The 258,613-nt window shown below is 49.6% G+C and overlaps 1 protein-coding gene across 4 annotated transcripts; it reads left to right on the forward strand.

The window, feature by feature from the left end:
* Positions 1-48,685: 48,685 nt before the first annotated feature.
* Positions 48,686-239,406, forward strand: NTRK3 (neurotrophic receptor tyrosine kinase 3; the record flags this gene model as incomplete). 4 transcript variants are annotated; one of them, XM_084293283.1, is made up of 18 exons in its annotated part: positions 48,692-48,939; positions 75,013-75,087; positions 76,378-76,449; positions 92,087-92,155; positions 98,536-98,693; positions 100,453-100,595; positions 101,193-101,334; positions 103,486-103,782; positions 107,638-107,661; positions 108,223-108,293; positions 110,046-110,148; positions 147,725-147,913; positions 199,984-200,114; positions 204,095-204,267; positions 209,032-209,275; positions 219,471-219,545; positions 236,228-236,386; positions 239,221-239,406. In XM_084293283.1, 18 exons carry the CDS (start codon positions 48,692-48,694, stop codon positions 239,404-239,406), a joined length of 2,559 nt encoding a protein of 852 aa, XP_084149409.1. The 4 variants fall into 4 exon arrangements, with proteins under 4 accessions (XP_084149411.1, XP_084149409.1, XP_084149410.1 ...); XM_084293285.1 differs by lacking the exon at positions 219,471-219,545 and having other exon boundaries at positions 48,686-48,939; XM_084293284.1 differs by lacking the exons at positions 107,638-107,661; positions 219,471-219,545.
* Between the last annotated feature and the right edge of the window lie 19,207 nt (positions 239,407-258,613).

Genomic DNA, 258,613 nt, shown 5'->3' on the forward strand with positions numbered 1-258,613 from the left:
TTAGAGGCCTCGCAGGGAGGGAGAATAAGGCTCTTTGCTCTGAAATGTTCTCTTCCCCGGGATTACAAGATAATGCATATGAAACGACATTAGCTCAGCCAGGTTTATGGATTATTTGAAAATCAAATTCTTTTAATCTCATCCACCATCTGGCAGCGCCGTGGCAGCCAGCTCGCTGCCGCTTCCACCCTGGCTGTGTCTCAGCGAGGGGACACCAGCGGCCCTGGCCACCTCTGAGCATCCTGGCACGGGGGCCAGCCCTTGTCCTGATCCCTTTCTGATGGCGTGGAGGTGACAAATCCCAGGAGCCACCTCCGAGGAGCTGCGGGCTCTCTGGGCGTGCACAGAGGATGTGTGAGTGTGCAAGGGGCACGTGCTGGATGCTGGTGTTCCTCTGTGCCGTGGGTCCCTGGGGAGAGGGGACAAGGTTGGTGACACCCCTGGGGCCGGTTTTCAGAGGCGAAGGCAGCCAGGCTGCAGCGTGGCTCAGCTCTCGTGTTTTTGTCGTGAGTTGCTTTGCCCTCTTCGCTGAGCCTCAGCAGGACCCATCCATCTTCTCCCGTCTCCTCCAGAATGCTTCTGCACCTACTACCAAGGAGCTTTCTAATCTCAGTACCCATTTAACACGAATAAAAAGCCTTCTGGGACAGTAGGTCACGGTTATGCAATTTAGCTCGAGTCGAGAAAGGGCCTTTATAGCTATGAATATATGAATACTTAAAGCACACATATATATAACGTCGGTTAACGGCGGGACACGGAAGCATAACATATACATAGCGCCGGGCTGACGCTTTGCTCCTTGGCTCCCTCCAGCAGGCTGGGGCTGCTCTGCCTGCCAGCTCCACCTCAGCTCCAGCTCCTCGGGGCTGGGGTCACGATTTCGTGGTGCTGTCGGCTCAGAAAGTGACCGTGGAGGGCATGGGGAGCATGCTGCAGCCACCCCAAAGTGGGCATGGGGTGTGAGAGGTCAGAATGTGAGCCCTCTGCCCGCAGGTAAGGGCTGGCAGCAGCGGTTTGCTGCCGGGGTTTGTGTGCCCTGAGGACAGCTGCCTGCAATAAAAAGGGAAAAGCAAAGAGTAATAAGAAAAGAAACAGGGTTTTGAAGAAAAGAAAGCATCTTTTCTGTAGGTAACTAATTACACAATCAAAGCATTGTCTATGTCATTAGGATTCCTTGTTTTTTCGGTGTATTGTGGTTTTAATTAAACAAAGCCTTAGATTGTTTCTTTAATTTTTTTTTTTTACCCTCCTTTGTAACAAAATCTTTTTTTTTTTTTTTTTTATTAGTGCCAAAGAATAAATTAATTATGTAATTAGTGACTATTACTTTGTCATTCCTAGGAGGATTATTTCCAGCGTGTGTGTGTGTAGTGGCTGGGGAGTGGCGATGAGAAGATGTTTGGCACCAAGACTCCCTGGAAGCCAACGAGAGGAGCGTGGAAAGACTTTGCCAGGCTGGCTGGAGGAACCCCCCAAGCCCTGATAAGCAAGGCATCCCCTTGCTTATCTGCACTCCTGTGAGTAATGGTGGTTTGGGTTGGTGCAGAAATGCCCTCCAGAAGGCATCCTCGGGCTCTCCAGAGAGGGAGCAGTGGCTCGTTCCAGGTGTCCCTGCTGGTGACGTTCAGCCCGCACCACTACATTTGGCACTGTATGGGACAGGGGTTGGCACGGCTCCCCTGTCCCCAACACCTGTAGGGCACCCAGCAGGTTCCAGACAGGAAAAAAAAGAAATTAGTGTGCAGCAAGTGACGGGGCCTTAACAGATCTGCACTTATGATCTGGGGAAAAAAGAATGGGAATTAGAGGCTTACGAGGGATTAGCAAGCATGAGCGCCCATTTCTGTGTGTACAGCTCCCTTGTAAATCCCTTGTGCCACTACCCTGATGGAGAGTGACACCACTGCAGCAGTGATATCAGCGTGTTGCTGCTGATTAGGAGACCCAGCAGTCCTGTGGGGCTCTCCTGGTGGCCTCCTGCCCTGTTTGCAGCTCGGGGTTCAGCTGTGAAACCACCCTAATTTCAGGCAGCCCCAACCCCTGGTGGGATAGACACCCCGGGAGGTCTGCCCCCCTCCTGGAGGGTTACCATCACCTCCTGTAGTGCTCAAATTGAGGCTTGAAGGGTTCCAGCTGCCCTCTCCTGGGGAGTTTAAAGCAGCAGAAGGGAAAGGGATGCTGGAGGATCCTCAGGTGGCCCTGCAGCGAGCTGTAGTGCTGGAGAGAGAGCTGGGACTGCTCGGATGGCTCCTGGATGTATCTGCAGGTGTCCTTCAGCTGTGCCCAAAACCGTGTGCTTCTGGTCCCAGCTAGAGCAGGAAAAGCTCCTGGTACAGGCGGTGTCTGTTGGCTTCGAGTACCGCCTGCCCTCATGGCTGTTCCAGCCCTCGGAGCCCTGGAGGTGTGCGAGCCGCCTGGAAATGATTAAGAAATGGTTAAATGGGTTCCCCTAGAGAGGGATTTTGTAAGCAGGGGCGTGCTGAGCAGGGAACTGGGAGGGAGGAGCAGGGAGCTGCGCGTTTACGTGATGTCAGGGGCTCTGTGTGCAAGGGAAAGGTCTTGTTTTCACTAAATATATTTAAACCATTCCCCCCCCATGACAGCAGGTCTCTGGTCTCTGACCTGGCTCTTTTCCCTGCTGTCAGTCAGCTGTCACTGTACAAATGTACGAGACATGCTCCCAGCCCTGGGCACAGCCACCTCCTTCCATGGGGTCCCCTCGGTGCCCCTCTGTGCCACCTCATTTTCACTTGGGGGCTGATTTGGGCCAGAAAACCTAGCTTCTCCCACCAGCCTGGTGCTCGGATCCCAGCGTGTGCTGGAGACCCTACAAAAACAACCCCGTGAGCACAGCCCCGTGCTGATGAGGACCGACGTGGCCCTACAGGCCCTGCCTTCGCTCATGGGCAGGATTCCTGGGAAAGTACCTGGGGAAGTCGGGTTTGCTTGCCATGGGTGTTGGCCTGCTGATGCAAAAATCCCTCCTTAGGTAAAGGAGAGAAGCCGAGCAGAGAGCTTGACAGTCCTGAGGCTGGTGAGAGCAAGCTCCAGGTGCTGAGAGCCCAGCTGCCGTGATTAATGGCACTTCTCAGCAGAAGGTGCTCGAAACTGATGTTTTCTGGAGAAAAGAGAGTGAGATCTCTGCAATAAACTAGGGAGACGTTTTATTTTTTTTTAAATTTTTAAAGGTGTTTCAGCTGATGCAAGCAGTTACACCTTCCCGGGTGTCTCTCCCTGCTCGAAACCCTTAAAAGAAGAAAAACTGGTGAGAAAAATAGCTGTTTGGGTCAAGAGACAGCCAGACTGGGGCATCATGCAAGTGGGGCAGCACCACCCCTGCTCCCCGGGTACCCTCCGAGCTTCCCCCAGCCTCTGGGATGAGAAATGCTCAGATATTGCCCCATCACCGCCCTGACCCGAGGGGGGCAGCCTGGAAACCAGGCAGGACACGTGTCCCTGGGTGCTTTGAGATGACCCAAAAAGCAAACCTGGTATCGCAACAGAGAGCTCTCCCAGCAGGCAGTGTTTCAAGGGTTGAACCGGAGCTGGGCTGTAACGATGTAAAAAAAAATAAATAAATAAAAGTATTAAGGCTGGCTTTTGATGCTCCAGCTAGATCTTAAAAGGGTTTCACGTTTCCTAGAGCAGAAACACCAGAGTGCTCTGCATCTGTTTACTATGCAGAAGGGTCAGGAATGGCTCTTCTCCCTCCAGGGTCCCCGCAGCTTCGCTAGCAGAATTAAAAGGCACACGCAGAGCTCCAGCAACGGGTGAAGAAGGGAGGAGAGGGGAGAAAGAGAAGAGAAGAGCCTTCTGTTTCATCCCACCTGCTCCGTGATGGGGACTTGCCCCGGAGAGTCGCAGGAAAATCCTGTGTAAATGGAACATAAATGTTTTATGAATTCAGCCCTGGTGGAGTAAATTAAAGGGTCATTAATGGCCTCATTAAAGAGCTTTGCACTTTGTTCTGAATTATGAAAGCTATCATGCAACGTTAAAACTAAATGGAGTTTTGGTCGGGGTTTTTAAACTCTTTAACTAGTTCTCTCTCCCCCTCTGCCTCTCTCTATTCTTCTCTCGCCTTCATTTTTTCCTTGTGATGAGAGATGTCTTTCGAGGGAGCCGCCTGTAGTGCTACAAACTCCATTTCAATTATAAATCTCCTTACGCTCCGCTAATTGCCCAGGATTTTTCTCGAGAGCTGCCTGAGGTTAACGCTGATGAAGAAAGAGCCCTCTTGTCTCGAGCTGGGGCCTCCCTCCTGCCTCTGGCGAGACGTCAAGCTGGGAATCACCTCCAGTGGCACCCAAAGGGGACGTGGTGGGGGACAACAGCGGATTTTGCTCTGACTTTTCCTTGGTTTGCAGCTGGCTGGGGAGAAGCCCTGGGGCTGGTAGCTAGTACCCACCCCAGGGCAGTGCTGGAGCCCAGCTCCTCCATCCTGCTCCTCTCCATCTAACAGCGCTCACCCCTGACACCCAGTAAGGACACATTTTGTGTAATTTTAGGTGTTGCTGTGGCTGGGTGTTAGCAGACAGAGGGTTTTGGATGGGGCAGAGGCACAGTGGCCTGCCCAGCCCAGCCAAGGGGACTGGGCGATGGGGGCCAGACCCTGCCTTTACACCAGGGTAAGGGAAGAGCACACGGGGCAGTCTCACCAGACTGATGAAATCCCCATCCCAGAGCTGCCATCAGCAGCTGGTGGTGGTGGGTGCAGCACCACGGCACAGCCAGCCCTTCCCTCCCCTCCCCAGGCTCCCCCCAAGGCTTGTTTCTTTGACTTATCGACTTCCCTCGCCCTCTGCGAATTCTTCACGCAGCTACACAACAAATTAAACCCCTTATTAACTAATTAAGCTATTTATCCAACCAGGCAGGAAAGAGAGGAGAGGTTGTTATTATTTCTATTTTTACATACCTGCCAGAGGCGCACGTGCCCGAGCCACGCGTGGCGGACGGGTCCAGCTGAGGGGCCCCTGCTGCTGCCCAGTGCCTTTACCAACAAAACCCTTTGGAGAGAAAACGTGATTTTTTTTTTTTTTTCTGCTTAATTTTCACACCTGGGAGCTATTTTAGTGTTTTGAAGGGCCTCATTGACTTTTGGGGCTCCGGCAGTGGGTTTGCTGCGTGGAAATTTGTGGGGTGCTCTTGAGGAGCATCCCTGGTGGCTCCGGCATCCTTGCAGCCCCCCTGTCCCCAAAAGTGCCATCTGTCCCCTGCAGGGGCCCCTCCGCAGCCCGGTGTCACCGTCCCCAGGGTGTAAGGGCTGGAGGGAGCTCGGGGAAGAGATTCTTGCAGGGTCTGGCCCCGGGAAGGTTTGGGGTGAGCACTGCGGTGGGAGCGCCTGCAGAGTGTGCTGTGGCTTCAGGGATGCTGCGAGAGCCGGGCACGGGATTTTAGGGGTTTGCTGTGAAAAATCCCTGCTGGTGGCACGGCAGAGGGATGCTGGGGAGCCGGAGCTGGTCTGCACGGGGGGAGGATGTGAAAGTGGAGGGGGCTTGAAGGGGGATGGCTGCAGGAGCAGCCGAAGAGCCCCAGAACTGCTTTGCTGTGCTGCTCGCAGGGAGGTGACCGATAGGGACCGAGGGAAGGGGTGGGTATGGGTGGGGAGGGAATTTAGGAAATGATTTCATCGTAGGGTCGATTTCCTCGGGGAAAGGGGAGGCAGGACGCCACCAAAACAGTCCCCAGGCAGCGGCTGGTGAAGGGAAGGAGCTGGAGAAGCCTTTGGCCATGCAAAGCCCCACCGGGAACGCGCGGGGCAGGGCACGGCGAGCCCACACCTGAAAAAGAAATCTTTCCCCTCGGATTCATGACCACACGCTTATTCCTCTAACAGCTAACTGAGTCAGCAGGAGCCAACCGAGCTCAATTGGTATCTCAATCCGAGCAAATAGGGAAAGGCTGCCAAACCTGACCGTAAAACCCGCAGTGATCTCAGACATCTCCCTCCTATATGTTAAAAGGGAGCAGAGCAGCGTTCAGCCAAGGCGCTGGTGTGGGGGGATCAGAGCATCCCAGGGACAGCCCCGAGCTGTGCCCACGGGCAGTGAGCAAAGCTGGGTGAGCAAATCGTGCCAGCTCTGATGGGCACTGCCAGACGGGGGCATGGAGGTGGCTTCGGAGCTGCCCTGGGGACAGGCAGGGGGTGGCACTCCTGGCTCCGTGCCGATATCGTCCAGGCAGTACCTGGAGGAAAAATATGGGGTTGTCCCACATTTGGATGCTCCTCCTGTGTACCCGTGTGATTCCTGGAGCTGGAACTCCACCTGGGGTTCCCTGCCTGCTCCCACCTAGCTGCTGGTGTCCCCAAACCGAGCCTGGTGTCCCCAAACCGAGCCTGGTGCCCATCCAGACCCAGGTGGTGCTGAGCCCCTGCTGGCTTCCAAGTGTCAGCAGCCAAGCAAGAGGGATTAAACGGAGTGAGGACAGGCAGCGTGCCTAACTATTTTCCTAGAAGAAGGCATTCAGCAAGCTCAGCTGAGCTATAAATACCCTGTAACCTCCACTACGTGCTGGGGAGCGGGCAGGGGGGGCTTTTCTCCCTGTAAACAGACGCGGAGCAAAGAGAGCCGCGGGGAACAAAAGCTACCCAAGGACTGGAGGCGAGCACCGCGGCTCGCTTTGGCTCCAAGGCGTTGCAGCATTTCTCGGGCAGCCTGTGGCCACGGCCAGATGCTTCGGGAGCCTGTCTGGAACCCAGGCTTCGGACTTTGTGTTCCCAGATGCTGGGGGCTGAGGCTTTGCAGTTGATCCTCCTTGTTTTCTAAAGGCTTAACAAAGCAAGTTAAGCAACCTGAGAACAAAACAAAAGCGCTCGAGTTAGGATGGAATGAAGTTTATGTTTTTTTTTGGAGCTGCAAAGTTTTCAGCTTTGCATGGGGCTGAGGGTTGGATCCCACCAAGGTGGCTGAGGGCACTGTTCAGGGAGCAAGGGGGACACAGGTCCCTCTCCTTTAGACATGTGCTTTGCTCAGGAAAAGCCTAAAAGTGTTCCCCATGCTCTATTTTTTTTTTTTTTTTTTTTTTTTTTTGCCATACAAACCCCAGAACAGCAAAAGGGAGGGGAAAGAAGCATTGTTCCCCGGCTGCGTTAGGAACAGTTTGGTCTCGTTACAGCCTGCTCTCACCTGCTACTAATTTTCCTCTGGTTGCGAGGGCCCGGGATTGTTTGTTTGTTTGTTTGGCTGAGCGGAGAGGGAAGAAGAGCTGCTGGATGTCACTCCGTGCGGGGAAATGACGGCGAGCTGGCGGGGCACGCGGGGTAACGGGTGCTGGTGGGGACAGGGAGGGAGCTGCAGCACCGAGACCCTGCCCGGGGTTTTGTTGATGCACAAGAGGCTGGAGGGGCTGCAAGGGGGTGAGCTATGGGGGTCCAGTGGGGCAGTGGGTGTCCCCAGTGCCTCTGGATTTGTGCTGGGGGTGAGCTCTGAAACCAGCTCCTGAGCTGGCCCTGCCTGGTGGCTCAGGGCTGGGTGTCTGTCTGGCCAGGAGCTGCAGGACAGACAGACACCTGAGTGTGAGGCTTGCAGTCCTGGGGCAGCAGCAAGATGCCAAAATGCTGTTCCCATCCCATCACCGGGATGCAGGGGCTGCTGATTTATAGGGCTGTGATAGGGAAACGGGAAAGCACAGGTGCATGGGGAAATCCCGTTGAGCGCTGGGGCTGGGAACGCCCGACACCAAATCTCCATCCTCTGAGCCCATTTGTTCCCCTCCATCACCCTCCTTCCTGCCCCTGCACCCCGTGGGGCCCTGCCGAGGTGTGCTGGAGCTGCAGGGTGCAGGGGCTGGGATGGAGGTGGCTATGGGGCTGTGCCCGAGGAGCTGCGGGGCTGTAGGACATCTCCGCACCTCTCCTGCTGGCCCTGCGAGCGCAGCACATGGGAGCTGTCTCGCATTATTGTGACAAGCAATTAGGGTGATGTGAGCTGCTAAAAAAAATGACTTTATTAGGCAAAAATGGCCTGTAAACATCCCGGAACAAGCAGGGCTGTTTAAGCAGCTCCAGATTTTGTGGGAAGGTGGCTGCTCTCCTCCTGCTCCTGCGCCGTGCCCCGGCGGTGATGTGGCACCGCGGTGGCACAGGGCACAGGGCTGGCACAGCCCTGCCCGAGCCTATTCCTGGACGAGTGTTAATAAACCCACAGCGCCGGGGCTGCCTTAGCGCTGCCTCTAATTGGAGCCATAAAGTTAAACTCGGCCACTTAGGGTTCTGCTGGGAGCTGGGGCTTCCATTTGCAGGCTCCCCCGCGCAGAGGAAGGGCGCTGTGCTGGCTAATAGGTGTTAAATCGGAGCATCACTTTTTAATAAGCCTCTTAATGGCATGACGCGGCTCCTTGGCAGCTTTGGGATGCCTCCATTATGAAACCCCTGTGCCAAGGGGAGCCAGGGAAGGTGGAAGCGGTGCCAGGGCTGCCATCTCCACGGGATAATGCAGGGGCGATGAGCAGAGCCCAGGGGCACACCCGGGTCCTGTGTTTTCTTCTTTGGGGTCATCCTCTTCATCATCAGGACCATCCTCTTCGTCACAGTGCTGCTGAGGTGCCATGCCTAGGGTGAAGATCCTCGCTGCCCCTTGTCCTGTGTGCATCACCACCACCAGGTTCCAGATCTCACCTTCGTCACCCCCTGGGCTGCCCTCTAAAAGTGCTGGCTGACGGCATCCAGTGCCATACTCCTCCCTCACTTCAGAAGCTGCATAATTAATGGATAATAATAAAAAAAAAAATATCCAAACCCTTCCTTCTCCCAGTTCCAAAGGGGCTCCTCTTCCCCTGCTGCCCCGCATGGCTGCTGACCCCGAGGGGACAGCACGGACGGGACCAGGAGCTGCCCTGCAGAACCCAGCTAACTGGAACCAGGAGGGGAGCCTCTGGGCGGCTTCCACGTGGGTACTGCTTACAGAAAGGGCTGGGCTCCCAAGAAACAGGCACTATTTTTATCTAATCCCTCTGCTTTAATAGCAGGGAGTTGGAGGGGGCTCGTTATTAGTAATTCAGAGGAGGGCGGATAAGAGTCCCCGATGATTTCTGCAGTCACGTGCTGCCCTGCTGCCGCTCCTGCCTTGGCTTCTCCCACCAGGAGGGGTGGGAGGGTGGTGCTGGACACATCCTGATGGTGCTGTGCTCGCCCAGAGCATGGGATGTGCTTCACACGTGTCCTCCGGGCACACTGAGGTTTTGCTACAAACACCCACTAGTAGGAAGCACTTGTTCAAAGTCAGGTCCCTACAATGCTGGGGATGGGATGGGATGGGATGGGATTGATAGGATGGAATGGGATAGGTTGGGATGGATGGGATGGGATGGGACGGGATGGATGGGATGGGACAGGTTGGGATTGATAGGATGGAATGGGATAAGTTGGGATGGATGGGATGGGATAGGGTGGGATGGGGTAGGGTGGGATGGATGAGGTGGGGTGGGATGGGGTGGGATGGGATGAGATGAGATAGGATCAGATGAGATGGAATCAGATGGGATGTGGTGGGACAGGACTTTCTGTATTCAGTACTGATGGGCGGGGGGGATTTGTCACTTCCAGACCAGGCAAATTTGAGGCCAAAGCTGTGGAAGGGAATGGATGCAATTTTTGTCAGTTCCATCCGCGCCGGCGAATGCAGATCATGAATTACACACCCGCCAGATGACAGGCTGACATTTTAGCGCCAAACATTCTCCTATAATTAGAGAATCTAATGCAATACAGGGAATGGCTCCATTTTACACACACATTATCGTAATGCCTTTAAATAAGATAATTGATTATGCCTCTGCATAAGAAAGTAAAATATTCGGTGTAATTAAAACCGACATTCAGATTTTGGCATGCTGACAGGTGAGGCCATGTGTCATTTTATAAATCCTTAAAGTGATATTCACACCCACATTTGAGTTCTTGAAGTTTGGGGAGAAGAAAAGAAACCCTCGCTGCCGAGTTGTTTTTTCATCCCGAGTTCAAATGTGTTTTGAAGAGGGATTTCTTTCTTTTTCTTTTTCATTTTTTTTTCATTCCTTCTGCTCTCATTTGTCTTCATTTCAGCCTCATACCACCAGCTGACACAAACCTGTGCTCACACCTCCAGGAGCAGGGCTGTTGGTGGATGCTGTCCGAGCAGGGGACCTGGCCAGCAGCAGAGCCCTGCGAGCAGTCCCTGCACAGCACCGCTGAGCTGCAGGCAGTGTCTGCTCCATCTTTAATGCCAAAACCACCGCCTGGTGCTGAGGGGCTCAGCCTGGAGCAGAGACCTGCCTGTAGGAGCTGACAAAGGGCTTTGTGGCTGCCAGGAGCCTTGAGACCCTTGGGGTGGTCAAGGAGCCTGCCCCGGTGTGATGGATGGAGGCGTGGGGCAGCCCAGGATGGGGCATTCCTGGGAGTCCAATTTTTGTGTCTGGAGGTGCCAAAAATGCTCAGGACCCTCTGAGAAACCTGCTGCCTGGGGCTCCAGCAGCTGCTGATGGTTTATGGCACTGATCCCCACCGCTGTGGGCTCACGCCTCCTGTGGTCACCAGGCTGGTGATGGGGTGTGAGGTTTCCGGGGATTTTTTGGGTCTTGAGGAATTCTCCAAGTCAGCGCAGATGCTGACCTGCTGCTTCAATATTTGCCAACTGCTGCACCTGGGAACTTTGCAAACAGAGGCCTGGACACTTTCAGCATACCCAAACCATCCCAGGGCGTCTCTGGTGAGAGCTGAGCAGGTTCTGGGCAATGAATGTCTGCGCCCTGTGCTCTGCATCCATCCCTGTCCCATCTGAGGGGGATAAAAAGGAGCTGACAAAAAGGAGCACCGAGGCTGTGAGCACTGAACCTGCCTCCTGTCAGTGACGGGGACTTGGTGCAACCTGCTGCGAGGTGGCACCAGGCAGCACCCCGCTTCCTTCCAGACAAGCAGACCTGCTAAAGGTTGTCCTCTGCAGCCAGCCTCACCTGCTAGGGACCTCAGGGACCTCCCAGCCTTCAGCCCTGAGGACGTGCTGGGCAGACGTGGCATTTCTGACCCTGTGCAGGGTCTGTGCAGGCACCTTGTGGCTGCTAGCACACCAGTTTGCAGAAGGAAAGGTGAGGAGGGTCTCCCTTGCTCCCTGACATTGCCACCCGGACTCTCAGTGACAGCCTTTCCTATCGTACCCACCACCCCAGCTGCCTCTCCATCCCCTTCCATAACCCCATCCCCATCCCTAACCCCATCCCCATCCCCTTCCAGCCCCCCTGGTGCCCCGAAATCCAGGCTGCTCATCTGGGCAGGGCTCAGGAGGAGGAGGAGGGGCAGGCAGCTCTGTCTGCTCCGCTCGCATTAGCAGACGGCTCTGGCTTTCTCCCCCTCTCTCTAGGCCATTACCGCGGGCTCGCGGGGCTGCGGTTGGCAGCGCGGGGCGCCGGAGCCCGCTGGGATGCCGGCCCTGCAGCCTTCCTCCGCTCTTAAGTGGGCTTGTAAAGAAAAACCACCCCCCTGTGCCTGGAAAACGGAGCCGTGTTAAACCCGGCTTGTTTAAACGCAGCGCACGGCCTCCCTCCCGCAGCCTCCCGGCCTCCCCTCAGCAGGGTGACGAGGATGAGGGCAAAGGGTCTCGCTCCTGGATGTCCCGGGAGCAGGGGGGTGGCTGTAGCTGGGGATCTGGTACCCATCCTGTAGCCAAAACCTGAGATCATCTTGGCTGCGGTCACCCCAGGGAGCAAGGGCGGCCCTGGCTGCGGTCCTGCAGCCTCCAAGGTCCCCATGGGAGCACCCGTGCACAGGTAAAAGGCACACAGGCACCCGAGGCTGGATGGGCCACTGCAGGTGAGAGAAAACCTCAGTGCGGTGCGGTTTTCCTTGGCTGGGTTGAGAATTTGTGTGGATCTGGCTTTCTGGGGCTGCCTCCCGCACCCCTCAGCATCCCGCATCCCTCGGCACCCTGTGTCCCCCAGGTGCCCAAGGCACTGCCCTGTGTGGGGACTGGGGCTGTTGGGACAGCTGGGGCAGGAAAGGTCCCTGAGGTGCCTGCCCGGGGCAGTTCCTTTTCTTGAAGGTCTGACACCCCCGGCTGATGGAGCAGCCCACCAAAGGGACACGGGGCAGTGCGGGGCCACCCCGCTGTCTCCTCCTTACCCTCAGCCATTCTCCCTGACCCCCCACTCCCCCTTTCTCACCTGATCCCAATAAAACCACGAGCAGCGTGCTCTTCCCAGTGCTCCCCTGCTCCCACCTCCTCCACGTTCACCCCCCTCACGACGACCACCCTATGAACCACGTTCCCTTTCCAAGCACCACCTGGACATCCCCAACCCTTGCTGCACCCTGCTGCCTGCATGCATCCCCCGGGCTGCCCCCCCCGAGCCCCCACGCAGGTTCCCCAGCCCGTCTCACGCTCCGGCTCCAGCTCTCCCCCCTTTCCTCCGCCTGCGCCCGCTCCTCACCCTCGCACACCCCCGCGGGATGATGCACGCCGCGGAGGAGCGTGCGCGAGCGGCATTAGTCACCGCTCCCGTGGGAGGGAGGGAGGAAGGCTGCGAGCAGAGGAGGAGGAGGAGGAGGAAGAGGAGCGCAGCCACAACGCGGAGAGAGGCCACGGCCACCCCTGGTCCCTCTCCTGGGGGGGCCGAAATGGTGGCGGTGGGCTCGGGGAGGCTGCTGGGGTGGTGGAGGTGGGGGCACCACTGGCACGATGGGGGGCTGCGGGGAGGGAAGGTGCCGGGCATGTGGATGGGGTTGGGGAGGGAGAGAAGCAGGAGTGCAGGAGGATTTTGGTTTGCCAGGGAGCTGTGCTGCTCCTGGGCAGCATTTTTGGGGAGGAGGAGCCAGGTGCAGGGGGATAAAGCTGGGGATGAGCTGGGCAGGGGACAGCAAAGCACCCCGGGCGGTTTGGCTGAGCGGTGGCTGGGGTGTGGGTGAGGAAGCAGGGCAGGAGGGGAAAAGGGCACCCACAGGGTGGGTGAGAGCTCTTGGGGGGTCTCAGAGCAAAGGAACGCCCCCCTCTGAGCAGTTTGCAAGAGGTGGGAAGGAGACAGCTTGGCCAGCCTCCCTTCACTCTGTGGAGCCCTTCGGGACTTTTCTGCTTTTCCTCGCTGTCCTGGCACCCTGCAGCCCGTGCGTGGGCTCACACCCCTTTGCCTGCTCCAGGCTCTTCTGGGGGCTGAGGAAAGGTCTCCCAAGAGCTGCCCTCTGGGGGACTGCTCCCCAAAGCCTCTCCCAGCCGAGCCTGGGGCCTCTGAACGGCAGAGCAGGGAGCAGGTGGAAGCACAAACCTCTCTGCCTCTCCTCCCCTCTCCGCCACCCATACTTGTCCCTGCCACCCCTCTCCTGGCCCAGGGGTTTTGCGTGCAAGGCAAGAGCACACCGTGCACAGGGGCAGTGCCAGACCCAGTGAGCATCTCTCTGCCCCGAGCTGCTGCTTCACAGCTGTCCTCATGCCACACACCCGGGTCTGCTCTGTGTGTGCCACACACGTGTCCCTGTGGCTGCACCTGAACCTGTTTCACCCTTGCCCGGCACACACAAGGCACTGTGCACACCACTCCATACCTGCATATTTTACATTTTTACCATATCCCAACCCTCTCCTGTGCTTACAGCTCTCTTTCATCCCATACACCATCATCTGTCCATGACTGTGCCACCCCATGGACCATGAAGGGATTAAAAGGATCATCCAGACTGGGGCAAAACAACACATTTGAGCATTAAGTGGTGCACCCAGCTCCAGCCCTGCCCTTCTTCCGACAGGGGCTGAGTTGCCAGCCTTGGGCTGGGGTCCTCAATCCCATCCGTGCTCCCTGCTCCTTGGACTTGCCAGCAGAAGACGAGCATAAGGCTTTCAGTAGGGGCTGCTGGTTTATCTGTGGGCACTGGCACGCCGATATGCTGATGGACAGCTCATGAATCACAACATCCCTAATGCACCAACATCTTTGAAATGCAAAGCTCTCCCTTGGTATTTCAGCCCGAAGGGAAGCCGGGTAGGTAGAAAAGAGATGGGTGGGAAGCTACGCAAGGTGATGTTTCCACCTGGTGTCTGGCACGGTGATTGCATCAGCATTAATTGCAGCGGAACCTGCTGCCCTTTAAAGCAGCTCGGCACACGTCGTGTCCCCAGCCTTCCTGCCTCAGGCTGGCTCTGGCTCTGAAACAGTCTCTTGCATGCATTCGAAACAGTTTGTAATTAACAATCACATTGTTTTCCTTTTGAATGTCAACAGAGAGAGAGGAAACAGAGAGATGGAGAGCTGGGATGCCGATACGACTGGGGATTATTTTGCTTTTGCGAAATGATTTTTCCCATTTTGCAGCAAATTCGGTGCTGATGAGCCCGGCAGGCTTCGCTCACCCGTGTGGCATGAAGCCTGGGGAGCAGGCAGACATCTGGAAAAGTGCTCTGCCGTACCTGTGGGGAGGCAGGAAATTTGCTCTCGGCTGCCCCGCTCCCTTTGCCCCATCTTCTTGGTGCTCACACAGAAATTCCTGGCACCGTTGTTGTGTCCACAGCACAGGACCTGATGGAAAAACCTGCAGAAAGGGATGAGGAAAAACAGGGCTTTCTGTGCTCTGCCACAGGTTCCTGAGCTACCCAGCGTGTTGGAGCAGAGGGGGCTTCATTTGGAGCCTTGGCTCGGCAGACAAGAAGCAGATTACAAACTTCTTCAGTCCTGGAGCAGAGCTGGGATGGGAGGATTGCTCCCTCCATCTGTTCTTCTCATAGACAATCTGCCTTCGAAAGCCACCGCCGCATAAATCTGGAGAAAGTGTAAATGCAGGAGCACCTGAATATTGTTTAACAGATGGGGACACACATTTTTCAGGCGGAGATTTCCCTTCCATCGCCCCACTTATTTTAGAGGTGTTTTTCAGGACCGTCCCGTGACTGCCTGGCACTGAGCTGGCATCCCAGCCTCCAGTCTGCGGCCACTCGAGTTAATTTTCAGCAGCAAACTTTGCTGTGTGAATGCTCTCGTGACATTTCTGAAACTCGCTTTCATCTCTTTCGGTGCCTCGTTCCCTTCCAACTAAAGTCCCGTTTCTCATCAAATGTTTCTGGAGGATCGTCGGCTGGGAGCAAAGCCGTGCTCCGCCCTGGGTACAAGGCGGCTCGAGGAGCTCATCCGTGCTCCTGAAATTCATTCTGAAACCCTCAAACAAACACAGTTAAACACAAAGCCAAGTTTTGCACCCTGTGAATGCCTCTGCCCACGTGAACTTCTCTCCGTCTCTGTGCAGGCAGCCTGGGAGCTGCCCTCCTGGTGCCAGCGCTCTCTTCTTGCACCTTTCATCGCCGACAATAGACTGCTGAGTGGCAGGAAGGAAATTGCTTTGCTTGCAACCTTTTCACAGCTCCGCAGGCTGGGACCCCCAGGACTCGAGGACTGCAGAGAGGTGCGCACGGAGCCGGCGTCCCCTAGCATCCCTGGTGGGAGCAGGTCAGCGTTTTCAGGCATTTCACGTGGATACAGGAGGGAACAAGGAGCTGCTGGAATTGCAGTGGGCATTTGGATACTCTTGATGGACGGGGTGCTGTTCCCTGCTGGTGAGCCTGAGGTTGCCAGCCTGGCTCCTTCTCCTCCTGTCAAGCACAGGGGCACAGCGACGCCGTGGCGCTGACCCCTGATGCTCAGAGCTCGGGAGCCTTGTCTCCAAATTCAAGCAATGACATTAAATCCTGTTTTTTTTTTTTTTTCTTTTTTTTTTTTTCCCTTGCCTTCTGGCTCTGGAACTAGTAGGTTGTACTCAAATACCACTCACAGCTTTTATTTATTCTCGCCCCCCCAGCCACAAGAATTAGAACTTTTCCTTTTTATTTTTTTCTTTCTCTGTGTAAACTGGAAGCTGAACCTTGCTGAATCACCTGTCTTGGGGAGCTGCAGATTTAAGGAAAACACTAAATATTGGGAAGTTTGCAGTGGACACCTGAGACTTGGCAGCACTGCCAGGAAATGAAACCAAAAGGTGATGAAGCGCGGCCGTGCTGGGGAGGACAACACCAGGGCTGTGTTCGAGGGGCAGCCCTGGTCCTAGGACAGGACCCCACGGCTGTGACTGAAGGCTGTGGGATGTCACATTGGGTGGAGATGGCAGGCAAAGAGCTCAGCCTGGCTGCTCCTCTCCACGGCACCTGCAACTAATGGGGTATCACAGGTGAAGGGTTTCTTCTGGGTGAGGTGGGCAGTGCCTTGGGATGCTGGGCCAGCAGCAGGGGGTGTGGGGTGGAAGCTAGAAAAGGGGAGGGACAGAAGGGATAAGGCTGAGAAGTGGGAGAAACACAGCAGATGTCCACAGAGCCACCTGCACGGCTCCTCCAGGCAAGCCCTGCTGGACCTGAGCAGCCCGTTACCAGCACGTGGACCCCCACAAAATCTAGCTACCAGGAAAGTCATGGCTGGAGAAGAGAGGGTAAACATAAGAGAAAATATACGTGCAGAGGACGGACGCCAGATTTCTCAGTTTTCCTCTCTCTTTCCCTTTCCTCTCTGTTCTTCAGTTGTCGCACTCTTCCTGGGAGAAAGTGGCTGTTGGAAAACAGAGAGAAGACGACAAACACTGCTGTGGAATTATTTAACGAGCCAGAATGAATTGCATTTGAAATCATTTAAATGGGATCTGGGAGTATTTAACTGCAGCACAGGAACTTAACAAGAGTGGGAAAGGATTTTGCACTAATTGCTGGCAATGATATACCTACGGAGAGAGAACATGCAGCAATTAGTAAGCAAGGCTGTAATTTCAGCCTAAGGTCCCTGCCTGCCCCAGAATATGGCGTGGAAGAAAGACAGGGGCATTGGTCCTCAGGTGTCCGGAGAAGGACGAGGAGAAGTAGCAGAGGTTCTCGTTAAGAAGTAATTAATGGAGTTTTTCATGTAGGAGATGGGTCTGGTCAGCCTGGCACGGCTCAGGTTGGTAAAAGCAAACAGATCTCAAAGCCTCAGCCCAACCCATGCTGTGCACCTGCAACGGGATGGTGTCCTGCTGAGCTCGGGGCTCCTGGGTTTGGGATAGAGCAGGATGAGCCCAGGGAGGTGGTGCAGGACCCTGGGCTGATGGCTTGCAGGAGGGCAGAGGTGGGGGCGCGGAGCCCCCAAACTGAGCCAGGGGTCCTACAGCGATGGTGGGGGGAGATGGGAGGAGGTGGGATGGGATGCTGCAAAGGACTCTTGCTCACAGCCATCCCCAGAGGCTGTCCTTGCTGCAGGGGGAGGCAGAAAGCCACAGGTCTTGGCTGAGCCTCTGCCCCCGTCAGCTGCACGCAGCCTCCGCCAGCCTCCGCTCATTGTTCCCCGTCCCCGTTCTCTCCCCGCGATGCCTCCGTCTTCGCTTTTTGTCTTTCAATCAGTTTTCATCTCAGTAATTCCCATTCAATGGTTAGTCCCTGATCTTTCTAATTGAGATCAGAGCTCCGTATAATAGGGAGGGGGGAGGGAGACTATTTTTAATTTGCTACGTTCCCATTAATAACAAGTTCTAATTAAAAAACCTCCATCTTCCATCCTCCCAAGTTCAGAGGAAAACTCTGTGACTTCTGTTGGAATCTTCTCCTGATAAATTGGTACCACAGCCTCCTAGAACAGCTGGTCCTCTTTAGCAGGCATAGTAATTAATGGGAATAATAAATGCATTCAGAGCAGGTCCGTAACCCTCCTTTCTGTGCGCTCAGACTTCTCTTTGCATCGCAAGAGACGCACATCAACATTTCCACTTAACAAACGGGCCCAGAAGAGCTGCCTGCTTCTGACAAACCTGGCTTCGTCAGCACCTTGGGGCACGAACGGTGCGGGGTACAGGGAGGTTCCCTGCTGGAGGTGGTGGGCAGCTCCTGCAGCAGCTCCTGCAGCTCTCTGCCACCCAGGAGCAGCGCGCTCTTGCTCAGGTGCATGGCTGGCACGGTGCAAACCCTTGCCTCTCAAATCTCACGTGGATATTTTGGGGTGTTTGCATGTGCCAACCCTTCTAGTCCAGCCAGGGCCAGCCCTGCCTGTGTTCCTGCATGATGCTGCCCTGCTACCATGGCAGGGGACGTGAAGTGAAAAGGAACCTCAGGGAGGGAATTTGCTTTTTCACTTGCAGAAGAAGAAAGGGGACCAGGATTTTCCTTTCTCCCCAGCTCCTCCTTTTCCATGTCCATCTCACCGCCTGGGATGCATTAGGGCGGACAGGCATTGCTGCCTTGCAATACCCATGCAGTGAGACTGTGAGGAAGGTGAAACAAACACATAGCATAGGCTATGGCCACACTGAGAGGCAGGGAGGAGACCCAGATGTCCTCTTTCTCTTTCCTAAGCACACAGGACCAGCACACGGGGCTAAGGAGGGGCTGCATCCAGCCCGGATCTGCAGAAAAAGCAGAAGATCCAGCAAGCCACACGCCCTCTCCTCCCTTTGTGCAGGTCTCCATTTATACCAGCTGCTGGCCTGGGCTTCTTGGGCACGCAGATCAACTGTGCTGGCGATGGATGGCCTCCCCATATCCCCCTCACTTGCTTTTGTTCACTGCTCCTGAGTTAATGGCTTTGTCTCAGGAGTGGCCAAAGCGGGAGCCATCAGCGCAGCTCTCCCCGAGCTGAGCAATCTGTCCCGAGCAGTGATTTCAATTAAAGGGTCATTAGTGTGAAATCTTATCCAGCCTGGCTCCCATTTGCCATCAGGAGGTCCTTCTCCTCCCCGTCCCAAGCCCTGCGCTGTGGTTAGAGCACGCTGCTCCTGCTGGAGCCCTCCCGTTTTGCTAAAACACAGCAGCTGCTGCTAATAAACAAACATATTGATCATTGAGATATGGGCTGTCAGGGACTTAATTCATGAATGAAAGGTGCTTAAGAGTGCCCGGTAGGCAAGGGCTCTGCCTGGAGAGCTGGAGACCAAGATGGTGCTTGGAGGTAGGAGCAGAGGAGCCTGGTTGGTGTTGGGGTGTTGCACTTTGGGGCTGGTGTAAGGGGCTGAATTTATTTGTGGGACAGAAAGGAGCAGAACAAGTTTCCTCTTTGTCATTTTGTGCCATTGGTGGCAGGGAGAGATGTGCTTCAGTGAAGGGCTCTGGTTCCCTCCTGCTGAGGTGTTCAGCATAAAGCTCCTGGTGCATGACTGGGGCTTTTGACCTGCCTGGGGTAGCAACGGGGCAACCCAGCCATTCGTAACTAGTTTAAGGAAAAACTATGAAATACTGCCCAAAAGCTAATCCCATGAGTCCTGCTCCTGACAAGCATCTTTTCCTGATTCAGGATCAGACTCTCCCTCCACCAGCAGACGTTTGGAATGGGGACTGTGTGTATGGCTGAGGTACTAATGCCTGCCATTGTCTCCAAATTGTTGTCATTGTCTGGAATCATATCAAAACAAGGTGCAATCAGCTTACGGGTGGATTCCACACAGCCAGGGGCTGTAATTACAACAGAGGAATATTTGAATATAGCCTTTTATATGTTACACTGAAATAACCAAGGGTATAGGCTGGGCTGGAAAAGTTTGGTGTGATTTTGGTATTAGCCACACCAAAAGGCGTTGTTAAAATAGGCTTTGGTATTTATGGTCCTGGGACGTGGAGGCCGTGCTGGGAGCCTGATGAATGAACTCCCAAGGATAGGAATAGTTGTCAGCCTGAAATATTTATTAACCTGGACTCTCCTTGTGTTTCATGCCATGGTTTCGCTACCTCCGCTTTTCTCCCCGTCTTCTGGCTTTGGAGCTGGGGATCCCTGGGCAGGAGGGAGGAAGAAAATCCAGTCCTGGTGATTTTCTCTCTTCTCTTCACAAGCACGTGGGCATTGACCACTGCTTCACTCAGCTGTGGTATTTGGCACTGACCCAGCTGCTGGTCCTGCCTCGCCTCCTGCCCCAGGGGCTGTGTTTTGGGGCTCACCAAAGAATTTCTGCTTCCTGCACAGCGGGAGGTGGAGGTGCTGTGCCTCCCCCAGTGCATGTCCATCTTCTGCTCTAATCTCTTTGCTGTGGGACTCCTGCATCCCTCTGCTTAAGGGGAGGTCAAAGGAGACGCAGGCCACCCAGATGAGGTGGGTTGTCCATCGTTCTGCATCTCGTCCTTCCATTACTAACAGGACGAGCCCATTCTCTGCCTCCTCTCCAGTTTCTGTGTCAGCAGGACAGGGACCTGGCAAGGCCGGGACCTGGCAAGGATGGGCTGTGAGTCCTGGATGAGCTGGGAGGACCGGGATTTCAGAACCTGATCTCACCAGCAGGGAGTTCCCAGGCTCCTGGGCTCTCCAGGGCACCTGGGGACTGCAGGTTAATGAACGTCTCAGTGTTATCCCCTGGCGAGGGGCTGACAGCTCACAGCGCTGCACCCGCAGCAAACACCAGCGAGGCAGCTTTCCGGGAGGCTTCTTGGAGCTCCTGCTGAAAGGTCAGAGCTCTCAGCGAGACGAAAGGCTCTCTTCTCCCTCCCAGCTGTTCCATCAATACTTGTTTTTCCTCTCCATTTATTTTTACCTTCCTGCTCAGAGGAAAAAAATAAAGGGGGGAAATGCCGCTTCTCATGACATGTTCTACTGCTCAGGCCAAAGACCCCAATACGCTTTGGGGGCAATGGGGGAGATGGGGAGGCCCCAGTGATGCTGAGGGGGATGCAGCTGTGAGGTTGGGGTGCAGAGGGGTCACCCAATCTTCTCCAGCCAGGAGCAAGGCACAGGGTTTGTCCTCCACATGCTCCTTTCCAGTTTTTTGGGCACCTTGCTGGGTTGGGTGGCTGCTGCTTCCAGCAGCCAACCCACAGGGTTTGGGCATGGGCACACTTCAAGCTGTGGAAGGAGCCCCCTGCCTGGTGTGGGAGCTCTGTGGGGAGGTCAGGAGCCCTCTCTCTTGCTCGTGATGTTAATAGTTCTCTGCTGAGTTCCAGTGTAATACAATTCAGGGGGAATATCCCTTAACCCACTGCTGGCCCTCCCGTGATGATTCCTCCAGCTGCAGTGCACCTCTCCTCCTCTTCCTGACCCCATCCCTCCCTCCTTCCCCGTCTCTATCTCATTTCTCTCTCTCGGTCATTATGGCCCTCGTCCAGCAAAGCACTTACACAGGTGTTTCACTGAGTCAGTAAACTGGGAGCCCCCCGCAGGAGGCACCTGGCCACCCCCGGGGCTCTCGTGGAGAAGTCAGGACAGGCGCCCAAGCACCCTGTGCCAGAAAACACAGGGCACAATGCTTGCTGTCCCAGGGATGAGGAACAGCTCAGGGCACTCTGTCACAGATGGGAAAAACACCCCCTGTGTGATCGGCACCAAACCCTCTGCCTTTCACCCCAAAAAGCCCAAGGCTGGAGGTTGGCTCCTCGCACCAGTGCGGTGTCTCAGCTGCTCGGCTCGGGAGCGAGGCACGGGTAAGACAGCGGGGCTTACATTTCAGGACTTAAATATTCAATTAATCAATGGAATATTCCATTAGCGTAATAATCACTTGGCATCGCCTGATCTATAGGTACATCTCAGCTGGGCCTCGCAAATTGATTTCTGATGAAGTCCTAATTGACTGCACAGGCAGGAGAGGACCTGTCGGGGCATACTGAAGCGGGGCCCGGGGGGGGGTCTGATGTACCACCCCCCTTGGCAGGGGAGGGGGCAGGGGGAGGTGTGATTTATGCCCCATTTATCACGACAGCCTCTACCCTATCCTGTTTTATTGGTCCCAAGTGAGGCATGAGAGCTTACAGCTTTAATGCGGAAATTTGCAGGCAGCCGGAGCCCCCCGCGAGCTGCTGACAGCTGCTTGTCACTTACAGGGTGGGTGCCGGGGGGACCTTAAATCCTGAGCCTCTTAAGGCAGGATGCAGCCGTGGATCGGGCTGAGTTTTTTGTCCAGTGCTCCCCATTCTCCATAGAGCCAGCGCAGCAAAGCCATGGGGGTTTTGTCCCTGCAGTACCCATGGGGATGGAGGTGCATGGAGCAGGGCAGTGGGTGACACATGGATTTTCCTTTTTTCTTGGCCATCGTGGAGCCTGGTGCTGATCCCTGAGGGCAGCAGGTGCTGCAGGGACGCTGGGTGGGATGTGTGGGCTTCGCCACGCCACTTTGTGCCGTGATTTCACGAAAACTGGGAATGACAACATCAACGAAACCAATCAACGCGTGCGGCTGGCTGCTGGATTTTAGGAGGAATAGCTGCATTTTTCAAACAGGGAGAAGTGACTGTAACTTCCTCTCCATCCTCTACCTGTATTAACTTAAGAGACAGCCAGGTGCTTAAAGGTTACTTTGTAGGCAATGACTGCTCTGTAAAGGGCTACTCATCTCTAACAGAGATAGCTTTTCTTTTATTGAACATCAGCCAGAGTGGCTGAAACCTGATAAAAAATACAGAGTGATAGCTTTTTCTTTCTGTTTCCAGTGAGGAATAATAACCAGCAAAATAAAAAGGCAATTGTCTCACTGTATGCACTGCGTTAAGCAATGGCTTTGTGTGGCGGAGAATGCAGCTTAGGTAAATGCCCAATTAGAAGGGTTTTGATGGAAGAATCTTGGATCACCATGTCTGAACACGTCCCGTCCTGTCCCCCCTCCTCCATTTCCATCACCACTGTTTCTATAGCCTCATCTAGGCAGGAGATTTAGGTGGCTGAAGCCCACGTGTAGGGTTTAGGTGATAAAATTCCCCCTGGGGCAATCGGAGCCAGGCAGAAAATGGCAGTGTGGTTTCATGGGGTGGCCTTCCTCCGGGACGTGCACGCCTGTGAGTCACTTTGGGTTGGTTCTTCTCTAACAAGCACAGGAACTTATGCAGAAGGGGTTTCTGACTCCCTGAAAAATGGAAATAGCATCCTCATCTCCATGGGGAAGATGATTCTCCTTCACCCCAAACCAGGCTGGGAATCAGAGTCTCCCTGCGCTTGTAGCTGCTGGTTGCTTCGGAGCAGTCCTGACCGAGGAGGGCTGACTGATTCCTAGTTTGTTTGTTTTTGTTATTTTTCAAACAAGTGTTTTTAATTACCCAGTGAGCAGAGCCAGGAACACAACCCGTGGTGGAAATCCAGCCAAGAGGAGTGGGGCTGCAAATGGGGGAGGCAAAGCCCAAGGCCTGGGGGGACCTTTCCAGGTGCTTCCCCTGCCACTGCCTCCACCTGAGCCCCTCCCAGGAGATCCCCTTTTCTCACCTGCCTTGGGCACCTTGGCCTCCAGCATTCCCCCTGGGATGCCTGAGCAGCCTGACTGCCCTCCTGTGCCAGGTCCCAAAAAACATGGTGCTATTTAGCTGCCCTCAGGGCTAGATCTCTTGTCAGTACGGGAGCAAGCCACAGGCATGGCTTGGGCACAGTCGAGGCTCGGTCATGAGAGCTAAACATCCTTGAGCAACCGTGGTACCCGCAGCACCCGTGGCTGTGGGATAGCGATGCGATGCACACCGAGAGAAGCCCTCTCAAACCCTCACCAAATCCTCCAGATTGAGGATCTGCCCATACTCATGAGTATTTAGCGCTTATATCCGCAGTATAAAGAGGAGACCCTTGATCTCCAAAGCTGCCAGCCCTGATTTTGATTTTATCAGCAACATGAAGTTCAACTAAAAGTTACATTACATTTTTCCCCATTTGCGTGTCCCTCTCCCTTTTTTTTTTTTTTTTTTTTTTTCCCTTTTTAATGCAAGCTGCACGACATATGGGGCAACCACGCTGCGTGCGCTTAGGCAGCGTGTCCAGTTCTTGGTGTGTCACAGATGCCTCCAGAAACGTGGAGGCTATTAGGCAGAAGTTATTAAGTGTCATTATTAATATGCTGGAATGTGACAGGAGAGGATTTATTTTTATGCTGGCGCCTTGGCAGCCAGAACAGAGGTGGGCGCGAGGTTGTTTCTCCTCCACTGGTGGACATGGGCACGTGGGAGGGTTTCATTACCCTCTGCCCCCCATTCGGTCCCTGTCTGGTGTGTTTTTGGGCTGGTGGCAGTCAGCTCCAGTGGGATGAGTGGTGTCAGGATGCTCAGGTGCCACCTATGGCATCAGGAAGAGCCAATAAAGCCACCACAGCTTTTTGCAAGGTGCTCAGTCATTGTGGCGAGACCTGGGAGCAGAAATGCCACTGGGAAGGCACTGGGATTTCCTAGCTCTCCTCCACCAAAAAAGAAAAGACACGAAGAAAGCAAAGCCGCTTCAGAAGAAAACTCATCAGAAGCTGAATTTTGATCTTTCTAAGAAAAAGCACGCTTCTTCTCCGTGTTCTGTGCCATTTTCTGTGTGATGAAATACAGTTCCTCTCCCAAATGAAGCTACAGGCAGTTTATTAGCCTAGCTAATTAACCCACAATCAGCGTTTCGCTCTCCTCTAATCACAGGCTGCTCACACCCTCGGATCACGGAGTGCAGCCGTGCTACAGCACATGTATTTATAAAGGGAAAAAAAAAAGAAAAAAAACATGCGACATGCCGTGTCCCCGATTTACAGGGATAACGTCAGTGCCTCCAGACACGCGATGGGGCCGGCGTGGCTCTGAGGGGTGGCAGTGAGCCCTGCAGTCGGGTGCTGGAGGCTGGATGTCCTCATCTGGTTTGGGGTGGAGAGGAGCCCAAGCCCTTCATCGCCACCTTGGCAGGGCTGTTCCCTAGGGGCTCTAGCTTCCCTGCCTCTCCAGCAGTGATCCTTCCACGCATACACACCAGATCTGCAGAAAACAAAATGTATAAAACACCTACGGCTTTTCATTTGTTATTTTTTTTCCCCCCTTCTTGTACACTCGGAGCCACCTTCCCCAGCACCTGCCTCTTGCCCTCCCGGCTCCTTGTGGGTGGATGCTCAGTCCCCCGCTCCCGCCAGACAAAATGGGTTCGGCTTTCTCAACGTTTCCTTGTAAATCAGGTTTCCGATTATTGCCGCTGCCCTCTGAACTCCCTCCGATTCGTCACTCTGTTCCCGGTGCTGTGGTGTGCCGGCCATGGAGAGACGATGTTTGAAAACATTCTCAACCCGGGCGGCGATCTAACGAGGCAGCGTATAAAAATATCGTTACACGGGGAGCTGAAGGCATTGTGCAGCTCTGTAATCATTTTCAAGATGGTAAAATCATTCTGCAAGGACAGCCTGTCTCCACTCTGATAAAATCAGGGCCAGAAAAACAGCCCGGCTTGGAGGAACAAATTGCAGAGTGGTGTTTTTTTTTATTATTATTATTTTTTTTTCTCCAAAGATTTATTTTTAAGTAAGAGAGCTGTCATAAAGTGGGACAGATGTTGAGAAGATCAGGTGCGAGCAAAACCATCCCCTCCAGTCTGCTCTCCCTCTCCGTATCCACAAGACCTGTGTGTGCAGAAGGAGATGAAGAAGACACCTTATGTCAAGAAGATGCCCAGAAAGCTGGGTAAGAAGGTCACGTTTGAGCCAGGGATACAGTTAGAGATGGGTCTAGCCTGCTTTCCACCACTTTGCCCAGGGTTTTTCTTCTCTCCTGCCCCAGTATCTTCCTCATTCCCATCTCATATGCTGGGGAAAAGTGAATTTAATTCTAGGCTAATGAAATGTGTAACACATTTATTGAAAAAAATGTAACCCGAGTTAAGAGGGAGTACTGTTTTGTTTTTGCTAAACCACTTATTTTTTCTTTTTCTTTGCTTTTTTTTTTTTTTTTTTTTTTCCCTCTCTCTCTGCATTTTCCTTTGTCTTGTAAACACGCATTGCGTAAGTCCTCTGTGCATTCACTGGGTGCTCACAGCATTGTCCTCAAGGGCCATTGTTTGGGTTAATTTATGCCGGGTTAGGCATCACCCTTTGGAGCAGGTCCAGAGTCGTGGTGAGGCAAATCTTCTTGATTTATGTCTCCCCGCCCCTTAAAAATAAAGAAATAAAGAAATAAGGAGGAATTTAGGAGTTCCAAGAAGAGGAGAATGGAGAATTCAGGACAGTTTGCACCCATTGCTCGCTCCTGGCAGGGAAGGCTGGGATGATTTGGGGTTGGTTAGCAGAGACCTCTCATCTGTTTGCAGAGAGAAGGAAAATTAAATCTCATGGCCTGTTTGTGAGAGGAAATTGCCCAGAATAGCTCTGACAGAATAAGCTATTCCACAATAGCTCCCCATGCGGACACTCGAGCCACTTTGTTCCAGGCTAATTAGTGTGCTTCCAAGCGGAGTAATTACTTTGGAAGGGAAATCTCTCTTCTCCCACAAAGGGTGTCTACATGGAGGTAGCTATCTGGGAATGGCACGAATGGGACGTGGCTGCTCCATGGGCCAGCATCGCCTTGTTGACACCTCCTGGGCTCGGAGAGGTACCGCGGGTGGGAGGGATGCTCAGAGGGGTTTGGAGGAGGGCTGGGGGAAGGAGGTGGCAGGGAGGGAGAACCTCTATCTAAGTGAGGTGGGCACGGGTGGAGCCCCATGATGCTTGGTTATCCACCCCAGAAGAGGAGATGATTCAGAAATTAGAAAAAATATAGCACCAATCCTGTTATTTCATGTCCTTTTTTCATTCCACTGTTTTATGGCCATGTTATTAAAAGTCTGCTCTAAGGGCTTTTTTCCTCTCAGAATGTCTCTCTCTCTCTCTCTTTTTCTTTTTTTTCTTTTCTTTTTTTTTTTTTTTTTTCCTAAAAGCATTTTATTTCTCACCTACTTTGCTACTGACTCACTGGAGAGCCTAGATTTAGTCTAAACGTTTCTCAGGAGACTGCCTGGTGTCTCACATGGCTTGTTCCCTGTAATTCATGGCGAAGTTCTTTTTATAAAAGACGAGGGCTTCTGCGAGGAGGAAGACGGGGCCATACAGCCAGGTTTGGTGCTGAAGATATGGACGGGCTTTGATTTCCTGGAGGTGGCTGCTGACCTTCTCCATGCTGCTTTCACCAGGCTGGATGGAGGCTGACTCAGCCTATGTCAGGGGACCCAAATCAAGTCTCCTGGTGAGGACCAGTGTGAGAGCCTCTTCTACATCATTTCTCATGGAGCAGATGTGTATTTGCACTTGTCTTGTTGGTTTTCGGGTTGGTCCTGAAAAAGCGTTGATACTAAAGAGACAGGAGAAATAACAGGAGGTTCTGAGGTTCATCTCCAGCCCCTCCAGTACCCTGCCTACATTCAGCACCTGATAGCTATGGCCCAAAGTAAACTCTGAGCTGTGATCTTCTCTTATTCAGAGATGCTGAGTGTCTCAGCCCAATCTCTTGTTCTTCTCACATTGTTTCAATGAGAGAAGTGTTGGTCCTACTCTGCTTTTCTGGAGCTTCTAGCCCTTCGCCTTCTGGTTACCCGTCCCCCAGGGCTCAGCCCATACATGTGGTGGTCTGGTGTATGGACAGGGCAGAAAGAGGGGCCTGGAAGGTCCATGTTGGATCCCTTCCTCCTGGAAAAAATTCAAAACAACTTCATAAGCATTTTAGTGTCAGTTGGAGAGATTCTCTCCAGCCATAAACCCTGGCACGGTCCATAATTACACACGGTCTGCCCACTCTGCAAAATTGATACTTACATGGTCCGCTGGGCCCCGTGTCCCTGAGTCGCTGTCAAAATGCAGATCAGTCGTTCCCAGGGGAGCTGAACCCTCCTTCCAGAGAAGTATTAAAAGAAAATGGTTGAGAACTTTCTTTCCCTCTTTCCCTCTTTCCCTCTTTTTTTTTTTTTTTCTCTCTTTCTCTTCTCTCTTTCTCTTTCTCTCTCTCTCTCTTTCCCTTCCTTCCTTCCTTCCTTCCTTCCTTCCTTCCTTCCTTCCTTCCTTCCTTCCTTCCTTCCTTCCTTCCTTCCTTCCTTCCTTCCTTCCTTCCTTCCTTCCTTCCTTCCTTCCTTCCTTCCTTCCTTCCTTCCTTCTTTTTCTTCTTTTTCCTTCCCTTTTTTTATGATAGCATCTCCTTAAACTCAGACTCCACAGGGTCCAAAAGACACACTGCGATGGGAAATAAAGTGGGTTCTTCAGGAGCCTGGCTGGGAGAAGTCTTTTCCTGCATGTTAGGAAGATTTTGGGATGGACTGAGAAGCCACCATGTTGCTCAGATGTGCCCAGGTGGCTGCAAGTCTTGGTGGGGTTAGTCCTGTGGGTCTCCAGGGCTGGGGAAGAGGTGGAGGGAAGGAGGTGGGCTTGTGGTCTGAGCCAGCAGCACATAAATCTGGGAGCTGCCACCTCTTCCAGCAGGGGTGGAGGACATGTGGCAGGTCCTGTAGCTGACATCTCTGGGGAGAATTGTCCCCCTGTGCTGACAGGCTCAGGAGCAGAAGTTATTGCTGCAGAGAACTAGTTGTCACCTTACTTAACCTGCTGTTCCTCCAACCTAGCTCTGAACCAGTGGAAGAGAAAAAAGTGGGGAAATGGTTGGAAATTTTGGGCCTAAAAGAATTGAGAGAGAAGGCTAAAGAAGAGATTTTTTTGGGGTAAGGGTTGGTGGCAGTGAGGAAGCCTCAGTTTCCATGGAGTGGGAGAGAAAAAGCAACCCTTGTCAGCCAACAGCAGGCTGACACCTCGTCAGCGCCCGCAGTGACTGATGTCTCCTTGTTCTGAGATTAATTAGCTGAAAATAGCCGTGCACCAGGAGCTACGGGATCTGCTCCCTGCGGAGAAGCCCTCTCCCCTCCCAGCAGTAGGCACGTCTTGGTAGGCTGTCTGAGGACACAGGGGGCATCTCCAAAGGGAAAAGCCTGTCTGGGGCAAAGTGGAGGGGATGGGTCGGAGAGCCAAGGGGGAGAAATGCAGTTTGGGGAAGCTGGGAGGCTTTGCAGCCTCTCGGAGAGATGTGGTGTCAAGGTATAAAAGCTCCATGCCATGGGTCCAACACCTTCATGGTAGGAGAGGGGACCCCACAAGACCCTCTGCATCTCCTGCCAGAGTCTCCCCAAATTTCAGGCTCCTCGGAAATTGCCCCCACCTGGCAATTAATCTCTGAGACATTTTCCCCAGCTCTGCACCTTCCTCCTGAGCTGAACCCTTGCCCTAGCTGAGGGTTTTCTTCTCCTGAATTATATTTCATCTGTCAAAGCTGGAGAGATGAGGTGTGTGGAAATTGTGCAGATCCACCTGATTTCTGCCTCTTTATCCAAGCTTCACCTGCTTCAGAGGGAGCAAATGCAAATATTGACAAGTTCAATAAAAAGGCCCATCTAGCAGTAAATAGCTAAACAGGCTACCTAATGAGGGGGTGCAGTGAGGGATGTGAAGGTAGCTGAAGAGAAAATTGGCGCTTTTTACCAGTTTCCACATGCTGGCCTCTTGCCTAGACCCTGTATAATCCTAAAATACGGGCATGCAGAGCAGTTGCCCTGCCTCAGCCCATCCCCAGCAGCTGCTCCCACCCCACACAGGGAAGGTGACTTTGTCCTCTGCATTGAAAGGACAAAATCCCTCATATTAACTGATTTCAGCACTTTTTGTAGGGGAAATGAGACATGAGAGTCCCTCCTCTCTTTGTGCCAATGGAAAACAAGGGGTGCTCTGATACCAGCAATAATTGGGCTTTCCCAGCCCTCTTGCAGGGGGAGTCAATGTTTGCAAAGTGCTCTGGGATGTTCCACCCTACGATTTCGTGGCACATCACAGGGTTGAGCGTGTGCAGGAGGTGCCAACGTTATCAGCAAATGGAGGAACATCGAGCAGCTCGGGGGAGCTGTTGGGGAACATCCCTTACAGGGCTGACACGTGGAACGAGTCCTGTTCTGCATGTTGTGGTACTTCTCTGCCCAGGGGCTGCTGGATTTGAAGACTTTCATGTTTAGAAAGCATGGATTGACTTAAAATGCTGCCATAAATGGATAATATTCTATATGGAAGTCAAGTTAAAGATTGAGTTTTTTCAAAAACCTCCATGTGTGTGAACAGGGTGCCTAAAACAATGTCTGGACCATTGCCTTTGTGGTTTAAGGGACCCAGGAGAGATCCAAGAGCTCACCTCTGGTCTTGTCCCCAAATCAGACCAACCCCCAAGCTCACCATCCTGCCCCAGCATCCCCCTAAGATTTATGTGGGACTGGAGCCAAGTGTCGGAGCTGTGGCACCCTGACCGTGAGCCTGCCCTGGAGCAGGGTCCCCGGGGCAGGCTTGGGCAGCTACAGCCCCGCTGGAGCCTCCAGCACAGCTCCGTGGTGCCAGGAGGGACGCCCGCCTGGAAGCCAAGCTGCACATTACCCAGCAGACTTGAACAAAAACTAATTTTCCCCAAACCTCCCCATTTTGTCTTTGCAGCAGAAACATCAGGCAGGCAGTGCAGGGAAGGAACAAGCTTGGCGTGGTTCCCACCAGCAGTTTGCTTCTCTCCATCAGCAATTAACCAGGACAGGGGTGGCTGCACATCTCGGAAGGGCTCACAAGCATAACCTGCATAACCCAACAGAGAAGCCACTAGATTTTGCCCCCCAGACTGTTATTAATGCACAAATCTTCAGCTAGACAGTGTCTGCAAAACCTTTCTACCCTTACTTTCTCCAAAACCTCACCGCATCCTTGGTGTTCTCGGAGGCAGAGGCAGCAACAGGGGAGCTGGAGATGTGTATGATGCCCAGGGAAGCCTCTGAAGATGAGCAGAGGGTGGGAATATCCTTGCTTCTGGAGAAACTAGCCCTTGTCAAGCCAGGAGCCCTCCTCACGGCTGGCTGGGGCAGGAACCGGGGACGCACAGGACGCGCCGGGCGCACGGGTGGTAACAGCCTTGTCCGTGCTCCGTCTTCCTCCCCGCTGACAGCTTGACAACCTACCAGGAAAAATGAAGTCAGTGAAGGGAGAAATGCTATCAGGAGCCCCGTGCTAAGAGGGCAGACAGGCCAGATTGGAGGAAAATGAGAAGCTGTCCGGACTAATGCAATCATTTATCACATAATCTCGCTCAGCAGTGGGGCGGGGAGCCTGGCAGTGCCTGGCACTCGGAGGAGGCTCTCTTGGCCCCGGGTACCCTGCTCCAGTTGGTGAGGGATGCTCCTCCTGGATCCTCCAGGACCTGAGGTTTCCCTTTTGCTGCCTTGTTGTGCTTGTTGGACCCACCTTATTTTGCTCCCTGTTGTCCTTTCCATGCTTCCCTCCTCCCCAGGGCCAGACCCAGGCTGTCCTTGCTGCGGGGCTTGTGATGTTTCACGGCGGACCTTTCTATTTTTTATTTTTCCAGAAAAGATGGCATCTCGTCAGGTCATTGCTTGCGCTGAGACATTTCATCACCAGGCCGTTTTGGCTCCACGCTGTGTTAGTGCTAGCCTGGAACCGGGATTTACTGCTTCCTCACACCCGGCCACAAACAGAAGCGCTGCTGAAACGCCGCTGCAAAAAGGGGTCAGCGACAGAGTGCTACCAAAAGGAAGCAGCGAGGGAATTTCTCCCCCTGCTCATGTTGCATCTTAGGGTTTGCTCTGTGCTTGGGCCATATGTGACCCGTGCCCCAGGGGGACGGGGGGGACATCAAAGGGCAGCCTCAGGCGAGGATGAGCTCACTCGCCTGTGCTTGACCCCTGCTGCAAGGCAGGGGGTGGCAGCTCTGTGTCCACACATCCCTGCAACGGCTGGGGGGGGGTCTGGGGCAGGGAATCACAGAATCACAGAATCACAGAATTTCTAGGTTGGAAGAGACCTCAAGGTCATCGAGTCCAACCTCCAACCTAACGCTAACAGCCCTCCACTAAACCATATCCCTAAGCTCTACATCTAAACGTCTTTTGAAGACTTCCAGGGATGGTGACTCCACCACTTCCCTGGGCAGCCTGTTCCAATGTCTAACAACCCTTTCAGTGAAGAAATTCTTCCTAACATCTAACCTAAAACTCCCCTGGCTCAACTTAAGCCCATTCCCCCTCGTCCTGTCACCAGGCACGTGGGAGAACAGGCCAACCCCCACCTCGCTACAGCCTCCCTTGAGGTACCTAAAAAGAGCGATAAGGTCACCCCTGAGCCTCCTCTTCTCCAGGCTGAACAAGCCCAGCTCCCTCAGCCGCTCCTCGTAGGACTTGTTCTCCAGGCCCCTCACCAGCTTCGTCGCCCTTCTCTGCACCCGCTCAAGCACCTCGATGTCCTTCTTGTAGCGAGGGGCCCAAAACTGAACACAGTACTCGAGGTGCGGCCTCACCAGAGCTGAGTACAGGGGGACGATCACCTCCCTCGCCCTGCTGGTCACGCTGTTCCTGATACAAGCCAGGATGCCGTTGGCCTTCTTGGCCACCTGAGCACACTGCTGGCTCATATTCAGCTGACTATCCACCATCACTCCCAGGTCCTTCTCTGCCTGGCAGCTCTCCAACCATTCCTCTCCCAGTCTGTAGCTCTGCTTGGGGTTATTGCGCCCCAGGTGCAGGACCCGGCACTTGGCTTTGTTGAACTTCATGCAGTTGACCTCAGCCCATCGGTGCAGCCTATCCAGATCCTCCTGCAGAGCTTTCCTACCCTCGAGCAGATCGACACACGCACCTAACTTGGTGTCATCTGCGAACTTACTGAGGGTGCACTTGGTCCCCTCGTCCAGATCATCGATGAAGATATTAAAGAGGACCGGCCCCAGCACCGAGCCCTGGGGAGCACCACTAGTGACTGGCCTCCAACTGGACTTGGCTCCATTCACCACGACTCTTTGGGCCCGGCTATCCAGCCAGTTTCTAACCCAGCGAAGCGTGCGCCAGTCCAAGCCAAGAGCAGCCAGTTTCTTGAGGAGAATGCTGTGGGAGACGGTGTCAAAAGCCTTGCTGAAGTCAAGGTAGACCACATCCACAGCCTTTCCCTCATCCACCCAGCGCGTCACTCTGTCATAGAAGGAGATCAGGTTCGTCAGGCATGACCTGCCTTTCATAAAGCCATGCTGACTGGGCCTGATCGCCTGCTTCCCCTGCAATTGCTGCATGATGACTCTCAGGAGGATCTGCTCCATGAGCTTTCCTGGCACTGAGGTCAAACTGACAGGCCTGTAGTTTCCCGGGTCTGCCCTCCGGCCCTTCTTGTAGATGGGCGTCACGTTTGCTAGCCGCCAGTCGATTGGAACCTCCCCTGATAGCCAGGACTGTTGATAAATGATGGAAAGTGGCTTGGCCAGCTCCTCTGCCAGTTCCCTCAGTACCCTTGGGTGGATCCCATCCGGCCCCATCGACTTGTGCACATCTAAGTGCCGTAGCAGGTCACCAACCAGTTCTTCATGGATAATGAGGGCCACATCCTGCTCCCCATCGCCTTCCACCAGCTCAGGGTACTGAGTATCCAGAGAACATCCGGTATTGCCGCTAAAGACTGAGGCAAAGAAGGCATTGAGCACCTCCGCCTTTTCCTCATCTCTTGTAACTAAGTTTCCCCCCGCATCCAGTAAAGGATGGAGATTCTCCTTAGTCCTCCTTTTTGTGTTGATGTATTTATAGAAACGTTTTTTGTTATCTTTAACGGCAGTAGCCAGATTGAGCTCCAGATGAGCTTTGGCCTTCCTAATTTTGTCCCTGCACAGCCTCGCTACTTCTTTAAAGTCCTCCTTAGTGGCCTGCCCACTTTTCCAAAGCTTATAAACCCTCTTTTTCCTCCTAAGATCAAGCCACAATTCTCTGTTGAGCCAGGCCGGTCTTCTTCCCCGCCAGCTCGTCTTTGGGCACGTGGGGACAGACCGTTCCTGCGCCATTAAGACTTCCCTCTTGAAGAGCGCCCAGCCTTCCTGGACCCCTCTGCCCTTCAGAACCACCTCCCAAGGGACTCCACCAACCAGTGTCCTGAGCAGCTCAAAGTCAGCCCTTCGAAAGTCCAATACAGCGGTTTTACTGGTCCCCTTCCTGGCCTCGCCAAGAATAGTGAACTCCACCAATATATAGGGAACCCCCTGCCTGCTGCTGCCTGGGCTTTGTGAGAGCCCAATCTGCCTTCCCTTGAGCCTGTGGCTTGCTCTCAGTAATGCCACTTGGTCCTGCACGGCAGCAGCTCGTGTCAGGGATGGGGCCAGCAGATCTGCTGGACATCCCCGTGTGGAGCTTTGGTGCCCCTGGCTCCAGCAGACGTGAACGGGCTCTGTGGATCCCCTCATCTCCTGGATCTCCAGGAGAGCAGGGACGTGCCAAGCCGTACGGCTAATTTGTACAGGTCCTGTCACAAATGAGCACTTAGCTCTGTAATTGCCAGAGCCAGCCGCAGGATGAGTGCTGACTCCACCGCTGCTCTCAGACTTTGCTGTTTGTTTGCTTTCTGAGCAAAACCAAACCTTCGGGTGCTGTCCTGAAGGCGTGTGGGTATGCTGGGCAAATTCAAATCCTCTCTGCTTGAATTATTTCCCACCTTGAACACGATGGTGCCCCATACCCTAACGCACCTGCAGTGCCTCTCTCTCCCCTGTGTCCTCACCTCTCCGGGCTGAGGAATCCAGCCTGGAGCCTCCCAGGGCTTCCCAGCTCCTCCTGGCTGCCGAGGCAGTGTTGGTTCAGCTCCAAGGCACGGGGAGGTTTTGCCAGCACGCACCCTGTGCTGAGGACCCACCAGGCACACCACAGCAGCCACCTGTTCTCAGGCTTTGCAGGAGACGAGCAAAATTTCCCAGACTGCTGCCTCCTCCAGGAACGCTGCCTGTTAATTATTATTAATGACTCCCTGCGACTTTTACTATTACCAATACTAATTAATTGGGTTATTACTACCATTTCTCTGGGAGGTGTTTGAGGGTGGCACATCCAAAAAAACAGGCTTGGCTTTCAATATGGAAAAAGGACAAGAGGGAACTCACTCCGTGCTCTTTGGGTAGCACAAGGCAGCAGAGGTGAGCAGCCCTTAGCCCTGGCACTCCTTAGCTGGTTCTCCTTAACTTATTCTCCCTGTGTCTGGATGAGCAGCAAGTCTCTCCAAGCAGTCAGCCAGGAAGCTCCCCAAAGGCAAAGGCCAGGAGAAGACAGACAGCAACCTCCACCACGGCACGCCTTTGTCCCCAGATCCTGGTCTCATCATCGCACTCCATTACGGAGTAGATAACGAAGCTGCCCATCACAGCAGATCTTCCTGGCCCTGGGCTCGGGATGAGCCAGGCTCCTCTGTGGTGAGACCCATCATTAAACGTATGGCACAGCCCCAATTTACCAAAAATATCCCTGAAGAATGGAAAAGAGGAGAGGCGCGTGTGCAGGCATGCGTGCGTGCGTGCGTGTCCACAAAGCCATTTGCTGTTTAGGTGTCAGAAATAAATTTTACCACTGGAGTCTGCAGCATCTGATTAGTGAATTATTCAGTTTGGAGATTGCCTTCGCTGTGACCTCATTAGTAACCCCGAGGTGAGCGGGACGCATTAGACTAACCACCAGGCTGTCACTGAGGAGCAGAACTGGGGCATTAAAATGGATTAAAGTGCTTTACCAAGAAGTGCAGCACAACTCATAAAAAAAAAAAAGACCAAAAAGACAAAAGGGAAAAGAGTGAGCAATAGGAGGGGAAGAAAAGAGAGGCAGAGCAATAAAATAAATAAATAAGGAGGTCTGTTAAACAGGCAAGAAGGCGGAGGGGCACGGGGTCCCAGCGTGCTGGCAAAGCATCAGCCTTGGCTCCAAGGCCAGGGCAGATCTGTGGCTGGGAAGAGGAATCTGTAGGGCTTTGTGCTGTCTGTTCTGCCAAGGGAGAGCAGTGTCTGCTTGGTGTGGCCAGCCCTTGGGATCCCAGCCGAATCCCCCATGTCCCCAGGAGTGGCTCCCCTTTGTGACCCCAAGGGGCTGAGCCCCAGCCTCGTCCCTTCACCCCACCAGGGCTGGGGGAGGTTTGCAGAGGGCGGTGTCAGGGCAGGGCATGGGGCTGCGGGTGGGGAATTGCCCCTGAGGTGTGCACGGGGATGGGGAAGAGACTCCAGCCAGGCATGGAGCAGCAGGCACTGCTTTCTGACTCCTTGTTCCAGGAGACTGGGGCTTCTGTAACCTTTTATGGGGTACAAACAGGGTTGTGCTCGATCACAACATCCAAGGGGAGCAGAGCGCGATGGGAACAGCCCATTTTTTGGCATGCTAAAGCCAGGACAGGAGCACGGTGGGGTTGTGCACATCTCCCAAACCCACCTCACGAGTGGGGGTCACTCTGCTGACATGGGGAGGAGGATGTGGCCCAAGGAGACCCCCTTGAAGGGGGCAAGGCGAGATAACCCGTTTCGTCCCTCCTTGACAAACCCACAGAAGGAAAGGGGGATGGGTGCACACCGTGCTCCCGCAGGGTCAGCTTTTCTTCCCTCTTTGGGGGGAGGCATGGCTGATGTGAGCTGCTCTCAGCAGGGGATGGGCCCAGTGACTGATGTGGTCGCATTTGTTTGCTCAGCAGCAGTTGCAAATAATGGATGCTAAAAGGCTTTGTGGTTCATTGATGGCCATGCTCATAACCACACACTCTTCATCCAGGGCTGGGGAAGAAATGCAGTGCCTTCCCTCTAACTTCTCAGGTCCTAAGCCCTGCCTTAAGCATGATGTGTAGCCTTTTTCCCTTCGCTGTGTGCACAGGAGACCTTGTTTGTAAGAGATGGTCCAAGGTAGTGGATGGTCCTTATGAGTTGATCATCCAAGGGTCTGCACCTGGGCTGGTGTCTGGGTCAATGGATGGGAGCATGTTGTCTCTTTCTTCTCCTCTGTAGGGTTTTGGGGCTATCCAGGGTAGGATATGTTGAACGATCCCTCACGCTGAATCCTTCAGGCATGCCCTGGCCTCTCGTATGAGGTTGTGTAAGGAACGAGAGGGCGCAAGAAGGGTCGAACACAACTATCTGAGTTTTATTAGGTCTAATTGTCCCTGTTTTATCATACCTGAATGCACAAGGAATCTTAATTGAATCAATTTCAGACGACCAAGGCAAACAAGCCACTCGATAGAATCAGAGAGGGAGCAGACCAGGCTGCTGGGTCCCTGGGTCTTTGCTGAGTCCTCCTGCCCCCACCACTGGGCGAGTGCGGGAAACTCATTCATTTATCACTGCTTAATAATATATACTTCTGCACTGTGCATCCCCAGCTATTTGCATTGTCAAGTCATGTGCACTGACGTGGAAGCTTTGCTTTCCCTCGTGTTGCTGCTGGTGTCGTCTCTGAGCATCTTCCTAATGGTGACCCGAGGAAGTGAAGGGGAAGAGGCAGCAGAAATGAGAAAGGGCTGGGGGAGCGGGAGCAGGGATCTCAGTCACTGTCCCAGGACTTGGTGCATCTGACAGGGACCTTCCCCCTCCAACTAGAGAGAAGCATCCTCATTTAAATCAGCAACACTGGCCTTGTTTTGAAGGCCAGCTAAATCTCATTCCAACTGGGCTCTGATTTCCAGGACAGCTGTCCTTGGAGTGGCACGCTCCTCTCCCATGCAGATTGTCATTGCTGCAGCTTAACCCCCTCCAGAAAACCAGCAGCATGAAACAGAAGAAAACACTGTACCAGATAAACAAGTCACGCCTTGCATTTCATCTCCCTCTCTCCAGCCACCCCCTCTTTGGTCAGCGGTGCTGCCAGAGCACCTGGGGACACTGTGGACTCTGTCGCTGGCTCCACACCTTCCCACAGGGCTTTATGTCTCTTGACATCCTGCAGAGTGTTGAAGCCAGGCTAGCAGGATGGGTTTGAAGGACAGAAGACCACGAGAAGAAGCCTGCTCCCTTCTTATAGGTATGAGTGTGGGTGCCCCTCAACCAGTGATCAACACCCGGCCCCGAGCATCCCCTCCCTGCTGCCCTGCAGCCAGAGGAGCGGGGCAGAAATCCCTGCCTGTTCTGCAGAGCAGGGCTGGGGTTTCCTCCTGGCCATTTGCAGAACAGCTGGAAAGCTCCCTGTATCCAAGGAAACCTGCCTTAACCTGCTGCTTACGGGGAGCCTGCAATTTGGCGAGTTCCTCGGCTGTTCCCCGTGCTCCCAACAGGTGGGCACCCTCCGGTGCCAAGCCCACGCTGCTGGGTAAAGGTTTCGGGAGCTCTGTGGGCAGAGATGCTCCTGCCTCAGTTTTGCCCTCCCAGCCTCTCCTGCTCCACGTGCTCCGGATGCTCCAGCTCTGCTCCACGTGCTCCCCGCAGCCCCCCAGCACCCACCAAGCTCCGATGCCAACCCCCCAGCTCTTCCCTTCTCCCGTGCTGCTCCGCAGAGGAGAAACCCAGAGGCTGTTTTTCTGCTTCTATATTTTTCCCCTTTTCTTCTTCTTTTCCCCGACTCCTGACACCTCTGGTGGGTGAGGCGTGGTGTAACCGCCCACCTCCACGCTGCGTCTGACGGGGGTCCTGGGCGGGAGCTGCGCACCAGCAGGGGGGCGGCAGAGGAGGTGGGAAGGATTCAAATCCAGGGATGCTGGGTGGGCTGGGAGGTACCTGTGGGATAGGCGGTGGCTGTGGCTGCAGTGGGGCCCTTCTACCTCTTCCCAAATGCAGGGGAGAGCAGAAAGCAAGAAATACTCTCAGTTTTACACCTGAGCTCCCATCCCATCCCATCCCATCCCATCCCATCCCATCCCATCCCATCCCATCCCATCCCATCCCATCCCATCCCATCCCATCCCATCCCATCCCATCCATCTCATTTCTCCTTCCAGAAAGCCCATGGTCCAAAACATCCCCTTTCCCTCCCTCATTTCCACTGCTGTTAGGAACTGGGAGCAGGCAGGAGTGTGGCAGAAAACCACAGCCCCTGGGGTGGATCCAAGCAGCCGTGAGCTTGTGTCGGGGCTGCAGGGACTGTGGTGGGAGAGGCTGGAGGAAGCACGAGCCTGGGGAAGGCACTTTGGGCAGAGAAGGGCTGCAGACCATGCCAGGTGTCCCCAAGGCAGCGTGCCAAGGTGATGAACACAGGCAAGAAAGAAGAAAAGAGAATCCTGTGCCCATGCACCTTGGCCAGCCCTGGCTCATCCCCACTGCCCCTGGCTGTGCTATCGATTTGGACCTGGCACCACTCCTCTCGCTGCCCGCATGTCCCACTGAGCCTGCCAGCACCTCCCAGAGCATCTCGGGGAGGTTAAGTGGTGCTGGGGGAGCGGGAAGCTGCTGCTCTGCTCCAGCAAGCCCATACTGTGTGGCAGGGGCTGTGCTAAAAGCTTCTGTGCTGGAGCCTTCCCGGAGCCGGGTTAATGTGGCAGCAGCTGCGGGGCGCAGCCCGGAGCGGGGTTAACATGCTCGCTGTCCCTCAGCACCTCTCGCTGCACGGAGGTTAAACTCCTGCCTCGGCCTTGCTGGAGCTGGGTTTTAATGCTGAATGCTCTGTGAGAGCAGCCGGGTTTGGCATTTCTTTGGCTCTCCCTAAGGTGGCAGCAGGAATCGCCGCGCAGCAGCAGCATCCTCTCGCAGTTTAAGGTCTGGATGCTCTGCGGTGTCCCTCTGCCTCCTAAAGAGCCCGGAGATAATTTTGGGGCTCGCTTCCCATCCACACCATCCTGCAGCCCAGCCTGGCACCCGTTTGGCTCCCCTGGGGACCCAGGATACTCCGATGGGATGCGCCACGGGATGCAAAGGTGCCACATGGGCCCTGGCAGGAGGAAAAGCTTGGGGAATGGCAGTCGGTACCGAGAGCTCGTGATCTTGTTGATAGGAGGGGAGATGATCGAGAGGCAGAGAAAGCCATAAAAAAACTCACTTTTCTACCAATGAAGAGAGAAATGAAAACGTTATTGCTTTGTACTGGTGTGGGAAGCTTTAAAGGGTGATAAGAAGGTGCCAGAAAGCCTCGAAGGCAGCAAGAGGACACCTCGCAAGCCAGCCTAGCATTTTCCCTCCTGGTTTCGTGTTTGCTGGATCTGTCCCCAGCACCACCTGTGCAGCATGGTGTGGCTCAAAGCCCAGGGACTGGCGTCCTGCAAGGGGCAGCTCCTGGCCATGGCAGCTCTCCTGTGCCCAGGGATCCTCGCTGCCACCTGAGGTTCCTGGGCTCCCTGTGGGATCTCCACCACCTCCACAGAGACCCAGCCTCTTCCAGAAGAGCCCATGGGCTGCTCAGCAGGGTGAGGAGCTCACGGCGTGGTCCTCCAGGCTTCCAGGGCATGGTGACCAAAGGAGGTTAAAAACGATCCAGTTGGCATAAAGACCCTGTAATTTCCTCTCTCTCTGATCACAAAGTGCCCCCTTAGGAGTGCCAGACAGCCCTGGGCAGCAGGCACAGATTTGGATTTACTTCTGTTGTTCCGACCAAACAGCTGCTAAGGGCGTCAGTTATACAGACATGATGATGTTGTCACTTTATGTATCATTTTTATTTCATTGCTCTCCAACGTTTGTAATACCCCGGAGCTCAGAAGCTTAAATAACAGCTCTCCCCATATTGATTTTATCCTTCGCCATTTGGCACTGGTTCATTCCTTTCCCTTGGAGTTCCTGATAACCAGGACTTGCACCGAGCGCCCTCCCTCTCCGCGCCTGGGCAGTGGTCATGGCCAGCTGCAGATGGCTGGGGAAGGGAAAAACCCAGGACAACTTTTTCTGGGTCCTCCAGAGGCTGGGGCTGGTGTAGATGTGTTGCTGCAGTGCCTCTTTGACTCCCTCTTACTGGAAAAAAAAAAAAAAAAAGTAAAACTAACACCAAGAAAAAATATTCTCACTCAGTTGCAATCTCTCTGGAAGGAAGCTGCATTTAGGGTCAGCGTGGTCCTCTCCAGCAGGCTTTTGGGGATGGATCAAGCAACCAGATGGTGCTGAGAGAATTATTTCATAACAAACTGTGCCTCTTCTTCCCCATACACACTGCCTGGGAAGCGAGCACGTGCTTTCCACGTGTCCCAGCCGTCTGGAGATGTGCTGGCTGCTCAGCCCGCGTGCCTGCGGGGTGCCCAGGGGGACGCGGCGATGGTGCCCTGGGGGAAGGAGAGGTTCCTCCACCCCGTGGCAGGGGAAGGGAGGGCCACAGCAGCTGCTGGAGCCAGCAGAATGGTGGGACTGGTGGAGAAGGAGCTCCCCACCAGGCAGCTTTAATGGGCAGCGGGAGGAAATATTAATCTTAACCTCATTAGGTGGCTCTGGCGTGTCACCGAGGCAGGCTGGGGAGCCAGAGGAGCCTTGCAGCACGACGAGGCAGATCCTACTGGCTCTGGTTGGCACGGCGTGGCCTGGAGGCTCAGCTTCTCTGTCCTGGTTGCAGGAGCTCTGCCTGGATAATCTGCACATGGGTAGCTCCGTCCTGGTGGGAAGCAGAAGTCTCAGTCCAGATGCTCCTCATCGCAGGGCAAGGAAAAGCCCGGTGCCATTTCACGGCCCGTCCCTGGCCTCCTCAGCTGTAGGGGCCACCTCCAGATTTCAGCTGTGTGCAGTCATCTGTGTATTTGCAAAAATAAAGCGATCCTTTAATATTTAATCAGTCATTAGTCACTTTTATTTATTTTACTCAGCTGAACTGCATCACAAGTGTTTCACCGATACCTCCTGGTAGCAGAAGCTCTTTGCTGGAGGAAAAACTCATCAGTGTCGGAGATTTCGGACCAAAATGGGTTCCCGGGATGTGGTACAAGGGGTGGCTGAGCACCACGGCTGGCAGAGCTCTGCCTCCATCCCTCCCTACAGCTCTCCCCGAGCCTCCCCAGCTCGGGGGGAAGAGCAGGGCTGGCAGCGTGCTGCTCGGTGCTGCTGATGGGCTTGGCTGTGGCAGCCCGCAGCCTCGCCTGGCAGCGGGTGCTGAGCCAGGGGAGGGGAGGATGGAAAGATGGGCTCTTGGGACCCCCCCCGGAGGAGAAGGTGGGTTGTGTTTCACATTAGCTGATGCTCCTGTGTGGCTTCCAGCTCCAGCCTGAATGCAGAGGTGTGGGGCAAGCCAGCTCGGATATGCGGCAGGCATAAATCACAGTAGCCAGATCTTTCTCGGTAAGGGCAGGGGGAGCGCCCTGATAGTGGGAACTGCTGGGTGCTGGGAACTGCTCAGCAACAGGCTAGAAGTTGGGGGGATTCAGCCCTTTCAGTAGCACAAAGATTTATTTGGGAGATCTTGGGCTTTTTTTCCCCATAGGTGTTAGAAGTGGCCAGGCAGTGATGATACGGGCACCAATATGGAGAACAAAGTGACATTACATCTTCAGGGCTTACTGGTGTCTTCTGCCTCCCAGCCCCAGTGGTGTGCCCCACAGCCCTGAAATGCTGAACCCATAGGGAGCTGGGAGCTCTGTGTCCGTCACCATGGCCAAAATGACCTGAGAGATCATTTTCTGCTGCAGGATGCTCTGTTAGACTGTAGGATGGAGTTGGGCAGGAGGTAGGAGAGGTTTTTTGGCACCTCGAGCTTCAGACAGGTAGGTGTGAGGTTGGCGGGCTGCTTTTGGGAACGCAGTGAACTTCAGCAAGGGATACGTTTGGAGGAGCCAGGCAGGAGTGAGCAAGATCACCTTATGGCCAAGGGGAAGAAAATCTCCCAGGTGTTTTCTGTGCAGGCAACTAGACCCTTCATTCACCCCAGGTGGAGATCTGTACTCATCAAAGGCCACAGCAGGCAGTCTGGATGTTTCATCTTATTTTGGTGATTCTGTGCTGGTGGTGATGAGCACTTCTTCCACCCAGTGTCCACCCCACGCCAGTGACCAGCCCCCCAGGAGCTGGGGCAGGCCCTGGGCACCTCCATCATTGGAGGAGAAGTGCTGGTGGTGGGATTCACCCAGAAAACATGGGATGGGGGACATTTTGCCTACACAACTGCCTTCAACCCTTTTCTCCATGACCCCACATGGGTTCCCCAACCATCTGCCTCCCCCACGTCCCTCATCCTGCATCTCAGCCCCATCCTGCCGACCCTCCACCTCCAGCCCCAAGCCTACCCCGTCCTCCTGCAGACCGTGGCCCCTTACAGCCCCGCACCTCTCCTCCCCTCACACGTTTTCCTAAAGGTCTAAAATAAGCTCTACCTGGAGCGTGTTCAAGGGCTAATGTATATCCTCCCTTAATTATTGATTTGTTTATTGCAGACGCTTTGGCAGGACATTCGCCACAGCTCACAAGCCAGGCTCCTGCCTCCCACCCCCCCTGCAAGCCCATGGGGGCTGGGGGCAGCATCCGAGGCTGGCCTGGGCACCGTCTGTCCCAGCTTGGGGACAGCCACCTCTCCATCCCCACCAGCTCTTGGGGGCTCGCGGGTTAATCCCAGCACCATGGGGATGGCAAAGGGCTTTGCTGCAGAGCCCAAACCTGCCCCAAACCCCAGCCCTGAGCCCCTCTGCCCCCCCAGGTGAGCAGAACCTGCAGGAGATGTTTCCAGCAGTGAGATCCCTCCTGCGAGGTGGCATCACCTCCCAGCCTGTGCCAAGGAAGTCTGGCAAGAGGGATCAAAACACATTTGTGCCATTGAGCCCCAGCTGCCACCATCCCCACGTAGGGATTTGGGGTGTTTTGGGGTGCTGCTTGCTCGACTCAGGTATTTTGGCTAAGCCAGGCTGCATGGGTTATGGTCCCTTTGGGTTTGGCACAGTCAGTTCTTTCTCTACGAGGCTGTGGGGGGTTGAGAGTCTTACTTGTACCCATCATGGGGTAGGGAGATGTCTTAAATTCAGGCTTTTGCAGTTGCCCTGGTATGCCAGGAAACTGTTTCAAGCAGCTAATGACGCGATTTGTGTTTGGGATGAGAGAGGTAGCAGGGATTTTTGAAACGATGCCCTTTTGGGGCCACAGGCATCTCCCCGACAGGTCTGCAAGCACCTCTCCTCTCCCCGGCACCGGGAAGCACATCAAGGCACGGGATGCTGAGATGGGGCTGGGTTTTCTTCCCCCATCAGGGCTTGGACAGAGGCAGAAGCTGCTTTCCCTACCCTGCCTCAGATAATAGCATCTTCACCAGATCTCTCTGGCAGAGCACCCTCAGAAAAATGTTTTGGTAAATTGTTTTGTGAAGAGCCGGTTATTTTAGCTTCTTCCCTGCTTCAGCCCACTCTGGCACCTCTTCCCGGAGTCAAGAGAGTCACCTTTGAAGGCAAATTGGTTGGAGCTGAAGTCACAAACAGGCTGGGGAGCTTTTTGTAAAGCGATTCGATTTATTCCCAGAGCAGGGGCTGGGAGCACGTCTGTGTGCGTGTGCGGGGAAGAGCACACAGGGTGAGGAGGAATCGATTCTCCAGTGAGCAGTGACTTAACCTGAGCACCCGGAGCCAGCACCCAGCACCACCCAGGTGCTGCTTCACCTGGTGCCCAGCACCACGTCCTGCTCCTGGGTTATCCCAGCTCTGCCCCTCCTGGATGCCGGAGGATGCAGGGCACCCTTGAGACACGCAGATGGCAGGTCATTAGCGGAACAATGCCGGCACCGTAATTCTCCTTATCTGCTTCCAGCACACCCGCAGCCTCCCGTCCGTCCTGGGACTTCTGCAGGACCTGTGATGGGGAGGTTTGGAGAAAGCAGGGGCTGGTGTGTGCCCAGGGAGCTCGGCGGAGCTGTGGTGGTGGCTCATCCTCAGTGCTTTCTGATGCTGATCTCCTTGATCTTCTTCTGAGCCTCGCTCAGCTCCTTGCTGAGGCGATATCACATGTCAGTGAGTTTCCCAGGCCTTCTTTATCCTTCTAACAGCTTTAATTTTGCCGGCCTTTTCTAACATTAGGAAGCAGGGGGAGCAGAAGCGTGCACTCAGCCGTGCTCAGCCCCATCCCCATGTCCCCAGCACCCCTCTCCAAGCAGACCCCCAGGATTTTCAGTCTGCCCCACGCTGGAGCTTTGCTGTCTGCGAATCCTTCCCATTGCCTGGGATTTGCTCCAATTTCTTCCTGGTGAGAGACGAGCCAGGTCCACCCAGACGTGCTGCCTTGGTGTCCTGACTGCAGCTATCATCTGCTCTGCATTACGCTCCTGTGTTTCCCTTGCACTTTCTAAGACCCTTGTTTCCTTTTTTTTTTTTCTCTTTGATCATTGCCGTTGTCCTTCCCGGACATCACAGCCATGAGCAGACCTTTCCCCTCTCCAGACACATTAATTCAGGAGCTTCCTAGGTGGGAATCTGGTTCAGGTTGGAGCCATGAATGCAAGCACAGCAATATTTGTTATCTTTGGGACAGGGCTATTCCTTTCGTCCTCCCCTGAATATGTTTTCCCTTGAAATTCTTGTTCCCATTTATATGGGCACACAGACCTTGGTTAGGTACTTTCCCCTATACTTTCTTTACAATCTCTGAGTGTTCATCTGCTGCGATGTCTCCATTGGCTCCTGGGACCCCTAAATCTGCTGCCACCCTGCTGGGGACAGGTCCCCACGGAGACCGAACCTTTTGTCACACTGCTTACAGTGCCCACAGGTGTGAGCATCCCCCTGCGTGTTCCCAGGCTGGGTGCTGTGCAGGATGAGAGCTGCCCCCGAGCTGCTCCTGTGGTGGTGGGAGCGAGGGGATTTGCTCCAGGACTGCACTTTTTGATGCTCCCAGGACTTCTGAGGCTTGGGCAAGAGTCCTCTTGGCCCCACGGGGGTGATGTCTCCCTCCTGCAGCCCCAAGCCAGTGGTGCTGGGGGGATGTTGTGCCCCCTGAATGCTGGCAGCACCCCCAGCATTAATTTGGTGAGCTGGGGGCTCTCCCCTCAGCACCCACCCGGCACCGAAACCATCTCCAAAACCTCTGCAAAGGGGCACGTCCTTCTGGATGAGAGGGGGCCAGAAAAACGTCAGCTCATCATTTCAAGCGAGCGCTGTTCTGGTAAGAGGCAGTGCAGTGCGCGCCTCGGCGTGGAGCTGCCAGATCAATAGGGATGGAGATCAGAGGCAGGAGGCTTCGGTGGGGTGGTGATGACTGAGCACAGAGAGGACCACGGGGATCCTTGTGGGCTTGCCCCCAGCACCGTTGTTTTCATCTGCCCGCTGCCTGGAGCAGAGCTGTGCCTTGTGGCCATGGCACAGGGATGTGGCATTTACCTGGGGACGGCAGTGATGGGAGGAAAGCTCATCCCAAAAGGAAAGCCAGCCTGGAGAGCGATGCTTTGGAGGTGGGAAGTGCAGAAATGCAAATAAAACAGCCCCATTTGGGCTGGGGTGAGCTTCTGGGGGCACCGCAAGGCCAGGGGGAAGGAGCTGCAGCACGGCCCCCCCGGTCCCCGTGGGGGAGAGCTCTCGCAGGAGGCGCCGATTTCATCCTTCATGGGGATGCTTCTTGAAAGAGCAATTTGCCAGCATCCCTCAGAGCAATAACGGCCAGGCCTCTGCTCGAGATACCATCTCTGCGCTCTGACAGCCCCATCACTCACGCCCTGCTCCAGCCTCCCTCTTCCAAGAGGAGCAGGAGCGAGGGATGGAGGCAGGGGTGGCACGGTCCCACCGCCGGCACCTCCCCGCTGCTCCCGGCCCCTTTTGGATCCAGGTGTGCAAGGGGTGGCCTCGCCGAGCATCCCCTTCCATCTGGGGGAAGACGAGGATGTTTTTCTTGGCAAACATGAGCTGTGAACCCCCAAGAGCTCCTTTATGGTACCTCCTCTGAGCGTCTGCTCCATTCCCCCACTTTGCCCTGCCACATTTCATCCACGAGCAGAGGCTTTATCTGTTCGCTGCAGAGGAAGCTGTGCCTTGGCACAAATCCTGCCCGTCAGCGGGTCTGCCTGGCACGGGGCAGCGGATCAGGGCACGGGTGGGCTCCAGCATCTCTCCCAGGACAGCACAGCCCCCAGCACATGACTGGAGACCTCTCCTGCTTCCTCTGGGCTCAGTCTTGTTTGTGCGAGGGAGGTGGGAAGCAGAGAACAAGCTCCAGGGGTAGCACAGGACTTGGGGGAACAGGGGACAGGATTTTTCTGCGGGGTCTTGGCAGCACACACAGCTGCTTCCCTCCTGTTCCCACCCAGGTCAGCCCAGGAGCAGAAGGAACATTTCCTCCAGTCCCTCCTCATCCTCATCCCCATCCCTTCACCTCCTGCAGAAGGGGCTGAGCCCCCCGCTCAGCCTGCACAGGGCTGGCTGTGGGGTGTCCCCAAAGGCTCCTCCATGGGGACCTGGGTGTTTCGCTTCAGTAATTTCCAAGCAGGTGGGGCTAAGGGAGAAACCAGCCCTCTGACCTCACTATTTATTCACTGGATGGGTGCCTTGCTCCCCATGGGGCTGCCTTTCCCCCCAGGAGCAGGATTGATCCCTTGTGCCCCACATGGGAATTTCCAGGGCTGTGACATGGGGGTGTGCAATCGAGGAGCACGCGAGCCCTGCTGGGACCAGCTCCCATGGGCATGGCTGGAGGTGGACAAATCCCCCCTGCATTTCCTTATTAGTTTTTCTCTTTTATTTCCTTCTTTATTTTAATTTTTCCTTCCAAATCCTATTGCTTCGTCAACCAGACTAGGACGGCTCGGGGTGCAGAGCAGAGCCTGGAGGTGCTGGCTGAGCCCCCCACGGAGATTTGCCTGCTTCCCCTCCCGGCGTGCAGCCTGGCAGAGGCAGACCCTGGAAATATTTGGAGCCCTCCACCTGTAATTCCTCCCTTCTCCCATCCCCTTAGCGCCGTGCCTCTGTGCAGAGGAGCAGAGACATGAAACTATTGGGGGAAAAAAAAAAAAAAAAAAGGCATGCAGAAAAGCGCTGTAGAAAAGCCGAGCAAATTAAGCAGCGCTCTGATCTGCTTGGGTTTGTGCTTGCCAAAAATGCACCATGCATCTTAATTTGCTCTGCTGTTCAGCTCGCACTCACTGCTCTCCTGATGCCATTTCGGCACTCTGAGCTCAGCCTTTTCAACACTTCAGTCTTCCTCTTTCAGGATTTTTTTTTTTTTTTTTTTTTTGCATGTCTGATTGCAGAATCTGCTGCAGGAGGGAAGCAGGGGAGGGAGGATGGATGGGAGCCCCCGGCCCTGGGTGCTGTGCCCGCACCTCGGGCACCCGACCGAGCCCCCGCTGCCTTTTGGAGGGGTGTGTGTGTGTCTGTGTTTTCTAGAAAGTCCTTCCTGGGTGCTCTCCAGCCGCTTTTTTTTTTTTTTTTTTTCTTTTTTTCCCACCCAGCCGTCTGATCAGCCTCTCGCTAGGATCTTCTAAAGAAAATAAATAAATAAATAAATATTTTAAAAAATTGCTGTAATCCACACTGGCTTTTACGCTCTTCCAGTTCAGTCCAGTCTTCCTTTCCCCTCCACCCATCTGTCCGGGTTGGGGGGGGCCGCAGACACCCAAGGACCGAGCGAAAGGCAGCATCGTCCTCCCAAAGAGCCTGAGAAAGCAGGAGCCGAGCCAGAGCCCCACGGCTCCCCCCTCCCCTCCCCATCCCCGGCACAAATTTAACCCCAGCTGCAACTTTTCCTCCTCTGGCTGGGGCTCCAGCCCTGCTGGGGTGGGATTTTCCCCTTTCTCCCCCCCTCCTCTTTCCCCTGCCTTGATTTTGGCGGAGAGGGAGGGGGGTGGGGAATCCTTTTTATTGCGGAGAGGGAAGCGCGCAGAGCCCGGCTCGCTTTGCAAGCCTTCCTCCTCCTCTTCCTCCTCCTCCTCCTCCTCCCCCTGCTATTTTTTTTTTTTTTTGGTGCCCGCTGCAGCAGGGCTGCCCAGGCCGGGGGAGGGAAGCGATGGGAAGGGGGGGTCGCCCCCTCCTCTCCCCAGCCTCCTCTCCCTCCTTGTCCGTGTGTGTGTGTGGGGCTGCGTTGTTTTTCCCCCCCCCCCCCTTTTTTTTTTTTTTTTTTTTTTTTTTTTTGCAGGTGTGTCAATTTTAATTCTGCCCAGTAGGTGGGACTTGGTGACTTTCGCACCGTTTGCCTTATTTATTTATTTCCCCGGCTGCCTCCCCAGCCTCCGTTGCGATCCTCCGGAGCGGCGGGCGGGCGGCCGGGCCAGCATGCATCCCCGCCCGCTGCCGCTGCCCTAGCGGGAATTACAGCCTCTCCGAGCCAGCTGCCAGCATGATTTCATCTGCTGGAGGATTTTTGCATCTGATCGCTTGAGGTTTTTTGTTGTTGTGCGTTTTTTTTTTTTTTTTTTTTTTTTTTTGCCTCCCTCCGTCTTTGTTTCCTTCCCCCCTTTCCCCCCCTTCCCCTCCCTCCATCCCCCCTTTCCTCCTCCTCCTCTTTTTTAGCAGCAGCAATCGGAGATGGATGTCTCTCTTTGCCCTACCAAGTGCACTTTCTGGAGGGTATTTTTGCTCTGGAGCATTTGGGGAGACTATCTGCTTTCGGTGCTGGCTTGCCCTGCTAATTGTCTTTGCAGCAAGACAGACATCAATTGCAAGAAGCTGGATGATGGGAACCTCTTCCCTCTCTTGGAAGGGCAGGATTCAGGCAGCAGCAATGGCAACACGAGCATCAACATCACGGACATCTCAAGGAACATCACTTCGATGTAAGTGGGCTCCTCGGCGGCAGGGCGCGGGGCTGGGCTGCGGGTGCTGGGCTCAGGTGCCCCGGGTGCTGCCTGGCTCCGCTCGCCCCAGCTCAGCCTGCGGAGGACGAGGATCGGGCTTTTCCCTTCCTTCATCCGAAAGGAAAGAAAAGAAAAAAAAAAAAAAAAAGCCCAGCAACAGTTTGGCCGGAGCTTAAAAGGAATAAAGTCAATGAGGTTTGGTTCCTTAGCAGGAGAGAGCAGCAGGCGAGGATGCTGAAGCTGCTGCCGCCTTTAACTGTTTGCTTCTGCCAAGGGAGGGGGGAGAACACCCCGGCCAGAGCCACACACAGCCACACATACCCAAATCGGGCAAGAAAAGCGAGTTCTGAGCCGCTCGCTCTTTTTTTCCCAGACTTTGGAGCTGATTAGAGTGTCATTTTTTCATCCCACAAGAGAAAATGTTCCCTCCTCTGCCCTGCCTGGGCGTATGTGGGGAATCTGCGGTTTCGCCTCCGTGAGGGGTATGTGGTGGTGGGGGGGAATAGGGCAGAGCACGATGTCCCTGAAGTAGCTAATTTAACTCGCATTGTCATAATTTTGCGGCTCGCCGTGGAGCTGTGACAGGGTTTGTGTGTTTTCCTCTCGGGGTGGTGGTGGGGAGAAGCGTCGGAGCCGGGAGATATTTTTAGTTGAGCACTTTGCGTTTGTTTGCATGCTTGTTTATCTGGAAAATCAACTTGAAGTTGCATTATCCTTGTTTGGAGAGGCAGTTAGCAAAGCCCATGTTAATCTCATCAGCGTGGAGTCGAGAAAGGAATAGATTTCCTCCTCCTGGATCCATCCTGCTGCGTGTGTGTGCGTGTGTGCCTGCGTGAAAAGCCCTCATCGCTTCCAATCTCGCCTCTTTATTTTCCAGTACATTTTTGGGTGAGATGAACTCCGAGCCATTTCATTATTCTAATGCTAATTGAAATGTGAGCATTTAGGGAAATGTAGCCCCCAGAGCAAGTTGCCAGTGGGAGTTGAGCAGCGAAGAGGTGGAATCCTTTATTCTGGCAGTTAAATGCAGCAAGGTTCGGAATGACTAATGGAGGGCTAGTTATTTATTTTTCACCCCGATCGCACGGCTGCGTGGAGGGAGGGTGCTCTGCTGGGTCCCCAGGCTGTTTTATTTGGTCACAGAGCAATTGCAGCAGAGCCATGGAGTAATTGCAGTGCTTCTTTCGCAGCTCTGCTCGTCACCTTTGCTGGGGAAAGATGACTGGAGCCGCTTTCCCCGCTGCCTCACGGGTCCATGCAGTGCCCAGGCAGGTTTGCAGCACACAACCACTCACCCTGGCCAGCAAACCCCTCTGTGCCCACCCCACAGGAATGGGGAAAGCCACCGTGGAGCTCCCACCACCCTCCAAACACCCCACATTTATCCAGCGCCGCGGGGCCGGAGCGTTTCCTCTGCGCTGCTGGAGGGACGTGGGTGATGCTTAGGGAAGTCGGAGAAACTCACGGTGTTTTATTTATTTATTTATTTAATTTATTTATTTATTTATTTATTTTTTTCCCCTGTGTTCGCTGTTTGTTGTGGTTTGGTTTTAACCCGTTGTGGGGTGGCCAGGGCCGGGAAGGCTCGGCAGCGAGTGCGTGTTGTCAGGTGCCCACGCGGGTCTGAACTGCTGCGAGAGGTGTTATTGCGTGAGCCCTTTGTGCCCAGAAAATGCCTTTACTGCTTTGACACCGGAAAATGCTGATAAAAAAAAAAAGACCTGTAAAAAAGGAGAAGGAGAACAGAAGAAAAAGACCCAACTCCAGAACCAGAGATGCTGGGTATTTTATTTTTTTTCTGGAGAGGAGCTGCTCGTAGCTGGGGGTGAGGGCAGGGTGCTGGGTTTTGCTGGCTGCATCTCTGCTCCCTTTTCATCTCCCCCCTGCTCTGCTGCTGGCCCCAAACCTTCCCCCTAGGTCTGGGCCTGGGACCAGGAGGGAGCAGGACCGGGGTGAGCCCCGAAATGCCACGAGAGGCCCAGACCGAACACGAGTGCCAACTTTCCCCAGGAGGTCTGCGTTTCCTGGGGAGGTGGCAGTGGTTTGTGCGGGATGCTGATGGAGCAGGGGGATGTTCTGGGTGGCGAGGCTGCTTCCTAGCGAAGGAGGAGTCCCCCAGAGCCAGGCTGAACCAGGTTCATGCTCTTGTGTGGCTGGCATCAGATCCAGCACCCTCCATGCTCGATGTTTGGCCTCTCCTCGCTGGCCATCAGCGAGTGCTGGGGCGACGGCGCCTCAAACCCAGCCTGGCCACCGCTGAATCACTCCAGCAGATGGGTCTGATTCAGCTCGGCACTGCGTGGTGTTTCCCCTGCTTGCCACGCTCGCCGGTGGCTCGGCTTCGTTAGGCGGCTTGCCTCGTTTGTGGGCAGCAAGTGGGCAGAGGTGCCTCTGTGTGTGGGGCTGGGGGGTGAGGAAGGGGGCTTAGCCCCATCCCCACAGCTGGGGGAGGTGGTGCTCAGGGCCTGGGAGGGTTTGGGAGAGGTGGGGGGCTCTGCTCCACCCTCTGCTGCTGGTGAACAGAAAGATGGGACCTGGGGGGGCCAAGCAGGGCTGTATTTATGCCCAAAATACAGGCTCAGCTTGGCAAGGGTCCACCTCAGGGGGTGCACCCACCTCACACCCAGTGCAGGGCATGACCCCCCCACCCCGATACATCCCCACCAGGAGCTGTGGATTATTTTTACCATCTCCATGCCAGAAAAAAACCCAGGCACCACCACAGCAAGGAGGACAGGAGGCACCCAGCCCGTGGCCCTGCCCATGGGTGCCCTCGGCGTGCTGCCTCACCTCTGGGTGCCAGAGGGCTTCAGCTCCGATTCCTGCGGCTTCTCTTCTCCCAGCTGTGCCCCACGGGGCCGGTGCCACCTCCCCAGGCCATATTTCCCCGTCAGGGCCCTGGGGGAGGCCGGGCTCGCCTGTGGTGCCGCGTGCCGGGGAGCCACCTCTCCTGGCGGCGTGGGCAGGGCGTGCGTGCTCCGGCACGGCGCGTGGGGAAGGAGGGACGGAGGAGTTTGCCATCTGGGCCTCCCCACTCCTCAGCTGTTGCCATGGCACTGCCGAGGGGCTGCCAGGAAGGTGGCGGCGGTGGCGGTGGCCTGTGTGTGTCACCCCCTGGGCTCCCTCCAGGTGGGGAGGTGTCCCCTGCGTGGAAAGCCCGGATGCCTCGCTGCGTTATCCAGCCTCGCTGGGGAGAATGTATTTTTTAGGGTAAAATGCCCCCCGTGGGTAGAGCTGTAGGGTGTCTGTGCAGCCCATAGGTGCCGTCAGACAGACGGGACAAGTTCAGAACAGCCCAAGAGGAGATGGATCATCATGGAGCATTGAGGGATGGAGGAATTTGGGGCTTCACCTGCTTGCAGGCCCAAGGGGAAGCGTCTCCCTTGGGGTTTGCCCCTGGGGACAGGAGGAGCAGCCCCATCCTTGCCCCCTGGGCTGTCCCATGGCAGTGTCAGCTCCATCCCATGGGCATGGCTGAGGGAGGGAGGACAGCATCAGAGCAGGGCACAGGGGGGCGAGTGGCAATGCCAGCCCCCACTAGTGCATGGGATGGCTGGGGAAGAGTGGGGGGCTCCGGAGGAGGGGGTACGGGGCTGCAGCACCCCCTTGCTGCTGGCACAGTGGGCAAACAAGCACTGGTGGTGCTGGGATGGCTCTGCTTTGTGCAACAGGGCGCAGGCTTCTCCCCTTTTAACCAGCCACAGCTCGCCCGCTGTGCCTCGTGTGCTGCTGCTCCCCGGGGACCAAGGGCTCTGCCTCCCCAAAGCCGCCCTGTCCCTCCCCGTCCCTGAGGTTTTGGCTGCTGCAGACACCATCCGAAAGGTCCCTAATTCAATCCAGCTTTGTTCTGGGCAGCTCTTGTCTGCACGGAGCAGCCATCCCAGAGCAAGGCACCGAGGGGGAGGCGGGCACTGCCCGAGGCTGTGCGGGTGGAAGGAGGTGCAGAGATGCTCAGATGATGATTTTGGTGTCCTGGAGGTAGCTCAAGCCGTGAGCACTCGTCCTGGCTGCCATGGTGTTGCCCCTTGCAGCAGGAATTGGGTCCAAAGTGGGTGCTGCCCTATTTTTTGGAACATTTAAGCTTGCTGGGTCCGTGCCCTGCCCCGTGGCCTTTCTGCTGAGCAGTCCTGGAGGGAGGCACTTTCCTGGCATGGGCAATGTCTGGGACCTGCTGTGCTTTTGCAGCCTGCCAGGCTCGGTGCAGGGGCAGAGCAGAAGGATCAGGGACAGATGTGCTGTAAGAGATGGGTTCTGGAGGAGCTGATCGGGTCTCAGCTAGGCTTTTCCTTTTTATTTTGGGAGCAGAGGGCAGCCTGTCCATGTCTCCATGCCCAGCCCCAGCCTCTGCCGAGGGCCCATGCCAAGTATTTCTCTGGGAGGAGACAACTTTGGTGCCTGCCAGGACTCCCCAGGGTTTTCTGGCTGTGCTGAACTGAGGGCTTGGGCTGTAGGAGCTGGGTTTTGGGGTGCGTGTGGAATCTCCTTGTCTCTTGTGGTATTTGGGGAGCTTCAGGTCAGCTCTGCCTGCTGGCTCCTCTCCCTGGGCCAGGAGGATGCTCCGGGAAGGATGCTCCAGGCCTAAGGCAGGTGTTCCACTGAGAGGAAAGCAAGGATTAGGGGGAAGAGACTGAGGAAACCTTTACCTTGCTGCTCTTTGGGGCTTGGAGATGGGTTACATCTGGCCCGGGGCATTTGCAACCCTGTTTTTTTTCTGTGAATCCCCCAGACAATCCCCCTTGGATGTCCCTGGGGATCCCACAGCTCGCTCTCAGTGATGCAGGACTCGAATCTGAGTGCTCGTGATGCTCGCAGCTCACCTGCTCAGAGTTATTTATGGGGCACAGGCAAATAGCAGTAATTTTGAGCTTTGGGCTCCCTGCAGCGGGGGTTTGAGCAGGTTGCGTGGATGCTTTTTAAGCAGGTGTGTTCATCAGCAGCCTGCAGGCTCCGGTCCGCCCCAGTTTCCCCCTCTCTCTCCCCACTCCTGCATTTAGGGGTGCACAAAAACCCTCCTTGCATGGCTGGGGGGGGACAGAGGGGCAGCTCCTTGCTGCGGGACACGCATGAGGGTCACATATTGTGCAATAACATCCCCATGGATGCTCTCCAGCCCCCGGCCCACTCGAGTTTCTGCCCCACGCTCCCTCCCCAGCCTCTCCTCCGCTCTCGCAGCCTCTTCCCTCCTGCTTTCCGAGGGCGGCTGAGCCGCTAGAGGGCAAGCGGCTGCGGGAGACGGCTCGGGCGAGGCTGCCGCCGGTGCCTCCGCAGCCTCGCATCCCTGCGGGCAGGTCACCCTGCTCAGCACCCCGGGGTGTCGCCGGCCCCCAGGACCCCCGGAGCTGCCAGAGGACGTGGTCAGAGCAGCCCCGCACGCAGGGAGCTGTCGTGCCGGTGCTGCAGGAGGCACGGCCAGAGCCGAGCTGGGATTTGGGGCGGTTTGCAGCTTTTTGGAGGATGCCGACCCACCCATGGGTGGTGTGTTTGAAATGCTGGGTTTGATAGGGATGGGGTGCCACCCGCTGTCACAGCTGCTGGGTGAGAAGCCCTTAAAACCTCTGCCCATATTGCTGATGGGGAAACTGAGGCTCAGAGCAGCGGTGCAAGTGGTACCAAGGGACAGAGATCCTTCTGCTCATCCCTGCCTTAGGGGGATGCCCAGCACAAGGGGGGATAAACAAGGCCACCGGTCCTGTGGTGTCAAACAGCCAAGAGAGGCATCCCCAGGGAAATCCTGGATGCAGAGCCAAGAGGGCACAGGCTGAGAGCTGTCTCTGGATGCCCCTGGGGTGAGTGCGATGCTCTCAGCTCCTCCAATTAACTCCCTGCTGCAGGGGCTGGGTGGAGGCTGGAGGATTAGAGAGGCCGTGTGTCCTTCCCTAGGGAGAGAGGCTGAGAAGAGCCCGGTGAGGGATGGAGAAAGGAAACAGGGGTAGGAAACCGGTCTTGACCCTGCAGCATCCTCAGCGTGGGGCTTCCAAAGGAAATCTCCTCCTCCCTGGCAGCGGGGTCAAGGATAAGCCGGTTGTTTCCCTGCTGGCAGCGGGCACGTGGTGGAAGGGCTGTGACACCCAGTGGTCCCGCAACGCAACAGCAAATGGGTCCCCAGCACCACCTCGGGGTGAGGTCTGGGCCTGGAGGGGTGCTGGGCTGGGAGCTGGGTGCTGGGCGCTGCTCAGAGCTGTGCTTGGCTCCGTGGCTCAGGGCCTGGCTCCGCTTGAAGGAAAAGGGAATAAAATATCTTCCCCTGGGTGCACCTTGGAAGGCTGCTCAGCAGTCATCGCCCCACTCATGCAAAAATGTTGAGAAGCCAACTTGTGTCATGACTGGGTCTGGGTCTGGTGCATGTTTTGGGATGAAGCAGGTTTTATTCCCATGTTTGCACATCTCCATCCCCAATGTGCCACCCCGTTCCCTGCCCCAGCCCCACGGGGTCCCTGCCCTGTCCTCTCTGCGTGATGCCCGCCTGCAGCTCTGGCCTTGGCTTGCCTGGAAGAGCAGCAGCAGGAAAATGTGCTGCTTTTTGAGCTTGTTTTCATGTGACATAGCAGTCGGGAAGCCGAAGGAGAGGGCAGCTCTGGGAACGCAGCAGGCTTCTCTCCAGCTGCCACCAAGGGCTCTGCTGTAGCAGACGCAGGGACGCTGGGGACTGTCCCTGCTCCAGCACACGCCGTCACCCCCACCTTCCGCTTCTCCCAGCTTCAGCCTGCCTACATGGGATGGAAAACAGCTTATTCGACCAAAAATATCCTGGCATTAAACTTGGCACAGCCACTCCATGTCTTCCCCAGCCCCCTTGTCCCCTCTGTCCCATCCCCTTGCGGTCCTGCCTCACCCCACAGCCTCCCCCCCCCAAAGCGGACATACCCCAGCCCTTCGTATTTCATTCCTGCATGGAAATATGTTCCCAGCAACCTCATCCTTGACCTTGGTGAGGGCCGTGGGGCGCTGATGTCTTTGCCAGCTGTTTGTGCCGTCCCTGGGGGGCTGAGAAATGGGTAATGGGAGGAGAGTGGGGTGGGGTCCCTGCCCCCGAGCTGTGCGAGGCTGTTGCTTACATAGCAAACCCAGAGCTTTGCCCAGGTGGATCCCGCAAGGAAAAAAGCTAAGGTGGAAATGTTTGAGCAGGTGCATACATTAGAGACCCTAATAAACAAAGGACCCTGCTCAGGGCATGAGGCTGTGTGGGGGGCAGCGCTGTGCCAAGGGTGCTGCTGATCTCCAGAGCTGCATCACCAGCAGATTCCTCGTGTTCCCCAAACCTCCTGCCTCCAGGACGTGGCTGGGAACTGCTGGGGCAGGCACTGGTCCCAGTTCTGGCTGTCTCCACCTCCATGTGCTCTCGCAGCCAAAATACGTCCCCCAAAACCAAGCAGAAAGCCCTTGGGTTGCTTGGTGGCTGCTGCTGGGCAGCCCAGGGAGCAGAGTTCAGCAGGACACGGGGTCAAGGATGCTGTGTGCTGTGCCAGTGTGGGGAAACGGAGTGGTGCTGGGGACAATTTCCCAGCTTGAGCTTCATGGGGGCTCTGACACCTTCTGCAGCTGTCTCAGGATGGGCTCTGTGGGCTGCACGGAGCCAGGTGGATGTGGTGCTCTTTTGGGAAGCACCCTGCTTTGGGTTGGGACAGGAGATGGAGGGTGTCCTCAGGGATAAAACCTGAGCTCAGGAAGCATCTACAAGGCACCCAAGGGCTGCAGCGTGTACAAGAGGGAGCCCAGAGGGTTAATGGCAATGAGCAGGGCACAGGTGGAGCTGGTCTGGGGGCGGCAGAGCCCAATGAGGCTAAAGAGGAACCAGGTGGGAGGGTGGAGAAGGTCCTGATGGGAGCAAGGGGATGCTTGGCTCCTTGTGAGGCTGCAGGATGGCTTGGGAAGAGGAGCGGAGCTCTCAGGTACGAAGCTGTGTGGTCCCATGGGCAGGGCACCAGTTGTGCCAGAGCGACCCTGCCTGCTCTTGCCTTGCCCGTGATCCCTCTGCCTCCAAATGCCACGGGTCCCCTGATGTCCCTAACCTGGCACTGCTGCTCTGTGCTGCATGTGAGCCTCTCCCTTCCTGGGGTGGGATGCTCAGGCATGCCCTGGGCTGGCTGCCCTGGCCCCGCTGTGCTTTGGGCTGCCCTGGCCCCATGGGAGGGCTTCCTGGCTCCAAAAGGCGCGGGTAGCATCGATTTATTTATTCAGAGACTTAATTAGCATCTTTAAATATTAAACAGTAAACAAACTGCGTCTAGTGGGATCAACATTTACAAACAGGGATTTTTTTTTTTTATTTTTTTTTTAATCCCTCTCTGGGACACTCACTTGTGTTTTAAGTGTTTGAGGAGGAGCAGCTGTGTGTGGGATCTGGTTGGGGAGGGCTGAGCCCAGAGCATCCCTGGTGAAAGGGGGGGAGAAAGGGCACGGGCAGCCAGGATGGCTGGGAAAAACGAGGTGGAGATGCAGACAAGCAGGGGTGAGTGCTTGGAGCACAGATATTAGGGATGCAAGTGCTGGATTTTGGTGCTTCTTTGCAAGATATTCAGTGCCTGCCCTGCCCCGGCAGGTGGAATGTGGCAGGCAGGAGGTGGGGGCTCCTCGTGCATGGTGAATTGCAATCAGAAGGTGGTGGTCCCTGCAAGGGGAGGTGTTTTACAGCTGATCTGCATCCTATTATCTCTGCAAATGGAGGCCTGCCTGTAGCAGATTACACTGGGGGTTATTTATTGGCAAAGCACTGTACAGTTTTAATTTTTCCTTTTTGCTTATTCAGGCTTTAGCTCCAGAGGAAAATAGCCTGGGGTGGCTTTGAAATGGATTCTCTCTGCCCCATTAACTTATTCAGTGAGTTTAATGGGCCTTTTTTTCTCTGAGCCTTGAAGCCATCATTAAAAGGCAGAGATTTATAAAAGCAAAGATACTCCTGAGCTTTAGTCAAACTTTGGGGCAGGGGGGTGGGGGCACGGGCTGGTGGGGACGCGGGACGCTGTGTGCCTGCTGGGTGTGGGAGCTGCAGCACCAGCCGGGCAGGGCTCGGTGTTAGCCTGTGTTTGGGGTCGATGCCTGGCACCTTTTATCCCCCTCTGCCAGAGGAACCCAATCCTATTGCACCCCTATGCTGAGAGAGTCAGTGCTGAAAAACATCGTGTGTCCTGTGCAAATACTGCACGAGTTTTGTGCGTGGTCTGCTGGTGTGTGCACAGATCTGGGGTGAAACAGGGAATCTGGAGGGTGGCTAGAAAAGGAGCACGAAATTAAATGCCTGAGTGGATTTGCTGGAGGTTGCTTTCCCTGCTGGGAGGGAGCTGCGTGGGTGTGATGTTGGACCCTCCTGTACCTGTGTCTGCCTTAAACCAGGCGGTGGCTGGCTGTGCTGGCATCTCCGGGCTGCTCCTTTTGCAGAGGCTGCCCTCAGCCTGTACTGGGAGCTGAGGTAGGGGAGGGCTGGGAGTTTGAGGTTTTCCTGGATTGCTTCTGAATTTTAAGTCGGATCTGGTTGTGGAGCCTCCTGGGGTGGCAGAGGGCAGCATTGGGGCTGCCCCACCTCCCCAGGTGTCCCGCACTGATGGCAGGATGCTGTAACGTGGTGAAGCAGCAACCAGAGATGACTTTCCCAATATTTATTTATATATTTATACATTTTTAAATGCTACGTGCAGCCCTAGAGGCTAACCCCCTGGCAGCTGCTCAGACACAATCCGTGTGTCCCCGTGCCCATACTGTGCTGTGCTGGCACCTGGGCAGCCCTGCAGGAGGAAATCTGCCTCCCCATGAACGGATGGGCTGGATCAGACCCAGGAGGGGAGATGTGCTGGGATGTCAGAGGCCTTGCTCTCTGCAGCCTCCCTGGAGAGGCTGAGCTCTCAGCCCAACCTTGGAGCGCTGCCGTGGGGCGGTGGCAGCCCAGGGAGGTGCTGAGCTGCCCCTGAGGGTGCTGTGGCCGAGCAGAAGCCATCTGTGGTCACACTGGGATGGGAGGGTCCCCGCTGCTGGCCTGCCCGTGACCTCCAGAGCAAGGGGGAGGCTCGCTGTAAATCCAGCTGCTTCTGCGCCCCTCCCTGGGTCACAGTAATTAGGGGAAGGAGGCCCTCGTTTCCCAATAAACACCAATAAAAAAAAAGGGCTTCTCTCCTGCCCCTGTAAATCCTTGCCTCCTCACTGCTGCTACCTGCTGTGTAAATTGCTGCCGACCCCATAAATCACCGGTGCTTTGCTCCGGGTCCCCTGAAGCTGCTCCTTCCCTGTAAATCCTCCGCATGCATCAGCCGTAAATCCCAAGCCCCCGTGCAGCCCCCTGACCCCGGTGATGCTGGATGGGGGGGGGATGCAGGGATGGGGTGATGGAGCGCAGCTGCCCTGGGGGTTAATCCCTCTTAAAAGGGGGGGCAACATGGGGCTGTCATCCCCAGTCCGGGGGCTGCAGCCAGCTGGGTGCTGCCAGCTCCTAACTGTGGACATGCTGGCCATCCTGCTCCTCCAGGACAGCTTTATTTTTGGAGATGTAAAAATAGCCAGAGTGAAAAGACAATCTCCATTTATCCCTCAAGAGCTCAGGGTCATCTCGTGGCCCAGCTATGCTGTGCCCGTGGCTGGGTGCTGACCCTAGGGGTGGGAAGGAAGGTTGGTGTGGGGACACCAGCTCAGCACCATGAGCTGGGTGGTTCCTGTTTGTGCAGCAGGCTGTGCTGGAGCTGGTGGCTCAGCATCGATGCTGGCTGGTAGCCCCACTGTTTTTCTGTGGCCACATGAGTCTTTGGATGCTGCATGAGCAGGAGCCCTGCTAGGTGGGCGCACGGAGCCGTGAGACCTGCCTGCTGGCTGCCGCTTGGTTTGCAAAACACCAAACCCTGCTGCACGCAAGGAGCAGAAGCTGGTTACACTTGAGCAGAGCTGCCTTTCTTCTCCAAACGAGCAGGAGCTCATTAGGCTCACCTGGGATGCATGAGCTCTCAGCCCCACTCTCATGCAGCAGGATGGGGCCGCTGGGGCATTTGGGGACAGAGCTGGTAGGGCTGCCATGCAGTGTTGGAGTCCAGACATCTGCCTGGCTCCTGGAGGAAAAAAAAAAAAACAAAAAAACAAAAAAAAAAAACAGTGCAGGAGATCTCAGCCCCTTGTGCATTCTGTTTTTCCTGCTGGAGATATCCCCGCTGGTGCCAGCTGTGGCTTAATTCTGCCCAATCCTCGATAGAAGTGAGGTGGTGCTGTGGGCTTGACCCAGCTTGGTGTTTCCTTTAGACCTCTCTCCTGCTGGCAAAAACACATCGTCCTTTCGTATTATTTTTTTCCCCAGCATCCTGTGAGTGAGGCCAGCCGTGTGTTAACACCAGCTCACGGTACCACCCTGCGCTGGCTTGCGAGGAGGATGGAGGAGGAGATGCGTGGAGGCAGCACGGAGATGCTGCTAGCAGTGGGGAAGGCAGGGGGCAGCGGAGGAGAGCAGAGGCAGATTTCTAAAAATCCATATAAATAGCAAAAATAAATTTCTAGCAAACACTTCCAGCCCTGCAGTATTAAGAAAAGTGAAGCACTAGAGGATAAGGAAAGCATGAGCAATAACAGCAGGGATTTAGGAAGAATAAATCTTGCCAGACAAACCTGATTGCTTTTTCTTTTTGATGGAATCTCAAAATTAGTGGCTGAGCAGAATGTGGAAATCCTAATATATTTGGATTTAGCAAAGCATTTGATATAGTGTCTCACCAAATCTTACTCTTAAAATTAGTTCAGTTTGCCTTGGATATGACGCTGCCAAATGGACTGAAAAGTGGCTTAGGGCCCTAAGCAAATAGCAACGGGCTGGGCTGGGGGAGCGGGCGCTGGGGGAGCAGAGCTACCAAAGGGCTTAAAAAATAAAATTAAATTAAAAAAACAGGAATGGGGTGTGAATTGGAAGCATCCTATGAGAGTACTGACGAACTAGTGAGAGCTAAATGAAGGGGAAAAATCCCTTGGAGGGGTCCCGTTGCCCTGGGAAGAGGCTGGAGGTGAAGGTGTGCTGGGTTTGGGGACCAGCAGGTGGTGGCTGTGGGGCCGGGTGGGTTTGGGGCCGGGGCATGGAGCTGGCACCGACCACTGCTGGGGCCCCGCGCCTCGTCCTCATCGCCCCCGCGCAGCGCGGGCTCGCCAGGCTGCCCATTTCACGGCTGTTTTTCCAGTTATTAGCAAAGAAGCGGGGGAAATATTCGGCGTGACTGTCAGAAAGAACATCCCTGACCGAGGGAGCCGGGCACGTTTCCTTGGGGAAATCTGCGCTCTCGGAGCAAGCCTGGCTGGAGCAGCCGGCGGTGGCCTGGGGTGATTTAGGCCATCTGATGGGGGATTCTCTTGGCTGGGGTCATGTTCTGGGCTGAAAACCATCACGGGGCTGCCTCCTGCTACAGCTGCCTGCACCCCAGGTACTCGTTTACAGCATGGCAGCGCTGGGGTCAAGGCTGGAAAACCTCTGGTTGACAGCTGGATATAGGTGGATGTGCCCCCAGGCAGGGGGATGGCAGGGGATGGGGAGCTGAGTGCTCCTTGCAGGGTTTTGTGGGTTGATCCCTGCCCTTAGATGTCAGGAAGGACAAGGGCGTCCAACACACTCATCCATAGAGGTGTCTGGGAGGGATGCTTCAAGAAAATTGGCACTTTTTGCTATGAATACAAAGAAACCATCCCTGCAGGAGAGGCAGCCTGCTAGAGGGGACATTGTGTAGTGTGGGGAGATGTGGAGCACAGTTGGGAATGGCTCCTGGAAGGTGGAGGAGCAGCAGTTTGAGGTCCCACAGCACTTGGGGGGAGCACAGGGCCCCCTGTCCCCAGGACCCCCTTCTCTTTGCATTGCTCCCCACGGCTGAGCCCATTGCGAGGGCGATGGTACGGGGACGGTGCTGGGCCAGGCGAGGTTGGGGAGGTATTTTTAGCTGTTCTAATCGTGGCAAATAAATGCCATTCTTACTTGTGGGGATTGAGCTACGGATAAATCACAACCAGTCCTAATGATGATAATTACCGGATTTCAATATTTATAGAAACGGGCGCTTCCTTCGGAGCGGCGGCTGCTGCTGCGCTCTCACCTTCACAGATCGAAGCCCGGGCTCATTACCGCCGCAGCTATTTATTTACTTGCACATTTTTAACCCGCAGATGGCAACGTAGGGGAGATCTGAAAGGATACGGGCCTGCCGGGGATGTTGTCGGTGTTGGGTACCCTCGAGAGGTACCCAAAAGCTTCCCTGTGCCTGCAGGGCTGTAGCCTCCAAAGGGTGGAGGTGGCTGCGCGTATTTTGGCATGTGTTAACTCCGTGGGTTAAAAACGTGCAAGTAAATAACTGTGTGTGCGTGGCACCCATGCACATCCTGTCCCAGCACCTGGGATAAGGGTGCGCAGCCCCCCCAGGCTATCCCCAGCCCAAAAAACCTTGCGGCGCCCAGCCCTGTGCACCCATCGGGTCCGAGCCTCCCTCCCCGCGCAAGGTGTAGAAAAGATTCACTTACTCAATTTGCTATCTCTCCAGTGCCACATAAGCTGTATTGATAAATTAATCTTATATTGTTGTGACTAAACAGCCCTGCAATTTTTTACACTGTGCAGCCTAATCTGCCTTGACAGCTGTATCATTAGTTTATATTTGTTGTAATCTCATTCGCTGTATCGGCTGCGGGGAGCTGCTAGGGGAGGCAGTGTGCTGCTGGCAGCTCCCACCTGGGAACCTCGGGGTGCAGCCAGGATGGCACGCGGGGGACCCTGTTGTCACTTGGGTGCCCTAGGAGGGCCACACAGGGCTTGGTGCTCCCCCAGCTCCAGCCTGGTTGCTGTCCCTGGTGCAAGCAAGGCTGGGTCAGGGCTCTTCATTGCGTTTGCAGGTGGTTTCCTTGCTTTGCAAGGCAGGTTTGAATGAAACTTCTTGCGGAAGCTGCTCCCGGAGCTGTGGAGCAAAATGTTCTGGGCTAGAGAGATGAAATTTCTGCCAGCAGGGAGCAAGAGAGGCGGGGTATTGCCTGCTTGGCCCAAAATGATCAGGGTGGGAAGTGTTCCGGCTGCTGCTTTGTACTTTAGGTCCTGAACCTGTTAAATCTGGACCAGAAGGGATGGTGTGTGTCACAGAGCACAGGCTGCTTTTGCAGCGTCTCTGACCAAGATGAGTGGCTCAATAACAGCTGAGCCCTTCCTTCTCCCTTGGGTGTGCTCTTCTGGGAGGGCACTCAGGATCCGGCAAGACTGAGGATGTACGAGGCTCCTCAGCTGGACGTGCCCCTTGCAGTCTGGTGATGCAAGTGGTTATTTAGGACTTTAATTAGGCTTCTGTGCCCAAATTAGCAGCGGGGTCTGGCAGTGCTTCGTGCTGAGCTCGGACCCACCCTGCACCCATCTCCCAGTGGATGCCAGAGAGCACCACGGTGCCTGGTGGCACTGCCCGTGTGCGTGTCCTTTGCATGGGACGTGCTGTGTGACAGACCCTGAGGCTTCTGGGGGAGAATGGAGAAGCTTGGTGAGACCAGCATCAACATGGATGTAGGAAAAACCCTGCTCCAGGAGACGCAACAAGGGAGCACCAGCTCGGCACCTGTAGCCTGCGTGCAGTGATGCTGTGAAATGAGTTTCACACGTGGTGGTCTGACAAGGTTTTGGTTGTGTGTCCCTCCACCAGGCAGCTCGGTAGCTCATCACCAGGATGCACTGGGGTTAAAATACCAGGCGTGGAGTGATGTTGCAGTGGGGCTGGCTGGGGAAAGCCCTGAGGCTGGCTGCAGGCAGGTGGCTGAGACATGCATCAGCACCCCACAGAGGGGAGAGCCTGTCCTGCTGTCATCACTGGGGGAGATGCTGCTTGTCGCGGGCTGCAGCTGGTGACAAGGTGACGGACACACCTTGAGCACAGCTGCTTGGTGTGGCTGGAGGCAGCACGCACCCTGTGCTGGGGCAGGGAGCCATGTCCCCCACATCTCCCAGCTGGGTGGGGTGATGGAGGTGGGTGTTGTTCCCTAAACCCAGGGTTGGTGACAGATGTGTCCACACAGCCATAGCACCCCCAGCTCTAGAGCACTGCTGGCTGTGCTGTTGGCTCCTGGGGGGAAGATGCATTTCCCACCGGTGTCTAGAAAAGCAGACACTCTGAGCTTCTGCAGCATGCTCAGACTGGAGGTCGTGCTCTCCATGCACGCAGCAGGCAAACAAACCCACCCTGCAGAGGTTCAGGGCTCTGGGGATGCCATGGGAATGAACGTTCATCCCTGTGCCAGGAGCTCTTGGGTGCACAGGGACCTGGCCCGAGCTCTGGTGCTGCAGGTGGTCCCACACCAGGATTTTCGGTGAAGGAATCTGCTCATGGTATAAGATCTGAGGGATCTACGGTAGATGCTGTAGGGTGGGAGAGGGGCTGGCTCGGTGCGAGCAGTGGGGGTGTTGGGGCACACAAGTGTGCAATGTGCTGGGGTCAGTGCTCTGATCTCTGACCCTCTTTGCAGCTTGTGACAGCTGCCGTTTGCACCCTGCTTGCTTAGTAGGCAAGGTAGGGATGCCGGAGCACAGAGCAAATGGCAGAAATCCCCTGGGAGATGTGCACAGGACCAGTGGCCAAGCTCAGCTCTGCCCCGTCCGTGCCCACCTCCCTGCTCACAGCGAGGGCACCACCACGGGGGCTGCGTCTTGTTACAGCTGTGCCCATCTCATCCCTTAGCCAGCGTGAGCATGTCTTGATTTATTCACTCATTCCTGGGTGAACTGCAGATCCCTGCCCTGATTCCTGGATAGGTATCTCTCTCCAGTTGGTGCCGGTGGCTGCTTTCAGCCCCAGGTATGCCCTGGGATCACCTCCAGCATGACCACTTGCTAGGCAGTGGTGTCAACTGGGAACCACAGGGAGTTTTGGCTGGCGCTGCGATGCTCCTCCCATACTGATGAGACCATTTCCATAGCAACTACAGGATTTTTCAAAGGGGAGATAGGGAAAAGATGTGTTTGGGTTTGTTTATTTAAAAAAAAAAAAAAAAAAGCGTAAAAACAGCCCAGCTGCAAACTGCCCCGGGCAGAAGCTGTTGGTCAGAGGGTGGGATGTGGGGTGCCCCTCACCTGGGATGGGTTCCCTGGCTTGGTGGTTGCTTCGGTCCTTGTGGCCAAGCAGCTGTGATGCCCTCACAGCTCCGAATGTGGTATCTGTGGTTAGGTGGTGGCTTGGGGTCCAGCAGTGGGGTTTGGGGCATTTTGCTGGCCACTGGGCAAGCCTGAAGGTGGCCTGGGGATGGTGGGAGAGGGCACAATGATGGGTGGCCTCAGTGGCATCAGGCACCATGAGATCCAGCCGTGTTCCCCCTGCAGCAGAGCGGGGGGAGCACAACAGCAGCCCTTCTCCACCCCACTGCAGTACCCACAGAGGGAAAAGGAGCTGACATGCAGGAGGGCTGCCCTGCCAGCTGCTGTCCCAGTGAGCCCCAGCCTGGCACATGGCACAGGCTCTCGGCCCCAGCTGCTGCAGGCTGCGAGTGAGCCAGCCTGTTCCTGGGGCCGGAGGCACACAGGGTCCTCATTCTTCATGCAGAGGGGAATTCTCTTCGCTGCTGACCCTACAGGCTTGTGGGATTCGCTCCAAGGTTGGGCTGGTGCTGGGACCTCCAGGTCCTGCAGAGGGGCAGAAGCAAAGGTGGAGTGAATCTGGAGGGGAAAAAAAAAACACAACACTTACAAGGACGTCTGATGATCTACTTAGAAATTGCTCCATGACTCTAACCAGTGCCAAAATGAAAGGTATCCCACTGAATGCACCATAAACACCAGTGGAGCAGTGCTGTCAGAATTTGCTGCCTCTGCACTTACTGCTGGGTGTGACCTCTGCGTTCCTCAGTGCTCCTGCAGGTTCTTGTGCCTGCCTGTGTAATGCCAGCCTCTAGGAATACTCCAGGAGTAGGAACCTCACCAGGGAGCACTGAAGTATTGTGTACTTGTGTCTCGTGGCAGGAGCTCGGCCCCAGTGGCTGGTTTGAATGCTCTCTGGCCACTGGAGAGCCCTGGCTGGGTGCATGCTGGTCTCCCCCCAGATGCTGAGCGAGCAGGCTTTTTGTAGTTCAGTTGTGCCTTTATCTGGAGGAACAGCAGCCTGAGCCGATGTACGAGATGGAAACTGTCCCCAGCCTTACTAGGTCTACTCAGACACAACAGCCCAGTTAGCATCTCTGCCTGTCAGTGTCTTCTCATGTAATGTGTTCCCCAAGCCCTTTTTTCACTTCCACATGAACAAAGTGGAGCACAGGGAGAGAAACTTTTAAAGTGTTCGCTACCTCCCTGCTCTCCTTCCTTCCCCACCGTGCCTCCTGCTGCCCGTGTCATGTTTATAGGCATGTTGGCTCGCTTCTCCTGTTAAGAGCCGGTCGTGTTCCCACTAAATACCTGCTATCTCATCCAGCCCTGCCACCCTATTGCAAAGCGTGCATCCCCTGCTCCTGAGTAATGCTCCTACTCGTCCACCTCTGCTGGCAGGTGTGTCCCTCATAGGAAATGTATGCAGGAAAAAAAAAAAAAAAAAAGGGAGATTTTATTTTCCCTGCTAGGGCTGCAGGAATCAGAGTGTTATCCTGATGAAAGCTGCTGCCAGCCCATGGGTTTGGAGGCTCAGCATCCAAGAGAGGACCCTGGCAGGTCCCTCACAGCCCCAAGCTGCTGTGCTCGTCCCGAGCTGAGCGGCTGGGAGCCTGGCCCCCAGCCAGCCCAGCTGGGCATTGCTGCCCGCTCGCTCGAGCTTCGTAAACATCGGGGCAGCCAAACTGCTGGAGGATCAAAGTTCAGGCTCCTTGGGAAAACAAACGCTTCGTGGGAGCAGGACGCCAGCCCGGGACAGATTGGCTGTGCCCCCACCGCGCGGGGCCGGCAGCTTGCCTGGTGCCGGGGCTGTGGGAAAGCCCTGGGAGCCAGGCTGCAGGGGAGGATGCGGTGGGATGGGGGTGCTGAGAGGGGAGGGAGGGTGCTGGGTTTGGCCCCCGAGCAGCAGTCAGAAGCACACGGACCTTCCCGTGCCTGCAGTTTGCATCTCCAAAATTTGCTTCCCACACCAAGATGCGGGCAGAGGAGCGGGGGGAAGTGTCCGCTGCACAGCCCAAAGGCTTGCAGCTAAATTTACCCAGGGATCGGGATGGAGCTGACGTGGCTGTAAAAGTTCCCAGATTTAGACTCCCGGGAGGCTGTGCCTTCAGAAAACGTGCTTGCAGGTCTGTGTGGGTGCACGGCCGAGGGCAGAGCTGGGGGCAGCGATGGGTCTGGTTGGAGGATTGCAGTCCCATCCCCAGCTCTCGTGTCTGCTCTCACTGGGCTCTTGCTCCTACATCCTTGTTTTTCAACCAGTCCATGGGAGACTTTATTTTCTCCCTTTTCTCCATCTTTTTTACCTGTCTTCAGGCACAGCATGAAGTGTAACCTGGGCATGTGGCTGGCAGTGCTCCCCTTTGGGCTGAGCTAATGAGGTCTAATGGAGGTGTAGTCCTAAAGCTGGGGAAAAAAAAAAACAAAACAAAAAAGAAAGATGCTTGGTGGCATTACTTACACCAAGAGTTCCTCCTGCCAAGCTGAACGCAGCAATCCCATACCCATGGTCCATCCCTTCATCATGCTAATGTGTATAGGCACCGTGCTCCGCAGGGGAGGCATGCAGCTGCCTCTGGAAAGAGTTTGGCAGCTCTGTCTCATTACGTGAATTTTTGTGTACACACATCTATATGTGTATATTATATACTTTAATTTCTGAACAGCCACGGACCTGTTCGGAGGTGGGAGTGTGAAGATGTCTGACCCTGTTTGAAGTTACAGAGAGGGTTTAATAAGGCTGAATATGATTACTGCAGCTGATTTTGACCAGGGTGCTGCTTCCTCTATAAAATGCTGTTTGATCTTTAAAGACCACAAAATGCTGCATGCTGCTAGGTATCGCTGCCTATGAAATCCTATGGATAAAAGCATCCCTTCCTTTGACCTGGCAGGCACGTGGGGAGCCAGCTGCTGCCTAAAAGGGGATTTTTTTGGTTTTCTGCACCCCATAAAGTAAAGGCTGCTTTCTTGTCTTGGGACTGGTGCTCAGCGCAAAACTCCCAGGGGAACTGTCTTTTTCCCCTTGGGTTGCCCTCTCCTCCCAGGCGGTTGCACAGTTGTTTCTTGTGCACTGTCCTGCCTGAGAATAATAAAATAAATGTATTTTGGAGGGAAAATCATCATTTTTGAATCTGTCAATTGGAGGAGAACGAGAGACAGCTACAGCTGATGCTGCAGGCAGGGGGTGAGCTCTTGTTTGCACTGGGCAGATGCCTCATCCTGAGGTTGTTGTGTTCCTGTATTTATGTGCACATCAGTGGGAATGAGCCCATCTTGTGCTCTCTGCCTTCTGGTGGTGTCCAAGACCATGCAAGGGTTGGATATGGATAGGCAATAAATAAAAAAGAGGTAGGGAGAGGGCCTGCAGGAGGTGCTGAGCCATGAGCCTACGCTGCGTACAGGGGATCAGGACACCATCCCCTCCCTGCTCTGCATGCAGGTGATGCTGCAGCCCTGGATGTGTTCCTGAAGCCTTTCCACCATTGGTCATCCCTGATAAATGAGGTTTCTTCAACTCTGTGGGGATTTGGGACACCTCAGTTCTTGCTTGAGCACTAGCTGGGATGTAATGATGATGGGAATTAAGGAGGATATCTGATGATGGCCATTGCCCTGCTGCCTGCAGTACTTCTTCAGCTCCACTGCTCCCCTTGCACCTATTTCTTCCTTCCTGAAAGCAAGTGGCTGGGCATAACTCTACCTGTGCTGAAAAACCTTGGCTTTAGTGTGTGATAATGGGGACGTACTGCTTCCCGTGTCCTGCAGCAATCTGTCCACACTGGGTCCGGGCAGCCTGCTGTCCTCCGGTAACACTGAAACATTGTCCCTGGAAGGGGTCCTGTCTGTGCCATAAGTCACCAGCCAGAGCTGGTGCTGGATGTGGAGGCTGTCTGGGGATGAGCTGGAGGCGTGTGGAGATCATAGGGAAGCTGCTGAATGCACAAACACGGGGCTTTGGAGTGAGAATTTAGGGCTTTTCCTTTTGCCCAGCCTTTCTGGAAGAGCCCAGGTTGGGTTATTGGGTTGGATGCCCAACCTGATGATGGCTGGACCTACAGGAGGGTAACCAGGAGCATCCTCCACAGCACCCACGTACCTCTGCGCGGCCCTGGAAAGAGGAACAGAGCTGGTGCAGAGGGAGCTGTGTCTCAGTGCTGTGTTTTATGATTGTTACCTTGACGAATCATAATTACACTGTGGGGTTACGCTAATAATTATTTCTACAAAGCTGGATTTGCTTGCGTCTCTCTCCTTCCCCCCTTTCTCTCGCTGACCTCAAATTATCCTTAATGATGCCAAGTTGTCTGCTGCTGTGTGACTTCTCTGTGCGCTTTTGGGAAGGGGAAGCCCACGCTTTAAATGGGGAAAATATTGCCTTCATAAGTCTTTATTCAGCTGCACTTGCCTTTAATGCTCAGTTACCAATTCAATTTTATAACTTCCATATTGAGAGAATCAAGTCCTTCATGCCTCTGGTTATTAAATGCATTCGATAAGCGCCTTATGATGCTGTGAAAGATGGCTGATTTCTTTATTGGTTCCTCAACCCCGTGGGTAAAAGGGGCCAGAAACTCCTGCCGTGGTGTGCTCTGCCGCGGGGCATGGGACATGTGCCAGGTTGGTGGCACTGGTGGCGGGGGTTTCCCAGCCTCCGGGGCTTCCCATCGACTTCTGCAGCACCTCTGCCTGGAGCAGGCAGGGCTTAGTGGTCAAAGGTGTTAATAGAGGGTTTCTCTTTATGAATTTGATGGCGGGGGAAAATATTTGCATGGCTTGGCACTGGCGTGCCAAGTGGTCTGTTTATAATGCTACGCATATCAGGTAATTGAAAACTAATTCTTCTGTCGGCATCACGAGGTATAATGTGCCTGGATGACAAACCAATTTTCCTGTGGCCCTAGCAGAGAGGAGTCAAACGCTCTGCTTGCCTTTCCAACAGCAGTGTGTGTTTCTCAGAGTCTGCCTGCTTGCTGGATTGTGATCCCACGTTCTCTGCCCAGCATCCCAACACGAGATGTGGCATTTGTGCAGCGTGGCTCAATCCCCTCATCTGCTTTGGCTGTGAGTGGAGCTGATGGCATCCTGACGAAAAGTCATCGTTCCTCAATCTGGGCTTGATATAGATTTGGGCAGCGCGTGTGTACACACGCTATATAATACTCGGTGCTTATCGAGTGCCTTTTTTAGCTATTGACCGCAGCGCTTGAGAAGCTGAGAGAGATTAGATAAATATTATCCTTGTCGTATGAGGAGAGTGAAGGGAGGCCAGCGACATTAAGTAGCCTTGAGCTAATCACTTGGCAAATTGGCGTAAGCTGCTCCTTTTCACCTCTGCCTCATGCACATGGGACAAAATGAGCCTGGTTGCATTTAAATCCCTGTGGATGATGTTTTCACTTCCCTCGTCGTGTTGGCCCTGAGCTGGAAGAGGAGCACGTGGGGCTGTGCAGGCTTGCTGCATGGTGACACCAGCCCCTGCTGTCAAACACCTCTGGGGGAGTGGTGGGAACTGCTGTTCTGTTCCCATGGGGATGCTGTGCATCGAGCATTGGTCTGACATCGGTGCTCTGCGAGGCTTTCATCGGGCATTAAAGGCTGTTCTTACACGGAGGCTGAGATACAAGGCAGGGTAGGCGTCCTAACGCCAGCTTGTGTCAGGCTAACTCTGCATCTGGTGACTGATTGCCTAGGCAAAGAGCTGACTTTGTGATGAGAGGTTAATGTGATGCTGCGTTATGCCAGGAATGGGTTGTTACTATTTTTTTTATTATTTTTATTTTTGGAGAAGGCACAGTGCAGCTCACCTGTTGTAGGTGAAGAGCTGGGTAAAGAAGAAAAGGTGGGGGGACACGTTGCAAGAGGAGATAAGTGCTGAGGTTCCTTGGGGATGATGTTAGCTTCTGCTTTCATGAGGACACCAGCACAAAAGGCAAGAGCAGGCTCGTGGGCTTTGCTGCTGGCTCAGCACTGGGGCTGTGGGGGCACAAAGCGGGCGAGGACAGCCAAGGGGAAATGCTGCAAAACCAAGAGCCTGTAATGCCAAGTGGGATGAAGGCACATGGAGACTTAAACAGGCTGGTGAAGAAAACAGCGCTGCTTTCCCTTACAGCCCGGTGCTTATTGCATAGGTCACCCAGAGTAAGTGCCTGTTGTGTGCCGGGTCTGAAACCAAAAGCAAAACATCCTCACCACCAGGACTGTCTGAGCAATATATCTGCATCATTTCTGGGACCTGAGTCAGTATCTCTTCAAGGCACTTGAGACAATTTGCCTTGCACTTCACTGCTCGGTACAGACGTGCTGCCTTAGGAGAGCTGACCTTGTGTAATTTATAAGTGATAGCTGGGTGGGTCTGGCTTTTGCTTGTAGAGGAAGGAGGAGTAAATGCCAGGAAAAGAAAAAAAAAGCTGCTTAAGCAAGGACTATTTTGACACAAGACAAAATGGATCTAAGATGCTTGCGAGTCTATTTTGGTAAGAAATGAGCAGAGCAGGGAAGTTGTGGTGCAGCATTTCAGGATGAGTTGGGAAGGCAAAAATTCAGCTACTACTGAACAGGACTTTGTTTGGTCTGTGAAAGGCAGTGCAAGGAGACCTGGGCTTGGCCAGGACCCACCAAACAGACATGAGGAATGAGAAGGAAGCGAGCACTTAAAATGAGCAGCCCTTTCACTCCCCTTTCAAGAAAATGAGCACTGTCATCTTCGTCAGTGATGTATTCCACATGGTCTCGATAATAAGGCTGGGAATTAGTCTAGGTGGATGTGTATATGGCGAGCAGTTCAGGATTTGGGGAGTAGGGTATTGTTCATGAAGCTATTGCATCTTCCAGAAGAGCAGCTTACCTTAGTAATAACCGGGGAATGTCACGAGGATGTGTGTTTAGAGGAGCCTGCGGGGAGGAGGGAGTAACCCTCTGCCTGTAATTCATACCTCCAAGCCTGATTGTGGAGAGCAGGGCAGGGCTGGGAGTTGATATATCTGTTTTTTTGGCCTGAACCTTGCACACGTGTTCCTGCCAGGTTAATGAACTGAGGCAGAGGAGAAGGGAAGGTCTCTGGTTTGGCCGGCAATTGGGAGGACATGATCTTTCTAGGGCAAGCAAAAACCCTGGAAGGAAAAGAGGAGGAACTTGTTGAGAGGCTGAAGGACATGAAGAGGGACTTATGTCTTAGGAGAGGAGTTTCTTTAGTTGTTTTGCTTTTCTGTGCAACAGCTGCCAATTTTGCAATCACAGCTTGACTCCTTGAACTTTCAGAATAAGATGCATTTTTGTTTATTTTTTAAAGTGGATTCAGGCAAATCCAACCAGCACAAAGTTACGCTCCTTGCTCAGAAACAAAAAGGAACCAAAGAAAATATTTTTTCAGGTGCATCTTCGGGGGGCCTGAGAACCAAAACTGGTTTGTCACTTCTAGGAGCTAGGAAGTGACTCCTGCTAAGTTCAAAAAACAGATAAAAAAGGAGAAGAGCTGTTTCTGGGGGCCCTTATGAAGGGAAGTGTCTGTGTAGCTAAAAGGACTCAAAGTCCCTTGTTGACCTGTGCACCTAATTCAGGATGATGTTATTGCCCTTTATTGTGCTGTATGTTAAGCAGCTGCTGTGTTGTGGGATTATCCTGTACGTTAAGTGTGTGTGCATTTATTTCCATGGTTGCTTCTTTCATCTCTGTTGTGTGTATGTTAAACAACACACTGAGGGGTGTATCTGGCTCATGAAGCTCACAGGCTGATTTTGGGAGGCTGGAGCAAAGATTGTGGAGGTGTTTTAAACCTGGTGTAATGTCACTTCTGTAGGGGTTAACTGCTTGGGGAGCAGTGGCCATTCTGTCCCATGGGGGATAACACCAGTTTATGGCTCTCTTTTCCCACTCCATAGTTATTGTGCTCCATTTTGTGGACAGAAAGAGATTTAATTTTGAGTCTGGAGTGGGCCAAGATGTTGGTGCTTCTGTCAGATTTACAGCTTTGTCAATATCCCCACAACCTGAATGTTGAGTCCCCAGAAAATTCTGCCTGTGCACGTCACTGGGCACAGGCTCAGGTCTCGTCCTACCTCTTCTAAAATCGTGTATGTGGCTTTGAGTGTCAGGTCAAAAATAACCCTGCCTTTTTTTAGCAAACACAATCAATAAAACAAGAGCCAAGCTGGCTGCTGCCTCCTCCCCAGCTGTGGTTGCTCCATAGCTCCTGGCTCGGGGCTGCTCCATCCCTGCCCAAAGGTCAACGTTTGGATGCTGGAGCTCCAGCGTGCCCCAGTGGTAAACCCACGTCCTCCCCTTCCTGCCACTCTTCTTTTTCCTTGGAGGACACTCTCGTTTGGGTTGGAGAAACACTTTCAACCTGTGTGTGTAGCCTTGCCCAGTGTGGCCAGGATATTTTGTGGCGAGTCCCCAGCAACCCAGACCTGCAACCTCGTGCCCCAGGACCTGAAATTGCAGAGCTGCCCTCTCTCTGGAGACTTTCAGCGAGCTGTCGAGTGACTTGAGTGATGCCTCCCAGTCTGTGCTTTGTTCTGCAAGAGCTTGCAAGGGCCTTTGGCAGGGAACATGAAACGGCTGTGATAATGTCCTGTTTCTCATTCTGTCTGGGACACAGGCGATCCGAGCTGGTGCACAGGTCACTGAGGATGAACCGTAACTTATGCTGTCACGCAGCAGCCAGCTGGGAGTTTGTGCTGTGTCCTTATGCTAATCGTTCTGGAGATGCAGACAGCCATGGACCATGTGGAAAGCAGAGGTGACTCTTGTGGGTCTCTGCTTTCCTTGGATGGTGACAGCAGAGGAGGAATATGCTCAGAATTTAGGTTTAGTCCAGACTTTTATTTATTTATTTTTCTTTAGCTGGGTATTATTTGGGATATGGCTCAAATCGGTCTAGATACTGCTGTTTGTTCTTGTGCAAACACGTTTTTCAAGACATAATGAGTGCTGGAGGAGGAATGTGTGGCCTCTGTGACTGCTCCAGAAGTGGCTGAAAGTCCCAGTTCCACTTATTCACCCTCTGGACCACTGTATGTGATCCTGCAACCACAGGCGATGGCTCTCAGTGCATCACCCCCTCTCCGTCACTTGGAAATATTTCTCCTCTTCACCTCTACCTGCTCCCCAGAAAGACTTTCTTGAAAATGTGTTTTCTGGTGTCTGAGTTTGGTCTGGGACAAAGCCTCAGCTGGCCTGGCTGATGAAAACCAAGCTTCTTCCCCACCCTGCGGCACTGTGGCTTATTAGCAGGGCCCGTGGCCATGCTGCAGCCATGCTCCTGTTCCCCTGATAACAGGGACCCCATTCTCTGGGGCTGCTGCTCTGTCACCTTTCCCCCAGCTCTAATACTTACTGAGTAATGATCCCTCAGTGACAGATCTATTTCTGTTTTCATTCTCCATAACATACCTGCCACAGCACCCCGGGCAATGGAGGAATTTATAATAAAGGCATGGTTTCCAAACTGACTCTGGTGCTCTCCTGCCAGCAGCACTTCCAGCCAGCAAAGACCAGGAGCCTCCTTGTCCACCCCAGTGACATAATGGATAAATAGGAGTGTTTTTTCTTTTTTTACCTTTTTTTTTTTTTTTTGAGAGAGAGAGAGGTTTTTGTTTACTTTGACTAGTGTTGCATGAGCCACTTGGCTGTGGCATTATTTCACTGATGTGCACAGAGAGGGGCGATGACTCTGCCAGGGATGTGCAGTGGATTGTTTGCACCTCCTATGCTCGAAATTCTGGGTAAAACCATGTTATTTTATTTTTTTTTTTTTTTCACCCAAAGTGCTGGGAAAACAGAATAAAAGCAGAATGAGAAAACTGCTTATTTTGGCAGCATGATGCATACCACATATGTCTGGGGATATGGATGCTGAAGCCAGAGTGTGTCCAAGCCCTTCTTGGACAGGTCCCAGACCTTCTGTAAGTTAAAGGTTTTGGCTGAAGCAAGGTGGGAAGAGGTGTGGGGCACAGTGCTGTGCTGCCCTGCCTGGGTAGGGAGATGCTCTGATATGCCCTGGCTGAGCTTTTCCTCCTCTTTCACAGACACATAGAGAACTGGAAGAACTTGCAGACGCTGAACGCCGTAGACATGGAGCTGTACACGGGACTCCAGAGGCTGTGAGTATGGTTTGCATGTTGGGGAGGAGAGCTGTGCTGCACAGCCCCTCATTTCCTAAGCAAACAGCTCCAGCCAGGAGCTGCAGCTTCCCTCTATCTCTGCACCGTGGTGTTCGGAGCCTGCTTAAGCTGCTGGCTCTGTGGTGTTTTTGCTGTGAGACTTCACAAAATGGAGATGAAGTGATTTTTTTTGGTCCTTGCTGGATCTGTGAGAAGGAAGATTGCTAGCTCCTGACAGCTCTGTCAACACACATCAGCCCTGACCTCCCTTCTCCCCCGCTGTTCTGGTGCTGGGCTTGTGCATTGTTCTGAGTCATTTCAGTCCCACAATGTGAATTTCCAGCTGTCTCCACCGATCCTTCAATGCTGGGCTGTTGGTTCCCATTTTGTATGGCTGTGGTCATGGTGGGGCTGCACAATAAGGGAATGGCGTCTCCCTGCACAGCCCCCCAGTGTCGGGAGAGCCTCATCTTGCCCATCACGGGTGGAGAAACTGAGATCTGTGAGGCTGCAGTGGTTTGCTAGGTGTTTGGGAAGCCTGCGTACCCCCCTGTCTCTTAAATCCCCCTCCTGCACCTGCCTGGAGCTGGGAGCACCATGGGCTCCACTGGGTGCTGCTCCCTTGGGACACACAGTGCTGCTCAGGGTTAATCATGGGGTGCTAATGGGTTTTGTTGGAAGTTTATGTTAGGTCCGGGGTGCCCGCATGCAGGAGGAAAGGTGTTTATTTGTCAGCACTCAGTAACTGCACCCCATTAATCCATACACTTAACACACACCTTGCAGGCAGGCTGCCTGCTGCTCTCCTCTCACCCAAGAACCCCAAAACCAGCCACAATATTTTTGTCTGCAGCAGGTATTTGATAAATCCTGGTTCCTCAGAACAGGATGGGAAGAGGATCCCTCTCTGATGTCCACAACTCCTGAGCACTACGCTCACCTCTTCCTCCTGGGCTCCACGCAGAGGGGTTTTCCCTGGGGCTGGGTTTGCTGGGGGGGGGAGCAGGCAGTGCTGCTGGTGGAGACTGGGAGCAGTGGGAGGTGCTGGGGGCTGCCCCAGCTTGTACTGGTGGAGCAGGGGGAAGGGAGTTGCCCAGCAGATGCTCAGTTATGTGGCCACCATGTCAGACAAAACTGCAAAGCCCAATTTCCTCTGCACTTGGCTGGGATGAGATGTGTGTCCCCAGAGGGCTCCCAGCACTGGGGCGCTGCCTCTGGCACTCACAGCGTGAGGCTTCAGAGCAGGCTTCAGCCTCGATTCCATTGCTGCTCTTTCAAATCTCTTTCCAGGACAATCAGGAACTCAGGACTACGAAATATCCAGCCCCGGGCCTTTGCGAAGAACCCTCACCTGCGCTACATGTGAGTGTGCTCTGCTCCTGTCCCTGTCCCCATCCCTTCTGCTCCTGCAGTGAGGCTGTGGCCACAACACCCCAAAGCAGCAGGAGGGAGGATGCTGGAGGGGACAGGGCTGGGAGGTAGCCTTTACATTGCCAACTCTGCCCCTAATTATTGGGTTTGTAAGCTGGCATCTGCCATGAGCATGGGATGGGGAGGTTTTGTGCCAAAGGGCAGGAGCAGTGTTTTCGTGGGGTGTTGCACAAGTGCCCAGCTCCTGGGGCACTGTTAGCCATCAGGTATGGTGTCCCAGGGAATTTCCTCAAGTTTGAAGCCCAAAGGCACTGATTTCTTCTCTGGTTATATATTTGCTTTTCCGAAGGTGATAAACAGACCCTGAATTTTGGGCAAGCATGGATGGTGCTTCCTGGGCTTAAAATACCTTGTCAAAGCAACCCTGTCCGAGATCAACCACTTCTTGGCTCTGATAAAGATTTTAAAAAAGAAAAGAAAAAAGTGGGGTGAAAAAGGGTTGGTGAGAAGCCCACAGCCTTGGGCGTGAGCTGATGGGCTGGATGAAGAGCATCTAAAAAGCATCTCCCTGCTTTTTAGAAACAGACATTAGTGGGGAAAAAATGGCAGCGTGTGGCTGCATGGGGTCACCAGCATGGGGTGTTACTGGTCAGGGGAGGTGGACACGACCTGCAGGGTATGTTTGTCTTTTTGATGTCTGCTTGGAGGTGAAGTAAACTGAAAACCCCCCAAGCTTTTTTTTTTTTTTTTTTTTTTGAAAAGCAGTTACAGTTGCTAAGTGACGGTAAAGTACTTGCTAAATAGGAGATCTGCAGTACCAAAGGGCACGAATGGTTAAGGGCATTGCAAACAAACATGGGGCCATTTTGAGTTTAAAAAGTGCATATTTCCTTATAATAAAACCTCCTTGACGCTGAACGCTGGGATTTTCCCCATTTCCGTGCTTTATTATTTTGATTGCAGCATTTGTTTTGCATTTTCTGTTGATGTTTGTTACTGGGAAACGTTCTCTCTAAAATACATCTCGCAATTGATTTTTGGGGGATAGTTTGTCAATTGTGCTGTTGCTGTTTATGCATATAACAGACAAAAATGAATAACATTTGATTCCTGATGAAATTAGTTTGGTTATAATAGGAGATTAGAAAGATGTACACTCGTTTGGAGTCTGAACGTGTCGTTAAGTGTGTGCACATGCAACTGTTGCTGTTCTTTCAGCAAACGTTTGTTTTCGTCTTTTGATATTACTTTTGAGATGGGGGAAAAAAAAAGAAACATATCCATCTTGTGTCAGGAGCTGAGGTTGGTATGTTGTGATGAAATATGTGTTTGTTTACTGCTCGAGCCGTGTAAGATTGATCATGTTCTTAACATCTTTCTTTCCTTGCCTTTTGAAGCTCGAGGCAAGTAAGTGCATTATTGGGTTGGTGCTCGCCAGTGGGTTTTGATGCTGGCGCTGGCACTCGACAGCGTGGTCCTGGTGTGTGAATATTTGCAAAGTGGCTGCTCCTGGTGGCGGGTGCTCAGTCTCTGGGGGTGGAGACCTGGGTCTTGCAGGGATTTTGGCTCCCTCGAGCCCTTTGGGTCATGGTGCTGGCTTCCTTTTCCTGGGGCTCTCCAACCCTGAGTCTATGGTGCCACCTGGAGCCCCCTGTGTGCCCATGGGACCATGCAAGCACATTGGGGCATCTCCTCGGCTGCCCTCCAGCTGCTGCTCAGCTTGGTGTCAGCTCGCTGAGGTCCTGGTGTTCTCTGCAACCACTGCACGCAGGTGCCAGGGATAAAAGGATTAATGGAAATGTCACCCTGCTGTATGTCTCAGGCTGCTTTAACTGGTACAGTAGCTGAGAGGATCGAGGGATGCTGTCCCAGTCCCCTTATGGGGTGGTTGTCTGCTGGTGGCGGTGCTGGATGGGTTGTGGGATGCTGGGCTTGAGGCTTGTGGGGTTACTGCTGTGAGTGTTTGGAGGGGTGCAGGCGGAGTTGAGCCTATAGACTCCAAACGTGTCCAACAAACAACACAGAGGCTTTACTGTCAAAGTGGACCAGCACTGGGCTGGACCTTGTGGGGTGCTGCAAGTTGGGTCTGAACCACAGCAGGCATTTTTCCACACGAAGCTTTTGTACAAATGACAAGGACTCAGTAGCTGTTTCCCCCTATCCTTCCCCATCCTAGGTTGAATCCCAGGCTCCTGCTGAAGTGACTTTTTTTCCCAGTGCCTCTCATCAAGGCTTCATCCCCTCAGATGGGCCAGATCTCTCTGCCTTCTCCCAGCAGCTTCTATTTCTGGTCCTTCCTCAGTGCACGCACTTGTCTTCAGACCCCAGCTGTGCAATCACAAGCAGATCACTTATCCCTGCTGTAATTGCAGGAGCTCGGGTTTGTGGGGGTTTAAAATAATGGTTCTGGATGAGGTTCGGTGTGTGTGTTTGTTTATTCCCCCTTCCCCATTGCAAAGTCAGGGAGGACCAGTGGAAAAACCATGAAGGGGTTTTCAGCATTCATCTGCCTAAGTGGTAGATTTCCACGTGCTCCCGAGTGCAGGCTGGTAGGGTTGTTCCTGACCTTTAAGGTTTGAAATCAGCTGTACAGATGTAAGATGTAAGCTGAACAAATCGAATTGGTAGAGGAGCCAGAATTGGTGACAGGGAGCCAGAGGTGTATACACAGAAATAGCTTTGGATCCTTTTCCTTGAATGAGCAGAGCTAAGGCTCCACGGCTTGTCCAAACATTAGTGCTGTGAAACCGATCACTGTTAGACACAATTAATCCAAAATATAGCTGGGTTTTAATGTGGATTTACCTCTTCTGCTGGCACTTGGGCTGAGGCCATTGATTTCTTCTAGAACAAGCACTGCTTGGATGTTAAATGGGGTGGATGCGGATCTAATGTAAACTGAAGGTCATCCAGTTTACATCTGGATTTTTTTTTTTTTTCTGGGCTAAGTTGCATTGACAGGTTCCTGTTCCTATTTCTATGTAGCTTTGACAGTCTTTTGGCTAATATGGGAAGGGTCCTGGGGAACGCCATGCACTGGATGTGAGGACCTGCAGGTCTAGGTTGTGGAAAACCGAGTCCTCGTCCTCGTAGCCCAGATCAGCGTAAATTAGTGATAGTAGGCTGTGCAGAAGAGCGTAGGAGGTATTTAGTGATGACAGAAAGCCTCAGTCTTTGGCTTGAGATGTACAGGGAGGCTTTAGGATGATATAGTTCCTAAATTTGAGACATAAACAATCTAAATGCATACTTACTATGTCACTATATGCAGCACAGCTCATTAAGGAAAAAGTCCTACATACTCTTACTCTGCCTGTCCTCCTAGTAAGTAACACTGGAACAGTTTGGCCAATTTAATTCAACTTGTTTGCAGTGTCTGAGTGTCCCTGTGCCGGGAAAGAGGTCCTGAAGAGGCTGATCCCCTCTGAATGCTTTCCTGGGCAGCAGCACGCGAGGCCAGCCAGCCAGGAGGCACGGGCTTGTGTTTGCAGAGGGTAATTGTGTGCACCTTATTTATTTATTGTTGAGTAAAGAAAACAAATTAAGGCTGTGTAATTATAGAGACAGGCACACTTTTAAATAAAGCTTAAGTAGTCAGATTCTATTTAGGAAATTAATAATTGCCATTTCTGCTTGCATTTAGAAGCCCTTCTTAAGCTATCTTTGGAGGTTTATACATGCTCTAAATTGGTTTGTGGGCTGGCCAAGACACAGCTTCTGTCAAAGAGCACTCAGTGCTGCCTGCCAGAGCATGATGGCATTGAGGACAGAGCTTTCTCCTCCGGTCTTCACCCAAGCATCTTAAAAATGGAGTCCTCGAGTACAGCCAGAGTGGGCTTCGGGAGTATTTTGTGCAGGCTGCACTTGTTTTTGGAGTATCATGTGGTTAGATGGCCCTCTGATCTCCAGAAGTTTTCATCTGTGTCATACTGCTAGTGGTGTGTATGTGTGTATATTTATATATATATGTTTTTTTCCTTTGACAACCCTCTGCTGCTTTGAGGATGGAGTTGGCCTTGGTGTCGTGGCTGGGCTCCTGCAGCTGTGCAGCATCACATGGACCTGGTGCCCTGGTGGGAGAAGTAGTCTGGGGCTTTGACACAGGACTTCCCAGGGGTGTTCATGGTTTTAGGCTTTGAGAAAGAAACTGAGCTGTGTCCCCTGAAAATTGAGGTGGTTGAGGCGGCTCAGGGTTGGCAGGTTTCTCTGTATGTTCTCCAGTGCTGTTTTGGGACAGCACTTGAAGCCTTCCAGCAGCTGAGGCCCGCCTGCTTGCGAGGGCTGCAGGCAACAGATTTGCAAGGCTGGCAAGGTTCACCTTCCTAGCTCTGTGCGTCTGGGAGCTCGATCGAGATCTTACACTAAATAAAGAAATAAACAAAATATCAGACTTTGAATCATTGCAAGTATAGCACCGTTCCCTCTCAGTCATGGCTTGAGGGTCGTTTTCCGTGCTTTGTGTTTAATGATCTATTGCCTGCCTCTAAAAGAGCCACTCGTGGATAGGAGGCAGAGTTAAATTCTCTTTTTTACTCTCCTCCTGTAAACAACTCCACACCCTTGGCTGCTTGCAATCCATCGCTTGGTTCTGGATGTACGATTACCCTTTCTCTGTCTTCCTGATGACTTCTCCATGTTCTGTCCTTTCATCACTACGCTGCTCTCGTATTCATCTTGGCAGTCTCCTCCTAATCCAAACCGTCATGTGTTAATTGTTTATGATTTCCTTTCTGTACTCTTGAGCTACTGCAGTCTAACAAGGCCTGTGTATCAGCTGGGGCACAGTATATGACTATATGTGAGCTCTTAGCTCTCTGGGAGTATGAAGTAAAATGTGTTTAACTAAACCAGCTCCTTGATAATTTATTGTGTTATATTTTGCGTTTGCAGAGGACTAAATAGGAAACATTTTTTTTTTTTTCCCATGACTGTAGGCAAAAAAAAAAAAAGTAATATGAGAAAAAATTAAATAGCCTTTCACTTCTGTTAGCTGAATGTTCCTTCGTTATTCCTTACCAAGCAGACAGTCTGGTTACCATCTGATTCCAACTTGCACTCTAAAGATGTTACTGCCCGAATGCCTTCCTGGAGCAAGCCTCCGTGCTGTGATTTACTTGGAGGCGTTTTCCCCCATGTCTCTCTAGTTCTTCTATAAAATGATGGGCTCACTTATAGTGCAGTCACTAAAATAAACAGCAGCGTCTCCTCTGCTTCCATAAACTTTCCTGTCTGACTCCCTGCCTGCTCTGTACCCTGGATGAGCTCAGAGCTATGCTAATTGCCAGCGGTGGGTTTGATGGCGTGTTTATTCCCAGCTGTTACCGCAGGTGACTGATAAGCAGGTAACTGCAGCTCCTCATTTTCCTGCAGCAGCAGAGGCAGGTTCTGCTTTATATCAGGCATTCTATGCAAGGCCAGAGGAGAGCCCAGGTCCCTGCAGGACTGTGGCTTTCCTTCAGGCTGGGTTGAAATCGTTTGACCTGTGTTCAGAGGGCTGGGTATAGGATTTCTGACTGCAGGCTGCTTCAGTGAGCTGTGGACGAGGTTTATTGCATTATAATAGGAGGTGGAACAGTGAGTTTGTGTACTATACACTCTAATGGGACCTGAGAAAGAAACTTTCTAACTCAAGTACTGTGCATCCTTGGGTAGGATTTATCCTGCCTTGATTCTCCACCTGGAATAACAACATTTGCTTCCTTTACTTTTATTCAATCTGTTTGCAAGCCTAACACCTGGTATGCTTTCTAGTGATATCCAGCCTTGAATTGTGGGATGTGTTTGCAATGTAAGATGAGTTATAGTAATGTTATCACAAATATTTGTTGCCTGCTCAGATTCTTATATTGTGCCCATCGCTCTAGTACCTGGGCTCTCAGGATATTGCTCTGGCTTTGGATCTCCTTCCTTCCTTTGAGATGTTGAAATGTTGTTTCTAGTTGTGTTGTGTGGCGGTGGCATTTATTTCCCTTTCTGAAGATTGACCAGTTGTCTTCTGGCAGATGTGTGAAAGGGGAAACTGCATTTCTGGAATGTTTCTGTTTTACCTTTCTTCCCTTTAAAAAGGCTGCCGACGATGTTGGGGATGTTCTGAAAGAGGTTGCCCAGATGTTTCTTGTTATGGGGATTTTCTCTGGTCTCTTTACAAGCCTTATTTCAGGTTTGGGACAAAGTATTTCAGGATGGGGTAAAAAGTGAACTCTAAATGTACATTTTTTTGGGGGGAGGTGCTCATTCTCTGTCACATAGTCCTTGTTGTGCAACAATAGCCTGACACGTCTTGTTGTGAGCTTCCCTTCAAAGAGATGCCAAAAATTCCTCTTGGATGCAATCCTGAGGCAGAGATGTAGTTGTTGTAGTTAAACCTCACCCCATCTCTTTTGATCTCTCAGAAGAGAAAACCAGCTGCACAGAATGAGCTGATCCCAGGTGACTTGGGAGTGACAATGACCAGATTTTGTTCCTGGGGTCCCTGCAGAATGGAGGTGCTCAAGAAACCTCCTCTGGCTGTTCCTTTTGCTTTCTCCCCAAATGCTGGGGCTCAGTTGATTAGATGTGGTATAAGATATATCTTATTTGCCTGGGACAACGTAAGAGTTACTGCACAGGGAGGAGGACTTTCTCCAGAAAGGACCCAAGGGCATGGGAAGCTGCTGGGAGAAGGAGAGAACAGTCATGGCAGGATGACTGAAAGCTATGTGACCACACAAATGATCTCACCTGGGATTTCTCTTTCCATGATACTGGTTTCCTAACAGGCTGATTGCAGGGATGACTTTCCATTTTTGATGTACAGGCAATAAGCACCAGGGCAGAAAAATAGAAACATTCAAATCATATGTTATTTGAGCAATAAGACACGACAGGGCATGAATGATGGGACATTAATTCATGATGGTGTGTGACTAGGCAAGAATTTAAATGTCATAAGTTAGGCAGTCGTGTGTTTTATTGGAATTATAAAACTTTATTAGAAAAATGTAGGGAGGGGGGAAGTTTCCCACCAGCCCCCCCCCCTCCTTGTATTGGTGAAGGAATGAGCTGTGAATTATTGGGTGCGAGAGGCTGGGATGTTGATGAGGCCGCCTGTAGGATCGCGAGGTCTGTCTGCCAGGAGCTGGGGGTGACCGGAGGATGGAAGCTGGGGGGGACAGATCTGACCCTTGGGTTGAACAGGGAGTGTGTTGGATGTCCTCTGCTCTGCAGGGAGCCGTGAGGCCATGTACCTGCACGGCCTCCCCGGGCAGCGTGCTCCGTGTGGCCTTGCTTCAGCACCATGGACAGGGCCGGCCTCGCCGCCCTCCGCTCCTCCAGCCTCCATCCCCGGCCTCCTGCCTTCCTACCCAGATCCTCCTGCTCATGGCTGAGCCTTGCTGCTTCAAGCCTCCAGCCTGTGTCTGGGCTTTTCTGCCTCTAACCGGGCCTTTCTGCCTCCCAGCTTCAGCCTCCTGGCTTTCCTGCCTCCCACTCAGCCCCAACCTGGCGCATGGCCTCTCTGCCTCCTCTTCCTTTCCCTCGCATCCCCTCCCTCCCTTTCCAGCCCCAGGGCAGCGAGGGGAACAGTGGCAATGTAAAACAACCCGGTGTGAGTCCACCGAGGAGAGCCCAGCCTGGTTCCTTCACCAGCGCCACCCTTATCCTTCTGTCCCTCCCTCATGTGAAGCGAGGCTGCCGAGACGCCTGCTTGACAGATGCAATATAAACTTTCTGAACTGCAGTGGCTCCTGGCACTGGTGTTGTTCTGCAGCAGGAGTGGAATCATCCTGCAGCACCGCTACCCGGCAGCTGGCTGGGGCTGAGCTCACCCAGCCTCGCTGCAGCTCACGGGGCTTGGTTGAATGTTTGTTTTATCCAGTTGTGCCTGTTGATAATTGTGGGCAATTTGCTATCGCAGAATAATGAAGGAATGCCTGCTGCAGTCTGAAGCACTCTGTGCTTCGTGGTGATTATGTTTTTCATTTAAAAATACTGACAGTGACCAACATTTGTAGATAAAGGGTGGAGGAAAGGTATTTCTCTTTAAGTACAAGATGTGTTGAGAAGAACGTGAAAAATATTCTAGTGCGTTTTTTTTTTTTTTTTTTTTTTTTTTTTTGACAGAGCTAATTGCCAAGGACAAAACATGTTTCTGCTTTTGGCACGGCTGAGTGAGCACTGTAATAAGCAGGGGCTGGCTGCCTTTAGCCACCAACAGCCCCCTGCTGCCCTTTGCTAGGTGTGCCTGGAGCCACGACGAGGTGCGTCACACCAAGGCTCAGGTGTAGCTGTCGGCAAGTCTCCGCTCAGCCCAATTCTCCCCTGTGTGTGCGCACAGCAACTGCAAAAAAAGAGCATTTCTACCCCAAAACGCTACGTCCGTGCTCAGGTGTGCTCTCAGGCACCTGCTCCCCATGGATCCCCGGGGGGAAGCAGCAGCCTGGAGCGAGGCAGCTCTCTGCTCGGCGCTGTCTGTCTGCTAGGCTGAGGGTTTGGCTGATGGGGTGCAGCGAGAGCATCTCAGCCTCACCTCCTGCTGCGACCAGGAGCCTCTGCATGGCACGGGGAGAGGCAGCTGCCAGATCTGCTGGCAGACAGCGTGGTCCCTGTGGAGGAGCGTGGTCCCCTTGGAGGATCGTGGTCCCCAGCCCTGCACCCTGTCCTCCCCCCATGAGCACAGCCCCGTTTCCCCAGCTCTGCGCCCTCGCAGAGTGCAGCCTCTGCTCCCAGGAGATGGGAGGACACGGGCACCTCGCCGCCCCCAGCAGGGAGGTGGGTGAGTGCCGGGGGCTAATGGCAGCTCTCTTTTCATTAGCTGCTGTAAACACAGCTCTTTGGCAGCCGCCGCCTTTCCCGAGCCCAGGAAGACCATTTTTCCTTTTATCTATAATTTAGTGAAGTGTCAAGCCGCAGAAGTTTGAACGGTAATAAGCAGCAAAGGAAACTTATTTATTTGCTGTGAAGGTGGGTTTCGTTCCAAGGCTGTGGATTTTTTTTTCATGCTTCCCTTGCAAGAAATGTTGCCTGCTTGTGCAAAATCCTTGCAGGGTATTCGTGAGGCCTTCCCCGGGCAGCTCACTGCTGTGCCTCCTGCACAGCAGGCTTTGGGCCTCTCCAGCCCTTTTTCCATGCTGGATCCATGTGGCCAAGGAGTGAGGTATGGAAAAATGATGGAAAAAGGGGTCTGGAGAGAAGAGGGGGGTTTAATGGGAGAGGAAAATATGCCTGTATCAGTTCTATAGGAAGTAAATATAAAGGAGAAATGGGTTTGCTAGGAAATACTTGGGAAATGTGCTTGCAAATTAACCAGAACCTTCCTCTTCCCCTTCAGCCTGGCTTTGGAGGCAATATTAGAATCTTCCTAATTATTTTTCTTGGACAAGTTTTGCGATCCTGATGATATTAATTATTCTTAAAGGTCAACAGCTCTCACTTGAATCCCCTTCTGTTCTATCATGTAATCAGTTAATTAATTGGAAACCATTTAGCGGTGTCTGCCGAGAGCTTAGCCCGCCTTATGCCCTGTTGTTTTGCTGTTGCTGGGAGATATAGGTGTGTGATTGTATTAATTTTTGTACCCCTTCCTTTCTTCAGAGGACCTGAAGGGCCCTCGCTGCTGTCCCAGCCCCTCTTTGGGAAATGCCCGTTAAGGGTTTTCCATCCTGTGCCGTCTCCTTGTGCCGTGTCTCAGCGCAGCGGGGTGGTTTTTCTCTCCTGCAGCCGTCTGGTTTGCTCTGGGCCTGCTGGAAACTTGTGAGTAGGAGGCATTCCCCCGTCGCTTGCTGTTTCTGTCTTGAAGAAACACGCAACGTGAAGCAAGCAGGCAGGATAAACCCAGCCCCTTGCTGGAGCTGTTGGCTGGCAACCCTTTTTTCTCAATCAGTATGAATCTCCAATATTATTTCTGTGTGTCAAAGCAGGAGAGAAACCCACTGTAGACTTATGTTCCAGGCCTAGGAGGACTACAGGCTGGGAGAAAAGAAGCAGGGTGGGGTCAGAGCATCCCTGAGGATACCTCGGTGGCAGGAGGACAGCCAGGGGGAAGGGTTGTTGCCTGTTGCATGCTAATTTTCTTTTCCTTGAGCGGGAGCCTGGCAGGTTTTGTGGCTGCTGCTGGACTCTGCCCTGCGGGGAAGCTGGCAGGCAGAGGGAAAGCGACTGCAGGGCTGACCTAGCTTTTAACCTTTCCTCGAGTCCTGGGAGAGCCCAGATGTCTGCGGAGAAGAGCAAGTGTAAACAGCACACAACAAATGTAGTTGGGAGGGCTGGATCCCTGCATCTGATCCGCCTCAGAGCATGGGGATGTTATTACCCACATCTGGTGGCTGCTCCCATCTGCACCGCGCGCTGAACCAAAACCGTGCGCAACAACGAGCTCCGAGGGATGGTGCCTCCAAACAAAGCTGAATGCAGCTGGGACATCCCTCTGACGAGATGACTTGGAGGGTGTGGAGGCATCACAGGGTCAGGGATGGCCTTTAAAGTGCTTAGTCTGGGCTGGAGGCAGCAGCAGGAGAGGGCTGGCGGTGCTGGCAGGGGCGGTGAGAGGCGAGGCAGATGTGCCGCGGAGCTGCGGCGGAGGCGTGGTGCCGCACGCCCTCGCCCTGCTCTGCTACTTCTGCTTTTTAATGCTATTGTTTAAAGAACAATGCAGAGGAGCAGCCCCTCTCCACCTCCTTTGATCCTGTTTCAGTGATGTTCGGGGTTTGCAAATCACGGGCTTGTAAGCAGGAGGCGGGGAGGGACACGGGCTTGGGGTGGCAGGGTTTCTCCTTGCCTCCGTGACGAGGGTCTTCCACTCTCCTCTGACGCAGGAGGCTTTGAGCTTGGGAGACTGTTGCAAATTCTGGCTCTAGTCTTAGAATGAGATGTAATTTGGGGTGAATGAGATGATGTGATGGGATGCACCGTGTGAGTTCAGGTGCCTCATGGAGTGTGGCACAGTGCCGTGGACTTCAGCAAGGAGGGAGTTGTGGTGTCTGAGCTCCCAAGGGAAGATTGAGCCTTGGAAGCTTTTTTACTCCTCTGTGTCTGGAGCCTGGGCAGTTCCTGCCCTGCCTATCCCCACTTTCTGGGTGTGCTTGGCATCGTCTGGCACTTCCACAGGCGCTGCCTCAGGTGTGTCCTGCTGGGGCTTGGCGCTCAGCTGTCAGAGATCTCAATTGAGCCCAATGTCTGTAGAGCCTCATTTGTGGTGAGACCATACTTCCACTGCTTCTGGGACTTGCTGGGGTAATTTTAGCACATTCATTAAGAAAGGACAGTTTGTTTTTTTTTTTTTTTTTCCTTAATGAATAAAGCTGCTTACTATGCAGGGAAGGGAGGGAGAGTGATGGAGAGGGCAGGAGGGGCATGTGGCACTGCTTTTAGAGGTCACCGGAGTCATCTGTCAGAGATGAGTAAGCCCCAGAATGACTCCAGTGTTTTGCTGTTTCAAACCCAGCTTCAGTGCCTTACTTGCTGCAGAGATGAAGCCTGGATGTAGCTACCCCTATACCTCCAGCTGCCAGCCTTGTCCTCTCCTGCAGCCACCAGTACTGAACCAAATCCCCAGTGAGCTGTGAGATGACGGGAAGCACCCGCTGTGCTGGATAGGGTGTCCAGGGCACGGGAGGGACCAAAGCAGTCAGGTGTGGTGCCACTGGCACATCCCGTGCTGAGGAGGGCAGCTGAGGGGGTACTTTTCACCTCGAATGTGTGCCAGGCTGTTGCTTGAGTTCCTCCAACCCCAGGTGCTCCTCGCAGTGAATCCTGCAATCAGGACTTCCAGAGCAGCACCGTGTTATTAAAATACATGGAAGACTTGTCCCATGCAGGAGAAAATGTGTCAGGTTGAAAATAAGGGCGAGTGGAGGAGGGACAGGCGAGGAGAGTCCCTCCCCAGCAGTGTTTCTGCCACTGCATCGGGCTGAACCATATAATATAGCTTACAGTTTAATTACAGGGGCTCTTGCTTGTTGGTGTCATTAATGAGGCATCCGGCTTAATTTAGCTGAATAAAAATGGCTTTAATAGTGGGAACTCTTTTGGCAGCTGGGTAATTGAGGGAAAAGAAGAACACGCTGCTTCCACTTTCAGGAAAGTCCCCTCGCTCCGGGCTGCGTGGGTCCAGGTCCCTCTTTCATGTCCCTCCCTGCAGCTTTGAGACCTCCTCGGGAGGCAAAAAGCCCCCTGGCAGCTCTTTCTACACAGGCTGCCCTGGGGAAAGCAGTGTCTTGTGAGTGATGGAGAACACGTCCCACGGCAAAACAGCAGCTTGACGGCGTTACGGGAGTGCTGATGGCAGCTCCATCCCGAGGCACGCTCGTGCTTGCCGCCTTGAAATACGTGGGGAAGGCGTTTTGCCCCTCTCCCCCTGCGTCTCCTCGGCTCGTGATGTGCCAGATTTTATTACAGGTGGAGCTGATGCACAGCCTGTTAGAAAGGTTGTCTGGCACGCTCTGCTCCACGACTGCTTCCACTTCCCTGCAACTGCCAAATTTTAATTGCTCAGGCTGAAGTTTTCTGTGTTGGGTGTCTGCTCCTGGCTGAAGGCATTTTTTTTTTTTTTTTAATGATTCCTTTCAAGTTTCAAATAAAATCTGTTCAGGTGGTAGATGGGGGAAATGGGCTGCTTGGCTCAAGCCAGAAAACACTGGTGATGCTTCTGTCCCAGCACCTGCATCCCTCCTGTGGAGGGGGGAACACTGCTCATCAAGGAGCAGGCATTGCAGGAAAGACTTAATTTTGCTCTTCCCATACAAGTGTGCCAAAACTGAATTGAATTAAAAATAAAGGAAAAGAAACCCCTCTGGTATTGCTTGGAGACTTCTACAGTATTCCCAGGTAACTTGCCTGAGTTTCATGTGACACCCACACTTTCCAGCCTTGTGGCACCCAAATTTATTTCTCCAGGGTCTCACGTAGGATCTCTTGATCCATTTGGAGGGAGAAGTTTGGAAGAGGATTTCTGGGGGGAGATGTGGGGGACAGCTCTTATTGGGACACTGGGGATGGAATGGGAGGATGTGGAGGGTGGGAAGATCATAAGAGATTTGGGCGTGGATGAGGAGTTTGGGGCTGAGGAGTGTTTGGGGGTGGCTGGAGAGTGATGAGTGGAAGGTGGTGGTCTCAGGTCACTGGAAATGGTGGGGACATGGAAGTGATAATGGATTTCTGGCCTCCCAAGCAGAGTGAGTAGCTGGAGGTGGGAGAGGGCTAGTCCTGGATGGGGAAGGTCTTGCTCTTCCCCTAATCCTCCTCTCCTATGCCTTACAAACACTGGGAAGCTTGGTGTGCATGGCTGGGGTTAGAGCACGGTGGGAACCTTGCGAGTGCCGAAGAGGAGTTACAAAATGCCAGAGCTTCGTTCACCCGCGGAGCTGTAATTTAATCTCCTCATGTGCATGTACTGCGATACCGTCTCTAATTACATAATCACACGCTATTTTCCCCAGGAAACCTGCCCCATCCGGCGCAGGGGATGGATCTATTCTGGGGAGAGATCGGGGCCGTGCAGGGAGGTTTTTCTGCAGCAGCTCAGTGTCTGTGCAGTCGGTGGATGGACCCTTTGCACCTGCACACCCGGTCCTGGCATTCCTGACCTTTCCAGTGTTTGCCTTTGCAACCTAAACGATGTATTTCTGTCTCCACATTGATACCAGGGGCCATTTTACGAGGGCCTTGCTGACATTTTAAGGTGTCTGGTGTGTCTGTTGGGTGACGAACGCGCTCCTCCCTGCCTGTGTCCTGCCTGCCCTGACATGGAGCTGCTGGCGTATCCCTCCTGACCTGTCCTGCAGTCAGATCAGGCAGTGCCAGCCCTGCCAGAGCAGGGGCAGACGTCTGCATGAAGAGGCTCCTCCACTGCCCCTAAACCCTCGCTGTGGGTTGTGGCTTTTTGGGGCAGGTGGGCGCTAGGAGCGGGTTTGCAGAGAGCGGAGGAGAGAAGCGGAGCGCATCTGCCTGGCAAAGCTGCCTGCATTAGTGAGGGTTCTTCCTTTCTCCATCTCTCTGTGCCCTAAATTGTAATAACATGATCATGCTATTTTTGATTCCCTTATTTGCGTGGAAAGCCTGTTGTTTTTTCTCTTCTCTTTCAGAATCCAATTTTCTCTTGACATTTCTGCCTAATGTAGCAAAACATGACCTTTGAGAAAGGACATTCTAGCAAGACTCACTCCCTCCTCTGCATCTCTGCCTCTCTCCCACATCTTGCTGTCTCTCCTGCATCCCCTTTACGCTTCTTTCTTCTCCCTGTGTAGGGGGAGGGAGTTTACTGTCTCACTTTTCTCTAGAAGCGAGCTGCTCCTTCCCCTCCTACTTTTCATCTGTCTTTGCAAACTTCCCAGGTGCCGAGTGCTCCGGGGTGGATAAAGGAGGGAGTTTTGTGACTTTTTTTTTAGTTTTTCTTCTGCTTAACATCACTTGCTATTTTTTGCTGCCTTCCTAAACTTTGTTGGCGGCTGGAAGCAATTTGTCTAAAGCCTTAGGAATGGTGGGATCTCAGTCATGTGAAGCAAGGAACCTGTGGTTTTCGGCGCTTTACGCAGCAGGGTAGTCTGATGCGAGGCAGAGCCAGAATTTAATGATGCAGCACTGTGCTCTCGGGGTGCTTGGGCTGGTGTCTGCCAGGCTCAGGAAGAGCCTTTGGTGTGAGAGCTGCAGCAGCAGCTCCTAAATTCGGAATTTGGAAGCGGGGTTTTGCAGGGGCATGTGGTGGCGGGTGGGACTTGATGGGAAGGGAGCTGATGGGGATGGGACTGCACTCGGTGAAGGAGGATGCAAAGTGCCCCCTCCTGTGTTTCCTGGAGGTCTGGATGCTTGCACAGACATGGGAGGATTTGGGATTCTGCCAGCATGTGTGGCCACCCTCCCTCTGCTCCCCCAAAGGCTGCCTGATTTCGTTATCTCCTTCTCACCCTGCTGGCAACCCAAGGCTCTCTTTGTGTGGCTGCCTTCTCCCTGCGTAGCCTGCCCCCCAAAACACCTCTTCTCTTTTGCTTTTAGTACTTCTCAGGTTGCTTTTGCACTCTTATCCTCTCTGGCCTCCAGCCAAGGAGGTGATATCTGCCGGGTCATGAAGCTCTCCCAGGTAGATGAGGTTTATGTTTTTGAGATTTTGATGAGATTTATGTTTTGGCAAGCTTGGGCAGATGGAGGGAGGGGCAGGGAGCTGTCAGCTGCTGTGGCAGTGACACCCCTGGGTGCAAACAGCCATAATGGGATGCTTCTAATGCACAGCCACTAAGTATTGTATGATGATGCCTTGGGTAATCATAATTCTGTCACTTCAACCCGGTCGTTAATATTTTTAACACGATGTTTGTACTTAACTTTTTGTTCAACTTACAAAATTAGGCTTGTTCTTTCTGCATATGGTTGGTTGAGCTCCAGATTCGTGGGCAAGAATCAGACAAATCTTTTTTGTTTTCATTATTATTTTAACGCTCCAGCAGGATACAAACCATTTTTCCCTTTGGGGGTAAAATAATAATAAAAAGAGAACTTCCATTCAGGTTCATCCTCATTAAAATCTCTCATTAGGAAACCTAGAGCTAGGTCCTACGCTGCTTGACAGCCCTGCAGAGGATGACGGGCTCTGTGGTGGCAGTAGGGCCACGCGCAGGGGGAATTATTTACGGTGACTTCTTTTTTTCCCATTAATTTTCAGAGACCTCTCTGGTAACCGGCTCACCACCCTGTCATGGCAACTCTTCCAGACGCTGCGGCTCTTCGAACTGTAAGTCCCATCCCGGAGGTACCCCCTGGGAGAAGAGGGAGGCTGAGAGGAGGAAGGAGCTTTATATAGAGCTGTTTTGAAGCCCGTGAATAATTACCTAAAAGTCCAGTGGTCAGCACCTTCCCTGGGAGGATTCCCTGGCTATGGGAGCACCAGAGCAGAACTGCTTCTCTTTTAACTTCACAGGGGCTGGCTAATTAACGTCAGGATGATGAACAAGTCATTCCAGGGGTAGTAAATGGCTGGCTGACCCTGGCAAAAGGTTAGAGATACTCTTAGAAATACTCACTGGGCCAGATTTTGAGTGGATCTTCCCAAAGATTTGGCCTTCCTCTATTGGAGGGTGACACCAGCTGTATTTCTTTATCTGCTGGCCATTCTTTAGAAGACAACCCTGCTTTTTAGTTGGATGACTCCCTCGGTCTCTAGCAGTTGAGGTTCCTCCCAGCTCCTGTGTGGGTGAGGAGATAGGGTCTCCCCTGGGGCAGCAGAGCCCTTCAGCCTGCTGAATTATTGATGGAGCGTTCAGTGCTGTGCTCGAGGAAAAAGTGGACGTGAAATCAATGGAGAGTTGCCCTGATGACCTGTTTTGTTGAATTTTAGAAATAGTTGTTTGGTGGGTCTAAATATATATATATATATATGTAGGATTTCTCCCAGAGGATCCTGGGAAGCTCCATTCATCCTCGCTGATGATCAATAGAGCTGTAAGCCAGAAGTGACTTATGAAGGAATAAAGACAGTCTTTCAAGTGGGAGTAAGTGTGTTATCACCGGTGTTACTGCAGTGTATTTTATTTCTGTCAAATTGTTAAATGAAAAATACTAATAGTGATATTAGAAATAGAGAAACGCCCCCCTGATGGGGAGTCTGGCTTGCAAACTTAAAATGCTGAATCTGGGATTTGTCCTCTCGCTGATTACAACCCCAAATATTTCTTTAAAGCCTGGCTCAGGTTTCAAGTGTAATAGCGTGAGTCATTTGTATGCTTAGACCTTTACTTCTTGTCATTGCTCTGTCTGGCAAAACTCAGATTGATGGTTCCTGCCCAGGAAGTGTGGAGGAGCAAATGGGGCTGTGGTCCTGGGTGTGAGAGGCACCGGCAGGGCTTGGGGTAATGGTGAACCTGAGGATTGATGGGGATGCTTCCAACGTAGCTCGTTTTTGTGGTTTTGTTTCACTTGGATCTGTCTTCTTTCTTTGGGCATGTCCCAGGTCTTCCAAGTCAGGCTTAAAAGACCAATACCAGCCCAAGAGGAATCGAGATGGTGCTGTGTGGGCAGCAAAGTGTACTTGTCCCCACCAGATGAAGGATGCATCCGCGTTGAGCCACGCCATTGATGCTGGCAGGGAATTTGGTGGGCTGGAGGTGGCCTCGCTCTGTGTCAGCAGAGTCACTTGGGGCCAGCGCTCTGCAGCCTGGCAAACAGAAACGAAGTGAACAATTTGGCTCCCATCGGAGCTGTGCTCAGAGCGGTTTTCTCAGTGATAATGAGCCCTGATTGATGAAAAAAGTAACGTGGGAAGGAACGTGGGAGGTCACGGGACTGGCTGATAGGAAGAGGAGAGGAGTGGGACAGCAGCTCTGTCACGAAGCGTGGTGTCAGCATTTCCTTTGAAGAGGCTTGGCAGCGCCCAACTCGTCTGGACGTCTCCTGCCATCGTGCTCTGACAGGCTTCTTGGCACACCACCCCCTGGCACGGGCTCAAGTGATCAGCTTAGAGGTACGGGCTTAGAGCCTGCTGCTGCTGAGCAGGAGCCACAGCCTGGTCTGGTCGGCGGTGTTCAGAAGAATTGCTTTGTCACTGCTAGTTCCCATCACGTCTTCCCTCTGGGCTCCGTGTCCCCAGGGGCCCTCTTTCCACATGAGCACAGGTACAACCAGGATAATGTGGTGATGCTGGTTCCTAGAGCAGGAAAGAAGAGGAAGGTTTCAGCTGGTGGTAATGTGGCTTGGAGATGTGCTTGCAGCATCCTTGCCAGGGCCAGGAAACTGCTGAGCTTTGCAGAGAAGACCTCACAGAGCTGTAGCTTGAGCTATGCACTTTGAATAATCATTCACGTAAAGATGCTGGGAATTAAGATAAAGAAATATTTTCTCTCGTGGAGTGGATGTGGTCCTGAGTGCTACAGCTGCTAATGAGAATAAATGGATCCCCAAGCTGGAGAGAAATTGGTAAAGGATGTGCAAAAGTAGAAATATCATATTTTATTGTATTTTATTTTTTTAGCAATGCAGAAGATGGGTGAGTAGAAGACAGCTTCTTGGCATGGTGAGCTCCAAGGAGGCTTCCAGAATTTGGGAGGGAGATGGAACACGTGGCCCAGGACTTCAGCGAAGGCCAAACCTCAGTGTGCAGCTCAGAGAGGGTGGGAAGGGAAGAGACGGGAGGATCGTCTCCATCAGGGTGCTGGGAGAAGAGCCACAGCTGTGTGACATGGAAAGTGCCAGGGAATGTGCAACCGGACAAAGCCCCTTGTGGAGGCGAGAGTAGAAGGCTAACATGAAGTTCATGCCACGTGAAGATTGTGCCACGCCATGAGAGGGGAGGGTGGCTGGAAACCTGGGGCTCAAAAGAGCCTCTAGGCTGCCTTTGAGGCATCTCGAGCTAGGAAAGATAACTCTTTAAAGCAGAGTTTTTCTTGTTGAACAGAGCTGAGCTTGTCCCCTGCTGACTCACCGAAGAAAGGATGGCAAAAATGAGGCACACTTCCAAAGGATATTATCTCTTCCTCCTCCTGGCCAGAAGCAGGGCTTGGAATGGTTTCCAGTAACTCCAGCCCCAATTCCCACGGCACGGGCTGACCTTGACCAGCAGGGCTGAAGCCAGTGTGTACACAGCTCTGCGAAGCCTGAAGCTCCGTGTGCGTGGGGAAGTGTCTGACACTTGCAACAGCTCATAAACATCGGGCTTAGAGCCTTTCTTATCCACAAGTCACAGCTGGCTTCCTCTGTCATGTCCTTGGCTTCCTTTGTCATGTCCTCTGAGAGCTTAAGGCTGACATTTCAAGAAATTCCTTCCCGGAAAGACCTAAGACTCTGGATCCAATTACCTCCTTGGTTGTCTGAAACCCTGTAGTCCTGAACATCTCCCTGCTCTGCCCGGACCATTTCTAACACTAGCAGTCCCCGCCAGCAAGCCTTGCAGAAGGTTTTTGCAACGCTACAGCAAGAGGCTTTGGTAGGGATGGGGCACAGCAGCATCCCTGTTATGAGCCTGACTTAACGTTTAATGTGCCTCTAGCTTAAAAACTTATTGCCACCAACAGTCACGGTAATAGAGTTGGAGCTGGATGGCTGGTACTCGCGTGCTCTGAGTGTTAGCTAATTCAGTTTTCGGACACCGTACATCGCTCCCTGTCTGAGCCCTTCCCTTTCTGGCAGAGCTTTGGAAACAACAAGTCTGGCTGCACCCCCAGGAGAAGCACAGGCTTTGGGAAATAAATAGAAATGGAAAATGAAAATAGATTTTGCTCTCTCCCCGCTGGGCGCTCTTTGGTTCTCCTGCTTGGGGAAGCAGGCTGAGTCCCGAGGTAGGAGAGTGTTTTAATTGCGAGCGTGAGAAACCTCGGTAGCAGCTTTATGTGAATCAAAACAGACAGCACAAGTGTGGCAGCGATCTCTGCTGCCCTCAGAGAGGCTCTAGCTGCAGACAGCTTTGTTTTAGCTGATGAGACAGGGGACAGGGTGTGTGTCTTTGTTAGCTGCCGAGCTCAAAAAAAACCTGCTTCGTGTGCGAAGTCCCTCAGCTTTGGGTGGTGGTGGTGCCTTACAGCACGTGGTGGAAGCTCCTTGAGGTGTTTCTCCTCTTTGCAGGGAAGGGGAGGCGTGCTTATCTCCGCAAGCAGAGGGTCACAGGCACTGGGGATGCTTTTACTCATTTCTGTTGTATGCTGGAACGGAGGTGACCGAGCTGGCTGGGGGTGACTGAGTGGTTCAAGCCCTGCCAACGTGCTCTTTGAGGAGAGCTATATCCTCATTCACTTCTGTCGTGTGCTCATTAGCCCAGCCTGTGACCAGCCTTTGCTTTTAGCTTTTGTTAAATCTGCAACAGGAAAGAGCGAATGTGTTAGAGCAATTGCAGGAGAAAGGGCTGGAAGGGGCTGCAGCTCCTAATGAGCCATGCATGCCACAAGGCAGGGACACTGATGAGGTCTGAGAAGAAAGATGGGGGTTCATTTTTGGGGGCAGGTCCAGGGCAGAGTGAGCACTGAAATCCCTGTAGACCTCTCTGGAGAGCCAGCCATCGTGGCAGAGAAGGCTCCAAGCAAGGAGGAAAGGCATCTCCCACGCCTCAAGCGTGCTTTTTGCAAGTATGTGAGAGAAAAATGGTGCACACATCTGTGTGCACATCTAAATGCCCATGGTGCATTCACACTGAGGTGCCATGCTAGCGGCTGGTGGCACTTGGCACGTCCAGCCAGTGATGGGAGTTAATTTGTGCAAAAGCCCCTGTGGGGGCCTCGATTAGAGCGAGTTACATCACTGGTGCTGGGGCAGGTCGTGGGTGAATTCTGCCCTGAAGCACGCTCCTCCTGTATTATTCATGGCCCCTCATGAATTAGCAATGGGCCGGGAAGGCTGCCTTCTCTTACTTACAGAGCTGCCCTTAAGTGCTGTGACAGCGGCTCTCCCGGCAGCCTTGTTTCATGAGGATATTTGTAGCAGAGCAGAATTTCACCCCCACTGCCTCTGAGCTCCCCCTGTTCACTGCCTGGCCCCTGGTACATGTCCAGCCACCTGATCTAACATCAGCTGAGCTCCTGCTTGCTTACGTGCTGTCCTGGGATGTTGAGGCTCTGTCCCCTGCTCCTGCCCAGCATCCAGCCCTGCTGCCAGCACTGACGTGGGGTCCCCAGGACAATGTGGGCTCTGGATTTGGGGCTGCAATGAAGCTGTGATGCCTGTGCAAGGCACTGACTATACTTATTGTGGTGTGCAGAGAGTGCCTTGTCAGCTGGATCCCACCAAATCGCTGTGCCAGTCTGCTCTGGCCTCTTAAATGTGGTGCTTTGGCCTTCAAGTCTCTTGTCTAGGCCTCGTACCTGTCTTGTGAAGGTTTGGTTGCTTGTGAAAGGGAAGCAATGCAATAAGGAAAAGGCGTGAAGTGAAGTTTAACTCTGTTTGTTCTAAAAATAAAAATAAAAACCAGATGACATCTTGTTCTATGAGGAGGATCAACCTGACACCGTTAGGATTAAAGTTCAACAGCCCTGGGTGCTGACAGAAGCTCCCTTCTCCTCCTGCTTTTGCAGTGCCGTTACAAACCCAACAGCAGCTGTGCATGTTTGGAAGGCTGTTTCCAAATCCTGTTAGTCAGTGGAATTAATTTTGTAAAAGCAAGCATGAATTTTGCAGTAACGCGTGGAACAGACCAGAAAAGCAGCTTCCCCTTGTCTGATGGGAGGGATCCAAACACTACGTGGAGCAATGGATTGATGTTTGGAGAAGCCCTTCTCTTCTGGGGTGACTGAGCTCACCTTTTCAGTGCTCAATCCTCTGCTTCCTGCTTTTTTTCTGCTTCATGGTTATGTGGGGGGCAGGCTTTTGTCCAGGCTTTCTCCTGAGACAGCCCCCTGAGCACCGGGGTCTCCCCCCTGTTGGGACCCATCCTCCTTGCATCTACACAGAGAGCCGGAGGGCTTTAAAATGTAAATGAAATGGTTAATAGGTTGGAAAATCGATAATAATAAACATTCATCGTATATAAAACGTATAAGTGTGTTTTAAATGAAGTACATTAAAGGCAGTGCTTTTTTCCTTTTCTCCCGGCCGGGTCAGCAGGGTCTCAGCACAGAGCTGTTTGATTTGATTAAAATGCATGATATCCTGCACATTAGCTCATGTCCTGGAGCCCTGGGAGGCTCTGTTTGTACACATTACTAAGGAGAAAAACTGCCAGCTTTGCTGAGTGCTGGTGCAGCCGGAGGTGTGCTTTCCCCAGCAGGGTCTTGGACCCCCACTGACATAGGATTTTAGGATGTGGATCAGTATTTTAGGGCGGTGTGAAGCTGCCTGCTCCTTTGCTGAGAGATGAATGCCTGAGGTGTCGGGGTGGCGTTACTGTGGGACTGAGCCATGGCTGTGCAGTCCTTGCAGTGAAAGATGTTGAGTACATGTGTGTTGACCTGGAAGATGTAAAACCTTGTTCAGGGAGGAGTGTGTGTGAGCACATGGATGCACAACCTCCATCTCTCCTGGAGCAAGAAGAGATGGGAACCATGTGCTCCAGAATACCCCATGGAGGAGTTTCTCCATCAGCTCAGAAGAGCCCTTTGCATCTCCCTGGTGCCCTTTGTCCTTGGGGAGCACAGAGCCAGGAGATCTCCCTGGTCCTCCTTCCCCACCCCACTGTCGTTTCTCTCTCTCTGCCCGTAGGAGACTAGAGAGGAACCTCTTTAACTGCAGCTGCGACATCCGCTGGATCCAGCTCTGGCAGGAGAAGGGCGAGGCCAACCTGCAGTCCCAGGAGCTCTACTGCATGAACATGGACACAGCAGTCATCCCTTTGCAGGAGATGAACATCACCCAGTGCGGTAAGGGGCAGCCCGTGCCGTGGGGGAGCCCTGTCCTGTTCTGCCCTTTCAAGTTGACCCCTTTACTTAGGGAAGCTGATGCCATAATATCTCACCACGTGGTCAAGAACAAGATGATTGAAGCTGATCGCAGTGGTTTGTGGATTAAAAATAGAGTATCAGGGTAAACGTGGGGCTGCTGTTTGAGTGCCTGAAGGTATCAGGGGATTTGGGGGATTTCCTTCACTATAATGACACTGCTTGACAATGTGCGATGCTGTGCTCGTGAGAACTGATAGGTTTCTTGTTGTTCTTCCTCTGACTAACAAATCCTAGAAATGGCATATTGATAAGAGGAAACATTCCTAGGAAATACATGTCTTTATCCATTTTCCTTGCTTTAATTTTTCAACTGCAAGCCCAGGTCTGTAGGGATGAGGCAGGAGTGACCATGTGTCTCTTTCTGCTTCCTGCTGATTAACAGAGTCCAGTGGCTCCAGGAGCAGCATGAGGCGTGTTCGATAGCTATCCCTCACCTTGTTCACACATCAGCTGCCTGTCTGGTATCAGTTTTTGCTCTGCTGTTGCTATTACTGGAAAGCATTCCTTGTAGTGTAAGGGGAAGGACGTGTACCTTCAACAGAACAATTAAACTGTCTATACACTAGCAGCTGTCAAACTCCGGATGAAAAAAGGAGGAAAAATAGAGGTTTTCTTTCTTTGATTATTGATCTGTGTTCTAGGAATTTGGGTTTGTTTCTTGCAGCAGTAGTAGACAAACAACACGCATTTTCATTTGCGTGACTTTTTATTTTTAATTTTTTTTCCCAAGTTCACGATGTCCCTTTACTAAGCTCTGGAAACTGGCCAAAGCGTGCCTGCATGGGGATGAACTAAAAAGATTTGAGAGAGCACTGTAATTTCCTCCCCAAATCAGAAGAATAATCTGTAAGGATTAGAGAGGGAAAAAAAACAAACAACTTAGGGATCAGGGATGGAAAGAGAGGTGACTCCAGCAGTGGTGGCATTAGACTTGAGGGGACACGAGGGTGATGATTTGGGAACACAGAGGGTCCTGTCTTTGGGTCAGCATGATGGATGGGTGATGGAAGGGCTGTTTGCCCTTCTTGCAGCCAGCTCTGTCTTGTTTCATGTTGCAAGGATATTTGGTAGTTGGGGCAGCAAGCAAAGAAAGCGTGTAAATCAGGGCCACCATAGATCAGTGAATCGCTGCCACCACTGAGGAAGAACAAGGGCGCCTTTTATTAGGAGAGCTGTGGTTATTATGAAGATGCATCCTTGGTCGTCTTCTCTTGATTATTACAAGTCAGAGGAACTCTGTCCTTGCCTGGAGTGTTGAGTACTCTGTGCCATGTCCCTAGAGGTAGGGACACTTTGGGTCCTTTCCCAGTGCATGCAACTTTGCCATCAAAAGTGATTGCCCTTGAAATCACCTTCGGTGGAACTAAAATATAGATAGGGAGGGCAGTTGTGTGAGGGGATGGGCAACCAGAACTGGGCACAACTTTTGGATTAGAGTCTAATGGGAGGGTCTGTTCAGCTGGTGTTTCTTCAGAGTTCCCAATATTTCCTGTCTCCATGCTCCCTCCTTCCCTTGGTAGGAGAATGCCATGCCATTGCCTCCTGCTGCTTCTTGCAAGGTGCTGAGGGCTGAGTTGGCACACAGCCTGGCAGGATTTGGGTCCACATGTACATGTTCTACAGCTAGCTGCAGCAAATGCTGCTCCACACCTAAGCACCTCGGTGTCTGCCCTCCTAGACCTCCCGGAGATCAGCGTGAGCCACGTGAACCTGACGGTGCGGGAAGGGGAGAATGCTGTCATCACCTGCAATGGCTCGGGCTCGCCACTGCCCGACGTCGACTGGACGGTGGCAGATCTCCACTCCATCAACACGCACCAGGTAGGGAATTAGGGACATCGGAACATGGCTGCAGCTGGGGGATCTCCACGTCCACGTGTGTAGGGCAGGGCTCAGGTAGATGTTGGAGAGTGCAATGGGAAACGTGGAACAGCCCCATCCAAAAGAAAATAGAGAGCTGTACCTTATCCAGATGAGAACCTAGGAAGCATCTGAAGGGCATTGCAAAAACTTCCCTCTGTGCGACAGGAAAGTGAACATGAGATAGCTTCATATCTCAGTGCTCCCTAATTGAATCTTAACTCATGTCTCCTCTAATGAAACTACCTGTTTACAGAGGTGTCTGCAATAGCTGTAGCTGAAGCAGGCAGCTAAGCAAGCTGTTCTAGAGACAAGCTGTGTTTATCAATGCTACAGCGCTATGGCTCTTCACCTCCCAGTAGTGCTTCTCATACGTAACGGTGAACTTAATCGGGTGAGGAAATGCCTCACCTCCCCCAGGTCCTACTTGTCCTTGAATTTTCAAGCCCTTCTTGCATTTTATGTGGAAACCGGGACCCTCACCTCCTGGGAGCAGGAGCGGGGAGGAAAGAAGCCACCAGCGGCTGATTTTTGCCTGTGCTTCTCTGTGATGCATAGACCAACCTCAACTGGACCAACGTTCACGCCATCAATCTGACCTTGGTGAATGTCACCAGTGAGGACAACGGGTTCCTGCTTACCTGCATCGCTGAGAACGTGGTGGGGATGAGCAATGCCAGCGTGCTGCTCACCGTCTACTGTAAGTAGTCGTGGCAAGGTTTTGATGATAGAGGCTGGAGGGGAGGGATGCCCTGAGAACCGTGTGAACCAGTTGCTACCTGTGGTACTCTGTTTTTTTGGACGAGAACTAGGAGCAGAGCACAGAGGTGGGTCCTTGTACGTTTCTCTTAAGGTCAGTACTCTGCAAAATTTCTTGCAGAAATGAGCACTACGCAGGCAGGATCCACAGAACCATGCTGGTGGTGGTTGTCTTGCCATCTGTCCCTTGGCAGATCCAGCTGATTGAGGAAAAGATGTAGAGGGGCTAAAACTCTCTTTACAAACACGGGGTTGCTCACCCTGATGCTGTGTGAGAGGTTAAACGTCACCCTTGCTAAAGCCAGTGTAAATTTTGCCTCTAATTTCAGGGATGCTATTGCTTCTTCCTAGATCTGCTCCTACAAAGTTAAACAGCACGCGCCGTGTAAACACACACGTGTCAGATTTCCACCGCTCACTCTCAGCTGCAAGTAGCGAAACTTTCTGTGTGCTTTCTAATATAACTTAACACAAACCTGACCTTAAGAGGAAGTTTACACAGCTTTGTGCTCTCAAGCAGCTGAGATTTACTATACGTTGCTGTGTCTGTAACATTTGCCCTTAATCTGTAGTTTGGAAACCTGCCCCCCCAATCCCCCAGCCCTGCTAGGCAGAGGAGACCACATGTGCTTCTGGCGGGTGTCGGTGAACCCATGTGGTCCATGTTCAGTGCGGGAGCCACGAGGTCCTGGAAAGACAGGGCAGTCAGAGGGGATTGGAAAGAAGAGAGCAGATGCTTTTCTTCTTTCATCTGCCTCCCAGTAAGTATTGATGGACTGAAGAATGGAGGTATTTAAAGTTGACATCAGCTCAGAGGTCAGCAGGCGGGTGTTTTTTGCACTGCGTTTTAGCTGCTTTTCCTCCCCATCTTAAACAGCACGATGCCAGTGCCTATTTTCACCCATGTAATCCTCTAAGCTGCTGACAGTTTCTGCTACCCCTGCTCTCATTGCCCAGACCCATCACTCAGGCTGCAATTTCACGCCAAAAAAGATCTGGGTTTCTGTGTGTAGGTGGATGCCTGTTTTGAATCATCCTTGCCAGGAAGATGTGAATAAGCCACATGCAGATCTAGGCTCGCAAATGGAGCGAGGTGGCTGGGACATGGCTATGTGGTTCAGGGTGGCTGGGGGGAGAATTTTGCTCTGCTCCCACCAGGTCTGTACCTTGCTCTCTTCTACCACCTTTACTGTTTGAAAAATGCATGACTTTTTTCCCAAAAATGGGGTCAAAGTTGGTGGATTTCTGCTTTCCCTTGTGGGTTACCTTTGCAGCTGGATGCTCTCAGGTAAATGAGAGGTTTAGGGAAGACCTACATCTCTGTGTCCTTGCTCTTTGCACTAAACTCTGTTCTTCTGGTCCATACTTTGCTGGTCTTGGGGTTCAGGACCTAGTATGTAGATGTCATAACGGGGGTTTCAGAAGTGGTGGAAGAGCAGCATTTGAACTGTTGGGGTGCCCGTGGTTGGGGGAGACGATGCATATGCAATAAATTGCAAGTGGTGTCTGCTTTTCTCTCTGTCCTACTCTCCTCGCTTTAATTAAAACACCCCCGGAGGGTGCTTGACGGGTGGGAACTCCTTTGGGATATTCAGGCAGTTGAAACCCTCAAGGACCGGCAGCCACTGGGGGATACTTGCTTCCACAGCTTATGAAATCCAAAAGCGCTCGTTGCGACTGAAGATCCCCCATGGGCACCTCACACACATGTACCGTGATGGCACTATGTGGTGGTGTCCTCCATGGAACAGGCTGCTTCCCTCTGATCCCCGGGGGGAAGGAGCGCAGCCATAGATAGGCGTGTGGACCAGGCAGCTCCAAGCTTCATTATTTCTTGTCTGGTGAAGTGATCAGCCCCGTGTTTAATTTGTAACCCTGTTTGCAAGCCCAAGGTTATGGTTCAGATCCTCCTGCTGGGGAGTGTTGAGTGGTTCTCATGACTTAGTCTTCCTTCTTTGCAGACATCCATGGGAGCAATAAAAGGAACAAGGGATTTTCGAGGCTTCACATTCAATAATCTTAATTTCCCCGGTGCACGAGGCTTGATGTGGGTGTTGGGTTGCTGTGAGCCTGCCATGTTTCTCTCTGCTAGATCCCCCCCGCATCCTAACCCTGGAGGAGCCGGTGCTGCACCTGGAGCACTGCATTGCGTTTGCAGTGCATGGGAATCCAGCTCCCACCCTCCATTGGCTGCACAACGGCCAGGTCCTCCGGGAGACGGAGATCATCCACATGGAGTTCTACCAGCAAGGGGAGGTCTCGGAAGGTTGCCTGCTCTTCAACAAGCCCACTCACTACAACAATGGCAACTACACCATTGTGGCCACCAACCAGCTGGGTTCAGCCAACCAAACCATCAAGGGACATTTCCTTGAAAAGCCTTTTCCAGGTGGGATATTCAGTTTATCTCTTTACGTTTTTTTTTTCCAATCTGAATATGGGACCAATCTTAATATGGTACCACTAGTAATCCTGACACCTAAATAGAGAAGGCCTGGGCAACCCAACCCAAGGTGGCCTTTCTCTGGAAGAGGTGACCTCTGGAGGCATCTTCTGACCAGTACTGTTCTCCTACAAAAATGTGCTTTGGTGTTGTAACTCTTTAATGTAGTGATCAATACAAAAATTAAGAAAGTTGGTGAAGAAGAATCAGCCTCCATTGAAAGTTCAGAGGTGCAGGTATCTAATCTGGTATCTGGCTGGGAGTATGAGAACTGACGTATATAACAGGAGAGGCACTGGGATAAATCTACCTTTTGTCAAGTTTTCAGCATCTCTGCAAGATTTTGACCCCGAGTACGTGGTTCACCTGAAACCTGCCGGCTGGGGTTGTGTTGGGAGTCCTGGTTCTCATCAGCCACGTGTCGATGAGGCCTGATGTGGATTGGTGTAGGAATTGAGCTCGCAATGCAGTTTAATAGCAGGAAATCCCACGTTTTGTTGCTTGTATCAAGAGGAAGAATTTGATCTGGAGCTTTGATGGAAGTCAGTCCAAATTGCACTGAGAGGCGAGAGACTAACTTGTTTAGATGCTTGTGTTTTGTAACATATTCTGCAATATATATATTTAAGATCTTTAGGGATTTCAGTGGGAGAAGGGTATAGGATTGGTTAATTATTTTGGATTTTGTATCAGCTCTGGGGACCCATAAGAAGATAATTTTTGGAGAGAGAGTTTTCTTCTATGTGGCTGTTGTTATAAGCTAAAGAAAGGAAACCCCTTTAAAGTGATGCAGATCTTTTTTTTTTTTTTTTTTTTTTTTTTTTTTTTTTTTTTTTTCTTCCAGCTTGCATTTGAGAAATGATTGTAGCTGGATGCAGCAGTGTCGGGATTGTTTTCTTTCCAAATATGACACGAGCAATTCTAGGCTGACAGGCCTACAAAAAAGGCGACAGCTCAATTAGTTGCTTTGCATCAGTTTGCTAGGCTTTCTCAACCAATTGTTTGGAATGCCCCAGCGCGCTCCCGAGTGACTTACAGCTTAAAGGCAAAAAAGCATTTGAGGACATGAAGATCCAGCTCTGGGGGGGCAGCGGAGACCTTGTGGCGACTTGTCTGCTCTGTAGGAAAGTGGAAGGTTTTTGTCTGCTCTCTGGCTTTGCAGCATCACGCTGGCCATCATGGGGTTAAGATCCCTGTGTGCTGCTGCCTTCAGGAATGATGCCATGAGAAAGTGGCAGCTCTAAATTGGCCCCTGCAGCCCAAGAAAATCCAACAAAATAGGACGTTTGCTAAATATAGAAAAATACCAATGGTAGTCTCATTTATTATTTATATCACACCATATATGTACACAGAATTTTCCCGCAGGTCAAATATCATAAATGCAAACCCAAATCTCTGCCTTGAAGATCTGACAATTGAACAAATGAGCTGATATGAATGGGAGTGGAAAATTTATATTCAGGCCTCAAGGATGATGCCCTGTATGGCTATCCAACCTATTTATGTTTCCTGCTGTCGGGAAGGAAGAGCAGCTTATGAACTGTAGGTGGGTGAGGTGAGGCACGGGTTTGCAGTGTCAGCTCTGCCAGGTCCCACCTTTGTGACTCCATTTCCCCATCTGTGAAATGGGGACAGCTCTAAGTAGGCGCTGGACCTCCAGAAAAGGGTGCAGATCTGCTGTTCTGGAGAGCTGATTTTGGAAACGGATCTGAGCCGTGCCGTGATGTGGAAGGCATGTTAATGTCTGAAGCACCTCTTGTGTCAGAGGCTCCGGGAGAATCTGTTTGTGTGAAATATAAGTAAAACATTGCCCTTGGCGCATCGTCACCCACACCTTGTATGTGTTGTTGGTGTGGAGTGCTTTCAGACTCTGAACCATCTTCCAGCAAGAAATGACCCATTTCTCGTATTTCTTTTGATCCAAAGTCCCAGGCTGTTCCTCACCCTGGTAGACCCTGTCAGCACAATCCATGCTGTAATTTACTTTACTTGAAGTTCGTTGCTCCATCCGCTGCCAAAGCTGACATTAACACTCAATGCAGCTGACGCTTATTTCCCGTTTGAAGGTAGATTCCTCCAGAAAATGCCTCAAATTGAAGGTTCCCTATTGTGATTCATTCAGGAAGCTTATTGCCTATAGCTATTCAAACATGCAAAAATTTTGCTAAAACTATCCAGGATGGGGATATTAGGCTTAATGAAAGCAGGACCTGGAAGGCTTATCAGCATGGAGAAAGAACCCATGACAGTGTTTTTTTAGAACCCCCTGATGTTCAACCTCTAGTTGGTACAAAGCTGGATTTTGCTGCCTGGGTTGGGAGAGAAATGTTTTATTACAAACTGGGTGGGAGATGTCTGTTATTCCATAACCTGCCTTTCTGCCTTGTTGTGGCTCTAGGAGCAAGGACAGTAGCTCCCAAGGCAAACTTGTGCCATTTCCAGTAAAAATCTCACTTCATGTTGTCATTGGCATCTCTACCATAGGCTGCCATCTCCCTGTTTAATCCACAGAGGTTGGTCTGCCTACCTCCCCCTTGATGAATGTTCCGTTCTTTGGCAACTTTTCACAGAAGTCAAGTTGACTGAAATTTCTTGTTTATGTTTTATGCTTCACAAAACAGGGAGGCTTAAGTGGGGAAAAAAAATAAATATTGCGGGTTTCCGCTGAGTTTTAGTCCAGCAAAGAAAAATGGAAAGAAGAAAATGTAGAGTCAGCGAATGTTTTATGATTAGACTGTCTGTGTTAGATAAAAAAAAAAAAAAAAAGAATTCTCCAAATAAAGTGTTTCTTCCTAATTAATTATTTCTCTTGCTAGGAAAAGCCAAGACAAGTTGTTTCTGCTTGACTTGACACAAAAATATTTTTTTTCAGTTCTTTTCCCCCTGTTTTGGAAAGCCATGTTTGTCACCTGGGGATTGCTTCCTGCTTCCCTTCCAAACCTCACCCGTATTTCAGCCTGAGCTTTTTCTCATCCTTCCAGGAGCTCTCTGCCAGCAAAGCTGTGTAAACTCCAGTTAATATCAGGCTCAATTTCTTACATGGGCAAGTGAATTGAGAGCTGACGTTGTTCTCATACTATGTAAACTGAATGTCACTGGGAGCTTTAGACCTCATCGTCGGAGCCCTCAGCTGTCTTCGGAGCTGAAGGGGCTTTACTGAATAGTCTGGAGCAGTCAAGTGGCTGACACAAGGGGCTGGTGTGGGGAAGAGGCAGCTTTAGGACAGACACTGCCTCTATACATATCCAGTACAGACATTATTAGCTTCCAGCAGTGATTCAGGAGGCTTTTGAGTGAGCCCAGGAAAGGTCTCCTGTAACCTTCTGCCCCAAGCTGGGCTGTCCTCCGTGGGAGCTGGTCCTTGTCCCCGTGGGACTTTGTCCCTGGGTGAAGACTGACAAAATCTGCCTTTACCCTCACCTCCATCCAGCTGAGCACAGGTTTCTGCTGAGCTTTGCTTGCTTGCTGGAAGCTGAGCCATTTAGCAGAAGTCCCACACAACGTGCTGCTGATTGTCCTCCGTTTTGGCATTGCTGTAGCATCCTTCTTCTCCCGTCTCAGCCCGAGGCCCCTGTGTACTCTGTTCTGACCCCTGGGATATTCTGCTGACATGTCTGCTGCAATTTCCAGTTACAGTTGCCCCAGAGGATAAAAAATGAAATGTTTTGGTTTCCTGGGCTCTTGGGGTGGGTAGAGTGTGTCTGGGGGGGGGGGGTGGGGGGGTGGGGCTGGGAATGAGGCTGCTTTCCCTTTGCTGTGCTGCTAATTGTATTGCTTCTCTCTTTGTCCTTTCCACAGAGAGCACGGACAACTTTGTCTCAAGTAAGTGTCTTCCTGCACTTGGAATATTGTGGGAGTTTTTAATTTTCTTTCCCTCCTGTTGTTCTGCCTCTTATGTGCTCCTGGAGGAAAAATCAGTGAGTCAAAAGCAAGTTGAGGCTGAGGTCACACAAAGCTCTGGCTTCTCCATACATGAGCAAGATTACTGGGGGGTTCATCTGGGGTGTCTCCGGAGTCCTGTTTGCTTCCCATGAGTGAGGTCCTGTAGAAGGACCTTGTGTATCATGGCCCACGTTCAATGTGCCGTGTAATATGGAGCAGGATGAGAAGTGGGACTGAATTTCCATTGTGTTTTCTCCACGTAGTTTTTCCTTTTTTTTTTTTTTTTTCCCCTCCCAAAATGATCCAAGTAATTGTTTCTTTAGACCAAGTTCTGCTGAACTTGCTATATTTTAGCCCTACTTAACCCAGTAGATTTCTAGGAGCTGGCTCAGTGGGAGGCTACCCACCCTAGAGGACCAGGAACCCCAGTGTTTCTCAGTTGTAAGGTTGGAGTGTCTGTGGGAGTCTCACTGAATCCTCTCTTTGGTGTTTTGGTTTCAGTCGGTGATTACGAAGTGAGTCCCACCCCACCCATCACTGTGACCCACAAACCAGAGGAGGACACTTTTGGGGTGAGTCCCATCCTCTTCTCACCAGAACAGCTCTGCATGTATTTCTCATTAATGACGGCTCAGTATTTACAGACCTCTGCTGTTCTGAGACGTTTGCAAGGCAAAATCTCTTCCTTTGTGATTCAAGACAACCAACAATCAGAAGGATTTTATGACTTGTGTCGGGCAAGCAAAGTTCTGATGTGAACCATGTGAGCCTCCTGGGTCTGCAGTGTGGAACCAGGCAGCCCTTTGAAAATCAGGCATCCTGTGAAGCTGCTGCTGGCAGGTCAGAAATTCGTGCTCTGAGAAAGTAGCACCCAGAGAACAAACAAACAGCCGGCCGTGTGTTTCATACTATTATCGAACTGTTAAGTCTAGCCCTGTGAGGGACTCGGATTTAGCTTGGTTTAAATTTGTCAATGCCAGTTTGCCCTCCCTCCTGCTCTGTAGGGTACGCCAAAAATAAAAAGGAAAGAAAACCCATGGCTTATCAGATCTCACCATTGTCTTTCTTTTACAGAATCCAGGTAGAGGAAAAAAAAAATAAAAAGGTGTACAAGTTTGGAAAAAAACACATTATATAATTGTTCTAGCTATATGAAAGTTTTAAGATATTGAAATCCACGAAGTGTTAACAGAATGAGCAAAACACAATTCCCCTTGGTTTCAGTTCTCATCCAACTGAAACGCTCCTATAGCTGAAGTGGAAGCTTTGAACAGTGGGATCAGGGTAATAATGTGCGCTGATTATTAAATATAAAGCAGAGAAAACAATCTGGGGGATGAAAATAATGTGTGGTAAAATGAAAAATTTAAAAATATCTTAGCTGATGTATCAAGGGCAGGGAAAAATGTTGCACAATAAAATAACTTTTTTGGTTAAATGATACATTTTCTATTAGAGTAGACAGTTTTGTAAAATGAAGTGAAGTTTAAATGCAATGCAAGACGCAGTACAGGAGAACAATTGGCCAAATGCCAAAGAAATTGTTGTTTACATCAATGTAATGAAAGCATCTCAAGCAAAGACTTGAAGCAATAAATATTCATAAATATTAAAATAAGCCCGAGTTGGTAAACCCTGTAGGGCAGGGAGGTTTTCTTTTCTCTGCTTGTTCACTGACACACTGGAACCACAGTTCCAGTGAAGGACTTTGGACATTGCTATAGCATAAATATTTACCACTAAAAATTAGAATAAATAAGGAAACGTTGGAGGCTTTAGGGGAAAAAAAGTAGTTTTTTTTTTTTTTTTTTTTTTTTTTTTTGAGGGGGGAGGTTGTTCTTGTTTTCTTCTGTTCTCTTTTTTGTGGTTATGTTTTTTGCCCCCTGTTCTTTGTCCTGAGGGATGGCTGGATGGAGAGAATTGCTCTAAATATTCTGCTGCTCCTGCATATTCCAAGCTGAGGTCAGTATAGCTTTAGCATTGTGACACCAAGGCCCGATAGGGACACTCCAAACGACAGCTCATGATGTATGGTGAGGGGAGAGGCCAGGCACTGGAGCAGAGGTCCTCCTCCCCTGCAGGTACATGGGGTGAGAGGCTTGGGAGAACTGGTGCCAGACCAGCACTGCTGACAAAGGGGTCCCGAGCAGCCCATGATGCTTCCAGTTTGTATCAGGGCTCTCTTTTTGTTGTATTTTCCTCCACAGCTGATGCCTGTGGGGCTGCAGCAGATGGTATGAGCCTACAGACAGACAGGGAGGCACCTCTACATCCAGTCTACTCTCCCCAGTTCCACTGCCTTGACTCCAGGTTTTTCCTTCCAGGTTTCCATAGCGGTTGGGCTGGCGGCTTTTGCTTGTGTCCTCTTGGTGGTCCTCTTTATTATGATCAACAAGTATGGCCGGCGGTCCAAGTTTGGGATGAAAGGTACGTGCAGTCTCTTTCCTCGAGCAGGAGGCACCTTCCAGGATTGCCAGGTCCTTATAGCGCCCATGGAAAGGTGTTGTGGCTTTATTCCTATGTTGTCGATATCGGTGCAAACCTTCTAAAGAGGATATTGCCCCAAGCATGTTGTTCAGCCCTCTTCTTTTGTCAAGAGAGCAGTGGAGTTATATGGGCTGGTGGTTCTCTGTATGCACTGTGGCTTGTTCAGAAGTGTGTGCACGTGTATTAATGTTGGGCAGCGTGTTTTCTTTGTGCCGAACTGAACCCATGGACTGTCCAGAAGGACATTGGCTGCTCCTGGCAGCCACTTGCTAATGGAGATGCTCTCAGAGGAGGATGTGCTTGGATGAAGTCTCTTTCTGTGGCCCTGATGAAAGGTTTTCCCTCTGGTTGTACTGGGCAGAGAGGGCAGGGTGTGGAGGGGGAACAGAAGGATGTGAAATTATTTTGTTTTCTTCTAGAAAAAACGGGTGCATCAATTCTCTGCCTGATTGCAAGTGGGGACCAAGGTGCTGCTATAAATTTGTAAGGTCTGTGTCAGGAAAACAAATGCTGGCCTGCCTTACAGTGATGTAGAAGGTCTTTCTGTTGTCTCTCTGTTGGAAACTTTCCTTGTTTGCTTAAAAATAACCACTTAGGAGTTTTTTTCAAGTAACTTTGGCCTCTACTACTTGCTGTGCAGAGCTGGCCTCTCACTCCTGCTAGCAGCCGTGTCGTTTTGCTGTGTGGTGCTGGTGCTAGTGGCAGAAGGAAGCCGATGACTGGCTACCAGCTGATTTCTGTGACCGTCCCACTGCCTCCAGGTGGGAGCGTTGGTGGTGCCCGCTGGAGGCAGGAGGAGCCTTCACATGACAGAGCCCTCCCAGCCCAGCCGGTGGCTCACGCAGGGGCTGTTTTGAAGCTAGGCTTTGGCAAACATGAGCTGCTGCCAAGGCTCCCGAGTCGCAGCCTGCTGCCTGGCCTTGCTGGTGTCTGCGTTGTAGGGCAGGTTGACAGGTTTGGAAATGTTTCTCGTGCTTGCCTGGAGCTTTGTTTGCTTTAAGGAGACGTATCCTGAGTGGGTCCAGATGGGATTCTGGCTGGAGTTTCCCCTATGCATCCTATGGAGATGGAAGACAGGACTTTAATTAAATAGCAAATCTTCTACACCAACTTAGCAATATTTAGTCCATATGTCCAATGATAGGAACCATCTGGTAGGGTGTACTGACTGGTGGGTGGAGTAAAGGAATGGAAGACATGGTTCCTGGGATCCATTCCCAGCTCTTCTGCTGCCTGACTCAGTGTCCGTAGTCAATTAGCTGTCTTAACCTCTGCCTCTGCTCTAATTCCCCATCTGTAGAACTGAGATGATGTTATGTGCCTTCTGGTGGGATTTGTCAGAACACTTCTAAAGCGTTTGGGCATTTGCCACTGATGGGGCTGAGGGATACAAATATGAAAAGGGAAAATAACTTCTGACCCGAATGGAACAAGCAAAGAGGAGTGAACATGATGCGAATAACCGGTCTGCGTGAACAGATGTGGTACTTGTTCAGAGGTGCTTGGCTATGCATGTTAGTGGGTGTGCTGTGTTTCCAGAAACCAGAGGTGTGCTGTGATGGACCTGTGTGTTGCAGTTCTTGTGAGGAAAAAAAAACACAACACATTTAACCAGAAAAGCCTCTTTTCCTCTTCATTAGGCTGTATTTCTTCATCTCTGATGTGAAGCCACAGCTCTGCAGAGTTCCTAAAAGTTTTATTGATGACGTTCCTGATGCCTATGGCACCTGCGACTCATTACAGAGATATCTCTGTGGTTTTAAAGATGTGTTTAATTTGTTATCTGTTTCTCTAAGCTAAGGCAGCCTAATCATACCACCTAAACTCTGCTCCCTGCTGGAGGCTGCAGATCCTCCTGGCCTGTGAGCAGTCTTCCTCACAGATGGCTTTACCTCCTCTGATCCTTCTGCTTTTTTTCAAGTGTTGTTTCTGCCTTTTTCTTTTGCTATGGGGCCAATGTCAACTGCCATGCCACAAGGCTTTACATCTCTAGCCTGCATCTTCCTCCCTTGCAACAAACTTTCTAGCAAACCTCAGCATTTCATCCACACCATGCATGCCACTCTTCCATTGCCTTGCAGTGGCTGAGATATTTGGCAGTGTTCTGGCTGTGGCATGCCCTGGCAGCCAATTGAGTTCTCACCCCCTCAACAAATGTCATGGTCCCCTCTGCTTTTTCCTGAATGTAATTTCTAAAAAATGTAGTTTCTTTCTAACTTTCTTTCCTCGCTGGCCAACCAGTTCATGAGTCTAGAATCTTGTTTTTCCTTTCCATGGCAGGGGTTTGGAACTGGATGGTCTTTAAGGTCTTTTCCCACCCAAACCTTTCTGTGATCCTATCAAACCATCAGATGACTTTACTGAGTGGTCCTGAGCTCTTCTCCCAGGGTCTTGTGTACAGGTCCTACCTTATTGTGACACCTCGTACTGGACACTTCTTTTAGCTGGCATTTTCCTCTGGGTCACTCGTTACCCATTAATTCCTGGGCAGGAGCCATCATGTGTGGCATCCAACATGTTATCACGGATTAAGAGAAAAAAAACAGAAAACACCAAACCCCGAGTCTCTGTGGGAAAGTGCATCACTCCCTGAATCAGGAGCTGTTCCCAGCCAGCTGATACATTGCCACTTGTTGTTGAAATCCCAGCTTGGCAGGCCTGCAGGAGCAGGTTTTTCCCTGTTGTTTTTGTCAGGGACGCAGAACATCGTGTGCTCGTGTTGGACACGTTACCCAAAGTAGCTCATGAGCCTCTCTGAGCACATCTTTTCCCTTCTGCATCGCCGAATGTTCAGCAGATGGTTTGTGGCCTGCTGAGAGAGGTGTGCTTGGGCTAATGGGCTGGAGACCCCGTGAGGTTGGCGAGCATCCCTGGGCTGGTCTGTTAGGTGGAAAAAGGAGATCACTGTTTCAGGGCACATGTGCTGGAGGAGGACAGGGAGAGGATGGTGTGCCCGTGGTCATCCCCTTCTGGCTCGTAGCATGCCCTCAGAGCCCACTGCCTACATCCCATGGATAGGGATGGGTGAAGCGGCTCCTGTAGGCAAGGGGGCTTGGGACCACCTGGTGGGGTGGTGAAGGTGGCAGGAGAGGGGCACACGAAGCTTCTCTTGTGAAAGAGCTGGGAGGAAGGAGCCCAGCAACATCCTGCACTCGCTCACTGTTTCTCCATCTCCATGTCCGGAGCTCCCACTGGAAGGTTTTACGCCTCACCTTTTGGGGTCAGCCTTGTAAGCGGGAGCCTCATAAACCCAAGTCTTCCCGTTGAAATAGCACCCCAGCAGATGACAGGAAATGAAATTTCATAATACAATAAAAAAAGCCACACGCAAGTCCTGGGACTAACAAAAATGAAATTTCATAAAACAATAACAACGGCAGAGAGAAGTCCTGGGACTAACAAAATGTTCGGATGGCACAGTGATGGAGGCCATATAAATGCTTAGGTTGATGGACTAAAATATACGCTGCTTTTGCCTATTTCCTGTTACATTTGCAAGTATCTAGGGATAAAGAGAGTGTGCTCATGCATATTTGTGTGATGTATTCCTGGTGCTGCAAAACCTTTTTTCTTTTTTTTTTTTTTTTTTTTAAAAAAAAGTGTTTGCAGAGAGATGGAGAGAAAGAAGCTAGAAAAAAAATCCAGAGATGAGAGTACTTGTTTTGCTGAGATGAACTGTTTTCCAGGCTCTGTGATTAAAAACTTCTTATATTTCCTAAATGAGGTTTCCTCCTTGGTGGAGGCGGTGCTAGCTAATGGTTCAGAGTTGTTACAGATAGCAAAGAATATATTTTTTTTTTAATCTGATTTCCTGAAGAAATAAGGTGTGTTCACACTGTGTCTGCACGTGCAAGTGTGCGTGCAGCTCTCCTGCTTTTTCCTCTTTGTCTGTAGCAGTTTTTAGATCTGCTGGCCCCTTCCACCCAGAGGAGAGGGAGGAAGAATTTAGAAATCTAATTTTTACAGGCACCATGGAAATAAGGAGCTGAATAAAGAATGACCACTCGGGTGATGCTCCGCTGATGGAAATACCTTGAGCCTTCCTGGGCACCAGGGAATCTATTATAGACGCTCATCCTGGGACAGAAAAACAAATCACATGGGAAGGGGCTTTCATGGGGTCTGCTGTGGTCGGTGGTGTGTACGTCTGTGCAAGTGCATCTACGTATTTTTTCTGAAAAAAAAAAAAAAATAAAACCAACAAGAAGGAAGTAGGGGGAGAAAAGAAAGACCAGTAAATAAACACTGCCCACACTTTGTGTGATGTTTCAGGAATCGCATCGTGCTTGGTTCACTCGGTATCTGTTCTAATAGCCCTGATCAAAGTGCTGGCACTGCTGATGTGCATGTGGATGTCAGAAGTACTTGCAGAGCTGTTCCATTGTAATTTAGCATTAGTTAATAGGTACTTAAAGTAAAGTGGTTGCCTATTTGATTATGATTGGGGGTTATTAACATTTTTTTCCATAAACAGATGGTAACTGTCCGCTGAGTCGATTGCAGAACAATTCCAGGGTTCTGATTCAAGAGGACCTGCTCCTGCAAAGATATATCGGATGCTTGGCTTTTTGCTTTTGTTGATTTGTTTTTTTGTTTCTATTTTTTTTTTGCTTTCCTCCTTCGGCATGCAATTATCGCTGCAGCTTTGAAGAGGGAGGAAAAAAAATATACAAGAGACATGACCTACCTTTCAGATGAGGCTTAATGCTGACCTGCATTGCCTTGGCCGAGTCCGGCGATAATCACGCACTAGTTGTTTTTCTCTGATTATTAGTTTGCAGCTGTATAGGAATGAAAATGCTGTGCAGCTCAAAGAGGCTCGACTTTAAGGGTTAGGTGCTTGGAAGTCTGTGGTCGGGCGCCTTTCATTTCAACCTCCTGGGAGAGCATCCTCCTGTCATGTAGCAGGAGGAGGAAGGAAGAACAAAGTAGTGCCAGCACAGAACTGGGAGAGAAGCAACCATACATTAAAAGTCGTGTATAACCATGGTAGCTTAGGCATGCACACTGAGCCATGCAAATGAACTGGAAATTGGAACCAATTGCTGTTGCTTTCTGTGACCCTGGTTGTGCAACCAGAGCTCCTCGCCCCCCCCCGAAGTGTGCAAGCAGAGCAACCCCATGGACTTGTCTCAGGTTGGAGCCTTTCCTTGTTGGTATCTCTCCTATTTGTTTTAAAAGCCCCTTGATGTACTTCTTGCACTCAATATTGCTTGGTTTTATTTGCCTGGGAAGTGGATTGAAAGGGCATGTGGTTTCACTGGGGCTTCTTTCTATAAATGCCTGTTTATTCTCTGCTGAAGTGCAAGCTGTGCTATTTATTTATTTATTTGGTGGCTTCAAGGTGATAAAGCATGAAGCTCTCCCCAGCCAGTAGGTGCCTTGGTCTGCTCAGCGTGCCTCTGGTAACTGGTGCAGCTGTGTCATGATGGCCCTGGGCTCCTCGACAAACCTTGGAGAGATGCCACCTCCCCAGGGGGCTGTGACAAGGCTCCTGCATCTCGTCTCAACCAAGGCTCTCCTGCCTGCAGTCAGTACTCACAGCCCATTTCCTAGGTTTTGTTATTCTGGTGGAGGCTTTGGAAGATGGGTTGGTGCTGCCTGCAGGAGCAGGGAATCACCCTTGACGGGGGCTGGGGAGATGCACTAAAAAGCCTTCAGCAGAAATTAGAAGGTCAGCAATTATTTAGACCTAGAAATAAGAGTTATTCCCACTCCCAGAAGCACTAATAACCTATTTGTAAAGGAATTGTAAAGTGTGCTGACCAACCATCAGCTAGCATCTATTTCAGTTACTTTTACAAAACCAAAATATCTATTTCAGGCAGCTACTAAAAGCAGTTTAAAAAAAAAAAAAAATCAGCTCAGCAGTTTTCTATGACCCAGGAAGCCCTGAGCCTCTTTCTTGTTAAGTTCCCACAAGCTCTTTTCCCTGACCTTTTGTGGACACCTTCGCTTGCTCCGTGCCCAGATGCTGCTGGCCCTGGAGCCCCGTGGTGGATCATCAGCCTTCAGAGTGCTCAGGAGGGCAGCAGCTGCAGGATTTCCCCTCTGATCCCAGACCTGAGGTGTGAGAAGAGCCTGGAGCTGGTGTTCATCATGGTGGTCGTCTGGTGTTCATCATGGTCATCTTCTGCATCTCGTGGCTCCATTGCTGCCCCGATCTGTTGGCTCCCACTAGCTACAGAGCAGTTTTTCTTCATTTTCTTTGCTTTGCCCAGTGCCTGCAAGAATCACCAGCCATGCCTGAAGGCCCTGGTTCATCTGGCCTGTTGCTCTGCAGCCAAGCACCCTACATGTGCTGGTGCTGGGGTGGATTTGTGGCTTTGCTGGGTGCCGTCTGATCCTGCTGAAAGACCTCGCCTTGTGACCAGTGAGAGGTTTTCCTGCGGAAAGGGAAAAAGTTGGTTTTGACCAGAGTCCTGTTGAGAGGAGCAGCTTTTGGCAATGTGGGTTTGTAACACCTGCCTTCGAAGCCACCTGAGCCAAAGCAGTTTAGCAGCTTCCAAAGCCACAGAAGTTGACAAAACCATACAATTGTGGCAGAGAGAATGGATGGATCTACACGGATTTTGGATTAAAAGCTCTTTGGCTTGCTTCTCGTTTGACCTGAATCACCTACAAGAGGAGCCGGTGCCAGGACCCTGCATCACTATCTTCTGTAACCAAGCACATGCTTCGTCCCCAGCAAGCTGCAAGTTTTTCCCAGCCTCATGCAATCAGCAGCAAAGAGGCTTTGAATAAGTACAAGGGGAAAAATACTGTTTTCCTTCACCCTGCTTTCCTGTAGTGTGAGATTTGGGGGGCAGGAGCTCGGTGGCACCAGCAGGATCGGTGTCCTGCCGCAGCACCAGTGACAGCCTGCAGCACCGAGGCAGCTGCTGGGATCGGCGCGAGGGAACCGGCCCCTTTTTGCTGCTGACAAGACGATTTCATCTTGATGCTCTAAAAGCTCTTGTGACATCTGCAATTTTCCAGATGGATAACGAAAACCTGTAAGCAGGGGCGTCTCGGCGGCTTTCTAAGCGCCTGCCTGTGGAGCGGCATCCATTGGTTTCATATCTGCTGACAGGGCTTAATAATCATTACGCTAAGTGGAGCCAGTGCTTGGGAGGCAGGTGAAGCTGCTGCTGTCCTTGGGCTGAGATGTGCTGCGGAGATCCGTCCCCCTGGGCTGATTTCTGCCCCTTCTCCTTGCAACCGTGCTCCTGCTTGGGAGCCCCTCGGCACCTCTGCACCCGCTGGTGGCTTTTATTTAAAGGCAGGGAGCCAGCAGGGATGCTCCTGGATCTGACCCAGGGGTTGTCGTGCTCCCACGGGGCTTCAGTCCTGATCTGGGGAAAGGAAAGCAGAGCAGGAACTTCCCACAATTACCAGGTCTGTGCCAACAAGCAGAGAATTTCTTCCTTCAAAGTGCTCCTAACAACAATGCGGTCTTTTCCTCATTGTTGCAGGGTGTGATAATCAGCGTGGTCCAACCTATTAAGCTATGATTTTTTCACGAAGGAGAAATGTCTGATAGTGCAAAAAGGAAAGAAAAACCCCATGATTTTTAGGCAACAACAGCCTAGGATCAATATTCAGTTTCCTTAATCGATTTTTTTTTTTTCCATTTGGATTTTCAGTAGGTTCTCGTGCTTCTCCCTGTGCGGGGAGCCTGCAGTGGCTTGGGGATGCCTGGGCATGGTGGTTTTGCTGTCTTGTCTGGCTGGCTGCTGGGAGCTGTGAGGCAGCCATGTGAAATGCAACATCCCGCTGTGTGTGGGCTTGGACTGCTCTGTGCTGGTTGCTGAGGATGCTCTGGGGCCAGATTCAGGAGAGGTGGCTTGGCGTGAGCATCACTTGTTGCACAGGTGAAGCTTGTGGGTATGGGGCTGATGCATGCAGGAGCCCTCAGGGTGAGGTCTCCAGCATCAAAATTTGGTTTTCTTTAATGTTTTTGAAGTTTTGGTCTTTGTTTTCTTACTTGTGGCTGAGTGCACTGGCTCAGGGATGTGCTGCCTATGTCATTTCTGTACCTGCAGTGCCACTCGGTTGGTGGGCAAGCAGCAGAGCAATGGCAGGAATCCTCCTTGCTGCACAGTTTGCTGCCCCCATCAGTGGGTGCTTTCAGCAATTATGCAGCTCGCACCCCCACCCTCAAAATGACACATATACACAGCTTAGCTAATTCACAGGATATGTTTCATTTCCAAAGAATTACTAAAGATACCGGATACAACCAGACGTGACACCAACCCTGGTGGCGAGGCTCCCCAGCAGAACCCTTGCTGTACCCATGCCCCGTTTTTGCAGCCCCTCACTCTGCATTCACCCCACCCTCTGCCCTTCACCCTGTGTGTTGGGGAGGTTTTGTGGGCACCGAGACCGCCTCTAGCTGAGAAAGCAAAATTTACTGTTAATATTAACACTGGTGTATGGCAGAGCTCATATCCAAGCCAATTTAAATTAATTTTTCAAGTAAGGGTTTTTTTTTTTTTTTTTTTTCCTGAGATGCTATCAAATATTTTACTAAGCCCAAATATATTGCAGGCTTCATTGACTAATTTTGTAATTCAATCAGGAGAAAATAAGGCTGTGGAGGTAGTTCAGCGTGATTTGTTTTTATAGACCAACTGCTTCATCCTCTCAATCCTGCTATCATTTAGGCTCTTAAATAATTTTTTTTCTTAATATTTCCTTTGATGTTTTACTATAAATTTCAAAGTTAGACTTCTTAATTTCTTCTGCACGGCAGCCATGAGAACAAATGCAAGTTGTGTGCATATGCGCACACATGCACGTATAAAACGGGAAACTTCTCTACTGATTTACTGTACGCCTGCCTTGTCAACGAGCTTCTCTGCTCGGAATTAAATCGGTAGCAACATCTGGTAATAACGCTTTATGCCTTTTGGGCTGCTGAGTGCTTTTGCTGAGTATCCTGCTATAGACTGCTGCAGGTTCGTCCCTATGGTGTGGGACCAGGAGAGGAAATACTGTTGATTTTTGCAGTAGGACTTTGCTTAGTTACTTTAACCATTATTTCTTTTTTCTTTTTTTTTTTTTTTTTTTTTCTTTTTAAGAGTATTAATTCATCTGTCTCCTATTTGCTCTCAGTCTCTCTTCATCTGAAGCGTCATGATAGAAATTGCAATTAGATGTGGCTGTCTGCAGAATTCCCCTTCTAATCTGCTGCTTCGGGACAGCTGGATTTTAGATTTTTTCCCCCCTTTTATATGTTGTCATTTAATTCTAAAGAGCAAAACATATGGTCCTCACTATGTGTTGGTTGTTTCTTGCCTTTTTTTTTCTGCCCCTAACCAAGTTTATTATGCTGCTGGTATATTTAGGAGTGATTTGGGCTTATTCTCTCTGCTTAAAGATTTCAAGTAACGCTTCTTGGCTGCTACTGTCTATTAGCGTGATATTGGAGTTAATGGGATGTCAGCATGTGCCAAAACCCCTCATCAGCAGAGCACGTGTATTCTACCCTGGCGTATTAATACTGATGTCGAAAGGGCAAAGGAGGGCACCTTCCTACCTTTTGAGATGTGTGGGGAAAGGCATCGATTTAACTTCTGCTGGAGTTGCTATGCGATAACGTCACACCAAAAAAAAAGTGGTTTCCTCTTCAATGCATCCAAAAAGAGAGGCTGAAGCCTGCGTTTGGTGGAGGGACACTTCAGAAAAGGACGTCTCACTCGGGTGCACTTCTGCCAAAGCTTTGTCAGGGTTTCAGCCTGTGGTTTTGGGACCGGTTGTATGGGTAGGCTTTTTGTTCGTCTGCCAAAAAAGCAATGAGTTTCTGCTTTATTTTTGTTAAAAGAGGAAAGGTGCTATTACATTTTCGTCAATTGAGTCTTTTTACTGACGTGCTACTGGGCCTTTGAATGCATGCCAGACATTGTTTTTTTTTTTTTTTTTTTTCCTTTAGTATTTGGATGAGACCAGCACAAGCATTTATTTAGCAGCTAGCCTGCAGCCTGCAGAAAGCTGTGTAAGCTCTCTTTTTGCAGAGGATTCCTCAGTTCAAACTCCTGCTGGCTCCACTGACCAGCAGTGCTGCAGCCTTCTTTGATACCAGACTTCAGACCCTGCTCTGGAGGCAGGCAGGGAGGCTGTGAGCTGCCTGACACTGTTTTGAGGATGAATCCTGGTTTTCAACCAATCATAAAACCATGTATTTTCACTGCATCAGGCCTTACCATTAGAGATCTCTCCCACAGTATGCCTGTCTTCTGAAAACTTTACGCTCCCCTGCACCACTAGCACTATCTACAGAGTGTTTTAGACACCACAACACTTTATAATGTGTGCGAAGACACAAAGGCATCTCCTCGTGAAGCTCGTGGCCAAAAATGAGAACAAATGAGGACGTGGAAGGACAAGGGGTGAGGCGACGCAGCAGCCCAGGCGCTTTCTTGTCAGACTAATGCATGCGTTTTGAGGCTTCGTGTCACTCTGAACAAATCAGGTATGGAGAGGAGAAACCCAGATTTGAGTGCTTTGTGTGTGGGGAGCGCGTGTGTGTTGCGTGCGAGTTTGTGCAGGCATCCCAGGGGAATAAAGGTAGGGAGAGGTTTTGTGGGGCTGTGAGCAGCTGGCACTAAGTGCCTATTTGTCTGCGCTGAGCTGCAGAGCTGGGCTGGAGCGAGATTTGCTGTCGGGAAGGTTCTTTAAGGATAAATAATCTTGGCTGGGATTCACGCTAATGATTCCCTAAGTGGACTCAGGCTGTCCTGAGTGGTGGAGAAGGAGGGAAGGCCGGTGTTTGGGTCTGTTTGGGGGTGTGGATTGGGAAGATCAGAGAGAAGTAGCAATGGTTTCCCATTTTGGTTAGTGGTGTGGGAGATGGAGAGCCGGCCATTGAATTTTAGTTTCATTTGTTTGTCCTTAAATAGCAGGTCTGGATACTTTGTTCTGATGGATGCTTCTAGGATGCTGCCTAGACAAAGAGGTTTGGTTAACACAGAGTCAAACACAGCTCTGTCAGCTTAAATTATTGAGGAGGTACATCGGACTGTCTCAATCAAGTAACAGCAAAAACAAAGCAGAACACACAAACCCATCTCCTTGCCAGTCAAAGGCCATCCTAGCACTCGTGCTGCTCTCAGGGGCAGCCGGGTGGCAGCCCTTGGTTGTTAACCTCCTGCCTCCATCCTGCTCAGGGCAGGTTCAACAGAGGCGTGTGAGCATCTTCCTGCAGTGCTGATAGAGTGAAGTTTAGGATATGGAAACATAAATGTAATCGTTCTCTGCTGTTCAGCGTGTTTTGAGTGAGCAGCAGCACTGCAGGCTGCTGCCTCTGTTTTTGCCTTGTGCTGCAGCTGTTGAGGCACAGGGGGGTCAGACACATCGTGGTACCGAAGAAAGTCCTCAGGATATTAAGACATAATCTCCTGGAAGGTGTGGGCTGGGGGAAGTGTTGCTAGTAAATATTGGCTCCTAGAGGATAACAAAATGAGCATTCCTCATCTGCTCAAGGTGGCTTATCCCCATTTCTGGGGCATGTCGCGTGCACAGATGACGCTGCAGTTGTGCCATTTCTCGTGCTGTGGATGCAGGAAACGCAGGCTGTGGGGTGGGTGGATGCTGTATGAGAGCTGCTGGAGGCGTGAGGACCCGCTGACGTGCCTCTGCTCCAGCTTTCGTCAGTGTGCTCGCAGCCTCAAGCCCCACCAGCTCAGCAGAACATCCCGGGTGTCCTCCTACCCGACGGGCTGAGCTCTGTTGCTGGAGGATTTCATTAGCAGTTACCTGTTGAGAAGGACGCACGTGCCAGCGTTTCTCTAAGTGTGGGAGTTTAGGAAGTATTGAAGGGAATTAATGGACAAATCCTACTGTAATTCCTGCAACATCCCTTGGCAATCCTGGGTTTAATGTTTAACAAGTGTTGAGGTATACATGATGGGAGTATGGGAGGGGACTTAAAATGGTTTATTAATGAGAGAAAAAGGGTTTACTCACAGTCACTCAAAGTGAGCAACTTTGTATGGTGTAAGTGTGAAGACTGGGACTGAGACAAGCCTGGGGACAGACAGGCTCCCTGCTGTGACCACGAGCAAGCGAGCCATCTGGAGCATGTAGGGGCCAGGGGCCATGCAAACAGAAAGGCTGCCTCGCAGACTGTTAGCGTTCCTGGGCTGGGTTTTCATTTACCCTTTGCTAGCAAGTCTGTCTTGGTTAATTCGCACACAGCGGTTTGATGCTGAAATAGCTTTTGCAGAGGCTTAATGAGACTGTTCAGTGCAGGCTGCCTCCTCTGCCATCCAGGAGGGGCGGGTTTCTTGTTAGGCAAATGCAGAAGCATTTGAAGCTGCACATCTCTCACCACCGACCGGGGAGTGAGCCAGGGGATGGCAGTCAGGCGTGGTTAAAGCAGCCCTTCATGGGGCTTCGCTTAAAGATCCAGGGGTCTCAAGCTGCCTGTGGAAGATGCATAGAGAGTGGCTGCAATTTCTGGGTCTGTATGCCCAAGACACAGAAACTGGGGTGGGCGCAACCCGACTGTGCTGCCAGAAGGGTGGTGGTGCCTCCTGCTCTGACCCTAGTGTGGAAGCTGCTCATGCAGACAGTGGTGCACACCTAGGGTGAAAGCATCCTGAAACACTCTCCTCAGGCTCAGGGAGCAAGTGTTGACCATCCTCGTGCCATTTGTTCAGCTCTCTGAAGGGGCAAACACAGGTTTTGGGACAAGTCTAAGTGCATGCTAAGCATCTTTAGGGGTATATGTTTCTGGCAGATCTCTCCAGCATCTACCGATGAGAAGTGCTTCCTGCACTCTTTCACTGTGCTCTTTGTTGGAGCTTGTTATTATTAAACTTTTTATTATCGTGTCAGCTGGAAAAGATGAGCTGCGAAGGAGGATACATTATCACAGCCTTCCGCAGGCAGCAAAAGGCAGATTAGAGATGTTTTCAGGAGGTGAATAGACAGAGAGTAATGGCCTGAACTTCAGGCGGATTTAGAGTGGTTGGAGAAGTTTGGGGAGGGCGGAGGAGGAAGGTGTCCAGCACGGCAGTGATTCAGAGTTCGGAGCGGAGCAGCAGAGCCAGGTTTCCAAGAGGTTTGCATGCTGTGACCTCAGGGGCTGGCTCCCTAAAGACTTCTCCGCCAGCTTTTCTCTCCGTGACCCTGTCACCCTCCTGGGGAATTAGCGAATGCCCCCTGACACTGCAAGGTGAGCTGTTTGCAGTTCTCCCCGCTACAGACCACCTGCATATTTTAGCCCTGACAAGTGCGCCGTGTACAGATTTTCCGCTTGCAGCCCTGCGTGGTCTGCTTGCTCCCCAAGCCCGAGTTAGTTCCAGCAGCTTTCAGCGCCCTGCCTCGATCATCGTGCTGGCGGGCGTGTGTATTTCATGCGGGAAAAGCTTTTTTTTTTTTTTTTTTTTTCCTGGAGAACGAGTGAATTAAGCTACGTGTTTACTGCCACTTGAGCAAAGCGGTCCCAGGCTGGGCCACAAGATACATGGCTGGTGTTTAAAATTAAGAGAGCAAACATCAACATCGAAATGGAGAGAGGGAGAGGGAGCCTGGGTAATGGGATTGCATTATCTCTGCACTAATATGACTTTGGAGATGGTCTGCTGCTCTGCAGGGATTTGGGGAGTAATGCGTTTGATAGCATCATCTGAGAGGTGTGCATTTATCTGTGGGTATGTATGTTCAAGCCCACATATCCCTGCCTATGTGCATGGTGTTTATTCTTTCAATTGAAATTTCGTTATGCTAGTTTTTTATCGATCCAAATTCAGCTCCGTGTGGCAGCCAGGCAGGTGATGCCATGGGATCCTCCTGCAGCAGGCTGGGGTGCAGAACAAGGGGTTAATGTCTTCTCCTTTGAACTGCCACCTGAAAAGCCTAAATAAAAAGCGTCGCACCCTGAAAAGTCAGAACACAGTGGCAAGCTTCCCGGGGACTACATCTTCACTCCTTAGTCTCTGTTGGAGACGGGAGGGGAGGCAGATTTCAAAGCGGGGCGCTGCTGCCTGCTAATGTGCCCGCTTTGTGGCCTTATTAGTGTGGAGAGGAGCAGCGGTGGCGTCCCTTTTATCTCAGCTCTCGGGGTGCCACGCCAAGGTGCATCGATTGCCGAGGTGTCTGAGGCCCTGAATGAGAGCTTTCCAGATCAGAACCAGCATTTTGGATACCTGTTGGTGTGTGCGCAGCAGTGCTGGGCAGGCTATAAATTATTCACATCCATTTTTTTATAACAGACATTTACAGAAGTGAGTAACAATGAATGGATCCAGCAGTTTACAGTCAAGCAGGGCATGGGTGGTGGGAAAAGAGCAGGGGAAGCTGGGGCAGAATATCCAGAAGAATGGGGGGGATGTCGTTGTTGCCTCTGGGCTCTGCAAAGTTTAGCTTTTTCTTTATGCAACAGCAGTAGGTGTTTCCTTTTTGCTTTTGTTTGGTTGGTATTGTTTTGTTTTAGGGCCACTGTTCCTTCTAGAGTATGCATGAAAATAGCTTTTTTATATCAAAAGAAGAAAGAGATGAGCTTGTAAGTAGGAGAGGGACAACCCCGGGTGGTGTGGGAGCTTTCTATGTGAGCATGATGTACGCTCTAGGAGAGAAGGGCACTCTTCCCTGCCTTCCTTGGAAATAATACTGGTGTGAAAGGGAAGAGAATGTCAGGAATGAATGCAGCAGCTTGCATGGCTGTTGCAACTGAGGAGCCAAATAAGTTGTGAAGTGGATATGTTTACCTTTGAGGCTTCTCGAGGTGTTTTGTAGGACCTTCAACCGATGGAGAGCATTGCTTATGAGTGGTCGGCTGGTCCCCACCCAGGTGAGCTCTGGCCCTGCTGAAGCTTCAAGTGATTTCTCTGTAGTCATTTGTCACCTCTCGTACCATAATGTCCCCAGCCATCTCTCAGCTATTCCTTTAGCTCCTCAGATCCTTTCCCGTGAAATGCAATTTTCCTAATGTTTTGAAATAGTTTGGGTGGGAGAAGGCTGTATATCTACTGCGAAGTTTAATGCTGCCGCTCTGTTGCAGTGCATGTTAATCGTGTCCCAGTTCTTTCTGGCAGTGGTACCGCCTGCAGCAGGCAGGGCACTTCGCCTGCGATACCCCACTGTGGCAGAAGGAGATGTCCTTCTGCTTAAAGAGAGAGCTCTGGCTCTGCGGGGCAAATCTTTGCAAACCTGTTTTTTCCCTTGTCACTCTGGGCTGCTGACGTGGAGGGAGGCCACTTGATCTTCAGGATAACACATCCCACCTGAGCTGGGGTTGGGGCACTCATCTCAGAGAAGGCAGCAGCCACCGTAAGGACCTCTCACGCATCACAAGGTGACCATCTGGAGAGATGTCTCCTGCTGGCTTCCAAAGGAAGGGCTTGGAAGGAGCTGCTGTGGGGCTGCTGGATGACCCCAGCCCCTGGGCTCAGCTCCAGGCTCCCCGCAGGCAGGTCGTAGGCAGGCAGGAGACAAGAAGCTCTGCTTGCGGGCTGAAGAACACACAATAGAAGCTGCTCTCGACAATCCAGGCAATTAAAATGTCTGCTCGGTGTATAAAAAGAGTCTAATAATAATAATGGTGAAGTTAATGAGATTTCAGATGTCTTCGCTAACTGGCCTAGGTTCCCTAAGTTCAAAGATGGGTTGTGCTGAATGAAGTTTCAACCCCCGTGAGCTGCAGAGTGTTTTTCCCCCAAGTGCTTCAGGCTGTAATGAGCTCTGAGCATCTCCAATTGAGCAGCCTGTGTGGGGCATGTCTCATCCCAAGGGAAATATGCGTTAGTCAAAATGAAGCCCAGAAGGGGCAAAAGCAGATTTGCAAAACATTCTGCCTGCTGCCTTGTTGGAGGAATTCGGAGAAGAGCAACTGAAATGATTAAGGTTCTGCAGGGACTGTATTTTAAGAAGAGATTAAGAAAAAGAAAAGCTAAATGTAGAAAATCCAGATAGGCAAGAGTGAAGGGGAGTTGATTACTGGTGGTGCATATTTAGGAGTTGAACAACAGAGAAGCAAAAAGAATATTGAGGATGCAGGAAGGTGAATTTGGGGTGCAGAGAATCATTTAAGCAAACAAAAACTTGCATATCTAGATCCCTTTTTAAAGGCAAGAGTTAAGAGGAGCACCGAGGAGCCCATGTAATGGACACCTGGGAACTTTGGAAACCTTTGAGCTGTGCTGTGGCTGGCCGGTGACCAGTGCTCTCCTCATGATGCCTCCACGTAGATGTTCTCCCCAAGGTCCCTGCCTGGTGGGAGGCTGAAAAAAGAGGCTGGAAACTCACAGCCTCACTGTGCTGCTGCTTTCTGCTCGGTAAGGGGGTCTCAGGGTTACCCCCATCCCTGGCTGTGTTCTCCCCTCCCTGCTGTTGTGCCGGCGCATGCGCTAGCAACCTGTAAGGCGTGATAGGGACGAGTGGTTGCAGTCTCCCTGCTTCGGCTGATTAATTAACTCTTCAGATTAATTTCCTTTCTGATTACCGCTTGATTAATTCCTCCTAACTCGGTGAGACCTCCTCACCACTTAATCCTCTTTATAAGCCCTCAGAGTGTGATGCTTGAAGTAAACATCAGGGGAAAAAAAAGAAGCAAACACGGCGAAACACAAACACGCCGGGACCAGCACCCAGGGGCTGTGCCGCAGCTCTCCGCCTGCGGGCCTGCCCCACTCCCCTCTTCTCCTTGCCCCCAGACCTCCTTCCCTTGCCACCTCTCCGGCGTGTCTGTAGCAAATGGCATGATTTCACTTGTTGAGCCTGATAATTAGCGACAATATCCTGGTAATTTGCAAAGGAGGCAGGAGGAGGGAGCGGCGCTCAGCAGCATTAGAGTATTTTATTATTTTTTTCACAGCGTCATTAAAGCAACCATCTAAGCTCATAAACCAGCTTCTGATGTATGCAAGGAGCCGAGATACACTGGCGGTGTGGCAGGAGGAGCCAGACATGAGGACGTGTGCTGCCCAGTGCCATGGGCAGGTCCCAGAGGTGTGGGGACAGCACCAGCTAGGAGGAGGGGACTGGGAGAACTGTGGGGATGGCAGTCGGTGCAGGTCATGGGCTCAGTGTAAATGGTGCCATCAGGCTGAGCTTTTCTTGAGTCTGCTGCCTTCTGCATGGAGATTTTGTACAATCCTGATCCTGGTGGGGATTTTCTTTTTTTTTTTTTTTTTTTCCCTTTTTATTCCTGGGCATCCGCTCCCAAAGGCCTCTGGATGCTTTAATAAAGTGTAAGTAAAAACATAACTTATGATGGGACAAGAAACGCAGCCAAATGAATCCCTGAGCAGGAATGAAAGCTTTCCCTATCTTCCCTACATGCAATAAACTGATGCTCACCCCTGGGAACCAACATTTAAAGAGCAACAGCAAGTCTTGGCCCTTGTTCTAGAGGAGTGTTTTGTGGCTGGATGTGAGGCTGTAGCATACACCAGCTCAGACCTACTGAATTTATTTTCCTTGTGAACTCAGCTGCCATGGTTAGAGAGTATTTTATGCCCAAGAGCAAAATTTTCCTTTTGTTTGGTGGCTATTTAGTGCGCTTTATACATAAACATGACTTAAGCTAATGAATTTGGCTGACTTTGAAGTGCCAAGTGGTAGAAAAGAAGAAAGAAGGTGTGTGGATAGAGGCAGGGGCATGGATTTATTTCCGTGCTGACTGACAGCATGAGCAGCTTGTGGAGGTTTTGGCCTGAGTGCCATTCCCAGCCTGCAGCCTGGGCTGCGACAGCCTTGTACAGCCCTGCCCTGAGCCCTGCTGTGCTCCCCGTGTGCAATGTGACAGTCACAATGCTCAAATCAGCTTTAGATCTGCCGTTTTGCGTTGTCCCTGCTGGAAACACATTGCTTTGGCTGATAAAGGAGGCTGAACTGCACACAGAGGATATGCTGTTCCTGTATGCGTGGCTTTAACGCAGCCCCGACAGATTACCAGGGCATGCTGGCTTGGGCAGGCTGCAGCCGGTGATCTCTGGCCGTGAAGCCGCTAGGGCCAGCGCTTGTTTTTCTCTGATGTCACTGTCTCGAAGAAAATACTCCCTTCTGGCCCCGTGGGCATGTGACAAATCAGGGCTGTGCTCTGCTGCTTTGGCACAGACACGCGCGAGTCTGCAAAATAGCCTGGAGTTTGCTGTGGTCCAGGAGCCCAGCTCCTGAGTTACAGGAATGGATTAATGGTCTGTTTTGGCTATTTCTGTAATCATGCGATGATTTCGGGGTGAGGTGAGGGAGGGATGAAGCCCTGCTGGTAGCACACTGTGACCAACTGCAGCCCTTCCCCATAGGAGCCTGCAGCGCCAGGGTTGTGGGGCAGGTTTCTGGCAGAGAAGTCCCACATCCCAGCAGATGCAGCCCCGGGGGATTTAGGGGACCTGAGCTGATCTGTTCTTACGCTGGAGTCCTGCAGAAACTTCCTTTTGGGTGCCAGTGGTCCTGTATTTGTGATTTTGTAGGTTAATCGCATCTTTCATTAGACAGCAAACACACTTTATTTGCCTTTTAATCTCTGCTACGGGTGTTTTATTGCCAAGCAACCTCCAATTCCTACAAGGATGGGGGAGAGCACATTGGGATTTGTGATCCCCTTTGCTCAGCCTCCTGGGACAGGGAGTCGATGCCCTGTCCTCCTGTCATTCCTGCAGGGTGACCGAGTAGCCCTGGGGTGGTCACATCTCTGCATCTTGTCCCATGGCTCACCCTTGTCTTGGCATGTGTGTTTGGGTGTTACTGCCCTAGGAATTAGCTGGGCTCTGGGCCACTTTTGAGGGAGCCTGTCCTTAATTGCTGCAAGTTGGAAGCCTGGAGGAGGGCAGCAAGTCGGGGAGAAAGTTCTCCAGCTGCTCGTCTGGGCTGTGAGCATCGTCTGGATCAGACAATTAACTTCTGAGAACAGGAAAAAGGAATAATTTGGATATTCTGACTATATCCTGAAAATCTAGCCAGAAGCAGAAGGAATACGACTTGGTGGAGCAGCGCTGGCACGCTTTTTTGGTTTCCTACGCAGCTTGGAAATAGGAGCAAGAGAGAGATGAAAGCCAGATTTGCAAGGAAGGTGGTAAGTCTGGGGGAGAGGGGAAATAACAGACTGAAAAGGATGGATGGATTTCCAGCTCCTGCACAAGATCCAAATGTGCACATAATTTATTTTGTAGGGATGAAACTGTGGTTTTAAAGAGGCGTTGTTGCCAAACCCCTGGAAAGGGTGCTTTAGCTCCCGAGGCAGTTTCTCATTTTGTCGGGTGACCAGAGGGTGAATGCAGAGTCCTTTTGGTACCACATCGTGTCGGAGCCGCCCGCACCCCTCCCGTCATCCCTCTCCCTTGGACAACTTCAGCTCTGTAAAGATGACTTAGTGCATGAAGGAAGTGCTAGGATTGGATCTCAATCATATAATTACTGCAGCACAGAAGGAATACAATTTCTAATCTATGAGCCACAACCTCTTTCAGCATCATCTTTATTTATTTCTAAATATTATCTATAAATATATATGTTATATTTTGCTGTGTGGTCAGAAACTTCCTCCTGCCTTTTACAGTGGGGTATGAAGTAAGCCAGGTTTAGGCAGTGTGGAAAATGTTCTTTTCTTCAGAATTAAACCCAAGCAAACAAAGACCTCAGACGACTTGAAATCCGATGCTGAGACAGGCACATGCATGAGCATCTTTGCTGCAAACTGAATAATACTCTCCTTCATCCAAAATCCAGCTACTGGGCTTGTATGTCTGCTTAGCACAGTGGGCTCTTGTTGCCAGAGATGACAGAACAGAAAAGATGGGAAGGAGTGCAAGCATCTTTTAATTTTTTATTTTTATTTTTAAAGAAACATATCAAAACACAGGACTCCCTCACTGCTGTAACACTGTGTGGCTGCTGGCTGCCTTAAAGCTCAGGTAATAACTTTGTTTTCTGTGTGGCACATTTAACATCAGGTCTAGTGCTGGTTTTTTGGCTGGTGGTCTGCAAAACTCAAGATGTTGGTGAGTCACTTGAGAGGGACTTGTGAGAGGTGGCAGTTTATGAGCAGAAGGTACAACAGGGACCTCAAGCTCCTTTATTTATGCTAGGGAGAATGTGTAAGTAAAGCTTTTGGTAGTTGCATTAGATTCCCCTATTCTTCATCTCCTTTAAGTTATTGCTTTCAGCCAAGCCCATATCTGTCCCGACAGACATGCTGGTGCTGGAGAGACCCAGTCCCCAGATATCAGCTCCTAGAGGGACGTGGGAGGTTTGTTTTGCTCTCTCCTGTCTCTGATCTTGCAAGTAATCACTGGGTGATTTCATCAGCTGCCTTGGAAAACATTGTAGCTCCAATATTGTGCTGATTCCGTAACAGAAACTATAAGCTGTATGTGTGGCAAGTAGGGAAGCATTTGTGGTCTTGATGAAACTGTTGAGACACAAAACATGCAGCCTGGTAGCTGATAGTGGGGTGATGTTATTGCTAATTTTTGGAGAAAATCATCATTTTCCATGTAGACTCAAACTCAGAAAGTTTGCATGTGGTGTTGGAGAAACTCTAGAGCTGCTAGCGCTTGGCAGAATTATTTTTATTTTTTTTTAAGAGATCACAGATGGAAAATAGCTCAAAACTATCAGCTAGGAGGCAGCTAGGCGTGAATGGGAGGGCTGCAGTTGTACGAACCATTCACAGCAGCAACTTGTTGGTGCAGGCTGATATTTACGTACCTGCTCCTAACAGCCTCGCTTAGCTTGTGATGCAGCTCCTCGGGTGGAAACTGGAGTCGTGCAGGCATGGTGAAAGGAGCAGAAGTCTTGCTCTACTGCAGTGTAAGCTCTTGGGCTGTGGGTCAGCCCTGGGCCATCACTCTGTGTTTCTGAAGGGCAGGAGGATGAGGCTGGAGCCGTGAGATCCTGCTGGGCAGCTCAGGAGCACTCTGCCTACAAAGAGCTGTCTCAGCAGCATCACCATTCCCTGCTTGAAATGCTAAATTCTTCTTCTCCTCTGTTGTGCGATTGTTTTATGTGCTTTTCTCAGCAAAATCAATCAGGAAGGATTGATAATTTATAAGCTCTTGTTTGCCTTTTTCACTCTTCAAGGAGAAAAAACAAGGATAAAACAGGAGACAAATGCCAGGAGGGAAAGGAGCATGGGGGACGTGGAGCTGAGCACCAACTCTCCTGTCTGTGGGGTCTGAGGGTGCTTCCCACCCATGCTGGTAGGGGCTGATCTCCATGCCATGATTCTCTGATGTTGATTTGAGAGTATCAGCTGTGAGCCTGCTCGAAAAATCAGGGGTTCAAGCTGGAGATGCTGGGCACTTCAGCCCCAGCAAAGTCATCTGCGTGGGGGAGAGAGCAGAGCACTGCCAGGATGGTGCATTTCTGCATGTACGGAGAGCCGGGGAAAGAGAAAGATCCAACTAGGCAGGTAGAAGGAGAAAGCTGGGTCAGCTGCCATCCTGGCTTACACCAAAAAAAGCAATACCCCGTGGCAGCATATTCCACACTTCCAAGCCTGAACCCTGCGTGTAAGTCCATTGTCATGCGACACGTCCTCTTCCCCAGGCACTGCTGCCCCACGGGCACGCATCCCATCTCCGTCCCACCCCACCACCTCCCTAGGACTCTCCCTAAATTGCCACGAGGAAGCAATAGGAGGGACCCGTCTCCCCGGGAACTGGGCTGCTTTGAGATTTTTTTCGGGAAAAACAAAAACAAACAAACAAAAAAACCCACATTGTCTTAAAATAGAGACAAAAGTTACTGATTTATAAAAAAGATAAACAGAATAAGGAGACAGGCTGCCTAGTTAAATAAGCACTGTAGGTAAATGCTTAGATACAGTAGATAATTATGTAGATTGATGGGTGAGAACTGGTACAGATAGGGGTGATAGCAGGATGCTCTTGTAGAACAGGAGAGACTATGCGTTCATTATATTGCCCTGTTTCTGCCCTGAACTCTTTGTCCCCTTTGCTGATGCTTCTGCCAGAGCACTCATTTGCATGGCAAGTTGCTGTTTTTTCTCGGGTTGATTTCCAGTCTTTGTACTCCGTAGCTTTCCAAGCATTACATCGCCAATTTGGAGAGCAGCCTTGGAAGAGAGACCTCAATAAGGCCGTGCAAACCCATTTATGACAACACCCGACCTCAGAGCTGCCTCCAGCTCTGTCCCCGTGCATTCCTGGCCCAGCAGGATGAGGGGTGCTGAGCTGGGGGATACCAGCCTGGGTGGCTGCCTGCACCCTTCCAGTGCTCGCATACCCATTGGAAAACATGGCATCTTCTGTGCTGCTGCCTCTGCCTGGCGGGGTTTTGTGCTTTAGCAGATGGTGTAGAAACGCAAAACAAAGTCTTGGAGTGGACTGTTGATATCCTTCCTTTAGCTTGTTCAGAATTCGAGTCAAAAAGTCTACATTCGTCCTGGGTGTTTCAAAGCACGCTTTGGAGGATTTGGCAGGGATGGTGTGGAAAACTGGCTGGCTCCCAAAGCTTTCCTGTTGCAGATACTCCTGCCTGAGTTTTCAGCTCTTCTGCTTCCACTCATGACCTGAAAGAGAATTGCAGTAGTTACCTAAACTGCCGAGAGGACGAGGGATGTGGGATTTTTGTCAATTCCTAGAAAGACTTGGGCGTTCAGCTTGGTTCTAGAAACAGCCAAAGCTGGTGTGGGCGATGCTTCTTCAGAGCAGTTCTGTCTTCTCCTTTCTGGCAGAGGACTTTATCTGCCTCAGCTTCCTGATATAACCAACGCTGGTCTATCCCACTGGACTCAATGTCATGGAAAATAGGTGTTACTGGATGAATGAGCAGCTGATATGATTCAAAGTGTATCCTACGGTGGGTTCAGCAATCCTGAAAGTTTATGCGAACCTCTTTCTTATTTTTCTGGTTGCAGTTTAACCAATGATATAGCTCAGCAAACAATTTTATTATATACCAGTCTCTCCTTCTGCGGGAAACTTTCAATTTCCACCCACTGATGCCCACTTGAAAGGAAAGCAAGCAAAAATGTATTACCACTTCACTACCCGGCTACTTAGCAGATGAAGGCTCAGACCTGACCACGTTGCAGAGAACACACTCTTACTTTCAAAGCTGTGAGTAAAGGGTGAAAAATACCCCAGAATCCTCTTTCTAAGCCTTCCCAGGAGTTGGGCACGACGATCTTTATGGGTCCCTTCCAACTTGGGATATTCGATGATTCTGTGATTCCTATGGCAAACGTGTGTTGGTGTGTAGCACAACCAGAGGCGGTACCGAGAGCTCCGTTTAAATATAGCAGAGCCGTGCGACACCCCCACGTGCCGGACGCTCAGTCTGTTCCTCGCTGCGTGCCCAACCAGGGACGTGTTGAAACAGCTTGTTCCTGCTGCTGTTGGGTGGCAGATGCTCGCTATCTTTATTCTTCACCCTGGTGAGGAGTACATTGGGCTGGACAGCACGCACGTGTTCTCTGGTGAGGTTCTGTCACAGCCACGGAAGAAAAGAGTGGGCTGATTAGTTAGGGAATTATCACAAGATGGGGTTTTGACTATAATGTCTCAGATTGGCACTGCCTAGCAGAAATCCCTATGGATCCAGGTCTTGATTTACACTTGTTTGTTGGCCATTTCTTTAGAAAACAAGACTTGGTGCTTCCCAGGACTCTTCCTGCCCCATATCCCTCCCTTCTCTCACCTCTTGTTGTGCCACAGCCGCAGATGAAAGGAGCGGCTCTTTTCTCCGTGCCACTAACAGGGCTGCAGATTGATAGCTCCTGGTTGCAAAAGCACTTGTCATGGGCTTGACAGGCTGCTCAAGGTTGCCTGATGTTGCAGGGTGGAGGGAGGGAGCCGGCGAGCCGCATGCTCGCTCTTTATGGCCCTCCTGGTGGGACTGGTAGGCGGCCTGGCATAGCAACCGCTCGGGGCATTTACGAAGAGATTTATGAGTTTGTAATTTTCAGAGGCCCTGGAGCAAAAGTATCTTTAATTAAATTTTGATTCTCTCCCCCCTCTTTCTCCCTCCTCTGCCTTCGCCCTCCCCGCTCCTGTCCCTGCCTGCGGTTTGTTTACCGAGACCCAGCAAAGCTTTCGGAGAACAGGTAGGAGTGTCTGAGCGTAGCCAGCAAGAGCAGAGGATGGCAAAGCAAGCAAACAGATGGCAGATATGATAAAGCAGCCCCCGGCCATCACTGCCAAGCTCAGAGAGGGCTCTGCGATGAGGTCCAAGGGTCCCACAGTAAGAGCTTCCTGCATCCCTCTGCTCTGGTCGTGGGCTTGGCAAGGTAACAGGGGAGCGATGGCCAACGTGTGCTCCTGTGCTCTCATTTACCCAGTGCACAGATCCTGGCATTGCTTAGGGCTACCTGGAGGGTGTGAGTGTTGGGGACGAGACAGCCTTATGCTGCTCTGCACTCTCCTAATGTGGCTTACATGGATGTGCAGCCACCCGTCTCTGAGAGGTGGCTGCCTCTAGAAGGGGAGCACAAAATTGAAGGAAAACAGAAAAGACAGCACCCCCATTTCTAATGGTTTTGTTTTGCTTTAAACAGAAGGTCTAGAAAAATAAGATAAGGAATTAGCCTCTATGGTTTGCTGTCAAGGGAACAGGTATGGCTCTCCCAGGAGATGTTGCTTGGGCATTGCCTGGGGCTCCTCCCCAACACCTCTCTTATTTTGTGATCCCTCCCCAGGCACGGAGTCGGTGGCAGTGTCGCTACCCAGCCGTGCACTGCCAGCCCCACGAAAAGATTTCCATCAACCCACTCAGCCCTAAAGAGCTGTCGTTAAAAGGCTCTGGAGACATAATTGTGGCTGCGTAGCAGCAGTGATGATTTCCTTGAGAGGTAGGATGAAAAGTGGCTCTGTTCCACTACTTCTGCGGAGACGCGATAGCTGCTTCTAGAAAGCTGCTTGGTTGTGGTCCAGGTGCCTCTGCCACCACAGCTCTCCCTTCCCTGCCTGTCCTCACCTCGTACTGCCCTCCAGGCACACGTCTGCACTGCCTGCATGCTCAAACCATGCTCTGTAGGGTGCTACCAGCCTGGTGGGTGAAGGTGGGAGTGGGGTTGGCAGGGTCTGCTGCGGGATGCTCTGGCAGCCCGAGGTGGGATTTGTGCTAGCGATGCCTGGCCTGGAGCTCAGTGGATATGGGCTGCCCCCTGCTAGAAAGCTGCCAGCCTCGTGCAAGCTCCCTTTTACTATTTTTTATTTTCCCCCTCCTCACCGTGCTGTGGGTGAGGATGCTGTTTATCCAACTTGCTCCTTGCGGCTCCCTGGGTGGCGCAGATGGAGGAGCCACGCGACCTCCGCGCGTCTTCGGGTCTGGCTTCCCAGCGTGGAAGTGTTGTCGTGTCTCCTCTCGAGAGCTCCAAATCCACCGAGCTAGAGATGTGTGCTGGGGGTGCAGGGTGCGGGGCAGGGAGGCAGCACATCGTCACGGAGGTAAATGCCAAGCAGCCCGTCTTTCTCTGCCCTCGTGGCTCGCAGGCTAACGCGAGGCAGCTTCCCTCCCACTTGCCTGCAGGATGCTGCCGGAGGAGCTGGGGGTAGGATGTGAAATATGCGCGGGGAGACAGGGATTTGGCTGGCGATGGCTCTTCTCCTCTTACACTTTAAACGCTGGCAAGTGAGTTTGCAAAAATCAGCAGAGTCAAAAGCATGGCTCCGAAGAGCCTGCCTTAATGTCCCTTCACATTGTCAAGCTCTTGCTTGTGCCAGCCCCATGCTGGGTGACTGCTTTGATGCCCAGCCTCTTGCCTTCTTCTGTAATCCCTTTTCAGTGGGGTTTTCCTCTTCTTCTTGCCTCTCTCCTGGCTATAGGAAGCTGCTTGTTTATGTTCTGCAGCCTCCGGGGCTGGCATCGTGTTCAGGTGTCCCTGGTCTCACGTGGAGTTTCATATGACTTGTCCCCATTTTCTTGCTGCCCGCGGCAGCGTGTCCATCTGGTTAACTCCCACCTTCATTCCTTTTCTGAAGCTGCTCCATCTGCACAGCTTCTTCACTCCTATCTTTGAGCCAGAGGCCTCCTCTGAGTCTTTCCCTTGCTGTGTCCCAGGCCGTGACCCCCTGCTGGCATGGGAAGCTATTTTCTGGTGACAACTTGAGATCTTTTCCACCCCTAAAGCTCAGCCCTCCCCTTCTCTGGTGGGTGCTGCTGGTACCTGCAAATCATCCAGGCTTGTGCTGTGACATCTGCTCACGTCAGTGCCATGGTTAGCTCCTGATGTTGGAAAGGACAGTGATGGAAGTGGGGGTGATGTGGTTGTGGGAACTGGGAGATGTGCCCTGCCCCGAGCTCCGTGGGCACCAGCAGCTTGTTTTTCTACTGGGATCAGTGGATGCTGCATTTCTGCAACCCAGGCTGCTTGCTTGGGAGGATGATTTACACTCACTACATTAAAAAAAAAAAACAAACACAACAACAACATTGTTTTGAAAGGCTTTGGTGTCAGGCTGGCAGGGTGGCAAGAAGTAGAACATTCCTAGCTGGGTGCTGGAGATGAGAAGACAAACTCCCTGCGAGGGCTGTGGCAGAGCCCCTGCCCTGGCACCACAAGCGCAGGGACGTGGCTCTGCATTTGCGAGGGCTGGTGTTTGAATGCGAGCGATGTTCCTGGCTGACCTCTGACGGGAGCCGCGTACACGCCTGTTGTAGCTCAGCCTTGAGGAGGGGAGAGTGCTGTGCTGTTTATAAAGGGAAATTTCCCCGGGCCTTGGAGGAATTAATCATTTTATATGCTGGACTCTCGCCTTCTGACTGATCTATCTGAATTACAGATTAACTGGCAGCGTGGGGACAGAGGAAGCCATTTCAATGAATAGCTCTCTAATTTATTAAAGGGGTTGTTTGGGCTGCTGGATAGACAATGCAGCAAGTTCCCGGAGTGGGGAGCTGTCTTGTGCCCCCCTCCCTGTTCCCCAGCTTTTCATCCCCTCCCCTTTCCTCTCCTTTGTAGGACCTCTCAATGAGGGTCGCAGCAAGGCAGGCGGAGACCCCGAGCTGGTGATACTCTTTGCAAATGAGCCAGCAGCTCCCAGAAAGCTGTAATTTCAGAGCTTTTCCCTAGGGGCCACTTCTGTGACTTTTAAGCAAAGCCACCACCTTTACAAACAAGGAATATAAATTTTGAAGTAGGACGTGGCAGGAAAACAGCAGTGTGTTGATGCTGTGGTGGGTTTCAGTCAAGCCAAAATGCATCGGTCCTTTGCCAATCAGTTTTGCCTGGAGAGTGTTAAGGGCTTTCCCCCACCCCATGAATTTACAACAGGCTCTGGAAAACCTACAAGCCCCCTGACCTCTCCTCTCCTTTTTTTTTTTTTTTTTTTTTTTTTCCCTCTTTCATTTTTTTTTTTTTTAAAGCAATTTTTTCCCTTTAGCAATTGTTGCTCTCTGGGCTTGAAGTAAAACTCTGTGCTCCCAGTACTGCTTGCAGAGCACCTGGGCTGCCCAAACCCCAGCCCTGCATCCCCTCTCCATCACTCGGTGGGAAGAAAAATAATTTCTTGGTTTGTTTGTGTATATTTCCGACATAGACTTTATATTCCATAAGAGTCTTGTAATATTACAGGAGCAGATTCAGGATATAAACTGCTATACACGTTAAATACGTTTTGTTTCTGTAAGAAATGCGCTATTTATTTCGGGATAGAATAAATCTGAGAGATTGGTATCACTGCTGGAGATCATCTCAAGGAGGGCTGTGGAGGAACGAAAAAAAAAAAAAATAAAAAAAATGATGGCCTCTTCCAAGGCAGAAGTTTTAAATTTTCATCACTCTCATGCATGAACTAAACCGAAGTGTGGTTGCAAAGGTTGGCTTTTATTATTATTTTTGACCACATAAGGATTTATTTGTTGCCTGAAATTAAGCATGGGCCTGATGTTTGGTTTCAGTCTATAGATTTGCACCCTGAGCAGAAGCAGTCGCTGCTTGCTGACAGGGAGCAGGCATGTGGTGTGTCCGTGGGAAGGGAACCCATCACATTGCCATGTGCAGCCTTGACTGCTTGCTGCTTTCATAAAAAGTCCTCTTTAAAAAGGTCAGAAATAGACCAAAACCCAATAACCAAAGCTTATTTTTGTTTGAAAAATTAAGAGCACTACTAATTGCTGCATGAGAACCAGATGGCGGTACTGACCAGTTTCACGGTCCAAGCAGTATCTTGGAGAGGGAAAAAAGAAAAAAATAAAAGGAAAGAAAAACACAAAGCAAAGACAAAGCATGTGTTGTGCCAGGTACTTTACATTTTGAACACTCCTTTCCATTTGAAACCTCTGAGCGATGCAGAGCGGGGCGTTTATTTATTTTTTAATGCGTGATTTTTTATCTTGACAGAATATTAAACCAAAATAAGGGAGGCCTGAAAATTAATGTCCTGTAATGACAGCGCAATCCCTCGGTGTCTCGGGAGCCTCATAAATTGGATATCTGGAGAGGGGACGCGCAGCTTTCTGGGCTCGCAGGGGCTCTGGTTACTGCTGGAGAAAATCAGCCTCCGTGGTGCGGGGGCCGCGGGGCTCCGGGGAGAAGGGGCTGGTGTCAGCACGAAGCGATGTGGCTCTGAGATAGCCTCGTCAGGGTAATTGATCCTGAGCCTTTGCCTTTCCTGTCAGGGCCGCCTGGCTCCTTCCCCATCACCCCCGCTGCTTTGATGGCCCGTCAGGAATACGGGACTTGGCCCGGCTCTGCGTCCATCCAATAACATTATGAAATTGGTGGTGACACTTCCATTGGCACTAATCTCGGTAAGAGATTGGAGCCAGAGGACAAGCGGTTTGCTTTCATGGCGGGTGAGCTTTCCAAGTAGATCCAGGCGGCCCAGGACTGATCTGGCAGTGGGAGGGGGACGGAGGCAGCTGGGGGCCCATCAAGGAGGCTGATGAGGAACGTGCCCATGGCTGGTGCTTTTATTTAGGGTGCAGTGGTCCTGGCTGGTGGGGAGCACATGCTGCTGCCCTGGCTTGTGCTGCGGAGATGCTTCTGACAGCACCTTCTCTCCTTGGAGGGTGGTTTTTTATTAGAGCTGGACATGGGTCTTGGCAAAGGTCAGGGAAAGCTTTGGGTAGGAGTGGTCCGAGCTACTGCCTCTGGGACCATCCATGGTTCTCAGCATTTGAGGTATTTCCTGGCTCAGATATAGAGGTTCCTGCAACATTGGGCTCTTGGCTCAGGTCAGTGCCCCAGAGCTGTGGTGGGGTCCATCTCCTGCCTCAACTGCAGTGTAAGACAAAGGTGCAGCTTAAACCACCTTTGGTTTTGCTCTATCTTGCAGCTTTTCAGCCAGGATCTGGCCTGAGGTGGGAGAGAGAGCATCTCCCCAAGCTTGGCTGAGCTGAAGTTTGCAGAGGACAGCCCCCGATGCCTCCCCAGGCAGCCCCCTCTCCAGCCTCATGCTGCGTTTGCACGTTCACCCAAGCAAGGGCTCGGGGAAAATGCTTATCAGTTTGTCACAGTCTCCCTCTGCAGTGGCTGGGGGCCAGGAGAAAGGATAAAAGCCTTGGGCTGATGATAAATAGGAAATGCAGAAAGGAAATGCGTGTGCTCAGCGCTGAGCAGGCAGCCCTGGGTGTTTGCACGAGGTCATTCGGCTGCTGGGTGCCTGTGAGGAGGAGAAATGTTATGGGGCCGCGTGTGAGCTCTCGGATGAGTACAGCTATGGGGTCCTGAGGGCACAGGGGAAGCATATGCTGCTTCCTCAGCCTTGGTGTCCCTGTGTCTGGCAGCATATCTGAGCACGCCTGGGTGCCCATCGACCCTGAGCGAGCAGCCAGCCACTTAGCAAGAGATGCCAGGGAGGGAGCATTTCCCTTCTAACGAGCTCTAATGTGACCCAAACTCTCAGCAAGGGCTCGGTGGTTCTGGTCTCACGGGGACAAGGCTCGTTGAGCTGGGAGACCTCTCTATACCGTGGCTTGGACCTGCAGATCTCAGAGCCTGGCACCGCAGTGGCTGGGAGCCAGGTGGGTGGATTTGGGGTGGGAAGGTGCCTCCTGTAGACAAGAGTGTCGGCTGTAGGAACTGCTGCAGTATATAAAGTGCATCTTGCAAACAGAAGAGATTAGAGAGCTGATATGATGTTATTCCGATTGATTTTGCTGTTGTATTTATACCTGGAGGTAAAGAGCAGACATACTGGAAATCAATCGGCCCTGTGCTTTTCCCCACTCCCTCTGCAGTGCCGTTTGAATGAAATGCTTATATCACTTTTACGGCGTGTCTGTGATAGGGATGAGTGAGCTGGGAGATTAATGGGCGCTGCTGCGGCCTTCACCCAGCAGCTGCCCAGCTCGCACCTCGTAAAGCCCTGCGCTGGAGCTCAAGGTGCCCCCGAGGTGACAGCTTGGAGACGTGGCTGGGAAATAACAAAGGTGAAGCTCCAGTCGGGAGGAAAGGGTGAAGGGGAAATGTAAGTGGCAATAAGCTGAGAATTTGGGGCAGACAGCATGGTGCTCAGCTCTGGTTGGGTGAAGCCGGAGAGCTGGGGGCAGAAGATGAGGTTTTGGCTTCAAGATGCAGCCTGTTGGGATGGAAATGATGGCTTTGTATGCGGGAGGTGAGGCACTGGGGACCTCATTTTGATGTCTCACTGCAGGTGTGGTACCCAACAACCATCCCATCCCTCCCCACCAGCATTGGGAATGTTGGTGTCAGCTCCTAGCTGTGGTTCTGCTGCTTGTTCCCTTCTCCCGACACCTTTTAGGCAGGGCAGGCTCCTTCACTGGCCAATGCAAGTTTCTCTTCTTTTTCATTGCTCTGGGAGCTGCTGCTTCTGGGGTGAAAGTGTTTGATTGTTGGCCAACAAAGCAACTATCCAACATCCTTCCCCTATTACGTGGCTGGAGAGTCAGCAGGACTTTGCGCTGTAAGATCCAAAATACTCCTGTGGTTCTCCCACCCCCCGTTTTTGCAGTCCCTGCCTGGTTATGTGAGCTCTGAGTTGAAGCACCTTGGTACAACTGGGCTGTGAGCTTTATGCCCAGACGCAAAAACTCCTGCTTTGCCTTCCTGCTGGTGGGCCTTGCTGTCGCACATGGCCATGACTTGTTAAATACCTCTCTTTTTAATTATCAGATCGTCTCAGCATTTTCTGTTGCTTTTTCTTCTGGATTTATGCATTTGTGCCATCATACGCATTGACTTTATATTTCGTATGATATGATCTTAATGTTCTTGTTCCTGAGTGTGAGGGCTTAGGGGATTCATACCTAAGCTCCATAAACAAACCTGGGAAAGGTGGGTTAAAAAAAAGACATGGGGGGATTGGGAGAGGTCTGAGGATTCTCCACCAAAGTTGGACTGGAGCGATGCTGCATGCTGGTAACTGGTGTAAATGAGGAAAGATGCACCTTCCTCTCCTCCTGCAAACACCTGGAAAACTCAGAAGGAAACCTCAGTCTCTGAAGAGGGAAATGGTCTTTGGCCAATGGCAGCATTTTGGTGGCACTCTTTGATCAGGAAAGATCCCGAATCTGGTTAAATTGATGGTGATAAAGCAAGGACAGGGAGAGCTTACAAGGCTTTCGAGTTAAACCACGGTATTGTGTGTGAGCTAGGGATCTGCTGCGGCTCGGGGGAGAGGCATCTCACGAAGGACAACCCAGCGGTTGGGACGGGCGTCCCAGGGGACACAGAGAAGTGGCTGCTTCCCCTGGCAGGAGGGCAGGGGACGGCTGGAGCCCATGGCAGCCTGGCTCCAAGCGGGTCCCACGCAGGCACCAAGCACTGCCTTGGCCCCGTGCCCGCATCTGCCAATAAAAATTAAGAAATTGATTTCCTTTTGTTTGCCTGACAGGACAAGGCTCTTTTTATGAGACAGTAAATGTGATCTCACTCTGAGCATGGCTAGAGTTTTAATTGTATTTGTTGTGCTTTCACTTATTGTTTTATGAGTTTCAGTTCTCTCCCTTGCTGGCTCAGAGAGCAGCCCTGGGGGATTGTTTGATTTCAGCTCCTGCAAAAGGTTGGGATTTCTTAAACATTTTTTTTTTTTTTTTTCTGAGCAGCTGAAGTTTTGGGTTAGTTTTCTGTCTGTTATAAATAAACGTGTATACGTGGATGTATAGCTCCCAATTGCAAAGCTCGGCAGAGATCCTGTTTTGGGATTATCTGCTTGCTCAACGGTGATACAGTCCCTTTGAAGAATAACATTTAAGATTAAGATCAGGGAAATGTGCAAGTGCCAACAGAGGTTTGAAGTCAAAGGAGGAGGGGATTTTATATGTAATATATATTGGGGTTTAATGAGTCCTGCTTCAGTGCTGCTATACAATGCATGGTGACCCACTTTACAAGAGTTTTTTTCTTCTAGTTATGGGTCATATACAGTTCCTAATTAAGTAGGTTAATTATATGGCTCCTTTATATTACACAGGCAAATGCGGATGGCACAATTAGCTCTTGCAGTGATCGTTTTTGATCAGAAACTATGTTCCAAGTGACAGCTCCCAGAAACATGGGTGGAGGGAGGGGGATGCCCTGCAGCCCTGAGCTCTTGCCTTCTCATTTCTGCTTAAGTGAACTTCATTCCTGTGCTGAGAACGTGGCCAGGTGTGTGATGGAGTTGTCCTTTGTGAAACGACATGGAGACATCCTTGATTTCCAGCTGCTACGGAGAAGCAAGGTGAAGCCCCAGCCTGGAGTTGCTTTGGAAGCATCCAAAAGGGAGAAGCTCTCCTTGCTGAGGCTGGTTGCAAATGGAAAGTGAGTAGAGCTCCGAGCAGCATCAGGCCCAAGAGCTAAACTGTCCTTGAGAGAAGTTTCTTTAACCTTTCCCTTCCCGGCCAGCAGAGCCCCCCTGGAACATCCCTGGGTTATCTATTCCCATGCTCAGCCATCCATGCTGCCAGGCATTAGAGAAAACATTCAAACCCTAATCTCCCTCAGTGCAATTTAAACCTATTATTTCTTGTTTTATCCCCAGTGGACATGGAGAACAGCTATTATATTTCTCTTTGCTGCAACCTTTTACATATTTGAAGGCTGTTATCACGTGTTCCTCTAGTCTTCTTCTCTCAACACAAAGCATAATTCTTTCAGTTTTCCCTTGGAGGTCATGTTTTCTACACCTTCCATCATTTTTGCTGCTTTGGAGAGGTTACTGTGATAGCAAGCTGGAGTTTTTGTTGTTCTTCACCCGTCTGCCTTGGAGCATTCATTATGTTATGGATGTGTGTGATGTGGCCATTATCTTATCTTCTTTAATCTGTGGTTATTTATAAAACATGCTATAATCCTGAGCCTGTGCTTTATCAGAAAGTATAGCTCTTAGTCTTGATAAATAATTTACCGTTATGATATGATCATGCAAACAGGGGGTCCTTAAGCTATTTGTTATTATTTGCTTTATTTTTCTTAAATAACTAGTTGTCCGTATAACACTGTGAATGAGCCAGGAAATTCATGGGCATGGACTAAAACATATAACCTATTTCAGAGAGCTTTCAGATGGGAACAAAACCACCATGCCAAGCTCCAGTTTAGCCACAAGGAAGAGTGATGAGTAGGGAATGAGAGATTTTCTGAATAGCAGAGCTTTCAGGGCAGTCTGGAAGGGTATTTTCTCAGTGTTTGCAGAGATGATTATACCAAGATGGAGATGGAGCAAGGAAAAGAACTGGAGCATTGCTGATTAGGCTGGGGGAGAAAAGAGGGTGGAGGAAAGGCTGGGGTGGATGTTGTCCAAGGCAGATGTGCTCTTGGGAAGAGGAATTGCCTGTGGAGAGGGTGTGTGGAAGGGAAGGGAGAATGGTGAAGTCTTTCATTATGTTTATAGGAACAGCATTTTCAAGCTGCCTCACTCCTCTTTGGGTAACATGAAATTAAATCAGACCTGAATTTTCCTTCAGGTCTCCCCAGACTTTTCCTGCAGCTCTGTGGCTCCATCTTTGCTGCTGACGTTGCTTCTCTGTCAGGAAAACTGTATGTGGTTAGCATGGAGAGCAGCTAAACTCTGTCCTTAAAGGCTGTGGAGATGCTCCTGGCTGGCAAGATCTCTGCCTGGATGGAAGGGGAGCATCAAAAGCCTTTCAGAATACAGCTATGCTACTTTTGATGCTCAGAACATACAAAAGCTTCTTAAAATACTAACAAATAGACAGTTTTTATAGTCACTATCCACAATATGTTTGTCTGGAGCACAGACTGATTTATCCACCACAAAATCTATTGCATCACTCTTTAGATTTTAAATTTCAGAGGAGCTCCAAAAATATTTCATGGTGTTTTTAGATCATAGGACTATATACAAGGGCTTGCCTCAAGACTACCCTTCACTATTCTGCATTTTTTACTGTACAAAACTGGCTTCATTCCTACGTCCTCTGCCATTCCTCTGTCAAGTGGAAGATAAACCTAAATCTTAAAAACTGTACTCTTTTCTTACTCCATTTTTTTTTTCTTTAACCTTACCTGGAAAATCTACTTCTGAGGCCAGTGAGAATTCTTCCAAATAAAGCCATTCATCAGCATTATACATCAGAAACAAAACATCTTTACCTACTTAGCAGCAAAAATATATATGATATTGCCAAGACAGATTAAAAAAATTGAAGTGCAGGTAGCTACTTTATTTCCAGGAGTTACAGATAACAGTATATATTTGAGTGCCAGAGCAGTAGTCAAACCTATAAAAGTGATCAGTGACTGCTTGATGTTGATGATGTTTTTAAAGTCTGTCTCAGGCTAGTGCAGCAAACCTGGTGCTCCTCTGAGTCTCAGAGGGGCAAGAAAGTGGCCGTGTGCTTAGAGAGAGCTGGATCTCAGCTGTGACCACCCAAAAGAGATGGGAATGAAAGATTGAATGTGATAAGAAGCCATGATTGTGTTGTAGGAGTTAATGTTGCACTGATTTCTGCCCCCATGCCCTTCCCATCACCACCCTCATTAAAAATAGGGGAAACTTGGAGAAGTCCTCAGCTCTAGGTTGTGTCTTTAACCCAGTGACATCCTGCTGAGGATATTGGGGAGGAATTGCCCAAATGGTTTGTGCCAGCTCTGTGCCTACTGTGACCAGAAGCGTTTCTGAAATCTTGAAATCTGGAGCATTGCATCCATCACGGTATGTTCCTTAGGACTCAGGATTTTTTCTTCCATGACCTCCATAGATTATTGCAAGGGCATAACGTGTGTGGTTTCATAGCCGTGTGGTGTCCTGACTGCAACAGCTTGTTTTCCCACTTTTTCCGGCTGAGAGGGTCACGGAGTATCAGAGCTTGGCTCTGAGGCTTTTGAGGATTGGTAGGTCTTGTAGATGTCCAAGGTGGGCACTACTGATTTTAGTTGAGTCACTTCAGAGTACCTGATATTTGCTAGGGACTAGGAGTGCAAATATGGGGTCTGAAACCAGGGATAAAACATATAGAAAGCCTTCCCCTGAAGAACTGAGCTGCTGGGAGAAAAAAAAATAAAACCAAACAAAACACCTGCAGAGTATAAAGAGGATCAGACTGGATCTGTTTATTGGCATGAAAGTTGCCATATGAACATCAGGTAGTAGTAGCTGCTGGTGATGCTTAATTTCACAAGTACCTCGGTCGTGCCCTACTCCTTACGATCTAGCCATGTCCTAACCTGCACATACCAGAGGGATGCTTCCATCATCTGGGGCTTTTAGTGGTCTTTATGGTCTCTCCTCAAGTCACTGTTACCAGTTCATATCCAGCAGATATTTTTATGAGTTGTTTTTGGGAAGTGCACCTCAAAAAGCAGAGGTGGCCCCTTCCCAGCACAGCCCAGCCGGTGGCGCAGAGCATGCAGAACCAGTCCTTTGGGTCCGCACGCAAAGAATTGATAATGTGAAGGAACAAAACTTCAAATTGCAATTCTTGCCTCTTTGCTTTTTGTGCTTGGAGAAATACAGCCTACGTAGTCCCACCAGAGGCATCTTGCGGCAAGAGCCGAGTTTTGCCTGTGCGTCTCACAGGCTGGAAGTCACGTTGGCCCAGGGCCTAACCTAAAAAAAGCAAGAACCTGCCAGAAGGAATTCACAATAAAGGGAGAGACTTTTTTTTTTTTTTTTTTTCCTTGCGACTAAAACACCTGTCACAGCTGCCAGGACTCTGCTAATTACACAATAACTTTATTATATCCCACTTGGAAGACCAAACAATACCTGATGCCTCAAAAACGAGCAGCCTTTAGACAAGATTAATGCAGGCAGAATGATTGCGTGGAGCCAGTATTCACCCTGTCCTCCCAGAGACTCCGGAGAGGAAAATGGCTTGAAGACTCCCCTCTTTGTTGCTAGTGCTGCATAATAAACTAATTGTGTAATTGGAAATAGATTGCTGATGGGAGAGTGGTGTTTTCTATAGAACTTAGGTAAAAGGCCTGAATAGGTCTAAAGGCTCAATGCAGCACCTTTGCTTGACCTGCTGGTAGTCCCTAGCAGCTTCCAGGCAAGAGAAAAGGAACATTTCTAGCTGAGTGCTTTTAACCTCCCGTGAATATGTAAGTCTGGTTGCAGCGTGGTCTCTAGTGTCCACTCCTCGGGATCCCATGTTTATGTAGCACCAATAAATGAAGCAGGAATTAAAGGGTTTCATCTCAAGATGAAGGTGTTTTTGTGGAGCTGCTGTGGGCTGGCAGGTCGGGCCCCTGGGATGTGTGAGAATAGAAGGAATTTGGGAATAATATATTAAGGGCTGTTTTCCCCTGAGGTTTTTCCAGCCTTGGCAGCTGATAGCAAAATTAGAAGGCCTAAAAATAAAACAAAGCATATACCTAAAATTCAGGAATAGCTGAATATCATGAAATAGGTCTGTCTGAGAGGCAGGCACTGGCTCTCAGTTATGGAAGCTCTTTCCTTCATGGATTTTACCTTTGGGAACAAGCTTGCCCCTGGCTAGGGCAGGATTAGAGCAGTGATGCTCTTGGGTGCAGGCGCTTCGGTGTGAGGAGCCATGGCTGGGTCGGAAGGTTGGCGGGGATGGAGCAGTCTCTGGTTTGGCCATCTTAGGTTGTTCTGGGTGCATTTGGGCCTACTGCTGTTTTAGGACTTGAAATGAAGAGGGATATGAGGATGTGGAATTGGTGCTATGGGCCTTGCAGACCAGCCTGGGAGGGCAGCATTTGGCTGGGGTGCAGCTCTGGCACTGCTTTCTCCATACTGTGCTTGGGGGTCTCCTCTCTGCTAATCTTGGAGCCTGTGCCCCTCGAGATGGAGTTCAGCATGGCACAGGGCTCCTTGGATGGGAACCTTCTTCTGTGCTCTTTTGCTGGTGAGAGCCACGAATGGGTGGCAGAGGCTGGGAAGGGTTGGGAGACTCCTGCTCCTCCCATCTCAGGGGTCTGACTATTTTGGCTGTTTCCTAGCCTGTCCGTTGGTGCTCAGCCTTTCAGAGCTGGAAAGGGTGAGGGGAGATGTTGATTTTTGTGGCAGAACACAGCACGAGCTGAGCAAGATCTGCTCAATCTGGTACCCTGTAATCAGCAGAAAAAACTTGGTGTCTTCCTTGTGAGTTGTTCAGAGAAACTGGTCCTGGAAATGGCACCAGGGGTGGTAGGGCAGGCTGATGATAGTCTGCTGCTGACCCCTAGCAGTTCGTACCCATGTGGTCAGCAGGACTTTTAGGTCTCCTTTCCTCTGCCGTGCCTGATGGATGTGTCTGGTGTTCGCAGGTCCCGTGGCAGTGATCAGCGGCGAGGAGGATTCGGCCAGTCCCCTCCACCACATCAACCACGGCATCACGACGCCCTCGTCCCTGGACGCTGGCCCGGACACGGTGGTGATCGGCATGACCCGCATTCCTGTCATCGAGAACCCCCAGTACTTCCGACAAGGTCACAACTGCCACAAGCCAGACACGTGTGAGTGCCCGAGCCGGCTGGAGCCCACGCAAAAACCAGGGGATGGGTGGGGGGACGGGGGAAGGAGGGCAAGGAGGAAGAGGCTAAGAGGATGAGGAAGGAGAGAAGGATATATTTTTTTGAGGAGAATGGGTCTTGGTATGGTCCAGAAACCAAAGCGAATCTCAGGTCTCAGAAATCACAACATACATGTAGGTTCTTCCCAAGGAGACTTTCCACCCTCACCTTCACCTCCCTTCACCCTCCCTCCGCCACCCACCAGTCACCTTCCCCCCTTTTGCCTGAAAAACGCCATTTGAAGCCGGGCTCTGCCTTGTTGGGTCCAAGGCACGAGCAGGAGCTGCGGGGATGGAGGTGACCCGCTGCCTGGCTGGGGAAAAGAACCTGCCTCCCCTTCCTCCTCCAGCAGCTTCCCAGCCACGGGGCTGCCTCCTTGGCTCCCCGCCGGGCCGAGGACGAGCTCAGGACACGTGGCCATAGATGGGGCAGGTGCGTGGAGAACAGGAGGCTTAGATGCTGGCTGTCTTGTTTTCATGGGCTTCTCTAAAGCTTTCGAAGCTTCTCGGTGTAAATCTGGGTTGTGAGCTCGGCTCGTTAGGATAGCAGGTGGTGGTAAAGTGGTCCTCCGTTTTGTGCTCCTAAATTCTGAGCGTGAAAGAAAAGCAATGGGTAAAAGGATGTTTTGCTGGGAGTTCCCAACTGCTTCTCGTGTGGGCTGGGAGGTGCAGCCCCCCCCCCGACACGCAGCTCACAGCTGGCAGCTCAGTTTTCCTCTGCTCTTTACCAGCTCTGAGATGCAGGCTGAGCAATGCAGGAGGTCCAGACGATGTTCCTCCCTTGTTATTGCTCATCCCTTTGGCGTTCTTTGGTTCCAGGCAGAACCGGATCTAATAGCAAATAAATAAAAGCTTGCAAAAAAAAAAAAAAAAAAAAAAAGGAAGGACTGAAAAAACAAACTTGTCCCATCTCCCGTGGCCCAGCCCAGCAGCAAGGAGTGCCGCACCGTAGTCGCCTCCTGCTCTCTCCCCTTTGCTGACTCACGAGCGCAGGAAGCATAACTCAAGCTCTGGAAGCTGGAGCGCTGGGAGGAGGCCAAGCTCCCAACCTGCAGGAGCTCAGCCAGCATAAAACCCTCTGCTGGCATCACTCCTCCTTCCCGAGGAGAGAGACCCGCAGCTTTCTGCTCCGTGGGGGGGTCCCTGGGGCAGACCCCTTGGGTGCCGTGAGTTATCACAGCTCTTCCATTGCCAGAGCGAAGGGGTGTATCCAATTAACGCGCCCAGCTTTCCCTCTGATTTTCATGTTAATGCACTAAATTTGGTCTGTTTGCAGAGAAGGGGGAGGAGGGCGCTGATTAGGCAGGAGCGGAGAAGCTGAAGGTAGCGCGGTTTTGCTGTGCCGTTAATTATACATTATATATTGCTTATAGCACCTCATCTCAAAATGATTTACAAACCCTGATTGCTTGGGGAGGGAGGGGTTCCCCCCATGTTTTTTTCTTCTCTTTCTGTGCTATCTCTCAGATCACTTTCTGTGCAACCATTTCAGTATGTGAGTGCTGTTGCAAGGGTGCAGCTGCCAAGCTTAAAACCCAGAGGGGACTGAGTTTTGCCCTGAGCATTTGCCCTGTGGGGCTTGTCAGATTGGGATGGGTTGAAGGGGAAGCTGCTTGCAGCAGGATTTGGCCTTGGAGTTTTACAGGGCTGTTTGATTAGGATCTGTGGATCTCAAAGTGTGCCTTGAGGGGCACCCAGAGCCTTTTCTCCTGTGGAAGGTGCCACAGGGGGAAAATGCAGCGATAACAATAACTGTGCACACCCTGGAAATCCACGACAAATTGCTCGCTTCTGTGTTCCAGCTTTCCTGGGGCTGTGAGGCAGCGCTGATGGAGCCAAATTCCCCACCCAGGTGCTACATTTGGGTGCTAACAAGAGGCAGATCACAGCTGGATGCTGGCAGGCTGGAAACTCTTGTGTTTTTTTGGAATTTCTTGCCATTCACAAGGCAAAAAAGCAGTCTTGGAGACCTCAGGCAGAGTTGAATTTGGTATGTGTTGTATTTTAGTCCCTAAGACTTCACTTGGACAAAACTTCTGACTTTACTGGTGGCTTTGCTTGAGGCTGGAAAGTTTCGTAATTCACCTTTTAAATTAAGTGTGCTTTGGGGAGCTTTAGCTGTAAGGGTTTTGTTTGATCTGATGTGTTCTGCTCAACTTAAACCTGAGCTGGAGAGTATTTGTTGCTCCCATTCTCCCCATGGTTTTTTTGCTGGAGGGTATTTCTTTCCCCCTGTGCAGAACTTGGACACAAATATTTCTTCATTTCTGGTGCCACTTGGAGAGAGGAGAGCTCCTCTGGCCCAGGGAGGGCCTTGGTGTCCAGCTGAGCCCAAACTGATGCAAGGAGTCACCTCCTTCCTGTCACCTGCCGAGCCTCAGCCCATCTGCAAGGCTGCAGCGTCCTCAAGCGAAGGAGCTCCGTGGCACCCAGCCTCTCCTTTGCGCAGAAGTGTTAACAGAGAAAAACATCCTCAGCAAGCAATTTCTTCTTCCATCGCTCAGCTTTTCTCCTTCCTTCCTCCTGCAAGTGTCCCTGTGCTCTTGGATGTTGTCTGGGTGGAGGACATGCCGATACCCATTACCGCACTGCAATGAGGAGAGCGAACTCTATATGCTTAATGCAGTATTAATAGTACATTGATGTGATATAGATTTCTGTCACCCTCTATACTAGCAAACATCGCTTATCACGCAGGGATGACGGATGTTTATTCCCAGCCACTTAGCTCTGCATAATGGAATTGCAGCTGAAATATGGCAAGCAGCTCCCTGCCCACAGAGCTGCAGCCCCTCTTGATCCCACTGCGTGAGGCTGTCCCGTGGGCTCCTCACCAGCTAACGTGTCCTCTGGGAGGAGAAGAAGGTGCTGGGAAGAGAAGAAGGGATGAAGGGTGCTGGAGCCACCTCTCACTTTCTGGGCTTCACACAAATTCATGTCTTTCTGATTTAGAGGAGCAGGAGGGATGAGCTGGGCTCAGTGTCCTCCTCCCTTCCAGGCTGAGCCATGGAAGAAGCTACATCATCCCATTTTCTCATGATAAAACATCAACTCTTTGAGAAGATGCTCCCCGATCTTCACACATTAACTCTAAGACATTCTGGGCAGCACTAGGGTTTGCAGCCAGTCCTCATTTCAGCCATCCTCAGCACCACCTGGAAGGTTGGGCAATGAGGACTGACAACGAGGACAGAACAACCACGAAACAGTTGCAGAAGAATAACCTAAAATAGACTTTTCCTCCTGTTCTTTGGCACGTGGAAGAACAACCAAGTGGCACGTCTGCTTGGCAGATGCCGGCAGGAGAAGCGACAGGTTGTGAGGAGTTTGCACCTCTCTACATTTGGAAATAAACAGATAAGAGGAGAAGAACAGGGCCTGTTGTAAGGCAAGCACCATGGACACAACATCTGATGAGGAGATGGAGCCGTGTGGTTCTGCATTCTGTCATGAGGTCAGGGGGTTTGGTAATACAAAATAAGATCCAGTCTACCCACATTTCTGTCCAGAAAATGGCTATTGGTCCTTATGGGCAGGAAATGCCAGCTCAGTACAACAAATAACTCCTGGTCAGTGGAAAAAAAGAAGGGAGCATTGGCCTGAAATAAGTTCATGAGGTGGCCTTCAGGCTGTAGGTAGAACATCGTCATAGATGTGCTTCTTGGCAGTAAGCAGGGGCTGTTTAGCTTAGCTTTGTCTCCTGATGTTCAGGATTTGAATTTGCAAAATGGGTAATTATGAGTAGCTGGAGATCTTTGTGGTGAAAGACTGGTAATGTTTCTGAAGAAACATTTGGGAGGCTTGTTTTACTTTAACAGTAGTAATTAATTACTAGCACAGTGGATCAGATGCAGATTTGTTCCTGGATCTGCTCTCTGAAGCCATATTCGAATGCCATGGCACAGTCAAGCCGTTGTTCTGCTCCCTGGTAATTCTTGCCAGACAAACCAGGTCTGGAGAACGCCATGCATCAGTGAAAAAAATCCAAATCTCAGTGGAGGAAACAAACCTGGGTGGCAGATCCCTTCCAGATCCCTTTCTGCCTCACAGGGATGATGCTCAGCTCCCACTGGCGCTGAGAAGCTCTGCTCCTGGGGCAAGGGGCTTGGTTTTGGGTAGGGGTCATTGGCAGATGCTTCCCCTGCTCTCCTCCTGCAGGGCTGAGTTTCCTTCTGGCGTGGTCTCGGGACGGCGACGCATCCTCCACGCGGGTGGAGCAGCCGTCCTTCCGTAGAGTCCTAATGAGGGTTTTTTTCAACCTCATTTATTACAGGCTGCCCTGACATAATTACATATTTGAAGTTAGTAATTACATGTATTCATGCTAATTAAGTAATTAGATATAATTACACCAACTGTAAATACATGGTAATCGGCTAAAAAGAAGTACTTCAGAAAAAAACAAGGCAAATCACACAATAAAAGCGCCATCAGCACTCTTTCACTCAGTACCCTGTCTTTATCTTGTATTTTCAATGCAGTTTAAAAGGAACATTGTGGTCATTTCAAAAATCATAATTTTTAAACAAATGGATTTCCTTACCTCTGCTTCTAATAGGACTTGGAAACAAAATGGCAAGGACATTTACAACCGTGGCATTTATCTTGCCACGGTTAATTCTTTTTGTTCACCTAGTGTGTTTTATTCATCCTGGGCATGAGAAGCTGGAAACTCTGCAGCATTTCTATTTTTGGTCAGTTCGTGTTCCCATTTTCATCAAAAACAACAAAATTAAGCTGTATTCTGTTTCTTTTCTCTAAAAAAAAAAACCTAAACTACTGGTAGTGGAAAATGGATTTTTTTTTTTACCCCTAGGAATAAGGGCATTTGTCAAATATTATTCTCATTAAATATAAATGTGGAGCTGAGTGTGAAGTGACAGCATGGCTCTGATGCCCTGTGCCCAGCCTGGAGCCCAAGTACAGGCCTCAGTGCCTCCTTACAGGCCTCTGCTCTTTCTCCAAACTTATCTTTTCCTTTTCTGTCCTCTAAGTCAAAAGCTCTAGGCTCTTCTCCAGCAGGACCCGACGTAGTCTTAGACTCTTCTGCACTGGGGCTCCTCGCTGCCTTATGGCCTTGTCCTTCATCATCTGACTGCCTGAGATACTTCTGGGGAATTTAATCTGAGTGGTTTTAAACTCATTTGTGTGTGCTCTGCTGCTCAGCTCTCCATCTCCTCATTTGGACTAACAAAGTCTGGCTTTCTGGTTCAGGTCTGAGGAAAAGCCCTGACTTCAGCGTTCAGCTACTGGCAGGTGTGTGTGTTGGAGGTCTACACAAAGACCTTCTGCCTCCAAGTTTCCCTTGCTCCTGTTTTATGTTTGCTCTTGATAGAAACTGCTCTGAGCCCCAGGTGCTGACAAGAACATCCTGCAAAGGATTTGGATGTTGAACAGAAACCCCCCACGCTCTGGCTGGCTGCTTCCAGTGCAGATGTTGCAGGCTCCTGAAGAAAAGCATGAGCAACAAAAGCCAACTGCTCCTGTCACCCCTCGGAGAACTGACCTTATCCTGCAGCTGGCATCACCGTCTTGTCCCCTTCACTGGGCTGCAACACCTAACAGGGGCATTCGTGGGACTCGATCCAGCCTGCTCAACTCTCTTCAGCCTGCTCAGCTGCTCTTCCTTCTACTTACCTGTAGCTATTTCATACTCTGCTTCACTTCATCCAACCCTGAAAAAAGAGCAAGTGGAAGAAATATCCCCATTTTCCAGAACACAGAAGCCCAATCTACTTTAGCAGAAGTAGAGAGCTCATCTTACCTATTGCATTTATTCTTTGAATTGTAACCTTATGCTCAAGGAGTCAATCCTCAAACCTTTCTGCCATGAAGATGCCACAGAGATGAGTTTTTCCTGCTGTCTTGGAAAGTCTGGCATTATCCATTTGTATATCTTTAATCTGCTTACCAAAAATGTTTGTGGCAACACCTGCAATCAGTGTGGCTGCCCAGGCTCCAGCCCTGTGCAGGGAGGTGGTGCTGGCAGCAAAGATGTGGTGGTGATGGTACATCAGGCAGGGACTTTCCTGGTGGTGGGGATAAATTAGGAAGAGAAGTCCTTAAATCAAGCAGAGCATGGCTTTGTGCTGCTGACATTGACCAGCCGCCAGAGAGGCTGTTCTGGTGGAGGAAATACTGCCAGATACAGACATCAAGCAGTGATGCAGGACAGGGGCAGTGTTTTCTGATACACAACCATCTGCTTGCTCCTCTGACCTGAAGGCTTCTCCTTGGGACACTTTAATCCCAATGTCTGTAGGGGCGGCAAGCAGGGTTAGCCCACCTGGGGTGGATTTTGGAAGGGAGCCTGTGATGTGTCAGCTGTCAAGCACTGAACAAGCCAGGTGAGGAGAGGCTCTGAGCTGAATTCTCTTGGGTTTGGAGCAGCTCTAGCACAGCCCTCACTGCCTGGCAGCATTGTCCTAGCATCAGATGGGTGGTCTGTTCCTGTACAGCCAAAGTGATGGGGCTCAAAGTCCCTCAGCCTGGACCATAACTGCCCAAGATGTGCATTATCTCAGGGAGGATGTACACACGTGCTCCTGATGGTCTGTATTACCTCTGTCCCTTGTTCAAGCACTCATTGCTACCAGCACCCTCCTACTGTCCTTGTGGCATCCCTCAGCTCCCATGCACGCGATGGCTGTGTCTTCAGATATCAGTGCTTCTCCATGTCCAGGTGCTCTCATTGACCCCGCAGTGCTCTTAAACCTGATAGAGATGCCCTTGATAGAGAAAGGGGAGCTCTGTTCATCAGCCACCACTCCTCGTGCCTGGTACTTTGTCCCAGAAAGGCGAGAGAGAGGCACGGTACAGCACGGCAATCTCAGGCAGTGCTGGTGCCAGTGGTAACGATAGAGGTTTCAAGAGTGTTCTCCTAATGGTTCGTTGATGGCGTGAATTATGTTGTGGGTTGCTTTAAAATAGCTTGTGAGTGTACGTGCATGTTGGTACAGTTGTGGTACTGATTTCTTTTGGCCATCAGTTAAATGTTTATCTTGTTTTTAATGAGTTTGTTGTGGCTTATAATGCTTGGCTGCTGGGAAAGTTATCTGGAGGCTGGGGCACCTCTGTGCTGCTTGGGCCAGAGGGATGGGTCTGTGGTTTGCTGTGGTCCTGGCAGTGGGGTACCCCGAAAGGCACTGGGAGCAAACAGAATCTGCAGGATCTCATTGTGACTTTTTAATCTAACCAGAGTGGTTTTCAGGTTTATAATCTAGCTCAGAGGTGCATGGGGAAATCATCGTGGTCAGACAGGAGATGTCTTCTGGTTAGAAGACTGAAAGCTCTCATTCTCTGTTCATTGTCCACTTAAATTACATGTCTTGATTAAAGATAGCTGCTAATGTTTAGGAATTGGGGCAGGCTTGCACAAGAGCACACACAGCACTAAAGTTATTAGACAAAAAGTACAGCCCAGGATCCAGCAGGGAAGTTGTGTAACCATCAGGAGAGGGTAAAAAACAACAAACTTGAGTGCTGATTTTGGGCTAAACAGATCAAAATACTTTGTTCAATTCTGAAAACTGCTGGAAGACCCACATAATAAGATCATCTTCATTTAAGAAAAATGTAGAAATAGTCATTCTTTGTTGCAGGGTGTTTCAGGGGGAGTGGGATGTCTGCCAGCAGGGCTGGTGGCACGGGGGATGCTGACGCTGCATCGAGGTAGCGGTGGCACAAGTGGGTGCTGTTCTCACTTGCACCCTGGTGTGCTCCTGAAGGCCTGACCTTGAGCATCCCTGGTGCACCATGGTTTAGCATAAAGCACTAGCCTTGTTGAATTCGGCATGATTTACCGATGCGAGCCGACCACACTGAGAACTCAGCAAACCCGCTGCCACGTGGAGCTGACGCGAGATTTGTGTGCAAGTGTCTTGAGGTGAAAAGTACACTGAATTCACAGCGTGTAAGGATTGCTCCCGATGCCCTGGCTTGTCTCCCATTAAGGCAGGGTTTATTGCATAATCCATTTTCACATTCCTGCATGCTTGTTCCTAACCAGGCTGTGAGTTACCTAATGCTGAACCCTGTTTGAAACTGCTCTTCACGCCCTCTCTCCCTGCCCCTATCTGAACAGATCTGTTTAAGAGACAGAAATAGAGACTCAATGAGAGCATGAAAATGCCTGTATGTACCACATCACCGCTCGGACTGTCCTGCTGTCTGCAGCTAAGCGTAGTCCATACTGGGTGCAGTACCCCAGCCAGCGATGCTCTGCAGCTTGGCGTAGACTTTTCTCCTAGCTTGAGTTTGTGCTGATGGTGCAGCAGTTCTTCAGAGCAGTCATGCATCTGCAGAAATGTCACACCTTCCTTGCAGCCCTACTAACCTATTTTTCACAATGATTTGGAGCGCTGAGCCTAACGGCTAACACGTCTACTTATTTATATATATATTCTATGTGATATATGTTATATAATATATACATTTGGTCTTTTAAAAATATACCACTTTATAGCATTTTGGTACCTGCTCTTATATTGCTAATAGATTTTAAAAACTTTAACATTAACCTTCCCTGTCCTACCACTATATCTCCTTTTTCCCCTTTGCCAAAAAAAAGGGATTTATTTTACTCGTTTCCCTAAAAGCATCTCTTAAATTCAGGATGAACAGTCTCCCTGACTCCTGTAAGTGTGACTAGGAGAGAAGGCAGCTACGTCTCCTAAGTTTATATGGCAAATTTGCAATTAGAAGAAAACACTGGAACAAAATGACTTCAGCCCTGGTCTCCCTTCCCCCAGCCCTCCACCTCCCTTTTGTAGGATTAAGCTGAGCTAATCCTCAGATGAGCAAGATCTTTGGGAACGCAAAGAAGCGAAGTAAAACCAAGGGAGAAGAAAGAAAAATCCTTCACACTCACCACTAATAAGGAAATTACTGGCGTCCTACATTATGAATTGGATGAATTTTTAATGGTTAGAAATGCAGCTGATTTATAATGCATCCATCCTGGACTGCGGGGCCTGTCGCCAGCTAATAAATAAATGACAGGGCCTTTGTATTAAAAGTATCAGTCATTTTACATCTCTGCACTGTAATTGATGTGGAACGTTGAGCAGGGGGAAACGATGGCCACCATGTGGGTGACAAAGCAAAGGACCTGATGTCTCAAAACATACCTGAGGTCTCGATGCAGCAGAAGGCTGCAGCCCACTCTCCAAGCCTTCCCTTGGACCAGCCACAGCTTCTGCTCCACCCCATTGCTCGCAATCCAAAGCCAGAAAGACATAAAGAGCTTGGCAGAGGGCTCCACAATTTTGAAATCGTCATTTTAAGCCTAATTCTGGGCTGTGTTTAGTGTGCCATTCTCTAGAACAAATTTGCCCCCGGGCAGCATGAGAAGCTCCATTTGAGGCAGCTCCCCAAGGCTCCCTTTCTGCGTTGGAGGGAGATGGGATGCTTGGTGCCCTGCGTTCAGCACTTTGCTCGGGATGAGGGCTGTGGCACCGTCTGCTCTCTCGGTGCTACTAGCTACCCACACAGCGCAGAGACAGAGAGCAGCGTGAGACCATACGAATCCCACCACAAACGTTCACAGTGAGGGCAGTGTTAAAAATAAATCCTGGGCACATTCCAGAGGTGGGGTGGGACCGTCCTGTTCTCGTGCCAGATCCCAGCAGAGCCCAGATGTCAGGGGAACCTCACTGAGAGCAGAGCAGGGAGCTGAGCGTTTGGGAAGTGGGGTATATTTGAGAGGTGGGGTATATTTTCCCCTGTTCTTAAAGGAGAGAAGGAACCTGGCATCCTGCTCTTCCACTGCTTCCTGGAAAGATGCGTTTCTCCTTCCAGCCCAACAAGGGGCTGCCAAGAATCTTCATCTCCATTTTATGGGTGAGGAAAAGCAGCCGGGAAGATGTTGGTTTGCTCAAGGTCATGCTGGGTTGCTGACAGCCAGCAGCCAGCCCCACGTTCAGCCTGCTGGACCACGGCGTGTGTTTGAGACACCACCTGAGGTCCTTTCACAGCCAGGCTGGTGCCAAGTGAAGTCAGAAGTTTAGACGGACAAAATAGTTCTAGGAGCTATACATAGCAAGTCAACAAAATGTGGATTCCGAACTTTCCCTTCTCCTTTCCAGGTAGATAATCTCTTTCCGCTTTCATGGGGGGCACGCAACAGCCTAACAAGTTTTGCTTTCTCTGCCAACTAATTCTGAAAAGATCTTCCCTAGGAGACCTCCTAGGAGCTGTGCTGACCTCATTCCACCTAGGCATTGCCTCCTGGCCTGCTTGGTCAGAGTTTTGCTGGGCTGGGAACAAAAACAGTTATTTTTTACCTTGGCTTTAGTTTCTGGCTGATGAAGCTGAGCAGGGAGCCTGGGATACAAGCCTTGCTGCCTGAGGACAGCATCGCTCTCCAAGATACAGACTTTCATCTTGACCTGGAGGAAGGAAGTGCTTATTGGCTTATTTATTACATTTCCCCATAGTAGCGTAAATATTATATCCATGATAGATATGGATCTTATGAATAATATAGAGATTTGGACTAAGTAATTGCCGTGCTTTTTAATACTAAAGATACTCGGCATCAAGTACTATTAATGATCTGACTTGACATGGTCTCTGCAGAGGATGATTGCAAACCCCAGTTCCGTGAGAATTTGAGAAACTGGGGGAGAAATCCTAATGTGTTCATCCCCTCTGTTTCCTTTGGGACATTCCGGAAAGAGTATCCTGTCTGTCAGTTTATTTTTTTTCCTCAACTCTCCCTAGACCCTCCAAGGATGGGAAGGCTGAGTGAGTTCTGGGAAAACAAATCCCTTTCGCAGGCAGGCTGTATTGGGCTGTCAGAGGAGATGACTTCAGGAAGAAATGTAATACAAGGATTGTAGTAGCTCCTTGTGGTCACTGGATATTTCTGGAGGAGTAAAATGATTAGTTACGATGATATGTCTGAATTCGGGTGGACATAATGATATTCTCTGTCTCTCCCCATGAAAGCCTGGTCTCTTTTCTATAGCTTTATTCTGAAGCTCTTCTTTCCACCTGCTCTCTGAAACCCTTGCTCAGCCCTGCTGCTGTGTGCTATTAAACAGGTGGCTGCATTATTATGAAAAACCCTTTCTGAAGTCCACTCGTTAATGCTTTGGAACCTTTGGGGATTAATTTAAGACGTTAATAAGTATTAACACCTAATACTTCTTTGTAGCTACATCACTGCTGGGGGCACAATAGCGTGACAGCAATTGCGGGCTGTGATGTGGCTCATTTTGAGCATCACATCACCATTTGCAGGGACAAGTAGCCTGGCTGGCTGCTCCCTCCTGCTCCTGAGCTGCTGTTCCCTGCAGATGTGCTGGGTGCTGGTGCTATGGCTGCAGAGCTGGAAGGCCTCTTTGAATTAATGGAGCTGTCTGAGAAGGTTATGAATGCCTTTTCAATTTCTTTTCGCCCACCCACCAAACATAGCATCTCAAGCCTTGAATCAGGTTGTTAAGCTTTTTCGTTCCTCTCAAGCCAAATTTCTCTCTAAAGTCATATTGTTTCCTTCTTACACCATCACCCTTTAAACAACAAGGGGGACAGAGGAGACCTGAGGTCTCTCTACCTGCCCAGTGGCCCATGTTCTCACCTTGTCATTCCTGGGCAATAGGAGAAATCTTGCTGACCTCTGTGGGCTGTGTTGAGCAGGTAGTGCGGGCTCAGGTGTTGCTTTGACGAAGGAATGGTAGCTCATTAACACTCTGTGCCCTGCAGATAACTTTTATTGATCAACAGCTTCTTAATCAAAAACTCTATCACAGTTTACTTCGATCATTCTTTCCCATCTCGTCATCTCTGGAGAACCAGGCTGACTGAAGTTAAAGTGCTCGTTACGCAGTGGGGAAACCACTGCCACAAACTGGTATGTAAATCTCGGGTTTTAGGAAGCTTTGTGTCCTCCCTCCTGCACTTAGCAGTGTGACTATGAGTGCATATTCCTCCACTCAATGGGGAGGAACAGGCGCTGGGAGAATTGTGCTGAGCTGGGTTTGGACCTGCCTGGGTGGCAGTGCTTACCTCCCAGCTCGTGTAGAGCCCAAGTTCCACATCTAGATCTTCTCAGTCCTAGAGTAGCAGTGAATGCCACTGCTGCTACACCCAGTTATCCCACCCTGTCGAAGCAGCCTTATGGATTGGCCTCTGTTGGTGATGGTTTGGGGCATAAGGGCTTTCCTATGGGAGACTGAGAGCTCAGGACAGCACGTTTTGAGACACGTAAGCTGGGCAAGGGAGGCAGGAGGAGAGTTGGGTGCCAAGCCACGATGGCAAAGTCTGTGTAGCTGGACCACGTCTTCAGTTTTTATTTTCTGATGATCCATGTGCAATTTATATATAGATGCAGAAGTGGTGACCTAAAGCAAATGTAGGACGCTAAGTCCCTTATCGGAACAGACCTCAGCACTCCTGAAATCAGCACCTGGAGTATGTTGCTGCTGGCTGTTTTGCTGACAGAGTGGGGGCCATGGCTGGAAAGCTGCTCTGGGAGTAGAGGCTTTGCTCTTTTGGAAAGTCAGCTCTGTGGGGAGGGGAAGCAAGGGAGCTGTGCAGGAGGTGGCAAAACTCTTTGCCAGCATTTGCTGTGCTTCTAATGGCAAGCTCTGAGAAGTGGCAACCCAGCCTGAGCAAGGTGCACAGGGAGGTTTAGTGAGGGAAGCCTTGAGACAGGCGTGCTGCTTGTTCCTGCCCCTCCAAACTTATGTTCTGGTTTTGTTTGATGTCCTGATATGATTCATTTTCCTTTTGTCTTTTAATATTTGCAGCATAAAAACATTCTCCTTGATCCTATGCGCTATCACAGCTACGCATTCTGTGCTGGTTATGGTGTTGCAATGACCTAATTTGATTGTGGAGGGTCGTGTCCTGTATAATGTTGTCTCGTTTTCTCAGTAGTCAATACAAACTCAATCTTGTTTTCTTTGAAAAGAAAGGAAATGGGGGCAGGAGCTGAGCATCCCCAGCCAAGCTTATACCTGCAGCCCTCCTCTTGTTGCCTGGCTGTGAGATGGCGATGGCACGTGTAGTTCAGCCTGAATGGGACCTGCAGGCTTTTTTTTTTTTTTTTTTTTTTTTTTTTCCCTGCCAGTACTGAAGGGGAGAAAGGATGGAAGCTCCAGCAGGCAAAGGCCCCCATTTATAGATGCTGGCACCTCTGATATGCCTCGAGGAGTCATTATTCTAGCAGGCTGGACTCTCTCTTGATGGAGCTTATCTCCGGAGGGGAGGGTTAGCTGTGTCTCCCCGTGGGACCTGGGTGAGTGTTTAGATTTCTCATTTCACCTCCAATTAGCTGCTCGGTCCTTTGTACCTCTGTGTTCCACCTGCACGTGCCGCGCCTGCCTCCAAGACCTTTCACCTCTGTCATTTACGAGTAGCTCAGAGGGGAAAAAGGAGGGTCTGCTCTCAATTTGTGGTTCATTTGCATGCAAAAGAAGCGTGTCATTTCTGAAGTGGTGGCAGCAGCCTGGCTCTCCTGGCCCTGCTGGGCTCCTCCAGGGTGGCTGTGACAGCTCCATCAGGGCTGGGGCTGGGTGAGCAGTGTCAGGGCTTGCTCAGGAACTGGCAGTATTGTGGTGTTTTTGCAGGGCACTTTCAGGAGAAGTTGGTTTTGCAGCAGTTCATAAAGGAAGTGTCAGTCCAGTGTTTGATCTGTAGGGAAAAAAAAAAAAAAGAGGAAGAGAAATACCTACTTTCACAAAATGGAAATTGCAGCAAGTACTTTGCTCTTGGCTTGTGGACCACCTCTGCCAGCTGGGAGTGCTGGTGTGGCAGCTATTTTTTGTGGGTTTTGGACTTTCTTCCTTAGTTCTCAGGATAGTCTTCATTTGCATCCCTGCCTCTTCCTGTCCAGTTGGGCATTCACTGGGCTTTCAATTAAAAAGAGATTCACTGTAGTGACAGAGCAGGAGTCAGAGAGGCTTTGGCAGGCAAAACGGACTGTGATTTTGCAGCTTAAGATACAAGTGGAGTTGAACACTTGAGTCAACAGTTCTGTGCTCCTGGTGTGCCACCAAGCAGGCTCCCTTGGCTTGGGCCAAGGATTTAATGGTGGGAGGAGGTGAGGCTGCACAGAAGCAGAAGCATGGCAGTGACCTGTTTGGCTGGGGAAGGACCGTGAAACCTGTACTGTGCGCTCGAGGGTAGGGAGATGGGAACAGTCTGGGCACTGGCCACTCACATCATCCTCCTTGGCAGGATACCAGCTTTCCATGGACCAAGCATCTGGCAAAAGTTAATCAATGCCCATGATTTGTTTGCACTTCTGAAATATTTAATCAACGAATCAAACACAAAGTCTCTTTAAGAAGAGACTGGCACGCGGCAGCTGGCTGAGCGTTGCAATCAATGTATCCGCTGCGGAATGCTTCCTGGAGAAATATTACATCCTCTCTCATTTACTTGATGATCTTTAGGGTGAATCAATCAAAAGATGCTGCGCACAAATAGTTCAGCCTGCGATCCTGTGGGTGTCCATTAGAGAGGCATTTGCTCCATGTTAATGGACCCGCTGATTAACAAACAAACCATTGCTTTTTAAATAGTAAGCTGTTACCTGATGGCAATGGTTAGCACGGGTGTTCTGCTGCTCCACCTCTCCTACATGTAACTCATACTCTGTGCCAGCACCGGGAACTGCTGCAACAAAACCCAGGTCTGCACGACCAGGGAAAAAAACATTCCTATCTCCCAGGAGCAGGTATCGGAGGTGGATCTTCTCAGAGGGGTGGAAAGGACTGAGATGTTCCTTGGGCTCAGTGTGGGAATTCATCGCTGTGTCGTGGGCTCTGCATACACCAGCCTCGGCATCTGAAGGTCTCACTCCGACATCCCCAACAGGTCAGCAGATCCTGAGGGATCAGGCTTGGGTTTTCACCAGGCTGAGGCCCTGAAAGTTTTTATTTGTGTCTGTAAAGCCTCCAGCCTGTTGGAGCAATTGTACATACATTTCTTTTCCTTATGATGTAGACGTTTTCCAAGTCTCCACTTTCTCTGGGTGATAAATTTCCCATGTTGTAGCATTAGTTCTTGCTGTTCTGATGTTAGCGTGGCACATGAAAACTCAGCACGAGGACTGGCATTTTAAGCATTGGAAGATCAGGATGGTCTCCATTGCTCAGATGTCTTTATCCATTGGAAAGCCATGGCCATTACAGAGAAGCGATCATGCTGCAGGGCAGACTGGCACAAAAGGACACGGGTGGTCACTGTGGCTTGTGCTTAGCCTTGTGCTGGTATTTGCCAGCAGCTGCTCTTCTTCTGCAAAGTGTGTTTGAAACCTCAGTGCTCAGCCAGAGGCAGCAGGGGCATCTGCTCCCCCAGCCTGGTGGTGCAAAGGAGCTGTTGGTGGATCTGGCAGGCCATGCATTGCTTCAGCCCTTTGGTACAGAGGGGACTGGTCCCCTGTGGCTCTTGTTTAGCTCAGTCCCCTTATTGCTACGAGCCAACTCACCCAGAGCCGTCCTTCCCACAGTTGGTGGGAGTCAAGGCGAGGAGGCAGTTAGAGGATTAGGGCAGCAGAGTGAAAACCATTTGGCGTTTCTATCCTGATTCTTCTGGGTGCCTTTAATTAGCACGATTGCTCAGCACACAATTTTGCCATGTTCTTTAGCTCCCCTGGTTAGAATAATTATTCCCCCAGCTCCTTTTGTTCCGATTCCTGATCGCTTACAAAGTCTCCCGTTAAAAGCCATTAAACCCGTAATGTAAAGTGAGAGTAAATGCTCGGCAGCGCTGTGCTCTCAGCCCCACACGTGCGTGCTCGCAGCTCCGTGTTCCTCCACTCCCTGCCACGTGCTCCACGTACACACTACCCACGGGCCAGCCCACGCCTCCTGCACACGGCAGCTCCTGTTTCCTTCTGGCACCTTCTGGCAACTCTGGCTTTGAGGAGGACGTGTCCTGCAGGGATGATAGGCAGGACTTCTGCCTTCTGCATGACGAATAGTGGAGAAGAAGAAAGATCTTGGTACAGTACAGTACAGCTGTTTCCCTTTTTCTCAAGCGTGCAGTCCTCTGGTGGAAGGAAAACGAGGTTTGGGCAGTTAAATTCCCAGCGTTTTCCGTGTTGCACTGCCTCCCTGTCTGCAGGTCTGAGAGCTCAGCCCCTTCTCTGTCCCTTGTCTGTGCTGAGATGTGATCGGCACGTACCGTGTTACAAGTGGGACAGACACAAAGGCTCACACAGAGTGATACGGTGTGAAATGAGATTGGGCTGCAGTGCTCTAAATGCCTCGTACATTTAGGTGACTCAATGAGAGAGACTTAGCTTCAGTCCCAAAATGAAACTGGGTCAAAGACTGGTCTGGCAGTCAGGTAGTTTATTAAGCTTGGAGCTGACTGCCAGAGCAAAAAATTCACTGCTAGGCTGCTTGCTGGAAAAATCTTACAAGAAAGAAACCCTGGTCTTTCTCCCTCTGAATGGAAATGTCTCATTTGCAGACACTGTGTATTTGGGGTTTGGCCTTCATTTGCTGCCCTGCAGTGATGTACAGGACCTTCCTGCTCTGCACAGCTCCTTGGCTGCTGCAGGGGGGAGTGAGGGTCTTCTGGCACAGCAGCCACCAGGAGCTCCCCTGGGTGGGCAGTTTGGGGGCTCCCCACCCACCTCATCTCATTGCTGGCAGCAATGAAAAGGGTCTTTTTTTTTTTCTTTTTTTTTTTTTTTTTTTTTTCAGACCTTCTCTTGCAAAATATGCTGAGTTCTGTGTGTGTTTTGTGGGAGTGGTGCCTTTTCTCCTCTCCTGCAGAATGAAGTCCACCACAAATATCAGCCACTTTTTCAGTTGGTGCTACCAAAATTGTTCCCTAGGAGCAGCACAATCCTAGCACCAGCCTTGTTCCTCTGCTTGCTGTCCTCTTCATCTGGTGAAAGCTCAGTCCTGGGACTGCCCTGGGCTGAGTGTTTGAGAGCTTCCCATGTGTTGGCAGGTACCAAAACCTGGTCTTGAAGGAAACTATGGAGTCAGGATCTCCCCTCTCAAAAGCTTAATAACACTCTTCTAAGATATTTTGGTGCAACTTGTTTTAAGAACCATCTAGTGGGGCAATTATGAAGGAAAGAAGAGTTGTGGTGGTAGCACTCATTTCCAGAACAATCAGAAGAGTAGGAGAGCCAGAGAAACATAGATGAAGGACTACAATATCAGACAACCCTGGATCCAAACAGCCGAAAAAATCAACAAAACCTCATTCCTCGAGGCTCCCTGCTGCACTCACAGTGCTTTTTTGCCCTCAGCTCATCCTCTTCCATTTACAACTCCTCTGTAGCGCTCTGTGCCTCCTTGCCTGCTGAGATCTTGAGCGCTCCTCAGTTTCCATCCCTGATTTGCAAACTCTATTAAATCTTCTTTCCCGAAGGAAGCTTCTCCTGACACGTCAGGCTCTTGGGCTTGTACTGCTCCTGGGCTTCCTGGAAGGCAGCTCTGGCCTTTCCAGATGAAGTCAGGTATTGCTGGAGCAGATGGCAGACTAAAGAGACCTGAGCGAGCGAGAATTTATTCTGGCCCTTGATCAGCTCCTCTGCCAGCCTCATCTTCACCGAGGAGCAGGAGAGCATTGTCGGAACTGTCTGGTCCCAGCTGCAGCCTGCAGAGCTCTGTGCTTTCCTACCCACCGTATGCATCTCCTTTGGTGTCTGCGCTCACGTCCTGACCATCTGGCTTTTCCAAGCTCTCCTATCCCCTTCCAGGCACCAGGTCTCTTGGACAGGATGGGACGCAGGAGCTGGGGCTGTTCCCTGCGCAGTGCTCACACCCTGGCATCGATTCCCCTGGGGACCTCGGACACACTTCATTCCCATCCCGTGCCACACTTCTGCCATCTGCGTAATGAATACAACAGCTCCTGTCTCCCAAGGGAACGAGCAAGGCGTAACAAATTAATGTTTATGAAGCTCTCCCCGGCTGAAAAGAAGTTTGTAACGAGGCTGTTGCTGCTCTAACTTAGGGGCTTCCTTTGCGGGTTGGCTCTTTGATGTGGCGATCTGCGGTACCGGTGGATCGGCTGTACAGTAATTGGAATTAATCAGCAATTACAGAGCACGAGCCCGACCAGGTTCTTTCTTGGTGGATGTTCATTGCTGAGCAGAGTAGTTGGTGGTTTCAATAGCTCCGTGTAAAACGCTCAGGGTAACTGCTGCTATCTGAAGCGGCTGGGGAACAGAGGGACGCGAATACCTGTCAGGCAAAGTGGAAATGAGAAGCTCTTGCAAAACGGTGCACAGCTCTTAAATCAGCAGCACTCCGAGGGCCAAAAAGAAAGAAAAAAAAAGAATGTATTTGAAAACCAAAGCGATATGAAAATAAGGTATTACGTGTTGGGATGGGATCTTTGATGCTGGGTCCTGTGGGATTTGTGGAGTTCAGAGGCGGAGGAAGTGCATGACTATGAGAAATGGGGATTTTAGGGAGATTCTATTGATGCTCAAGTTGGTGAGAAGTATAGAGGGGAAGGCTCTGTGACGTACTGGTGCAAGCACAGAGAGGGACAGGGGCAGAATAACCAGATAGCACCCAGGATGTAAGCTACCACCAAGCTCTCAGGCACCTGGAAACTTTCCTGCAGCTTGCTCTCATGGCTGGCATGAAAACCTCAAGAGTTTTGCCATGCAGGGCTGTGGGTGTCATGATGGACAAAATAAGGCATCCTCTTTGCTCAGAAACCTTCACTGACCCTGTGCAATTTATCTGAGGTGAGAGTAACCTCTGTATGTTATGGTGGAACTTGCTGGGTGCCCAGCCCGTCCCCTGTCCCTGGTCCTCTTATAAATAATTCCACATACTCTGGCTTCAATCTAATGAAAACAAAACCGAGGAGGCCCAACTGATCTGGCTGCTTTCCATCATGCAGTGGGCCTCTGAGTGGCTTTAAATAGCTGCACCTCTGTGCAGTCTAGGGGAAAGCATTGGCTGTGCATCTGGACAGGGAGGGTAGCTTCAGCTCAAATCACAGGGCATCTCAGATGCTGCAGCAGGCTTAAAAATAGCCCTTTTATTTTGCACTTTGTCTTAAATAGACATTTTATATTTTTCTTCCTTTTTGTATTTATTTTATTTTATATTTTTAAATTTTATACCCTGGTAAGCACTTTGGGGCTTTTCCTAAGGGGAATTGTTGGGGAATCTTGGAGCTCTGCCTTCTGAGCTATCAGGCTACATCGTTTAGTATCTTGGAACTCCTCCATCCATGAAGGAGTTCCAGAGAAAACAAACTTGTGATCCCAGCTAATATAGAAATGGCTCACATTAATGGCAGCAACAGCAGAAATGCTACGGATGCTGGAATTCCTCCGACCAAGGGTTTAATGAGTCTTACACAGTCCTACAGAGTTTATTGCATGGAAAGCCATGAGCACTGCCCTTTTCTCAAGGAACATTGTTCAGCTCTTGGGTGTCTGCAGTATTGTCCTATCCCTTCCTGCACTATAGGTAAGCATAAGAGAAACTTGTGTGGAAATAGGATCTTTTGGATCCACTTGCTTCTGCTGTTTCTCTTGTTCTTAGCCCATCTCTTCCCTTTCATGTCCTCAAAAACATACACAGTGCCTCAATCCTCTGCTCGTGATTTTGGGTTGAGGTTGATGAAGGTGCCACAAACCATAGCTAGAGCTCCATCTTGCACATCCCCAAGCGGTCTCCAGTGGTGTGAGATCTCACTGACTAAAGTGGGAGACTAAGCTGTGAGGTTAAGCATTGGAAAATGAACAACAATACAAAGTGAGCTGCTCTGGAGGGGGATAAGGACCCTGTTTCTATGAAAATGAACAACCATAAGCACATCTGTAGCTCTGAGAACCTCTCTGTGAACCTTATGAGAGTTGTCGTCTACTTGAAGGTCTGCTTGAGGTCTGCGTATTGGTGTGAAATTCATCTGTGTGCTAAAATGTCTTGCAGTTCTTCGCTGTGGTCAACAGTGATGAGCTGGTGTAAGTGAGAGGAGGGCCAGGCTGTTTGATGGTAGAGGAGATGATGTGCTTGTCTGCAGCTGAGAGCACTGGGGAAAACCTCGTAGTGTGCCTCTGCTGGGCTGCTGTGACCTGCTTTGTCGTGGAAAGCAAATCCTCAGGCTGGACTGCTTCTCGCCCTGTTATATGTTGGGGGAGAGAAAGAGAAAGGATTTTGTATCAGAGCCCTGCAGATGAACCCATCCATGGCAGGAAAACTGGAGTGCTGTGTTGCTTTCCCCTTAGGTATAGATATATCGGTCCTGGCTTTCACTAGATGGATGGTTGTTTCATTTGCTCTGGATGTGGTCCAGGCTTGATGGTTTTCATGCCTCCTCTGATGCTATTCATACTTCATATCTGTGCATAGACAAAGATAATGTACGCTGGTGTTGGAGTCTCCTGTTGCTTTTCCTTTATATCTCAAATTGTGCTGTAACATAGAAGAGACATCAAAGCTCTGTCACCCTGTCTGGATAGCAGTGTTGTGTTTGGCCAGCTTGTTGCCCCTAATTTGCTATTTTTAATTAATCCATTCTTGCCAGGCATTGTATGACATTCCGTTACTTTTCTCATCCATTCTCACAGCAATTTATGCTGCTTTTTTTTTTTTTCTAAGAGCAGTTTCCACCCATGGATTTCAAAACTGGGCTGCCCCACTCCTGCCGCCGTGGTGGATGGGGCTGCCGTGGGTTGTGCATCGTTTCTGCGTCATTCTCTTGCCTTCTGCACGCCCCATTCCCTGATGCTCTTATCATCTGGCCTGGAACAATCTCAGGCAAATGTTTGAACAGTTGCAATTTTACTGGAAAGCAAACAGTGATGGCGAGGTGAAATTTTCTCTCTTGTCTCCTTAGTCTTGCTGTAAGTCAGTGCAGGCAGGGTGTTCCTTGCAAGGTGCTGTCCATAGCACCTTGGATTGGGTGTGTGCATGGGGTGGAGTGTCTGAGACTCACCAGTCAGGGTGTTGAGAAACTCAAGACGGCTCTGGAGGACTAAGTGGATGGCCAGGGTTGAAGACAAAAACTGATTGCATGGTTTGGTTGCCTTCAATCTTCTCGTCCTTTCATTGCCACATCCCCCAGCCTGCTTAGAGAAATGCCCCTTGTGCTCTTTCCATCTCAAGCTGTTAGAGCTGCACAGCAAATCTGAGCTCATTCCTCCTCCCCTGTTCTCCAATGCTCTCCATACATTTACTCCACTCCCATACCATGACTATTAGGAAAGACAGACAGCATTAAGTTTTAATATAAAATGCGGTCTCCCTAGAACAGGGACAAGCACAAAGTTTAATCTGTCAGACCCTTCCCAATTTTGTAGGTATTTGGAGTACTTTTGCTTTGAATCTACAGTGGTTTTCTATTTTTTATTTTTGTCAGTTTTTTTTTTCCCTTTGGTTGTTTTGTTTGGTGATTTTTTTTTTTTAATTTTTATTTTTTTTAACCTCCTCACTATTTTCAGGGTTTATATATAGGAGTTTCCCTCCAAATCGACAACCAATATCAAAGATAATATATTTTTCTCCCAGTTTTCAACTGGCACTGACAAATGTGAAACTTCACAAAAAGAATTATTTTTAAGATTTCCCCAACCTTCCAAAAAGGTGAATGCTTTTTTTGTTGTTGTTATTTTGGGGGGAGGGAGAAAAGGGCAAAACAAACAAACAAAAAAAGCCCATTCTTTAAGAATTTTCCAAGCTACTTTTTTATGATCTAAATGCTTTGATAGTGGAAAGATTACATCTGTCATTGTAGAATCCAAACTCTGAACCTATTGAGATTCACCCATTCTAACCCTGGACATCTCAGTGAACATCATCCATCTCACATCTGATAATGAAATGTAGCAAGAGCCTTGTTGGTTTCTGCTCCATACAAGAGAATGGGGGTGAAGGTAGCAGTACAATATGGGAGATAGCAGTGAGGAAAGAGGAATGATCAGTCAGGCAAGAAGCATGTTTGTTTTTTCAGATACTTTGGGAACTTTAATAAATCAGGAGAGAATGCCAAAATGACCGATGCTTCACTATTTTCCCAAGTCATCAGTATGTGCATTCAGCCCCCTATCTTCAGAAATAGAGGCTATCCTCCTGCCACATTCCTCATGGTCCCTCACTACTCAGCATGTCGGTTATAGGATAACCTCTACCCCAGTCCCACCCTGCAAACACCCTGCCCTAACAGAGGTCCCTGCAGCTGGGATTCCAAGCTTAGTGTTGACAACCAAGAGCGAAGCCCTTGGCATTCCCAGCCTTAAGTCTTGCTGATCTTTCACACGTCCCTTTGCCGAGGCTGTGTGTCCCCAGTGGGTTTTTAGGTCTGTTGCACGTGGTCCAGCAGAAGTGGAATTGCCTTAATTTAGCAGAGCTTAGAAATGCAAAGAAAATAAAGCAGACAGGAGTGCTCCTCTGAGATACTTGATATTGTTGAGTATAGGCTTTCCCAGCTATCCTTTGGCGACCATAAAGTATATTTATATTATGAAAAACAAAACAGGATAAATAGTGACGTTCAGGGATGCCATGTTTATTTGTCTCCCAGTGGCTCTGATAAGAAATGGACTAGTTTACATACACTTTTCAAAGCATCAGCACTTTAAACTCTGCTTTGGCTCTGAGAGTTGAGCTAGGCTCTTTCTCACTACCAGTGATATTTCAGCACTTGGAATTTGCCTATGAATCTTGTTCATGACACATGAACTGAAGCTGAGCCTGTCTTACTCTCCCCTGTGGATTAGTCCATCAGGGCCACTGAGAATAACAGATAGTTTTCCCCAAACAAATTTAAGCAGTTCCAAACCAAGCAAACAGCTTTTGTCTGCATCCTCAGGTTCATCAAAAGAGGTATGTGTCAATGAGCTGATGGAACAAGATAGTACAGGAATGAAAGAGAAATGGAAGAGTAATAGAAATATTAAGAAAAAAAAATCTGGTTTAGATTAATTTTCCATTCCTAGGCTAGTGGAAGGCACTTTTCCTATTGCAATCAATTCACAAGGACATCCAGGCTGCTTCGTGCTGCCCTACTAATGCCAGACTGGGGCTGACTTACCTGATCTGTTAAGAATCCTGTGACAATGTGAGGAACAGGAACTTTTCCAGATTTTAGAGCAGTCACGTAGCTAAGGAATCCCATTAATTTTGTTGGAAAAGCCCTTTGGGCCCATAAAAATTTGGGACAGATTAGAGCAATACCATGACTGCTGCCATGTGTGCCTTGGGCCTGGCATCTCAATGGATTTGCATTGAGGATTTTGAAAACTGGTGTAAAAACTGGTTATGTTTTACACGCCTGCCCTGAGCCAAGAGCTACCTCACTGCAGCTTTAACAGCTACCTTCAGTGACATCTGCCTGTTCCTGCCATGTCTCATCCCATTCCACTGGGATGGCCTCAGTTGTAGAAACACTAATACAAATGGGTGTCTGAAGAAGTAATGTAAAACTGATGAGCTGACACCCGAAGACAAACATGAATCTTTTCTGCAAGAAACTTGCAGGATTTAACACAAAAATGGGATGAACTTAGCAAAGGAGGATTCCCTCCTGGGGTCCTATCCAGGGTTCCACAGCAGGTTTGCTCGCTCCAGCCCAGAGAACTATTCTCTCACAAGTCCTGAATATTTGCATATAACTTCAGCAAATAACGTTCATCTTCAATAGTAAAGAACATCTAATGATTTCTATACTAATATAGACTTTCTATACTAATATATGTTTTCTAAAAACACGCTAGTAGTAGGTGTCCCTGGTCATAACATCCCAACACAGGAGCGTTATGAAGAGATGGTTATTACTGTCCTTGAAAGCATTGTCTTTGCTCACGAAGTTTGCTGTGGCTGAAGGAAGGTGGATGCATGTGTTCTCTGCTCCACTTATTTTTCCTCTTCATCTGGACAGTATTTTTGGAAAATATTATACCTTCAAATTAGTTCTAAAGATGTGAGGTTGTCCAAGAAGAAGATGCCTCCAGCTTGCCAGGTTTCAGGGTAGATGGGACAGCTGAGGCTAGCTAAGGAAGTCTCATGGGTTATGAGAGTCAGTTCTCCCCAGCCTCGTAATAGTACTCTTTTGCTTCAGAAATGTTAAGCCAGACTAAATAAATAATTAGAGAAGTGTAAGATATAAGAAGGATCCTCTGCTTTCCTCACTCCCTGCCTAGAAGGAAGGGTGGACTAGGTAGGAACTAGGACTTTTCCACCCTTGGTTAGTGGGAACCTCTAGCAGAGAGTTGTTCCCAGTTCTCCATCCAGACTGCTTGCATGCCCCTTATCCTCAGAGCACTCGTGCCTGCATGCACCAGGTGAAGTGATTGCCTGGTCCTGGTGGAAAGAGAGAGCGAGATAGCCCTGCCCAGAGAAGGCATTTTGGCTTTAATTTAGCTGCAGCCGTTTGCTGGTTATTCATTTGGTTCTTTTTTAATAATTACATGTGTGTCAATATCTCTCTCTTTTTTTCTAGTTTTGCTCTTTTTTGTTTTTTCGTTTACTTTATTTTGCTTTTTTCTTTTTTCTGTTTTTTTTCCCCCTTTAGGTTTCAGAGAAATTATGTTGAATCCAATAAGCCTCCCTGGACATTCCAAACCTCTTAACCAAGGCATTTATGTTGAGGATGTCAGTGTTTATTTCAGCAAAGGACGTCATGGCTTTTAAAAACTCCTTAAAAGTCCCTGTTCTGATGTCAAGTTTATAGGCTGTGCCCTCAAAATGGTGGGAAGCAGTAAGCGTGGTCTGTATGGATTGAGGTCTCCTCCTAATAGGACTCCACAGCCCTGCCTGTACACACGTTAAAGCCAACTGAAACTGTGGTTTTCTGTCACCAGATAACAGGGCTGTTCTTTCCTCCAATGGTCGCTGTGTTCGTTAAATATTCCTGCAAGGCACAACAGCAGCAATGAGAGCAAATAAAGAAAATTAAACTCAATTGAAAGGAGTCATCCTAATAACACAGTAAATAATTGTACTTTTGCTTTAAAATAAAACACAAAACAAAACCAACCAAGCCAACCAAACTGACATCTTTAGTCATGTCCTCCTCCCTGCTTGGAGTTTTCCTTGTAAGCTTGTGTCTTCGCAACACCCAGTGAATGCCGCCATCACCTCTTACTGTGGCACCGCGATGGGAGGTCTCCCAGAGCGAGCTGAGGCGGGAGCCTGGAAGAAACTAAAGCAGAATGAAGACTTTTGGTAAGAGAAAAGGCAGCCCCGCTCCCAGTTCTTGCACAGAAAATAATGTTGGAAGGAATAATAACGGAAAGAAAATCTTGCTTCTCTGATGGGAAGAGGATGTGGTTATTTTTGAAGTGCACATATTCTAGGAGGCTTTTTTTTTTGTCTGTCTGTCTGTCTGTGTGTTAGAGCAACTCGTTGGATCTGACTATATCATTGTCGTGCTCTGGTCTCTCCCTGCTGCTTGAATGATGAGCTTTATCTGAGGAGGTGCCTGGACTTCCCGCATGGATGGAGAATCCATAGCGCAGGAGGGTCTGTGTCCTTGACAGGACTAGGGCAGTAAGCAAAGTGGAAAAGCATATCAGGCGCACGCAGGTCCCAGTTGCTGGGCCTTTTCCAGCCCCATTTAGCTCTCCCCTGTATTTCCACCCAAGTAGAGATTAATTGTAACCCAGTCACGTTCCCAGAATGATCAGCTCGAGGCAGACCAACTGAAGGGGAGGAAAAATAAGTATTCTGTTGCTTCTTCTGTGGCATAAACAGGAATATTGATCTTGTCCTCTGGCCGGTATTTGTATTCTCTCCCCCTCTCCCTTCCCACTTTTGTCTTACTTCATCCAAAGCCTCTCAGATGGAAAAATAAACCCTTTGATCCTGTCCTCAAGAGAAGTCAGCTGCCCTCGTGGCAACTTGCAGGGTTTTCCTTGGACTCTCTGGATGTCACGTGTACGGGGAAATACAGATTTGCTCACACATATCAGTGAAAACCTATAAGCAAAGAGGATTTTCTCTAGAGGAAAAACAAAATCCCGAAAGCTTCAGGTTTGGCCAGATCCTTTTCGGAGGGGAGTATTGAACCAGGAGCTTGCTCACCAGCCACTCAGCTGTGCTTGCCTTCTCGGTGGCCTGAGATGACCTTATCACACCAGGGATGTCTGCAAATCACCAGCCCTGAGGGGTCGCTGCCACTGGAAAGAGTCCTGGTCCCTATCCACCAGAATTGGGCAGAAGCCTCAGAATGGGATGTTCTGCTTCTCCCTGCCTTTACACGTGCCCTACGTGAACCACCCTGGAGATGGCCAGGAGGTTTTTTAATCAGCTTTCTCATAGGGATGTCCCCGGGAATGTTCCATTCTCTTGCTTCTTTTCCTGGTTCGCTAATTCAAAAAGGTAAAGTGCAATAGAAGAGTACGGGAGAAATGGTGGCAGATTGCTTTAAGTTAACAGACGTGCCGTAGGGGGGCACCTGCGTTAGGACAAGGAGGCCTGGTTCGGGTTGGATCACTTCAGAAACCACGACCAAACTCCAGCAATGTTTCCTGCCCGCATTGGAGCTGGAAATGCGAGAGGTGCACCGCGAGAGAGGAGCCGCGGCCATTCGATACTCACACCTCAATTCTGCGGATTCACGGAGTAAGGAGGAGCTTCGCAAAGCGTGCGAATCACTGGGTGCTTGTCTGAACTGAATTCCCCACCTCCTGGGAGTCGCCCACCCGACCTGGGGATGTGTCGTCCGTCTGAACTGTCTCCTCTCCCTAGCACTGTTCAGGGGACTCTGCTCTCAACTGTGTATATCAGTCGTAGAGACACATCCGTGGGCCTGAACCAGAAGCCTATACCCAAACACCCTAGCAGAGGAAGGGTTGAATTTTGCAGCTCAGGTCCATCTCTGCTTAGAAGAAATCCTCCAGACCGTACAGTATAATTTAAAGCAGTTCTCCCCACTGTGATCGATGTCTCAATTTGTTTAACACCAGTTACAGTCTCTGGTTCCTTACTGCTGAAAACGAAAGCCAGTCATGGCCGTTTCCGATCGGTGGCTTTAAGTAGCAAGTCTAAGGATGTTTTTTTTTTTTTCTTTTTTTTTTTTTCTTTTTAATTTTATTTTATTTTTAATTATTGTAAATCATTACCTCATTTTCTGTCAATGAGACTCCTCCATCTTTGAGCATTCTTATCTTACCATAACTATCATCCTGTGCTAATGGGAAATGGGACGGTCCCTTTTCACAGAGACTATAGGGGTGTTCAATGTCTAGTTTCTTAATAAACACTTTATTTTCTAACGAAACAGCTGCATCAGGTCTCTTCTTTGAAGACAAAATAAATAAACATTCACAATGACACGTCCTATAGACCACTTCTTCATGAGATGATCCACGTGTGGGAAGCCTGGTTTGTTTGTACCTTCGGGAGGGTGCAGAGGGTGGGATTTACGGCTGTGATGTGAACATTGCTCAGGTGTGGCTCTTGCTCCTGTATCTCTGCTGCTGACCTCAGTTGATAACCTATTGGGTTTTGTAGCTCAAAATGGTCAAGGTAGTTCTGCTGGGAGATGGTGGTAGGGTTTTTCAAGGCAAGTTTCGGCACTCAGTGGAAGGAGTTTTCTTAGGAGCCTTGTCTCTCAGGGATCTTGACACTAAAAGGTTGTGGCTGCAGTGCTCATTTCAGGACATGCTGTTGCTGCTTGGCTATGCAAGTTGCCCTCTGTTTGCGTGTTGGACTGTTGTCCCTTTATTAGGGACAATTATCCTATTAAACTAACATGGATGTGTGTGATGTAGAGGCAGTGGGGTGCCAGGTGATTGGCAGGCTTTGGTTTCTCCTTGGCTTTCACATAAGGATGGTTGGGTGCTCCAGGTGTAGGGAAGAGCTGCTTTGCAGTGTGCAGGGCTTGGCTCAAGGATGTGTCTTAGAGGCTGTGGCTCATGTCTGTATTGTCACTTGGAGAAGTCATTTCTGTGACTTAAAGCTTCTGTGCCAACCTGCAGGTGATGGTGAGCATAAGACTGGGGACTTGTTTGAGTTGATGTTGGTGGATGGTGCTGGAACCGTCATGGAAAGTTGGTGAGAATTTTGATGAGCAGGACAAAAACATGTTCCAGCATCTTTCTGTTGCTGTAACTTCCTGGCATGAATTTCAAGCAAACATCTCAAAATGACACTGAGTACATTTCAGCTTGTTTTTCCCTTCGGATAAGAATGTCTCTAGAAGCGATGGGGTGTTGTTGTTCACAGGATGGATGATGGCTGAGATCTTTACCTTTTTAGGGATTTATGCAATGCCTGTGATGAATGTTTGTCTCCTGATGTGTATACAACCTTATACGTATGCTGGCCGGCTGAGATGTGTTGGATTTTTTGTTTCCTGCTCCTTTTTCAGCTATGGGAAGCAAACATGGGTGTTGGAAGCTCTGCTTTGTCTTCCCCACCACTCCAGGGTCTATTATCAGGTTTCACAGCCCAGCAACACTGAGAACAAAGGCTTGAGTAACCAATTACATAGGCTGCTGGTATTTTAGGACAACTGATTCCTTGGGTATGAGTTCCCCTGAAGCTTATGATGCTCCGTTCCCAAGGAGCAAGTATAACTATGCTCTGGGGTTCTGTTATGTGTTGTGGAGGGGTTGGGCACTTGTTTCACCTTGTGCTTGCTTCTTGGTCATCTCTGTTGCCTGAGGTACTTGTATGAAGGCTCCATGCTCTTCAGGAGAGCCAGATCATGAGCTGATATTGCTGTTCTGCTCTTCCATTCCAAACTTGTCTCAGGTGACTCCTGAGTTATCAGCTTATTACTGAAGGAGTCGGGGTACTGGTTTGGTAGGGTGCAGGCAGTGGTACATATCATCTCCTTCCAAAAGTCTTCTTGGGTCTTGTACAGTGTGACCCCTGCATGGGATGAGCAGAAAAGTGATGTTTTGTTTCCTTGTGTTTTGAATCTGGAAAGATGGAGTCATTTTTAGCTCCATGCCTGGAGTGAGTGTGATGGGCATGGTATAGCTCTGGCACAATACCTCTCTGCACAAAGGAAGCACTGTGTGGCTTGGCAGGACCTTAGGCTTGGACTTGATGCAGATGAGTGTTTGATACTTGTGATGCTGAAGGTCATGATGAGGGTTTGTTGGCCCTGCTGAGTGCTGTGAGTCTCCATAGCTGCTTATTCAAGTTGCACAGGATGAGTCTCGATGCTCTTTACTGCTCTTCTGGTTATTTAGATGTGCATTTAAAGAGTCAGCCCTTCTTTTCCCAAAGGCTGGAGCTTCTTTTGAAGGTGGTAGTCTTCCCACCACCAGGTCTTTGACTTTCCCAGCATGTGTCTGTGCCGTGCTGTTAGGGGAGGACACCAGGGCAGAAGTCCTGGGAGCTGTGGACAGTTGGAGGAAGGTGCTTCTGCCGTGTCAGCGAACTGAAGTAGTGAATCACCACTCCGCTCCAATTTGTACCCAGAGTGAGCTGCAGATCCTCAGGGTTAAGCCTGGGCATTAGCAGAGGATAAAGAGGCCTAGACACAGAAGTAGAGCTCAAAAATGCAGGTTTGGGTGAGCAACGGGAAGAGAGCATGCAAGAAATCAATGCTGGGTGACTTAATTTTTGTTTAACATTTTGAAGTGCTTCTGGTAGGATTTATGCAACAAGCTGAAGAGTCCTCGTTAACTGTGTATGTCCCAGTGCCTCTAGGCCCGGATCATTTAGCAGAGAAGTTTAAGAAGCTGTGGGAAAACGCATACATCCACTCTGAATGGGAAAGACTGTGATGGGAGACCAGCATGCACACAGATGGAAAAGGTGCTTTATCTGGCAAAGCGATGTATCTCCCTCTGCTGTTACGGTTCATTTTGCTTTGCCTTTGTTTTCTGTGGTTTCCCTGACGTCTTCCCACACTCTCCTCCTGACAGGCAGGCTCCTTAGTGGAGCCAACATGCAGCCTGGTGTGCCAGGCTCTGCATCAAGGCATCAGTTGCCAACCCCACATATCCAGTGGCTTGTTGTGATGCAGTCCTGTACTGGAGGCTGCAGGACTTCTACACCATGGGGGATCACACCGATTTAGCCCTACTGACCAGCTTTATCTTGACCCACCAACAAACAACATAGGAAGCCCAACTGTAAAAATAAGGTCATTTACCCAGTGGGACTTCCTTTGTGTTTCTTCTAATGGTACAATTTCTCAAAAGCAGCACCAAACAGTTGAGAAATGCATGTTGCTTTCTTTGGTTCTCTCTTACACCCAAGCCCTTGTAAGCTGACATGTGGGGAAGACACATGCTGGGCAGAGGGGTGCAAATACGGTGCCTCTCTGCTGCTGCTGGAAACTCAGTTTGGTTGCTTCGGCTCCTGAAGTCACCCTTCTGTTCTGAATTTTACCTCCTTGGATATGTCACAGCAGTTTTGGGGGTTGTTTGTCCATCTTCCTTGTTGGGATTTGGTAATTGGCTTCCAGAGAATTGGTAAGTGCCTGCTTCTATTGCAATCTGTACAGAAATGCAAAACGGTGTTAACTGGGTTTTTGCAGACTGGGGTTCTGAGTTGGAGTTCTGTCTTCGAGTTTGTCAAATTAAGAGTTAAGAAAATCCTAAGCCACACTCCCAGCCTTGGTAAATAAGTGCAAGATGATTCCTTAGCTAAGAAAAGATGATGGTTTCTCCAGCAGTGAAGCAAAGTGCAAGTACAAGACAATTATATTTGAACTTTGATAATAATTTTGAACTTGTGAGTGTAACTGTTGACTAATCAGCAGGAATAAGTTCTGGTTGTTCTATACAAAGCAGAAGGATTTGTTCCAGGCACTGGTTAAATGATTTGCTCTGCTTTTAGTGAGTCATTTGTGACCTATGCCCAATTCCTGCAGATGAGTTGACTTCTTGTAAGGATTTGCCTATGATTTCAGATTATTTAGCCTTTTTCCTCCACGGGCTTGCTTCATATATTCATGTTGTGAGACTGGCTGAATGGTGCTGCTTTTGCTCTCAGGTTGGGTGAATGAATCTTTCAGACAGGCAGCCAGAAATGTTAACGTGCAGAGCTGCTCTTCAGTACTATGGTATTTGGGGTTGTCCTTGCCCCCATATTTCCATTTGATACCTTGGGAGTGGTACCACCCTACCAGATCGGTCTGCTGGCACGAGAAACCACTGCTACCTCTGCCGTCCAGGGTAGTTAGGAGCTTGTTTTCAGAAAAAGTAGCCTTCATGGCTCAAGCCTGATTTTTGGGAGCAGCCTGTGCCTGATCTGTGTATAGGTCTCCACCCACTAATGGTAGAGCAGCTGCTGCTGGAGGTCAGCCTCTTTCAAGAGAAGTCCGAAAGAGCCAGACTGGAGTCACATTAGGCTCAGTAAACTGCCAGGAAGTCTGAACAAGCTAATCATGGCCAGGTCATCATTATCTTAAGTGAGTCAGAGATGTGTCCAGGCTGTTTATTAAGATAATTGGGGTCAGGGAGAGGGAGGGATATGTGCAGTCTGTGGCCCAGACTGAGGAGGCAAGGGAGAGTATTGCAACATCTTATACAAGAGAGAAGCAGCTCATGGTCTTGCAAGCTCTGCATGTGTCCAGGGATTTGGTTCCGCAGGGATTCAGCCCCTGGTGACAATAATGGAGATGTAAAGTGGCATTGTGATAATGCAGTGTGCACATTTCACACGCCACCATTGTGAGCTCATCTTGCCAGGCCAAAGAGTTGATCTTCTCAAGAGGCCTTGGTGCCTGGTAATTGAGAGAAGTGATGGATCAGTACCGAATTTTGGTTTTGCTGCTTCAGTTCCCAGTGATGTGTGGGGACCATAGGAGCAGCTGTGCACAGTCACTGCTTGCATCGTAGTGCCTGGTTTGGTCCCCCGTGGACTGGTGAATGTTGCTGCGGGTTTGCTTTGTGTTCCCTGAGACACATTTGTTCATTGACTGGTGCCAGAGAGGGGTTACAAATTTAGGATTGCGTAAGTCATATGCTCAGTACTGCTACAACAACGCGAGATACACAGTCCCCAAAGCCATCACATCTCACAGTGCACAGATGTTGTGTGAAAAAGGACTCGCTTAAAGACAGGTAAGTGTCATTTTTTTCTCCTTCCAGGGAGCTATTTTGTGCAATACACTGAATTCAGCCTTCTAGAAGGAATTATTTTGATGGAACTGGTCTAAATGCATAAAGGATAACTGCATAAGACAGTACCTGAGAAAGCGTCAGTCCCTGCTCATGGACTAGTTGGGGTTCTTCTGGCTGAAAATGCTACAGATCTGGCACTGGGTAAGAGCTGGAAACCAGAAAAGAAAAGTTCAGTTTAATCCTGTTAACCAGAGGGGACTCCTGCGAGTTGGTCCTGGAAGTAAAGAAGACTCCCAAGCATTGAAGATACTGAGATATTATTGGGTCAAAAGGATGAGGACTGGCAATGTCCCTTCTAAGGTATAAATTAGCTAAGACTCCAAAAAGCAAGGAAAAGTAGTACTGATGAGCTGTAGATGCAGCACAAATTCAGCCTGGCTCTTTGATCCTGAAACAACCACTGAAAACAGGCTACCTTGGTGATTCTTCAGGGGGATGGTTCAAGCTTTCCTGGTTGGACCAGATGATCTTGGAGATCTTTCCTAATCTTAATGATTTTATGTCTGTGCCTTTAGCTTTTGGTACCTCGAAGCTCAGGTTTGCCTGCTGTCAGCACAGGGAGGGAGGCATCCCATAGCTTGCTGGATACAAGCTGTGGGACCCCCCAAAAGCAGCACGGGCACTGTGAGAGCAGGGTGGGCATTATGTGGTTATGATGGATGTGGAGTAAGAACAGACACTCATGGGCTTGGGGCTTTCACCAGGCCCTCCCCAGGCCCATGCTTAGGTTACACAACAAGGAGTCAGAGGAAGACCATGACTTGGGTGGGAAAGGAGAGTACCTTGGCATGACATTGGTGCAGTTCTTTGAAGTAACATTCATGTCTGGAGAACTAAGTCAATGTTCACTGCTTGTGGTGCGGGATATGTGCGTGTCTATGTTTATATGCACAGTAGGAATTAAATATTGTCGGCAGAAGAGTTGTGTTAGGTTTCCAAGAGAAGAGACACCGTCGGTACATGTCATCATCTGATCAGAGAACTAGAAGTCAGGATGGTGAAGCCCTCAGTCTATTAGCCTGTGACGTGGAGGTAAGTTTTCACTAGAGCTTCCCTGTCTGTAATCCCGCATAAATCATTTAAATCCCTTGCAGTGCATGGGTAGTATTTGTACGCTCTGGCTGCTGGGGATGGATGAGGAGATTCTGTCCCTGGGCTGGTCCTGGGCATGAGTCAAGAAAGCAGTTCCCGAAACCCTCATCAGCAAGCATGTTCTTGTGCCATAGAGACCAAGCTGGGGACTCCTGCAGAATTCAGCTTCAAGCTCAGAACAGCTTCTGGGTCCAGAAAGAGATGGGGAACTATGGCGGTCCTCTACCAAGGGACATCCCAGCCCAGGTGCTGGCACTGCACACGCTGCTCTTTGCTCCCTCACAACTCTCTGAATAAGGACTCTTTGTTCTAGGAGGTATGGATTATATATATTTTAAGGCCCCATGAATCATTCATATCCCAAAGATGAATCCCAGCATCAGAGCTGAGGAAAGGCTGAGGGTGTGAGGCAAGGAACCTTCCATTATTTATTGTACTAAATCTTGACCCGCTAGCACCTTCTCTTCATGAGCCTGCTTTTGCTTTGGGAAACACTCCCTCCTTCTAAAGATAATGTAATCCGAAATACTCTTCTACTTTCAGTAGATAATTGTAGCAGGAAACTGGTCGGCTACTTCCCTTGTTGTGCAGCTTGATGGTTGGTCTTTAAAGAAGTAAAGAGTGTGTCCTAGGGAGTGTGTGAGAGCACAGTGGGGATGCCAGGGACAATGTGGACACATGGGGTTTGATGGAGAACGAAGAGCCCTAGGTGTGCTTTGGGGTCAGGGAAGGTGGAAGGGTTAGCACTGAAGCTGGCAAACAGTCACAGGGGAAAATGCAATTGAATGGTTTGGAAGGAGGCTGGCTGCTTTCTGACTGAGGCAGGCTCTTCCAGGTTTGGTGTGGCACAAGGCAGATGTGAATAAGGGCTCCTGCTAATTTCTGGTCACTGTGGGTCAGCCTCGTTCCTGGCAGTCAAAAGTCCCTAGCACAGAAAGCATCAGTGCTTTCATGGAGGGAAGCTGATGGCAATGAGTGAATCCAGGGTTCCTGCATGATACTGCTTTGTAGTACCCTGACCCTTTAGCAAAAAAAAAAAAAAAGAAATATTGAAGATAACCAGTCTGTCTCCACAGTACCAGTATCATAGTTAAAAAAAAAGATGAAAACTCTGGTGGAAGAGGGACTGGTTGGTAGGTTTGTATATTTGCTTTCTGTTTGAAGCCATACTCTAAGAAAAGGGCTGGAAGTTGAGCTTTCATTTTACAAAATCATTTTTTTTCCTTATCTCAGTTTTATTGCAGTAAAAATTCAGGTCCTGTCTCTCCTGATTAAATAGCAAAATGTACCACAACAGCAAGAAACTCTTGTATTGCTTTGTTACTGCCTATTTAATTACTGTGACCAATTCATTGGTAAGAGTAATACTGTTATTGCTAAGGGCTGCAGACATCTTCCCTTTCCATCGTTATATGGCCCCAGGGCTTGTAAGACACAGCTTTGGCAGCAAGGTGAGATAAAGAGAACTTCATTTATTTGCTGCCCTTCATTTGTGCCAGCACAAGAGCTTATGAGGCCACAGCCTAACCCAGGTCTCTAGCATGATCCAAGTTAAAAATAACCCCATTTCTATCCCTGCCCTTTCCAAGGTTATTTTTACCCAGATTTCGGAGTGCTGCTTTGCCAAACAGCAGTGACAGCACGAGGCAGGGGGGTGCAGATGTGGGGATGGGAGGAGACCGAGAGCCCAAGAAAGTTTCACCAGCAGAGCTGGCAGCTTGCAGCAAGTGCCGTGACACCCAGGGAGGCTGCTGCAAAAACTGGGAGAGAAATGATTTGGAAACCTGTGCTCTTTCTAAAGATTTTATTTTTTAATAGAGAAACCTTTTGGGCCCTTTTCAATTCATAATACAGAGCAGGTTGAAAAGAAGGAGAGGGCAAATGAAGACAGCGAGGCTTGCAAACTTCCTTTAAAGTTGGAAGGTCACCTTTAAAAATGGATGAATGCAGCATTTGGAGGGAGCTTGGAGGCAGCAGGCCTGGGGTTCAGCACTAGAATGAGAGGCAGAACAAAGACGAATGAAAAGAAGAATCCAGTTGGGATCTAGGACTAGCCGCAGAGCTGGGAGGGCCCGGGGTGGACTTGCAGGGAGCTGGATTTAAGGGCACTTCTCTGCCCTGCTTCTCAGCTGCTGCTGGACTTGGGGGGAGCAGGGGGGAGCGGAGACGGGGCTGCCCCAGAGCCAGCTGGGCTGCGGGGGCATGGGTGGGTGGTGGTGTGCTGGTATGTGCTGGAATTCGGCATAAAACAAAGGCATTGCCTGCCCATTCTGCATTCGGGGATGCTAAGTAACACTGAGAGGTCTCATCTGCTCTGCTTGCATTCATTCTGAGTTTTCCCTTTTCCTTGAACCCCTGAGGGAGTAAGGAAAGGGTGTTCACAGGGTGGGTCCTGGTAATGGTAGCTGGACAGAAAACTCTGTGTATAATTTCTTGTGTCTCACTACTTCGGGACATTTTATGAGCTGGTGGCAGTTGGGGTAGCACCACTGTGTTGTATGGCGTCCCCAAATCCCACCCAAAATCCACGTGCTGGAGGCTAACATGCTGCTAAACACATGATAGTCCTCAGTCACTGGGTTGAGAAACAGCTGTACTTCCCCAGAATATTCAGAAGATGAGACATCACAAGGAAAGAGGTCCAAGGCTTGACAAGGTAAAAGCCCCTGTGTGTCCTGCACACTGCCTCCTGCCCCATGTTCCCAATCCTGCCTTTTCCTCTTTCCCTTGCAATCCACCAACACAGCCTGGGAGCAGCCTGATCATGGAGCAAGCATGTGGCAGGTCTTTCCTCTTCTCATACGTGTCTTCAGGGAGCTTGATATGGCCCAACAGCTTCCACGTTTGGAAAGGAAAGGGCCTGGGTAAGCACAAGGAAATATATTTCCCCTCATCTCCTTCTACTCAATGCTGAGGGCTAAGATATTTTTTCTCGTGTGAAATTGGTGTGCAGTGATGTGCAGGGTGACTGTTCTGAGTAGACAGTCTGCAAAAGAGAGAAGAGTCCTTTGAAATTACCTTTAGTCTGTAAAGTGTTGGTGGCTGCTGAGAAATGTTGTGTGCATGGTTTAACAGTCCTGCTGTGTTGTTCCCTTCCTCTGTATTTGTGCTATTGAAGGTGTTTAGAGCACTTTTGTGATAAAAAACATCAAAAAGACTTGTTCTGGCTGAGGCTATATTTTGGTGGTCATTTTCAGAAAGGGAAACTGAGGCACGGTGTGTCCCCAGGCTGGTGCAGTTCTCGTAGGAGCACGTGGCCAGGCAGGGAACAGGACCCGGGACAGGCATGGGGACCATGACCAGAGAATGATGTGACCCAGGCACTGGTCTCAGCTGTGTCTGCCCTGGGAAGAAGCTCTTTGACAGGGAATGAAATGATATTTCTTACGGGTTCATCTCAGAACTGAACTTGTTTCTTATTTAAGCACTTCATGCCTCGTTTTTCCACTGAGCCAAGGCACGGGGGCATCAGACATGCTATCTATTGCTTATTAAGTGGTTTAACAAGCCCCATTAATTGCAGCGTACTCAAGGATTTTCTAGCTTGGGAAGGCAGCCCCTGTTTGTTTGTGTCGGTGTTTTAACACATTAATACACCGATTAAACCCCCGTGTGTGTGGGTGCTCACACAGTGTAACATAGAGGAAGGCATGTGGGTTTCTTTCACATCAGCTGGGGCTTCTTGGGCTGCTTCAGCTCCAGCTCTGCAAGGATGTTTGTGGTTTTATGCTCAACCTTGTTTCCTAAGGGGTATGTATGCATCATGAAAATACAGTTCAAGCGCCCAGTAGTTCACTGTTTCGCAAGACTCTGGCAGACATGGGCACACTTTAAGGTTGGCTGTTCCAGGAGAGTTTCTCAGTCCCTATTGTCATCCCAGTGCTTATGATATACAGGCAATTTGTGCATGAAAATGGTTCTTCCCTCCCTCCGTTCGTCCTGAGGGTCACTGATGGGAGCGTGCTCTCTGCTGCAATTGCACTTCTTTGCAAAGGGCCCAGCACCTTCGTTAAGCCGTACGGTAATGAGCAATAATCAGCGCACAGGACACTGGTAGCGAGTCGATGCAGGGACGGGGCTGGAGAGGGCAGCGAGGGTCAGAGGGAAAAGCCTCCTTCAGTGCACTTGTACTTCAGTGAAAGGAAGGCAATCACGGGGGGGAGGAGAAGAAGAAATGACAGATTAAAGGAAATTGAGCGGCTGTAATAAATACACTTGAAATTGAAGAGCGTCTAGGATGCAGTGATTATATTCCCCGCAGAGCTGAAGTGCTGAGGAGGGTCTGTGGAAAGGGCAGCCGCACGAAACCACTGGCCTTTCAGCGAGCCGCCGCATGGGGAATGCAAAATGAGTCAAAGAAAGCTGGCTGGGCTTTACCGCAGGTCTTTAAGATACAGTTGGGAAGGCTGCCCTAAACATTCAGTCCAGTAAAACTAAAGGAAATAAGGGATGAAAGGACTGAGATGCACAGGTATGGAAGAGATGGAGACACCATGATGGGGCACTGCTGAAATGTCACAGGGACGGCAGAGGGAAGGAAGAAGAAAGTGGGAGAAAACAAAGTGATGGAAAGCGGGAGCCATATGGGATGCTGAGGGCGTGTTTCAGATAGCAAGGTCTTTTTGCACACAAGTATCTGTGAGAGACAACAAAACCGCTCTCACAATGAGGATGGGCTTGCAGCTCGGGGAGGACAGTGAGCCAGATGATACGGAGGAGCAAGTGCTTATGTCAGGAGTGATACATGGAGAACTTAGAGTGGCCACAGAGAACAAAAGTCAGTCATATCAGTGATAAGTGGAAAGAGAGATAATTACATTTACATATTTTTTCATCTGCCAGAATTACATCCAATTTTTTAGAGGGTGAAGAGGAAGATGCCAGTGGCCACCTGGTGAAGGGCACTGAACAAAGTGAGCATCCTCTACATACGGAGAGCACATCCCATAATATCCACACGTATGGGCATGCACACAACTCACCGAGCTCTTCTTTGACATTTTAATTTGCCTGCCTGAAAAGGGGCAGACTGATGAGGGTTGGAAGGTGGTGGGCATAATGGGGAAAAGAGGCAATCTGATGAGTTTAATGCGGGCTCTGGGAAAATCCTGGAAATATGAAACCTTAAAGGATGCTGTGGGAAAACACCTGGGAAAGCAGCACTCTGGGAAAGGTCAAACGCGAGGCTCAAAGTACTGGGAAATCTCACTTACCTGATCTGCTGGGATTCCCTGAGGATCTAGCTGCCACTGGATATATAGGAAATTGAGCAGATATCCTACACTCAGATTTTCAGCAAGTGTTTGACAAGGATCAGCATCAGAGATTAATGACTGGGGGCAGAAACATTGGTGTGGGATTTAAAACAGGAGCCCGTGAAGAAATCTTGCCCTAAGAGCAATGACAGAAAGGAGATATTGTTATAGCCAGGAGCGTTTCCAATTGGAAAGAGGCTGAACGTGATGTGTCCTGGAGGTCAGCCTTAATCATCTGTGTTTTTCATAACGGCTGCTAATGACCTACAAGGAAATAGTGAAAGCAAGAGCCAGAGTCACCCCTGCTGCAACACCACGGATGTGAATGATTTTTCACCAGCTCTGACTATTGCTAAGGTCCCAACAGCACCCATCAATCTGCTGTTTGAGATGTGTTTGAGAGAGGAATGCCAAGCGAGAGAAAAGAAGTGGAGAGAGAGGAGCTCTGAGACCCTCCTGCAATACCACGAGCAGCACAAGGAATGTACCCACACCAGGGAAGACAACGTCTGGGGACACTGCAATTTAGGCAACAGAGATGCCATGCTATCTAAGAAGACAGGATAAATGAAGCAAGCTGGACAGCGTAGGAATCTGTTCCTTCATTAACTCCTTCCAGAAATGAAGATATGATTTTGAACAGCCTGGTAATTATTTTTATCTTCATTATTTTTTAATTTTGTCTGCTTTCTCTACAATTCTGATTCCTGGTTTGAAGACCTTGTGACTGAGACTTGATGTGAGCTCTGTTTGCAGAAGAGCTGCAGCCTGGCAGTGTAGATGCAAGGAGTTGGAGCGAAGGTTTGAAGCCCGGGTGCTCATCTGCACTCAGCTCTCAATGTGTGTAGGTTTGCCCATTACCAGCTTGAAAAATCTCTACTCTGGGAAAAGGTTAAGGGACTCGATTTAAACTCTGATTGATAAAGAAAAGACATCAAAGTGACCTTTATAATACAAACTGAATTCGGGGTCACTGTCCAAGCTCAGATTGCAATAACAAAACAGGATTTGCCAGCAGACTGATGGATTAGATTAGTGGAAACTGGCCCCTGTTTTTTCCGTGTTACCATCCCAATATCTGCTGCTGGCCCTCCAATTAAGGTGTTTCAGGAAAGCAACGTATATACTCTTGTTCAAGCCATTTTCCGATTAAACGAGACCTGTCCTAGGCTAGTGAGGAGAACAAACTAATAGCATTTCAGAGATCTTTCCACCATTATGCCCCGCTCTGTGCTCTGCAGCACCACCCACATACTTTCATCTGCAGATTGCTATTGCTAGCTTTGGAGGGTGCAGCAAAGATCCCTTTCATGCCTTTGTTTCCTCAGCTAACTGCAAAACATTATTTGCCTTCCCCTCCTCTTTTTTTTTTTCATTTTTTTTCTTTTTCTTTTTTTTTCCAGTAATCTTGCTCATTTTTCTCCTTTCCATTAGCAGTATGGTCTTGCTGTAAAACTTCAGCATACAAGTTTAAAATTTAAGCTGTTAAGCCGTATATGATATATATATATATGAGATATATATATGTATATGTATAATCTTGTTTTTGTAGCTGAAGATCCTAGTAGGTTGCCTTCCCCATGTGTCTTGAATACCAACTTAGCATTCATCCAGTCCTCACGCATAGTTCGGTTAAAACTGAACATGCACCTTTCTGCCATCTGCAATTAATCATGTCTTCTGAGGCTACCAGCACTGCAGAATGTTTTCTTGAGTCTCACCAGGGCCCTTAGGAAGAATTAACTGGGTATTTTTCCCCTGGTGCAGACGCTGATTTTTTTGGCACAGGAGAAAACTGTAGGATTTTTTTTCTTCTTGTTTCACACAGTGAAGTTTTTAATGTTTTTCTGTGAAAATTTACCCCAACCCATCTGGCTCGTAATGGCATGAGGCATCACTGAAGGATGACAGACAGAAAATGGACACATTTACAGTGTTTTATTACCCTGTTTTCTCCCTGCGTTGGGAGTGTTGGAGACAACAAGCCAAGACAGATTTTCATTTGTAATCATAATAAAAGCAGGGCACGGGGGGAATACAATAAAGCAATAGCATCAGGGAAAGAACAGTGGTGCCTTAACAAGACGTGGTTCCTTAAGTAGTCCTGAACTCCTGGTGACAGAGAGATGTGCAAAGCCTTGTCCAAAGGCAACTTCTTCTGTTTGACCCCTGGCTTTTCAGAGCACTTTGTTTCTGCCAAGGAGAGGAAAGTGTCATTGGCAAGGTGGTCTCTTTGCTCAGCCAGTGTCCATGAAACAAGTTGGATCCCACCCTGGAGCACTTTTGGAGCCCGCACAGAGGCAAGGCTCTGCCTTTCAGAGGTCCTGCTCATTTTTTCAGCAACAAGAAGGACATGGGAAGACAGAGGGAATTCTCACTGTGTGAAGCATCACAAAAGCACCAGTCCGATATTCATCAACTTCTACCTGTGATTGACTCAGACACAGACAAAAAGAGAAGAAGCACCAGCTCCTCTCAGACCTGTGCGACTGAATGAGGACAAGCTGCTCTCCCCATCAGATTAGCTAATTCTTTTGTATGATCCATCCTTCTCTCTCTCTTTTTTTTTTTTTTTCCTCTGCATAATTTGGTGCTTCATAACAATTGCTGAAATTGCCCAAACCACAGAAATTTTAGAGCCCAGCAGGCAGAAATGGCTCACATTACTCTTCCTTCAGGGGTTTCCTTCTGCAGGAGGAGTTGGCAAGATGCAGAAGGGTTAGTGTCATGCACGCAGAACAAATAGGGAGAAAACCAAGGAAACCTCAGGCAGAAACAAAGACAGAACAAGGTCTGTTTGGGGTGTTAGGAAAACATGAGTCTGAGGGAACACCTCATCAAGCCATAGACATGCGTGCATCTCCTGTGTTAGCCCGAGGAGAAAGGGAGTCGGAGGAGGCGAGAAGGAAGGGAAAGAAAGGAGAGAGATGGAAATTGGGCAAATTGGAAAGAGGCTTTCTAATTAAATCATAACTTTAGCCTGAGATCTGTCTTTCAGCACCTCATGTTTTCACTCCATATGGCCTCACTTCTGGAATTTTCTTGTTCCATGGGTTTGGCTGCATTAGCCCCTCATTTAATGACCAGCAAAGGAAGCCACTGGTGGGAGAATGACTGGGCAATGGGCAAGAAAAGACACAGGGACACAGAGTTACCAGGAATAAATAGAACAGAGAAAACATCACCTACCACCACAACAACAGAAAGTAGAAAATGCCATGTTTTGTCCAAATTTTCCTTTTCCTTTGCGATTTTGGTGAGGCTGACAACAGTCAGAAGCATTTCCAACCTGCGTGGAGCTCCAGTTGGAAAGCTCAGAAGACCAGGCCCTCTCACAAAATCACCTGCTTTGAATTGGTCCAGAAATTGTGTCACGACAGATTTTTCTGAAAACCTTTTCTCACTTTCACATCTGGAAGGAACTGTGATTCTTCTAAAAATACCACTCCAGTTTGCACCCAAGTTTGGGGCCAGCTCTCACTCTGTTCAGAGAGGGTTCTGCACCGTGAACCACAGCTGTAAATCAGTCCTGGGACTGCTTCCAAACCCTGCCTCTTTCTTTAATGCCACCTTTATAATAGCTGCCTAGTCCACAGAATGTATTCACTATATTCACTATGTCTGACACTGCTGTATGAGGGATTTTTTAGCACTTAGAGTGGGGCAGGTTAAGCCTAAAAGTTGTTAGGAAGATGGTGACAGCAGAATTAGACTAAGCAGAAGCAGCGTACATTTGTGGCTATAACCCCAAATTCATGGAAATTGGACAATATTGAAACAGTAGTACCCCAAACCCTTCCATTCTCAGAGTTGCAAGGAAAAGCTTAACCTAAAATCCTGAACCCATTGCTGCAATATCTACCTGGGTCTGAATGCAAACTACAGCATGGCTAGCACCAGCAGGATTTGGTTGGTGAAGCTGAAAAGAGCAATATATTCACCTTGGGACACCCAGCCCTCAGAGATGTGCCCTCTGCAGGGGTAAGTACCAGCTGGTCCCATTGCCTCCATCACCGTCCCAGGTGGGGATTGCTGGCTCATCAAAGCTGTTGAGGAGGGGAGGGAGTTTTCTCGTGCTGCTCCCAAATTAAGGAGTGGGAGGAAGATTCTGTGCAGGGATAAGGGTTAGAAAAAAGGTTCATGTGGACCTAAGAGCTCTTTTCTGGCTTTGCAGCAGTTCATCGTGATTTATACACAGCCAAGGAGGGGATGCCTGTGCCAGGCACCAGAGCCAGTCCCCATTTCTCTGCAGCGGAGATTTGACTGGGGAAAGGTGAGCCTTGATAATGCCTGAAAGCAAGCACTGGGAGGCTTCTGGTCCCTGCTGAGGGGCATGGGCAGAGCCGTGGTGGTGACTTTTCAGGCTGGGGAAGCTGACTGCCCAGGGTCTCGGAAGCCACCTCAGGGACAGAAGGTAAGCCTCTGTGTTCCTGGTGGGAGACAGTCTTAAAGCTGAGAGGCTGCTGCTGAGACCTGGTCGCTTCCAGCTTTATTGTGATTATCCATCTCAGCAATAGGATGCTGCTAAGTGTCTGATTACTGTGTTGTTAAAGCCTTAAGCCTGAAATCTGACTGCTGCGTGGTCCCTCAAGGGGCAGCCAATCCTCCTCCGTCCCTCCACCGGTAATCCCTCCCTTCCCTGGGAAAATAATAAAAAAGAAAGACAAGTGGTATCTGTCTGCAGCAGCGCTTTCCAATCAAGTGAAAAGTAGCTGGAAAATCAAATCAGCCGGTAAGTTCCTGCAAAACACAACTCTATCTCTTTAAAATCTCCCTTTCTGAAGGGCTGAGCTGAACAGCTATAGCTGCTGATGTAAAACAAACCATTATTCCTCCTATCTCTTCTCCAAGCCCCCTCCCAGCAGACGCGTGAGTCTGAGGGAGGCAGATGCTCTCTGAAGACTATTTTCCTCCGTTAAATAAATTCACTTTCAAATAATGTGTAATTAAATGTGTGGTATTGAATTAATGTTTTATTCTGAGCGCTCTGGCAGCAGGGGACCTAGGGGCCTGGCTGGTGGAAAGAAAACATGTTTGCCAGGAAGACTCACTTCCCCTCTCACAACCCCTTTTCCTAAGAATCCCGATCCCTGCTTCTGAGAGATCCTGGAGTGTACCAAGTCGGTGAGAATGATGCTTTATGCAAAGCCCCTTTTATGATGCATTGTCATAAGGCATTTACCCAGTAAAGTCCACTGCAGCCCACTCTGGTCCTTCTTCTACCTTTCTCCTGCTGGGCATGGTCTTGCTCCTCAGAAGAAGCCAGTTGTATATTTAACACTTTGGTTTTGGAGCCTGCTGTCAGCCAGAAATTATTTGAGGGGATGCAGGAGACGATGGGAATCTTTGGTCTGTTTTAAAGTTTGGAATGCTAATAAGGTTTTAGTCCCATCAGCAGCATTTTGTGCTCCCTTGGGAGCTACCGAGGAGCCAGTGTATACAGAGGCATGGGCAGGTGCAGGGCAAACCTGCACCCATGCTTTGCAGAGGTGGGACCAAGGTTATCTGTCCTCACCCAGTGACATCTCATCACATGCCATCGTCACGGTGTGGCTGTGCTTCTGTAAGACTCTGCAAAGTGTTGTGCATCCCAGCTGAGACTGCTCTGCACCCTGTAGCTGTGGGATGCTTTATCTTCCTCTCTTTGTAAAAATAACTACCAAGTGTTTTGTGCTCTGACTTGCGGGACTGAACTGGATGAGAGATTGAAATCATTTTGTTTTTATAGGAGTGATGGATACTTCAAGCTGTGACTAGTTTTCCCTGAAAAGGCGTTTGTGGGGTTGGTGCTAAATGCATTTTTAACATTATTATTATTTTTCAGTTTTTTTAAAGGAAGAAAATGAAAGTTAGCTTTGGTTTGGGTATAAATCCCCCAGGCATGTCACACCACCCTGTGTCACCCACAGCCAAACCAAGGCATTGGTTTTTAATGCAGGATGGGAGCTGGGCAGCGTCTGGGCGTGCACCCATTGATCTGTTGGTTGAAATTGTGGTTGTTTCACCTTCCTCTCAGCTCCTACACGCACACCTCCCCATCCCTTGATGCTCACCTTCACCTCGGAGCACACTGTATGTGCAGAGTGCTGCTGCGGGGGCTCTGGCTGATGCTGTGTGGCTGATAGCAGGGCTGGTGCTGCCGCGGAGATGCAGCAGCTCCAGTTACTGCAGCCCAGCAGGGGCTCATCCAGCCGCTCCTTGCCACTCATCAAAGCGCTCTGTGCAGCTCTAGGGCTGTTTGGCAGAACAGCAGCTCTCCTTCAAGCTGGGACTGGTGGAGTTAGCTGATGAGTGAAAGGCAGCCCTTTGGGTCAGTGCTTCCTCTCCACGTGGCATCGCAACAGCAAAGGCCAGAGGAGCTGATGATGGCCTGATTGCCAGAGGTTTGCTTGGAAGTGGTGCATGTAAGGTATTTTGAAAGGATCAGAGATGCAGACTGCAGAGGTAGTTCTTCTGTTCTCCCATTTTCTTGAGCCTGATTAAACTGAACGTCACAGGCTGGTATTCTGGATTATTATTATTATTTTTTTTAGCCCAGATTGTCCAGCTAAACGCATCAAGGCACACAGTATTTATTTTTAATTTAATTTTTATTTTATTTTATTTTAGCCAAGGTCCATTTAGCAGCATGTACTGCATTAGCTCCAGGTCATCTGGGCAATATTGTCCCCTCCTCATCTGGGATCTGCACTGGTGCCTTGCAGCTGCTCCCAGAGAATGAGGGGAATTACAAGAAAATACAAAGAACTGCAGAAACCTAATGTAGGTGCTTTTTAAGGTCTTTATGGATGACTATGATCATGAATAATGCAATAGGTATTCAGGCACCAGGGGCTGGCTGCCTGAAAGCAAGTTGCCAGCACCTTGGTAAGATTGACGATATGAAAAAGTCTGAAGAGAAGCTGTGAAGCCAAATGCCACATATAGGATTGCTGGAGATAGAAAAGCCTGGGGAGGGATGCAAAGAGAGGGGTAACAGTGAAAGCGAGAGCATCTGTTGCGTTTCAGGTTGTTTCTATCAAGGTCAAAGGAGAGAAGCTGAAGTAATGAAGATGTGAGATGGAAAGTCTCTCTATTTTTGCTGTGTGGACACACACAAATGGCTGTGAGAGCTGTCAGAATTAGCAAGATTGAAATACAGCCTGAGAAGTGCAGAGAAAGGTGTGACCGAGGTGGTCTTGCAGGGCCTGCAAAGCAGAGGGGGGGAAGGACATCGGTGCAGCTGTGGGTTGGGGCCCACATGGTCCAGCCGAGGACTAGACCTGCTCCACGGAGGTCCCAGAGATCCAGACATATTTTAGCTAAAACTCCATGGCTTTGGGACCTTTTCGACAGGACTTGCAGAACTGCTTGGTGCTTATAATCACAACTATTCTGAACCTGAGTCCTTGGAGCATGCCTTGACAGGGGAACTTGGCAAAGCACCAGCATCTGGGCACAACGCTGAGCTGCCAAAATGTGTGCCCAGGCCTTTTCCCAAAGGTTGCTCGTGTCAGAGCTGGGAGAGGAGCCACCAGAAGTGGAGGGCTACCTACTCGGAGTCCATATGGAGATAAGAAACAGCCTTTTTATTTCTCCATTTTTTAAAATGAGGTGGGACTGATTCTCCCTTTGTTTACATGTACTTCACAGCAGCCCGCAATTGAAATCAATATCGTCCTTTGACTTTGATGGATTTGCACCAGGCCAGGAGGCAGACCCACACTCTGTGCAGCTAGCTTATGCATTATCCTCTCTCACTACAAGTCTGTGAGAGAATGACTTATCAGCCCTCCAGTGGCAAGGCTTTTGATCTGGTCCTACCCGATCCGCACACTTTGCTCTGATCAGGTACATCGGGTAACTCTTCGAGATACTTGGTTGACATCGAGATTGCAATTGACTGCCTGACATGAAAGGCGCTCTGTTTGGTAGTTACACCTCTTAATGACACAATTTCCAGTGCAAATAGCGAGCTTGTTTTATTTGCTTTTAATTGTCACGGAGCAGGAAAGCAATGCAGGATTTATTCATAAGAATTATTTTAGCAGTGTGTCAGGCAAGAAGTGAATGAATCATATTGACTAACTGAGAACTTTGCTACCTTTTTGTGGAAAACTTATGTATAAAGGGAAAAAAAAGAGACAATTATTTGGCATAAATTAATTGTTACAGCAAATGACTCAGCTGCTACTGAAAAATGTCACTGTTGTTATCATTTATAGAGTGTTGTTGATGCAAATGAAGCTTTAGAAGCTTATGGAAATTAAGGCCACTACAACAAAGAGCCTAGGATCAGACTCCAATTGGGACACCCTAAAAACACATATGAAAGAAATAAATATTAAAACAGAGACTGGACAGGTAGAAAGGGAAGAAACAGGAAGCCAGGTCAAGCGAGAAGAAATGACATGAAGTGACAAAGCTAAGGGCGGAGGAGCTGATGACGGAGAGGTGCAGGAAAGGAGCTATCTCCAGGGAAAATGGAGCCATGTGTAAAGGAGAAGAAACTGGTAGAAATTTCATATTGGTCATTTCTAGGATAGAAAAGAAAACTGCTGGTAAAGAGGGCTGCAAAAGTAAAAGAAAAGACTTCCATAGGTTTGCTCTGTTTCTCCAGAGAACTACGTGTTGTTTGTGAATTAAAAGTCCAAGGAGAAGAAATCCTCTAGAAATACAGCACCCAGATAGACTGCTGCTCAGGAGTTTGAAAGGAGGTGCAAGGAATTAATTTCAGATCTAGTTCCATTCGGAACAGATGATCCAGCTTAAGTAGTTTTGCATTTTGCTGTGACTTAGGTACTGTCTCTGCTTATGGTTTACTCTATTTGGAGTTTGATTTGTCCATTTACCTCCCACTGTAGTCGTCTGTGTCCAAACACTGCATCATGCGCATGCAGGTTGCAAGAATATTATCAAACTGTGGTTTTAAGGACCCTGGCTGTGATGGGAATCTCAAATGCAGAATTTGCTGTATCACTGAACCCTTCTCTTCCTTGCCTGACCCCCAGGACTGATTTGAAAATGAGACAATAATTGGAAAATTAGATTCATGAAATGGGCCCGAGCAAGTTCCCAATTTGTTCTCATGTGATTGAAATGTAGCTGTTATTGGAAAAAGGGTGTTTTCACTGCACACCATCTGTCATCTGCTCTATAAGCTCTACCTGGGATTTGGAAGTTCAGCTGGGGTCTTTCTGCCTTGACACAAGGCATAAGCAAGAGAGATTCTGCAATATCGGTGTAAAACATCGTGAAGAGTCATTGAATCAGTCGTATAAGTGAAAAAGTTCTGGCTTTTCCAGGCTCCTTCCCAGGGGCTAGTACAGAAACTACCTATCAGGGCATGGTAGATTGATGTATGAGGAGGAAAGCAGAATTAATCTTGTTCCCTCTTTTCTCCTCCCCTATATTCCTTGCTGTGCTGGGTCTGCAAGGTTAGTAAAGTAGAATATGTTTGTATCAAGAACGGGAGCAGATGCAACTAAGAGACACACGGGAACAAATACAGGGAGGAAGAAGCTGCTGTTTTTAGACAGCCGCTTTTCTGACTGAATGCACTTTAAGCACAGATAAAGTCAGCCATTCCGCAGGAGGTTCAGAGGAGGTTAGGCAAGATCCCATCGCAGATCCAAAGCCGCAACCCTTCTGCCTTGAGTCTTGGAGAGAAACAGAAAGCTTTCTGCTCTGGAGGTGATTTGTAAAAGCAAGTGCAGCATCCCAGATTTACCCTCTTGCTAACCCTCTTGCTTACCCACGTGCTAGCATCGTTGAACCGAAGTTGTGAGGCATTCCCAACCAGCTGCAGGTTGGCTGTTTGCTGCTGCGGTTCATGTGTTATTCACAACTACAGCAGAGGCAAGGGCTCAAAACATGTTCTCCACGTGTTAAACTTTGATGGACAAGAAGGGAGGTGGAGGATCTGCCTACTCTCCTTCTGTATCAGACAGCAGCATAGTAATCCTGAAACAAGGACTGCAAGATGTTTCATTTTAAACTGGAATTACTTCAGTGTTGTGTGCTCACATCCTTCCTGTAGATACAGCACGGCCTTGAATGAATTCCCATCATGCTGTCAAGTCTGGTTATTTTCCTGTCGGGTCTTGCTGCGGTTCCCGCATAGATTCTTCTTTTGAACTGTCTTGTTGGCTTGTTTTTATAAGTTAATGGTACAGGGGGGAGGAAAATAAGAGAGTGGTACTTACGGGAAGACAGTTTGCATACACCTTGTCAGCAGGGCTGACCGCAACACAGCTGAGACAGATTAGCGCACCGATGCCTGCCTAAAACAAATAAACACCAGCTGTTTATCAGACAGGGCTCAGCTTCCTCCAGGAGGAGGTAAACAGATTTATGCAGATGAGCCTCCCAGGTGCCCTTGCAGCGCAGCGTCTTTCATGGCTATTCGGTCTTCTTTATGAGTTACAGCCAGGGCAGACGAGCACAGAGTAGATGCAAGGTTAGTGCAATAACACGGCCGCTCAGACAGTGCTGGGGAGGTTCTTCACCACTTTGTGCTTCAAGCCCATATTTAATAGTAATGCAGGATTAATCACAGCGCTGATCTCACTGCTAATGGAAGAATTTGATGTAAACTTCAGTATTTTAAGCCTATAGCATGTGAAAAAGCAATTTATTGTAACTCACTTATTATTCCATTTGTGCCTAAAATGCTATGAAGCAAAATTTATGGCTGTTCAAGGTTGAGGGAAATTGCGATCAGTAAAACTGTTTTCTCATTCTCCCCTAAGATTGTCCAGTTGCTGTCTAACTGCTTAACTTCATGAGCTTTATTTTATTTTATTTTTTTAAATAACCATCAAAGTTTACTTTAAATCCAGCAGTGCTATATGAGTCTGCTACCTCAGCAGCATTTCTCCCTCGGTTCATCTCATTCTGTCATAATATCCCCTTAAATTCTTCATACGCATTTTCCCTGAAGCTTCACAGGTGACCCTAACAACTTGCTATGAAATCTAGGTTTTGAAGACAGATGGGGTATTATTTTAATAATGTAGACATAATTACACAGTCTGGACACTGGCTCTCAGAAACGTCTCATAATTTATTAATACGTTGTTGGGAAGTAAAATTGGGAGCTGAAAATTTGGAGCAAGACCCTAGGGAGTTCAGAAAGAGAGGTTTGCTTCAGTTCTCATGATGTTACCAATTATTAGATGTGTTAATAATTTCCAATACTATCACTGCTTATTCTGCAACAGTTTCCTTTTTAACTTTATCTCACATCAAAAGGGGCAATGCTATGTTGCTGTTGGGATTCTACTTTTTTTTTTTTTTTTTTTTTTTTTTAAGTATGCTTGGGTTCCTCTTAATACATGATCATTTCCCTGCAGCTTTCTTGATTGCTGTTTATCGAGAGTCCTAGAATGCAAATACACGGTTTGTCAATACAGTAAATACTAGGTACTATAGTGATGAGTGTTAAAGAAATGCTTGCCAAGAGAAAGAGGGAGGAAAAACACACACACATACAAAATAAAAAATAAAAAACAAATAAAAAGCCAACATCAAAAACCACAACACTTTTCCTTACTCTGTTAAGTAAATTGTGCCATTTGAGCTTTTCTTAGATTAGGACTTTCCTCACCTAAGTGCATCACTTGACATTTCAACATGTAGTATTTCAGATTTCTCAAGGTATTCCTTAAACACCCAGTGGAAACAGGTGGAGAAAGCTAAGTCCACATGTGATTTGTTCTCTTTGGCTGTCATTACGGATTTAAAACCAAAGTCATTTTGGATGTGCCTCCCGTCCTCTGCGTTAATGTTGCTAATATTAATAATATTGGTTACTAACAGTTTTCAGTCTATTGAACGATTAATGAAAAGGTCGATGGGAATTCTCTACAGAAGCATCGTTCATTACAAGGCCCATTGCTTATGCAATCTTGCTGCATCCATCTTCCCAAACAAGCAAAAGAGCCAGAGACGGCAGCTCCTTAAACCTGCTTGTGGGCTCCTAATGAGAAATCTTAATTGTATGAAAGCTATTATGATGTTACTCTTCCAAGCCATTGGCTTGTTGATGCATTGAGTTTTACCTAGCTTGCTGTGAGGCATTTGCTCTCTTGGGCCAGTGTCAGTGCCTACTGAATCAAACTTGGGCGACAGGAGCTGGTGGCAGGTTGTGAGTGCTGTTAGTGATACCTCCCTGCAACCAATTTGCTGACGGTCACCTCCATCTCTTGCATCTCCAGTGCTGCAAGGGAAATGCCTCTGAGCTGAGGGGTGCATACTCCTACAGCTCCTGTGGCACATGGAAGGGATGGAAAAGATTCAAAGGTGGTTCAGAGCAAAGATAAAGCCTCAGGCTGGGAATGGGAAGAAGGCATTATCCCATCTAATGCCTCGGTTTGAGGAGACCTCTAACGCATCTTTTTGCTCACCAAGCACTGGAGGACAGTGTGTAGCTCTCACTGCCCTGTTGTGACCATCAGGCCGAAGCTGCGGGTGATCTGTGCTACAACACTCTTCAAAGGCAGGCAGTTAGCTCCAGCAAAGTGAGATTTAGAGGGATGAAGTTTTGAACATCATGCTTGCAGACAGTGCTGTGGTGGCTGTTCATCTCTATCTGCCTTCACAGTTCATTTCAGGATAAAAAAAAATGCTTCTTCATATTTCAAGAGGAGTTATATGGGCAATGCAATGCTAGAAAGGTGCTTGGAGCTTTGTCAGGAAGTAGCTGTGCCCTAGTGTCATCCCCAAACGAGAGCATGGAGACTCCCAAACTCTCCCTGCAATCCGTGACATTTAATCACAGCCCTGCATTTATGGAGATCTCACTCTAGTTGTTTTTCCTTGTACATGCCTAATACCTGGGTGGATCCAGCCTTATGAACAACCCTGTTAGCTGATGTGTGAACAGTTGGCACAGACCAATCTTTATAGGCTTCTGTATCCCCGTTAAATGAATAGCTATTGCTCTTTTGATTCTTCCTGGAACCTCAGTTGCTATTTTCTGTCAGTCCTCGCCATCCTAAATGTCAGTGGAAAGGATCATTGAAACTAATGGCTGGAGTTCATCTGTTCTGCCGGGGACTTTATACCGTGGTGACCTGGTTTCTGAGGGAACGGTTGCGCAGGAGATGGCTGCGGGGTCAGGGTCTTGCTACAGGGCAGGGCTCGGTGCTCCCAACCAGCTCCTGCTAGTGCCCTAAGGTGCAGGGGGATCAGTGCTTCTCTTCCCCTCGGGAACTCTTTGACTTGCCAAAATTCAGCCTCAGAAATCTGCTTGAGTTTGGGTTTAAACTGATCACTGTTGAAATGCAAAATCCAACGGCTTCTGGGAACTCAACCTCCTAATCTCACCTGGCCTGGCATCAGAAGTATGCGACCTCTGCTACGCCTCACAGGAGATGAATTATTTCTGAAAAGATCCAGGTCTTTGTGGCAGATTTTACTCCAAAGGTTCCTCTCCCTGAGGACTAGGCTGCTACAAGCTTGCAGTGACGACGTGATAAACCTCAAGTACTTTCCTCGCAGATGTTTTGCATAAGACTAGCTCCATCCCAGAGATGGCTGCGTTCTGTGGGTGGGTAAAAAGATCCTTGTAGATATTTTTGCAAAGCAATTTCAGATCCTTTGCAGCTTGCTAGAAAATTGAATTAGTTGTTTTCCATTCCCTGAATTAACCCTGATTCATTCTTCCCTCAACCCTCTCCCTCTTCCTTCCCCTCCCTCCAACAGATGTCCAGCATATTAAGAGGAGAGACATCGTTTTGAAGAGGGAGCTGGGAGAAGGTGCCTTTGGGAAGGTGTTCTTGGCCGAGTGTTACAACCTCAGCCCCACCAATGACAAAATGCTGGTGGCAGTGAAGGTAAATCCCGAGGGCAAATGGCAGAAGAGTGCAGAGATGAGCCTGCATGGGAAAGGGAGGCAGGGGAGGGCTGGGGGCCAGAGGCGGAGATTTATCTGATGCTGGAGGTTGTGGTAAATCCACTTAGTCACATGAAGTTTCAGTGTTTCGCTTCAAGATCGTCTGTTCTTGCCAATGCCAAAGCTCCTCTTCCTGCCGATGGGGCCAGGAGACACGGAGCTGGAGCTGGGCTGGGAGGTTTCAGCGCCGCACAGCTGCAGCAGTGTGGTGTGGAGCCCACTCCCCTCTGTGAGGGACTGGGAAGCTTCTCTTCTGGGATTTTGTCTTTTTGTGGAACATACAGAAGATATGAAGAGGCCCCAAGAAAAATAAGCACCTGAAAGCTAAGCACAATCAACTGACTTGCTGGGATCTGTTTGCTGGGACAGCTTTGCTGCAAGATGAATTAACCAGCTCAGCTTAGTTTGTGGGGCCACAAATTGCTCTTCCCTTCGTGATTTTGAGCTGGCACTAGTTCAGTTTGACTTGCTCTGTGCTCTTTGCATCCTTGTGGGGCTCCTCATGTGAGCTGTGCCATACCAGCATGGCTCTGGGGCAGGGGACCATGGCAGGAGTGTGCTCTGCTCTCAGGTGGCACCAGGCAGCAAATACACAGAGTAATGCCCAAGGGTTGTTTTAATCATCAACAGCTTGAGCCTTTTTGCTTTTATTTATTTATTTTTTTAAGCTAATTTGTCCCCTCATGCTCTGCCCATGAACTGCAAGGTTGCAACTTCCACCTCAGAGACTGGTTAAGACCAGGGTAGCACAGGTACTCACATGATTAATTGCCTGATTATAGGGTTGGCAGCTGCCTATCAGTGCCAGCCATCCCTTATGCGATCCCGTCTCTCAGGTCTCTGCTCAGTTTCGTTTGCATGTAGAGAGAAACAACATCCAAACTTGTTTCTGCTAATTGCTATTACAAGCTTACATCTCCAGAGTGCCTTTCATCCTACCAGGTCACAAAGACCCAGAATCAGAGCGGGGCCCTGCAGTCTGGCTTTTTCCCAGCTTAGGGGAGGGTGGGGGAGTGGAGTGGGGGGAATTCCTTCTAATTTGGACCACATTATCAGTCTTAGGAGAAAGAAGAAAGAAAAACAGAAAGGCTTTGTGTATAAAGTTGAGATTTGGCTGCATTTCATGAAGATCTCATGTTCCCAACAGAGGCTGAGAGCTGCAGCATGGTGGCTGCAGCTCTGGCAGCTGCAGGACGTGCTGCTTTGCTGCTTTTAGGGCAACCGAGTCCACAATCCTGAGTCTGGGGCTCCCTCCCAGGGCCAGGACATGGGTAAAGAAAGTGGCTGCATGCCTCACTGGGCTCAATGGACTCAGATCTGCAGCGGATCTAAAGATTACAGCCCTGAAAATAAGCTGAGTTTTGATGTGATGGCACGGACAAGCTTCCTCTTTTATTCAGCTTGCTTCTAAAAACATCTTAAGAAGTGCACAAAAAGTATAGTCAGCAAAGAGTGTTGGGGTTACAGAGTCAAGCACCAGGAATGCTGGCAGGGCTGGTATTCAGGGCATGTTCTCCAAACACACATTTTTTTCTTTTCTCTGTGGGCTTCTCCTTTGTCATGCTCACTCCCATGTCTGAGAGCTCCCTAGATGAGTGCTCACTTTTGCAGCCTCCCAGACAAGTGCTGGGGTTGTACGATCCCCATTTCACAGAGGGCAGATGGAGACTTTGGGAAATTGAGCTGAAACGGTCGGCTTAGCCAGAGGACGGAGTTATTGACCTGCTTTTCCAGTGCTCCAGGCAGTAGGTACCAGACTGACGCTGAGCCCTGCTGCTGCAGCAAACACACGGCACTTGGGGAGACCTGGCCCTGATCCCACATGAGCAAGAAATTCCCAGGCAATGTCATCAGAGCTGACAATTTGTGGCAAGAGCTGCAACCTACAGATAGTGAGAGAACTGCCTGATAATTTGTAGCAACCTTGTGAAGGAAGCACAAATTTCAATTCACCCCAAGCCTTTCTAGGAGAGATATTTCTGCCTCTGGTTCCGCTGAGACCTCTGCCTCCTCTCGTCTTCCTCCTGTCCTCATCTTCTCTCCTGGTTCCACCACTTCCAGCTCCTTTTGCTTTGCATCGAAATGCTTGGCTGTGCAACCTCAGCTATGTTTTTTAATACCTTATTCTGTGTGATATTTACAAAGTCACAGTCCTAACACCTCGTGGAAATGGTAGTGTGTGAAGGAGAAGAAACCTGAACTCAGTGCAACCTGAAATATTATGTGCAACTACAGGAAAAAAAAATGGAGAAAAGAGTGATGGGGGAGGAGGAGTGTTTTCCTGGAGGAAAAAAAAAAAAAAAAAAAGAAAAAAGAAAAAAGGAAAAAAAAAGGGTAGCATCAACATTATGAAGATATTAAATGACTAAAAGTAATTGGGTGCCTGAGATAAGGATGGATGCTTTGCCATCTGCACAGTGTAACTACCATCCATCTAAATATCTCTAGTCAAGCTATCCCAGAGGACACAGAATTAAAATAAAATTATGCCATGTGTCTAGCAGGTTGGGGGCAGAAGAAGGAGATGAAGGAGTGTCCTAAGGCTTAGGTAAAAATTTCGCAGGATTGCTGCTTGATGGGAAAAAGCAGCCGCAGTGCTTTGCTGAGGGTGGCACTGATCCCAGCAGAGCCAGAGACCAGCCTGGGGTGCCTTAGCAGGGTGCTTGGGCCCCTTCCTCCAGACACAGCTTTTGGATGTTCAGCAACCCTTTTTGCTCATAAATTAGAGCCAGCTGATGTCACCTGTCCTGTTGTCATGGGGAGATTCAAGGTGTGGGGAAAGGGGCAGGTGTGTGTGTGTAGGTAAGAGGAGAGCAACCTGCTGGCCCCGGCTGCTACAGGCAAAGCTGCCCAGAGAGAGGACTCAGATTGAAACTGGGATAAACTGGAACAAGCTGCCTTAAGTCTTTTTTGACTCCCATCGTGCTGCATGGTTAAAGCCCAACCTGGTGCTGAACAGTGGAGGATGGACAGCATATAACTGAGATTCTTTGACTCAAAGCTACAGCTGCTTCTTCATTTCCTTAAATGTTTGTGAAGACAGCTGATTTTCATGGCTGTCCCATCTCGTCAAACATTCTGGACTTCAACTTTTTGCTAAGTGCTCACGGCAGAGCCCTCCCTTGGTATCCTGAGATGACAACAAGCTGCTTTCAAACCAGCTCTCCTATGCAACTGCCCAATAATGCATGGACAAGCCAGCCCCCAAGCATGTGCAACCCTCCTCAATCACCAGCTGCACCCACAACAGCATCTTCAAAGCAGCCCTACAATGCTGGGCTGGAGCACACAGCCCGGAGCCTGCAACCTACCCTGCGATGGCAATCTGGTGCACTCAAATGTGGAAGATGAGATATTCTCCATAAGGATACCTATTTCAGCATCGGTCTGCCAGGGGAGCTGTTATAAACAGCAGGGAATAAAAACATGATTTTAAAAATTATGAGAAAATACTTGACAGTGTCCTTCTTCAGAGGCAGTTTGAAAAATCCACACAATAACTGCACAGCCAGGCAAATCCATCTTCTGAATAAAGGTAGTATAGTCAGCTATTTCAAAATAAAAGACGGATAGCAAGGACTGGCTGGCTCAGGAATTTAATAATAATGAGATATGAAGCCATTCACCCCTAGGTCACCAGTACGAATCCTGCCCAAGCTGGGAATAATTGGAAGCTATTACCCTCTGAGGCATGTTTGCTGCTTCCTGGGAAATGAGCCGGGGAACCCGCTGGGCTGGTAAATACATGAACAAAATGCTGAGGTGGTGCCACCAGCACCAACTACCCACCCTCCCAGTACGTCTGGTGGTGGCAGTGGTTCTTATCCCCTTCCATCAGCCCCTCTGCGATGCCTCAACCACTTTGTTCAGGCTTTGCCCTGCCTGAGCCCACCCCGTGCGTGTCTGTGTCCCTTCATTCAGGCACTGAAAGACCCCACCTTGGCAGCCCGCAAGGATTTCCAGAGGGAGGCAGAGCTGCTCACCAACCTGCAGCACGAGCACATCGTCAAGTTTTACGGCGTGTGTGGTGACGGCGACCCGCTCATCATGGTCTTCGAGTACATGAAGCATGGAGACCTGAACAAGTTCCTGAGGTACGTGCGAAGGGGGACAGGGGATGGGGTGCTCCAGAGGCATCACAGTCATCTGGGTGTTGGTGGGCTGGGTAACGGGAGTGGGTGGTTCAAAGGAGATGAGGGTCCTCACCAGATTTGGTGCTTTAATGGCCCTACCCCAGCATTTCCTCTTGGGCAGTCCCAGGGCTTGTCCTCCAGGTGAGCTATGGAAACCAGATGGTTCTTCTCCCACCCCTGCAAGGCTGGAGGTGCAGAAAGTGGGGCTGCAGTCCCTCTCTGCCCTGTGAAAGTCCCATGTATCTATGCCCTACAGCTCCCAAGGCTGGGAGGTCACAAGCCATGACTCCCCATGTCACCCAGCTTCTACTTCAATCGCACCACAACCAAAATACTCCCTAGAGAAACTTTCCAGAGCCCTTGATCTGATTGCAATCTGGGGCATTTACTGATTTATAAGTCTTATTTCTATATTCAGAAAAGTGACGAGAAATTTTGGAGGGGCCTCGTGCAGTGCCTGCACAGCCCATCCCTGGTGCTCATGCCCTGGATCTTATCAGACAAAATGTCCTAACCTGTGGCACCGTGCTACTCGAGATGCCTGGCAAGGCCAGACCAAGTGCTGTAATTGCCTCCCTGTCTCTAGAGAGACACAAATTGCTAGATTCCCCCCGCCCAAGCCATCATTCAGCCATCTCATCAGCACGAGGCAGATGGTTTGTATGCCCTGAATCCACCAGTGGCGAGGGGCAGGGAACAACAGTGGGGAAATGTTTGTGGTGCTGTTCTCCCCTGATACAGAAATTACGCTCTGCAACCTGCGTGCAAGTGGAGTGGTACTTACCTCTTGAAATAATTAGTAGTTTTATTTCCCAGTATTTAGAAAATTGGACCCTTGATATTTTCCTGCTTTGACTGTTAAGTGGGAGCATGATTGCAGTGGGAACAAGAAGCTTGAGCACCTCAGGTCTAGATCTGGGGCTGGGATACACTCTGAATTTATTTTTTCATCATCACAATCTGTTTCTGACCAAGGAAAACAAGGAAACAAATCATTTCCTGAGGTTTTCACTTCTAAGCAACCACCCTCAGCACAAGGACCATGGGAAAAGATGCCAAATGCTTCTTCTTTCTTCTGACAAGCAGAGCCAAGCTGTCTGCAGATCCCTTGGAGCACTCACAGGGCAGTGGCCGGGGACACCCCTGCAGTGGTTTTCCCCCTCATTTTGGCATGGTAGTGGGTAGATCGAATACAAGTTTATAGCTCATTCCCTGTGTCATGCCCTGGATAGTACAGACTGGCGATGCAGTGTTAAGGTCAGAGCCTCAGCCTCGTGACCGAGGGAAGCCACTCTACAGCAGAGCGTGAGAGGCCACGTTCCTCAAGTCCTTCACTAGGAAGGAAGAAAATTGACCCATCTTTTTTTCCTGACAGAAGCAGCAGCCTTATTCTCCTTAGAGGAGGTAGATACTACAGCTGAGGCATGGCCTCTTTTGCTGCTCTAATTGACCTCCCAAAGAGACCAGCCCGAAACTGGCTCTTCTGCTGTCTCTGAGGGACAGCTCATGCCTGCTACCACTGCCTCACGTAATTGCTCCACACAGTGATGTGCTCCTAAGGCTGGTGCTGCAGCCACACACCACCACACCTCCACATCCCACCCCCGCCATGGAAATGTCCAGGGCCTGGCCCAGTACTGGGAATCTTCACATCTATATGGAAATAAAATCTTGGGCTTTGTTTGTGAGGTCAGCTACCTGCTCTGCTCACAGCAGCAATAGTGGGAAGCTCAGGGGGATGAGAGCTGCAAGAGGGGTCAGTGAGTGTGGGTGATGCAGGAGTGCTGAGCACCCCTTGGCGAGTAGCAGGTTTTATTGTGGCATGATTCACCCAGCCCATAGCAGACAGCTGCCCTCGGGCACTGGAGCCAGGGGCACGGTGTGTCTGTTAGAGACACTCAGGTGAGCTCTTCCCAGTTTAACTGCAGAAATTGGAAAAGCTATAAAATGGAAGAGGCTGACTTTAGACCCAGCTTCCCGGAGAAAAGCACAATAAACAAATAAATAAATAAATGGGTAGTGAAACGGGAACCTGTTCTGAAAAATCCTGCCATGGAGAAATACGGACATTACTCTGCAGGCAGCACAGCATCCCTAGGGCTGGTGTACGTGGTCTGGGGTCTCCCAAGCACACAGGTCTGTGCTGGAGGGTCTGCAACAACTGCTCACTGAAAATCCCCATCACTTTCTCATTTTCCTTCAGTCACTTGTTTTCTAGGTTTTATTGTGTTTCTGTCTGTGGCAGCAGCAAATTTGTTGTGGGGATATGTGCATGTTGCCATTACAAGTCCTCTTTGCAATCTACAGTAAGTTGTTGCCATTTGCTGTTACCTAAGACAGTATTTTTTGTTTAAAAAATTGTGTAGTTCTGAGCTTTTTGTGTCAGTCCTCCCAGGGGAGCAGCCCCACAGTCAGACTGCTTTGGGACAGAAAGAGCCCTGGGAGCAGAGGGAGCACAGAGAGAGGTGATTTTCCTCCCCATGTTGACAAAAGCCTCTATCACACCCTAAAAGTAAAACACAACAAAACACCACCATTCTTTGGCAGGGATCTACCCAATCCTATGACCTTTATGTGAAGCTGAGTTAAACCCCTTGCTCCAAGAAGAGATGGGCAGATCCCTCTCGTATTCTCTGCAGGTTTTTTGATGGAACTAAATGCACTAAAATCCCTCCTATTAATCTCATGAGTGTGTTGATACTTCTTTATTCTGGACTATACCCACGTGGGATGGAAAAAGGGATGGAGAGAGGAATATGGATTTTGTAAGACATACCCAGGTATCTCCTGTTATAGTAGGGTGTAAAAAGAACCAGGCAAATAAAGGCATTGGCTGACCATTTTTTACACGTGACCTGTTTCCTTCAGATGCAGACTTCTTTGGGGACAACTAATGTATTTGAAAAAGGTAGCAGTAATAAGAGAGCAATATATTCTTCACTTCTCACCAAGGAATATTTACCCTCAATGACACCAGGTATCATTTGCAGCTAAATACGGTGTAACTGCAAGGCACAACTGGTATAAACTGGCCAACACAATTTTAGGAGCTATTTTTGTCCTGCTTTGCAGTTTTTAGTTAACCCGCTCAGTCCCGGCTCAGCTTCACCTGCTGTCAATATCTGTGGTCACCACCAGGTAATTTCCTGGGGTAAACTGTAGCCCAGGAAGGGCTGTTTAAAACCTTTGAGTAGCTATTTCTGCAGCCTCTCCTTGTGTTTAGCAGTCCTTCCAGTACACTGCTGCTCTCACCATGCCCAAAAGCTTCCAAATTTCCCTGGGCAGCCCCAGCCCTGCAGCCTGCGGTGCTGCTGCCTGTCTGCCCATGCCTCACTTGCTGCAGCATCACTCACTTGTGGCTCCCCAAAACACTCCTGGTCCCTCTGCACTCATTTCTGGAGTTGCTCTCCTCTTCCAGCTGTCCTGCAACCAGGAGGGGACCTTCGGAGCCATGTACCCAAGGGCAGAGTAGCGGGAGGTAGCTGAAGGCAGCAGCATTTTAACAACTGTTGGTTGAACCCTGAATGCCTGGATGCTAATTCCTTGGTGCACCATAAGCCCAACAGAGCAATTAGGAAATGGAGGCAGAGGAGGGAAACAGTTTGGGTCTTGGGGGTTGTTCAGTCCTGTATCGAGAAGGAGAGAAAGTTTGGAACCTGCATTTCAATTCAGTAGCTCTCTGTGGAGTTACTGCTGGTGGCAGGGGTGAAACTCCAAGAACCATTTCAAAGAGAACAGTGTGAAAGCCTCAGAGGAGATGCTGTGCTGCGTCTTAGTCACAAGGAGGAAGGTCACAGCAAAATCTCTTCCTTTTCCCTAAATATGAGGGCTTTTTTTATTCCACCTTCACAGAGTCCACCGCAGGGTGAGCTCCACTGGGGAAGAGAAATCACACAGGGAGCAGGACAAAACAGGCTTGGTACTCAGTGAGGGAGGGGATAAGAAAAGGGGACAGGACAGGGATGAGGCTGACCTTAAGTCCTGCATTTACAATGCACTTGGTTCAGCAGAATATTTCCTTTTGTTGCCCAGGATGTTCTCTGTTTCTGCTGGCATCCAGGTCTAACCTCTGCACCTCTACCTGTGCCTTCGCAGTTTATAGCACCTGTGTTACCTCTGGGATAGTTTAGGGTATAAAAGATAATTTCTAGGGATGAAGCTGCTGGTGTTTTCCTGAAAGTTTTCATGTAATCTCTGGTTGTTTTTGTATTGACTGGGGGGAGATTGTTTGGTGATGTGTTTGGATGAAATAGAGGAGGGTGTTTGGGATTAATAAAGAGGGTTGGCAACAAGAACGGGATGGCCGTGGAAGAAAAGAGGGTTATGTCTGCACATCTGAGAAGGTTTCAAAGGTGTAAGAATTAACTAGAGCGAACATGTAAGTATCTGGAAGCCCATTAGTTTTGCACAGGTCTTGTCGGAGAGAAGGATGGCAGGTCCTCAAGGTCCTGCTGTCCCAGCAGCCTGTGGCCATAAGAGGTTGAAGATAAAAGAGTAAAGATAGGAGAAGGATGTATGGCACATCCTCAACCAACAAATGTTCACCCAACCTCCTGTTCTCTTAAGCTTTCCTTTCTTTTTTCCACTGGAGCTGTGTGTGCATCCTCCCCCTGCTGAGCTGGGGGCTCGTCCCCACCCCAGCAGCACCAGTGACTGTGTGGGATCCCCATCTCCTGGTCACTTTTGAGACCCAACCCTATGCTTTTTGCTTCTTCCTCCCTATAGGGCACATGGCCCAGATGCTATGATCCTCGTGGACGGGCAGCCTCGACAAGCCAAAGGGGAGCTAGGGCTATCCCAGATGCTCCACATCGCTAGCCAGATCGCCTCTGGAATGGTGTACCTTGCCTCCCAGCACTTTGTCCACAGAGACCTGGCCACCAGGAACTGCTTGGTCGGAGCCAACCTGCTGGTGAAGATTGGAGACTTTGGGATGTCAAGAGATGTCTACAGCACTGATTACTACAGGGTAAGGCGGCTCCAGCGGCAGTGCGATGCTCAGAGAGAAGGGAGACTAGGAAATGTGACCGTAAATCAGTTTGTGGAGCTCTCGGGCTACACATTTGATTATTCCCTCAGTGAAACATGCACACAGGTGTCCATCAGGTACATCGGTGTGTGCCTTATCCCTGAACCACTGTTCTCACTCCTTTTCAGTCCTGGGCATGCTTGCAGTTCAGACATCCATGCAGATGCCTACAAACAGAGCTCTGTGATACCCCAGCACACAGCCACAGCCTCTGGGATGCCTCTGAAGTCATCCTGATCTTCCTTCCTTCCTATTTTCTTCCTCATTTTTTTTCAAAGACATTGATAAATTAAAGGTAATCCAAAGAGGTGACAATGATGATTAAAAGACTACAGGCTGTGACCTCTTGTCTTAGATTAAAGAAACTTAATGCAGGGACCTAGAGAAAAGGCAACTGAAAGACTGACTGATAAGTGCATAAAATATGGAAGAGGAAATAATAGGCAATTTAAGTTCAACCTCAAAACACTTTTTCCAGCAGGGACATCATTTAGACAATGGAATAATTTGCCAGAGGTAGGTTGCTGAGGGCCTGTCATTAAAGAAGTTCAGGAAGCAGCTAGATAAAAACGCCCGGGCTTAGTGCAGAGGCTAATCCTGCACTAGTCTCTGGGGACTGACTCGATGAGTCAGGAATGCCTTTGCAGTCTTATCTCCTGTGATTTATGCTCGCTCTGTCCCCTTGCCTCTCACACTCCCTTTGTGCCCGTTGGCACTGCCCTATCAGCCCAGGATGGCAACGTCCCTAGGGAGAGAGTGGCATTGTCACCCGTCCTCTGCTGGAGGAGAAACCGGGATGAGCAAAGTGTTGGAAGCACACTGGGGCAGGGATCTGTGGCTGGGCCATCCGCCAGCAGGGAAGGGCTCTTCAAAGAAAAGAGCAGGGGTTTCTTGCCTGGTGCTTGGTGTAAGGCTGGTTTATTTCTGATTACAGCGTGGATGTCTGGCTTTGAGGCTGATTTCCATCAGCTACCTTAAGAAAGGGTTGACCTGTGGGCTTGATCTGATTGGAAAGATTTTCTGTGTGTGATGGGCAGTTGCCAAGTGGAGCTGGGGAGGAAGAAAAATGTGATCAAGTTTCTGCTGAGACTTATCACCCCTCCAAGGCCAGGACATTGCCTTATCACTGAGTTTAATTGCCAGTGAAGGAACTTATATTCCCTGTGCAGCACAAAAGCCCATGCTGGGAAAAGGTCTCAGAGGACTGCTGGGGCTATGGTCCCATCACCACAGAAACTTCAGGAAACAGCAAGTAGGGAAAAACAGAGCCCAGGGGAGGAGGAGAAGCAGCTTGTGAGACTATCCACACTCTTGCTTGGGTTCTCTTCTTCAACCATGTTAGACCAACCCCTACTGCAGGTGATATCCTGCTGCTCGAGACAATCCCAGGAGAAGCTGTTTACCCACAGCACCGAGAGCTTTCTGCAATGGGACAATTGGCTGCTATTGCCACAGAAAGGATGGGAGGGCCCCCAGGAAGCGAGAACTGCAAAGAACTTCATTAGGCCAGCTCACCGTAGTGGGATTTTTTGTCTTCTCTGTGATGGTGTCCTGCAAACCTCATCCTGTCTGTGCAAAACACTCTGCTGATGATTGCTCCGTGCTCTTTTGTGCAATGTCATAAGGCTTTTCTATTTCCTAGTGGACTTTTCTCTGCTCACACAAATGCCATGCACGCCAAACCAACAACTAGTTATCACTCGTGTACCAGAGCTACAGCTGAGCTTCAGAGCAGTACAGCCCTGTGTTCTCAGCTGGTTTTCCTCTCTCTGCTTTCCCTGACTTTTGGTACCTTAAAAACTCTGTGCTCTGCATGCTTGGAGACCTTTTCTCTGTTATTGTCCAAAGAGGGATTCCAGAAAATTAAGGTTTGGTTGCCCATATTTACTTTGGTATGTGCATTTATTTTCTCCTGTAATCATAGGTAAGAAAAACAATCTGGCTTCACGATCATGCATTTCTGCTCTGTCTTCCTCACAATTTTAATTCCGAACACCCCTGGCGTGAAAGCTGGTTCTTCAAGGCTCCTTAGACAATCCTTTCAAGTACCCAGACCCATCACAAAATCCACCAAGATACCCCAAGGGAGGGCTTTTGAATGGATAGAGAAAACAAATGACCTCAGATGTGAAAACCAACCTGCTCCTGGGTCTTCCCCATGGAAGGTGGAGATGTGGCTGAAGAGCTAGCTTTGAAACTCTTTTGTGCTCTCCCTGGTCCCATCCACATGTGGTACAATTCTCAGGACTGATCCCTAGAGGTTGTGCACATCCCTTTACCGCTGACACAGCCTGCAGTTCCCAGTGGAGCAAAGTTCTGTTTCAGGTGATTTTTATAAAATACATCCCAGTGTGCCCAAGCTGGAGGGTGGGTGGAACACCACAATTTGTCATCTTCTGGGAACACTGTGAAGGACTCAATTTCGAGGCCAATGCGAAGTGACAGGTCTGGAGATCTCTGCAGACGGCCTCACTTCAGTCTGCTGGGTCCCTCTGTCTGCTCCTGCCCAGCTGCTCCGGGCCCCATGAGCACAGAGACATGGGCATGTGGATGTGTGAGTGTGTTCCAGGCTGAGGATTAACTTCTAGGCATTTCCTTTCTTTCCCATTTTTAATCTTTTAAAACAAAGAAAAAACACCATCTGGCTCCTGCATTTGTGGGATGCAGAAGTGCTTTACAAAGGTGAACTGCTTAATTTCCTGTTACACATTTGGATACAGAAAACAAACATTTGCGTAACAAAAGCAGCAGAGAGGCTTGTTTCCTCTCCTCTCTGTGCCTCTCTATCTGCCTGGAGACAGATGTGTCCTTTTCCTCGTGCCTCACAGAGGAATCTCATCAGCTGCTGCCTTTAAACCTCATTTCAGTGAGACAGGCTGGAGAGAGGATGGTTGTGGAGGTGTAGGCAGGGGAGAGGTGAAATGGCATCTGATTAGAAAGCAGAGGAAGGTGGAAGTACTGGGGAGAAGTAGCCCAGCAGGGCTGTGAAGAGAAAAGGCAGGGATGCTGAAGGAGCACTTCTGTGACATGTTGTGCAATGCGCCATGTAAGCTTTGGCTCCATGGGAACACAGGGCAGAATATACCCATATTGGAGAGAAAAGGGTTGGGAGGAAATTTTCCCTTTACTTTTCCTTCAAAACCATATGTGAGTAGGGGCTTTTTTAGGAAGGTCAGGCACGTGGAGCCTGCCCAGATCCACCCGCCGAGCTGTGCTCCGGCGATGTCCAGATCATTTCCCTTTCTTGCCCCAGAATGAGTAATGCAATTCCAAAACAAAGTCATTTGGCAGCTGCCCAGGGATAGGACAGTATTTCTTCATCTGTGGAAGAGAGCACAGTCTTAAATCCTAGTCAACAGTCCTCAATAACTTCCAAGGTAATGCGCTGACATGGGTGAGACATCGGCAGTGAAGACATGGGTTGAGTAGAAGAAGGATTTATGTAGGAATTAAATTTCATGAAGACAACCCCCTGCATAGCTCTGCTGTGTGCTGCCCTTCTGGCAGCCTGTCCCGAATCCTGTGCTGGGTTCAAAACCCCTAGGGAGTTTCCAGAGATCTGTCCTGAGTATATCCAGGCCACTGTTCATCATGCAGAGGACACACGCTCATCGAAAAAAATAAATAAAATAAAATAAAAAATGGCACATGCAGGATTTGCAAATGGCTCTGAAAATAAATTTGTATTTCTGGCAATGCAGAGCTAAACAGAATAATAACCCCCCCCCCCACTTCTGTGTCTTCACCACTCTGGAGCATTCTTTGGATTTGGGTGAGACAAGGGTTGCAGGAAGAGGCAATATCTTTTATTGGAACATCTGATATTGTTGGAGGGAAAAAAAAAAAAAAAAGAATGAATTTTAGACACATAAGTCCTCTCCGAGCTCTCTTTTTTTTTTTTTTTTTTTTTTTTTTTCTCCAGTGATATCAGTTGGTTTAATAAAAGATTAATATCTCTTCCTATGAACCTTGGCTCTCACATCCTTAGACCATCAGTGCCAAAACAACGGTTCTGCTATGACTTTGGCCTTAGGTCAGTGTTCTTTAAAAACTCTAGGATTCCTCTGGCAGATGTCTCCTCCTCTGAAGCATGAAGGCTTACTCGGTAAATGTTTTCTTTCTTCGCTTTAGAATGGCTACATAAAAACCATATTCTTTATAATTTGCAGTGCCCCTTGTCAGGCTGCCTTCTGATGACCATCTCCCATTTAGACCATCTCTTACTTTATTTCTCCTCCCTGGAGATCAAAATTGTTTTCTTTTTTCCTGGGCTACAGTCAGCTATATTTCCAGCGAAGTCTCCACGCAAGTAATAGATCGCTGAGGTTTAGCAGCTGCCTGGGTCATGCTCCTTTGGAGGCTCATTCAGCGTGGCAGATAAGACTAATAGACAAGCCTTCCACTGAAAGCAGATTTAGCCTGACTAACACCCTCCTAGACAGAGGGTCCCTCAATGATCACGGTGCTCTGTCCCCACCAGCTCTGAACCCACTGCAGAGGTTTAGCTCTGCCCACCAGCATTTTCTGTGCCTCTATGCCAGGGCTCCTCAGTGCCTGTGTGTGTGTCCCTTGGTCGTGCAACTACTGCTTTCCTGTCCTCCAAAACTCTGTTGCTTTGCTGTCCATCTCATGCAGCATGTTTACAGCATGGGGGATTGATCCTAGTGAGGGAAATTGCTGCCCAGCCCTGTTAGCACCCAACCCTCTTCCCCCAAATGTGGACAGTACAAACTCTCTGAAGCAAGCCCTGGAAAGGAGAGGCTGGCCTCTTCACCTACAAAAGGGAATGCCAGCAGGAGAACAGGAGCAAGCTTAGTCCCCAGCTGTGCTGGCAGTGCTGTGGGGTCTTGTGTATAGGGTTTAATTTGTGTGCCACATTCAGCTTTCAGCAGAGGATAATTTCCAGCAGCTAAATGCTGTGCAGATGCTAAGCAGGAAAGCATCACCTTTTGTCTGTTCTGCCCCTTCTCCCAGGTGGAAAATATAACATGCTACTCTCTCTCCACCCTTTCTCCCAGGGTGCTGAGAAGGTTTCATGCCTGTAATTATACGGTACAGTAAGGAACGGACTTAGAAATGAAAAGGACTTTCATTTTCTCCTGTAACAGGTGGGATTCCGGAGAGCATGTCTTGCTTTGTCATGCCTAAATAGGGGCAGGGAAGTCTCAGAGTGACCTGGAGATGTTCCCTGGAGACCCCTGGTGCAGATACAGATGGGCCAGCCAGGCAGAGCCATAGTCTTGCTATGTGTGGGATCCTTCATATGCCGTTGAAAACATTACATGGCCTTTTCAACCTCTGTTTGCCCATGTGTCCCCTCACCCCAACCCCTGATTTGTTACTTTTTTGCTTGTTTTCATGGCCATCACCCCCTGTACAACCCATGAGGTGCGAGTGGCTCACAGCGTGGTGCCTCATAGCTGCAGCAGCTGGTGGTTTGGGGGCAAAAGGGCAAATTTCACAAAAGTGGTAGTAAGGCTTGAAAGAGGGGAGGTGAGGGAACTGCTCCGCTGTGGGTACATGGGGTAAGTGTCTTTGTGCTCGTCCTGGTGTGCTCTGTGTGCAGGAAAAGTCGGTGTGATACTGAATGTGCTGCTCTCTGATATCTCTGTGGCTCCTATAAAACCCTCTGCAAATTGAATTCATGGCACAGCTCCTTATCTCCTGGAAGGAAGATGTAACAGCATCATCTTGTGTTTCAGACAGACATTTTTTCTCAAGTCTTGCTCATTTCTGCACCAAGGGAAAAAAAACAAATGTTGAAGAGTCTTTATTTTTCCCCCTTCTTCCTGTTTGAAACATTAAGAGCCCTTCACACAAAACAGCTCAAGTGCAGAGGAATTAATTGGGGAAATTAGGTTGTGTTGTATTTCTGGCATTTTCTCAGAAATGGTAATTGCCCTAATTCTCCACCCTGCCAAGCCCTCCGCTCGCACCTTGTCCCCCCTCCCTTCTCCTCACTGTCGACCTGTCTTTCTCTTGCTTGAGTTGCTGTTTTCATGCTGTTGCCATTTATTTCATTTCAGTAATGAGAGGGATGTGGCAGGTGAAGAGCTCTCGCAATCTAGTGACATCTTCTTTGAAGCCGAGACACAAAAGAGCAGTTTGTTTTGGGGAAATGAAAACTCCCTGCTACGGTACTTGACCTCCATGTTCACCGTTGCTGCTGCCTGGGATATGTTGCTGCTGCTGCACTGCAAGTCGTTTGGCTCATATATTTTATTTAATATTGTCTCTAATGCTGACTTTCACACTTAACCCCTCCATGTGCCCCCCCCAAACACTCGCACGCTCACCAAGAGCTAATCAAGCTTATGATCTTTAACTCAAAGCTCAGTCCAGTTCTCAGAGGTGTGAATTGAGGTGTGTGCTTTCTCCTAACCACCAGACCTGAACTCCAGAGTGCAGGGGAAATTTGAAGCTTTGCAGTTTGACTTCTTGATGGTTTTTAACACCTGGCCTCCCGTTTGCTGGGATCACAGCAGTAGACAATATATTCTGATCTCAGGCAGCTGGTGATGTTCATGGCAGATTGAGATCAAATGGAGGTGCTACAGTGGGTAGTAAGGTGCTGGGACTCCTTGTCCCAAGAGATGGTAGGTGCCAACAGTTAGGGTGGGCTAAAAAAGTGGTTGAACAGAGTTGTGGATGAAAAATAATCTATTAGAGGTAATCAAACACAGCAAACAGACCCAGAGAGGCAAAGGAAGCAACTTGTGAACCCCACCCATCCTTGAGCAGTCTATTTTCTTGAGTAGCAGACCCATCCAAGAGTGAATATCCACCTGCTAGAAACTGCTTGCTTGTAACGTCCTACATTCCTCCTGCAGTCCCTGCTCTGAACACCCCATTAGCCTAAAAACTGTGAGAGGCATGGAAAGGAGCACAGTGCCTAGCTTAAGCCAGAGACTCTCCCATGATGGATATCCAGCCAGAATGTGCTCCTTTGTGCCAAAACAAGGAAAGGTTGTGTATGGAGCAGGCTGGAGGAGATCATGATTCCTGTTTTTTACCAAGGTGGCCTGATTAAAAGTGTAGCTGGAGCAGAAGAAGGTAGAGAACCATATGCCAGCAAGCTGCGTTATTCCAGCTCCAGGAACACCACAAGCAATGTGTGTGTTTCTGAGCATACCAAAAAATCACCCATATTTTGGAAGAAGCATCACCACTTATGGGAGGCATGGATGTGCCAAACTCTCACCTCCTGTAGGTTGTTGGACCCATTTCCCCACCGCCCCCAATTTGTCAGAGGCCTTCTGCTGCCTTCCCACCCACAGCACCCCACTCTCAGGTGTCCTTACTGGGGGACAGCCTTGAGATCAGCCAGGAAAGGTGGGGAGCAGCCCCAGCCCTGAGGTGAGCAGTGAGAGAACCCGAGTCAGAGGTGTTATAGCCATTTTAGGGGGAGCATGGATAAAATGACTTGGGTTGTATTTTATTTATTCCCTTTTCCTGATGTGTTGTGTGACTTTTAGTGGTTTTTCAAGTGAAACTTGAAAATGTCCCCCACGCGACCGGCCTTACTTCCAGACAAAATGAAGACCTCCCTAGAAAAGATAAGAAGCAAATTTCTTCATTGCAATCCTTAATTAAGATATTTACATGGAAAGAAAACATATTTTGTTTTCCTCCTGATTCCTGCATGGCCGGAACTCCCATGGGCTTTCCTTTCCTGATTTCCCCCCCTGTTTCATAGTCCTGCCTCTCTTGCAGCCACAGAGAGCTCCTTCTCCACGCCAGCTGGATGGAGAAAGCCCCTGTTTGCAAGCAGCTGTCTTTAATAAACAGGCTGTTTAGGACTGGGCTGTCAAAGAGAGCATGTTCAATGTACAATCAAGGGGCAACGATGCACAAAATTGCACACACACACAAAATAGGAATCTTTTCTTGGTGCGTATTGAGCTTTGAACGCTTAAGTGATTCCACCTCTCTCTTCCCCATCCAATTATGTGGGCAACACATGATAAGATTGCTAAAGGAATTAGTGAGTGAAATCTTTATACTGCCTAATCAATATCATTCTGCTCAGTACAAGGCATCTCGCCCCCCTCCCAGCCCTGGTTGTGTTTTCATTTACCCTCTGAAAACACAGGTTCACCTTCTTGTTCTTCGAGCTGCGGTGACCAAGAGGAAAAACAGCAGCACGTCTCTTGGAAATGTTTGTAGTCACAGAGCTTTTTCCTTGCATTAAAAAAGAAAAGACACAGGGATGATTATAAGCCTAGCCAAAACCATGTTTCAGTGTCTTAGAGAGACCAGAAGGACCTTTCCTCCGTTTCAGCTGTATGGCCTTACAGAAATGGCCAGCCACCTTGCAAGCAAAGATGCTGGCAGATAATTTTTCTGAGCATCACCAAGGCAAGACGCCAGATTTGATGGGCCACCAGACTGATCCAATATAGCAAATCCTGTGTTCCACTGTGGATTCAGAGACCAAATTATCAATTAATGTGAAGCATTAAAAAAATCCAAATCCCTTTTAGTTCCCTGCAGTCATTAGTGACAAGATACAATATCTATAGCTCAGATGCTTTGCCAGCATCCCCTGGCAGTAAGGCAGAAACTCCACTCCTAATTTTTCTAATACATACAAGAAAAACATATGAGATCAGTGGTTTTTGGAGTCAGATTCAGCTGCCTCTTCATATTTACTTAGATGGAGGAATAAATCAGGTTTGGGTTACTCTCTGGGTTAGTTATTTGTTATTGGAATAAATGCATGGTAATAGATCTGACAGGAGAAGATGTTTCTCTTTCAGCTCTGCGTTTGAGGTAGAATTTGCTTTGTTCTGCACTATATTATATTGATGTTTTTTTTCCACTGCTGATGACTTCATCTGCTCTGCTTCCTTCCAATGTCCATACCTCTGCCACAGCTGGCTTTAGGATGCAGATTTATGTGATAGATATTTCTCTTTCTTTTTCCCCAACTGTAACCCTGTAACGCAGAGGCAATTTAAACAACCATCATGAAACAATTTTCTAAACCTTTCCCCCACCCATTTCCTACCTCAACTTTTTGGGAAGGGAGGCGAGTCAGTCATTCTCAGAGCAATTCCCCAAGCAGAATGAGCTGTCAGCTACATTTAACAGCTCGGTTTTCACCTCTGGAGCAGGGTGGGAAGGCGCCCCGGGGTGATGACTAGCCAGACACACCCTAAGCCCGTATTTTGGGTTTTCCCTGGGCAGCTGTCAGCCTGAGCTCCTAAGGACCACAGCCAGAAGCCTGCCCCCGAACCACCACTCTCACCAACTGCCCTTTCATCTTGGGATTTTGCCTCCTTTTTGTCCTGGTGGGAACACAAAGACCTTACTAAAGAGCCAGCAGACTTTTTGCTAATCGTTTACTTTTAATTTGCATGCTGAGATCCTTGCCCTTTCTCCTCCCTTCCATTCCACAAACCTTTCCTGCCTCGATGCACTGGAAATTGTAGCATCGTATTTTCCAATTCCCTTATCCCTTCCTAGGATTCAGCTTTGCGAGCACCTGCAACAGCAGTGATGGGACAAAGACTTTGGGGGAAAAGCAGGCTGATGGACCAGGTGCTTCACTGGGACATTTGGCTAAAGATGCCCTTTCTCTCTGGCTACCCCTGAACTTGGTTGAGTACAGACATCAGGTCTGGGTCTTGTTCTGCTGGCAGAGACAGATGGGTCCTTGCGTCATGCCCAGGAGGGCTGGCAATGGATCAGGAGCTGGAAGCTTAGCTACTAGATCCACAGCAACCTCTCAGGACCCCTAAAATTCCTTCAGGCTGTCCAGAGAGGGGCTCAGGGTCGCCAGGGGATGGGGCTTCTCTGGCCAAGGAGAAGTCTGAAGAGCCCGGAGCCCCCTTTGGCTTTTGCCCAGCACCAGTGCTCGCCCCTTGCCCTCCCTCTGCACAGGTGCAGGTGATGCTTTGGGGTGCCAGGTAACAGCCACCAGGGCTGGGGGCTTGCTTGCCCCGTGTCCCCCCGGTGAGGGCTGCGCAGAGCTGGGGTGCTGCAGGCAGTGCAAGACGTACGGTTCGGTTAAAGACATACCCTTTCCCTTCTTGTCCCCTTGCTTCATCCCCCCCCATCCCTCCCTCCCTCTCTCACCCTCCCCTTCTCTTTTGTTTGTCTCCTTCCCTTGTTTTCGCCCATTCACTGTCAGGAAGGGCCGCGTCCGAAGGGCCAGTTCAGCGCAGCGTGGCAGCGACAGAGACTGGCACCGCCGGCAGCTGCAACAGTGAGTGGATCCCGACCCCTGGGGCAGCTGGAGGCGGGGGACTGGTGCTGCTTGGCCGTGGAAACACCCGTGGGGCCAAGCAGCTTCGGGACTAGGTCGGGTCTAGTGCGTGTGGTAGCCGAGGGGCTCTCGTGTGCGGTGGGAAATGTCCGTGCTTCTCTACTCCAGCAGCTCCCTGGGGCTTGTATGGAGAGGTAACGGGATGAATGCAAAAGTTCCTCAGTGCAGTCCTCCTCCGTGGCCGTTCAGGCTGTGTCTGCACTAGCAAATGGTGTGGGACATCCTCTGGTTCTGATGGCAGCGTGCTCAGCATGGTTTATCTCCATGCAAACCTCTCCCACCTCCAAGCAGGGCGGTGTTTGCTCTGCCTACCAGGGACCATTCCTGCCTTGTATTGTCCTCTCAGCAGTTGCTTGGATGCTGTTGAATTGGCGGGGACCTAACGCTGGCCATTTAAACAGTTGGACCATCACATGCTGACCCTCATGTCTTTTGTTTGCTAGTCTAGACACAGCCCCTGTGCCTGAGCAGCTGGGTGCCTGCAGCTGCCGCTGAGCAGACTGAGAGCCCCACTGCTGCTCCCCTCCCTCCTTGGTGCAGCAGCATGGGGAGATCAGCGTGGGTTCGATGTTCCAGCAATGCAAAAAAGCTCGGGTTTGCCAAGATGGTGGCTGATGGGAGCCATGCAAGCCAGCTGAGGGCTGGTGAATCCTCTTTACTCTCCCACAGAGGCAAGCCCTGGTCCCAGTGTTGTGTGCTGGATGCTGGAGCCTCGGGATGCAGCGAGGTGGGATGCAGCACGGTGGGTCCCCAACACTCACTGCATCCCAGAGGCTGCTGCTGGCAGCATGCTGGAGGTCAGCTGCAGGAGCTAATGAAAGGTGCAAATACTGAACTCTATTGTCCATTGTGGTTTTGCTGCTTGTGCACAAAGAAGCGTTCTGTGGATCCTGAAAGTTGCGGAGCCATTGCTTAAATCTGTTTTGGATTGAGCTAATCCACCTAAAGACACTCTACAGAGTGTGATGCACCCTAACAGGTTATGGCAGGAAAGTGATGGCTCCCCAGTTTATTTCTCAATAGTTTCCCTGTGCCAGCAAGCCTTAAGAGACGCACATAAATATTCACAAAGTAGCCATGACTTGGACAAATTCCTGGGGGCAGGGAGAACTAAAGGCTCCAACCCCCCAGTGTGTGCTCCTGGCCAGGTGATGGAGGACCAGCTATCGCAGTGCCCAGCCTCCTCCCAGCACCACTGCACTCCTGCCCCAGCAGCAACAGGGATCCAGCGAATGCCTGCGGGGTGTAAAGCAGCTCGGTGTGTTTGCAGAGCCCTCCTGGACCTGTGCCGGAGCAGGGCTCTGGCAGTTTCTGACTGCTGCCCAAATCACAAGGGAGTGTGAGTTTAGGTCTCGCCGGCTTTACAGGGGCTATGTCAGCGGCTAAGAAGACGTGCCACCAAAAGGTGATTTTGTTACGTTTATGCCTTTCTGAGCCAAAACCGAATTGCAGGGTGTGGATGGGAATTTAGTTCTAAGCTCTGATGTAATTTTGTATCCTCAGGCCTGAAGGCAGCTTTTAAAAAATGATTTCCCTCTGTGCCCTGTCACTATTTTTTTGCCTTTCAATCATGCCCTTATGACAGAACAAATACAGGACTTGACCTTTGCAATGTGACATAATAATATGTGACTTCTTTATAGCTCTTTTCATCCCAAATGCTCGGCAGACTATGAATCTGATCCTGCAACCACTTACCACTGGGCTTAGCACTCAGTTGCCCGAGCAATCCCTGGGGAAACTAGAGGAGCACTGACATGCAGAAGTGCTGTACCTGGTGTTATTCACAGGATCAGGCCCCAAAGAGATGTAGCACATGTCTGTGAATAGCAGTGTTTTGGAGATTTTTTATTCACTGTCAGAGTCGCGTGGCCAGCACTAACACGACAGCCTCCCCTTGGCTAAAATATCATGGCAGGTAATGCTTGGGTCATGTTTATAGCTATCATCTACAATCATGTTGCTTCTTTTATTATTTTTTTCCCAGCCTTAAAAGCATGCTAATTAATAAACAGCTTATCCTGCACCATTTGATCCTGCAGAAATCACAGCATTTTCACTTATTAGTAAGTAGCAATTAAAGAATTATAATTCTTTGAGGGGAAAAAAAAACACAAACATTACTGCTCGCCCTCTGCATCCCTTCTGAAACAACCTTGCACTGTGTCCTCAGAAATCCCAAGCTCAGGCCCTTTGACTTGATAGAGGATCCCAAATCAGTGAATACTTCTGTTGAAAAACGCTTTCTGCTCTGCTCTTCCAGTTCTGAAAGGCAGACCCCACTTAGGTGCATGGAGAAGAAGTGATATCAGTCTTGGACTGGGCTGTGAGCCCCTTCTATATGCCATCTGTAGTCTGTCACCATAGGAAATTCAGCTAGTCCCTCTGTGCCTCAGTTCCCCACTCTTAAAAGGTGATCCCTGGTCATCTTCAGCAAGGAGATACACATCCACCAAAAAAATAAGTAAATAAAAAAAGACAGGAGACGGGTAAGTACAGGGGAAATATGTAGGGAACCTGTGAGCTGAGACACTTGGTGTACTGGTTCAAGGACAGTGAATTTTGGATGTTCTTGGTAGCTGGAAAATATGAAGAGAGAAGCGGGGGGATCCCTACTTCCACCTCCACTTGACACATTCAGGACAGGCAGACCTTGGAGACAGATCTGTTCCCCCTTCTTGTGATGGGAAGTAGATAAATCTGGGGGTGGAGACCCCAGCATCAGCAGGCATCCGTGTGTTTTGCTGTTTTCTGCCATTCCCCCGCCCTTAGAAAATAAATTCATTAGGAGTGGAGAGGAAGGGATTCCCAGGATCATCAAAGCCAATCCCCTCTTGCATCAATCACATCAGATTTATCTTTTCATAATCAAGCAGCACTATTAAATGTGCTCCTAAGGGAAGACAGGCCCAGCATCTCGTTGCTTGAACTTGCAGATTCTTCTAATTTCCAGCCCGTGCTTAGTCACGGCCCGTTCGCCGCGCAGCAGGTGCCTGGCACGGAAGCAAGAAACTTAACACAGTTTTCTTAAAATAACCACCCAGAAATACTATTGAGAAAAAAATGCTGAGGTTGCAAAAGGGAGCGTGCAAGGTCAGGTAATGACAATGGCAAGGCCTCAGCTCACACGCCTTGCCTCTGCCTTGTAGTGCAGACTTTACATCACCGCCTGCCATTAATCTTGTACGATTCAGCTGAGGTACAAGGCAGAAACGCTCACGGAACAAAGGAACTTCTTCGCTATTCTTCTACATAATATTCGTTGTGTAACACCCTGTCTCTTGTGCAAGGTGTAACTAACCCTGAGCTAAACACCTGCCTGTTTTCCCCTTTCTTGGCAGGATTTTCCATGACATTTCTTGCTTCGTTGTACAAGCCCTTACCTGCACAGCAGTTTTGTGAAGTGAGTGGGTTGCATCGCCCCTTTTTTTACAGGTTAGGAAGGGAAGCACAAAGCACAAGGGCACACAGAAAATCCATGAAAAAAAGCCAGAATAAAATTCCACCCACATTGCCACAAGGGCAGCTGTCCTCTCAAATGCCCCTGCTTCACTTAGGGCAGCCTTATTCTCTCCAAACCACACAACTGCTGCAGAGCCAGAGGAAAGGGGCTGGTGCAGCAGCTTGTTGCAAGCCATGGGAATGGTGGGATGCTCTAGAGCCCTAGCTTGCTCTCATTCTTGTCCTGTTGGTCAATCAGAGTGCACAGTGAAGTGGCAACGGGATGGGGGGAAGGACCTTGGCGAATGTTGCCAAGCTGAGAAAGGCAGAGGTGCAAAAACACGCAGTTAGCCAACTCATCACCCATTAGTTCAGAGCCAGCCCATGGAAAGCAATGGCACATGGAGACATCCAGGCTGAGATGCAGCATAAACTGCTGGAGCCACTCAGGGGGAGGGCTCACTTGACAAAAACATGGTTGCTTATTTAACTTGGCAGGTATTCAAGTGAAACAGGCACGAGCAGGAGGTGTCAGAGCCGTTCTGGGTACCAGCGTGTGGGATTTTTGACATTCTATTTCAGTGCTCCTGTTTGGAAAAGAAATTCACTCAGAAACCCTTTTTTTTTATTATTATTATTTTAATCACTACTTAAATGTCATAAGAATTGTACAGTGCCCACCGTAATGTTCCTAACAAATTAAAATATTTTATTGGTCTATTACCTGAAAATCATCACCGGGGTTACTATAAAAACCTGAGGCGGTCTGGAGGGAAGGATGTCAGTAGGTCTAAAAGGTGTGCAAATATATTTCATTGCCATAAAGATCCCAGGGGTCAGACGGGCAGCCCCCAGCCCCAGAGCAGCAGGCTGATTAAGGTGGGGAGAGAATGAGGAACATCTCCTGATGGGCGGACAGCCAGCAGACCTTTCCTCTGGTTTTCCAGGAGTTGTGATGGGTGAATGCTTGGGTCTGTGCCCAGCTGCTCTGGGTGGCTTCAGAGGAAGGCAGTGGTGCTGTTCATACCCACCTCCCTTATGATAAGAAAAAGTAAGTGCCCCAGGCAGCTCATCCCATTGTGGAGGAGCCTCTTGGGACCTTTGTCCCCATCCTGCTGACTCAGGGTGCTGATGCTCCCACCCTGCATCCACATGGCCATGGCTCTGCCCTCCCAGGTGTTTTCAGGACACCACCACAGCCAAATTCAGCCAGGAAGCAGCCAAGGAAACCCATCCATGCATGCCCTCTTCCTCCTGCAGATGACTCTGAATGAGTCCCTCTGAATAAGCAATGCCTAAATCCTGGGCAGCGGGACAGCCTCATCCAGCTCCAGAGCCACAGCCCACGTGCACTGCCCCCAGCAGCTGACACCTGGGTGACCAAGTGTCCCCTGCTCTGGTCCCCAGGTGACAGCAGGACCAGGTGACACCGCAGCAGTGGCTCCTGATCAGGTCCCGTGGCCCCGCAGAGCCGGGGGCTCTCGCAGGTTGCTCCTCACCGGCCTGGGCAGGTGTCAAAGATTAATTACCATTTAGCCGGCTGCATTTCCATCTCCGCAGAAGGCTGCAGCGGAAAAGACAGCAGTAGTGGGATAATTTACTCCAGCATTACACAGCAGATTACCCTGTACTTACAGGGTCACCAGTTACCATATAATTAGACCTCCAACGCAGGGAAATCCACCGTAGGTTTCCAAACCTCTCTTCTTCCCAGTGTCAGAGAAGCCGAGGGCCAGCAGCAAAGTGCAGACTGAAACCTCATTAGGTGCATTTAAAGCTGTTAAATGGCTTAAAATTCAGGTTGGGGGAGGTGAAACGAGAAGGCAGCAAGAGCACCTCTCAGTCAGCGAGAGGGAGGAAAAAACAGAGCAGTTTGTCTAGGAAGTGCAGGGAAGCTGGGGCAGAAAGCAGGGCTGTGAGGGAGCTATGGGAGCCAGGGGGTTAGGGAACCTAACATCTTTTTTTTTTTCCCCCGTGCACCCAAATCAAGCACCTACTCGCAGAGTGTTTTGAAGACTGACAAACACCTTTGATTATCAAGCACAAATTCCAGCAGCAGCTCATTTCACCTCTCGGGTGGTTAACAAACACAAATCGGCCGTGATCAATACACGGCATGTTGCTGTGAAGTGAGACTGTGCCTGCTCCGGGCCATGCTGCACTTCATCCTCATAAATCCCATCCTCTTTAAACCACACATGGTCCCCTGTGGGGTAACAGCTCCCCAGTGAGTACGTGGAGAACCCATGCCAAAGAGCAAAATGGAAACCCCTGTGTGCCTCTCCAGCAATCATCATTTTAAATATTACACAGCCACATTCTTGTGACTTAACCCCACAAAGAGTATCCGTAAGGTCAACTACTTCTGGAGAGGTAAAGCCGAAACAAAGACAGGGGGAAGCAATTGATTTCTGAGGCAGGGTGGAACGAGCTGTACATAAATAGTTTGGCTAAGCAATGATCAGAGGGGGGAGATGTGCTGCCTGATTGCAAATATTTACATAGTTGTGAGCCTAAAGGTTAGGAAATATTATTCAGGGAAGTACGTAGAAGTTAGCACAAGGATAAAATGCTGAAGATGAGGCAGGGGAAAATCAGTGTGGCAAGCAGGAATTTTCCATTGTGTAGGCAAGATTTGCTTCTGATTTCCTGAGGGAAGCTGGGGGTTGCCCACTGGGATGTTTGAATTGGTGCCCATCAATACCTTAGCAAATCCTTTAGGTCCCTCATTCACAAGGGAAAGAGGGCAGAATGGAACTTAACAGGTTTTTTCCAGCTCTTCTCCTGGATCTGTAAAGCTGTTTCATACACAGACATGCGTGTCATTGCCTGTGCATGCTGCATGCACATACCTAATGCTCTTGGGCTCCAGCAGCTTATCCAGAGGCAGCGAAACCAGCCAGGGCTTTAAGCCCAGCGTTTGCAGTCACGTTTCTCCTTGAAGTAAATGCTCCAGCAATGACATAATTGAGGACTGTCCTGTCTGCTCAGCATATGTCTGCGGGGGTCATTCATCCTACCAGACGCTGCAGAACATTAGCGGTTTCTTTAGGCTCACTTTCTCTTTCCGTCCTTCCTCTTGTGGCTAACCCTAATGGAGAGCTGGTGTCTGGAGACTCCGCTAGGAAGACCTGCCTTGTTCAGAGAGCTGGCTATCTAGGAGCTAGTCCTGTCTTATGGCAAAAACAGCCACATGTGTCCTACAAGGTGCTGGGCTTGTAAAATGATCCCAGTGGGCTCGGTGACGTGGAGCACCTGGCTGGCTGCAGGAAGGGGAGCAGAAGGCAACCAGTGATCGCTGTGATGGCCTCGTAGTGCTGGAAGACTCTAATGGCATCTGCAACCCAGTTCCTGTGTTTGTGGGTTTGCTTATTTATTTAAGCTCCTGGCTAAGTGAAGCAGGGAGGAAGGATTTTAACTCTCAGTGGTTAAAAGGCATAGGACTCCTGCAACTCTGTCCTAATCAAGGACATCTGCAAAACTTGGTAAAGAGCAGAGGAAACTTCAATGCACGGGAAGTCTCGGGTGAAAAAGTGCTTGAGTAGAGAAGGATGAAACGCTCGACTCTTCAGTTTCAGGTTTAGCTTGTTTTTCATCAGAACCTGCAGCCAAGCCCCAGCTTTAGACAGGTGTGGGTGCGCTCTTCTCCTCCACCTGCCCACTACGCGCGGTCTCTAAGTGTGCCACATCACATTGTAACAAGGATGCTGGAGGCAGGCATGGGAAGGGCACATCCAGGGCAACTTTCTCTACTTTGGAAGTTTAGCCATTAGCCTCTTCTAATTCCTGTGTCTCTGCAGTGGCTGAAATCATGAGTGTTTGGGGGGGAGGATGTTGGGGTTTGCCTTTGTGGTGAGACATGGCTCTCTGTTCAGCAGTGCCAGAGCCAGCCCAGCTTTCACACAGGCACTGATGAGTTTAATCACTTCGTTAGTAGGTGTGACACTGCAGCCTCCGATAATGAGCTCTTTATTTTAACATGGCTTGCAACGTGTTTGTGTGAGATGCCATCTGTGCTTGCACTGCCTTCATTAGGAGAGAAAGCATAAGCATCTTCTGGAGCTGTTTGGTATTTCTGTGATGTTTCCCTGCTGAGCAACCATTGTTCAACTGCAGGGTGAGAACTTGTACCAGAAGGAAAGTACCAGCACCCAAAATGTTTAAACAGGCCAAAAAAAACTGTTAGGTACAGCACTGGGAACCATCCTCAGCTGGCTTACAGGAAATCAGCTAGAAGGGATGATCCAGCTACTTTATTGCTGAAAGTTTTTCATTGTGGTAAAGCACTACAGCCCATTCCTCTAAGCTAAAATATTGTACTTTTTCAGAAAAGCAAGGAACAGATTTCTATCATAAAGAGACTTCTATTTTGTGTGCTTCCATACTATGACTGTGCACAAAAAGCTCTGAGTTGCCTGCCCAATTTTTGGATAGAACAGATGCTATTAAGATTTACATGCGGATCTGATTCCCCCAAATCTCCACCCTCTGCACGTTTCTATAGGTACCCCTCGGTGAGCCAATAGGCAGCATGCTCATGGTGTTTCTCTGTTATCCACCAGCCCTCCCAGCTGACAGGCTGTCAGCTCAGCACCCAGCTGTGCGTAAGGGAAGGGGCTCTGCTTCTGCTGGGAGTCCCCATGCCCTGCGTTGTATTAAATTTGTGTCTCTCTGCTGCCAGGCCTATGCTCAGCGAATCTGACATTAATAAGAAATAGATTCCCAAACAATCTAGCCTAATGAATTTTGAATATTATTATGATTAATGCCAAGGCAGTTGAACTGATTATCCAGCATCCAGAAGTTAAGTAATGGAGCCTTATCTAAATCATGTAGAGTCGTCAGTCAGGGACGGCTCTGGCTGCAGACAAAGACGGAGCTTTATTGGGTACCCAGAGGGGAGTCACTGTCAGGACAGACAGAGAGGAACGATGGAAGGGGAGATTATGAGATACCAATCTGAAAGCATTTTAGCATAGAGTGATAGCACATGCAAGTGCTTTATTGGTATTATTTCCTAAGCTGCATTTCTCAGGCCATGTCGAGATGTTGCTTTTATATCACCAGGTTAGGATTTATTGGTCAAATATTCTTCCTACTTTCTGGAGCCAGAAACTGAGCTGATTTTCATTCCCTGTGTTGCCACAAGAGTGGAATCCTGATGGACATGTTCCTTGCATCGTGATGGTTTAACTTAGCCTCTATCTGATTAGCTTTTGAGCTATTAAACACTTCTTGTAGTATTACCAGCTCACTGCAAAATGATAATGCAGATCAGTCATGGACAATTTCTGTTGGTGCTCGCAGTCTTTGCAGACTACAGATCCCCTTTGAAGTTGGAACCAGCTAATAGCTGTGCTGTTTCATGGGTATTGCACATCTCTGAGCATGTCCGCCCTAAAAAAGAGCGTGGTGCGGTGCCAGGGTCTCCTACCTTGTGGAGAAAATCAGTAAATCCATGTGGTGCCTGACAAACTGGTTATCTGATGGCTGGAGTTTAAAAGGGTTTAGTGGCTTCCCAGATTATGCTGGATAGAGTGCCCACATGGGGGCTTTGGTGCAAAACACTGCAGAGGCCACCGTCTGCATGCACCCCTCCGACCAGCCACCCAGCACCAAGCCACAGCCAAGCAGTGGGACTCCTGGGAAGACACTGGGTGTCCTGCTGGTGTCTCCATCCCAGTGCTACCAGTTCCCTCAACTGTCTGAGATGTCCTCATGTGGGTTCTCTTCACTCTGGGCCCCACAAAGCTTTCAGTATGTTGGCCTGGGGGGCAGGAGGCTCTAGCAGCACCTATTAGGATGAGAGTTTGAGGAGCTGGTGGTGGCCTCACTGACCTCTTTTCCAAGTGCTTTGCAAAGTACAGTTGCTCTTCCCAAATATATCTTCCTCATAGCTCATGTCTGATGTTCATGATGGAGATCATTATTTTTGGAGCGTTTATTTTTACATGAAGACGAGAAACTGGCCCTTGTTCCTCTGCAGGCTGGTTGTGCAGCCCTCTCCTAGCTGCTTTGAGAGCTGGAAAGGAAAGGGGAGTGGTGATCTGTAGTAAGGAGCGCACCAAATAGATTATTGGCAAACATAATTAAAAATATATGTGCAATTACTCCTCTGTTTCCCTTTTCTTAACCATCCTCTGCATTACCTCTGGCATTTTTAGATGGCAGATAATATAAGTGAGAGGACTCTTGGGTACAGGCAGCTCTTAGAGAAGCAGTGATTTATCTCAGGCCGTTTTGAGGTAGCAGAATTTACCTCTAGCTACAGCCACCCCTCCATGTCTGCCCCCCCTCATTTGCGTAAGTAATTGGCAGCTTGTTAATGGCTCATTAGGAATGCTGAAAACCGTGGGATTAAAACACACTCGGTGGAGCAGAGATGAGGGGAACAGGGAGAAAGGCCACCGTCCCTGCTTGCAAATTACACTGCTTGATTCAACGTGATGCAGAATTACAGGTCATAAAGCAACTAGTTTGTTAAATGAAGTAAGGAAAAACAATGTCAATGGTAGGCTTTATTCTTAGGCTCATGTTTAAACACAGTATGTGCAGCTGGGGGGAACAAACAGCCCCTTGCCAAAGAGTCCAACTGACAGCAGGAAGGTCTCACCCCCTTCTCAGTTTCGCATTAACCCTGCCTGAGCTCTCCCTGCTCCCAAACAAGTCCATCTGGCTCCTTACATCACCTCGCGACAGGGACAGTTGGTTTCCCCGTGCTCTCCCTGGGTAAGTCCAATTTCTGGCAGCAGGCACCTCTTCTGCTTTGGGTGAGTCTGGGACACCCGGTGCAGGTGCATACACATAGTAGACACGGCTACGGTCACTCTTCACCTCATAAGCCCCCCAAAACCCTCTGAGACCCCTTGCAGATTGCTATTAGGTGTCTTCACTCACTGATGTGCAGAGGAACAGGCTGCAAGCCCCATACTGCAGCACCTCCAGGGCCTGGGAGAGATGGTTGTGTTCAGGGGGTGAGGATGGGACAGGATCAGACCATGCCCAGAGAGTGCCACAAACATGTGCAGTGATGCATGGTGAGGACACAACGATCCGAGTAAATTGAAATGTTTGGCAGAAGCTTTTTGCTGTTTGTTGACAGTATTAAAACCCACCTTCAGCACTGGTTGTGACAGCGGGGACAGCAAAGGTACAAGACTTGAAGGCAAGGCCTTGGTTGAGAGAGTTTGCAGGGACATCTTACAAATTTTTAGGAAGAGGAGGGAGCAGGGGCTTCAGCTTGTGGCTGCTACAGCCGTGATGCCTTTCAGAGTTAGGAGAACAGCTTTGGGATTTTGGAGGTGAGAATAACTCTGGAAATGGTGCTGTCTAAGATGCAGCTAGCACCTTCCTTCCTGAATAAACCCAAAGGAAATTACAGATAAAGTACTGGGGAATCACAACCAGTCACAACGTGCACTTTAATGCAGCTGCCTCTGATGGAAACTACTTAGGGGCTTTAGAGCCCAGTAAGGTGGCAGTTAAGACCATGAACTCTGGGACAGCTAACCATTAGCAAAGCCCCGATCTGGCTGGCATGTCACAGTTGATCCCTCTGCTTTGCACAAGGTGCCCAGGGATCTCTTGGGATTCACACAGGTAAATGCTGGCCCATCTGACTGATAGAGGGATGTGTCTCAGTTCTGGATCCAGCACTGATGTTATGGAAGGACTGTTTCCTCCTAGAGTTTCACCCACAAACATCTACATCCCTTTGCCTTCTCCCTGAGAAGCCACCCTCTCCTGCCCCAACCTCATTTGAGAAACTTCAGCTCACAAGGGCACAATCTACAATGTTTTTTTTTTTTTCAATTTTATTTTTATTTTGTCCAAGTACTCAACTTAGCCAAAACATGCAGCTTTTTGTGCTTCTTGTTTCCATTACCTTTTTTTTTTTTTTTTTTTTTTTGTCCTGATGAGGCCGTACATCTGGCTGCTGGGGGAATGTTCAGAGTTAATCTTCGAGGGATCACCCAGCTCCTAAAGCTGAGGTCTAAAGGCCACGTGTTGTAGTGCAGCCCAGCCTGGGATGACAGCCAGGTCTGCAATTAAAGAAGAGCCCGGGTCATCCCTACCTACAGCAGCAGAAACCAAGGGAACGCATGTCTTATTGCTACCTCTAAAAAGAGGTGATGTGTTGAGTGGGTTCTCCTGGAGAGAAATAGTTCCAAGGTCTCCACTACTGCTACATGATTCTGTACAAACTCAAACATCTCGGCTTCCTGCACACTTAAGGGACATTCAAGCAATGCTGCACCATGCAAAGACACCTTGCAGTGTTTCCTGTGACTTCCCAAGGCAGGAGCAGGAACAGAACATCCCCAAAGTAAGCCAAGAGCAGGAATACAGCTGTCAGATGGCCTTGGAAAACAAATGTCAAATGACCTTGGAAAGCAATGCACTGATTTATTTATTTACTTTTTTTTTCTTTCTCTTTTTTTTTTTTCTTTTTTACTTCAAAGTTGGGAAGGCAACTGCACAAAAGGAAAACTAAAACACAGCCTTATAGCATGCCAGAGAGCAAATTCCATTCTGAGCTGAGATCTCTGAAGCAGCCCTCAGCTGTGAGCATGGTGTGGATGGCTCGGTACCCCCCTCTGAATGCTGCCTTGGGGTACAGCCCTGGAGCTAGTGTGGGGGCCAGGAGGGGGGAAGCAGTGCTGCCTGCTAATGCCTGCCTTCAGAGCTTTGAGGTCTGGATTCCCACGCATACAAAGTTCTCACGAGGGTTTTTCAGCTCTGCTCTGGTTTTGATTTTTCATGTTATCTCTGCAAGTGACCCAAACTGCAGATATATTGCACCGCCTTTGCTGAACGCTGCTGCTCCACTACCTGCTGCTGTACTGTCGAACTCATCGGGGATGACATGTCATCTTTTCCCTTCCTAATCAGCTGGATGTCATTCAGAAAGCTGGGACAAGGAGAATCCTTTCCCCAGACACCCGTTTTCCTTCCTAGCAGACAAACCTAGAGCCTTATAATACTACTTGTACATAGCACTTATATAGCTTTACATCTTCAAAGTGCTGTACTAGCATTAAGTAATTATCTCTCTCCCTAATGGCCATTAACGCTGGCCTTTCACGAACCTCTCCCAGCTCCCCGAGGTTCAGCTGTAATACAGCAATAAGCTGCTCAAAGGGGGTGGCTGGTTATCTCGCCGTCTGGGGGCTTGGATGTGTAATGAGGCTTCAGAGCACAGCCTTGGTGCCCTGGAGTATCAGAAACGTGTGGCTGGAGATCAGGTCGTGCCCTTGGGAGTAACCATTAGGAGGCGATGGAAATGAGTGGATGATGCTGCAACCCTGAGATGGAGACAGAAGAAGGAAACTTTGGCAGCTCAGAGGATACACACTGATTGCTCTATTTATTACCAGGATAGTACTGCAAACCGAAAGAGCAAAGCAGTGGGAATAACATGTCAATGTGGGCACGAGGAGTTGATCTAGGGAGAGGAAGTTAGCTAAAAATATCAAGCAAAGCTAGACAGCCATGGCAATGGGATAAAGAGGCCAGTCTGCAGGTCTATGAAGCATTAAAATAACAAGGAGAAAGGGTGAGCTTGGCAGCATCGTAGGATTTAAGGGGAAGAACAGCAGAGGATTTGCTTGCCATATTTACTTGAAAGCAGAAGCCTCTTCCAGGTTGTGGAGTGCCTCTGGGAGAGATGTTGCAGTGCTGCTGTCGGAGGACGTTTCATCCTTAGTGGCTTTGGGATGTGCACCGGAATGAGGCCTGGGGTCTCCTGTCCCTGGCTCCCCAGGGGGATGGAGGCAGATGGGTGGGAAGATGACCTGACTATTTCAGAACAGGCTCAGCAATACCATGCTCATGGTGAGCATCAAGATCACAAGTCCTGCGAGGTCATTTAGTTCAGAAGCCTGCTGTGAGCAGAGACTTGACCAAAGCAAACTTTCAGATTCTAATGACACAGTAACAGTTCCTTCCAGAGCCAAGGACATGCCATGTAAACAGGCTCCACAAAAGGAAAAAAAAAAAAATCACCAAAAAACAGCATCTAGTTTTTTTGTTTTGTTTTGTTTTGTTTTGTTTTGTTTTTAGCCTGGTTTAATAGCATCATTTTACTTTCATGCTTTTGGCAATGGCTGGTCCTGCAAATGAAGCATGCAGCCGTGGCAATCACGTGCAAGTGAATGCTGGCATAACACAGATCACAGCCATTGCATGTTATGCAAAAGATTTCCTTCATCCTGGACACACTCTGTTTCCTATGGCATCAGTAGCTCAATCCATCTGTGCTCAGCTCTAAATCATTTTGCTACATCAGCAGAAAGCAGGGTACAGCTGACTGCAGACCAAGAAGGCTCAACTTAGCGTTTGCTCACTGTACAGTGTCAGAGCAGGACCTTTCCCTGCCTTCTTACATCTGTTTTCTCATCTGTGAAATGGGAATTTTAATCCTAATCAGTTTGCAGTGAGAGCACCAAGGGACAGTCGAAGGAAATGCTTTAAAATGTAATATTCAGCTTTGTGTGCTAAGCTAGGCATCGGAGTGATTTTGTGGTGCAATTTAATTGATGCTTGTTCTGCATACAGTTAGCTAGCAGACGAGACTTAACATTTGCTCTCAAAAATGTGGTATTCTGTGCGAGGTGCAGAGAATACCTTTGAGGTTCTTACCTATGAGCACAGCTGAGCCATATGCCAGGATCCGCACAGTTCTGGGCGTTGCTTGGCTTGGTTTTCTCCCCAGAATTAATGTATTACTTAGTACCAGATTTATTTTTAGTAAAAGACATGTCTCATGTGACATAGAGGGCAGAGATGCCAAACAGAGAGTTTGGCAGTCGCTGGACTCTACCATATGAGCTAAGCCAAGATCATGTCGTCACGTCCTTGGGACAACTATTGACTGTGTATGTCACTTTACTGGCAATTTGTCACTAGGATGTGTCTAGAGGAGACCAAAGACCTTGACTGCACTGTAGTTTATTAGAAGTGAAATGGGTCTACTGGCTTCTCTGCTGCTTTCGGGGCCAAATCCTCTAGTGGTGTGACTCAGGGCACTCCCATTCGAGAAGTAGTGCTAATACTGTTTGTGTAAGCTGAGGGTTTGGTTCCTAGATTCTGAACTGCCCTAAGATTTCTTCGAAAGGGAGTTAAATGTGCTCAATACATTGTACTACCTGTAATCTCAGATGATCCTGCAAGATTCAGGACATTGCAAATGCAGAGAGCTTGGCAATCTGTAATCATTTTGAGATTGCCAGAAAACTGAAGAGCTAGAGCTACTTAAAGGAGGAAAAAAATAAGCATTAGTGCAAAAGAGTTTTTGCAACAATCAAGTTTGATGTATGTCATGTTCTGTCGATAACATTTCCTTGGAGCCCTTCACAGAAAGGGAAAGCAACTTGTAAAAGCTGAGAAAGCAGGAAAGAGCTAAAATTGCGGACAGGGTTTCAAAGGAACAAACCAAGGAAAGGGTATTTCCATTTCCATTAAGGGAGGACATTCTTGGGAGTGCAGAGCAGCAAGCTGAGACCACACCAGCCAAGGCATCTCTGCATAGGAGGTGTAGAGCTGCACGGAGCTTTTTATCTTCATGCATTGCAGTTCTGAGCATTCCTGCACTTAGGAATGAAAGATGTTCCCGAGACTTTTTAAACTCCTTCTCTCTTTTGTAGAAAGAGACTTTCAGAGTTAGAAAAAGGGCTGGTCCACAGACCTCTGAGCACAATGCTGCGAGCTCAGGTCCAAATTCTGTCAGACCCCAGAAGGGCCTGGCTCGCACCTTCCGTGCAGAAAGCCTGCAAGGCACTGTCTCCATTTCACAACCTATTCCAGCACTGCTCACCAACCCTGTCCCTCCTGCTTCCAAGAAACGTGGCTGGTCTCTGTACTGACCCTTCCCCACTCTGGTTTTAATCAGGCACAGAAACCAGTGGGAACTTTGGAATGCCAGGAGCTTGGAGGAGAGCTTTAGTTTGTACAAGAAACGTTTTCATCCAAACAAGCACAACGATCTCATTATTTTGAATAGGCACACACGTGCAGGAAAACTAGAAAGCCTCTCCCCCACTCCTTCATAGGACCAGAGAGATTTCTGCCTGTTTGATTCAGCTGTGGTGCTACAAAGTTATTAGCGCTTGCTTTTTTTTGGTGTCCATAATGAGACAAGCAGACTTCTGAGCAGCATCACAAAAGCACCGTCTCTCATCACTGCTAAACCCTTGGACGCTTTATCCTCAGCAGAAACGAGTGCTGGAGCCTCGTGGCTGTGCTGCTCCCAGCACCGGCTGGGCTTATCAACTAGCTGCTTCCCCACAGATGGTGCTTCTTGTATAGGACAGAACAGAGGAAAAAAAACTTTCCCTGCTTAGAGACACTTGTTTAGAAACCTCTAGTGGATCTGAAGGTAAATCCATCTGCTTTCGACATCTTTGCATGTTTTCACCTGCTGGACTCAAGTGCCCTAGAGAAAGGCAGACTGTGATGGAGAGAGGGCCTTTCCCTCACATAGCACGCCCTGATGGGACCTCATCCATGGGCTCTTCCATTTCCAGGCTCTCCAAAGGGGCTGGCTTTCCTGCCTCCATCAAACACTGGGCATATCCCTGCCTGTAAGAGCCCGTTCTTTACAAACAGACCGCCTTTTTGCAGTGCGGTCCTGCAGTCATTTACATATTCAAAGAACTCTTTGAAAAGGCCTGTAGCACAGTTTTATGAGTGCAAAAAATCTTCCACGTAATTAGGTGATGTGCAGATGCCTGTGTATGGATTTTAGCAAGCCTTGCCGAGGAGGGACAAAGCCCTCTCTGTATTTCTGGAGGATGCTTCAGAGCACTGAGGCCCTGCAAAACTCATCCCAGCACCTTGCCGAATGCTCTGCTCCTTGCCTTGCCTCCTGGTTCACCACCAGTGTAGGGTCTGAGGATGTGCTTGGCAGTTTGTCATTTGATTTCTTTACAAGCCTGTTTTGGGAGGAGACAACATCATTTATCTCGATACATTTCACTCCCTATCCGTCATATTAACCAGGTGGGACTGGCGGGTAAGCCCCTGGGCGGGCAGGGAGGCAGCATCCAACCTAGCTCTTTCGAGCAGCTCCTTGTTGATGGAGCTCGCGGGGAAGCCCTGAGTTTGTTCACTTTATGTAAGGGCTGCTCCCTTCCCCAGGGCTCCGTTCACTCAGATCTCCTCCTGCCTTTGTCCTCCCACAGGTTGGAGGACACACCATGCTGCCCATCCGCTGGATGCCTCCGGAGAGCATCATGTACAGGAAGTTCACGACGGAGAGCGACGTCTGGAGCTTCGGGGTGATCCTCTGGGAGATCTTCACGTACGGGAAGCAGCCCTGGTTCCAGCTCTCAAACACAGAGGTACAACAGTGCTGAGACACCTTCAGCTGGAAACACTGCTTGTTACCATCCCTGCTTTCCAGACTGCTTGCAAAGCAATCCATACGCTGATTGTCCTCTCATCGGCACCCGTGATAATTATTTGGTTTTTTAGATACAGAGATAAGAAACTGCAGATGGCAAAAGTGTCATTATCTCCATTTAAGAGCTGGGGAAAGCAAGGCACTCAGGAATGAAAGGGTTCTGCCAAAGCCATGCAGTGGGTTATCCCCAGTCTCTGCCCTCTGAGTTCCTGACATTGCTCTGTAACAGCCGCACCTGATAAACTCTTGTGTGCTGACAGAATACCCAAATTACTGCTCAGATATAAGTTATTGAGTCACCCTGCATTTCCTATGCTCTCTTTCTCCTTATTTTGTAGCTGACACTGTTACTGCAGCCTTCAGTTTGTGAGAAAGTGTTTGAAGCATGTGGCACACTTCTGTGGGGCTGTTTGCCACGGGGACACCTATTATAGAGTTTGCCCCTGTTCCTTGAGGATGGGACCCGAGGGGCTGGTTCATCCTTGTTATTTCTTTGAATAACAGTGTAGGGCTGCGCTGTAAAAAAAGTCGAGGGAAGGCTGGCTAGGATTAGCAGAGTGTCAAAGCCAAGGTCTGAGGCACATCAGCAGAAAGGCACTGGAAGATTTTTTGCTCAGAATAGCAGGGGGTATTATAGACGAGGAGCCGGATGCATTGACAGAGCCGTGTGTGGGAACCTTGCACATTTTTATCCTACTGTGTATCTAATGGATTTCAGAAATTTCACCTTTTGTAATGAGAAATGTGCATTTCTGCTTTCTGGATACAGATCCCTTAATTAAGTGAGTTGCAGAGATGGCAAATCCAAGGTGTTGCTTTACATCTCTAATACTTGCCCATTCGTGTGCTCAATGGGGCCTGACTGCATATCCCAAAGTAGCACACGCAAACATTTTAGAGACACAAACAATGGAATAGACAGCGACAGAAGTTATTTGTCACGCTACTTAATGAGCTGCTCTTGCATTTCCCTGGGAGGGTAAATACAAACACACACAAATGAGCATGTGGTGAGAGGCAGGCTGGAAAAGAGAGCTTGGCTGTCCTCGTGTTTTCTGCCTCAGTTTCCTCTGCAGGATAGTGGGGCTGAGAAACGTACCCCAGGCAGGAGGAGGGATAGTGAAGAGCTGCACAGATGCAGGGTATTGGTTTTCCTACCATCCCTGGAAGAGCTGTGTAATTCCCTGTCCTACCACTGTGTCCACTTCTTTCTGAGAGCTAAGGAGTCTCACCCACACCATGCTATCCTGCTGGGAGGGAGCTGTATTAGCTCTTATTTGGCTCATTTTGTTGGTCATGGAGAAGGGGAAGAACCCAGGGGACTGATGGCTCCACCAGCTCCTGGACGAGGAGACATCAGAGCAGCGCAGCCTGGCCACCACCATAAAGCCTGGTGGGCCAAGCAGCAGCACGCTGGGTGAGGGCATTGCCAAGGTTTAGGTTTGCCTTCCTTTCTGCAGTGCCTGCGTGGCCTCCAGAGCACTTTCAGCAGGTTTGTTCAGGGCTGGAGGACACCCTTTCACAGCAGGTGGATGAGGCAGGGAACAACTTAATCTGAAAGCCTCAGCCAGTCCATTAGCCCTGTGCCCTTTGCTCTGGAGAGACAGGGCCCACCGCAGGGCTCCTCTGCATGTCCAGGATGCCTGTCAGAAACCATAACTTACCTCCTGTACCTCCTACGTCCTCTCATATGTCAATGCTGCCAACAGCTTTGCCTTGATGCAGGCTTCTCTGCACACTGCATCCGCCTTGGCCTGCTTTCAGCAGATCCTAATCGCGCCCCTCTGCATTTATATGCAAACAGCAGAGCGATAAGTATCCGTTGAGCTGTGTGGCAGGGCCATTACTATTCATAACTGATAAATTCCAAACACCCCTTGCTGGGTGGCTTCCCTCAACACACTGCTTGGGATCTGTGTCTGTCAGCAGAGCGTGGCAGGTCACTCGCACACTGCAATGCCAGGGCTCATCGGCTCCAGCCAAGGAGGCCAGGAGGTAATAGCAGCTCTCTGACAACTCGTACCCTCATTCCCTTTGCATCCATTCCTTCGGTGAGCAAAACTCAAACAGACACATAGGGGATGCCACTAGCATCCCTCTGAAGAGAATTTCATGCTGTCCAAGAGCTCACATTTCTCTCATTAGCAGCACTGACCTGACCCAGAACAAACTGTTAACACGGCAGTTTTTTTTTTTTTCTCCATCACAGATGTGATTTGAGATGATTTTTTTTTTTTTATTTTTTATTTTTCCAACTGCTTTTCTGTGTCAAAATGAAGCAAAGCTGCCCTTGGAGATGAAGGTAGAAAGAGAAGTGCTGAACTCTCTCGTGGAACTCTCCTGGGCTTTGCAGTGGAAAGGACTTGATTTTCAGGGAAATAAAACAACATTTCAGCTGTGTAAAATATCAGTTTAGTTTGGGGATTGTAAAGCTTTTTTTTTTTTTTTTTTCATTCTTCAACTATCAGGAAAAACCTGACAACTTCAATTAAAACATCACGCAATTTGCTTGTAACCTCCTGCCTGAAGGGTGCAGTGAGGGAGGGAGGTGTCAAATGAGGAAAGTTTTGAGGAGCTTCAAGACTGCTTCTGGAGACAAACTTCTCCCTGTAAAACTATTATTTCTGACACACAGATGAGCACTGAGGATCTGTGGACCTCTAGGCTCCTCAGCATTCCCATTCCCTCAATGGCCAAGAAGTATCCGGGACAGGACATCGTCCAGAAACTGCCCAGATCGTGCTGAGTTATTCTTCTTTTTCTTTCTTTCAGGTCATTGAGTGCATTACCCAAGGCCGAGTTTTGGAAAGACCTCGAGTCTGCCCCAAGGAGGTTTATGACATCATGTTGGGCTGCTGGCAGAGAGAACCTCAGCAACGGCTCAACATCAAGGAGATCTACAAGATTCTTCATGCTCTGGGCAAGGCCACACCAATCTACCTGGACATCCTTGGCTAGCAGTGGCCACTTGTCAAAAGTCCCTGCTCCTTTCTTCCGTCCTTCCTTCCCTCTCCCCCTCCCCAGTCCTTTGCCCCTCAGCTCCCAAGCAAACATCTTCATATAAACTCAAGTGCCTGCTACACATACAACACTGAAAACAAAACAAAACAAAACAGAAAGCAAAACAACAAAAATCCCACAAAAAAATGACCTGTAAGGCAGTTTGGCTTATATATATTTATAGATATCTCTCTATATATAAATTCCACACCAATACAGAAAGAAGCTGCTGTTACAGAAAAATAAGACTTAAAAAAAAAAAAAAAAAGAAACAAAAAAATGGGAGACAAAAAAGTAATTATATATATATAATTAAAAAAAAAAAAAAAAAAAAGAAAAGAAAAGAAGAAAGGAGAAGGTATCTTCCCCCGAGCAATGAAGCAGTGAATTGTAACCCTGCTGTGAGTATGGTTCGGGCTGTTGGGCAGGGCTCTAGTCTGGCTACAGCAGTGATGCCAGCCTGGGTAGGAGCTCTGGGAGGAAAGCCCTGCCCCGGTTGTATGATATGCACTGAATGTGTGAAATCAGTCCTCCCTTTTTGTCCTCGCCTCCCTTCCTCCTTCCCAGCCCACAGGTGATGGGCGCAAAGCCAGGGCAGTGCCCCTGGATGAACTCTTTTACCAAGCCCTTTCCTCCTTCTCCATCCCTCCCTGCCCCTCTCTGCCTTCCTGCCTTTTTTCCTCCCTCCAACATTTCAGGACAATTTTTCTAATTTGCTGATTCTTAACTGTATAGACTCAAGGCTTTCAAACACACAGTCAAAGGATTGTGGCACCTACGGGTAAAACACACACCGGGAACCAGCTGCCCTCCCGCAGACAGCGCGTCGGCCGGACCCAGCCCTCCCTCCCTCTCTGGGGCAGGAGAGCAGTGGCACCGAAGGGACCCCCCAGTGGGCTGAGGGGCATCCTAAAAACCATTCCTGATTCATCCCAACCCATTCTGGTGTGTGAGACAGGAGTGCTGTTCTTCTCTGCACCTGGCAGAGATGAGAGGAACAACCCCCCCAGCCCCAGCCCTTGCCTTTTCTCCTCACCCTTCACTTTCGTTGAGGCCATGGGATTGTTCCCCTGCCTCAGCTGTCCACACCACAGCTATATTGGTGTAGACCCTCAGCAGACAGGGTTGCATCCCTTGTTTCATGCACGGGGGAAGGCTGCAGTGAGCAGACCAGCTGGGAATTGCTTGCATGCCAGCTGAGCGTGCCTATGGGGTCAGCATATCCCAGTGCTCTCCCTCCCTATCCTCTTCCCTTCCCCATCCCTGCCCCATGCCTCAGTCCAAGCCTTGGGCACAAGCCAGTGGGTGCAAGGGAGGGGGACAAGGCTTGTGAGATGGCTGGGAACCTACCAACACCTGCCTGCGGCCCCCTTGCCATTCTCCTCACGTCCCCATCCCCTGAAAGGATTGATGCATCTGCCTTTGAGCTGTTGTGAAATGCAGAGGCTGAAGAATAGCTCCACAGGCAGCCCTGGGAGGAGGGGGGAAGGAAGGGAAGGTGCCTTCAGGAGCAGACAGCTCAGCGGATGGCCGCAGTGGCCAGCCTTGCATCTCAATGAGGATAAAGGGCTGACAGCAGCGACAGGGGGTGCTGGGGACAGCCAGGGAGAGACAGCAGCATCCTCCCTACAGCCCACCTCCCTGGAGCAGGAAATTATCCCTATCTGGGGAACGGCTGAGTCAGACGCTGAATCCTGCCCATCCAGACTGGGCTGAGAAAACAAAACCTTCCTGGGTTGCTTTTTTATTTTTCCTCCAGTAGTGGAGGATGAGGGGGAACCTCAGCTTGGCAGCCGCTCTCAGGAGGCAGGGAGCGGACGCCACAGGCATTGTCAAGGCAATTTTGAGAAGGCGACAATCGCCAGCACAAAAATAGCCTGCTTGGATGTGGTGCTTGTCTGGAAGGGAATGCAGATAGGGGAAGAGGAGACGGAGAAGTGATTTTGACTCCTTCCCAAAGCCAGAGTGGTGTTCAGGGCCAGGATGCAAGAGGAGATGGGTGAGACTGGCTGAGACCTGGTTATGGCCAGCTACTGAAAGGGAAGGCTTTGCATCCTCTCCTCATCCTCCTCGTCTCTTGCCCTTCTCTACCTCCCACTCATGGCTCTGACCTTATGGTTTCAAATGAGGCAGGAGACAATTCTCCAAGGAAGTTTGTGGTGGCAGCAGTGTCCATGGGTTCAGTTTGTGCTTGGGTGAGGGGATGGGTGGCAGTAACCATATGGGAATAAGGACACAGCCTTTTTCCTCACCCACCAGCTAAGGTTCATCTTTGGAAGTGAAAAAAACTGGTTGAAGGGTTGCTAGCCCTGGCATGGCTCTCTTTGTATGCAGGCTGCTTGGCTGACAGGACTGGAGAGTGTACGCAGGGAGAAGAAGTGGTGGCTGCTCATAGCCCAGTGCCTCCAAAAGGAATCCCTTCTCTGGGGCTGCCTGCCCCATGCCCCAAAAGGCCTCCTGCTCTCGTGGCTCCCAGGCACAGTGCTGGCCTGTGCCAGGCCACCATTTTGTCCACCCTCCTCTCTGGCTCTCATTTCTCTTTTTACCACTTTCATGGGCCTTCACACAACAAATTACCTAAAGACACTGTGTTCCCATAGCCGTTACTCCCCTAGAACCATTATGCATAATAGCTATATCTTCCTTTCTTCCTTCTTTCCTCCTTCCTCTCCTCCCCACCACCACCGCCCTGTCCCTTGTGCCAGCTATTTGTATGGTCACGACAGTGAGGCAAGCACAGTAGCTGAGCATCTCACCAGGCTTCGGGGCCATGTGGTGAGAAATAAGCCTGTAAGAGGCAAGGGGATGGGTCCCCAGAAGATGTGAACTGGCTCAGACCAAGGTTCAGGCTGTCTACTTTGCTGTTAGCCCCACCGAGTGCAGTGACTGCCTCAGAAAAAGGCCCTTTTGTCAAAGCCAGTTGTGAGCAATTGCTCAGAAGAACAGGACAAGCTGTAGTGACATCTCCTTGTCTGCTGCTGCTTCCCTGTGCCCCTTGGCCTGGTGGTGCTGGATGGAGGTTTGTTGGCGGGGAAGAAGGGGCTGTGTTGTATTTTGGAGACGTGATTGAAACTGCTGCGTCCCTTTTCGGTATGACAGGCCTGGTCAGGAGGGGAAGAGAGGCCTGGTTTTGGAGAGGAAGAGGGAAAGCATCTGTGCCGAGTTCCTGGTGAACACCCTGAGACCTCATTTCCAGAAGAACCTTCCCTGGGCCAGAAGAGGAGCAGCCCATCAGCATGGATGGTGGCGCCTTCCCTGTGGGATGAGGGGCTCTTGAGGGGATCCTGCCACTGCCCCACTGCATGTGAAGGGAGGAGGAAGAGCAGATTTGGGGGAAACCCTCACGGAGTGCCATAAGTCTCAGTGTGGGCAACATTTGGAGGCAAAGAGAAATGAGTTTGTGCTCCTTCTCCATTTCCAAGATAGTGACATCCCATTGCCCCAGCCTCTGCTAAGAGAGGAGAGCAATCCCTGTGGCATGGGAGCACCAACAGGTCTCATCCAGGTCCAGGGCAGGCCAGACCTTGTTCCCAGCACCTGACCTCCACTATCAGCAGTTTTCTGAAGGGGCTTCCTGAAAGGGAGCTGGGAGGAATGCTGCTCTAGGCACTGCTGACAAGAGGCCATGGCGCCCATCCAAGCAGCATTCTGCTCCTGAGCACTGCAAACGTGAGCACCAACTCAGTCCCTTAAGGGTGTCACTGACGTGATGCTGTCCCGGTGGGGAAGGCACTATTTAGTGCATGATACAGATGGCAATTTGATGCCAGGGCTGCAAAGTGTGGGCAGTAAATTTGGCTCTAGCCTTATGGGCTCATCTGTGGCCTGTCTTGTCTTTCCCAGCCATTATTTTTCCTTCCATCATGGTCTGGCAGCTTCCAAGTTGAAAGCTGAAATGTGGCTAAAAGGGAAGACTTGCAACGATCTGACAGATTGGAAGCCCACCCTGTCTCCCACAAAAAATTGCATATTGATCTAAATATCCCTTGAGGCATGTATTTTAGGGGTGAAAAAGAGCCTGGGCTGCCTCATTTCAGGCCTGTGCCTCTGCCCATGGGGTGTTGAATTGCAGACAGGTGGCTCTGGGAGCACGTGCTGCACAGACAAATGTGAAAAGTCTGGAATGCCTTTGGAGAGGCTGCTTGGTTGAGAGACATCATTAGCTTTGAGCCGTCTGCTTGTCCCCAGGAGTGGGCGGAACAAGGTGGTAAAATATGTGGGGAAATAAAAAAGCCAAGGAAAAGGAAGGGCTGGTTGTAGAAGGCAAGTGAGGATCTTGGGTTAGGAAATTGAGACTGGTTTCGGGAGTGTGGCATAGAATTTTAAGTACCACAGTGTATACAAGCAAATAAAAAAAAAAAAAAAGGAAAATAGAAACATACTAGGACACTAGGAAATTCAAGACGTTATACTGGAAAAATACTGGTTTAAAAAGGAGACATATATCAATAAAAGCAAGGGACCATTTATCCAGGCAGGAAAAAAATAGGCAAGGTTTGTGTTCATTAGTTTTTTTTTTTTTTTTTTTTTTTTCCCCTATAAGAAAATACAACTGTTATAAGGAATGACAAAGTTAAGTTTTTCTGGGCCACAGACAGGATTATAATAGGATTACATGAGCTGGTTCCTTCCACATGAAGGGCTCTTACTTCCCCAAAATCAAGTGCATGAGTTTCCCTGAATTCAGGCTATGGATCAAAGAATGCAGACCTGGGTCACTGCAAGCCCACAAAACCGTAAGTAGTTCTGGACACTTGATCATCAGTCATTCATGTACATTTCTGGGTGGAGACCATGTTCCATTTGGCAATGTGATCTTCAAAAGTTGCATTAAATCTTGCTCAATTTTCCTCTCCAGGGAGTGCCCACATCCTTTGCCCCACTGAATCCCAGTGGTTAATGAAATGGCAAAGCAAGTAGCTGAATTTGTGGTGCATTGTCTCTGTCCTTGTTTCCTGGTTTTCTGGCAAGGAATAGGAGTGGAGCTAGGCTCCAAATGAGTATCAAGAATATAAAAAGAGAAATTTCCCCTCTCAGCAGTGTTTTCCAGGAGTGGCCAAACTTGCTCAACACTAAGGTGCTCCCCATCAGGCTCTTGCATCAGTACACATTTAAGGTTTCTTCAAGTAGCTGTTAAGCTGTTAAGTCCCCCAAAATGAGTGTCTCCTTTGCAAGTGAGATATTGAATTTCAAGCCTGGAGAAAATAGGTTTTTTCAAACATTCATTCTGGATGGCTGTGTCATATATGACACAAACAGAGCTGTCAGTCATTGCTCAAATATGAAAACCGGAGCATTTGGGCTCTCCCATGTCTCTTATTCCCTCCCAGTACACTACTGAGCAATGAAACAGCTCCCTCAGAGAAGTGATAGGAGGCCCATTGCCTGCAACTATGACAAACTGAACCAAGGAAAGAGATAAGAGACCAAAGAGACCAAAGAAGAAAACAATCTTACTGCTTTTTTTTTTCTTTTTTTTTTTTTCTTTTTTTCTGGGGCTGAACTAAGTGAGCTGATAGGTTGTTTTCATCTCAGTGTCTTTACTTCTCACAAACCCAATCTGACCAGTCTTTTTAGACTGGAGGAGTGACCAACATTTCTCCTCTTTCCTGCTAACCCTGCAATAGTAGCATCTCTCCAAGGAGAAAAGAGGCACAACAAATCTAACCATCACTTCCCCACACCATCAGGAACCCTCTGTGGGAACTGATCTCCCGCCCGGCACAAGTGACTGATCCTACAGCTAAAAACTTGAGCAGTTGTTCTGTCGGGGTGTTTAACTGCTGAACTACTGGCTTCTTAGGACAAGGTCCCAGCAGGGAAGGACTGAAATACCTCTAAAGAAAATCATAGCTCTGGGAGGTCCGGATATTTTCTCGCATGCTTTCTCTCTCTCTCTGCTGGTTTCCAACCTCCCCAATCTTTGTTGCTTGATATTTAGATAGCTGAGTTGCTGCATTCACTGTGTTCAGAGCACAGAGGGCTGGTGAAGCTGTTTGATTTGGATGTGGTAGGAGGGATAAGATTTCTCCCCCTGCCCTCTTCTTTTTCTCCCTATGCAGCTCCTGTCCTTGCAGTTCTCAGGACTTGACTAGCAGAGTTTTTAAATGAAGCGAAAGTCTTAATGTGAGGTGAATCCCGAGACCACAAACAGTTTGGACTTCAAACAGTGAGAAAATTGGCGCCGAATGATTCCGCACACAAAGCAGAAAACTTTCATTTCCTGCAGGCAGGATGGAATTGACTGTTATATTAAGACTTCAGAAGGAGCACTGCCCCGGAGTAATTTCACTGCTGTCAGGCAATGTTGACATCTAGATTAACCTCTGTGCAGTGAATTTTACAGCAAAGCTCATTGTAATGCATGTGGGGTATCTCCTGTAAATCCCAGCTGAAGCCCACGGTGTCCCACCCTTCTGCACAGGAGAAAGGGTCGGGGAGCAGCCGCTATCATTTTTGACCCCAGCAGAGTGTGACTCTAACCTCATCCAGGCCAGTTCTGCTGAAACTGATTTTGATTTTCTACCCTGCCATAGTGACAGTAGCTCCAGCTTGGCTTTTTTTTTTTTTTTTTTTTTTTTTTAAATTCCCTAAAGAGGTTTGCATCACAAGGCTGACTTTTTTTTGCTAGTGATAAACAGCTCCCTTCACAAATCCATCCAACAACCCAGACCTAATTAAATGGCACTAGTTAACCAGTGGCAATTAGCTGCTTGCACTGATTAACTCCAAAGCATGCAATCCCCACAGTGCACTGATCAGACCTCATCCAGGACTGAATGGCAGACAAACTCCCAGCTGATGAGAGTCGATGGCATCCAACCCTACCCACTAGCCCACAGGCACACTATTAACTCTGTCTACCAAACCAGAACTGCATAAATTAAAGAAGTTCACACTGCTCACTCAGTGCAAGTCAGAGGACATTACAAAATAAATCTCCTGACTCCTGAACTCAGTGCTCCCACTGTTAGGTTGGAAGCGGAGGCCAGAACCAAGCCCTTTTGTCTTTTGCTGGAAGAGTGGGATGAGCAGCAAGAGGCAGGAGCCCAACAGCTTCTTCACTCTCTTATGTGTAGAGAAAATCCTGCCTGTGGTATTCAAGATGTATCTCTGAAATCCACTTTTTCATGAAAAAAATCAAACCACTAACATCTAAAAAAACTGGAAGAGGAAAGGAAAGTATTTGTTTTTGCCACACCTTCTTATTCATACACTTATTTTCAAACTCAGGCATTCCTCTGCAATCATCTGCAGAAAGGTCTAAGCAAGAGACCAGCTATCAGGTGCAGAATAGATTAGTCACTAACCATAAGGGCAAAATCTCACTAGTACGTCTGGAAATCTCTTTCAGAGCCTATCCATCCTTTCACCAGCAGGTCTTAGTAGTAGGTTTATTGTTATGTTTGTCAAAGTCATTGAATAGACTATGAAGTGGTGACATGCCTGACGTTCCCCTCAGCTTCAGATGTGTGCTCCTGGTACTTCTGAAATCAGGACCATAAGGAAGATCACTTCAAACTAACATTTACCATTCCCAATCAGAATGCAGCTGAGAAGGCTATCCAAGGTTATAGAGAAGGTCAAGCTGTTGCTTTGGACTGGGGAAGGAATTTGATGGACCAATTTAACCGCCACAGCACATCAAAACCTGGTGGCTTCATTTAAAAAGTAATCAGTATTGTATTTCGCTTTAGACATCCGTGCATTAGTGTTCTGCAAATATGATTTCCTCTTTGTTTGCATTATTGATGCCATAAAATGTCAGACACATTAAAGAAAAAAAAAAAAAAAGAGGCCAACCTTTGGGGTTTGGAATGATTCTGGCTGAATTGCAGTTGGGTTACTTTTCTTTTTATTTCCCATGGTAGCGATGCACTCTTACTCATTTTGCTATAGCTTTACAAAGAATTCTCTGTAAGTGTATCTATTCAGTCAACCTTATTTCAGGAAACACATAACCTTGATATTTTTTGCTATATATGGAAGAGTGTGTATGTGTGTGCGGAGGTGGGAAGGGGCATGGGGGAAGTGGGAGCATGGAGATTTTTACAAGAGCCCTCCTGTGTCTGGTAGTAAGTTGTGTTTCTGCAATGCTGTGTGACACCCTTCTGGTGGCTGGGTTGATTTAATCTCAATTTAATCTCAAGAGCTGACTTTTGTGATTGTGATTTGAGGCCTTCTGGTTTTGCTCTGCCCAGTCATCTGCTTTCACCATTCAGCAGCCATGTGCTGTCCACAATGGTGCCTAGTTGTCTATGCCACAGAGATTACAGAGCACTTGAGTCTCAGGCATGTGATAGAGGAGTTTAGCTCCCTCAAGTCCTTGACCAATGGCAAGTTTGCTGCTTTAGTTCGGTATCTAAAGTCCTCCCCACTTGAGGCTCCCTGACTCCTGTTCCCAAGGCAAATACTATTATCTGCTAAATGTTTTTTTTTCTCCCAGACCATTACAGAACACAAACATTGTCAGCCATGTACCTTCTGCCTCAGATGTCTATAACGAAAGCTGATCCATTGTTCAATAGTCCTGTGAACATTTTGGAAGAATATTCTCCCTCTTAAAGTGTAAAAAAGCACCCTCCCCAATTTTTACACTATTTTTTTGTTCATACCTTTTCAAAGAATTTCAGTGGGCTAGAGGGAAAAGCTGTCTATCAGTCTGTCCTGTTAACTTGTTTCTACTTTGATACACTCAGCAGGGAGCTCAAAGCTGTGGCTTGTGTGGTTTTCCCTCCTGCTTACCTAGTATGAGAATTAGGGTCTCTCTGTCTTGAAAGTAAAAGTGGAATAGGGTGGATTTCTCTCCCTTATGCAGGGATCTTCATCAGTGGTAAAATTTCTCTTGGGCTTTTCTTTCCACTGACAGTGAGACTTGGGAACAGGTAGAGAGGGATGCAATGCAGGAGTCTAAGGAAGTGACCCAACTAGGAGCTGGACTGCAAGGTCACCTCTTTGCCTATACCAAGCCCTTCCTACCTTCATAGAGCAAGAAAACCCCAGCTTTTAATTAGCAGCTTATTGTTCAGCTCTCATGTTCCTATACCAGTTTTGTTGGCCTTCGGATGACCTTCAGATCTTCTCATCTTCACAGATCTATCTCTGGGGTATCCAGACAGTTCAAAGAGGAGACGGCAAGGTCTGAATGGGTATTTAATTCAGTGCATTTCTATTCTTTTTTTTTCATCGGGGCAAAGACAGTGAAAGTGACAGAACAGAAAAATTATTTTCCCCAACAGAAGTAATGCAGTTTCTTTTTAAACTGAGATATTTAAGATGCCATGCAGCAGTACCTATAAATATGCCTTGAAATGTTGAATGAGCACAAGGAGTCTATTTGATTTTGTTTTTATGCCTGTAATTTCTCTCACCAAGAATTCAGCTGTTACTCAGCCCCCAGCAGGTTGTTCTGATTGCTGGAGAGATGGTTGGGATTGATTCCGGCTGGGATCTGTTCGAGTCCAGACTTCTTCTTATGTAGCTAGACTGAAACAATAGAAATAATCAGAAAAGGAGTGATTTGTTGTAGCTGTGTAACTAAACCTTCCTGTGCAGCAGCCGGCTAAACCTTGAAGGGGTTGAACACCCACAACTGTGTCTGAAGTCAGTGAAGGCCATGGATACTGATGATTGCTGTAATGTTAGGAACAGGATGTCAGGAGAGAAGAAGAGAAATTCTACAAGAAAAACAAAAAACAAAACAAAACAAAAAAACCTCACAACATATGAAAAGAGATTGGTTGGTTTATAGTACAAGAAAATCCACCGCTGTACGTGAGAAAAGAATCAGAATATTCACCCTGGCAACAAAGAACATTGGCCATCAAGACAAGAGCAGATCTCTGTCCTACAAACCTCCCCTCACTTTTAATTTCCTTTGTCTCCTTCTGCTAATACAAGACAAATCCTGCCTTATGGCCTCCTTGAAATCTGAAATTAAGGTAAAAGGCAGATTTGGGAGAGGAAGAGAAGAGAGAGACCAGATCCTGCTGGATGGTGTCTTTTTTTTTTTTAAACAAACAAACAAACAAACAAACAAAACAAACAAACAAACAAAAAAACACCCCTCTTTCTTCGATGCACATACTATTCCCAGTGAGGACAAACTGGTTCAATACTCAAGAACAAGAAAACCAGCTGCCTGGACGAGAATTTCCATGGACCCACTGACTGGGATCAGCACCAGGGACAGCGGCCGCCAGCCTCACCCCATCCCTCTCCCCTCCCATCCTTCCTCCTACACAAAATGGGCAACTGGTATCTGTTTTCAATTGATGGAGGATGGGTTAAAACACTAATCAATCAATCCGATACAAAAGAACAATTCTTCTGCTAGAATTAAACCTTCTGCCTGGCTTTTTTCCCACACTTGTGTTCCACCTGAGAACATTCGGTCTCTTAGTTGGACTGTGAAACTTTCTTATCTTCCAGTCTACTGGGACAGCCTGACATATAGAGAGAGACTATACCGTTAGCAGTTTAGAAATTGAGTATTTATTTCATGTGATTCAGCTTTGACCATCAGCTAAATTTACTGTTTGTAACGAATCAACAGACAGATCTCCTGGAAAATTCAAAGTAAGGGGCATAAAAATGACACTGTAGCCCCTAAAAATCATTTCAACATCAATCCATAAAAAAGTCACATTACTGTGTAATGGAGACCTGTCAGAAAAGAGTCAGCCAAAGATGAAAAGCTATGCAGGAAAGAGCAAGCACCAACAGACATGGCTCTGAATGAAAAATAAGTTATGCCTCATGTATAGGAGAAGGCAGGTTCTTCAGCATCCACCTTGGTCAGCCTGCAGTCTTGGGATTTCACTAAGAGAAGCTTTGCACAGGGACATGAAGGTCTAATTCCATCCCTGAAAAACATAAGGTGAGGAAGAAAGGATAGAAAGGTAAGCCAGAAAGATGGGCTCTTCCTCCCTCCCCAGCACATATATTCTCCTACAAACAGCTTCCTCCATATCCTTTCCCCTACATACTCCAGCAGTGATTTGCAGTCATGAGTATGGGACATCTGGACTGACACTCAGAGAAAGTGAGGACTGGGAGGTGCCTGAGACACAGAACCTCAAAACTTGTGAGTAACAATACTGAAAGCAAGGAATTGTGGCCAGTTTTCTGATGCTTAGGGACACCTAGGAAGGAAGAACTTGCAGGGGACTGCAAAGATGATTTAATAAGGGGCTCAGAGAGCAAATGGTGCTGAAGAAAGGAAGCCTGCTGGGACATTGGGAGAGGAAGCAAATAGGCAAGGACTCAAATCTCAGTAAGGGGTCAGCCATAGTGAGAGTAGTAAAAGTCATATATGCACTGTGGTAAGGCAGTAGAGAGTTCTGACCAGGAGAGTGCTATGGATGTGAGGAAGCAGTCACTACAAAATGATGTACTCATCTGAATGAGTGCTGAAGGTTTGGAGAAACAAAGGCCCACCTTTTCTGCTACAAACCCTTAAAAATACTATGATTTCCACTGGGTTTATTCTGCTCTTGGATTGCTCTGGTTTCAGTATGAACAGGCTGTCTTGTTTTAGATCCCTCACTTGCCCTGCTCAGCCCCCACACCCAGCCAATTCCCTGTGTGAAAGAGAATTGCCTTTTTCTTTTTTTCCCAGAAGTGTCCTTTAAATTTTCAGCTAAACTGGGAGGCAATTTCTTGCATGAGAGCTTCGTATAGATAGGCTTAAAGCAGAACAAAAATAAATAAATAAATACTCTAAATAACCTTCCTCTCCCCTACCTTGTCTTAACAAAGTGCTACTTTACATATGTTATTTCAATAGAAATGAAGGATTTTTGTGCAGGCAAACAACTGACATTGATTTAGCTTTCAGCAAGTGCTGCAGCTCCCTCTGCCTCTTGTGTGTTGGGTAAGGAGGCAAGGTTTCCCCAGGTAAAATCGAGGGTACACACCCTCAGGCATTTCCCATGCTGGCACTCTTGTCACTAGGAGAAACACCACTCTAAAAAATGCCATGGGTATATTTAACATGCAGGAAACTGCTCCTACACCTAGCTGACCTGCCCTTCGGCCACACAGGCAGGCTTGGCCCCAGAAGGTGCTGATCCACAGCTCACTCTGGCAGGAGAGCTGGCAACAAGAGGGGGATGGGGCTAGATCCCAGAGGAAAGATATTTTGGTAGAGATTTTGTTGTTACTATTATTTAAACCAGCTTATTTTAATCTCTGTTAATGTCACTGAAAGTCTGCATGAGCAGAAAACAAATCCTCTGGTGATGCTTGCTGAATTGATTTTTTGACGGTCTATTTTTTTTTATCTATTTATTTTTTAATTTATTTATTTTTACCCCATGTACCAATCCATGTGTTTTCTTAGTTTGGGGCTTTTTTTTGGCATCCTTTGTATCCTATTTGCCAACTGAATTGCTGGTTCTCAACCTTTTCCATCCTGCAGTCTCCCCTTCTCCAAATCACAACTCACCCTTCTCCCCTTCTGGGAACAACCCAGGTTACCCCTCAAGGGAGAACCTGGCAAGAGCAAGGTGGTCACAACCTCTGCCTGCCCAGCCCACCTCCACTGGCCCCAGTTCAGAGGAAGAGGCATCCTCTACCTGCCACGCCACGTGCATCGAGTACACTGCCACCATGGAAGGGGACGACTGATACAGTGTTAGTCAGACTTACAAGAACACTTTTAAAATTAAGGATTTGCAGTGAGGTCAAGGGACCTTTTATTAAAGTGCTGAGGTATTTCCCCTCCCCAGACCTTCCCTTCCCTTCTGCCCTGCATTGTCCCTTCCTCTCCCCCCAGCCTTGAAATGAAACAGAAAATTATTTTTTTAAAACTGTGTCGATAATTTATGTTTAGTATAAAGGATGATTTAATGGCATCACCAAAGGTCATTTTTTTCATCTTCACCTTACTGCCCCAGCCCTGAGGCCGTGCGCCCCCTCCTCCCCATATGTCTGCTGCCCTCCCCTCCATGCACCTCACGCATCCCCTGCCACCACCACACCACAAAGACGTGCTCCAGGTTCAGCCAACGACCGCTGGAGAACCGAGATTTCAAAGCGAAACCTCCGCTCCAGACCACCACAAACTGGAACCATTTCCACCTTGAAAAATAGTCAGTTGCTGCAAATGAAAGGCAGACTCATTTCTTGAATTACGTAAGTTTTTTTTTTAAAGCCTTTTATACCTATTTACGTGTGCGCGTGCGTGCACCACGTGTACACAGGGGTATCTGTGCGCACAGATGCACACGAATCTCTCTCTCAAATATAAATATATTGTATGTTAGAGCTGTAAATATTCCTTGGTCATGTGTCTATGTCTTCTTCAAAGTATCATATCCTCAGTGTTACGTTAACAACTCCATTTATTGATTGATAAAACTGTGTGTAGACCTGTACCCTCCTGACATAGTTTATGTAGCTCTCTCTTCTCAAATAAAGTACAAAACTACCACTAGCTGGTCCTCCTCTCCTTTCTGTTCCATGCTGAACATTCGGCTTTAATTCACAAAAGTCTATGCTGAAAATTAACACATTTTCCAGCCATCCCGACAGCACAGGAACCTCCAGATGATGCTTTAGAGCTTGTGTCAGGCCAACGAGTATAATACTTAGAACAAAATGCAATAATCCATAGGTGAAATATTGTCCAAAGTGCAGCAACTGAAGGTCTGACTATTGATCTGATTTATTCTTCGCACCTGCCCCCAGGTACAGCCTTCACAGCTCACTTCATCCTGGTAGAGAAGACAGAGTCCACGCTGCTCCTCCCCTCTGTCAGTGGGTCTCCACACCACCACATCAAGCAACCCCCTCAACAGTGCAGAACACCCTCCTTAACCTAAAAAGGATTCAGTAACTTCCTTGTGTTGTTGGTTTTTGTTGCTTGGAGAGCTCAGCACCTAAACTCAACGCCCCTGAGGACATCTTGGGACTGGAATCAAGATTGAGGAATAAGGCACAATTCACCACTGTCACCTTGACTTGACACTGGTTTCATGCAGAAATAACCAGGAGCAAAGGATTTTTTACCACTGCAAGTTGAAAAAAAAAGCTTTTTCACAGATACACTTACTGGGCAAAACCATAACAGTGATTTGTGAAGTAACGCTTAATTTACTGCAACTGACACCACACTCTAGCTGCCAGGAATTTGACTGACAATTTCTATTTATTTATATCCTGCTATACAATATCTGCCTTAATGCTGTAAATTTTTCTGATTGGAATTTCACAGTGTCTGCCTGGATATTTATTGATCATAAAATAATCTGCACAACCTGTTATACTCAAAGCAGGCACAATGGATGCCGGAGAAATCACTTGACAGGATCCGGGTACCAGTGTCCAGGTAACAGAAGATGTTCAGATGCAATTTTTATGGCATTATGTATTACCAAGAACCAACCTTTTGAACTACTTTTCTGCTGTTTCCTGAAAGCCCCCTTCTGAAACACTTCCAAGAGCCTGGTGTTGGTTTCCTATCAGCAACTCCATATGGACCCCTGCAAGTTGCCTCATTTGCAGCTCTTCACTACTGAGAAATCCCACCTTCACAAGGAAACGTGATGTTTTCACAACTGTTCACTAACATGGCCTGCAAGACAACTGTTTGGCTCTTTCAGCAGCAGTGAGACTGCATTTTTTTATATATTTTATTTTTGGCATGCAGAGACAGAAGCAGAAAATTTCTGCCCACAAGGGAAAAACTGTGAAACTTTGTCCCAGTTGGGAGTTCCTATATTGCCTGGTGAACAGTCTTATTTTTTACTTTTTTTTTTTTATTATTATTATTTTTTTAATACAGCTTCAGCTATACAGCTTTTCAGTATCTCCAATGGATGAAGCCTCCTTTTCCCCATGAGAATACACATCCTATGCCAACCCACCACACAGGCATCTTCCCACCAGCATCCTCCCAGTGCAACACTCCTCCCAACCCAGCACGTACACGTACACCCTGATACTCCCACCCACCACTCTTCTGCCTGCTCCTGTTCTTGTTCAACAAGAACCCAGATTTAGCCTGCTCTTTTCTCTATAAATGCCACACTAGTTATTTGTTTCTGCTCCTTTCTGAGCCCCACATTTAGGCTGCAGCCTCACCCCTCCTCAGACAGCTCCCTTTCCCTTCTCTACATCAGCAAAACAAACCAGAGGCTGACAGTTTGCATTTTAACCTCGTTAGCTGTGGCTAGCCAGCCTGATGGACAAAGTTTCCTTTTATTATTGATTTAAAGCACTTATGTAATAGAAATCTTTGGAAATTCATTAAAAAGCAAATAAAGAAGAAAACAAAAAACCCTTACCATCTGAACAAACTACCTAGGAATCACCCCATTCTGCCCCCTTCCAGTGCCTGTTGCAGGTTCCTGCTATTTGTCTATCCGAGGTGATTACAGGAGCATGCAGTGGCTGGTGGAGCATCTAATGGGGCTGCGAATAAAACCACACCAAAATAAACAGCAGCTGAGGCTGCCTACAACAGTGCTGTCAGTCTGCAGCATATGCCCCGCATCTGACAGCATCACCTGGGGGCAGGCAGGCAAAGGAAGGAGCGAGTCCATCAGGGCTCCCTGTACTTCATTCCTGCCACCCTCAGCTCAGGCACACGCAGTAACCTTTTCAAGCTCTGTAAAACCCTTTACAGATTACCCTTTAGAAAGCCAGAGAGGGAAGCAGACCCCTCCGTCCCCTCTGGGCAGATGGAAGAGAGAGGTCCTGGCCTTCCCCCAGGTCGCAGAGCTCCAGACAAAATTAACAGCACGATGTAATCAGAAGGTAAAAGCACAGGGCAGGAGTGGGGGGAGCTATTTCCTGTTAAATTGTGGCTGCCGTTATTCCCAGAGAAAAGCAGCAGGTATTCAGGAGCTCCTCATTAGCCAGCATGATTTCCATTAGGCTGTCTATTAACATTTTGTGGCCGTAATAAACACCTACATAATTAACACAAAAAACGAGCTCTCTCTAGGCTACGAGAAGTGGCCAGAACAAGCTGGGAATAGCACAGAGGGGCTGGTTCATGTCTGGAAATTTCTGCCTGGAAAGGAATTTTCTTCCATCCTCTCAGGACAAATTCCCTTCCAAAGAGCCAATCTTTAGTGTTCCACTCTTCCTGGCTCAGTCTAGGGGAACACATACCTCTAGTTTACAGTTGGAAAAAATTCGTACAGCAGGGTAGATTTTGTCCTGCAAGTCCCACAGGGGAAATTTGGAGCTGCCCAGGATATTCCCTATCCCTCTGCCATAGCTATGAGGAGCATTTTCCTCCTAAAAACTGACGGGGCAAGAAATACCATGGGAACATGTGTGATCCCAGCTAGCAGACAAGCCCCAGGAGCTCAAACAATGTCCCTATGGAAGGAAGATGGGCTTAACATAACATGGGCGTGTCTAAAACCACGAAGTACTCCAGTACTTCAGGTCTATTGGGAACTGATAAATGATAGGGAACAGTGAGACAGAGAGAGAAATCGTGACCTTCCCAAAGCCTCAGTCACTTCTTTTCCATGCCTCCTCCATCCTGCTAAGGACACTGACTGCATTTCTGAGCATTGCATTCAGTGGGAGCTTGCAGGTAGCAGTGACTCCTCCACAGCCCTCGCCCTCCTCCCCACTGATTGCCAAGGGTGGCACCGGTAAGCCCGTGCAGGGGAGATGGAGGACATGTCATTTTGTCAGGGCTGCCTGTCCCCTGCCTCTCGCTTCAGGCTTCTGCTGCTAAGAATATGTGTGCCCTTTATCATAGCTTTGAAATAGAGAGAGACACTTTGGAATTCAATTAGTCAAACTGTTGCCGCAGCAACAAAAACATATAAACTTAAATGATTTATACTCACAGACACCACTTCAAATAAGAATAAATTTAATACAGCAGCTGGGAATGAAATGCATTGTACAATAAGAAAATTGTATTTTTTCTTTCCCCGATGATAGGCCTCAAGGTCTTAATGCAATATAGATGAAAAAAGATATTTGGGCAGAAGGAAGCGGAATACATTGTGCTGTATGTACAATGCCTGCTTGGAGAATACAACATATAATGAGCATGTACATCTAATCACAGAGCTCCAATTCTGTTTGCAGACAGCCACAGATCAAAGATTGCAGCTAGCAAATTGACTGCTTGGTTTCACTTTCTTTCTTTGACTCTCTTCCATCTCATGAAACCTTTCCTGTCAGCCCCCACCCAGGAGAAAAAAACAAATCTACCCTTATTCCAGCAGCTGCTCCATCTGCTATAGACCCAGGTCCCAGCCTGGTGAAGTGAGATTTATGGTGTTTTATTTTTTAATTTTTGTTGTTGTTGTGTTGCTGTTGCCTTTTTTTTTTTTTTGTTGTTCTTGTTGTTTTGTTTTGTTTTCTTCTCCCCTAGCAGAAATGCTTTAGTTCAAACACAGTTCTAGGATTTGAAGTAGAAATTAGTTCCAAGAAATATGCAGGAAAATTTTCCTCAAAGTTACCTCGTCTTCTAGGAGACATTTAGGATGCCATTGCCTGTACCAACAAAGCCTGATGAACATAGACACATGTTACTTTCAATGGGAGCAGAGATTGCTCACCCCTTTGGAGGGCCAGCACAATGTTATGAGCAAATCATGCGAGAACGTTCCTGCGTCTTTCATCTAACCTGCTCAAATAGACAGCATTTCTAGTGGAAATAAGGTTTTCATCTTTGATTTTGATCTCTTTCCAGATTATGCTTATAACATCTCTCCCTGCACTTCATGAGAATTTAAAAAAGATGAATTCTAAGTATTCTGGGACCATTTGTGCAAAGTCAACCTCCCTGTCTTGGGTTGTCTTCTGTAAATACAGGTCTGAACATAGGAAACAGAAAAGGCAGAAAATTAGCTTTGAGAGACACTGAATACATTTTTTCTGAGAAGAAACAAAACCATAGGCTGTAGTTCTAACAGAAGTTATGGGCTCCTCAAAGGAAAAGAAGATAGGGTGAGGTTTTATGATTTGTTTTAGGTAAGAGGTCAAGAGTGCTGCTTATTATCAGAGCTAGCAGGTGGGGTATGGAGTTCAGGATTCTTTGGGCACAAATCAAGATCAACACCTGCAACTCTTCGGCAGCTTTGAAAAGGAAAGCACGCAGATGCAGAACAACAACTAAACAAAGCTAAACAAAGCTAGTAATGAAATCATATTTATGTAGGCAGGAAGGAAGCTCAATTGCCAGGAGAGTACTAAAGTCTACAAGTGTAAATACATACCAAATAAGTCAGCTTGACGAGATGCCAAGTTTGTTCAGCAGAGTATGGCACTTTACCGCTGAAGTACTCCTGCAGGAGGGAAACCAGGAAAATGTCAAAAAGGTCAATGGGTGAAATGTGTAGCTCCATCAGGAAGCCATGAAAACAAGCTTGTGTCAGTAGAGTTTAGCACTATCTTGCTCACTTGCAAAGTGCCTGTTGGCTCTGCCACATTAAAGCATAAGTACTTTGCTTCAGAGCTCTACGTATTGCTGATCTAGAGCTCGCTGCTCTCTTCACATGGCGAAGTAGAAACACAATTTATAAACAATGGAGCTGATGTACTGAGTTTAACAGCTTGAAGGCTCCAGATTTCAAGCACTAGTCCAGAGAAACAAATGGTGTCATCTGGCAATACGGAGACTGTTAGGGATGTAGATGTACGAGGATGATCAGAAGACTGAGGAACCTCTCCTGTGAAGAGAGGTTGAGGTAATTGGGGGTGTTCAACCTGGAGAAGAGAAGGCTCTGGGGAGACCTTGTAGCAGCCTTCCAGTACCTAGAGGAGACCCACAGGAAAGCAGGAAATAGAGTGTAGTGATAGGACAAGGGGTAATGGCTTTAAAATAAAAGAATAAATTTAGATTAGATATAAGGAAGAAAAAATTTTTGTTATGAGGGTGGTGAGGCACAGGCTGTCCAGGGAAGCTGTGGATGCCCCATCTCTGAAGGTGTTCAAAGCCAGGCTGGATGGGGCTTTGGGCAACCTGATCTAGTGGGAGCTGTCCCTGCCCATGGCAGGGGGTTGGAACTGGATGGGTTTTAAGGTCTCTTCCAACCCAAACCATTCTGTGATTCTGTGATGTGGTGGAGCAAGCCTGTGAGGATTTGTATGACCCATATTTGCCTACGAAGAATAAAGGAAATGAGTATCTTTACAATACCTCTGAGCCTCGCTCTCAGACCATTCACAGGCTCTGAGC

This window comes from Netta rufina, assembly GCF_964035555.1.
Source record: "Netta rufina genome assembly, chromosome: 11".
In the NCBI taxonomy this organism is placed as follows: Eukaryota; Metazoa; Chordata; class Aves; order Anseriformes; family Anatidae; genus Netta; species Netta rufina.